This window comes from Armigeres subalbatus, chromosome 1 (genome assembly GCF_024139115.2).
Source record: "Armigeres subalbatus isolate Guangzhou_Male chromosome 1, GZ_Asu_2, whole genome shotgun sequence".
NCBI lineage: Eukaryota > Metazoa > Arthropoda > Insecta > Diptera > Culicidae > Armigeres > Armigeres subalbatus.
In genome coordinates this window covers 149,770,407-150,052,455 of record NC_085139.1, presented here as the reverse complement: position 1 = coordinate 150,052,455, position 282,049 = coordinate 149,770,407, and the positions used below count along the sequence as shown (strand labels likewise).

The 282,049-nt window shown below is 39.5% G+C and overlaps 5 protein-coding genes and 2 long non-coding RNA genes across 13 annotated transcripts; 3 read left to right on the top strand and 4 right to left on the bottom strand.

The window, feature by feature from the left end:
- Positions 1 to 10,508: 10,508 nt before the first annotated feature.
- On the bottom strand, positions 10,509 to 41,714 carry LOC134205255 (contactin). Of its 2 annotated transcripts, none has more exons than XM_062680346.1 (6): positions 41,524 to 41,714; positions 39,101 to 40,168; positions 14,523 to 16,789; positions 13,955 to 14,357; positions 13,796 to 13,890; positions 10,509 to 12,126 (listed from the first exon to the last, which is right to left on the bottom strand). In XM_062680346.1, exons 1-5 carry the CDS (start codon positions 41,528 to 41,530, stop codon positions 13,799 to 13,801), a joined length of 3,837 nt encoding a protein of 1,278 aa, XP_062536330.1. In that variant the 5' UTR covers positions 41,531 to 41,714; the 3' UTR covers positions 10,509 to 12,126; positions 13,796 to 13,798. The 2 variants fall into 2 exon arrangements, with proteins under 2 accessions (XP_062536330.1, XP_062536328.1); XM_062680344.1 differs by having other exon boundaries at positions 13,807 to 13,890.
- On the top strand, positions 20,778 to 21,313 carry LOC134205258 (uncharacterized). The gene is made up of 3 exons (XR_009978103.1): positions 20,778 to 20,870; positions 20,934 to 20,998; positions 21,070 to 21,313. It is a non-coding gene; the product is annotated as an uncharacterized LOC134205258 (long non-coding RNA).
- A 4,795-nt stretch (positions 41,715 to 46,509) lies between the features above and the next one.
- On the top strand, positions 46,510 to 78,243 carry LOC134205249 (uncharacterized). Its single transcript, XM_062680333.1, has 7 exons — positions 46,510 to 46,741; positions 62,149 to 62,673; positions 76,590 to 76,970; positions 77,231 to 77,355; positions 77,428 to 77,596; positions 77,653 to 77,851; positions 77,919 to 78,243. The coding sequence occupies exons 2-7, from the start codon at positions 62,241 to 62,243 to the stop codon at positions 78,073 to 78,075; spliced, it is 1,464 nt and encodes a 487-aa protein (XP_062536317.1). The 5' UTR covers positions 46,510 to 46,741; positions 62,149 to 62,240; the 3' UTR covers positions 78,076 to 78,243.
- LOC134206627 (uncharacterized) lies at positions 52,240 to 52,842 on the bottom strand. The gene has a single exon (XM_062682356.1). It carries the CDS (start codon positions 52,840 to 52,842, stop codon positions 52,240 to 52,242), a length of 603 nt encoding a protein of 200 aa, XP_062538340.1.
- A 16,513-nt stretch (positions 78,244 to 94,756) lies between the features above and the next one.
- LOC134207366 (homeobox protein goosecoid) lies at positions 94,757 to 105,039 on the bottom strand. Its single transcript, XM_062683092.1, has 3 exons — positions 104,568 to 105,039; positions 96,117 to 96,397; positions 94,757 to 95,748 (listed from the first exon to the last, which is right to left on the bottom strand). Exons 1-3 carry the CDS (start codon positions 104,884 to 104,886, stop codon positions 95,518 to 95,520), a joined length of 831 nt encoding a protein of 276 aa, XP_062539076.1. The 5' UTR covers positions 104,887 to 105,039; the 3' UTR covers positions 94,757 to 95,517.
- Positions 105,040 to 125,570: 20,531 nt separating this feature from the next.
- LOC134205256 (tachykinin-like peptides receptor 99D) lies at positions 125,571 to 278,800 on the top strand. Of its 6 annotated transcripts, XM_062680348.1 has the most exons (11): positions 125,572 to 125,918; positions 126,034 to 126,406; positions 192,916 to 193,215; positions 193,511 to 193,671; positions 193,774 to 193,948; positions 246,128 to 246,328; positions 246,457 to 246,607; positions 262,816 to 263,012; positions 263,746 to 263,885; positions 263,973 to 264,035; positions 277,913 to 278,800. In XM_062680348.1, the coding sequence occupies exons 3-11, from the start codon at positions 193,067 to 193,069 to the stop codon at positions 278,254 to 278,256; spliced, it is 1,581 nt and encodes a 526-aa protein (XP_062536332.1). In that variant the 5' UTR covers positions 125,572 to 125,918; positions 126,034 to 126,406; positions 192,916 to 193,066; the 3' UTR covers positions 278,257 to 278,800. The 6 variants fall into 6 exon arrangements, 5 of the variants coding, with proteins under 5 accessions (XP_062536334.1, XP_062536335.1, XP_062536332.1 ...); XR_009978101.1 differs by having other exon boundaries at positions 125,571 to 126,406; positions 263,746 to 263,910; positions 263,973 to 264,090; positions 277,913 to 278,050; XM_062680350.1 differs by having other exon boundaries at positions 125,571 to 126,406; positions 263,973 to 264,090; positions 277,913 to 278,157.
- On the bottom strand, positions 207,048 to 208,002 carry LOC134205257 (uncharacterized). The gene is made up of 4 exons (XR_009978102.1): positions 207,868 to 208,002; positions 207,669 to 207,802; positions 207,525 to 207,609; positions 207,048 to 207,467 (listed from the first exon to the last, which is right to left on the bottom strand). It is a non-coding gene; the product is annotated as an uncharacterized LOC134205257 (long non-coding RNA).
- Positions 278,801 to 282,049: the final 3,249 nt, after the last annotated feature.

The following is a 282,049-nucleotide window of genomic DNA, read 5'->3' as shown; positions in this document are numbered from 1 at the left end:
TTTACGTCGTTGTACACAACCCCCATGATTATTTTGATGAAACAAACATATCATGTAAGGACCTTCAAATCTAAGGACCGTAAAGAGCAAGTTGTATATTTGAAACTGGTTGATAGACTTTTGCTTACGCGTGAAGACTCTAAGGCATTACAAAAGACAAAAGATGTAAATCTTGGCAGCGGACGAAAAGTATGTAAGTTCCCTTCTCCAAAATGGCCAACATTATTCAAATAGGTTAAAAATGGTAAAAGTTATGAAATTGTCAATATCTGGGTACACGGGTACCCTATCTGCCATTCACGTCTGTTTTTTGTTGGCCGCATAAGGGGTAAAATTTGTTTTACAATGTGTTTAAATGTTTTTGCCTATCTTCCGCGTGACATATGTAAATTGATGCCAAGGTTAAAATTCATGTTTTGTTTTAAGCCAGTTTTGATAATTAATAAAATTTCTACCAAAATTGAGTGAAGCGAGATGAGCGTGTGGCCGATTATTATGAATGAATTTTACTACTAGAGGATATAAACAACCAGCATCTGGCACCAATACATTACTAGTTTTCAACTTCCATGTCTAGTTGCTGAAGGGAGCAAAATCATTGCTGATAATAGAAATTGCTATGCCAATAGAAGAAACGTTGACCTCCCAACTAACATTTTTGGTGCTAAAAGCTTCAACTTCTAGCCTTTGGCTGTATAATATTTGAATAAAAGCAGCCAATGCTGAATAAAAGAAAAGCCTCCGCAAATAATCCCTTAAACTTTAACTCGACTATTACCCAAATATCTATCAGCTAGTCAGTGTGCCGAATATATTTAATCTTTTATCGTTTATGCAGCTTTCATATAGTCATAAAACAGCTCTGTCTGATTTAGCAACAAAGCTTATCGGTTAAGAGCTCATGTATGTAACTAAGTTGCCTGCTAGCAACTTCCCATATTACGGTGAGTAGCATTCACAATGAAAACGTTTTTGCTGTTGTTATAGCACTAACAATATAGCGTAATGACGCTATAAATGAACTAACGAAGCTTTTAGGCAACTTCTGTACCTTTGAAGATTACACAACGTTTAAGTAAACCTATTACTGCTTCTTTTAATAGCATATCAGTATGGAACGTCAAAACCGCTATGTTTACATTTGATTTTGTTGCCGGAGCTGTGTATGAGCTATTGATTTCTGTAATGCAGCTACAAAGATATTCACCTGCTCTTATAGCAACTGACAAAGCGCTGTCATTAATGCTAGCAGATAGCGTAAGAAAACAAGCCATTTAGAAGCGATATTTCTGTTGACGGCTACTCTTAAACGATTAGCAGCAAAGTAGCATCTATACAGGTCGAGAAAATGTTGCCTAAAAACAATTTCAGCGATTGATGATGGATAAAAGTTAGCAAACAGAACATGCTGATAGATGTTTGAATAATGGTTGAAATAATGCTGAAAGCGTAGTTTTTAAGCTTATGTGCTGAAAGCAGCATGTAGGCCTCTTTCTAACGTTTATACAGCATGAATCTGAAAATTGCGTTAGTAAAACAACCTATAGGATATGCGAAGAAGCACATCCATAATTTTCTTTGTTATTTACATATGTCAAAGTGACGGTGATGACAGAGCAGCGGCCATTGAATCAGGAGATCAGGAGTTCGAATCTAGGTAGGAACAAAATTGATATTTGTGTTTTCACAAAAAAAAAACATTGAATAAACTCCCCAAATTTACTCTCCTCTCAAATAATATTTAATCAAATTGAATTCAGTGGCTGTATAAAACTTATTTAACAGATTCAAAAAATCTGAATAAGCGCCATTGAAGCAAATTATATTACTAAATGGTTTAGTAAAGATTGAGAAAAAACTGTGTAACATGCTGTAAAGTAGTTGTGCAGACACGTCAAAAACAGCTGAATAGATTCGCCAGATTTGCTGGTAAAAGCATTGAATAGAAGTTCTTGATCATATGTATAGCACACATATTCAGCTTAAAGCCGTATAGACGAGTTGAAATAACATTTACATTGACATAAATGTTAGTTGGGCTGTTACTTTATATTAAATTTACTAAGTTTGTGGTAAAAGATATTATATTAAGTGAACACCAATCATCAAAGGAAGAGCATACGAATGTATACCAGTTGAACTATACCTGTGTTTTAGTGTAATTATTCAATATTTGTATCATTCAATTTGGCGAATGTCTTAGACTGCCAAGAATAGGTATTTTCCCCTATTTCCGATCGATGATCAGTATGTCCTATTCGCAACTAGCTGGGATATTCGCAAGACGTACCCACCTCACAAGAACTCTTATCACTTCTGGAATGATCGGATAACCAACCCCAATGGGTCTTAATGTACGTAGAAATCTAAAAATAGATACGACTTGTCGGTTGTATGAGTGATATCGCAATACGAAGTGCTCAAAGTAAAAATTAGTTACTCCCGAAGTGCTCAAAGTAAGTAATTTTGTCTTCCGACTGCTTCCCATTTTCACATAGCCGACGATTGACTACCCTGTTAACTATTTCGGAGATACGGGAGTATCGGAGAGATTTTCCCGGATTTCCCGGTATGTTTTCCGTACTCTTCCCGGAAAAAATATAAATGTGCCTGATAATGTTTTGAGCACTCTGGCTCATTCTATTTGTAGAGAATAGTTTTTTGATATATGAAATGCCCAACATAATTTTATCAATTATCAATTAAGTTATGTAATACCGTGAAGTACCCTAATTTCGCGCACTTAAGATCTGACAAAGTTAAAACGTTCATTAAATAACATGTAGTGGCCATTTGGAAACATTTGCTACTGCATCACGTAGTAGAAGGATTCTAGGTTCTCAAAAAAAAATGTTACATGCAAATTTGTCTGCCATTTAAAAAAAAATGGAGTATGAATCCGAGACCGTTGTATGCTCCTTATTTCGCGCAAGAAAATAGGATAGTTCCTAATTTCGCGCAAAAGTGTTCCTAACTTCGCTCATGTTTGGAATTGAATATCGTTATTGGTTTGATGAAATATAATCAATTAACCAATAGAAGCATGCATCCATTGTTCAAAATATGCAGATAACGGTATCAGACAGCCCTCAGTGACCCATTCTTCAGTCGAAATGGTATGTGCCTATATTTTGACCCTGGAGCTTTGCTTAGATTTTACTTTATGCATTTTAGTTGATACAAGTCATAATTCCTAAAATATCGTTTGCTTCTGAAATATAAACCATATTTTGAGAAAAAAGGCATTGTATGAGCAATATTTAGCTGGTGTATAAAAAAAAGTTTAAATTTTCGAGACGTCATGAAAGAAAGTCTTAAATTCCGCTATCTCTTACATAGGACATCTTCAAATATGTGTTTTATTCAAGACATCTTTAATATTATATACATTATCGAAAAAGCTCCTGTAGTTTTATCTTAAGTTTAGCATCATTTTACACATCGCAAATTTTAGCATCATTTTACACATCGGATTTGGTAGCTATTGCAGGCACTGATCTATAAGATTTTTCAAGTCAACATTAGTCGATGTCGGTGGTTATCCGCCTGAAAATTAGATAAAAAGCGTATGGGAATGAGCTTTTCGGGTTCTATTCAGTGTAAAACTGTCCTGTGTATTATATTGCTTTTGTTTCATTAGAATGTTGCAAATGAAACTACGCAACAACAATAAACGAAATCAGGCACCATAATTACTCTCATATACCCAATTTCGCTCACAAAGCGAAACTCTAAATAAACACAAAATACATAAAATTTTACACTTTTCAATAGTAATGACGAATAAACATATCCAACAGAGCATAATGGATACAAATATTTCCAAAAAGTAGCCAGTTTTTTACAGTAAAATCATTTGTTTACTTGGGTCATGTTCTTCGTCGCTGTGCTAAGCACAAGCAAATATGGCGGTCGATGGGAGGATCAAATTGAAATAATTTTATTTGGTGTTTTTTTTTTTCAATTTTTTTCGTGAAAAACATTCAACAACAATGATATTTTGTAATCCTCCAGATTTTTCAATTTTGCCTGGTACCTAAAAATTGAAAAAAATAAATGATTTTATAATGCACAAGCAAATATGGCGGTCGATGGGAGGATCAAATTGAAATAATTTTATTTGGTGTACTAAACCAATTTTTTTTTTCAATTTTTTTCGTGAAAAACATTCAACAACAATGATATTTTGTAATCCTCCAGATTTTTCAATTTTGCCTGGTACCTAAAAATTGAAAAAAATAAATGATTTTATAATGCACAAGCAAATATGGCGGTCGATGGGAGGATCAAATTGAAATAATTTTATTTGGTGTACTAAACCAATTTTTTTTTTCAATTTTTTTCGTGAAAAACATTCAACAACAATGATATTTTGTAATCCTCCAGATTTTTCAATTTTGCCTGGTACCTAAAAATTGAAAAAAATAAATGATTTTATAATGCGCGAAGTTAGAGCGCGCGCGAAATTAGGGCACATCACGGTAATGAGCACTGCGTTCTAATTTCTTAAAAGTCTCATGACTCGCTGCAAAAAACTTTACCCATGTAATCATGAAACTATATATGCTTGTAAATAAAACAGCACAACTCTAGAAGTTGAAAAGGGCTGTAAAAGGCTCTTTCACGACAGAAATAATGGTCCATTATGTTGATATTCTATATACATAAATATGAATTTCTGTAACTGCCTGAACCTTATAGACTCGGAAACTACTGAACCGATCGGCGTGAACATTTATATGCAGAGGTCTTTGGGACCGAGGAAGGTTCTTAAGATGGTTAGAGACCCCTCTCCCTTTAGAAAGGAGGCTTCCATACAAATGAAACACTAATTTCTTCATAACTCGAGAACTAATCAGAGAATAAATCAATTTTAGGCGAAACGAAGTTCGTCGGGTCTGCTAGTGTTTAAATAAAGCATCAGTAATGCATCGCTGCATTCGTAATGCTCATCTATGTAAATAAATGCAGGTTTACATATTCTTCTTCTTCTTATTGGCATTACATCCGCACACTGGGACAGAGCCGCCTCACAGCTTAGTGTTCATTAAGCACTTCCACAGTTATTAACTGCGAGGTTTCGAAGACAAGTTACCATTTTTGCATTCGTATATCATGAGGCTAACACGATGATACTTTTATGCCTAGGGAATTCGAGACAATTTCCAATCCGAAAATTGCCTAGACCGGCACTGGTAATCGAACCCAGCCACCCTCAGCATGGCCTTGCTTTGTGGCCGCGCATCTTACCGCACGGCTAAGGAGGGCCCCAGGGCCCCCGTGAAAAGGTAGCGATTATTAACAAATTCACTGCCATTCATTTTCATTTATTTAGTTAACATCTAAACAGATAACACTGAATCAACAATTTGACGCCACAATGCACGGTTCGAGGCCGCATCTCTCCATCCTCGGATACGCCCCACGCTCGCCAAGTCGTTCTGCACCTGGTCTGCCCATCTCGCTCGCTGCGCTCCACGCCGTCTCGTACCTGCCGGATCGGAAGCGAACACCATCTTTGCAGGGTTGCTGTCCAGCATTCTTGCAACATGTCCTGCCCATCGTACCCTTCCGGCCTTAGCTACCTTCTGGATACTGGGTTCGCCGTAGAGTTGGGCGCGCTCATGGTTCATTCTTCGCCGCCACACACCGTCTTTTTGCACACCGCCAAAGATGGTCCTAAGATGGTCCGTAGAGGACAACCGGTCTTATTAACGTCTTGTACATGACACATTTGGTGCGGTGGCGAATCTTTTTCGACCGCAGTTTCTTCTGGAGCCCGTAGTAGGCCCGACTTCCACAGATGATGCGCCTTCGTATTTCACGACTAACGTTGTTGTCAGCCGTTAGCAAGGATCCGAGGTAGACATATTCCTCGACCACCTCGAAGGTATCCCCGTCTATCGTAACACTGCTTCCCAGGCGGGCCCTGTCGCGCTCGGTTCCGCCCACAAGCATGTACTTTGTCTTTGACGCATTCACCACCAGTCCAACTTTTGTTGCTTCACGTTTCAGGCGGGTGTACAGTTCTGCCACCTTTGCAAATGTTCGGCCGACAATGTCCATGTCATCCGCGAAGCAAATAAATTGACTGGATCTGTTGAAAATCGTACCCCGGCTGTTACACCCGGCTCTCCGCATGACACCTTCTAGCGCAATGTTGAACAACAGGCACGAAAGTCCATCACCTTGTCTTAGTCCCCGGCGCGATTCGAACGAACTGGAGTGTTCGCCCGAAATCTTAACACAGTTTTGCACACCATCCACCGTTGCTTTGATCAGTCTGGTAAGCTTCCCAGGGAAGCTGTTCTCGTCCATAATTTTCCATAGCTCTACGCGGTCTATACTGTCGTATGCCGCCTTGAAATCAACGATCAGATGGTCCGTTGTCGAGCGGCCGTCAACGAAGCCGGCTTGATAACTTCCCACGAACTCGTTCACTAATGGTGACAGACGACGGAAGATGATCTGGGATATCACTTTGTAGGCGGCATTAAGGATGGTGATCGCTCGAAAGTTCTCACACTCCAGTTTGTCGCCTTTCTTGTAGATGGGGCATATAACCCCTTCCTTCCACTCCTCCGGTAGCTGTTCGGTTTCCCAGATTCTGACTATCAGTTTGTGCAGGCAAGTGGCCAGCTTTTCCGGGCCCATCTTGATGAGCTCAGCTCCGATACCATCCTTACCAGCTGCTTTATTGGTCTTTAGCTGTTGAATGGCATCCTTAACTTCCCTCAAGGTGGGGACTGGTTGGCTTCCATCGTCCGCTGAACTGACGTAGTCATCTCCTCCGCTGCCTTGACTTTCACTGCCTGTACTCTCAGCGCCATTCAGATGTTCCTCGTAGTGCTGCTTCCACCTTTCGATCACCACACGTTCGTCCGTCAAGATGCTCCCATCCTTATCCCGGCACATTTCGGCTCGCGGCACGAAGCCTTTGCGGGATGCGTTGAGCTTCTGATAGAACTTGCGTGTATCTTGAGAACGGCACAGCTGTTCCATCTCCTCGCACTCCGCTTCTTCCAGGCGGCGTTTCTTCTCCTGAAAAGGCGGGTCTGCTGTCTCCGCTTCCGTCTATAACGTTCCACGTTCTGCCGGGTACCTTGCTGCAGCGCGACCGCCCGCGCTGCGTCCTTCTCCTCCAGAATCTGTCTGCACTCTTCGTCGAACCAATCGTTCCGTCGACTTCGACCCATATACCCGACGTTGTTCTCCGCTGCGTCGTTAATGGCTGCTTTAACTGTACTCCAGCAGTCCTCAAGAGGGGCCCCATCGAGCTCACCCTCTTCCGGCAACGCTGCCTCGAGATGCTGCGCGTATGCAGTGGCGACATCAGGTTGCTTCAGTCGCTCTAGCTCGTACCGCGGCGGTCGTCGGTACCAAACATTGTTGATGACGGATAGTTTTGGGCGCAGTTTAACCATCACCAGATAGTGGTCAGAGTCGATGTTAGCGCCACGATATGTCCTGACGTCGATAATGTCGGAGAAGCGCCGTCCATCAATCAGAATGTGGAACGTGGAATTCACTGCCATCTATCCCTGAAGAATGATTCCATCCCGGATCGAAACGTTGACAATAAAATTATCCACGCTTTTACCCGTGGCTGAAAGCCAATACGAAAATTAAGTTACAAGTTTCACAGTCGACGAAACCCACTTGCCATGACAAAGTTATTTATTGATGAGCCAATATTTATTATTATCTAAAGAATGTTCAAAAGTCTTATGTTTTCTCTAACCAACTCCAACTGTTTGATCTAACAGTCTTTTGTCATAATATGGCAAGTATTAACTTTATTTCTTAGGGGGGTCCTGTAGCCTAGTTGGGCCTACACGTTCGTCTTGTAAGTGGACGGTCATGGGTTCGATTCCCAGCTCCTTCACCAAGCCTTTGTCAGTCACCTGAGGTGCAGCCCAAACGGTGACGTTTTGAGGTGCGCATCTTATCAACACGGCTGCCCGATGACGACTGACAAATTGTTCTTCTTGGAGGCATGCCTCCAACGTAACCGGATAAATGGCAACCGAACAATGCAACGAACAATAGACGAATCCAAGTAAAAATAAGAAGAAGACACACGACGGTGTTAACTTTGACAGATCCTACAGCACAGTATAGGAAGATCATTTTAAAATGCTTATAATAAATTCTAGATAAAATGTAATTAAAATCTGATTGATGTACGATACGGAAAAAGTTCTGAATTACATATTCGGGAGCTTATCTCAATTTTTTTTAAATATTTTCCAAAAATTTATCTATCATACAGTTCGGAACTTTTTCCGTATCAATCTTCAGATCAGATTTTAATAACATTTTGTCTAGAATTTATTATAAGCATTTTAAAATGATCTTCCTATGCTGTGCTGTAAGATCTGTCAAAGTTAACACCGTCGTGTGTCTTCTTCTTATTTTTACTTGGATTCGTCTATTGGATACATGATACGGACAAAAGGACACACTATACGAGATGGACCCGGCAATGATAACAAAAACAAATGTCTTAAAAAATTGATTATGTTTGGATTCTGTACAGCAGAATACCACAGTAGATCACGGCACAGTAGCGAAGAAACACAGAGTGCCTACCAAAACAAGAAAGGAACAAAAAAAACTTTATTTCCAATAATCTTATCAGCAGAAAAGAATCCTCTACTATACGATATACTATACATTACTGGAACGGTTGAACTCCTGCTCCGTAACCAGTGTGCGACTCATGCAGACTTGTATGCAGAATAGAGTGATTCAAATTTTGACTTTTTGGCTCCCCGATGCTTAAATGATTGCATTTCCCATTTTAATGATCCTCCCAAATTTTTAGCTAATTTGGATGTAATTTGAGTGAGCACGAACAGTTTGAAGTTTGTATGAAAATCACTATGAAAACAGTAACTTTTGTGGAAAGCCGTTCCCAACTCTTCCCATTAAGCTCCAAAAATATATGATTACATTGACAACATAGGAAATTTAACAAGGTAGCGGATCGTCTTTGTTGCGAAACGTTTTGATGCTTGCAAGAAAAGATATTAAGAAAATACTGAATCGTGGGAAATTAAATTTAACACGTAAAAGAATAACATCAATATCAATAATGAGCATTTTTGTTTCTTTTGTAACTTGACTTCCAAACAACAAATCGCTTCGCAACAACAACAGCTTTTCAGCTTAGGAAGTATTCTAGTCGGTAGTCGGTTGTTCTTTTCTAACTTACTTTACGTGGTTTCACAGAGGGGAGCATCCTGAGCGCTGGGAGGACGTTTTTCCTGGCTTTCACCACTGTTTCCGACCATCAGCGAAGGGCTCTTCGTCTGAGGCGGTTTTTAGTTTGAGGAATAGTCGCGATAGTCCGGTTTATTATGTTCTAGGTGAGGCGGGGGTTTAGGTTTCCAGCGAGTCTAGCACTAGATGATCGGTGTCGTCGTAGCGCCAGCGAGGTCTCTTTGAACCATTAGCATTGTGAAATGATTTCTCCATTAAAAGTCAAGTCCATTTCAGCACCGAAAGTACCGAAAGAAGACGAGCTCAGTTATCTGGTGGCTACTGCTTCTACCTCATAAGCAGGAGGTCGTGGATTCAATTCCAGGCTCGTCACTTTCATACTTTTATTTCTATCTTAGTTCTTTTCGGGTTTCATGTTCTACTAACACGATTCCTGGTGTTATAACCTTCCACACTAACAATCTTTCTCAAGTATGTGCCCAACTAACCATCATTCCCCTACCTTAGCATTCGCAATGACGTGGACAGGACAGATCTCTAATATTGCAGGGTGTGCATTGCTTCCATCTGTCTAGCGATTCGTCCCAAATCAATATCTAAGGTAACGGATGAAAGTGATGCTATTCTCATACAATAGTCCAGGCTCGATTTTTTGCGAATTGTTCAATGCTAATGCTAAGTCCATTTCAACACCGAGAGAAGACAACGATTAACTGAGGTAACATCTATGGAGGTGGCGGAGTGGTCGTTGAAAATCGTCGGTGAACCATCGTTGAGAGCTATCAGATCGGTAGCTTCAAAGGCCTCTAAAAGAGCGACACCCGGGTGCTGATCTTGTGCCGTCTCGGACAGGGTGGTGAGATGGAAAGTTGGATAGAACTGGTAGCTCACGTTATGCTTAACTGCCAGTATAGGTCCACACTCCATGGGGAAGGTACATAGATGATGACAACAAAGACTGGTAAACCGCTACAAAGACACACCACGGGAAGAAGCATTTCCTTGGGGGGAGTCAATGTTGAATCAACATGTTCGAGCGTGTGTACGCTACATAAAAATGACTGACCATCCCTCCCCCATGAGTCCTAACGCATTAACGATTTAAAAAAAAACACGGACAGACAGACATGTGCTCAGTTTGTCGAGCTAAGTCGATTGGTATATAACACTTCTATAAAAAGTTCGTTTTCGTGGTGAAATGATAGCCTTTCGGTACAACTTTGTTGTACGAGAAAGGCAAAACTATAGATTATGAATTTCGGATTCCAATCAAGATTGAGTCGTTTAAAACATTATAAATTTACTTTATTCGACATTAATTACACTTCAGAGCTGCCTATTTTTGACATAAATAGTATAAATCTGATCCATATGCTAGTTGTACGGTCTTAATTATAAAGTGGAAAAAATAATATTGAATGTTTGCATTATTTAATGGAGGGAATATGTTGCTTATTACACACTTTTGTTTTGGGTGAAAATCATCATCATCCCGTCATCAATTCCTATTACTTTTGAATAAAAGTTTACAGTCGAACAAACCACGTTTTAGCCTTCCTTGTACATTAATTTTCACAAGGCGGATCAATACGTTTTTAACAAGGAATAAAAATGTCATGTAGATGCATTATTTCTCGCTTAACTTTTCAAAAGGACCTAAGTAACATTTTTTTCATGAATTAATTTGAGTATTGCAAACAAAAGCATTCATGTTGTTCTGTTGATTGTGCTATTCAAATTAATTCATGAAAAAAATGTTACTTAGGACCTTTTGAAAAGTTAAGCGAGATTTAGTTTATTCAGAATTACATTTCTCAGATAGCAATATTAATTATCAAACACAAGAAGACACGATACACGATTGACCTCCTAACGACTGACAATTTTTCTGCGTTGTAGAAATTAATGGCCGAAACAAATATTAATTCCTTCATCCGTTGGGTTATGAAAGGATGGGAAATAAATGAAATGGGAAATGAAAATCATTATGTTTCATTTTATGAAAGTTGAAAAAAATGTAATTTTTTTGATAACGCTTTGAAGGAGGATTGAAGGAGGATTTCTTCAAATTTTAAGAAATAGTGTGGGGTGTGGACAAAAAAATATTTCCCGCTTATATTTCACAGAAAAAATGTCGTTTCAAACGATCATAGTTTATATCTGAACCATGCAAGGGCACTTGATTGTGTTAAGATGAAAATATGCATTTTTTTTTAAAGAAAAAAGGCAAATAGCCATAGTATCGTGGATCATTAATAATAAATGTTTCAAAATTGGTCGGACCCTGGAAACTTTTCGATATGAGTTTGGAAACAGCTATTATGGAATATTCGCCAGTTTTAAATCGGGTATTAAAAAGGAACATCAGAAAGAACAACGATGATTTCCTTACCTTACAACTAAAATTTAAACAGATCTTTGTTAATCACGGTTCAAAACAACAATGCGGATTGTTGAAACTAGAATGTGTTACATTGCGTCTGCAACATAGATGTTTAAGTCAATTGGAATGTAGGAAAGAGCTCATAATAGCTTCCGTTCTCTAGAGGCAATGAGGAATGGTGCAGTTTTTTGGAAAACTTCTACCTACATACTGTATGTAGGTTGATTTGCAATCACATTCTTTAAATATTCACTTGAGAATAATTTCAGTGGATTTTTGATTTTCGTTTCGAGGTACCAATGATACGGTGAGCGCACAAATTTTCGACCTGGCCACATGAGAACTCATGTTCTACGATGGGCCGAAAATCAGGGCAAAATTGCAGTGGGTCGAAAATCAGTGCTTCTCCTCTATCTAATAGAAGTTGAGAAATTTATAAATTATAATGGCTACCAACAATACCCACCATGATTCCGCTCTCGGCATCTTCGCTTCGTTGTAGGGAATTTGAGTGATACCTGCAAAACAAAAAAAGTCGATATGTTAAACTAATTGTATTGACGATACGAGACGATTGCCGGCTAGCTTGCTAGAATACAAATCAAAAACCTAAATAAATTAAAGCTTTTAATCAAAAATATCACTTGTCATAAGACAAGTTTGTACTACTACTCAACAGTAAAGCCGTCTTCAGTGTCTCGTACTTGACGTAGTCGTTTGGCCGAATAGTTGAAATACGTTTCCTTATTAAGCGTGTGAGGTGAGAAGTGAGTAGTGAGTAGTGAGAGGTAAGAAGTATTTGTAGTGGGAAGCAAGATGTGAGAAGTGACAAATGAGAAATGAATAGTGTGGAGTTATAGAGCTTGCTGACATTTATTCATCTTTCATCGGGAAACGTTTGCCGATGAAAACAAATCCTATCCTGCCTATGTGCTTGAAAGAGAAAGATGATTAAACGTCAGCAACCCTTATTGGTGAGAAGTGAGATGTGATTGGTGTGAAATGATAAGTGAGATAGCGAGCAGCAAGCAATACGAAGCAAGATCATCTTGGAATGAAGAATAAAGAGAAAGAAAAAGGAAGAAGAAAGAGGGGAGAAGGGAGAAGTAAGAAAGAAAAGTGAAGAAAGAAGAAGGCAAAAGAAATAAGTAGAAAGAAGGAAAAAGAGGAAAAAAGAAGAAGAAAGAAGGGCAAAGAAAAAAGTGCAAATAAAGAAAGGAGAAAGAAAGAAAAAGGAAGAAGGGAGAAGAAAGATGGAATAATTGAGAATGAGAAAGAAAAAAAAAAAGAAATAAGAAAGAGAAGGAAGAAAGAGAAGGAAGAAAGAGAAGGAAGAAAGAGAAGGAAGAAAGAGAAGGAAGAAAGAGAAGGAAAAAGAAGAAGGAAGAAAGGAAAAAAAGAAAGAAGAAAGGGGAAAAGACTAAAAAGGAGAAATAAGGAAGAAAGAATAAGGATGTAATAAGGAAGAAGGAAAAAGGATGCACGAAGAAAGAAGATGGATGAAGAAGAAAGAAGAAAGAAGGAAGAAGGGAGGAGAAAGAAGAGAGAAGGAAGAAGAAAGAAGGGAGAAGGAGGAAGGAAGACAGAAATAAGAAGGCAGAAGGAAGAAGTAAAAAGGAAGAAGGTAAAAGTGAGAAAGTAAAAGGAAGAAGGAAAAAATACTGAAAAAGGAAGAAGAAAAAGGAAAAATGAAGAAGAAAGAAAGAATAAGTTATCAGTTCACTCACACTCACACACTCACTTCACATTTCTCATTACTCACTTCTCATTTCTCACTCTTCACTACTTGCAAACTATTCGGCCGAACGACCCGATCAATCAAACGGCTTTCAACCAAACGGCATTAGTCCCAGTTTTTGACATGAGCTTTCTTGGGTAGATTTTTATTCGCGCGCCAGGAAAGTTTGCAGAGTGCGGTAATCGTGAAGTCATTAGAAATATAGAAAAAAGGTAATAGAGTGCATTAAAAACTAACACATGCGTTTCATTTTGCAACTTAATCACTTCCGTAGAAAAATTCGAATCCCTGAGCTATGCGAACAACAATGCCAAATGGCCTTATTTCACGTGGCATTAAAACTAATTGGTGTATCCTCTGAGCGGACGCTAAGTTGATAATCACTCCATTCAAAAGCGCCCAGAATATGTCCTATTACCTAATAAAACAAACTAGATTATTACACGCACATTCTACATACCCATCTGAAACTTGATAGGCGGGCTGGACATCCTTCCATCTCCTCCGTTGCTGAATGCCAATACTCGCAGATTGTACGATTTTCCTAGGAAATATTTGAGAATATAAAACATAAACTCAGAGTATGCAAATTCGAAGTCCAACCATACCTGGTGTTAGATTGTCGATGATTTTTTCTAGCTTTTTGCCTATTGGTACAACGGTGTCATTGGCAGTTGTCATGTCCTGATCGGTTTCCCAGATCCTTATCTTGTACCCTTGAACCGGCTCTTCATCCTGCGACGGTGCAATGTAGCGCCAGACGATGCGAATCGTCGATGGATTGATGCCGAATATATTCACAGACGATGGTGGTTTTTGCGGTGCGTGCCGGTACGTTCTTTCCAGATAACGTTCACTCTCGGGTCCTTCGCCGGCAGCATTGTAGGCCATAACTTTCACGAAGTAGTAGGTGTCGGGTGCGAGACCAACAATCAACGCCCAAGGGCGGGTGGTTCGCGAGAGGTAGTATACGGCATCCTCTTCTTTGTGCTCTTTCTTCCAGTATTTCAACTGAAAACATAAATTGAGATAAGTCATTATGTTTACATTATCGGAAAATTGCTTGCATAATGGCAACTCTACTGGCAATATATTTTTTGTTTCATATCAAAATATTTAGACAAAGCTAGATCAATAACAAACTGCCAGTGAATGGCCAAGCATAATTACACTTACCCTGTGGCCAATAAGCCTTCCTCTGATTGCGTCTCGTGTTTGTGAAACTGGCAGCCACGTGACATTCAACGATGTAGAATTGAAGCCTCTCGCGACCGTCTGTTGTGGGGCCACCTGCGGCATATCTTCGGCCGAATATATGGTGGCAATGTCACTGATCGGTCCCTCTCCGAGATCGTTGATGGCTTGCACTTTCACCTCGTACTGGGTGTAGTATTTGTCGAAGGGAATGTGAACAACTGCTCTTCCCACATTGCCTTGCCGTTTTAAAACTTCCGTGGCCCATTCTCGCTGATTGGGCAGCCGGAAGAATACTTTGTAATGGATGTCGATGCTGTTCTGTTCTTCCGGACGTAGAGGAGTCCAAGTGATTGTGAGATCCCCAATCTTTCCACCTCCACCTCCAACGTTGCGTGGCGCGATGTAGGGTTTGTCCTTCTGGGTATTGTAAAGAGGGGAGGGCAGACTAGGAACGCCGATACCTAAATCATTCACCGCCACCACACTGAATTCATAGCCACATCCGGGAGTAAGCTTAGACACAGTGGCACGGCGTCTTCCATTATAACGATCGATTTCCTGAGCTATCACATTTTCTGAGACGTTGACCCAAGTCTTGTTCCAAGTAGTGCGTCCCAGAATATTGTAGAACAGTATTGGTCGGCCATTGTCGTTGCCGTCGATCCATTCCAACGATGCGTCAGTCTTCTTAATATCAATAACTTTGACTGCCCCTGGTGCTCCTGGAGGCCCTTGTATAAATACCATTGTTTTCGAAACTATCCTATTGACGGCGGATTTGGCAATGCATTCGTATTCGCCCGCATCTAATAAGGTCAGATTATGCACTTCTAGACTATTGTAGTTCACTATGAAGCGTGAATTGTACGCAGGCATGTTTTCGTAGCTGTTTATGATGCGACCGTTATGTGCCCATAAGAAGGCAACATCTAGGACCTCGTCGTAAGTAACTTCACATCGCAAGTACAGCAATTCATCTATTTGTTTGATAGTCTTCGGAGCCAGTTGTTCTACAAATCGCAGTTCCTGTAGAACAATAAGACGTGCTTTCGATTCGGCAGCTCCCTGTGAGTTTGTGGCCACGCACGTGTAAACTCCTTCGTCATCTCTAGATGTCGGTGATATGAACAGGGTGCCAGTCGGTAGCATGCGTCGATGACCTCCCGTTCCTATAACGTTGCCGTCTTTTTTCCAAACTATTTTAGGGCGAGGTGCAGCTTCTGGTTCACATTCGATCGTAGTATTTCCATTGTAGATCGAGTATATCTCGGACTCAAGCGGTTTCTTCTTGAATGAAGGTTTCATGGACAGCACTCGTAGTTGTGCCGAAGAGTAAACTCCTTTTAATTGATTGGTCGCCTTACATTGATACATTCCATTATCTTCATCCGGGTCTAGGAAATTGATCTTCAAGACATTGTCCTGTATTATAAATTTGTCTTTATTAAATTTGCCACTTTCCGGATTCATGAGCTCCGCATTTTTGTACCATGTGTAATTTACATCGGGTATGGCAGATGCCTCGCACAAGAATGTTACAGAACTTTGGTAATCCTTGATCTTGTCCTTGACGGGGATTGTGAAATTTGGTTGCATTTGTACACTGACCATGACGCTCTTAAAGATTGACTTTCTATCGTTTTTAATCGTACAAATGTACTCGCCATTATCATTAGCAGTGGAATTTTTGATAACGAGCACACGGTTATAGTTTTCGAGATACGAAAAACGAGGAAGATTTCCGCTTTTACGTGTCCAGTTATAGGAAGGCACTGGGTAACCGAAGGCCATACATTCCAGTCTTAAATCTTTCCCTGCGACTGGTGCCTCTGGATACTTTTTCGGGAAGTTATTGGCAAAAATTAAATCCTGATAGTGTGGATGAGAAACAACCTGAAGATTGAAGAATGGTCCATTCCTACCTGTATCGCTGACTGTGCTCTGCACGTTGCAGGAATAGTTGGCGCGATCTTTGACTTCTAATGACGAGAAGTACAACGATCCATCGTGGCTGACGAAGACTCGCTGATCTTCCTCGACAAAGTTCGGGAAAAAACCACGCGACCAGTAGTACCGCACATCCGGATAATGTTGAGGTGGGTCACAGTAAAGGGATTTGCCCCAGTTCATTTCGCCATTTTCTGAAGAACGCTGTAGATTAAACTCGAGGATGTATCCAAAGTTCAGTTCCACGCTTTCCGATATGATTCGTCCGAATGTGTTTTCTGCAACGCAATGGTACGTTCCTGTGTAACACGAAAATAGGTAAGTAGGTTAGCTCTTGCTGTAAAATGTTGTGGTAATTGGGAAATGGACTATTTTGGAATACGCGTATTACCAAAGTTCCCACCGGGGTTGGTTACCCAATCTTTGCTCGTACCCTGGCCGGCAGGGAAGATGGGAATAGGAGTTGTTGTCGACCCCTGTGACCCTGACCAGGCCTACTCGAAAAAATCACAAATAGAGACATTTCACATAAAAAGTGACTTATAAGTAACCTTACTAGAGATCAAAAATAGGGTTTATATTGACTAATCTGAAAAAGCGATCAAGTAAGTCACTAAAAAGTGACTCGCTACATGGCTTTTTGGCGTTATTTTTTCTATCATAATATACCTTTTTATCTGTACCTAAGGTATAGTGGGGTAAGTGGGTAAATGGGGTAAGTGAACAAAATGCAAGTATTTCACTGATGAAGCACATAATTCATAAGCACATACAAGGCCATTCAAATCAATGCGTTGAATAAGTGAAACATGAAATAATGAATCATTTCAACATGCAAGCGTAAAAGTATATTAACCTACCAAGTTTATCTTTTGTACAAGTTGTTTTGCGTGTCAATAAATACATTTTTTTTATGTTGGTTTCCATAACACATTCAATCAGTGGATTGATAAGTTGAATTTCTCTGTAATTTTTGAATTCCAGCCACAAAAATTTGGATATGAAAATCAAGAATTTTGAAAAAAAAAATTTTATTGCTTTGACTGTTTTTTACCACGGGTGGGGCAAGTGAAAATTTTCCGATACTGAATGCATTTCTCTATGTCTATTAATCTTATTATGAACAAATAATACCATATTATTTTGAGCTTTTAGTGGATTGTCATTGAATGTGGAATGATCATTTTCTTCAAGTCGAGTCAAGTACAAGACACTGAAGACGGCCTTACTGTTGAGGTCGAAATACGTATCTGTCGAGATACAATTAAGTGGTGGAATTCAATGGGATTGTATAAACTCGTCTTATGACAAGGGAAAAAAAGGGAAATAATACCAATTCATGCTCATTCGAAGGCTTTTGGTTATTAGAGTGATACGTGGTAATACAAAATCAATAAACGAAAGTGCAAAGCGTGTCAGTGTATTAAATAATCCATGTTTGATAAATAATTAATAAAAAATGGTATTTATAGAGCTTGTATACAAGAATCAATACAATTTCAAATATATCAACAGCTATGATTTATTTAGTCGAAATTTAGAAGGTTAGGCCATTTGTTAATATGGACTCTTCAACTGAAATCCTAAGTGGATTGTTAATGAATCACAACACTGATGATTCCTGGTTTGATGAATATTTCAAAGATAATTTTTCTGTATACACAAAAAAACTATCGCCAAGGTTTATTATCTTACTATTTATAAACCTGAAATAGAAAGTAATGTTAGACACATATGTTAGATTTCAAAAAGTTCAAGTAAAGGAAACAAAAAAATCATTTAATGGAGGCACTGCGGTGCACTTTCATGAAGTATCAAAAAGCATTACCACAGATCATAGTTATTGTAAAATCCTCTTTTCAAATGATTTTTTTACTTACACCACAAGTAGGCAAGTGAAAAATTTAAACAGATTTTTTGGTTTTCCAAATATTTCATATCCTAAAAGTATTTTTCAATCATTTTGTTCACAGGCTTATAAATATTGGATAGATGATTCGTTATGTCATAAATATGATCAATTTCAATATTATGTTCAGCTTTTATGACTTGATGAACATGAACTATACGATTTCCTTTACCCACTTGCCCCACTGTACCTTACTGCAAATTCACGCAATATATGTATATATATATAAAATGTAAAAAAGTACGTTTTCCCATACTGATTTCCATGTAAATTTAAAACGCGATGCGGCATGCTAGGTTACAACCAATCGAGCCCATATTTTGCACAGTTGATTGGGGTCCCAAAACGATTCAGAAAAACCTTGATCTCACTTGATCGGACGAAGTTTGCGTTTTTCCATACAACTGCGCCCCACTCTAATCTAAAGGGCGCAGTTGTATGGAAAAACGCAAACTTCGTCCGATCAAGTGAGATCAAGGTTTTTCTGAATCGTTTTGGGATCCCAATCAACGTTTTTCCATACAACTGCGCCCCACTCTAATATATATATATATGTATATATATATATATATATATATATATATATATATATATATATATATATTAGAGTGGGCGCAGTTGTATGGAAAAACGCAAACTTCGTCCGATCAAGTGAGATCAAGGTTTTTCTGAATCGTTTTGGGACCCCAATCAACTGTGCAAAATATGGGCTCGATTGGTTTGTAACCTCGCATGCCGCATCGCGTTTTAAATTTACATGGAAATTAGTATGGGAAAACGTACTTTTTACATTTTGCACTTAGCGGCTTCAAATAACCATCAATCACGTGACTCAATACGTTAGCATATAGCCTGGAAGATGCCGAAAGACTTTTGCCGAAGAAGGCACGTAGCTGGAAGGTCTACAAAAAATGTTATTACGTTTCGAAAATTGATTGCTTAAACCATATGCAAGAAATCAATGTTTCTGCCAGCACTACCGGACAACCTGTAATTGTCAGAGGGCAAAACCCATTTTCCTTCTAGTCGGAATTTTTACTTTGGCAAATCATTCCGAATATCTCCCATTAGCTTCAAAGTCCTATAAAATCAATAATTTTGAAATAACACTCAGTTAAATTATTGCTCCACGTAGTACGGCAGTGCTGGCAGAATAAACGATTTTTTGCATATTGTTTGAACACTCAATGTTCGAAGCGTTATAACTTTTTTCGTGGACGTTCCAGCAACGTGCCTTCTTCTGCAAAGTTTCTCGGCATCTTTTGGGTTATACTTTAACGCAATGTGCCACTTGGTTTACGATGAACTGAAACCTCTAGCAGTAGAAATGCAAAAATATACGTTCTCCCATACTAATTTCCATACAAACTTCAAACGCGATGCGGAAAGCGAGGAAGCAACCAATCGGTCCCAAATTCTGCACAGTTGTTCATGACCCAGAATGGGTTCGAAAAACCATTGATTTGAAAAAATGACCATGACGCCCCACTCTAATATATATATATATATATATATATATATATACATATAGTGTTATGAAGTTATGAAGAAATTGGTGTTTCATTTGTATGGGAGCCCCCCTTTCCAAAGCGGGGAGGGGTCTCAAACCATCTTAAGAACCTTCCCCGGCCCCAAAAACCTCTGCATACAAATTTTCACTCCGATTGGTTCAGTAGTTTCCGAGTCTATAAGGTTCAGACAGACAGAAATTCATTTTTATGTATATAGAAGAAGAAGATATTAAATTGGGATCAATGAAACTATGCAATATACATACATACAAAGCTTTGATAATAACTACTGCGGATTTCCGGATTTGCTCGTTCAGTCGCAAACATTGCGGTTCCTTCAAATGTTGCCGCAAAAATTGTAACAAGTACGTTTTCTTATTTAATTGAATCCCATGGAAAATCCATAATAGAATTTCATAAGTTAGAAACTTTTGCATGAATGTTCGTTTTGCCTAATAAGATCCCTAAAGTTAGTCTCCACAAAATCGCACACATCACGCCTTCGAAATGGTTGCATCTGGCATACAAGCTAATCAAGTGAGTTCCCATTACCAGTTACACGCGCTAAACATGAAACCTAAGCCAACTGCGCGTCATTTCGCTATGCAAATTAGCGAGAGAGACAATAGAGAGACAACGACCCGCAAATGCGCCATTCAAAATGCATTGACCTTCCTTATTCGACTTTGGACTCTACTTCCAAGATCGGAGAGGATTTGACTGGATGTTTGAAAGCCGTCAGAAAGAGATGTCGCGATGCCCGCAAAATCTTTTATATTCAATTGCGAGAATTAGCGTTCGTGATATTGTCTTCGGGTAATATCACGGCAACCGGGGATTATTTTACAGATTCGCAGTTAATCTGAGGCATTTCCCAACTCTAATGGATCACTTCGATTCGATCAGTGGAAGAGGCAAAAGTGGTCCGTATTTGTTTCGCGTCGTGGTGTAATTTAAAATGTTAGTTTGTGACATGGTAGCTTTTTGTATGATGTGTTAACTTTTCCCTCTTTGTCCCCCTAGTTGGTCGTCAATCAGTAATTTGTTCGATCTAAGTGGCGGCAGTGTGTGAACCTAGTATAAGAAAGGTAAAAGTGCAAATATTAGCAACATAGATAGGTCCCCAACCAAAAAGTGCGTGTGTGTTTCTTTTGATTAGGTGCGAGGCAGCGAAGTCATTTGCCGTTACACCACCATCCATTAGAAACCGCTTTTGACCCCACTCGTCGGCGTCGAGGTAATCCCGGGGCACACGTGGCCGGAAGAGGGCCGCGTCACGTTTCTTTACGCGCCCTAGACAGGCAGGCTCATCAATCCATCAGCGTCAAACCGACAGCAACGAGAACTATTGTTCGACGAACTGACGCATGTACCGCGTTCAAGCGTAAGACCACGCGCCAGGTGAAAGAGTCAACCATCAACGATCGACACGAAAAGACGTCGACATCGGGCCGGATTAGTGCGTAAGCAGCTCTGTGTGCTCAGCCGGCCGTAAACGTAAATCCACGTAAAACCTAGGTCGTGAGTATTTGCATGCATTTTTGTACTGTGAACGTCCATGCGTATGAGGCAATCAAATTTCACGTACATAATTGCCTTCGAAAATGATTTGTACATGATCAGCGAGTGAATGAAAGGGTAATATGACATCAGCATCTAGTAGAAATTTAGAGACAGTACTCGTCGATAGAAAGTCCTTCCGCACGCGATGGCATATGAGCAAATCAAACCACCAGTGGAGATATATCAGCTTCCACACTGATATTCTTCCCTCCCCCTTCATACGGGAGCTTGGCAGAAGGAAGGTCGTGTGATATGTGCCATCACAAATATTGCCCTCCGCTCGCTTTCAAATCGACTTCTATAAAAACATTCTTCATGCCTGCCGTATCCTAACGGAACTATCAATTCTATACTTTTGCCTCTAATTCTATCATGAACATGTACGTCTAAGTTTGGAAGATGATATTAGCATTTTCATATCATTGTAAATCGTTTAACTTCACGTAGAAGTAACACACACAAAATCATTAATTTAGTCTAATACGGTTGATCAAGGCAACGTTGGATCGGGTGATGTGCGTAGTTCGAGTTTCAGGGGCATTTTCGAGTCCCTTCGAAACGCGCATAGTGTTACGGCAAGGTGATATTTTTTCGTGTCTGCTGTTCAACATCGCGTTGGAGGGAGTAATATGAAGGGCAGGAATTGACACGAGTGGTACGATTTTCATGAAATCCGTCCAGTTATTTGGCAAGTAACTTTGATAAGATGGAGGAAGCCTACATCAGACTGAAAAGCGAAGCCAAACGGTTTAGGGTCATTTGGCCGAATGCCGCTTGGCCGAATGTCGTTTGGCCGAATGCCATTTGGCCGAAAGGGTCATTTGGCCGAACGCCATTTGGCCGAATGCCATTTGGCCGAATGCCGTTTGGCCGAATAGTTGAAATACGTTTCCTTATGAAGTGAGAAGTTAGCAGTGTGAAGAAGGAAGAAGAAAGAAGGAAGAAGAAATAAGAAAGAAGGAAGAAGGAAAAAGGACGAAGGAAGAAGGATTAAGGAAGAAGGAAAATGGAAGAAGGAAGAAGGAAGAAAGAAGAAGGAAGAAGGAAGAAGGAAGAAGGAAGAAGGAAGAAGGAAGGAGGAAGGAGGAAGAAGGAAGAAGGAAGAAGGAAGAAGGAAGAAGGAAGAAGGAAGAAGGTAGAAGGAAGAAGAAAGAAGGAAGAAGGAAGAAGGAAAACAGGAAGAAGGAAGAATGAAAAAGGAAGAAAGAAGAAAGAAGAAGGAAGAAGGAAGAAGGAAGAAAAAAGAAGGAATAAGGAAGAAGGAGGAAGGAAGAAGGAAGAAGGAAGAAAGAAGAAGGAAGAAGGAAGAAAGAAGAAGGAAGAAAGAAGAAGGAAGAAAGAAGAAGGAAAAAGGAATAAGAAAGAAGGAAGAAGTAAGAAGATATAAGAAAGAAGGAAGAAGGAAGAAGAAAGAAGAATTAAGGAAGAAGGAAGAAGGAAGAAAAAGAAGGAAGAAGGAAGAAAAAGAAGGAAGAAGGAAAAAGGGAAAAGGAAAAAGGAAGAAGGAAGAAGGAAGAAGGAAAAAGGAAGAAGGAAGAAAGAAGAAAAAAGAAGAATTAAGGAAGAAGGAAGAAGAAAGAAGAATTAAGGAAGAAGGAAGAAAGAAGAAAGAAGAAGGAAGAAGGAAAAAAGAAGAAGGAAGAAGGAAGAAGGAAGAAGGAAGAAGAAAGAAGGAAGAAAGAAGAAGAAAGAAGGAAGAAGGAAAAACAAAGAAGGAAGAAGAAAGAAAAAAGAAGAAAGAAGGAAGAAGGAAGAAGGAAGAAGGAAGAATGAAGAAGAAAGAAGGAAGAAAGAAGAAAGAAGAAGGTAGAAGGAAAAAGGAAGAAGGAAGAAGCAAGAAGGAAGAAGAAAGAAGAAGGAAGAAGGAAAAAGGGGGAGAAAAGAAGGGTGAAACAAGAGAAGTGAGAAGGAAGATGGAAGAAGGAAGAAGGTAGAAGAAAAAGGGAAGAAGCAAGAAGGGATAAGGAAGAAGGAACAAGGAACAACGAAGAAGGAAGAAGGAAGAAAGAGAAAGGAAGAAAGAAGAAGGAAGAAAAAGAAGAAAGAAAAAAAAAGAAGGAAGAATAAACAAAAACGAAGGAAGAAGTAAAAAGAAATAAAGAAGAAAGAAGTTAGAGAATGGAAAAAATAAGAGAGAAGAAAGAATGATGAAGGAAGAAGGAATAAGGAGGAAGGGTGAAGAAAGAAAGAAGAAGAAAGAAGGAAGAAGGAAGTAGGAAGAAATACCACTCGTGAACTGATGTCAATTTTTTTTTTATTGGAAAATTATTTTGAGCTTTTTAGTGGAATGTCTTCACTTGTCATAAGACGAGTTAATACAATCCCATTGAATTCCACCACTTAATTGTATCTTGACAGATACGTATTTCGACCTCAACAGTAAGGCCGTCTTCAGTGTCTCGTACTTGACTCGACTCAAGTCAAGTACGAGACACTGAAGACGGCCTTACTGTTGAGGTCGAAATACGTATCTGTCAAGATACAATTAAGTGGTGGAATTCAATGGGATTGTATTAACTCGTCTTATGACAAGTGAATTTTTTTTTTACTATTCGGCCAAACGGCATTCGGCCAAATGGCGTTCGGCCAAACGGCATTCGGCCAAATGGCATTCGGCCAAACGGCCTGACACCAGCCAAACGGATTGGAAGAGGCTCAAGAGAGAACAACGTAAGCCACCCACCATGAGTTTGTATTGGTGGTGACGAAATCGAAGTGGGTGAATAATTCGTGTACTTGGGTTCAGTGGTATCCTTCGATAACGATACCAGCGTAGAAGTCGGAGACGCATCATGGCAGGAAATCGTACGTACTTTGCACTTCGCAAAACGCTCCTATCGAATTGAGTTCGCCGCTGTACCAAACTGACTATTTACAAAACGCTTATTAGATCGGTAGTTCTGTACGGACACGAGACCTGGACGCTGCTCGTGGAGGACCAACGTGCACTGGGAGTTTTTGAAAGGAAAGTGCTGCGTACCATCTATGGTGGGGTGCAGATGGCGGACAGTACGTGGAGGAGGCGAATGAACCACGAGTAGCATCAGCTGTTAGGAGAACCATCCATCGTACATATCGCGAAAATCGGAAGACTGCGGGGGGCGGGCACGTAGCCAGAATGTCGGACAGAAATCCAGTAAAAATGGTTCTCGACAACGATCCGACGGGAACAAGAAGGGGAGGTGCACAGCGAGCAAGATGGATCGATCAAGTGGAGGACGATTTGCGAACCCTCCGCAGACAGCGTGGTTGACGACGTGCAGCCATGGACCGAGCTAAATGGACTTATGCACTGAACTGGCCACTCCGGCCTTAGTTTGATAATAAATAATAAACCATTATTGTGACTCGATTCCGGATCAATTTTTGTTTAGTTATTCAGAGTCAATGTTGGATCTGACCCAGGTTTAAAACTGAAATCTCCATGTAGACGGACGTAGGGTTCGCAGATGTCTTTCTCAAAAGCAAACGAACAACAATAAATGAGAGGCAATAACTGATTCGAATCATTACAAGCCATGTAAACAAATTTATCAAACTTATGCAAGTGCAAAAAACAGAATCGGATAGGTAGCCCCCCTCCGAGAAGTGATGATTAAATGCTTTGTTCTCGCTCATTTTGTGTTGGGGACCATATTTTTTTCCCACAGCTAGTAAAACAAGTTAAAATGCATTATCAGAATCAGTGCCTCTCGCATTTGGAGCATTTTAAAACGAACTTATCATGGCGTATTTATAGCCCTCACAATCAGTTAGTTATCACAACAGATTGCGAAAAAAGTCTCTCACGGTCGTAAAGATTTTTACATTCTCTTTTGTATTCAATTCCGTGGAGGATGGCCATGGGTTCGACCCCCATTTTTTCGTCCAGGCATTGGAAGACGCATTGGCAGCAGCTGCGGCAAATGACCCTCCTCAAATACATTCATCTACAGATCCGAACATCGGTGACCGAACTGACTTTACACAATAGTGGACTACTATTGAAGGACAACTGGATTGCGGCAGAGCGTAAACAAGAGCGATGGTTACATCCAAGATTTTTTTATGTACAGGTTATCCGACTTCGTCAGTAGATTGGAATAACCAGCCCGGGGGGAAACATACATTTTCAGTGCAAAACGTAAACAAACGAGCATAAATTTCATACAAAAATCCAAGATGGCTGAGTTGGGGATATTGACAAGTCGGATAACCTGTGCATACAAAAATCTTGGTTACTTCTACGGCACCGCCGAAAAAGTATGAGTGAATCAATCAGCACGACGGCAGTACCTAATGAATATATGTATAAATAAGCAAGGTATCTGTTGTAGCCAAGCAAATCCGTTCTCCAACTTGCTTTTGTTGTTGAAAATAAGCGTTGGACACTTGCAAACAAATAGCGTGTTCACGCCTCAAGAAACGAACACTGAATGATCTTCATTTATTTTCTTTGTCCCCCTCTAGCAATCGAGAATTCCCTGTCAGCCTACTGAGATTCAATTTCAAATTTTTTCTCATTAGCTTCTTAGTATGCTGGCATTTCAAATGCCTACTACGATAGAATTTCAAATTCGTTATCATTTTATTTTATTCAAATTCTATTTTATTTATTGTCTATGCGAGTCATCGCTTGACCGTCGCGTCGCTCAACCAGCGAGTGCTTTCCGGTTTGGTGCTGCAGCGACGCATTGAATTTGCCTGCGTCGCTGGAGCACTTACTGGAACGGGTCACCAACGACCAGTCACGTTTCAGTCGACCGACGTAGCTGAGACAAGTTCATACATGTTTATCTGCATCGACAATATCAATGTAACCAAAAACTGCAAATGCTTTTGACGTAGGACTTACGTCTCTCTTTATTATACCGGGTGTCATTCCAAAATATTCAAATCGACTGCGTTACGCTGTGTTGAAAGATTTTAAACGTTAATAGCGTTCGTCTCAATGGAAGAATTTCTGCGGTAAGCCCCTCTATCGACAGATTTCAAGTATGCCTTTCATGTCCATGCTTGATAAGACCCGAAAAACTTTTTTCAATAGGCATGAAACTGTTTTCAATGAAAAACATTGAGATCAAGGGAAGCTATAAATATGGGTACCGCATAATTCTTGCATCATTCCATTACCACGTTCTCATTGGTGCAGACACCAGCGAATGAGCAGCCGCTGGGTCTGCCGAGAAGCCATAAAATAGCGCAACGCGATTTTTTGCTTTCATTCTGACCGGGACAAGCGAAGCAACCGCATCATCGATTGAACAGCACTCACACCTTTTAGCAGGGAATGAAGTCTGCACCGACCGCTTTTTCGGCTCGACACCATCGAAGCCACCATCATGGATACACGGTGGTGATGGCGTGCAAAGTAGTTTGTTTTTGCCGTGCTGTGTTTAGTTTGATTAATTACGTGTGAAATTGGTGAAGTGCCGCGAAAAAAATTGTTTTAACGTGTGCCCATAAGTGTTTTGTAACAGGATAAGTAGGAGATAAATCATCTCCACACCTTGTATCTGTTTAATTTTGTGTTTTTTACGCGCCACAGCTGTAGCGAACGAAGCCATAACGGCGATTTCGTCAGCCGGCTGTGGTTGAATTTTTATTGTTTTTGATTGTCTCTCTGTGTGCCTTTGCATGCAGCGCGTCCACTGCTGTGTAAAGGCATAGGCAATGGAGTGCTACAAGTGCAAAGTGGGGATAGCGATCAATGCATTCCCTTTGCTCTGCTTCCAATGTGAGCGATATTGCCATGCGCACTGTAGCTCGTTGGAAAATAAAGCAGCAGCAAGATTGATCACGGAGAATGTTAATGTGTTCTTCAAGTGTGATGAATGCCTGTCTAGCCAAAGTTGTGGCGAGCAGAATAAAGTGACACTGGATGCCGGCAAAATAGAGGAAGATATGAAGAAGATTTCTTCTCTTTCGGACTCTATTGTCGACATTCGGGATCAAATGTCTGCTCAGATAGGCAACGCGTTGATGACCGGTATGGATGAAATTGTCCGAAATGTTAAGGAATCGATTAACGGACTTGAGATAATGATTAATAAAAAAATGGAAACTATGACTAGTTCATTTTTTCAATTTAATTCGGATAAAGTTAAAATAGCTGCAATGAAGAACACGAAGGACTCGTCTAGGTTGAGTCATTCTGAATCAACTTGCAGTTCGCGCAAAAAACGGAAAATTAGTAATAGTAATGACGATTTTGTTAATGTTGATGATGATTTAATTAATAATAATGACGATGTTTTCGAAGACGATGTTCCTTTTGTTACGGTAGTTAGAAGGAAAAATAAGAAAAGTGCTCCTAAAGCAACTAAAGTTGTACAGGCGAAAGAACGTAAGACTCGGCCCGTCATTGTGGTTAAACCGAAACAGTCCGATCAGAGTAGTGACGACACTCGAAAATTTTTGAATACTACGTTAGATCCAAAAGTACACAAGATAAGTAACTTTCGGAACGGGAAAAATGGCTCCATTATTGTAGAGTGTGCAACTGGTTTCAATGTAGATGTGGTGAAAAATGGCATGCAAAACGATTTGGGTGAAAACTACACTGCTGTTGTTCCAACATCGGTGCCAAGATTAAAAGTGTTGGGTATGAGCGATAAATATTCCTCCGATGACTTCATCGACTTTCTAAAAAGTCAGAATGAGGACATCGCAATAAATGATGTAAAAGTAGTAAATATCTATGAAAATCCACGCTTCAAGTACAAGCAATTTAGTGCCGTAATTGAAGTAGACAAAGATACATATAGCTGTTTGTTGACCGCGAAAAAGGTTAATGTAAGGTTCGATCGGTGCCTTGTTGTACCCGCGATTAATGTTTTGAGATGCTTCCAATGTGGAGAATTTGGGCACATGAGTACAGAATGTAAAAACCACATTGCGTGCTCTAAGTGCAGCGATAGTCACAAAACTTCTGAGTGCACGTCAACTGTATTGAAATGCGTTAATTGTTTAAAAATGAATCGGGAACGTAACATGAAGTTGGACGACAATCATCCAGCATTTAGTACTGAGTGTAAGATCTACAAGAAATTGTTTGATCAAAAGAAAAGCGGCTTGCGTTTCAATGAATAGCAACCAAGTTCCAGTAGTAATGTGAACCAATTAGATGTTTTGTATTTGAATATTGCTGGTTTGTCTACAAACTACGTAGCTCTACGTACGATTGTAGAAGAAAAACGTCCATTTTTGGTATTTTTAGCAGAAACGCATATTGTAGAGTATGAATCATTTGATCAGTACAGTATACCGGGATACAAAGTCGCTGCTTGCTTATCACATTCAAGGCACACTGGCGGAGTTGCTATTTATGCCAAAGAATCGGTTCAATTCAAGCTTCAAATCAACGAAGCCTGTGAAGGAAATTGGTTCTTAGGCATTACAGTTGCACGTGGCATGAAGAAGGGTAACTATGGTGTTTTATATCATTCTCCCAGTTCGAGTGACCAGCGTTTTATTGAAATTTTAGAGAACTGGCTAGAAATTTTTATCGATTTTAGTAAACTAAATGTACTTGCTGGTGATTTTAATATTAATTGGCGTGACGAAAATTCAAATCATTTAAAGCGTCTGACTGAGTTTTACAATTTGAAACAAAAAGTTGTTGATTACACGCGTATTTCCCGACACAGTAGAACTATAATTGATCATGTTTATTCTAACTTTGATTCTGTAAACTCAGTTACAGATATTTGTTTAAAAGTAACCGATCATGAAACATTAGTCATAAATATAGAAAATAATTATATAACCGAAAATGATTTTGTTAAATTGAAGTGTTGGAGGAAATATTCGAAACAAGCTGTTTCGGATCTTGTTGCGAGAAACGTGGATTTTCAGGATATTTCCGGAAACTTAGATCAGAAATCAGCTGTTCTAACGAACGTTCTGAAAACAAGTACCAATAAGTTAATTGAACATAAATTTGTAACTTTAAATAACTCGAACAGCTGGTACAATTTAGATCTTCTGCGTCTAAGACGTAAAAGAGATAAATTGTACAATAGATTTTTGAGAAGACATAGTTGTAACAATTGGAACAGGTACAAGAATGCGCGGAACACGTATTCACAATCGTTGAAAAAACGCGTTGTGATTATATTCAGAGGAAAATTGATCAGCATCAGAATAACAGCAGGGAGTTATGGAAAATTTTGAAATCTTTGTTGAAACCTAATAGTTCCAATCCGCGGTCCATATTGGCACATTAGAAAATTCAGAACAAGTAATTGCTTGCAATTTTAACGATTATTTCATCGATAGTGTTTCATCGATTAATCGGTCTATCGATTTGGTTGATGAGCCTGATGAAATAAAACAGCCGGTTAATAGTACATGTAGATTTGATTGTTTTCACCCAATTACTTTTGATGAACTTAAAAATATATGCTTTTCTTTGGGCAAAACGGCTGGAGTTGATAACGTTAACGCTAGAGTTATACAAGATTGTTTTCATGTCATTGGACACAAACTGCTGGACCTTATTAATGAATCTTTGAGAACCGGGCACGTGCCGCAGGTTTGGAAGGAATCTCTTATAATAAGTTGCTGGAACGATTAAAGCCGAAGAGTTTCGTCCCATCAACATGTTGCACACATTAGATAAAATATTAGAACTTGTTGTGAAAGGCCAGTTGGTAACATATTTGAATAATAATAACTTGTTAATACAAGAGCAATCGGGATATCGAGAAGGACATTCTTGTGAAACCGCATTGAACTTAGTGTTAGCCAAATGGAAAGAAAACATGGAGTGTAAAGATACTATCATTGCTGTATTTTTGGATCTTAAACGCGCCTTTGAAACAATCTCTAGGCCCTTATTGTTGGAAAAAATCAAGCGCTTTGGAATTTCGGGTTCTGCGTATGAATGGTTCAGAAGCTATTTGTCTGAAAGAATCCAAAGGACTGTTTTTAATGATTGTGTTTCAAATCCCATGGAAAGTAATCTTGGTGTTCCACAGGGAAGTGTATTAGGGCCCGTTTTATTTATTATGTATATTAATGACATGGGACGGGTCTTACGTTTTTGCAACATTAATCTTTTCGCGGATGACACAGTATTATTCATTGCAGCTAGAAATATCGATGATGTTGTTTCACGCTTGAATACAGATTTGCATTCTCTAAGTAGATGGTTGAAGTACAAACAGTTGAAGTTGAATATAAGTAAAACTAAATACATGGTAATTTCGCGAAATCGATTCATTGATAATGTTTCTGTTAGAATTGATGATGAAACACTTGATCGCGTTCAGGAAATTAAATATCTTGGTGTGATTATTGATGATAAATTGAAATTTGATTCTCATATCAACAATGTCATCAAGAAAATAGCCAAGAAGTATGGAATTTTATGTCGATTAAAAACGAATTAACTGTTGCGAGTAAAATACAGTTGTACAAATCAATCATCTCTCCTCACCTGGACTTTTGCGCCTCCATTTTATTTCTGGCCAATGAAACACAAATATCGAGGTTACAGCGTTTGCAAAATAAAGTTATGCGCTTGATTTTGAGATGTAATAGATTCACTTCCTCCTCCTTTTTGTTGGACGCTTTACAATGGTTATCAGTGAAGCAAAGAATTGTTTATTTAACTATGGTGTTCATTTTCAAAATAATAAATGGATTGATGCCCGATATTTGTGTGATCGAATTGAAAGAGGAAGTGACATTCATAGATATAATACTAGAAACGCGGATGAAATAAGAACACCTTATTTTTTGTATGGAGCTTCACAAAATTCATTGTTTTATAAAGGAATAAACGTATTCAATTCGATGCCTATACACATCAAGCGTGCAAGGACACTATCACAGTTCAAGAGACTTTGTATTTCACACATAAAAGCTGTTTTTTAACAGTCATATATTTAAGTTTTGGTATTGACTAATTGTGTATCTTGACGAAGTTTGTGATAACGGATATCTTTTCTTGAACAATGTAAATGATTTTTTATTTCATTAGGGCGCTTATAGACTATTTTGTTCGCCTCGATGATGATGATGGTATTTTATTTATTGACTTGTATTTTTACATTCTTTTGTGTAGTCTACAAATGTTTGAGAATCGCGTGCGAATACAGGTATAAATGACTTTTTACGATTTTATGATCAATACTTGAAACATTTGGAACTGTTTGAAGGATACTATGAAAAGTAGTGAGCTCTCAGATAGAACGCGATTTTATCGAGACTTTTGGTATCTACGGAGAGGTAACACAAGTTTTGAATTTTTTTCGAGTAAATTAAATTGATTGGTACTAGCGAGAATAGTTTGAGTACGCGCTTCTTGACGAAACTTTTGGCATCATGCGAGAGGTATCACAAGTTTTGTAACTTAATCGGGCTCGCTGTACCACTGATGATGCTTGCAAAACTCTGTGGTGGAATTCAACTGTTTCTTTCTACTAACTTATGTTTTTTGCTGTATAGCGATGTTATATTTTAATGTTATTTATATCTGTGGAAATAATCGGATCGTTTATTGTTTGCCAAATCTGATTAAAATTGATCATTATTAATTATCTTAAAGATAAATCGTCTAGCTCAAACCTTTGTAGGGGTATGTGGCGGGACCATCATCATCATCATCATCAGCCGAAACCTAGCCAGTACAGCAGCAGTCCACCCTACAGACCCGACAAAGCAGCAATGCTGAGCAGATACCGGCAGCAGCAGCAGAGTCGAGCCGAGACCGGCCGGCATCGGTGATGAGCCGAGACAGGCTGAAGAAAAGCCACATGATGCAGCATGTATGTCCAAAAAGCAAACGGTTTTTCAGAGAGCCAATAATAGAGATCAATATCAAAGCTTTCAATACCCTTCGGAATAGAAATTGTACTTGGGTGCCAAATCCAATATTCTAGTGATAAAATTTTATGCATGATTTTCATAAATAGCGTCAAAACTAACAGTGGATAATTTTTCTGACTTAACCGCGAAGTGGACGAAGGACTTCGCTTGACCATGCCTAAAAAAACATAAGATGTCCAAATCTCTCACATAATATTTGGATATTTGGATTAAAAAAACACCTCAAACATTAATAAACTATCAATCGATTTTTCATCAAATGTTGGATTTTTTGGCATTGATAAAAAAAATATCTAGATAAACATTGTTTGATACTGACCGCACACAAAGCGAACGTGACATAATGTTCTCCTTCAGTCGCTATCGCACGGATTAGAAGGCCCTTCAGTGGAAGGGCTGAGATACAGTCTACATCCCCTGCTAAGCCAACTTGTGGTTTATTTCAGGCAGTCCTTCAGTGGGAAGGTTGCCACTGTCGAGGCTAATATTTCGTGACCGGACAGATACTCCCTGAATGATGATTCTTGTTCGAGGTAGATTTGATTTCTGTGTTGGTTTGATGAGAAGATTTTGCCAAGGAATGGTATGCAACGCCGATTATTTATCCAAAATAGTTGATGTGAGAAACTTGGACATATTATGTATCTTAAAGGCATGGTCAAGTCAAGTCCTACGTCCACTTAGCGGTTATGTCACAGACATTACCCACTGTTCGTTTTTTCAGGCTCACTTTTTTTCCTCACAGTATCCAAAGTATCAATGGAAATAAAAAGGCGCTGTAGTGCATAGATCTCCCTCCAGTTAGCCTTGCGTCCAAATGCGTAGGATTGCCAATCCAGATATGGCGAGTTCGATTCTCGGTCCGGTCTAGGATATTTTCGGGTGGGAAACATTTTCGACTCCCCGACGGCATAGTGTTCGATTAATTCGATTACTAATTAATGGAACGATTATTTTAGATGCGGTTTTCGCTGAGTGAAAGCTCATGAGTATTCCATTTAGCTATATAGGTTTTATTTTAACCTGCGCTTATGAGGAAGCGCCATAATCAGTATAATGAAAAAAAAAAATTTCCCATACTAATTTGCATGCAAACTTGAAATGGCTTGTGCTAAATCAGTTTTAATCCAAATGAGCTCAAATTTTAGGAGGACACTCAGAACTTGATACAGAATCAAATGAGCGGTGTGGAGAAAAATCGATTTTTTGAACCACCCTAATACGCATATTTGTTCCATGTTTGCTGGGATTTCCTATATACATGGGACAATTAACAAATGTGGAAATGCTAATAGAACACTAAGTTGAAAAGCAGGTCAAGTTTCAGTTTGAATGTAGAGCCATAGAAGAATCGCTACAAATAGCAATGATTTTTCGGAGTGTACCAACGTCGTATCGCAGCCTGGTGCAGAGCCTCTAGAACCGGATGCAGATTGGACTGTGACATTAGTGATAACACGGTTGCTAGATGGGCCCTTGCGGTAAGACGCGCGACTACAAAGTAAGACCATGCTGACGGTGGCTGGGTTCGATTCCCGGTGCCAGTCTAGCCAATTTTCGGATTGGAAATTGTCTCGACTTCCCTGGGCATAAAAGTATCATCGTGCTAGCCTCATGATATACGAATTCACAAATGGTAGCCTGGCTTAGAAACCTCGCAGTTAATAACTGTGGAAGTGCTTAGTGAACACTAAGCTGCGAGGCGGCTCTGTCCTCTGTCCCAAAGTGGGGATGTAATGCCAATAAGAAGAAGAAGAAGAAGATGATGAGTATCATCAACGGGCAGTGTGGTCTTAGACTCAGGGCAAAAATTCTGCCCTTTGATGTTACTCCATCTAAACGATTCTATAGTCTTATCTAGGTAAGTTCAACTAATAGAGGGATATTTCAATTTTCTAAAAGTCATGGCAAACTGATGATGAAACCTGGTCATATTCGGTAGTGGACACCACCTACCCTACTCTCTCAAATCACCATAAGAGAACGTGCGTTATTTTAATTTGTTGTTTGTTACATGTAGATTGTGAAATTATGTTTGTATGAAAAAAAATGTAATAATTGTGCCCAACGTGGGGCTGTTACACTGGCGCCCAGCGTGGGGCCCGACAAAACGGCTTGTTACAATGGCGCCCAGCTAAATGACCCACATATTATTTAATTACATGTCGTCTAGTTTAAGTTAGTAGTTTGTTAAACACTATTTCTCCGGTTATATAATTTGATCGCGACAATAGTACCGCCCCATATGGTAAATAAAGGCACCATAAAAACAACTTTTTTAAAACCAGTTTATGAGATACTAAAACTTCATTAATTAGTGTTTATTCACATGACATATATGCATCATTGCTATAAAATGTGGTTCATCTTCGATTTTGGAACACTAGCGAACCTACTGGTGGAAGTCAAGCTTCACTGAGCAACGAGCATGAGACAGAGCAGCAGCGCATGCTTTTCTGTCGTTTTCTTTCACCTTGGGTATACGGGCCCTCCCGTTTGTCGAATGTTAGTACTGTTGAAACACAGTGAGTTGATTTTGAAAACGGTAATTTGTTCTATGTTGTCTATCTGTTTTGTGGTTTATTGATACTTATGTCAAAGACAAGGCATCATAGACTATTTGCTGTAGACAAAATTGCGAATACGCAATGAAAATATATCTGCGGAATTTGGCTAATGGACCAAAATCTCATATGAAACCTCATCATATTCCGTAGTGTGCACCACCTAGTTGCCTCTCTCAAAGCACCAAGAGAGAACGTGCGTTATTTAAATTTGTTGTTTGTTATATGTAGATTGTGAAATTTATGTATGTATGTATGAAAAATTGTAATACTTGTGCTCAACGTGGGGCTGTTACAAAATGCAGAGCCACAGGAGCGCGCGCACTGAAAATACACTGGAGTGTTTTCAATGGAGTATATTTTCAGCGCAAAGTCAGTGGGCCTAGTGAAATGGACTGGAATGCTGTCAAACGACCTGTAAGGTACCTGAAGGTTACGAAGGACCTCAAACTGGTGTTTGGACCAGGTAACGGTTGGTCATTAGTTGCCTATACTCGGACGCAGACTGGGCAGGTGATCAATGAAGTAGAAAGTCGACTACAGGATTTGTGTTTTTCTTCGGCGGTGTGCATTTTGCATGGGTCAGTCGCCGACAGACCTGTGTGAGTTTGTCGTCAATGGAAGCAGAATATCTTGTTAATCGAAGCATGCCAAGAATTGATCTGGTTTCGTCGTTCGATGGCAGATTTTTAAGAACCTCAAAATAGAGCAACAATAGTAATCTGTGATTAGGAATCTTCAATAAATTTCTAGAATAGGGGTCGTTCAATAATGATGTCACAGGTTTAAGGGGGGAGGGGGTCTGAGACTTTGTGACAGTACATATACTAGGTATACAAAAAAGCGTGACAGAGGGGGGGTCTTTTTTTTTCTTCCTAAAAAATGGAGGGGGAATCTGCTCAACAGACATCCTGGGTTGACCAGGAAGTGCGTGGTTAGTGATCACCGAGGGAGGCAGGACTACATTCCCGACCCGCTAAACCGTTTCCATTGCCGCCAAGCCCATAGTCCCTTCGGTACAACCAGAAAGTAATGCTTCAAAGGGGGGCCAGTGCATGACGCACCCTCGAGGTTAGCTGCGTGTCCTTGCAGCACCGAACATCGTAACTCGCTTTTTCAGAAGAACACCATGGTATCGTGCCAGCGCGTTGACGGCTTTCCAGGTGGCCTTACCAAATTGACCTTTCTGCGATAGGGCCTATTCGCCAGCACACAGAGGGACTTGCCGACGCGGTGCCTACGCCTGCCCCAGCCTTGACGAGGACCCCTTTCCGTCCTCGGGCTCGGATCCCGCCCGGTTGACCAACGCCGCGAAAGCGACGATACCATGTTGTTCTTCGCGCGGCCACTTGTTCGGTAAAAGGATTGAGTTCGACCACAGAGCATGACCACTGGTATGACCCATGAAGCCGACTCCGATCACTTGGACCACCTCTTATTTGCGCCTGAACTAGCCATCCTTGAGTCCACGCGCCACCTTCTATGTAGCTCCGAGACGATTTGGGCGATAGCCGATAAAACGGCGTTCCAGCCAACTTCATCTTTACACATCCTCCGAACTAGGTTGTCCGGGGTAGTGTCCAGACCACATGTGGCAAGCATGTGGTCACGCATTGCGCGAAAACGTGAGCACACGAACAACACGTGTTCCGCCGTTTCCTCTAAACCTGCGCACACCAAACACTCGGGCGAAGCCGAGCAAGCCAGCTGCTTTACCTGCACTTTGATTTTGCAGCACGCTTAAACGCCGGGCACATCGAGCCCCCATGGGGTGCTTGCTGTTCACAGCTTTGCTGGAACAAATCAAACAATTGGGAGGGTTCGTGCAGCATTGTGCCTTATGTCCCTCCAATCCGCAGCGTCGGCAGAGATTGCTTCTGTCAGGGCCTTTGCAGTCCCATTGCTTGTGCCCCGGTTCCAGGCACTTGAAGCAAACTTCGGGTTGCTCGTATATGCGCACAGGGCATACCGACCATCCCACCTTGACGCTCCCTAACTTGACTACCTTGGAGGCGTCCGCTGCAGATAGCCGAACCAATGCTACCTGCGTCCCTGCCGGACCTTTCCGTAGCCGAACGGCTGCGGTGGGCGTCTCCACTTCACACTGTCGCCGCAGTGCCGTGACGAGCTCTTCGACTTCAGTGATCTCGTCCAGGTCTTTAACCCTTAAATTCACCTCCGTCGTGAGTGCCCTCACCTTGACCGTCTCGCCTAGGACCTCCTCCGCCAACTTCTTGTAGGCGGCGCCCTTTTGCGAGACGCCCCGCTTCAGCTCGAGTATCATCTCGCCCATCCGGGTACGTCTTATTCGACGTACGTCGGCGCCGAGTTCACCGAGCTTGACGTCACTCCTCATCGCCTTCAAAACATCCGAGTACTTAGCCTCGTCCGCCGTGATGACTAGGGCATCGCCCCTGGAGTGATTGGCGCCTACCCTAGACTTCTTGCTACCCTCATTCGCCTGGGCCTTCTTTTCGGCCCTTGACGTCTTCGGTTTCCTCTTGTTCTTGACCAGGGTCCAGGAGGCGTCATCCCCCTCTATTTCCCTGGTCTGGTGCGGCTGAGAACTTTCAGCCTGCCGTAACCCCTTGCCACCGTCTTTCCTGAGTGAACGGACCTTTCCAGGTCCTTCCTCCCCCGGTTTTGGAGGTACCTGGCCTGGGTTCAGCTTCCCTGCCCCACTACCCTTGTTCGGGGTAGTAACCCTCCGCGTTTGGAGCGGCCCCAGGAGCTCATCCCCTGGAGACTGTCTCCCTGTTTTTGTGTCTGCTCCGTTGGAGCAGTCACCCCGACGTACCCGCAAATACTTGAGCCTCAGTCTGGGTAGACTTTGGCACCACCGTCTTCGCTGGCACGCCTTCGGTCGATTCGACCTTGCCCGAGTCCGCGAATCCTTGGGCCTCAGTCTGGGTAGACCTCGACTCCACCGATTTCACGGGTTTACACTTGGCCGTCCCGACCGCCCTCTCCAGCTTGGCGTCCAGCATCGACTTTCGAAGTTTCTGCAAGCTCCTCTTGAGGTCCTTGCTGATATTATGCTTCGATGACGCAAAGTCGATGATGGCGTCCAGCGTTTTTCTAGCCGAGAGGAAGGTTGAGTGACCCACGCTGGCGCTGCGCACTGAGCTGCCGACTATTGCCTCTGGCCTCCTAGGCGGAGTCCTGAACAACCCACCTCTTGCGAAGGGGTTGTCGCCTACACTACTACCACTAATTGAAGAATTGACTTGGTTTTCCATTTTGGTCCCACGAGTTGCTCGGGAAAAGAGGTCCACCACGCCAGAGCCCAGCATGACGCGGTAAGGGTCAATTACTGTGGAGGGTGCCCAGGTACCCCACAGGCTCCGTTAAAGGCCTAGCTCATTATTTCACCCCCCTGGCCATGCATCCCCTCGGCACGGGTCGCTTGACGCCTTGGGATTAGGGGTTAGGGACGATGGTCCCGGTCTAACTCGCAGTGGCCATGGGGAGGGGTCGTCAAGCCCTTGGACAAAGTCCCTGCTGCCCCCCGGGGGGAGGGAGGGGTCTACAAATCCCAAAAAGTAGTGGACGTCATACTTGAATCACCCCATAATACATTCATAGAATACTTGCATGTAATAACTATAAAAATAATTTACTATTCGTATATGTTACCTATAGGTTGTAATTCTATTCTCTAAGATCTTCCCTATTCAACGCAATGTGTTCAGATATTAAATCACCATGAGATCAATTTGCCTTTTATTTCTAGACCAACATTTGAAAAGGGCGTAACAGCCGAATTTTATTCCTTCTGATTCTTCTTCTACATATATAGCTAAATATGTGGACAAAGAATCAAAAGGAATACATTTTGGCTGGTACGCCCTTTTCAAATGTTGGTTTAGATTTTATCTGTCTACCTCTGTTATTGTTCCAAATCGCTCCTATACATTTTCTAAAGAATAATCTTTCAGGTGTGTTGCAGTAGATGTAGATGTAATAATCGGCGTAAAGCATGTGGGGAGTGTGGAGCTCGACGAGCTGTCGATGTAGCGATATTGACAATACCTAAAGTATATCTTCGAGCAGTAGTGAATATATAGCAACTACCTGCTCGTCACTGCATTTATCGATCACATTTTTAACAAAATTTTCAACCTTCATTTTGTTGATGATGGAGCTACTGTCTGAGTTAATCGGCGAAAATATATCGGTGCCTGAATTCGATTTACCAGAGGAACTTGAAGACATCACACAATACATAGTGAAATTTATTTTCCTTACCTTGATCTTGTATCTGCTGGGGCTTGTGTATGATGAGATTCCCACCGCTGGTCGTGTACCGCGCGTTTTTCAGCGGATCCAGTTTAACTACCGTAATGTTGTCGTTCGTGTAGATTTCCTTATACCACGAGTAGGTCGGCGTCGGGTAGCCTCCCGCCAGGCAGCTGAGCATAACATCTTTGGTTATTTTAGCCTTACCCGTGTCATAGGTCGTTTCGCGCGGTTGCCGAATAAAGTATGGACCCCGAGGAATTTTATTGATATCCGTAATTTCCACGCCGTAGTCATACCGACGTTGATCGTCCGCCAGGAGATTTATGTTGTCCACGCTGTACAGTTGTTGAGATTCGCATATGAATAGATTCAGACCTTCCGGCCCTACGGGCAGGAATTGCCATTTTTCGTTTGCCGCATTAAAAGAGTAAGCCAAATTATTTTTATTGTTGTTATACCCGGTAATGAAATTCCGGCGGGCGTCGTATTTCTCCAAAGGTTTTTTGTTGAAAATAGCATCATAGCTTTCATCATCGGCGGCATTGAACATGAAGGAATCTTCAATACTGACCAATTGGGTTTTGTCTGCGTTGATCCAGTTATTCGGAGACGCTTGGCGGGCAGAAATGTAAAATCGACTGTTCCTATTGGTATCTACGTCAAGCAATTTCAGTATGAATGAATGCTTTTCGATGTTATCGACACTAATCAAGTCCCCCTGATAGGCTTGGCAGATTTTTTGTGCGTTGACATAGTCCTTCCGCGGGGATTTGTAGATGCGGATGCAGGAACTTCTATAGACTGACCAATGCTCTGGACAATAGTTCTCCTGGGGAGTTTGAATGGTTCCGAACTTCTCAAGCTGCTTGTAGCGATTTACGCTGTTGTAGAATGAGTCATCGCCTCCACCTCCACCGACGCCAAAGGGCTGATACTGTTGCTGGGCTTGACTTTGGCCGCCATAGTTTTGGCCAGCAGTATTTGGGTTGTATTTCACATTTTGAGAAACCACAGATCCGATCGAAAATATTCCAATTAGTAAGACAAGCTGAACGGGCAGCATCATTTGTTCAACTGGAAATAGAGAGAAAAAACTGATTAGTCTACCTAGTGGTGTTAGGGAAAGATATTACAATAATAGTCCTTAAATCCAGGGCAATCATGTTTTTGAGTGCACAAATTGATACACTTTTAGAGACTTTCAGCCAAGGCTGGTTTGTCTTTCAAGGTACAACCACAAAGTACGTCAGGTAAGTACAAAGTAAGTCACGCTTTTAGAGGGAAGGGGGGTTCCAAGCAACATGGCGATTCATACAATAATTCTAGATGTTTATTACAAAAAGCGTCCCTTCGTCACGGATCTTCCCGAATTACTCGCATCAAGTTCCATTCGATGGGCAATCCTGTCCCATTGTTTGCTATTAAAAATTGCCCAGATTAGACTATGGGATCAGAAGTTATGGCCAAAACACCATTTTCTATGCGCGAAACACGCTAAAACACACTTACTCATATATTTTTTGCACGAGAAAGACATCAACACTGCTAGGTAAATAAATCAGGGTTTTTACCGAACAAACTACTAAGCGTTCAGCATGCAGATAAAAACTTGGTTTAAATTCAACTGAGATCTGTGAAATTTTTTAAGCGTTGGTGTACGGCCGCTCGTAGGGTGGGGCAGAGGCTCACTAAAAATGGGTTGAGCCAAAAATTTAACCAATACAAAAAGGGCAGCTTTACAAGGGGTAAGATGGTATACTTTACTAAGTTTAAACTAAGCAAGTGTATTAAGTAGATCTTCTGACTTGAACACGAATTAAACGTCTAAACACATTCAATCAAACTAACTTGAATGGCAAGCAAAAAAGTTGAACATGTTGAACTTTTGGCAAGTCGATTGAATTCAACTGAAATTGATCATTCATTCTCCTAATCTAAACCTAGCATTGCAGGGGAAGTACTACACAAAATTCAGCAGCACCATTAAGGCACTGAATCAGAACCTCTTTGCACATCTCGACTCGAAAGCTAAAGTACAATAATAATTAGTAAATGCACAAATCGTCATTAATTGGGTAAACATTGACCCAGAAACCAGAACATCTCACTTTTTCCAGTAGCATTTTCAAATTTTTGTTTGAATTATGACGCCTCAAAACCTGTCTTTTTGATACACCCTAATAAACATTCCATTCCGTAGGAAAGGGTGTGGCAGGTGTCTTTCGGGGGTTTAACGCATCTTTGGCCTTTGCAATAGAAGTATTCTAACGTAAATCTACAAATTATAATCCTCATTCAACAGTTTTGAGTATTTCTGGTAATGAATTAAGAGAATAACCATCATAATATGTGTTATATATCTATTATTCCACTCGTAAACAAGCACATCGGATGAAATGATTATTCTCAATAAACTAAACCAAACTTACCAAACATTCAGCGATCTCAACACAACATAACTGAACAAAAATTAGGAGCGGATTGATAACTGTTTCACATAGATTAAAACACGATTAATTACACAAGTTAATGATTAAAATAATTAAACAACAAATTAGCAGCAGTGCGTTTCAACGTTCATCGCCGAGTTTGTACTTTTCGTTTGTGTGATGACTGATGACAAATTCGCCATGACTAATGAGTCGTGAGAAGCAGAAGGGCGAGTTTTGACCTGCGTGAGATGTACCAGTGGTGCCATATCCTTCAAATGTTTTAGTACTCACGCAAGTACACGGAAAATAATTTTATCAATTTTAATGCTGATTTAGAGCAAGATTACCGGTGGTGAGTTTGAGCCGTTTGGCACACTACAAAAATTCCACACATTTTTATTGGCAAAAATCCATTAATTTAATTCATGATTCTAATTAGTGCACACATAACCACTCTGCACGCAAAGTACAAATATAATCTATAATCAAATAAAATGTATGTGTGGTCTCTAATATGCAGTTATTGAATTTATGTGTGGGTACAAATTGCATATATTTGGGTCGCCAAATTGCAAAAATTTATGTGTGCGACAAATATATTCAATATAAAGAATTTTTTCGGTGCAGCGCAGTATCATTACTTGACACTTTACCGGTCGCTACTAAACGCGCTGCTATAACAGTAGCGCGACTGACAGGTGACCAAATTTAGTAGCGCAATAAGAGCGCTGCTATTTGATGAACTATCAACTGTCAAACGTTACCGGTACGGAATACAGCAACCAAATTGAGAGCCGAAAATAGTAACCGATACGGAAACGAGTGACGAAACTAAAATGAAAGCGCTGCGCGGGTGATTAAAATGCTCGCGACCGATAATGATGCTCTTAGCAGACCAGTTCAAATTAAATATTTATTTACGATTGCTCGGATTGAGCATTGCGAGTAACGAGGCAAGTTATTGTAAGATTTTCTGGATATGATACACTGCGCGGCGTTTGTAATGTTCCCAAATGAGTACTTGCACAAAACTTCACGCGGCGAATGACTGTCGAAAGGTACGGCCGCGCCAAACGATACACCGCAATGATATTCACCCATAAGAATCAAGTAAACGGGGTGCAGAAAGCGCGGCGGTACCTTTCATGAAGGGTTCGCCGCGTGCAATTTTGAGAAAATCAGACAATATTTGATGTCATTTTAAATGGAAATAAGATAAGTGAACTTTGACATCACGATACTCTTTATCATGTTGATATGCTCGTAATCTGAATAGGCTATTGATCTAAAATCCTTAAATACTTGAACAAATAATTGCGCACGGTAGCCAACAGCGTAATCGAATGCAAAATCTGAGTACACAATTTTTTATCGCCAGAGACTGGTGAAGAAATCGCAATCAATTCATTGACTTTTAAGGCTCCGTCAGACGTTGCAACCAAATCACTCGTGCGAGCGAATGATTTCTGAGAGCACTCGCAATTGCAGTCACACGTAGCAGTTTTTTACTTTAAGCAAATGACAGATTTACTCTCATGCAAATAAAAAAAAACGATAAACTTGTTTTTCGGCCACAAAATCTAATTTCATTCCTATTTTTGCAGTGCAACACTGCCAACTGAAAACGTTTTCACTTTTGCGAGCGAAAAATTTGCTAGTGCTGCACTAGCAAGCGCAATTTCATTTCTGCGAATTGAAAAAAATTAACGCTTAGCAGTCACACATAGACTTATGCAGGGGTTCATCGAATTCACTCACCCGATGTATTTTGACATTTGAGCGGGTCGTTTTCTCGAACAAAAGTTCATTTTGCGTTCATTATGCGACCCGCTCAAACGTCATAATTTCTTGGGGGAGTTCATTTTGCGTTAGTCTATTACAAGCGAGCGTTTGCTTACGAGTTATTGCTTTTTGCATTGAAACTTTTCGTTTCGTCACTGAAACCATTGACACTTGTCTTCAGCGACTGCTTCCGCGATAGAGCATTTGCACATTTCATTAACTCATACATCTATATTGCTGTCAAAATGTGCATTTGACAACTAAATTTTCAGCTAAAAGCTCTATTTTTTGACACCGGTGCACTCACACAACCAATCGACATCAGTTGTCAAAAAATCAGGAGTACCAACTTTACGACTATCTCCTTGTCGCCGAGTCTGGCGCTGAGTGCTCGGCGCGGAAACCCAAAGGTGGGAATAAAATTTTGGGGCTTATGCGCAATATCATTTGTTTGCATGCGATAACTTTCAGTGTAGTCAGACAGGCAAATTTTTGACAGTTGTCACTTTCTGCGAGCAAAATGCTCGTTGCGAGTGATTTGCTTGCAACGTCTGAGGGCACCTTTAGCACACTGGAACCATAAAATGAGTACTAATTTGCTCTGACCCCAACATCTTGATTATTATATTCGCGAAGTCGAAGCAAAATTCTTCACACAAAAAATGACAGTTCTTTATGGGTTTTTACAGTAGAGCAACAGAGAGGAGGAGATGGCGGCCATGTTTCACTCAAACTCTGACAGATAGCAATGGTATTTTCCATAGGAGGGAAGAGCAGAACTTGCTTCGACTTCGCGAATTGCAGTTTGCGTTGAATTCGCCAAATGCACGAATTCGTTGCAAAACTGCACACCAAATGCACAAATTAAGTTGCAGCAAACATGCAAAAGATCTTACATACAGTGTTGCTGATTATTTTATCTTTCAAGAGGATTATGTTATAATCGAAGTCGTAAGGATTTGTCATTCTATTTAAGCAATATATAATAAGCTTTTACTCCACATTTAAAATATTGTGATAAAAAGTTATTTTTTTACAGGAAACTGATAAAACCACACACAAACAGACATAACACATTGAACATTTACTCATCAAATTCATCGTCATTCAAACACTAACGACATCTGTTGATTTCAGTTAGTTGGGCAAATCACGAACCAGATGGCGATAGCGAGCAAACGTCAAACTCGAGCAAATCCGATACGCGCGCCACGAGTGATCGATTGACCAACTAATGATTATTTGAATTCACCAGTAAATCAGTGAACGATGGAAAATTGACGAGTGTTATGTCTGTTTGTCTGTGATAAAACTAATAAATAAAGTGCCAATGTTTGACATACTTCCCCTGAAAAGTAAGTAAAACATGTTAGAACCACTGCTCCGATGTACACATCAAACTAAAATTAACGTGAAACCAATGAATAACACGCCTAAAACAGACGGATCAGCATGAATTTTGACAGCTCGTTCCTGTGCAAGTTGTTTGCAGGTTGTCTGCAATGCTAATTTTATTTGCAAATCGCAATATCTACACCTAAAAAAATCTGCACGTTGTTTCCACCTGAAAAAAATACGTAGATTTTTTTCACCTGAAATTCACGTAACTTTTATCTGATTTTTTGATAGAATTCTTATTCTACGTAAAAATCAGGTAAGTTCTACCTGAGTTTTTGATAGAATTAACCGGACACGCAAGTTCCACCTGAATTTTCTGAAGCATTTGCAGCTACGTGTGCACGTAAAATGTACCTGAAAATTCAGGTGGAAACAACGTTTAGATTATTTGGAGTGTATGGTGGAAGACCGACACTTGATTACAATTAATTGCATATTATTTGGCAACTCGGCCGTACGAAAACTATTTTTTTGTTAAATATCTACATGTAAAAAAATTTAATGTTATTTATTATTAAGACTTCTAATACTAGGCGCTTAATAATATGTATAAGAAAAACCTTATACATCGCATTAGTCACATACATTCAAAAACTTATACTTTTCATTAACTTATGAATGTTATTAGTTTTTTGATATGGGATCATTACTTAGGTAGCATAATGAAGAGTATAAGTATTTTCGAATGGTTTTTTGCCATAACATATAAGGTTATTTTTTACGTGTATGTATTGTTCGAAGAACTTAATGCTAATGAGTAACACATCAACTATGTCCATGTTATATTTATAACTGTACGAAGAACGGTGAATGATTAAGAGTGAAATCAGCAGTGATTCAGTTTGGTTGCAAATTCGAATACTATTCTAGTTTGAATATGAGCCAAAATAGAACAAACTCACATGCTTCCCCAGCAGTGTTCTATTCTTGTTCGATTGTTTTTCCTTTAAATGAAATGATTATGTTGCTGCTGAGGAAGGCGCGGTAAATGCAAAGTGGATTGATCCGTACATAAAATGACGCATTCATGCACCAAAACAATTGAAAAATATTTGAATCTCGTGATTCATTCGTGGTTCAAATCTGCATAAAATAGAGCTGAGCGGTATAACAGTTTTAAGCTTTTGAATCTCGACTGTTATAAAAAAATGAATCTTGAGCCACTGCTGGGAAAGTGCATGATTCAGATTCATATTCAAACTGACAGCGAACGTGAAACTGATGAGTGAACCAAAATTATCGGTTATTTACTATGACATGAATCAGCAACAGATCAAGTAAAAATCTAAATGGACATTTATTGCTTGATCACAATAACTGATATATGTATGTCATTAGAAGTTACCTCATTTTCATTATTATTAATTAATTGCGCTTTTTAATTCATGTTGTACTGATGTAATATGAGTATTCATGAGAATAAATTGCTGGAAATACCGTAAATTATTTTGTTTCTGGTTTTACTGACCGTCCAGCAAACTGTTATCGATATTGCTGAAAATACAGTAATGTAGCTGTCATTTTTATGATTTTCATGTTTGCTGGAAGAACAGCAAAATACATTTTGCTGGAGGGATTGCTGGTTTTACAGCTCGGCAAAATCCAGCAAAATTTTGCTGGATCCCAGCGAAAAAAAATTGGTGTGTAAACTCGGCTTAAATGATTATGCAATTTTTATCCAATAATTTTTAAACATCTGAAAAAAAAATCTGTTATTTTAGCATCCCTGATTTTTAGTACAAATAAATTATTACCCTTTTTTGAAAATTGCAAATAACCGTGAAAATGTCTTTTTGGCAGCCTTTTACACAACTGTCACTCCCTGTTTTCGCTGAGAAGAAAAAAAGTTTTTTTTTGTCGAAGTAGACAGTAGCTGACTTTTCTCTTTGATAATCGTCAATTACAGTGAATGATTAGTAATTTAGTGCAAAAATACCTTTTCGAAAGAAAATTGCAATTTGAAATCAGTGAAGTGATGTTCGACGTCGGTCTCCAATAGTCCCAAATTGTGTTGCTGCTAGAATTACTATTGTGGGTAAGTGATTTGGGTGATCATAGAAGATGAAAAATCTTTGTCACAAAACTGGGCCTAGGCCTAGCGTTCCGCTAATGTTTCGTTTTCATGAAGAATAGTATCGAAAGTGTCAACGATGGTGCATTGAAATAAATGCGTTAAATGATACCCTCTGGGTTGAACTGAAAAGCAATATCGTCCTATTAAATTTTGCTACAGTTATTGTCATGTCTTTTGCAGTTGCTTTTTCATACTGTAAAGACGGTGTTAACTATCAAACATTTAGAACAGATCGTAATTTGAAGAGAGATTCTTTGTTTACTACCGTTTGATGCAATGTTATACAGTGTATGAAGCTGGAGTTTTCTGGATCTGCCAATTTCTGGACTAAATAATATGTTAAATGTCCCGTATAATACTACTTTGATGTTCAAACTACGGGCTTGTAAGTAACATATTGTACTTCCTTAAAGGCATCTCTCATATCTATTTAAATATCATGTTATTCAGTCCATAGTCCAGTCCGCAAATAAACTATAAATATGCATTTCAGTAGATTGTTTATTATGCTTCGAATATTAATCTATATTATTTTAATAGGGGCCCTCCTTAGCCGTGCGGTGAAATGCGCGGCTACAAAGCAAGACCATGCTGAGGGTGGCTGGGTTCGATTCCCGGTGCCGGTCTAGGCAATTTTCGGATTGGAAATTGTCTCGACTTCCCTGGGCATAAAAGTATCATCGTGCTAGCCTCATGATATACAAATGCAAAAATGGTAACCTGGCATAGAAACCTCGCAGTTAATAACTGTGGAAGTGCTTAATGAACACAAAGCTGCGAGGCGGCTCTGTCCCAGTGTGGGGACGTAAAGCCAATAAGAAGAAGAAGATTATTTTAATAATGGTGGCCAAACTTCATTAAAAACATGTTCATTGTTAATTGTTTATTCGATTTTGATTATATCTTACGGACTTCAATATGCCAAACAGCTATATATGTTTGTGAGAGCAGTAACCTTATAAGTAGGTATTTTGAGGAAAGCTGGGACGATATTTTCCATTACTTGATCTAAAGGTTCTGAATTGCCAGACTATTGTAGAAATAAGTAGGTATTATACATAATATCTATATATATAATCTCTAAAAAGAATTGGGACATACCGTAATGTGGAAAGCGATTTAAAATTTTATTATGATCTTAGAATATATTTCATCAGCGAATGTAAAACTACTACGAGTTTCAGACATAGTATCGCTAGTCAAGTTGAAAACCGGGGGACTATCGAAATTGGATTTTTCTCGCAATCCGTACGTTAAACCTAACTTCGCCAGTAGTGTGCTAGTCTAATTATGTAGGCCCTAGACTAGCGCGCCACTAGTAGTTAGGTTTGAAAATGTTACCAGCGCCTTTGTGATGTTCCCTGGGCTTTGGATTATAATTCCCCACAAATATTGATATATTCTAGGAGAATTGTAATCTGTGCTGGTAGGAGTCTACGAACTGGGGTTGGAATCTATTTGAATACACATGAAGAAAGTGGTGTAGATTATGGGAATTGAATTGTAAGTTCGTATACTCCTATTCGGTTTCCTCAATGACCGACAGGGTGCGTGCTACATGTCGCGGATAGAAGCTAAGGGAGGTGTGGTATAATTCGACTGAATTTATTGAATAAAGAGCCTTTTAATAGTCAGTCAATTGTGCTTAGCCTCCTATTGTGTTGTAACTGAATAATGTCAAAATAGATAATCGATACAGACACCTCCTTTCACAACAATCTATAATTCATTTGAATGTATTCAACATTGGCTCCGTAGCTTAATGTCCTATGCGACATAGTTTTGAAGATACTATTTAGCTGATCCAAGTCTAGCATCCTGTACTAGAGAGTTACTTTAGAAGAGACTTCTCATAATTTTATCGTAGTCAACGTTTATGTTAAAAATAAGTTATAAATGGAGTGCTCATTATTTCCTGCTAGATCAGTTACAAGACAACGTGGACCACATTGAGGAAAAATTATTCAATAAATCGATATTATCGTCGAAAGGCCCAGCTATGCTGTAACCAAATTAATCACTTATTATATGAATCTCTAACTGAAATTAGAAAAAACAAGCTACTTCATTAAATCCGACTGATATTAAATATAACACTACACTAATTTAAGAATCCCATTTAAAAGAACCTCATAAATAATAAAATGACATTTACTAATATCCATTCTTTTCATTATTTTCCTCACTATCTAACCCGATCTCAACTATAATAAATTATGATGGAGCTTCGAAATTGAGAAGACTCCGAGCCAACACCAAATGCAGCATGATCCTACTAATATCGTCAGGAATCGGAAGAATCTGAAATCTGGTAAACACTTATTAAAGCTAATAAGTGGTAAGTAGATAGAAAGAATACATACATGGTAAGTGCAAATAACTTATAAATTTATCATATTTTTATTCCATTGCGTAAATGTATATATCATAGGGTTACTGTTCCTGGACTTCATCTCATAGCTCCGATATTGGTCTCACGAAAAGCAAAGCAATGAAAAGGTATTTCGTTTGTTTATTATTTTTGCGATTTTTTTCACCAGTGAGCACACGTGTTAGCAAAAAGAAGCGACGAAATTGGTGCCGTATTTCTTTGTTTCGCGATGAGATGAATATATGTTCAGTGAGATGGAAAACGGAACAGTTCCCCTATGTGTTTACTTTGTAAATGATAACCGTACTTTGTTTATATATATGCACATTTGTGAAAAACGTATATATGTTTCTGTGAGTGTGTGTGTATATTATATCAAAACAATAATCTAAAAATTGATTTAGTAAATAGGTGGAAAATTATGCTGAAGTGTTGTTTAGGATGGTTACTGAGAAGTGCAAAATATAGTTGATGTAAAAATTGATGTAGCGGTGTTGGCAGTCATGGGTGAAGTGAATTAAGTGAATCGACTCATCATTAAACACACGACTGCAATATATGTTCAACAAAATCGTAAGCAGTGACTTATATACTTATTAATACTATGTTTGCACTACGGCCTGAATAACATGTTATTCAAATTATCGACAAAAGAAAGCTCATCAAGATAGCCGAATAACATGTTACAAGGCCCTAGTGTGAAAATAGTATAAGTCGTGACGTGAATTTGGAAAGGTTGAACGGAATTATGAACAAAGATGGTGCCGACGATTTAGTAATTTGGTTTTGACCGTTTGGTGATTTTTCGGTGACTCGTTTCTGAGGCTGGTTTCCTGCTTAAGGGAGTTAAGATAGTGGAGAAGTTGTGAATGTGAAGAAAGAACGATACGGTGATAGTGACCGCAATAATTTTCGGTGATCATGATGACTATGTTAACATTAACGTAATGATAGTAGGTGAATATGATGCGTGATTTCATTGCTTATACTGAGTGAAATGATTCGTAGTGGCAGAAAAACTTATATACTTTTGTAAAGGTAAAGAAGAAGAAAAGAGTGATGTTGATATTAGTGATGGTAGTTTAACAATACTAAGTGCTTATAATGATGGGGGTGGGCTGTTATACAAATCCTTGTTTTCATCAACACGGCCCATAACAGTGACCACATGAGCAACATCGCTTAGGAACGTCTGTGTGATGATGAAAAACGGGAGGCTCATAGAAGCCAATATGGGCGGGGTACAGTGTAGATTAATAGCAAGGGACAGCTGCCATTGTAACCACCACAAAAAAAAAAAAAAAAAAATGTTACCAGCGCCTTTGTGATGTTGTGTCCGCTTCGCTGCGATCGCCTTGATGCATCCGCTCTGCGTGAAATCCTGTTCAAACTGAGGATTGGTTTTGATGTCTGTGCTTGTGATGCATGTACGTAATTGGTTGGTTTACCTATTTCTAAACTTTTTATCAATTATCGATAATAAATAGTTGAAAATCAGTATTTTCATATAAATACATCCTTGATGTGTTGACTCATCATTGATCGAATGGTCCAAACAAATTGAAATTCCGTCGTGAAACGGCTGAGATAATAAAGTTTAAAGTCTATTATATTTTTGTGACGGTCCTCGATTTTCGATCGTTAAGTGCACCCCAATATAGAAAAGACAGACGTAGCCCTACGTCAAAATCACAGGTGTTATTCATATAGGGTATTTGTTCCATTATTAATAACATGTTTCAATAACACCGCCAATTTTAGATTTAGAGAAAAGACCTATTAGGAAAAGTTTTAACGACCTTTAAGGGCTAGATGCTTGTATGAAAACACAATGGTACATAACACGTGAAAAAAGTTTTTAACAAATTAGTCCCATGACATCAAAATGGCATTTCCCGTCATTTCTCGCTCATATATCAATAACTTTCGCGAAATGGATGATTTCGACATTTTTGTTATGCTCTCGTGGATGCTTAATGATGAAAAAAATTTTCAAAAATGAGAAACAATGCAATTAGCATTCGATTCTTTGTTTTTGATTGATATTGCTTTGGGTACATGTAATGAATTCTAATAAGTTAGGCGGAGCTTTTACAATAAACGTCTTTATAGAAAGGAAATGTATTAGAGTATGTGAAAAGTTTGACGTAATTATGCATAGCTTGCTACGGACGTGATAAGTTATAATGCATTCCCATTTTAGCTCAGAGGGTTTCAAATGGTCATTTTTTTATGGTTTCGTGAATATGTCAGCAGTTTGTTCTTTGGTTGGTACGTACTATATTTTGAAAACGCCATCCTGAATCTTGTCTCTTATAAAGTTATACCGAATATCCACATGCTTCATACGCCTATGGTCTCGAGGTTCTTCTGCTATCCGAATACAGGATTGATTATCTTCGAATATGGGCACCGGATGGTCGAAAATAAACCCAAATTCACTCAATAAGTTGCGTAACCAGATAGCTTCACACATGGCTTGACTTTGCTTGCCGTGGTTTGCTTCTTCGTATTCCAGGATACTGTTGCTCCGCAGACTTGAAAAAGATTTCCAGAAATTGATTTACGATCCTCTTTATCATTTCCCCAATCAGCATCAGCATACCCTACCAATGGATTTGCATTTTCATAAGTCACTTCTTTGCCTTAGTCCATCTATCGTTGGTGGTATGTTATCTATATAGGCCACGCCATTCAGTGCATACAAAAGATATTTTAGTTACTAGATAAAGATTGTCGCTTCGGTTCCCTTTGTTCTGCTGTCCGAAACATGTGTGGTACATACCTGTCAAATCGTATGGATTTTCCTTCTTTGATATTTAGCTCCCCTATCCTCGCCAGCAAAAGATGTTCCGGACAGCCACGACAGCGACAATCTTTATCTAGTAACTAAAATATCTTTTGTGCATACCCACAGAATCATCAATGGTATCTGTCATACCTGCGAAATTTTTATCGGCAGTACTTGATCCAAAACTAGTTATAAAATCAAGGAACTTACCGGGTATCCTGCGCTCCCGTCCGCTATGCCTCGTGAACACTTCTGCAGGGCAGTTGTCACGATCTAGTTGCGAAGGAGCGCACCGGTTTATTCATCAGTCTCGTCAACGACTTGAACGAATACAGCTGCACTCAAAGCAACATATTCAGCTTCACTAGAAGATGTGGACACTGTGGCTTGTTTCCTTCTGGCCCACAAAACGGAACAGCCGTACACCTTGAATGAAAATTCTGTTACCGACATTCGGTCTTCAACGTCTATTGCCCAATCCGCATCTACGTAGCCTTCCAGCAGGATGCTAGATTCACCTTTTTTGATAATTAATGCCATCGTGGTTGTTCCTTTTAGGTATCTGGTGACTTGTTTCAAAGATGTCCAATGACTCTCTGTTGGATTTTGTTGGTAACGTCCCATATAATTAACAGGGTAACATAAATCTGGTCCCACACATAGCATCTGGTACATGATACTGCCTAGAAGTTCTCTATAGGGATGACTGGTCCTATTTCCATCGTGCGTCAACTGAAGGCCCTTTTCCATAGGAGTATGCGTAGGATTACAATTGCTTAGACCGAACTTGTCCAACATCTTCGTAGCTGCCGCTTCTTGTGATAACTTCATTATTCCGTTCTTCTTGTTGTAGTCAATTCGTATTCCGAGGAAGTATCTTGCCGTACCACAATCGGTCATTTCAAATTCATGTGAAAGAATTCGCTTCAGTTCTTCTTGTTGTAGTCAATTCGTATTCCGAGGAAGTATCTTGCCGTACCACAATCGGTCATTTCAAATTCATGTGAAAGAATTCGCTTCAGTAAATCATCCACATATAGCACAATATAGATTTCATTGCATTGTTGAGAAAGTGGGTACAAACAATAATCCATCTTAGAACGGACGAAGCCTAACTTGAGCAATATATCGTTGAATCGATTGTTCCAGCATCGTGGAGCCTGCTTCAACCCGTATAGTGACTTCTGCAACTTGCATACCATGCCTGTATTAACTTTCACACCATTCGGTGCTTCCATGTATAGATCCTCTTCAAGTTGTTTGTGAAGAAAAGCTGTTTTTACATCCATTTGATGAATTTCGTAACGACGATGAACACTGACAGCCAAAGCAGTACGTACTGTAGCCAAACGAGCCACTGGAGCGAAAGTTTCGTCAAAATCAATGCCGGGACGTTGCTGGAACCCCTTAACAACCAAGCGTGCCTTGTTGCGAACGTTACGTCCAGTTTTATCATCTTTCAGGCGAAATACCCATTTGGATTTTAGAGGCTTTACACCAGGAGGACAAGGCACCATTTTCCAAACGTCATTTGTATCCATGGACTTGAGTTCGTCTCGAACAGCTTCATACCATTGGTCACGATTTTGGTGGTTTTCAATATCATTGTACGTCGTAGAAATATCTGACAAGGAAGGAATTTCAACAGCAGTGGCACTAAATCCGGTAAGGTAATTGAGGAACTTACCCGGAAATCTGCGCTCCCGTTCGCTGCGCCTCGTTGATGGTTTGCCAGCTTGGCCAGAACTTACATCAAGATCTAAGTGCGAAGGGAGCGCGGTGTCCTCGTCTTCACTTAACTCATCATAGTTTGGAAGTTGTTGCACCTCGCCTTGAACCGCATCGCAGATATCAAGATCTGGAACAATTTGCATCTCATTTTGAATACCTGTCTGAACAAAAGCTGGTACATTTTGCGCCTCAGTTTGAACTGGTAATCTGGAAAAGTGACGTAACAGCCATTTTACAACATGCATATTTTACATTTTTCTGTTAAAGAGCTTGATGAGTAGTACTCGTTAACACCATTTTTGGAAAATGGCGTATACGTCACTTTTTCAGATTACGGCAGATCTGCTCGAACCACAGTTTGTACATCTTAACACTTGGAACACAGCAACCTGGATTACAACAGAACCAGTCAATTCATTTTTTATTCATTCACTCAATGTCATTCTACTTCTAACATTCAACGAAACAAGTGGTATGAAAAAACTAACTCCATCAATTCCTCGTATTTTATTCGTGACTTCAAACGTATTGTATTTTATTCGTGACGTAAAACTCGACGATGTGGAAGAAACAGGGATACAGTATACCCCCGCTGATCCGACAAATGTATGGCCGGGCTATCGGTGTTTCTCTCGTTAATCCGACTGTCAAATCCATACAAATGAACCAAAACAAAATCACAGCACAAATTTGAAAACTGACAGCATAATGTGTTTAAATGGGTGTTGATACTTTTTAATCCGGAAAATTCCGAATTAGCGAGATCCGGACTAACGAGTCGTCGGACTAGCGAGGTCCGGATAAGCGGGGGGATACTGTAATATAATACGTTTTTGAGGACATTTTCTGCAGTTTCAAGAGTGTTTACAACATTGCATGTAGTTCTGATCCTCGAATCTAGCAGTAAACATTCTAGTATGTCTGAAACACCGACAAAAAAGCCAAAAGATCATTTTTCCCCAGGATGTGTTTTACCCCAGTTTACCCTACAGGGTCTTCAATGTTTTGAAGAAAAAATGTCATTGGCAATTTTACAGATGACTAAGAGAATGAAGCGCGAAAGTCGTCAATGATGCTTACTTGTGCAAAGGTTCATTCAGGCGTATTCAATTGTTGTGTGTTTATTGCACGGTGAGTCTTTACTGTCTGTAACCGTATATTTGTCCCATCTTTGCTAGATTTTCAAATTATATGGGACGGATATGCAATTACAGGCCGTTTGGCTGACATATGTAGGTAATAATTATTCGAGATTTTTTATACTGACAGCATAATTTGAAATACCGAAAAACCGGGTTTTTCCGTCTTGAATACCGGTATTTTCGGTTCTCGAAATTGGCCGGTAACTACCGGTTTCGGTACTACCGGTAAGACCACCCTAGTATGGTATCGTAAATTCAATTTGTACCCCTTCACGTTGACAAAAATCCCGGAATGATTTGCTACTGTATTCACCTCCATTGTCGCATCTGAGCCTAGCTATTTTCATACCGAAGAATGCTGTTCTCTGCGTATGATCACGTTCAAGTAATTCTTGCACTTCATCTTTCGATTCCATCAAATACACAGCGGTAAATGATCCGCACACGTCCGAATGAATCACTTCCAAAAATCGGCTTGAACGTCGTTCAGTAGTGTCTCCCAGCTAAACATACTTCACTGATACAATCTTTCGGCCAGTCTTGAAGGTTCGAAGTTGTTTGAATCATTTCATGTTTTCACAGGTTCTTCAAATTAGCTATACCAAGGTGACCATATCTTCTATGCCATAACTCGAAACAATCGCTTCTGGACGCCAATGCACTTGCATTTTCTTCTTTACTTCTGATCCGTGCCAAAATGTCCAACGCATACAGCTGACCAACCCTATGGCCTGCACAAACTACAATGCCAGCTTTCTCTATGGTTACCTTATCACCGACAATTTTCACTGTTTGCTTTTGAAAATTGGCCGAATTGGACTATGGGATCAAAAGTTATGGCCAAAAAAATACTATTTTCTATGCGCAAAACACGCTTAAAAACACTAACTCATATTTTTTAGTTTTTTTTTGCACGAGAAAGGCAACAACACTGCCAGGTGGATTAATCAGGGTTTTTTTTCTATTTCTCACGCTCCACCTAACTTGCACATTATTCTGAATTGCCCGATCGGCCGCAGGTTGCTCCTCATTTACATTGCTCTTACGGATAGCACCCGATGCCGTATCCACATATTCAGAGGCTCCAGTTGGCGCACTTTGGACATCCATCCTTGGATAGTGGTCCTCAAACAAAAATAAATCGGCAGCAAAGCCGTAAAAGTCTGAATCTGAATCATCAGACATATCTTCCTCAATTCTTCTTCGCTTGTTGCTGCTTGATGTACCAGTGCTAGTCTAGTACTTGACTCAGTCAAAAGCTGCGTCGTGATCTCTCCGCTCAAAACAAAACGACGGCGAAGCCGGTGGCGAGAGTCTTCTGGGATCTTGAGTTGACGCTTATGGGCTGAGACGATACGGCCGCTTAATTAAATCTGCAAAACATTAAAGGAAATGTGCATAAGAAATTTAGCAGACAGCCACTGTTTAATGTCAGTCTTGTTTGGCTTCTTATAATATATTAAATCTCCACTACGTAAATTAGTCAGTTTTACGGGTTTATCTAAATTAGTTGAGCATGCATGCTGATCATCATTAGTCTCGTCCGCCAAATTGTACTTAAAACTGTGTTTCGGGTTAATCAAATCCAACGCTGTTTTTGGCCTATATGAAAGAAGGCGTTCTGAGGGGAAGGTGTTGTCCGAGCCTAAGCAAATATTTCTATAATTCATTAAGAAATATGATATTTGCTCATCCGTATCAAGTTTTCTTATTTCCGGATCAAGCAGGATTTTTTTGAGTACATCCTTTACATCCTTTACTACACCATTCGCTCTGCTTGACCGTTGCTCTCCGGATGATATGGAGGACTTTTCATAACCACTATACCCTGTTTACTTAGAAAGATGACAAAGCATTCAGAATTTAATGGTGGTCCTCCATCCATGACAAGCACTTCCGACGAACCGTACCTAGAAAAAAAAATCTGAGAAAAAATCTTTACGACTTTCATACAATCGGTACCATGCTTCATTTGCTCCACCTCTACCCACTTTGCATAACTATCAACTACCACTAAAAAAACCTTCTTCTCAAAGAAAAAAAAATCAGCATGCAGCCGACTGAAAGGTTTCTTGGTAGGAATCCAAGCGGAATAGGGCGGACGTTTAGTAAGAGCAGTTGTTTGTTGGCAAACACGACAGGATCTAACGAAATCCTCAATATCTCCGTTCATTCCGAACCAGTACACGATCCGCCTTGCAAGTTGCTGGATTTTGTGCATACCAGAATGATTCCTATGCAGTAATATCAGCACCTCCTTCTTCATCAAATCAAGAACCACGACTCTATCTTGAAAAAGTATGCAACCATCAACTTCTTCAAGGTCCCGATAATGTGAATAAATGTCCAAAAACCACACCGGCCAACCATCCTTCAAATACTCCTTGATCCTCATGAGGAACTCATCCTTTGCTGTTTCAGCAGCTACTTGTACCAGCAGCTCTCATTACAGTTCGAGAACCCTGCAAATGGGTTCGGCGATTTAACCGAGTGGAACTTGCCACTACATTCACGTGAAGTGAAAGAAGAGGACACTTCATCAATATTGAATCACTGCCCCTGCCAGGAATGAGATGTATTTTTACGCAGCATGCCCGACTATTTTTTTAAATTTTTATTAGTACATGAAACGCGGCCGCAGTTATCACGAATGTTTCCAATAGTCCTGGAATAGCCGCTCTCGAGTTTTTCGCGGCCTCGCAATGTGGACATGGATTTACTAATAGTCACCTGTACACGGAAACAAATGCATATCTATAATCATGAATTAAAAATCATGAAAATCATGAACTGACAAGTGTTGGAAATGGATGAGCACCTCAAATGTGTAAACCCAGCTTAAATGAAAAACAAAGACAATCTGTAATCAAACTGACAACACTGTACCAATGATATTTCTCTGTTACAAATAAACCTCTCATTCGCAAAGACGTGTTCACATTTTTTCCTTTCGAAAGGTTTCCGCGTTTCTTTTGTTAGTTCCCGGTGGTTTCGTCGGTTTGTCTTCCCGGTGGTTTCGTTGCGACTCTGCTAGTGCGTTCCCTCCATCAGGTTGTGGGCCCAAGTGCCGGAAGTGAACTGATAGGCGTTTTTGTGCGGTTTACCGAGAGCTAGTTTACCGGAGGTGTGTTTTTTCTGATCTTCCGACGATAGAAAACGTGCGGTTGAAAACAAAATGGCGGATGGGATGAAAGTGTCTTTCGCGAAGCTGTGCAGTGGGAATTACGTTTCTTGGAAATTCCGGATGAAGGCGCTCCTTGAGCGTGAAGAATTGTGGGAGGCGATAGTTGAAGCGGAGCCGGATGAAGATGACGATGGTTATGCTCAGTGGAAGAAGAAAGATGTTAAAGCTCGTGCGACGATTTCGTTGTTTATTGACGATAGTCAGCTGCGTTTCGTGAAGAAAGCTGAAACAGCGAAAGATATGTGGGATAATTTAAAAACGTATCATGAAAAAGCCACGATTGGCACTCAGGCAATGCTCCTACAGCAGTTGTGCTCAGTGAATCTCAGTGAAAACGGTGAGGTGGAAAAGCACCTTGAAGAGATTGAGAACCTGTATGAACGACTTGACAGCTCAGGTGTGGAACTCAGTGAGCAGTTGCGAGTGATCATGATGTTGCGCAGTTTACCGCAATCATTCGCGAGTTTCGTGACATCCTTGGAAAATCGCCCCCAACAAGACCTAACAATGGACCTTGTGGTGGCTCGATTACGCGATGAGTGCAACAAGCGGGCGGGTCTCAGTGGAAACAGTGCTCGGGATGAAAAAGTTCTCAAAGCGGAGGTGAAAATAAACATGAGCAAAGTGAAGTGTTTCTTTTGTAAACAACCTGGTCATTACAAAAGAAATTGCCGCAAGCTTCAGGCAATGAAAAACAATGACAGTTCAAGCGAAACGAAGAAGAAATTTTCCGGACAAGAAGCTAGAAAAGTGCGAGCGAAGAATGAGCAAAAGCCGAAGCCAGCTGTAGCAGACGATTCGGTCTGTGGTGCATTGTGTTTTGTTGCTGGAGGTGCTATTCCGGGCGCTTGGACAATCGATAGCGGGTGTACTTGTCATATGACAAACGACAGGAAGTTTTTCGTGGAATTCAAGAACGATGTCAGTGTTAATGTCACTTTGGCTGATGGCACTTGCACGAAGTCGTGTGGAATCGGTAGCGGAAACATTATCGGAGTGAACGGTGATGGGCAGCGAGTTGTTATTACATTGGAAAGAGTTCTTTACGTCCCCGCTCTGGAGGGCGGATTGGTTTCGGTGCGCAAATTGGCCGAAAAAGGGTTCACGGTAGTGTTTAAAGTGAACGGTTGTGAGATCCAAGGCGCGGAATGCAAGGTTGTTGCTGTTGGTGAGCTGGTGGGAAGCCAGTATAAGCTGAAAGTCGGTGAGCAGTGCATGGCGGTAAAAGGTTGCCACACTAATTTGTGCCAGCATACATGGCACCGGCGGCTTGGTCACCGCGACATGAATGTTGTGAGTTCCATTTTGTCGTCGGACCTGGTGAGCGGTTTCGATTGCAAGGACTGCGGTGAGCGTATAGTCTGTGAGTGCTGCATCAAGGGTAAGTTAGCCAGAAAACCTTTCCATTCAATAGGAGAATGCAGATCAAAGCAACCATTGGATTTGATCCACACCGATTTATGCGGACCAATGGAGAATGCGACACCTGGCGGGAATAAATATTTTATTACCCTGATTGACGACTTCAGTCGTTTCTGTGCAGTATTTCTTTTGAAATCTAAAGGCGATGCAGAGCACAAGATTCGGGAATACGTTCGGTGGACCGAAAACGTGTTTGGTCGAAAGCCTAAAGTGATTAGGTCAGACGGAGGAGGCGAATATACTGGTGAGAGCCTGCAGGATTTTTATAAAGCCGAGGGTATTCATTCGCAATTCACCACTCCGTACACACCCCAACAAAACGGTGTGGCGGAGAGAAAGAACCGTAGCTTGCAGGAGATGGCTAACTGTATGTTGCTCGATGCCGGATTACCAAAATGCTTCTGGGGTGAAGCTGTGCTTACTGCGAACTTTATCCAGAACCGATTGCCATCAAGGGCTGTGGAGAAAACACCGTACCAGCTTTGGACAGGCAAGGTACCGGACTTGTCAGAATTAAAAGTGTTCGGATGTGAAGCATATGTCCACGTTCCCGACCAAAAACGGAAGAAATTCGACCCGAAAGCTAAGAAGTTAGTCTTCGTTGGCTACTCCAGCCAGCACAAAGGCTATCGCTTCCTTGACCGAGCAACGAACCGCATCACTATTAGTCGGGATGCGCAATTTTTGGAGCTGAGAAATGGTTCTGAACAGCTGGAGGAGGAGGAGCCTGCAGTTTCGAAGATTCCGGTGGAGAAGAACGGTGAAAGAGGGAGCAAGCATGAAGAAGAAGTTACTCTGGATAACCGTAAAGAACATGTGGAAGTGCGTGATGAACAGGAACCTTCCGTATATGACGACGCTAGTGAGATGAACGGTAGTGATTTCCTGGGATTCGAGCTAGACAATCCGGTCGAACAACCAGTGCTGAACAGGGGTGACCGTCATAATCGAGGAGTTTTGCCTGGACGATACGAGGATTTTGTCATGGGGCAAGTAACTGTTGACGAAGAGCACGAAGATTATTGCGAAGCAGTGTTAGTGCCAAGTTGGAAGAATGCTATGGAAGTAGAAATAGCCGCGTATGCGGCGAATCAGACCTGGGATTTGGTGGAGCTGCCTCCGGGTAATCGGAACGAAATGGGTGTTTAAGCTTAAGTGAGATGAAACGGGCAAGGTGGTAAAATACAAGACACGCATCGTCGCTAAAGGATACACACAACTGTACGGGATTGATTTCACCGAAGTCTACGCTCCGGTTACAAGACAGGGGGCATTGCGTGTGCTCCTAGCGGTAGCCAGTAAGAAAGGAATGATTGTGAAGAAGTACGATTTCAAAACGGCGTACTTGAACGGAACAGTTAACGAGGATCTGAACATGTCCCAACCGGCTGGATTTGTTGTTAATGGAAAAGAGGATTTGGTCTGTAGATTGCGTAAAAGCATCTATGGACTGAGGCAGTCAGCCAGATGCTGGAACAAAACGTTACATGCGGTACTAGTCAAACTAGGATTTAAACCCTGCGAGGCTGATCCTTGTATCTATGTACGCCAGGACGAAGTATCGTACTTCTAGTAGTATATGTGGATGACCTTATTATCGGAAGTGTTGACGAATCTGAAATTGAAGAAGTGTATAAGTGTCTCCGTGACAAATTCGAGGTGACTAGTCTCGCAATCTGTAATCAAACTGACAACACTGTACCACTGTACCACTCTGCTAGTGCGTTCCCTCCATCAACAAGTTCATGAAATCATGATAATAATTCATGATTCCAGGAATATTATTCATGGTACTGTGCAATCCCCACCAGTCGACAAAATACATAATGGTTATACTTCTAACACTCCGTTCTCAAGAAGCAAGATCTCGTTCAATCGCCGTGGGAAGTTGAGTAGTTTTATCTCGTTTAAAATACTGGGGTGGCATTGTGCAGCTCGACTCGAAACGAACAAATCATGCAAACTGTCATACGAAAGAACCGTCGAAAGGAGAAGCGCACTGAGGCCCCTGGTGTCTGAAAATATGTTCTTATAATTGAGGAAGATTCAAAATCTCACTGTAGGTGGATTAATCAGGGTTTTTTGAGTGGTAATAACGGTCAGGGGAGCACCGTGCGCACATATCTAGTGTTTCCCGCCACGGATATACGAATATTTCTTTCCATTATTGTATTGGAATGGAAGTAATTGTTCGTTGTTGGCAATAGCAAGTTTCATCGCTTCTTCGCTGTTGAAACGTATGAATACAGACTTCTCATCAGAAATCTTATATGACCGCCATTGTCGTTAGGTCACCTTTAATGGATTTGATGAAGCTAGCCATGTCTGCCACTGTAGGTTGAACGGAATTTCCTGGAAACACAAAGGCCAACGTATTTTTTACCGTGACAGTACTCGACATTTTGACCGGAGAAGAATAAACCGATCAAAAACGGAACCGAAAGTTTGATCGCTCACTGAGACGTATATCTAAGATAGCTAAGAATTGGTATTTTCCCCTAAATGTAAATAGTTAAATTGCGTCGATCCAAAGAGTATCATCTTGCAAAATAGTCTCTATTGTTATGCGTTTGATAATTAAATAATCATCATTATTTCTACTGTTTTTTAAGATAACATATATTTTTCGTTTCAATAGACACAGCTGTGTCTGTTCTTTGGTTTTGTGTTCAAAGTATTGTTAAAAAGTCATCATTATCAAGTCATGCATATTCTCTTCTCTTGCAGTGCACAATGTTGTGTAGGATCGTATTAGCAAGCAACTTATGACGGAGATACATTTGTTAATTTAGTATCACCGTCCTAGTGGTAGAAATAAAATGAACACCCATACACTTGGGAGTGATTCTAGCTGCTGCGGACGGCAGTCCGCCAATAGAAGCGATCAGGCTTTTCCCTACGATAAAGAATGCTCAATAAAAACAAACACGTGGAGCTTGGGCAAAGGATCCCAGCAGTTGCTCTGGAGCCTTTCCAGTAAAAGTAACGTGTCTACCATGCAGCGGAATTCCAGCACATTGCACAAACGATTATCCAGCTCCCACAATTCGTTGAGTGATTCGGCAACCAAGAAAGTTGACGACTCAATATTTATTACCCAAGCTATGTCTCACGATGCCCTAGATGACAACAAAATATTAGATTTTTACAACGTTCCTCTTGACTCGGATATATACTCTGCACCCATAGACTACATTACAAACCAGTATACCATTGAATCAGTGTTACACAAGTCGAAATCTGGTAAGCCAGGTACGTATGCTTTATTCATTGTCATAAATGTTACCTAATTTTTGACTAACATTTTCGAAATAAAATCAATTTTTGTTTGGTTTTTATCATGATTTAATGTTTTTTTTTCTAATCTGCTCTTCCGTGGATTTCCTAAGTTAATTTTTATTTATTCTTCAAATATTTAACGTGCCAACAGGAATATCCTCAAAGACTTCATATATAGTAGTCTATTTAATGTTTTACTAAACTGAGGTAGGATGTGGAATCTACTGTTGCGGACTAATGCCTCTGTGAAACACTTAAACTCCTCCGGGAACTGCAGGTTTATTCCTCAGCCATATTTGTTATGAATTCCCTTTTTTGTGTTGGCGTGAATACGTGGCCAATTTAGTTACTTATTCATCTTCAATGGATCTTCATTCCAAGTGAAACTTGGTCTGCTTTACAACTTAGTGTTCTAGTAGCATTTCACAGCTAATATTTGAAAGTTTATTTATACCTCCCAATTGTATACATATGTCGAAGGTTTCGTGAAATACAGGCACGATTCGAAATCTGTAAATGTTCAAAAACGACGTTTTTAAATTGTCAATAAAAAAGCGACCTAAATATTTTTGTGAATATTTTGAATTCCATGGATATTTTTGCATATGTTGATACAAATGGATTAGTTTTGTATGATCAGCAAAAAAACCTAAAAAACTTAGAAGAATCTACCTAGCGGTGATGGCGCCTTTCTCGTGTATTGTAAAATGTAACGAGAAAAGCACATAAGAGAGGTCAAAATTGCACATTAGGAAAATAGATTCAGTTATTTCTATCAAGTCACATTTTTTTGCGTTCATTTGAATGCAGTTCAGTTTTAAAAAAATCAAGGGGACACTTTTGAAAAAAAATGGAGAAAAAACAATGTTTTTTTAATAACTCCGGAACGCAATACAGTAATATCCCGATTTTACCACCCCCTGGTGAATTTTGTGGTGATAAAATAGGGCATGTGACAAAATCGGGAAAAAAATATTTTCAATTTTTTAATTTATTTTACAAATATGAATTAGTTTATGCTAGGAAAGGCAAAATGCGTGAACGGTACTCGTTTTGTCTTGTTGAAAATGCTTACAAAATCCTTCGCAGGTACTGAAAAGTTATACATAGAAAATTCCATGCGGTAAAATTTATTTCATGAAAATCATTGTTGTTTGCGGTTTTATTTACGAAAATAAAAATTAAGACTAAAATTTTTGGGGTGATAAAATCGGGTCGAAAACGTGATGAAATCGGGGATAGACAAAATCGGGGAGTGACAAAATTGGGTCGACACTGTAGTCGATTGGGTCAATTTTCAATAGCAATAAAATTGGGGAAGATTCCGTGTCGAATGCAACCTGTTGCAAGCAAATTGGTTAATGCTAAGTATACAAAAAGTGTCAAACACACACATACATACATACACACATACAGATATATCCCGTTACGCTGGAATATGGATACTCTGAAGTAGCATGACGCTCTATTTGAGTGTATACAAACTGCATTGATTTCGATCAACATGGTTTTTATCCGAAGCGGTCGGTTACTACGAAGTACGAACTTTGTTTAATTTACGTCCAGCTGCCTGCATTGTATGGATTCCTGATGGCAGGTTGATGCAGCATAAATGGATCTGAAAGCCGCTTTCTTTACTGTGGACCATGAAATTCAGCTTGCTAAGCTGATGTTACTCTGCGTCTCATCAACGGCTGCGGATTGGTTTAGGTCATATATGCAGAATAATAATATTTGGACAACTTAAATCATTCGATGGAACAGGAACTAATTAGGTCAGCTTCAGAGTCACCTTTCATCCCTCGGGATACTGGTCGTTGACGTCCTCCTTTGGTAGGTTGCCGTATCAGCTGTGGTATCCGCACACAAGGTGTTTTTCTTATAGTGCCTTCGTTACTCTTGTTTAATCCCTCTCATCTGCTCCGATTCCATGGCGATTCGGTCTCCTCGCTGAATCCGCTGTAATATGAGAGAGGCGCTTTTTTAAAAGAAAATTACAAGACTACATTGACTTCCCTGGCGCGGAGGCTTGCGCGCCTCCGCGAGTGCTCCTGCGCCGATGCTGATGTATACCGCGTCCAGCAATACAGGACACCATGACTGAAGATGTATGATAATACATTCCCTCGAACGTTAACATGGTAGATGATAGATGGTAGGACTCCATAACGTAGGGTTGGGTACTAGCGATGTTCTTCGTTGAGCACCCCGGTCTTCAGCGCAAGGAAAACAGCGACTCTGACGACAAAACATTCCTTGAATTTTTTATTCTAATATTAAAAAACAAACACTTAACTGGCACGCGGGAGCCAGTTGGCTCCCGCTGTCGCCCATCCTCATCGATGGGCTTCACTCATCATTTGTAGAAGCTGGATCACCTTCACGAACAGGCAACGGACAAATTTTTGAAATTCCTCTTGTGAAGTTTCCGTTTACGATACGCACGGTAACTACACGCACGTTACCGTCGGCTCCAGCATGGATGACCCGTCCAAGTAGCCAATTCAATGGAGGAACATGGTCTTCCTTTATTAGTACCATAGTACCAACAGTTAGATTGTTGCGTTGCCTCCTCCACTTGGTACGATTGTGCAACGACAAATGTACTGCATGAATCGTTGGGCGCGCTCCACCTAGACAGCCGATTTTCAGGAACATTTGATGGAATTTCTGGTTCCAGTATTGCGGTCATCGGACGATGAATGATAAATGACCTGGGCCCTGTAGCATAATCAGACTAATAATATTAGCTACAAGTTACAAGTTACAAGTCAAAAAATTACAAGTACTTGTAATTTGTGTTGCATAAAAGTTATTCGCCAACTAATAATATTAGTACTTGTATTATTAGTAAGAAGGAAATGACAAGTCAGTCAGGTTCATTTACCTGTCAAAATTCATCCGACAGTTCACTGTCAATGCGGCGATAAATGATTTTGTTTATGTTTTTCTGAGTTTGTGCATAGAATACTGCGATAGGTATACACGGAACATGAATTTGTTATCCTTCTCTCTTTAATTTATTCCGTGGCTAAATCCGGTTTCGTGGTATTGGCCTTTTTACAAAGAAAAAGTAATGCGCACTGGAGTGATTTTTTAGGTGGTTTTTATAGGCGGATTTTGGGATTTACATGGGTTTTAATTTGGGCGATTTGTACTTCACTCGAACGTATATAAATTCCATGAAAAATCTAATTTCGCTATACTCGTTTGACGCGTGTTTTTGAAGCGGGTTTCAATTTACGTGTTTTTCTGGACTTATGCGGGATTTTTAGTCCAATAATTGAAATTATTATGAAATTTTGGCAATTTCTTGACAGATAAATCATTTCAAAATTTAAGTTCTAAATACTTACTAATATCGCATCAAATTGTAATAAAATTTAAGTAGTTTTTCCTTTCTTCTCCATGATTGTTGTCAAAAATAGGGCAAGATACATGGCCCCACCCGAGATAGTTAAATACAACAACCCACATTCGAGTTGAATAAAGTCAACTTTAGGTAAACTAAGTTTAGTAACTAACTCTGCTTCGGGTAACATGTTTTTACGTAGATTACGGCAAACTACATAGTATTATAAGAGTCATTTTACACAAAATTGGGTTATTGGCCCAAAATGCGGTTTTAAGCGAAAACAACCCACTTTTGAGTAGTTAGCATCCCACCATTTGAATACTTAAAGTATTTCTGCTTGCTCCAGAGTTATTTGATAAATTTCACAATTCTCAGTTTTATATTGGAAAGAGAAATTTATTCGTAGTGCATAGTATTTCACGGTATAGTAATTTAAAACACTTTCAATAATAGTTTTTTCTCTATTAAGTCGTTAAAAACAATCAAATGATATATAATTGCTTTGCACAGCTGAAATAACAAAATAAAAGCTACTTGTAAATTAAACTATAGCACCAACGGCAAGCCAACGCTATCAAATTCTACTTGTGTTTTCTTTATGCAACAGTCACTCGTAAATTCCACTAATATTATAAGTGCGGTTTACTTGTAATATTAGACTTGTAAATTCATACTTGTAGAATCATTATGCAACGTAAAAATGTTACAAGCGACTCTACTAATATTATAAGTAAAATTTCGATTATGCTACAGGCCCTGGTGTCAGTGCCTTAAGGTCAGCGACATCATTGCTTTAAAGGCGTTAGAGGGCGCGAATTCAAACACGCCTCTATTTGGGCGAATACAGTCTGCAGTTCATCAGGGTATAATATTCTGGAGCCAACTGATCGTTTCAAATGGAACTTCAATGATTTTACGGCGGCCTCCCAGAAGCCACCGAAATTAGGGGATTTCGCCGGAATGAAGTGAAACTTTATATCGTTCTTCGAAGCATCTGTAACCACCTTCTCCTGAGCTTGCTTGGATTGGAGCATACGACGCATTTCATCTAGCTGTCTTCGAGCGCCAACAAAATTAGTTGCGTTGTCGCTCATGATTATCTCAGGTTTTCCCCTTCTGGCAACAAACCTCCGGAGAGCTGCGAGGAATGCGTCTGTTGTCAAGTCTGCTACCGCTTCAACATGCACCGCTTTTGTTACGAGACACACAAAAATGGCAGCAAAATACTTCAATGGAACCTTCTTTCGTTGTGGATGGTTCACAAAAAATGGACCGCAGTAGTCCACCCCTACTCGAAGAAACGGTGGCGCTGGTGTGACTCGCTCAGGTGGCAAGTCAGCCATTAGCTGTTCTTGGTTCGACGGACGACATCGGAAACATTTGACACATGAATGTACAATTGAACGTGCCATGCTTCTCGCCGAAAGTGGCCAGAATCGTTCACGAACTGCGGCAACCAAGAGTTGTGGTCCAGCATGGAGTAATTTATGATGGTAGTGAAGCATAACCAGCTTTGTAAAGGGATGATTTTTATCCAAAATAATTGGATGTTTTCGATCGGCGGTAACGTTGGCATGTTGCAACCGGCCGCCGACTTGGAGTATACCGCTTGTCAAAGTTGGATGGAGAGAATTTAATCGCGAAGTAGGTTTGACCTGACCCTTTTGCTGCAGATCTTGAATCTCGTTTAGAAAACATTCATGCTGGGCGATTCTCGCCAGCTGCTTTAATGCTTCCTGCCGCTTTTCGTACGTCAGCACACCTGTGCGTTTTTCTGACTGCTCTTGATGTAGACAGTTTTGAATCTTAGCAGCCCTGTAAAGGTGATTATGTTGCCGAGTCACGGCATACAAAAAAACAAGGCAGGCTCATCACGTATGTAAACATTCAGTTTGAATGTAAACATGTGACGTCACTGCTATCTTCGCACAAGCTGGACCGAGACGATGCTCTACGGTCGCAGCATGCTTACTTTTGTACTCCAACATGTGGCGATAAAATATGCGTCACATTCGAAGTGTCATTTTTCTAACGAGCCTACCTTGTTTTCTGTATACCGTGGCTGGGTGAAAGAACATTTACGACTGCAGCCATTGGGAAGTTTTCCGCTAATAGTGTTGGATCTAGTCGATTGTGGAGCACCTTCTGTGTAGAGGGCCAAGTTTGTTCACTCTGAACAAGCCACTTTGTTCCGTGCCACCAGACCTCGTCATCTTTCAGTTGTAACGGAGTTGTTCCACGAGAAAGCACATCTTCTGAATTTTCGCTACCCCGAACGTGGCCCAAGAACCGGCTCTAGTCAGATGTTGGATTTCGGAAACTCGCCAACCAGTATTGAACAATTTCCGAATCCGTCCAGAAAAATGGTCGTGCATTTGGCAATTTGACAGCTTTAGCAACCTTATCGAACAGGTGGGCTAAGAGTAGGGCGGAGGATAGCTCCAGGCGGGGAATTGTCATAAGTTTTCGCCTCTTTCTCTGCTGATCAAGTAGTGCCACTCTGGCCTTGGACGTCAGCAAATGGGAAGAAATTAAACCGTCAGAGTGTGCTATCCGAACATAAATGCAGGCCCCATAAGCCACTTTAGAAGCATCACAAAATCCGTGCAATTGGACGACAATGCTGTCGGAACGGTAGGAAACCCATCGAGGAACTGTCACGTCATTTATGTTCGCCAATCCTAACCGGAAATCTCGCCACTGGGATTGATCATTTTCGGTAAGCGGTTCGTCCCAAAGAAACCTTCTGCTTCCAGAGGGTTTGGACGAAAATACGTGCTATTATAACGATTGGTCCAATCAGCCCAATTGGATCAAAGATGCGGGCCAAGTCAGAAATCACTGATCGCTTGCAAATAACAGATTGATTTCACAGTGGAACCTTGAATGTGAAGTTATCTGATCTTGGTTCCCAGATAAGTCTCAGATTGTTGCGCTTGTATCATCCAGTTCAAATGATGTACGGTCATCTCTGTATTCGGGCGGAATGTGCTCCAGTATCGTAGGGCAATTAGAGCTCCATTTACGGATGGTAAAACCTCCTCCTTGTAGCAGCTGCTGAATGTTTTTACAGAGCAGAATGCCTTTTTCGATGGATTCCGTCCCTGACATCATGTCGTCCACGTAGAAATCTTCACTCAGTACTTTGGCAGCGGCTGGGAAGCGGGTTCCGTCGAGCTCTGCAAGTCTTTTCAGACATTTGGTGGCAAGGTAAGGAGCTGAAGCTGTAGCGTATGTTACGGTGCACAGCTTGAATATACGAAGCGGACTTCCATGATCATCTCTCCAAATAATCAGGTGCAAGTTTTAGTCTTCAGGTCGGAGCTTCACCATGCGATACATTTTTTCTATGTGCGCAACCACCGCAAATCTGTGTAGTCTAAAGCGAAGGACTATGGAGTTCAAATCTTCCTGCACCGTTGGACCAACCATCAACGCTTCGTTCAGGGAAATTCCCGAGCTTGTCTGGCATGACGCGTCGTTTCGTGGGCTACGCGTAGTTTCGTGGTTGTGCTATCAGGCTTAATAACACAATGGTGAGGGATATACTAATGCCTTGCTTGTGAGGCTACTTCGCAATCGTCAACCTCCTTCATGTGGCCTAGACGAACATATTCCGCAATAAATTCGGCATACATTTGCTTCAACCTTGGATTTGCGTCCAATCGTCGCTCTAATGCAAGAAATCTTTTGAGTGCCGTTGTACGAGAATCTCCTAACTTCTGGATGAGATGCTCCTTCTTTGGCGAAGTTATAATAAACCGTCCAGCAGCATCACGAATGGTCGTGCGGTTGAAAATGTTTTCGCAGGCAGATTCTTCGAGGGAAAGCAAGCTGTTTGTTTGGCACTCCTCAAGATCCCATAACCTCGTTAATAGTTCATCAATACGTTCCATGGATAAGTTGGCTACCGCAGGCCGGAGGCGTTCGAATTCACCGGAGATTCTCCCACAAATAACCCATCCAAATGCTGTATTTCGCATAACTGGACCACTATCTGCAATGTTCCAGCTCCCTGTCGTTAGCAAGTCGAAGAAAAGACTGGCACCGATGATCAAATCAACTGCACCAGGCTCGTAGAATGTTGGATCCGCAAGCACAGCATCCGATGGAAGATTGTACCGACTCGTGTTGATTCTTGATGCCGGGAGGTTCAGCGTCACTTGAGGAAGCACATAGAACTTTTCCTCCTGGGCGTACTGTGAAACGCGTGAGCGAACACATGCAACAACGGATTGCTTGCACTTTTTCGTTGTTTGCCCAATACCACTTATTGACAGCATCTCTCTGGATCTCTTGAACTTCAGTCTTTGCGAAAGATTCTCAGTTATAAAACACAACTGTGAACCGCTATCTAACAGGGCTCGCGCGTAGGTAGTGTTCCCATACGTATCTTCAATAATAGCAATAGCAGTAGCTAACAGAACGGATGAAGAACTACTGAGTTCACTTACAGAAAATCAATACTGGGGTCAGCAAGGTTGTCTGATCGAGGTGGCATGTTTTGTGCACTTGTGGAAGCGACTGATGGAAATGATTGATTGTTGAAATGATTGAAGGTGTGCTGATGAGTATGAGTATTTGGAGGTTGTGAGGTTGGTGTCTGAGTTGTGTGAGGAGTCGGTGGGTTCTGCGGTCGTTTGAGCGATTGTGAGTCGGAATAGCTTGGCGATTTGCTTGAACTTACGTGGAGGAGAGAATGATGACGTTGACCGCATATCTTACAGGAGCTTCTTGTAAAGGACTTGGACATGTGACCACGGGAGAGACAATTGAAGCCGCTTTGCTGTGACTGCATTCCGCCGTTCTTCTACTTTCATGAACTTGAACTTTTTGCACTGAAAAACTGGATGTTGAGGTTCTCCGCAAAAGGGACAACTGTTGGTGCTGCCCTGGACGCCAGAATTGCTGACGAATAACCTTGTAGGCTTCTTCACCTCCGAAGAAGGAACACTCCTGCCTAAAACTTGGATCGATGTTCTGTCTCCCACAGACGCATCGTAGTTTGATCTAGCTTGCCCAGCAAAATGTGAGCCAAGATTGTACTCCAATTCGCCGTCGCCTCACCCAGCTTATCAAGCATCTGTAATTGCTTGTCGAATTCACTAATGACGGCATTCAAAGCTTCGAAACTCTCCATTTTGATGGGATTAACAGATAGAAGAGCATCGAGATGTGATTTGACCAACAGCTTCCTATTATCATATCTGGATTCAAGCGAGTTCAAGGCAATTGTATAGTTAACAGACGTCAAATCGATGGATGCAATTTCTTGCAATGCTTAACCCGACAAAGCCGAGCGCAAATATGTGAATCTGTCGATATCAGTCAGTTGTGTATTATCTGATATCAAGTTCTTGAACGAATCTCGGAATGTGATCCAATCCCGAAGATCACCACTGAATGATGGCAACTTCAGTTCGGGCAGTTTAAGACGCATACCAACTGAGGCAGGCTGTTGGCATTGAGCAGCAGCTACTGGAATCATCGATGAGCTGGCCTGGAATGTGGAAAGGAACCCTTGGAGAATCTGCTTAATGGAGAAATACTCATCGATGAAATCCTTCATGATTCGATCGTTTTCTAGGTTTCTTTGCTGCTCCTGTTCATTCATTCGCTTCACCCGTGCTTCTTCGGTTTCATCTGTGTCGGCAAAATCTTCTTCTTCGCCAGCATCTTCTAGCAGAATCTCTGTCTTCATACGAACGTGACGAAATTCTTCGTAGGCTTCATCCAATTTCTCCATTCTGGCTTGCACCGATCCTCTATCCCGTGGTCCATCAGATTTTCGTGTGAACTCCTTAATCATCACAAGCATGTGTCGCAGCTGTCGCTCCTGTTTGCTTAACTCCCGTAGACTCGACATTTTCATCCACTTTCACTTGTTCACCACTTAATGAATTTCCGAATCGCGCGACCGATTATCGTGACGAACCCACCGATTGACAGAGACAGCTTCACACCAGACAGAATTGATAAATAAACCAACCCGAAATAACTCGATTCAGCGAACTAAATTACCCTCAACTCAATCATCAATAAAACTCATAACATTCGTTTCAATCTTTATTTTCCATATGGTACGGATTTAGCGATTCGCACTCATTGACACCATTGTATTGCATGCACAATAGGCAGCTCTTATCATGCACCCAGAGCACACCTTCGACAAACCTGCTTCCTTGTACTTATCTGTTCTTGCTCGGTGAAGTTCCACCAATTGTTAGACGACGGGCATGTGGTGGTAAACAATTCTTAATTCAGCAACAGCAACCTCATGACGACCCCATGGCAGTGAAGCGGTAATGTCGATATTCCCAACGATGGTGACCACGCTGAATAGATGCAAGGATGGCGTCTCTCCGATATGGACCTTTGTGTCACAATTCCACGACACGGGCACTGTACTGTATTTGTGTTTGGCGCTTTATCCGGTTCGAAAGACCAGATGTAAAATCTTCTTCGATATAGCACTGGTTCGTTCCTTTTGGGTGATAGAGTCACAGCGGTTACTATTGTCTAGATAGTCACTTTCTGTCCACGGATCGCGGGTTAAACGAGTCACTATTCTTTCACAGAAAGCAGAATACGTGCACTGGTACTTTGAAAAAACACCTATTCCCGGCAACGATTTATTTCTTACTAATTAATACATGGATGGAATTCCTATGTGTGGCTAACATTGCCGATACCTGAGATGCTGTGAGATCGTAAATCTCTTCTCTCGCGATTATCTGTAGAGCAGATGACTGTTGCAGGGTGGGCCAACAAGCGTAATGTTTTGATTAATTGCAAAGTGTTATACTAGATTATACAAGGATCTTGGCGTTGTCCTGGACAGTGGACTGACATACAGACCTCACTACGATAACATTGTAGCCCGAGCGAATCGCCAATTGGGTTTTATTTTCAAAATTGTCGGCAAATTCCGATGCTTTAGATCACTGTACTGTTCCTTCGTGCGATCAATACTGGAATCATCCGGACCACATGGATTGCTAGAATCGAAGCCGTTCAACGGAAGTTACTAAGATACGCAGTGGCGTCGCGAAACCTCACTTTTTACCTGTGCATTGACCCAAAAAATGAAAATTTTGATATTTTGACAACCCAAATGGAAAATAAAATTATCAGAGTCGTTTAAACCAGGGCAGACAATAGTCTTCGTCATAGCACGAAATGCCATAGTAGCGACGAGTTGCAGTATCTTCATTGCTACTCTACACATCGTCAATGACGCGCACGACGTTAGCTTTCGTCGTGTAACCAAATCCTCATGACGACATCGAAGAACGAAGACTTCATACCGTTATTATTCAAACGGCAGCTGCCATGCAAAGATTTTTATTAATCCTTTGTAATAATGAGTTTGAAGTAACTTATGAAAGCGTTATGGATGTTATCGATACATTTATGTTACCAAAGTTCCTACTATTTGTTTATTTGAGACGCCATTATGTTTTTTACCAGTCCGTCTATAATGACGTGCAATCAATTGTGTGAAGAAGTGACGACGAAAATCGTCATAACTATTGGTTGCGCGACTATCGTCGTGGTACGCATGCGGCGCGAAGAAAACGAATAGGTGTTGCGTCGTGCAATGTTACGACGAAGACTTATTTTTTCCGCTTTCTCCATACGACGAGAATGACTATTGTCAGCCCTGGTTTAAACTAATCAAAATTTAGTTATTCTATGCATTTCCGCAGACCAAATCCCTTAATTTAAATCCAGTGCACAGGTAGATTGAGGTTACGGAAACGCCACTGAAAATACGCTCTTCGAACCCTAAGGTGGCGTGATCCTACGAACTTGCCACCGTACGAGGAGCGGTGCCGGTTGATTAGCATCGAACCACTAGAGTTTAGACGCATCGCCGCTCAAGCTACGTTTGCTGGGAAGCTACTCACGGGTCCCATCGATTTTCCAGCACTACTGTCGTAGTTAAATCTATATGCACCTGAAAGACCTCTTCTTCAACGTCTATTTTTGCTTCTAAAACCACAAACTAGCAACTATGAACTACACGAACCAATTCGATCCATCATTCGCCGCTTCAACGAATTATTCGATATTTTTTACTTTAATTTATCAGTTGATTAGTTTCGTGGTTACTAGACTTTTTCCGTACCGCTAACCGTAACCAACTAGTTTAACTAATATTCATTTAGACATTCATGGTCAGTTGAATTATTCTAATAAATAAACAATAGTACGTAACGGTGTAAGCCATACTACACATAAGAAAAACATACCTCCTAGAAAAAAGCTACTAAAAAGTGTCATAATGAAAGATGGGATGGTTGAAAAAAAAAAAACCGAAATTTTCCACATTTTGATGAAACATCTAAACATCTAACATTTTGGCTAGACAAAACGCCCTAGGCGGACTAACCTACAATATACTATGCGTCTCCACGCACTATCCATACTAGAATGCTGATTCGCCGACGCGTGGTGCGTTGTTCCCAAATATCTGTCAGCTTGCCTCATGAGTTTTCCGGCAACGAAATATCACCACCAGGTATTGAAAAAAATCGGATCATGAGTAAAAATCGACTAAATTCATGCCAACTTGATGCTCTACTGCTTTCTAGATCGTTGATTCAAAGTTTAAAGATCTTAATCGCTCACGAGGCAAATCACTTGGTAACCTAACAATGAGTGTTGTTATCACATGCTGTTAAAAAATATGTTCAGACATTTAGAAAAATTTAGTCCGCTATGAGAATGGAGCTCTGATACAGTGCATGGGAGGCTTTGATACTTTATCTTCTCCATCCCAGAAACTTGAAAGTAGGGAACAACTGATATGTTTTGATGTTTTTATTGTAGTAGAGCAAGCGTAATACAAATGCTCCAGTCGTAACTTCCATGGATACCATACCAAATTTGGCTTGGCGAACACTGTTGATCGTTGTTTACGCAGCAACGATCGCTCATAATCGTTGTTTGGTATCCATCGGAGCAAGGCTGTTCACTCACTGGCATAGGATTCTATGATTGAATCAGATCAATGCTCGTCCGCTTCACTCACGCTTTCAATGTCTGATCACCACTTTTTTGAAATGTGAATATTATCAAATTAACATCAGCTTGCTATATTGTTTAACTGTTGCATGAGGTAAAAATACCCATACTTGATAGTTTCCTATGGGTTTCGAGAACAAACTATCTGATTTCACAATCAGCTTAAAGAACTAACAATTTGGAGACGATTCCGCTGCGCTACTGTTTGTTTTTTTCCCGATCCATATCTGCGTCCTTTTCACGCCGTGTGCACGCAGCGTTGAAAAGACGCTACGTGGGTATCAAGGTTTAGGGTCATTTGGACGAATACCCTTTGCCCGAACGCCATTTGGGAAATGAAAAGTAAGATGTTCGAAATAAGTAGGGAAAATGACGGCAGGGGGGTTTTTGTAGACTAAAATTTAAGAAATTTGGCCACAATATTCTTTGATATGCAAAGAATGTTTAGGCCAAATTTGAGCATAATTAGTTATAGAAAACCCCTCTGACAATAATGCCGAAGACGTCATGTTTTTGGAATAAGGAATATGAATAAAGAATAAAGAATGAGGAATAGGGAATAAGGAATAAAAAATAAGGAATACTTATTTGATACTTGATGGGCTACAGCTCTTCGCCGAATGGAGTATCCTTCTCCACTGGGCTCGATCCTGGGCTAATCGCTTCCAGTCGCCCTGAACATTGAGCGCCCTCCTCTTCGACTGCAAAAAGTCATCCTGTACGCGGCTTTCCACGAAGCCTGCGTCCTCTTCCGGGTTCTCTACTAAATATTATCTTCGCTTGACGTTTTTCCGGCATACGAACAACGTGTCCAGCCCAGTCCGACCCTGCCGCCGAAGAAGCTGTCACTCACCCTAAGTTAGTCTTATTTGGGTGCTCACCCTAACAATCCACTGGCATGCCTCGAGGTATCAATAGCGGTATGCAGGGACCAATCAACGATACTATGCTACGACACTCCTGCCTCAGCATGCGCAGTCCACACTCAAACTTCTGCCATGCTTCGAGGTTACAATAGTGGTGGCCCCTGGACATAGTCCCTGTTGCTGTCATAGCGGTTATCACTCAGGGCAAGATGGCTGTCTGCAAGAAAGCTGTTAATTTCACCGCCGTTCTTGTAGACATACTCAGTTACGCACCACATAAGGGTTTCTCTATCTCCACCAAGGGCAAGTTAGGGAAAATGCATTAATTACGTCACGCAAAAATTGGGCATTTTAAAACCCCACTCCCCCACATGTCACACTTGAAACATCTGAAAATTTTGTAAGGATCGTAATACTTTGCCCAACTTTGGCTCACCCCTCTAAGCGTTACGTAATTTGTGGACGCTCGCTTAGGCAAGACCGTAACAAAAAAAGCCCAAAATTTGCAACTTCTTTTTTAAAAATCACATTATTAAAGTTGTTTACAAAATATATTTTCTTTTTGAACTAATTCAATATTTATATTTTAATACGTATTTATTATAATCCCAAAATGATAAATTTCAAACCATTCTCAGTACCATTCCAGAAAAACGAATTCAATTTGAAGAGGAGACAGGGCTCCGTACTACAGGAATCCAATAACAGGAAGCAAGTTATCAACAAAAAATCACAATCGTCATACGCCGCGGAACAGGAACGAGACCAGAAGCGGCGCACGATATCCTGCAAAGTTAGCGAATGCAACAGCAAAAAGAATCACTTTTCTTTCAACCTGAAGCAAAAGCTATGCAACATTTTCCGTATCAGCAAACATCAGCAATACTTGAGGGGCAAAAAGTCGTTTCTTGACGGCCACGCCAAGCAAAATGTTTGTGGCACCAAGTCTAAGTCGATAGATGATTACTACAAGAAGTCCAGTGTATCAACGCGAAAACTACCACCACTGCCTATGTCAGGTATGTATGGATATTAATAGTTCGATAATATACATTTTTTTCATTTTATATTCATATACGATACTTACATGTTTCTTTTTTTATCGTGAACTGATAATTTTAAGCTTCGATTTACGATTTTGCTTCTTATTAGGATTTAATTCCATAGGAAGATTAGCAATCATAAGTTTTTTTCTACTACAATGTGTTTATATGAACTGAAAGAAAAATAGTATAGACATTCTATTTCATAGCAGTTTATGATACTGATCACTTTACAGCGGAAAAAACATCTCTACCAAACGGTGTTTCATTTGAAGAAACAAAGGAATCGAACGAAACAAATAAACAGGATGAGGCGGCGCATATCATGGATTTTACTGCGAGTATTGATAAAGTGAAGGATGTAAGAACCGATTACTTGATATTCCTGTTTAGAAATCATTCAATAAGATTCTTTGCTCTGTTTCCTTCTCAGTGTGGATGGTACTGGGGTCCTATATCATCGGAAGGAGCAGAAAAAATTCTCTCAAATGAGCCCGATGGAAGTTTTCTGGTGCGAGATAGCTCCGACGATCATTACATTTTCTCCCTCACATTCAAACTGAATGGTTCAGTTCGGCACGTCAGAATAGATCAAGCTCAAGGTGATTTAGTTTTTCTTTTCCCTTTTCAAATTACCCTTCGTTTATTACATTTTTAGGTGCATTTTCGTTCGGGTCATGTGCCAAGTTTAAATCCCGAACAATAATGGAATTCATCGAAAACGCCGTGGAGCATTCCAGAAGCGGTAGATACTTATTTTTTCTGCACAGAAGACCAGAACACGGACCTTTACGCGTGCAATTGACGAAACCCGTGTCCAGATTCAAACACGTACAAAGCTTGCAACATCTTTGCAGGTAATATCGTGCTGCCGGGTAGCAAGAGCCTCTAGTTCATGATTGACGTTATAATTTTTCCCAACAGGTTCGTCATCCATAAAACGATAATAAGAAAGGATTTAATTCAGGCACTACCATTACCGCGAAGATTACTAGACTACCTTAATTATAAGAATTGCCTTTCGGAGCGAGTTGAGGTGGACATGACTTCTCATTTTGGACAATGCGTAGGTGATTTTTAAAATTTATATAATTATTATTATTCTTATTATTTATATGGAAAGTAAATGTGAATACTAGCAATCCTATGAAGTGTAATCATGTGTTTGTAAAATTTAGTCAAAACTGATCGATAGAATGTGATTTTTTAATGGACGCATAAAGTATAATAAAATTATACTTCAAACGAAGATTTTGTCTATGTTACATTCATAAAACATATCCACCCTATCTGGTACCTGGTTGGCTACAGCGTCGATACACCTATGCAATATGCATGGCGTATTGTAGAGCTCCATAATCGCCGGTCTTGAGCAATGTTTCTCCAGTTTCCCCGAACGTTCAGCGTGCAGCCGGCGTGTTCGTGGCCTTCCACAAAGTCGCCGGCCTCTATTCGGTTTTCTGTTGAATAATTGTTTCTTCCGACATTCGGACTAAGTAACCAGCCTTCTGAAGTCTGCCGTATTCTATACGATTCACAATATTTTCTTCTTTGTATACTTGATACAGGGCCCTCCTTAGCCGTGCGGTAAGATGCGCGGCTACAAAGCAAGACCATGCTGAGGGTGGCTGGGTTCGATTCCCGGTGCCGGTCTAGACAATTTTCGGATTGGAAATTGTCTCGACTTCCCTGGGCATAAAAGTATCATCATGTTAGCCTCATGGTATACGAATGCAAAAATGGTAACTTGGCTTAGAAACCTCGCAGTTAATAACTGTGGAAGTGCTTAATGAACACTAAGCTGCGAGGCGACTCTGTCCCAGTGAGGGATGTAATGCCAACGAAGAAGCCACACATCATTTTCTAGCTTCCTTCCGAGTATTGTACGCAGCCTCTTTTAACGTTCATGCTTCATATCCATAAAGGGCCACTGGTAGAATCAGAGTTTTGTATAGAGAAAATTTCGTTTCCTGCATGTTGCGGTACCAAAGCTGGTTAAGTAATACGTAAAGGCCCTATTCGCTGCAGCAATACGTCTTTTCACTTCACGGGAAACGTCATTGTCACATGCCACAAGTGTTCCAAGGTAAACAAATTCATCAACAACTTCATACACATCCCCATCAAGCACTTCCTCAGCACCAACACCACCACTAGGTCTTCCTCTATATCTACCTGCCACCATGTACTTTGTCTTGGTAGAGTAAATGGTTAAGCCTATATCCTCGCCGTCTCCCTCTTCAGTGGGACAAAAGCCTCCACTACTGGACTCCTCTGCGATCGATTCCAATGAGGTCGATGTCGCCCGCAAAGCCCAGGAGCACATGCGACCGTGTGATGATAGTGCCGTTCCTCTGCACGCCAGATCTCCTAATAGCGCCCTCGAGTGCAATATTGAACAATAAATCCGAAAGTGCATCACTCTGCTTCAATCCGTTTAAGGTCACAAACGAGGTTGACACTTCGTCTGCAATCCGAATACTTGATTTCGAGCAATCCAGCGTTGCACGTATCAGTCTAGTCAGTTTCGCCGGAAACGCCCTCACGAAAACATGCCTGGTATTCGCCGACGAAGGACTCCTCAAGCGGCCTCAGTCTGCTAAACAGGATACGCGACAGAATTTTGTACGCCGAGTTCAAAAGGGTGATCCCTCTATAATTGGCACACTCTAGTCTGTGCCCTTATAGATTGGGCATATGAGGCCATCCAACCATTTTCTGAATAATATGGTGGACTAATTGATGCAGTTGCTCACTTCTGTGTTTGAGAAGCTCGACCGACATCTCGTCCTTCCCAGCAGCTATACTGTTTTTCATCTCGTTTAGAGCCTTCTTTACCTCGTCCAGCGTTGGTGGTTTCACAGCTTAACCGTCGCCGACTATGTCCATCCTGTCCCCAATACACCTTCATTTTCACCGTTCAGCAAATCTTCGAAGTGCTCCTTCCACCTGGCTGCCACCATAGTATTGTCTGTCAGCAAAGTCCCCTCTCGGTCATTGCACATGGCGGGCTCTGGCGCACTCTCATGCCGCGCAACATTGACAGTTGCGTAAAACCTCCGCATATCGTTTCTATCCATGTTCTCCTGCGCTCCAGCTATCACACTCTCTTCATGTTGCCTTTTTTTTCTGCGGTGGATTCGTTTCTCTTCTGCTCTTGTTACACTGTACCGCTCTCTGTTGGAACGGGTACGAGCCACTAGCATTCGACTCCTAGCAACATTTTTCTCTTCCGTCACTCCTCATCAAACCAACCATTTCGTTGGCGTCGCTGTGCAGTGCCTAACACTTCCTGCGCTTCGTGGATATTTTCCCACAATCTGTAGACGTCGCCAGATCCGGTGGCATCTCCTATCCGCTCGTCAAGCTTCTGGTGGAACTGTTCAGCAACTACTTCAACTGACAAGCGTTGGATATTAAAACGCATCGTTCTGTTGTTTCGTGGTGACGAAATCGAGGTGGTTGAAGAATTCGTGTACTTGGACTCACTGGTGACCACTGGTGGACTCATTGGTGACGATACCAGCAGAGAAATTCGGAGGCGCATAGTGGCTGGAAATCGTACGTACTTTGGACTCCGCAAGACGCTCCGATCGAATAGAGTTCGACGCCGTACCAAACTGACTATCTACAAAACGCTTATAAGACCGGTAGTTCTCTACGGACACGAGACATTTCATTTCATTTCATTTATTGTGGTGGGCCGGGCACGTAGCCATAATGTCGGACAATAATCCGGTGAAAAAGGTTCTCGACAACGATTCGACGGTGCACAGCGGGTAGGGTGGATCGATCAGGTGAAGGACGATTTGCGGACCCTCCGCAGACTGCGTGGTTGGCGAAGTGCGGCCATGGACCGAGCTGAATGGAGAAGTCTTTTATGTGCAGCACAGGCCACTCCGGCCTTAGTCTGATAATAAATAAATAAATCTGTTGTTTCGTGAATTCGTGACACTGGAAAGCCGTGTCCGAATTTTTACAACTACAAGGTAGTGATCCGAGTCAATGTTCGGACCTCTGAAGGACCTTACATCTATAATATCCGAGAAATGTCGTCTGTCGATCAGCACGTGGTATATCTGTGAGCAAGTGTCTCCACTCGGATGGTACCAGGTGTGTTAGCGGATATTCTTACGTGCGAAGTAGGTACTGCTGATTGTCATTCCTCTAGCAGCAGCAAAGGTTACAAGTCGCAGGCCATTATCGTTGGTAGCGGAATGAAGGCTTTCCGTACCAATGACAAAGCGAAAGAAAGTTTTCTCTTCCGATCTGCGCATTTGCGTCCCCGATGACAACACGTGCGGGTTCATTCAAAGTTCTCACGTTCCAAGATCCGACTTTCCAATCGTTGTCCTTTATTCGTTGCCGGGTCTGTTGCCGTTGAATCAATCCGTTTGCTCTACTTTTGCCTTTCTTGGTAACTGTAGAATCTTCGGTAGGCTACCTTACCAGGGTTGCGCTACCTACATCGCGTTGAAGGGGCTGCCTTCTCGATGCTGACACGATGCAGCATGATGTGCACAGTTTTGTTTAGAGTCCCTCGCTGGCACTCGGACGATGATCAGCCGCCCCTAACATGGGGAACAGACGCTGTTGTGAGCCGCTCTCAACATGGAGAACAGACGCTCGACCAGATTTTCACCTCCGGAGAGGAGCAAATCCCCCCTTATTTGTCAACATACGACCATAGCTCCCACCGGGGTTGGTTACCCGATCTTCCCTAAGGTAGGGATAGGAGTTGCTGAGTAAGAGGTTAAGGACCGCGAAATGGGGTCTATTTTATTCTTTCAGGTACGCGAAGTACTAATGGTACGCTTTACCCAGCATTTGTCGTGCCAAAAAAAAACATATCACACATTCGTTATTAATCAGCGTGACTAATAGATTTTTTTAATAGAAATAAGGGACTAGGACTTATCGCCACATGGAGCAAGAAGAGCACCCCTTATTTTTACTGCAATTATGCTCATTTTTGTACTACGGTCAAATAAAAGATGATAAAACAATCATGTGCTCTGAACACCCCTAGGGGTACATATTGCCAACGTAAAATATATCTATCCTGGGCGAATGCTCGCTTTAGCCTTGACCTGGGCCCAGGTCAGATTCCTTAATTTCTTTATTTAGCCTAAGTCGCCAGGCGTTTGCCTCTGCTGCGATGTCCTGCCGGATTTCAGTTCAACGCTTGCTTATCGATTTCATTTCTGCGCTTTTGTAATTTGTGGCCATTTACGCTCATGAATTTCTGTTGACGAGATCGGTGGTGGCTACCGCTTCTGCCTTATAAGTAGGAGATGGAAAAAATCCTTAAAAATATTTGAATAAATAGGGTATCTGTTCCATTATTAATAACATACTCCTATATCAATAACATTTGCAAAACAGGCAATTTGAGCTCAATTTGTGTCGTGTTTGAATGGTATTGATTTGTACATGGTATGAATTCAAGGAGCAGTTCCCCTATACCAATCAAAGGAACTTCGGGATCAGTTTTCTAAGGAATTATTCAAAGAAATTACTAAAAGAGTGTCCATAAGAATGATTAGCAATTTTCTAAATTATTTCTGAAGGAATTTCCAAGATATGGAAAAGAATTTCGAATTTTCTTGGACGATTTTTCTTCAAGAAATTCCTGAAAGGAACCTGAAGGGATTGTCAAAAAAAAAAGTGTAGAGTATTTGTGAAGGATTTTTAAGAATTTTTGAAAGAATAGCCGAATGATTTTTCCGAATGGATTTTAAAGGTATTTTCGAAGTATTTCCAAAGAATTCTGAAAAGCAAAATATCTGGAAGAACTCCTCCAGGTGTTTTCTAAAGTTTTCCTTAAGATGCTTCTGATCAAGTTCCTAAAACATCCCAAGGAATTTCAAAAAAGTTTCCAAGCATTTTCCGAAGGTTTTTACAGTAAAGCAGTTCTGCCAAAATATGCTGGCATCATATGGCATCAGGTTGTTGTTTATCATGATAGTTATGATCATAAATGGCGTTATCCGAATAGGCTCTAACTTGGCCGTTTGACACTTATAGTACCGGTACCTTGGCTGCTAGATCCAAGCAAACTAGACGTTAGTCACAAACTAGAACAAACTAGATGTTGGTCATGAACAGGTATAAGGACGTTAGGCATGAGTACGTTAGGCATAAAAGATGTTGAGCATAAAATGCCCTAAAACAGCCCACGACATAAAGAAGGTATTATGCCTAACGTTCAACAATCTCTATTTTTACATCAACACATTTCCTGAAGGAGTTTTTTAAGAAGCTCTGAAGGATTTTGAAGAAATCTTCAAACATATTTCCGGAACATTTCAAGAAGTTTTCTAAGTTTCTTAAAAAAGAGAGAGATGTTTGTTTGAGATGTTTTCTAAAGTTTTAGCAAAGAAATTTTCAAATTAAATCCTGGAGGAAGTTCTGAAGCAATTCTTAAAATCCGGAAGATTTTCCAATGGAATCTATGGAGAAATTTTCAATTCAATTTACTTTTTTGAATTGAACATTTTGCTGCTAAAATCTATATATGGCACGTTTGTTTTCGCCTGGAAATTTATAAACACCTTGAAAAAACCTGAAAAATCAGGGAATTTTGTTTTACATATGAGTAGACACAGGAGGTCGTGGGTTCAATTCAGGCTCGTCCCTTTCCTACTTTGTATTTCTATTTTAGTGTTTTCTGTGTTTCACGTTCTACCAAACGATTACTACTGTACTGTAACGTTCCACACTTACAATTCCAAAAATAAACTCCTCGTGACACTCTACGAGCAGTGCTGTGCACCATCACCATCAACACCTTTTAACACCCTGATATAGACACGCTTATTCTTCTGCATTCCACACTCTCCTCAACCATCATAGTAACACAAAGCTATTTATTGTGACATGCCTTATTGAAATGATCGGATTTGCTTCTTCCATCATTCTCCAAAATAAAAAGAGTGTACGATACAGACCATCATTTCACTTGCCTGCGAAAAGATACTCATCACCATCAATTTGCAGTTGTATTGCCATTGGGCCGTGCACACGTATAAAGCTAATCGTGTGAAAATTAATGCAAAGCATAGAACACAATATCTTGTGCAGCGGGGATACACATTTTCGCATGTTCTTCATCAGCACGAGTGTCGTTCCATTTGGTTGTCTTGGACGCTCTTGTGCAATGATGGTTAGCCATATAGAAAGAGTATCATTTAAGGTTTTCTATGAATGTACAAAGAGCATCCTGACATTGCACAGCCCTGCCTACGAGAGACCGTAGAGTTAAATCTTAACGCTAATGCTAATGCTAATTTACGCTCTTGAATTTCTGTTGATATCGATTTTTGATGGCATCGTCGATGAAAGTCGTCTCGAGATCCAGTTTTGACGAGAGGTCGCCAGGTCCGAATCGTAGACATCGGTTGATAAATACTCGCAGTTTCTGCGTGATCTCTGCTATACACACCAAGTGTGTAACAACAATGTTATTCACGTTGAATATTCGAATTTTGGTGCGTGAACTCGCAAAAGTAGCCCTAGCCTTCTTGTGCTCCTATGTCAATCTTGGTTCCGCCTTTCGACGTTAACTGGCTGCCAAGATACTGTCAGACTTGCTACACTTGCGTTTTCCAAAAGTTTGTGTTTTTCTTTCTTCCTCCCTTTTTCTTCTTCCTTCTTACATCTTCCTTCTGTTTTCCTTACTTCTTCTTCCTTGTTTCTTCTTTCCTCTTTCTTTTTCTTTCTTCTTCCTTGTTTCTTCCTTATTCTATCTTTCTTGTTCCTATTATTTATTTATTTATGCTTCTTAATTTTTTCTTCCTCCTATTTTGCCTTCCTTCTTTCTTGATTTTGTATTCTTTATAATTTATTCTTAATTATTTTCTTTGTTCTTTATTTTCACTTCCTTATTATTTATTCTTTATTTTCGTTTCTTCATTTTCTTGCTTCAACCACCTGCTGCTTCGATCGAGCAACTTTGGGTTGAACTGTCTACCGATGATCACAAACTGTTTATTTGCTTATTGATTAGTAATCGCATGTCACTGACTGACCAAATCATAATTATGGGCGATTTCAATATTGGTACAATTTTCTGGCTGCAGCGTACAAGGGGTTACCTATTACAATAATTCCTCCGAATGAATCTGGCTCAGAAAAGGCTAATTAGGGACTACATCATCGAAGGTCTTGTACAAATCGTCAGATCCAGTGTAGTCTCAAAGGCAAACCAAAATTTTTTTGGTCTTATGTCGACGAACAACTAAAAGAAAATGGTCTTCCATCAACTATGTACACTACTGCCTAAGCAGTCACTCTGACCACACGTACCATGCGAGTCTAACTTGTGTGCTCGCTCATACATTCAGTCCCTGTCGCTTGCACCACTTGTGCACCATTCTCTTGACATTCAGTCTCTCACTCAGTGATGGATTGTAATACCCCTAATCTCCCATTTGTATCCACTCTGTGCACCTCCTGTGCATCGTTGCGGCGTGGAACACCTGGCAATGTCACGCGTGTGCTAACACTCACCTACCCGGCTCAGATACTAATAACAGGATCCCAGACAGGTACTTTGCAGGCAATTACCAACCTATTGATATATCGAAGCCCAGATAGTCCTCAATCAGTGTGGTGGTTCTATCTGCAACAGAGTGGCATCAATTACTACCCATTACTACATTACTACCATCATCATTACTACTACTAGATTACTACTACCATTACTACTACTACCATTACTATTACTAGTAGTAATATTACTACCATTACTACCACTACTATTACTACTATTACTACTATTACTACCATACTACTACTACTACTACTACTACTACCACTATTACTACTACCATTACTATCATCATTACTACTACTATTACTACTACTACTACTACTATTACTATTACTACTACTACTACTACGTTATTACTATCATCATTACTACTACCATTACTACTACTACCATTACTACTATTATCATCATCATCATTACCACTACCACCACCACCACCACCACCACCATCACCACCACCATCATCATCACCACCACCACCATCACCACCACCACCCACCACTATCACCACCACCACCACCACCACCACCACCACCATCACCACCACCATCACCACCACCACCACCACCATCATCTATCACCACCACCACCACCACCACCACCACCACCACCACCACCATCACCACCACCACCACCACCACCACCACCACCACCACCACCACCACCACCACCACCACCACCAACCACCACCACCACCACCACCACCACCACCACCACCACCACCACCACCACCACCACCACCACCACCACCACCACCACCACCACCACCACCACCACCACCACCACCACCACCACCACCACCACCACCACCACCACCACCACCACCACCACCACCACCACCACCACCACCACCACCACCACCACCACCACCACCACCACACCACCACCACCACCACCACCACCACCACCACCACCACCACCACCACCACCACCACCACCACCACCACCACCACCACCACCACCACCACCACCACCACCACCACCACCACCACCACCAATCAACCACCACCACCACCACCACCACCACCACCACCACCACCACCACCACCACCACCACCACCACCACCACCACCACCACCACCACCACCACCACCACCACCACCACCACCACCACCACCACCACCACCACCACCATCACCACCACCACCACCACCACCACCACCACCACCATTACCACCACTACCACCACCACCACCACCATTACTACTACTACTACTTACTACTACTACTTACTACTACTACTTACTACTACTACTTACTACTACTTACTACTACTACTTACTACTACTTACTATTACTACTTACTACTACTTACTATTACTACTTACTACTACTTACTATTACTACTTACTACTACTTACTACTACTTACTACTACTACTACTACTACTACTACTACTACTACTTACTACTACTACTACTACTACTACTACTACTACTACTACTACTACTACTACTACTACTACTACTACTACTACTACTAACTTTTATTACAGTTATTTTTATTCTTCAAATCAGAGATCATCACTGATAGTACTATAGGTGATGAAAGATATTTATAAGTTATTAATTTTGTTGGACAAAATCGTGTCAGAAACGTGACACAATCGGGGCGTGATGAAATTGGGTCGAAAACTTGATAAAATCGGGGAGTGACAAAATTGGGTCGACACTGTGTATCTTTTGAAACAAACAATTGTCTATATGCCAAGACAATCGCAGTTGCAGAGGTCTTCTTGGTATCATGTAGCAACGCCTTCCCATTACGACCGTAAAGACGTGATCAGTGCCACGTGTACATTGAGAATGGATAGGTAATCATAAGCCCCATTCACATGTTTCTCTGGACAATTTCGCATTGAGTAGCAGCTACGAATTGCTATCTTTTTTTCATTTTTGTTACTTTTGTAATTTTTTAACTTTTTTTCTTCCTCCTTATTGAAAATGGCGTACATCCAAAACATAATCTTTTGGTTCTCAGTGTAATTACAGCTGACCCTGCAATAATGGAGTGGCAACCGTGAGGGGTTAATTATGCCCATGTTCCTGTCTATTTATTCAACTTTTTTGTACCTTCGTTTTGCTTCTCCTTTTTTCCTTCCCTCTCACATTTTATTTCACACATCTCACTTCTCGGTTTTCAGATTTCCCTTTTCAACTCCCATGTCTCACTCTCCTCTTTCATCACGTCTCACTTATCACTTTTTACCACTTATTTATCACTTCTACTTTTTCTCGCTGCTCACTACTCGATTCTCATTTCTTATTTATGATTTCTCACATCTAATTTCACGTTACTCACGTCTCACTTGTCATTTGGCCTTAAGACCGTTCAGCCTATAGACCCAGCGCCGTTCGCAAGATACAATCGAAGCATGGGGAGGTCATAGATCTTTTTTGGGCGCTTTCCAAAGTTTTCTCCATCTGTGATATTTTAAAGATGAATACACAAAACGGAATGCTTTTAAGTGATTTTATTCTCAGCACACATGTATATTCATACATTTATAAGTCTAGTTTTATTCAGTTGTTTATTGTTAGATTTTACTCTACGCTATAAATATATTGCAATGTTTATGATATAAATTAGACTTATTAAAATGAAACTTGATTGCATTTGCATAAACATGCATGAAGCATTGCTCAATGCTTGTTGCGACTATATATCCGATTTATGTGTAAAATTAATTACATTTAGATAGTATTGTAGACTTCCAATAACTGCAGGATCTTAAATTACCATATGACCTGTATATACATTTGATGCGTGACCCTCAATGGGCGGATGTTTGATATTCACTATTCTGTAAGGGATCATCTACACAAGACTCTTGTTTTGCGTTCATACACTGTAAACTATAAATAGAGGCATGCACACGGTTAGAAAAAAGTACCTAATTTTAGGTACTTTTTCTCTCTTTCTCTTTTCTCTCTCAAAACCACTCAACAAGGGCAGTAAAGTGTGGGAACCCAACGTTAAGTAATCTCATGTTTACAAAAGTTTAGTAAAATTTACCTAACTTTTGATTAGTTTCTATTTAAAATTAAGTATATTTCACTTAATATTAAGTAAATATCACTTAATTTATAGAAAAAATTACTTAGTTTTGGGTTCCCACACTGAACCGCTGATTTGAGTGAAAAGTACCTAATATTAAGTACTTTTTTCTAACAGTGCAGATACATACAAAATCTGATGTGAAAATTTAGATCTTAAAATGTGACTCTAAACTGGTCTGCGAAACCACACCAAGTGCATTTTTGACTGACTTGTTATATTTTGATCGTAAAATGAAAACAATCCATAGCAATTCAGTCGTAAATTTGTATTTGGATATCCTTAGTTATAGGGTGGACGGTATAATGCGCCCCACGTACTATGTGAATGTGGAAGTATTTTTGTATTACATAATGAAAATAATAGCAAAATACAAAAAGTTACAGTTTTGATGTAACTTTCAATGATTGTTTGCTCAACATTCTGGAGCGACGCAAGCATACTGTCCGCAAAACTTGCACTGGAGCACTCAGTTGGGCAACAAAATAACTTTTATCAGTGGTTAATGTGATATAAAATTGCTTCTATCTTCAAAAATGTAACGTTTTTCGAAAATATGTTCCTCTGGTCAATACGCCCCAGTCTAGGCAGGACAATATGCCTTTATCAACTAAACACAAGCGCGGCGAGCTTGCAGCAGTTGCTTCCAAATTATATGGAAACTATTGAAATGTATTTCAAACCTGATTAAATGGACTTATGTCGGTTTTTTAATGTCACGCTCATAAGGATTTGTAACCTTTTTATAATGGGATTGAAAAATACTAATGAAGGGCTTTGAAACGTCTTTGGCTAAGGTGGGGCGTATTGCCCGGCACTTTTTGAAATCCATTTTCACGACTTTTCAAAAAAGCTTTATTACGTGTTATCTGTAATATTTTTAGAAAAGTAAAAAGTTATGAAGGTATTGCCTTAGGGGGTGGGGGGGGGGTGGTGCTATTATACCGTCTTACTTTATATTTGATTCGATTCGTTATCAATTGGTTCTGTTACATGAAAACTTCAAGAGAATGGGATTTTTACATTGGCGTTTGAAGTGATTTGGCGAACCTCGATCAATTAGAAATCGTAACAAGCGTATGCACAAATGCATTTTCGGTATTATGGATATTTGTCACATTCGTTATGTAGGTAAACAAATGACTTGGAAAAAAAATGCATTGGTTCAGAAAGAAAAAGCTAAAACAATGTTGAAAGTAACGGCGGAAATTATATGAAAAACAGTAGTCGAGAAACGAAGCTAAAAAATTGACCAAGAAGGCATCCGTAGTAGGTTGGCTACCAAAGAAAAACGAATCTACTGCCCCAGGTGGGCTTGTGCAAAAAGTGGCCACACATCATTTGAAAGAAGCGCGTGGTAATTCACCGGCTGGAAGTGCGTGGCTGTTATAAAGAGGTAGAGCCTAGATGGTCGATAGTTATTATTTGATTCATTGAATACAACCGATTTGAATACAAAAATGGTTATTTCCCGTTGACTGAAATTCTTTTGAAATTAACTCCCTCTTGTAATTGTAATTTTGTTGGAAAAAATGGTTGTTCTGACAAGGTCCCATTTATTTTAAATAATGCATCATTCCAATTACGAACAGCAGTCTGAGCCTTGAGAAAAAAAATCATCTAAAGCGCTGCGAACGCCATTATTGTTGCCACGAACGTCACTGGTACCGTTTCTGGCGCCACGTTTGCGGTTGATGCTGATGGTTTACCACTGGGATCTATATCGACGAAATCGTTGGATCGAATTTCCAGCCGCAGTTAATTTGTTGCAGTCTCCGCTCACTCTTCTTGAAATCAGCATCAAACTGAAGATTCGAACCACACTTCGCCGGGTTTCTACCAAATCGCACCATGTGCCATTGAAAAATTAATAATTGTTTGCCCAAGTTTTAATGTAGAACAGCGGTTCTCAACCTTTTTCTTCAGAGGTACCCCTTCGTGTTTTTGTATTCATTGAGGTACCCCCTATTTTAATAAGCGTAACTCATAAGATTATCTTGAAAGAGTGCTTTAGAACCTTTTGAGCATCTTGAAATGACGTTTCTGAGCCTTTTGAAAGTAGGCTACCAAGTCTTTTGAAAGAATAATTCCGAGTCCCTCAAAAGGAAGTTTTCGAGGCTTTCAAAAGGAGACTTCCAAGCCACATGGAAGGGGTCTTTCGAGCCTCTTGAAAGGAGGCTTTGAGGATCTTGAAATGACGTTGCAGAGCCGTTTGAAAGTAGACTTCTTGAAAAAAGGAAAATTCTGAGCCTCTTGAAACCTTTTGAAAAGAGGCTTGCACTCGTGATGATTGGCTAAAAGAATTCCTAAGCCCTCGAACGGAGAGTTCTGAGCCTCTTAAAAGGCTCATGAGCCGAGCCTCATGAAAAAGGGTCTTTCCAGCCTCTTGAAATGAGGTTTTGGGCATCTTGAAATGACATTTCTGAGCCTTTTGAAAGTAGGCTCCTAAGCTTCTCGAAGGAAGAATTCCGAGCCCCTCCAAAGGAAGTTTTCGAGCCACTTGAAAGGGGGCTGACTGAAAGAAGAATTCCGAGCCCCTTCGAAAGGTGGTTTTCGAGCCTGATGGAAGGGGTTCTTTCGAGGCTCTTGAAAGGAGGCATTAACCATTTTAAAATGACTTTGCTGAGCCTTTTGAAAATAGGCTTCCAAGCTTCTTGAACGAAGAATTCCTAGCCCCTCGATTGGGTTTCCGAGCCACTTGAAAGTGGGCTTTCGAGCCTCTTGAAAGGGGGCTTTCGGGTCTTTTGAAAAAGGACTTCAAACCCTCTGGAAAAGGGGCTGAGGTTTTGAATGAGGGCTTCCTATCTGTTTTGAAAAGGGGCGTCCTAGAAGAGGCTTCCGAACCACTTCAAAGAGGGCTGACTCAAGGAGAATTGCCGCATGAGAAGGGTGTTCGAGCCTCTTGAAATGAGGAATTGAGCATTTTAAAATGACCTTGCTGAGTCTTTTAAAAATAGGCTTCCAAGCTTCTCCAAGGAAGAATTCCGAGCCCCTCGAAAGGAAGTTTCCGAGTCTCGTGAAAGTGGGCTTCTGAACCTCTTGAAAAGGGAGCTTCCACGCCTTCTGAAACTGGGTTTCTGACCCTTTTAAAATAGGCTTCCGAACCACTTGTGGAGGTTGGTTGAAAGAACTCGGAGCCCCTGAAAGGAGGTTTCCAAGCCACTTAAAAAGAAGCTTTCGAGCCTCATGGAAGGGAGCTGCCTGAAAGAAGAATTCTGACCCCTCGAAAGGAGGTTTCCAAGTCAATTGAAGGGGTCTTGGAAGGAGGCTGTTAAACCGCGTCAAAGAATTCTTCCAACATTTTTTGCCTTTCTCGTACAACAAAGTACAACAAACGAACTTTTTATATGAGCCCCGGAGACCCATAGTGCTATATACCAATCGACTCAGCACGACGAACTGAGGTGATGTCTGTATGTGCGTATGTATGTGTGTGTATGTATGTGTATGTGTACAATTTAGTAGACACACTTTTTGGAACCATTGTTTGCTATTGAAAATTGGCCAGATCGGACTATGGGATCAGAAGCTATGGCCTAAATACTATTTTGTTATGCCCAAAACTCGCTAGAAAATACTTATTTATATATTTTTTTATTTTTGAAACGAGAAAGGCACCAACACCGCTAGGTGGATCAACAAGGGTTTTTTTTTTAAAGCCTTTGACCTAACCTTCATATTTAATATTTCAATTATTTTGCTTGGAAGAAGGTTTTCGGCGTAGAAGAAGGCTTCCAAGAGTTTTTTGGCGGGAAAAAATCCTTTGCTTCAAGGCTCCTGAACCTTCAAATTTAATATTTAAGTTAAGAAGTATATTCTTGACATATTTCATAATTTTGTTTCGATTAATTGGATTGCTTTGAATATTTTTTTGATCTTTTGTCCCGCATAGAGGTTCCAACGCGGGATATCCCGGGACAAAAAATCCCGGGATCTTGAAAAATTCGGGATTTCCCGAGTCCTGGGATAAGATTTTTCACCGTCCCGAAAATCCCGGTTTGATACTTCCCAATAAATTTGAGTGCACCGTTTACGCGCATTCAATATAACCCATTCAACGCCAACATACATATTTACTGTACCTACATCGATGTTATACATCATTCATAAAAATGCATCATCTCTTGTGTTGGTTCAGTAGGCATTCGACTGAAACGATGCTGGAGCACTTCATTCGCGGTTTTGATTGCATCAAAGAGACACTTTCCGAAATAGGCCTTTCAGGTCTTATGTTGGACAGTGATTTCGAGGTTGCAAAAAACCTTCAGGAAGCTCCTCAGCCAATCAGACTCATTTCGGAAGCATCGGGAAGACGAGATGCTACATTGCTGTCTGCGGAAGGCAGTTTGAGCTTCTTGCATACGAAGCATAAGAAAAGTAACTCTAAAGTTGGAAACGACCTCTTCGATGCAATCGCGTAAAGAATCAAAGAACGGCGCCAAAAGGAAATAATAACAGCGCTGAAGTTCCTTCAAGGTCTTCCGTTGTCAACGCAAGTGCCAGCAGAACTGGAAAGCTCATCGAAAACGCAAACGTTTAAGTTCATCAAGGAATTGGGAGTTCAATTGTTGCAAGACTGCCAAAAACAGAACGATGATGATGCTGCGGAGTTGAATGCTGGATTGTCCTGATGCATGACGATTCAGGATCGACCCCATTGAGCATGCGTGAAGAACTGGAATCGGCTATAAAGTATTATGCCAACCCGTCCCAGACTGATTCGCCAATGATTGATTTTTCAAAAGTAATTGCGAAAGAGTTGTCACTTTTTGAGCTACATGGTAGGTTGAACCCGAAACTTGAAATCATTTTCAGCGGCTTAAAATCAATCAAACCGACGTTAACCGATAGCGAGCGCATTTTTTCGAACTCCGGAAATATCTGTTCTAAAAAGCGAACCTCACTGTCCGATGAAAGCATTATATATAACATTTGCTTCTTGCTTCTTGAAATCGTATTTTCAGAAAACGAATTCAAATTGATAAGACCAGTTACTTGATTTGAACCATTGATTTTTTATTGATGAATAAAACATAATCCTAACCGCAAAATTGCGTTTTTAAGCACATTGAAAAAAATTCCCGGCTACAAGCTACAAATTTTATCCCGAATCCCGGGACAAGCAAATTGTTCGGGAAATGGAACCTCCCCGCAGCCCTTCATACACTGTGTTGGCTGTGGTGGACATGATTCGATATGTTTTGATTTACTAATTGCTATGCATATTGTGTACAATACAATGTTTTGGAATATAAATATATACAATTATTAAAACTTTACCAATAGTTTTTTATTGGAATTGTAATATGTCCGCCATTACGCATTTTCGTCCGAGGTACCCCCTGGGATCAACGAAGGTACCCCCGGGGGTACATGTACCCCAGGTTGAGAACCGCTGATGTAGAAGATTCAATTAATCACAAATCGTATCCCATATCCCTTAACCCTATAACTGAGGACAACACATATACGCATGAATAGATATGATTTATGAAATATCAAAAGTCAACCAGAAATCCGCTTGGTGCGATTTGGCTGAGCCCCGACCACTTGTAAATTTCATATAGGTATTTGGTGTATGTGCTTGCGATGTTCGAATGCATTGTAATTGGCTGGTTTAACAAAACTGATTGTAAAGTTGTTAGCCAATTATCAATAATAAATAATCAAAGATCTGTATTTTAAAATATTAGTTTAGAAGTGTTTATTCTTCTTCTTCTGATAAAATAGCCCAAGGAAATTAAAAATCCATCGAAAAACGGCTTAGAAATTAAATTTCGATATCTATCATATTTTGTAACGTTTTTCGATCTTTGCTGTTTATACGCAGTATATGAAAAGTCCAATAGGAGAAGTGTACCGGTTTTGGCCACCTTAGTGCCTAATTTGGCCAACCCTGAAAAATACATATTTTCCAAAAACTATCGATTATTTTCCACAGCGAAGATGCGTAAGGGATGTATCTCCCGTTACAGCTAATAAAACTCTCGGAAATCGCTTTATTTTAGGAGTTATGCGAGGAATTCTTGCTTAACTTTTCAAAAGGACCTAAGTAACATTTTTTTCATGAATTAATTTGAGTACTGCAATCAAAAGCTTTCATGTGTTTCTGTTGATTGCGCTATTCAAATTAATTCATGAAAAAATGTTACTTAGGTCCTTTTGAAAAGTTAAGCGAGAATTGGCCAAATTAGGAACATGGTCAAAACTGGTACAGTTACCCTATATGAATTTTCTCGCAAAGTTCTCACGGAAAATGTCCTTCTGATTATTCACGGAAAAATCTTCTGAATTTCGACGGAAAATTCGTATTTGAAGACAGACTTTCAGCCATGCACATGTATTTAGATTGTATGTATTAAAAAAAAAAAAGTTTTTCCATTTAGTTTTTTATGAATTAAATAACATAAACTTGTCTATAATACCACTAGAAACGGTACACTCAATAAAGTCAAATATATTAAACTGATAAGAAAATTATTTGGAGCTTTTAGTGGAATGTCTGGTTGATGAATTATTTACAATTATGATTATTGCTTGACTGCTGAAAGGTATAAAATACTTATGCAGATGATATTACGGTAGCAGTCAACATGTCAAATTTATGTTCTCTGAATACTCAGTTATGCAGCATCATTAAAAGCAAAGTAGATTTAGTGACGATAAAGAATCATAAATTGTGAAATACAGTCACTTCGTAGGCTTCATCAAGTATGTCATATTAATTCACCGTTCGTATGATAGAAGCGATGTTTATCACACAGTAACACAGACGACAAGACTATTTAAGCTATGCGAAAGTTATGTACAATATGCTCGACTGTATGATATTGGAAAACCATACACCTCATTTCCATCGACATTGACCGTTGTCACCATTGCCGTGGATGCTGTCCAAATACCATCTTCTCATCATACGACTTCCACATCGGAGGCATCATCACTGGTACTTATGTCTTCGAACTTGCTAACTATTTTATCCTTCGATAGCATTTCGGACTGCAACTGACGAAGTTTTTCCTGTGTGTTTACCGGAATGTTGATGAATTTGCGAATTTTGTTATTGATGTCGAAGTTTGAGTACTGTTCCTGCTCTTCTCGTTTTTGTTTTCGCCACTTGGCCCGTCGGTTCTTGAACCAAACCTGAAAAGATGGAAGAATAATTAATTGAAAGCATAAAGATTGCACATACCAACATATGATTGGTAACATGAAACACTAGTAACACTAGTTAGGATATGTCGTCAGTTGTTAAGTTCAATTTAGGTACATATTATCGCTATTAACATTTAGATTCTATAAATTTGTATCTTGTATTGGAAAAGATGTGCATTTTGAACAATTTTAAAAGTGTATAAAACTCTATTTTTTGGAATTTTAGTTTGCTTCTGGATTTTACAGTTTTCACTGAAAATAACCCGTCATGCGTTTTTTTTAAACAAAACGTTTTTCGCGCGTTATAGTTTAGTCATGAAACATTAATCAAATCAAACAAACACAAATCTGCTCACCTCAACGCGTTCTTCCTTCAGATCCACTTTCACGGCCAGTTTTTCTCGCAGCAGCACATCTGGATAGTGTGTCTTGTCGAAGGTTGCCTCCAGTTGCTCAAGTTGCTCCTCGGTGAAAATGGTGCGATGCCGTCTTTTCCGCTTAATATGGGTATCAGCGTTGAGAAAGGGATACCGCGGACGGAAGCTGCCATCGCAAGACACCAGCCCTACTGGCGAATGTAGCTGCGCAGAGAATAAATCATGCTGCATATAGCTGTGACACGATGATGGATATGTGACTGTGGCGCAATTTTGGAAGATATTAGGGAATTAAATCTTAATCATTGAGCTTTGGTTAGATGATATTGATACGTTAAAGTGACTTCGATACAGAACCGAAAACTTTCAAACTGATTTAAACTAAGAATATCAGATATACACAGATATTTATCGAGTTGGAGCAAAAGTTTTTATAAATATATTTACTAATAAAGCATAGGTTTTCCGAAATTGATTGCAAAATAGTAAATAGTTCTTCCGGAAATAACTGCTCAAAGTTTTTATTTAAAATCAAATTACAAATATTTAAACTTTTTAGATACACAGATAGAAAAAGTTGTTGAAATTTACATGAAAGTATGTAATGCACATAAAGGGAATGCCAAAAAGAGTTTAAATTTAAACGATATTATCTCCTGAATGTATGCATTTTGTATTGCATTATGTCACTTTTTATACGAATAAGTGTCATAATGATATGTAAATTGCATACATTTAGGGCGAACTTGTTGGGAAAGATCCACGTACGCCCAAAATAGTGTAATTTTCCCCGTCTTTATTATTTACGCGCAGATTACTTTTCATTATTTTTTTCTGTGTACACTAGAATTGCGGTTCCGATTTAAAAGGTTTTTGTTCACGCAGATTTTTTTTAACGGGGCAATCAATTACCACGTGGAAAGATAGACTACCCTTCCCGTTCTTTTAGGACAAGCGTGGACAATAATCTACTCACCTTTGTCCACGTAGACTTTTATTTTTCAGCACAATTAATTTTTGTTCAGAACATGTTTTATGTCACTATTGAATACATGTACAAAGGGTAATCAGTAACACAAAATGACAATGAAAATGGGATCATAATGTTGCATAGCAAACCGAACAATAGATGGAATAGGGGATATTGGGGTATTATGCACCACTGGGGCAAAACGACCCTTTGGCATTTTTGAGTATTTCCGGCAATTTTTCCAAAGTATTTACTACAGCGCATGTAGTTCGGATCTCAAACTACCAATACAGTACATTCCTAAAAATGTTTCTGAAACATCGCTAAGAAAGCCAAAAAATATATAAAATAAAACATAAAACATAAAACATAAAACATAAAACATAAAACATAAAACATAAACATAAACATAAACATAAAACATAAAACATAAAACATAAAACATAAAACATAAAACATAAACATAAAACATAAACATAAAACAGAATATTAAACATTTTTTACATAAGAAACACATGCAAAATTCTCACTCATTTTTCAGGCACTTATCTTTAACGGATTTGCTCGCAACAAGTTGCATTCGATGCATAATCCTGTCTCATTGTTTCAAAATTGGCCGTATCGGACTATGGGCTCAGAAGTTATGGTCAAAATACTTTTTTTCATACCAAAAGTGCGTATAAATTACTCACTCCAAAAAAACAAGACGGGCACCATCACCGCTAGGTGGATTAATCTGGGTTTTTTGACAATTATTGATCATTTGCACTTTCTTATATGCAAACGTAGAAACCTCCATTTTTATTATACCCCTCCCTCTGTCTTACACTATGCACCTGGAAAAAAATTTTTTGACCTTTGGTTTAGCACATAAAACATTTAGTATAATACAAAACACAACAGTGTACTTTCCTCCAGATCAAGCTTGTAAATCCTCATATGAAAAGTTCTTCCATAATGCCGATGAAATTACAGTGTTGACCCGATTTTGTCACTCTTCGATTTCGTCTACCCCTGATTTTGTTGTCTACCCCCGATTTTATCACATTTTCGACTCAATTTTTACCACGTCCCGATTGTATCAAGTTTTCGACACGATTTTGTCACCCCCAAAATTTTTTGTCATTCTTTTTATTTTCGTTAATAATACCAAAAACGGCATTGATTTTCATTAAATAACTTTCACCGCCTGTAGTTTATTACGAAAGACTTCTGAGTACCTGGGAAATATTCTGTAAGCTATTTCAACAAGAAATAACGGGTACCTTTCACGCATTTGGCCTTTACAAGGCATAAAATGGTTTATACTTACGGAATGAATTTAAAAAAATGAAAATATTTTTCTCCAATTTCGTCACATACCCTGTTTTATCACCGCAAAATTCATCAGGGGGGTGATAAAATCGGGATATTACTATATTTCCCATTTTCCTCCTGAATTCAAAGTTCACATTTACGGCGATTTCAACCAACGTAATGCAGACTTCATTCCAGATTCTGAGAATGAAAGTATTTTGCTGCCAGTTGTCGGTGAAAATGAGACTTTACAATTTATTTTTGAAAAAACTGCATGTTTAGGCTTGAATCAAATCAATCATGTGAAAAATCGACAAAATTGCTATTTGGACTTTTACTCACAAACACTCTCGATGATTTCTGTGTAAAGGAGTCTCTATCGCCGTTATGGAAAAATGAATCATTTCACACAGCAATAGAATACTCTGTATTTGTGCATCGGAACCATGATCCTAATGGCTATGATTTCGAAAATATTCTCGATTATAATGCAAATTTTGACAACATTAAACAAAAATTGAACAGAGCTAATTGGCAACAAATTTTACAAAATCAAACTGACATTGAATGTGCTGTTACAGACTTTTATGCAATTTTATTAGACATTGTTCGGAATGAAGTACCACTCGTGAGGAAACGTCGCAATTATAACTCAAAAAACCCAATATGGTTTCAAAAATTTGAAAAACCGAAAGCAAAAGGCTCATAAACTTTATAAACAATACACAAGTCAAGAAAATTTAGAAAACTATTTGAATATTTGCGATCAACTTAGTTTAGCCATGTCTTCGGCTCTTACGGAGTATAATGCTAAAACCGAAAATGAAATCAAATCATGTCCAAAAAACTTTTTCAAGTATGCCAAAACCAAGCTAAAATCCAGCAATTTTCCATCGAAAATGACTTTAGATGAAAAATTAAGAGATAATGCTGATGAAATTTGTACTCTTTTTGCAACCTTTTTTCAAGAGACATATACCGAGTTTTCCGTAAGTGATCGTGATTTTGAATATTTTTCACATTTTCCTGACTATTTAAGCAGTGTTGGTGTAAACCAAATTAATGCAACGGAGATTTTGGCAGCTCTACAGAATTTGGATGCCTCAAAAGGATCCGGACCAGATGGAATTCCACCTATGTTTTTGAAAAAGTTGGCAAGCGAATTTACGACACCTTTATTTTGGTTATTCAAGTTATCTTTAGAAACCAGTAGCTTTCCAAAATAATGGAAGAAGTCTTTTCTAATACCAATTTTTAATCAGGGAAAAAAATCTGATATTAGAAATTATCGTGGAGTGGCCATTATTTCATGTATTCCTAAACTTTTTGAATCAATCATCAATAGAAGGATGTTCAACCAAATAAAACATGTAATAACAGATGCACAACACGGGTTCTTTAAAGGACGTTCGACTACTACCAATCTTTTAGAATTTGTAAATTACTCATTGAATGCTATGGACAAAGGTATACATGTTGAGGCGCTTTACACAGACTTTAGCAAAGCATTTGATAGACTCGATATTCCTATGATGATTTTCAAGCTTGAGAAATTGGGAATTGAGATGAGACTCCTTAAATGGATTAAATCGTATTTAACTGACCGCCAACAAATAGTACGATTTGAAGGGAAACAGTCGCTTCCAGTCAATGTAACATCTGGAGTTCCCCAAGGCTTTCATATAGGACCTCTTCTATTCATATTGTTTGTAAACGATATATCACTCATTCTTAAGCATCTTAAAATCCTTATTTATGCGGACGATATGAAACTATTTATGGAAATCAAAAATACTGTTGACAATGACATCTACTTGAACGAAATACGCATATTTGATAACTGGTGTAACAAAAGCTTACTACAACTTAATGTCAAGAAATGTAATTTGATCACTTTCAGTAGAAAACGGAGCACACCATCGATAACTGTAACTTTAGGAAATCAACCAGTAAAAAAATGTGAAAGGGTTAGAGATTTGGGTGTAATCTTAGATGCTAAGCTAACCTTTACTGACCACTATAACACACATTATCCATAGAGCAACAAATATGCTCAGTTTTATTAAAAGATTTAGTTATAACTTTCAAGATCCATATACAATTAAAACTTTGTACGTTGCGTATGTGAGATCAATTCTAGAATATTGTAGTACTGTATGGTTTTCGTATATAAAATCACATGAGGATCGAATAGAATCAATTGAAAGGCAATATCTTTTATATGCCTTGCGCAAATTAGGATGGACAACATTCCCACTTCCGTCGTACGAGGCACGATGATATTCAATAATTGAAAAGCGTCGTGAGTTTGCCATGATCTCATTTGTGAATGATATTGTTTCGCACCGCATTGATTCCACCAAACTATTGTCTTGTTTAAATTTTTACACTCCTACTCGGCAATTGAGAAATCGAAACTTGTTTGCCACCTGTCATCATCGAACAAATTATGCAAAATTTAGTCCAATGAATCAAATGATGTCTGTTTACAATCAGTATTGTGAAGCAATTGATTTAGCCATGCCTCGTATGAGCCTAAGAAATTATTTCAGGAACATTAGTTACAATAGAACATAGTTATAAGTTTTTTAATGTAGTCTACATTATGTTTGACGAAATAAATAAATATTACATTAAAAAAAAAGTTTAACACATAACACATAAAACATAAACATAAACATAAAACATAAACATAAAACATAAAACATAAAACATAAACATAAAACATAAACACAAACATAGAAAATAAACATAAAACATAAACAAAAAACATTAACATACAACATAAACGTAAAACATAAACATAAAACAAACATAGAACATAAACATAAAACATAAACATAAAACATACATATAAAACATAAAACATAAACATAAACATAACACATAAACATAAAACATACATATAAAACATAAAACATAAACATAAACGCAATGAGCATAGGGCTTAAATACTGTAGCTACTGTTAATGATTTTCCAATTATTCTCCGGATAACTATTTCTACTTTTGAAATCAATTCTTGAAAACCGATGCTTTATTAGTAAAAATAATTGACATTTTGTCACTTTTACTGTTACTTTTGGAACATTATGAGCACCAGTTGAAATATATAAGCCACCCAGAACTGAGAAGTTGTCATCTTGCTTCTTAGCATACAGTACATTGTAGTTCGGGGGTTACGATTTACGGTTTTCGCGGTTACGATCTTCCCGACCTTTTTTAAAAAACCGCGTGAAAACATTTTGAAACATCCTGCTGGAATCTTGAAAAACGAGTAAAGAAAGACCAGCGTTTAAAGCGATCCCAGTGTAATTAACTGAAGCCAGTTACGTCGAAATTCTGACACGTAGATAATGCCCAATTGATTTGACGACATTTAATAAATTTTGATAAAAACAACATACCACATGATGTGCGGATATTCAGCTGTCATGCAAGTGGAATGATTTCATTTGTGAAATAATTCTAAAAGCATGGATGTTTTGAAGAGATACATTCATCGATTGGAAAACATAATCCATGGTGTTTCTAAAAATTACATGGAGATTGCGGCTCCATTGCATATGGAAGATAACAGAAGGAAGACGGAAGTTGAAATAAAGAAGGAAGCAGAAGGTAGAAGGAAGGAGATAGATGGGAGTGAAGGAGAAGAAGAAAGAAGGAAAAAATATAAAAAAAAAGAACGGAGGAAGAATAAGGAAGCAAAAAGGAAGAAGTAAGAAGGAGAAAAGAAGATGAAATTAGGAAGAAGGGAAAATAAAGAAGAAAGAAGGAAGACGGAAGAAGAAAGAAGCATAAAGAAAGTAACAGATAAAGAAGGACGAGAATAAGAAAACAGAAAGCAGAAAGAAGAAGGGAGAAGAATAAAGATAAAAGAAAGCCGACTGATGACCTTCGTTGAGAAAGCGCCATCGCACAGAGTGTCGTTAGCTCATTAGTTTGCTAGTTAGTAGTAAAGGAAAGTGGTTACTTGCTATATATTTTTTTCAATATATTTATTTTCAATTTTTTTCAAAATCTCTCACAAGTTTTGCAAATATTGATTGAAAATTTCTATATTTTTAAGCATACTTCTTTTTTCAGTGAAAATTGTGATTCTTTTATGAAAAACTTGTACTTCTAAAAGAAATTTTATATGCATTAATTGTTTTACCCTGATTTCTTTACTAGCAATTTTCTATGGAAGATTACTCATTTTAGAAGGAGATTTTATTTTATTCATTTTTAACAAGTAATTTAATAAAGTCACTTGTCGATTTTGTTTACTCAAATCATATCATTGAACATTGCTCAACATACGGCGACCCGTGAATTTAACTCTGGTCGAACTAGAAGATCAATTCTTATTCGAACTGATATTATTTGCATTACTACTGTGATTTTGTTTAATTTCAGCATCCGTCTGTCTAATTTCATTCAATGTAATTTTATGAACTCTACTCCAGCAGTTTAGACCGAACTATCAACAGGATTATTTAGCTATCCGAATTGCACCACATCAATTAATGATTACCTTTCCAAATTAGTGTACTGCCCATATTAATAATCTGAAAATAATAGTTGACTGGTCAATAAAACTAAAAGGAAAAGAAAGACAGGACCACTGATCTATAATGTCCGAATTGAGAAACTGCATACATAAATGGGCCCATATGATTGGTTCTCTGGTGTACTCTGAGTTGATTAATAGGGACCCAAAATATCAACGGACTGAATTGTTACACATACTTTTTTATATAATGACCTAGTTAACAAAACGACAAAAAATAGTTTTCTAGGCGAGCATTTTATTTTTCAAAAACACCGACGTACAATAAATAACATTTTCTGTGGTGCTCCCGTAAATATAGACCGAAATATTTTATGAAGTAAACTGGTCAAGGTAATGGTCTGGTTGATTAAAAACTTGTAATTGGTTACCTAATTTGGATAATCTAAATTGTTTAGATCTACGAATACCAAAGATCCACTCAACAGTTCAAGTATTTGAGGATATTAATTGAAACTTATATTAATTGAAACTCTCAAATAAATCAACTTACTAATTTACTAACCAAGATATCGTATGTCATCATGCATAGCAGCAATTTAAAATTTACGACTATTTATTTCTTACTAAAAAAACAATTTTGAATCACTATCTAAATATATTTATTCAAACCGTTTCGAAAACACTTGAATATTAGTCTGGTTTCTTTTCGACTTGATTGTGGGTTTTTATTTTATCTTCGGCGTGATGAAATTATGATCGGCGGCGGTGGCGCACAGCACTAGGTAAATACTCAATCATGCAATGGCGGGCTTTGAAAAGCTTTTAAATAATAACTGGGGAAATGCTGATAGAATACTAAGTTGAAAAGCAGGCCAAGTTCCAGTTGGAATGGTGCTACAGAAGAAGAACAAGAAAATGAAAATTTCTTATTCTTTATGGAAATTTCAAGTAGCTTAAAAATATACCTTGAAAATTACTGCATTCAATGAATTATATTCTACGACTTATTTTAATTTTCGCCAGTTCGGTAACGATGATATTCATATCTTGGTGAAAATTACCGAAATACAGTAACATTTCAACAAGAACTTAAAAATATAACTGAGTGCTGTGGGATTCTTGGCAATTATAACATATTACAATTTAATTACACGCAAGGCGGTTTATATGCGGGCGATTTTATCGCAAAATCGGAGTATTGGAAGTCATGTTTACGTGGATTTCATGTAAAGCTACCACTGGCTACTGTGATGATTAAGTATCAGGATCAGAGATCGTTGTAATACACAAAACAATGTTCAAAACCTTGTATAGGAATATCAATCCCTCAATAGACATGAACAACGCATCTAACTCAGTACACTATTAGTCCTAATTTAATTTTATGGCAATTTGCAATTGAAAATATACAACTCCTTTGTAAAAATGTCACTACCTTCTTTAATTTATTATGTTTGAAAACTCGATAGCACATGTCAATTGGCCATTGACTTGATTTTAAATTGTTTGAATTTTAAAATATATTTCATTCAAGGGATATTTTTTATTGTTCCGGTAATTTCTATATTTAACATGAATTTAAATTTCGCTCCATTTTCAACAATTTTGAAAGTTATTTGGATTGGCAGTTTTCGATTAACAAACACATCGAAGCAAATTGATTCACTTACTTCCTAATAGATTGGTTGTCAGCAGGGGTATATCGGCGGAGGCTGGTTGGTGCAGGGGGTTGATTCCAGAATAGTGAAAATAGTTGGTTGGACTATTTTTTATGCTATCCGGAGCCAACACCTGGGGCATTTGTCTGGTATCCAGCGATGATAGCACTTTATCGTTGATGGAATTTTTCGACATTTGCGAATTGATCCCGAGTATGCTTTCAATGGTGAAAATCGACACAAAAGGCGATTTCTCTTTTGATAAATCTGTTTGCACGTCCGATTCGTCTTTAGCACTTCTGGGATCATCCAAATGCTCGTTACCGAACATTTTGAAATACACACCCTTTAATATATATTGCTTACACCTGGTTCAAGTGTGATTAGAAGGATTCACCGATAGTTATAGTCACTATTCAATCAGTTAAATTATTTAAGATTCAACTTATGTATTTATCGCATTAATCACTTTACGGAATGATAAAAATTTTCGTGATCACTTTCGTTGATGGTAAAAAAGTTAATTTGATACGTTTAACATAACCGCTCACTGCCATTAGGAGCGAAGAGGGTTGATGTCATGCGTTTGACGTTCGAAAAGAAAGCGGTTGGATAAAGAACAAACAAGGACTCATGTGCAACTTGCTACCATAGTGCATCCTGCGCATGTGAATTAATGTAAGGAATTATTTATCTCAATGGGTAATGCAACAGAAATTGTTGTTGTACTTCTCATTTGTTGTAAGGATGTGTTACATACAGTACAGTAAGAAACGCCTAAGAAACTTGAAATATCGTTGATAAATTAATGCTAATTTTGGCCAATTTTAAATTAAATTTGTATTTAATGGCATCATGACAATCTATATGACAATAAGCAAATCCATGTGGTAGTGGTTATCAACATTTAAACATTTTTTATATGGACTCCTTTCTTTTTCCTTTCTCAAACGATAAGTATACGTAAAAGCTATATGCTAGCATGAGTATGATGACTAATACATTTTGTAGTTGTTACTCCGTGATTGATCAGAGCAAATGAGCCCCCCAAATAAACTCGGGATTAAAACACTTAAAACATAATATATAAAACATTGACTATAAAGCAAAAAAAATTAACCAAAAGCTCAAAACATAAAATATAGAACATATAACATAAATCAAAACATATAAAACATAAAGCAACACAAAACATAAAACCCGCGTTAAAAAAACGCGTAAAATTGTACAAGGAACCAATGGATTGGGCATGGGATTTGCTTTCCAACTTGAATGTTGTAAAGGACTAGTATTTTAAATGGTAAATCGCGCTGGCCACGTCCTTACGGTTTAACGGGAAGGAATTGATGATGCAGTCACTCGCCCACTGCAAGCCGACCATACCACTACCTTTGTCACGAATTCACGCGAAATTTCATTGGAATCTAGGGGTTAGGGCAAAGGTTCGACTAGGTCAGTGGTTCTCAACCTTTTTGATGAGTGGTACCCCTTGAGGCTTTGTCAATGCTTAAGGTACCCCTTAAGATTTTTTTCTGTAAATTCAAACTTTAGCCTGAATTGTGGCGTAATTTTAAAGTTACGTGCAAATACACCAGGAAACTAAATCTTCAAGAGTTGTTGTATCTCTATATAGCTGTTGAAATTTTTATGGTAGGCTTCTCGATTTAGTTTTCGTCTGCGATTCTGATCGAATTGAACTGTTTGAATCACCTGCTGCCATTTTGAAAGTCGATCCTTACCACAAGCCATTTGTTTTGACGCTCGAATGTTCCTCTGAAGACTTGCAACTCCGAGGGAGGCAGGACTACATTCCCGACCCGCTAAACCGTTTCCATTGCCGCCAAGCCCATAGTCCCTTCGGTACAACCAGAAAGTAATGCTTCAAAGGGGGCCAGTGCACAACGAACCCTCGAGGTTAGCTGCGTGTCCTTGCAGCACCGAACATCGTAACTCGCTTTCTAGAAGAACACCATGGTATCGTGCCAGCGCACATAGGAGTACGCAGTGTAAAAGCGTGGCCAAAACTATGCTAATCATTTTATCGACTGTAAATGCATTCAATTAACAGCAAAGCGTATTATTTTTTGTTTTTGTGCTCTTTGTATTAAACTAGTAGTGAAGTATGACCACCGGCGGCGTCAGTTGCTGTTATTAGGTAGAGCACCACTTGGCGTAAGAACGCTGCCTTTGGGAGCTACAGCGTGCTTGCGACGAGTGGTGTCCTCCTCTGACTCTGTCATTGAGTATGATTTTTTATGTTGTTTTTTCGTTCTTTAATTATTACTTACCAAGAATTCCGAAGATGTGCTTTGTTTGTTCACTTCGACTATACAAATTTGTCATCGGATAATGTTAAAGTCCCTGGATAATGTATTGATATTACAATCAATGGAGCAGATCAGATAAATTCGTTGCACTTCAACCGCTTTATTTCTTAACAACCTTTTACATCCGAAAAATGCGTATGCTTTTCATCAAAGTCCAGCTCTTCTTTGAAAGCGAACCATTTTATGAGCTTTGTCGCTAAAATCATAAATATTTACTTTTTTCGCCTAGCTTTTCTTAGAAAACTTCACTATATTCAAATAAAAACAACTCACGATTGCGTGAGGATGCGTGAAATGTTTTTCATGGAGCTTATTGAGGAAACTCCAATCTTTCCAATGCTGGCAATTTTGTTGCTTGATCGGGTTTGGAACCTAATCAAAAGTTTAATTTTTTAAAACATATTATTGTAAAAAAGGTAAAAAAAAGCTAGCAATTAATATCATCATTATGGATCACCTAAAAACAATTTCAGATCGAATCATGCTTGGAAAGGATTTTACATACCCTCATTATTGGTTCCTATATTGATTTTCATCTTAAAAATCAATAAAAACCCAGAAATACACGATAAAACATGAACATTTTTTCGTGGACAATTGCGATAAAACTAGCATGTAAATTTTGGTGAAGATTTGGCAGCCAGCATCGCTCACAAGTAATCAATATTGATCCAAAAATCCCAGGGCAAGTTAGTATTACTATTTGAGAGTACAAAAATGAAAAATAATATGGAGATATCTAAAAATATTGTTTTTGACTTTTGGCCAGCATTTGGGCTGAAATACACCTTAGTGCAGCGCGTTGCCGGCTTTCCAGGTGGCCTTACCACGCCCTATGTCCTCGGAAGGTGGGAAGGGTCGACTTCGCGCCTGCTTCCCTCTGCACGACTGGTATCAAGAATGATGATGCCGCGTGCACCCCAAATTGACCTTTCTGCGATAGGGCCTATTCGCCAGCACACAGAGGGACTTGCCGACGCGAGGCCTACGCCTGCCCCAGCCTTGACGAGGACCCCTTTCCGTCCTCGGGCTCGGAACCCGCCTGGTTGACCGACGCCGCGAAAGCGACGATACCATGTTGTTCTTCGCGCGGCCACTTGTTCGATAAAAGGATCGAGTTCGACCACAGAGCATGACCACCGGTATGACCCATGAAGCCGACTCCGATCCCTTGACCACCTCTTATTTGCGCCTGAACTAGCCATCCTTGAGTCCCGCGCCACCTTCTGTGTAGCTCTGAGACGATTTGGGCGATAGCCGATAAAACGGCGTTCCAGCCAACTTCATCTTTACACATCCTCCGAACTTGTTTACACATCCTCCGAACTAGGTTGTCCGGGGTAGTGTCCAGACCACATGTGGCAAGTATGTGGTCGCGCATTGCGCGAAAACGTGAGCACACGAACAACACGTGTTCCGCCGTTTCCTCTAAACCTGCGCACACCAAACAGGCGAGGCCGCGCAAGCCAGCTGCGTTACCTGCACTTTGATTTTGCAGCACGCTTAAACGCCGGGCACATCGAACCCCACATGGGGTGCTTGCTGTTCACAGCTTTGCTGGAACAAATCAAACAATTGGGAGGGTTCGTGCAGCATTGTGCCTTATGTCCTCCAATCCGCAGCGTCGGCAGAGATTGCTTCTGTCAGGGCCTTTGCAGTCCCATTGCTTGTGCCCCGGTTCCAGGCACTTGAAGCAAACTTCGGGTTGCTCGTATATGCGCACAGGGCATACCGACCATCCCACCTTGACGCTCCCTAACTTGACTACCTTGGAGGCGTCCGCTGCAGATAGCTGAACCAATGCTACCTGCGTCCCTGCCGGACCTTTCCGTAGCCGAACGGCTGCGGTGGTCGTCTCCACTTCACACTGTCGCCGCAGTGCCGTGACGAGCTCTTCGACTTCAGTGATCTCGTCCAGGTCTTTAACCCCAGATTCACCTCCGTCGTGAGTGTTCTCACCTTGACCGTCTCGCCCAGGACCTCCTCCGCCAACTTCTTGTAGGCGGCGCCTTTTGCGAGACGCTCCGCTTCAGCTCGAGTATCATCTCGCCCATCCGGGTACGTCTTATTCGACGTACGTCGGCGCCGAGTTCACCGAGCTTGACGTCACTCCTCATCGCCTTCAAAACATCCGAGTACTTAGCCTCGTCCGCCGTGATGACTAGGGCATCGCCCTGGAGCGATTGGCGCCTACCCTAGACTTCTTTGCTACCCTCATTCGCCTGGGCCTTCTTTTCGGCCCTTGACGTCTTCGGTTTCCTCTTGTTCTTGACCAGGGTCCAGGAGGCGACACCCCTCTATTTCCGTGGTCTGGTGCGGCTGAGAACTTTCAGCCTGCCGTAACCCCTGTATCCTGTCTTTCCTGAGTGGACGGACCTTTCCAGGTCCTTCCTCCCCCGGTTTGGAGGTACCTGACCGGGGTTCAGCTTCCCAGCCCCACTACCCTTGTTCGGGGTAGTAACCCTCCGCGTTTTGGAGCGGCCCCAGGGAGCTCATCCCCTGGAGACTGTCTCCCCCGTTTTTGTGTCTGCTCCGTTGGAGCAGTCACCCCCGACGTACCCGCAAATACTTGAGCCTCAGTCTGGGTAGACTTTGGCACCACCGTCTTCGCTGGCACGCCTTCGGTCGATTCGACCTTGCCTGAGTCCGCGAATCCTTGGGCCTCAGTCTGGGTAGACCTCGACTCCACCGATTTCACGGGTTTACACTTGGCCGTCCCGACCGCCCTCTCCAGCTTGGCGTCCAGCATCGACTTTCGAAGTTTCTGCAAGCTCCTCTTGAGGTCCTTGCTGATATTATGCTTCGATGACGCAAAGTCGATGATGGCGTCCAGCTGTTCCGTCGCCACCTCGAAGACCGAAAGCCCATCGCGTTTGCGGTTCATCGCCTCCACAAGCCATGGGCCGTCAATAACCCCTACCGGCGTTTTTATAGCCGAGAGGAAGGTTGAGTGACCCACGCTGGCGCTGCGCACTGAGCTGCCGACTATTGCCTCTGGCCTCCTAGGCGGAGACCTGAACAACCCACCTCTTGCGAAGGGGTTGTCGCCTACACTACTACCACTAATTGAAGAATTGACTTGGTTTTCCATTTTGGTCCCACGAGTTGCTCGGGAAAAGAGGTCCACCACGCCAGAGCCCAGCATGACGCGGTAAGGGAGAATTACTGTGGAGGGTGCCCAGGTACCCCACAGGCTCCGTTAAAGGCCTAGCTTATTATTTCACCCCCCTGGCCATGCATCCCCTCGGCACGGGTCGCTTGACGCCTTGGGATTAGGGGTTAGGGACGATGGTCCCGGTCTAACTCGCAGTGGCCATGGGGAGGGGTCGTCAAGCCCTTGGACAAAGTCCCTGCTGCCCCTCCAACCTCACACCCTCTGATGGTACATTACATCATCTCATCTTATATATTGAACGTTAAAGTTGCCGTGAGTATGATCCGCAACTGCATTCCTGTCATGTCTATAGACAATTTTCATGGGAAATGCTAGAGAATGATGAAGATACCTGCATTTGCCCACTCACTGAAAGTCGATAAATCACCTGCAATTTTACAAAAATGCTCAAAGAGTTTCCGGATTGTGATTGAAAGGCATTACACGTTAGTTCCATGAATGCCAAGTAAGAAAAGACTATGCATTTACTATATGGTCTTTTTAGCGGCGCAGCCGAAATTTTTCAACTGTATATGGATTTGAACGTAATTTTCCTTATAAAAATTGAATGGATGGGAATAAATGCCAAAAACACCCCCAGGGTACTACTGAAATTATGCGATTCATCGGCGACGTGGTCAAAAATTGCAACGGCGCACCGGTCAAAATAGTGGCGGTGGCGGCGCTGAAAAATCGTCGTTGGCCACGGCGCGCAGCTCTAAATCCTATAGGCGATTTCGAGAAGGATCCAGTGGTAGTGTGCGCTGCGAGAGTTTGGAAGAAAAGTCGTCAGAAGCGATTATTTACATTCAAAATCAAATTTTCTCCATAAAATTTACATCACTTTTTGGTATATGGTCACATGTTTTCCACTGGCAATGGCTTCTCACAGTCCTTAAGCAGTTGTTGAAGACGAATCCCACCCAAATAAGCCGCGAATTAAAAATCCGGGAATTCATAACCAAGATAGTGCGGTGGAGGCACTGCAAGAGATGTGCTGTTTAATCGGAAAAATCATATACAAGCACCCACCGGATGGAAGCTCATCCCAAAGAAAACAAAGTTTTCTTCCAATTTGCGACTGTTTCAGCTTTCATAAATGGTTAGATTAACCAGAAAATGAGAAAATCGTACTCCCTCCGTATGCTGCTAATGCACTTTTTTGGCCAACGACACTTTTTTCGTGGTTCTTGTGACGACCACCAGATGTCGAAATGATAGATGAGCTTTACTCAAATTCGCCTATTAGTCATGACTACACTTTACAAGGAGTCGCTCTTCAACGTGTCAGCGTAATTAAGGACCATGATGATATTTAAGACTCAAAAATGTCCTTCAAGGATCATATATCTTATGTAGTAGCGAAGGCATCGTTACAGCTAGAGATGTCGTAAAATCCCGATTAATCGATTAGTAACTCCAATAGCCTTGCAAGTTGCAAGCAAAGGTTTAGGTTTGCCATCCCGGAGCTCGCGAGTTCGATTCTCAGTCCGGTCTAGGATGTTTTCGGGTTGGAAACATTCTCGACAGCCTGGGCATAGTACAATCCATTGTAATTGCCACTCAAGATACATACTCATGCAATGGCGGGCATAGAAAAGCTTTCAATTAATAACTGAGGAAATGCTAATACAGGGTGTCTGCAAATTATCCGTACAACAAGACAGGGTTTTAAATATTTTTTGGAATAAATTAAAGAACCAGCATGCATTGCATGTTATTATAAAAGGACTACATAAACCAAGCTGAATTTGTTCACATTAAAATGACCCCTGTATCCTGAGTTGTATACGCCTTCGATCGTGTTGTAACAAAATCACGATGGCCGCACGTTTCTATACAGATACTTTTCATACATTTTTGACGATTGTGACATAATTTCAAATGTCTCGATAATATGTTCGGTGTTTTGATGGCTGTTGATTTCAAGATACCGAATGATGACTTCAATCTAAATCGGGTGAGTTGGAAGCAATTCCTTTTTGTTCGGAAATTCGGAAAAAAAGCATTCACAAAGACTTAATTTTTTTATACATGAAATGACGCTCATACTGAGTTGTTATGCCCATATAGCTACCGATTCAGTCCATCATTGTCTGTTTTTGCTTTGTAGAAGCAAACTATCAAAATCTGTACGGATAATTTGCAGACACCCTGTAGAATACTAAGGTCCATTAAAGAAGAAGAAGAACTAATTGATTACTCTCGATTCTTGTCGATTATTGAATCGAATAATCGTTGGGAAGTGATCGATTCATTTTAGTGATAATCGAAGTAATCGATTAATTTGCGACATCTCTAAACACAATAAATGTTTTCTAAATGTTACGCCGGGATAACCGATGATAAAATTTTCCCATCGACAGTAGATTGCACATCCGCGTTGACCACACTCGGTGTTCACACATTTCCTAATTCTGACCATTCTCGGCAATGGTTACAAAGACGATAACTTGTAAACAGAGTGTTTCTCGCGGCTACCCTATCTCGCGCGCACACTTGAACGCCACTCGTGAGTGCTTTGTATGTTTTTCACTGTCCCTTGCTGCGATTTCCCGCTGAAATGACGAGCACGTTTATCGTCTAGACACTTTGAATTCCCGCACAAGGGTGAACAAGCTTACGGTGGGTGAGAAATAATTTGCAGAAGTTGTTTCCGTCGCGATATTCTATAGTCAAGGCTATTCTAACAGATATTGGTATTGTGTTTGAAATTTCTTTTGCAGTATTACCTCCCATATGTGGGTATGTCCATTATAACAAACGCTACCATAGATGTAGCGTTCAAAATTTAAACAGTGGTCGGTTTATTAATGTTCTTCAATTTGTTTATATTCGAAGTGATAAACGAAGCGGCATCGGTTTGTGTATTTGTACACAAATTGGTTTATTTATCTAAAAATAGGTTCAAAACATATTGTTCTCGATTTTTGTGCTCATCATTCTCTGAATTATGCAACTAACATTTACATTGAATACTATAAGTTTATGTCTAAATCCTTCATTTGTCGTAAGACGAGTTTGTACAATCCCATTTAATTCCACCACTTAATTGTACCTTGACAGATACGTATTTCGACCTCAACAGTAAGGTCGTCTTCGAAATCATCGAAATACGTATCTGTCAAGGTACAATTAAGTGGTGGAATTAAATGGGATTGTACAAACTCGTCTTATGACAAGTGAAGACATTCCACTAAAAAGCTCAAAATAATTTTCTTAATCTAAATCCTTGACAACTAAGCGCTCAAAGATGATGATTCATAACTATTGAACAGTAATTGATTATATGGAAAGTAGAATATTAGAGTGTCTCCCATGCTGCTCCAAACTTTGTACTCAATAGGATGATTTTCATTAGGCGCCGTAACAAATCTCTATATGACTATAAGACAACAATCTATGTGTAACATACATTTATATGTTCGCTAATTACTTCTACATGGACATTAGGGTGCCAATTAAATCTGGTCAAACTTTGACCGCTTTGGTCAAACACTTAACTTCGTCCGATTGAGCTGAAATTTTGCATAGGGACTTATACCGAGGAGATGAAACTTTTGAGCACTACTCGTTTTTGAAATTCGATGGTCAATTTTTAACAAATAAATAAAATTCATTCAATGAGTGCAAATAATAGATGGATATCTAGGTTTTCTAAATGTTACTTTGATCTGTCAAAACAGTGCACGCCTCAGCCACGCAGACGCGTGCATTAAAATACACCTGTGTTCAATACTCGCCGGTTCATTTGATATGCACGCCGCGCAATTTTGACAAGCCGAAGTGACATTTAGAAAACTCAACAATTCATCTATTAGTTGTACTCACTGAATGAATTTTATTTAATTGTTAAAAATTGTGAAAAATAAAAGAGCACACACAACTGTGTAGGTGGTGCGAGATTGATTCTACTCTGGTGCGGTGCGGTAACTCTGGTGCGAGATTGATTCTCTCCGTTTCAGTTTCTTGTCTATTTCGCCTTTTTGATCTCATTGATATTTTTTTCTTTCGACCTTTTGTCCCGTTCGACGTTTTGTCCTTTCGACCTTTTGTCCCTTTCGACCTTTTGTCCTTTTCGACCTTTTGTCCCTTCGACCTTTTGCCTTTCAACCTTCTGTCCTTAACCCCCATTGGCATCCTAATGGGCATGAAGACTTTCTCACAAAAAGCTACTTTGCATACTTAGTTTTTCCAAAATTAATCTGGACTATTTTTTTTAAAGGGTCTAATTTTTTTCGACCGATTTTTTTTTCAAATGGAGTCCTACAGTCCTACAAAAAAGTGTTGTATGGATGACTATCGCAAAATCAGTCAAATTTTCGAATTAAAATATTTGGAAAATTCTAAATTGCGTCCTACGCGAAAAAAAGAGTTTTAAAATGAAAAGTCGATTTGCAAAAACACCCGTTTTGATTTGGATGAAATTTTGTCTCGGGATAAGTAATTGTGTTCCCTACCAACCGCCTATACATCGCAAGCTGGGCAATTTTAAGGAAAAAAAAAGTTTTTCAAATAAAACCTTTTTCTATACCATTCGATTTTTTCAGTGTCTTTATCCGAAATTAAACTAGTGAAAACTAGGGATCCTATAATGAGAGATATGCAAATACTTTTACAGACGATTTAGCAACGCTGTTACTTTGGTTAGCATACGCTTCCAGCACTTGCCGCAGCGCAAATTGTTGAAGCATGTATATGACTTTGCATTTGATAAAAAATTTGGAATATGTTTGTCTTAGGGATCCTATAATGAGAGATACGCGAAAGCGGCCATTGTAAGCCAATCGAGCATTGAGAACTGTCAAAACGTGAGCCAAATGAACGTTGTTATTGTTGCAGATTGAGACGAGGTTGAGAGGTATTGAGATTGAATTTAAGAAACGTTTCATCGGATAAACAATTTGTTTTACTTTCGCGAGTAGAAGTAATCTAGTTTATGTATCGTGTTTCGCATATTTGTATTGGACTTTTATTTTAGTGATAATGCACTGTTAATGGATAGTGCTGGAAGCGTTTGCTAACCAAAGTAACAGCGTTGCTAAATCGTCTGGAAAAGTATTTGCATATCTCTCATTATAGGATCCCTAGTTTGTCTGTCCATTAACAGTGTTTAAATAAGCATTATCACTAAAAAAAAAGTCCAATACAAATATGCGAAAAATATGTCGTCCGACGACAAAAGACCGCCAGCTAAGGGTTGTATACTTAGCTGGTAGTGCAGCCTGGGCACTGTTGTTCTTCTGACATCAGCTAGAGTGAGAAGGTACGCCTCGAACGCTTGTTCACCAGGAGGTGCGGCTCATACAGCGTCTGCCTGGTACCCAGCGGCTGATTAACGAAATGCTGTATTGCGTCAGCTATACCCAAGGTGGCAGTCCCACCAGCAGCGCGATCCTGGTAAGGTAGCTTACTGAAGCCAAATACCACGAAAAATGGAGATAGAAGAAAAAGAGAACTTTATTTTTGGCAACCGACGCGGCCCTTTTCAAATTTTATTTATGGTTAAACAAATATTTTTTTCGCTAAATAAGGCTACATTTCATAACAAATAGAGTTTTTTGGGCTCCTGGATGATTATGACTTTTATTTATTTATTTATGTGAATAAAAGCCTAGGATTAATCAGTTTAGCGAAGTGTTATTTTACATGTTCCCCTGTGAGGAAGTTTACTCACACAACATTTGTATGCGGAATGGGGATTTCACGACCAATTAGATAAGACTCAAGCCTGTTTCCTTGGCGTTCTCGCGGAGCGTTTTCGTTAAACGAAGAATCGAAACCCCACCCGTGCAGGTTGGCGGCGCGAGTGGTTGATGATGGAATTGGCAGCGGGCCACTCCTACCGCCTAGGGGACCCAAGAGGGATTGACCAGCCGCAGGCTTCCACGATTTCGGGACCCACTAACATGTCGGAACCGTTGCAGGTTCTGCAAATACAAGGCGTGAAGGGTCCGTTACCGGAAAACCGTTACCTCCTCCGTCTCTCCGTGGAATCTTTTTTCGGTGCAGCAATCGACTGCGCTAGCAAGGAAAACCGTGGAACATCGTATGTGCTGAAGGAACGTAACCAAAGCAAATATGAACGATTGTTGGCAAGCTCAGCGATGGAACCGCGGAGTCCATAAAAGATAAAAGAGAATCGAGCACCCATAGCTTGTAACCCGCCATTTTAGGGCGCTTGGTTCTTGGGCCAATTTAGTTCAGACCCCAACAAAAATGCAAGTATATGTCTATGTGTTCGTTTACTAATTTATTATTAAATGTCTATGTATAAAATAAATGTCTGTGGTCCATATTTATATGTTTGACTGATGTTTATTCTGTACATAGTAGTTATAGGGTGTATGCAAATAATTATTATAGATAAAAGATGACGTTTGTGTCCAATTTTGTTATTTTATTGTTCATTGTTTGTTTACCTCCTGGTTGGTGTTAAAAGAAATATATATTTATTTACATTATTTATCTGATTATTTTCATTATTTATTTACAATATTTATTTACATTATCTATCAGATTACTTATTTAAATTATTTAGAAAAATATTTATTTACACTGTTTTCTGAGAAGCTTTTCTATACTATTTATAAAATTAACTATTTACAATAAAATGTTCTCTAAAATACACAATAAATTATATCTAAAACCAAAAAAAGGAAACAAGCACTTAGGGGCTGTCCATATACCACGTGGACGAGTACATTATTTACATCAGTAAACGGTGTTGAGGAAATGTGTTCTCAAAAATTACCGAAAGAGCTTGAAAATATCTGTTGAAAGGCTTCGACTGTTTTCTACCAGAATCTGAGAAATGTATCAGTTTCCGACAATTATGTTTTAATAGTTTGCATTTTGGATAATAAAAGTTCGACGTCTTGATCCTTGATTTGAAGCCTTATGTTTAAGTCATTGAGATGTTTGATGACATCTACTGTGAAGGCTCGTCCATTCAGGATCAAGCAGCTTGGGCGTTGGTTTTGTTTTATCTTGTAAAAATAATGTGATTTCCTTTCGAAGAGAATAAAATCTCTCAAGCAAGGAACCACGGGTTAGCCTACGAACGTCGCATTAACTCAGAAAATCTCCGTATTCTGCTTCCATTTCTACCAACATAATTTGAAATTAGTGGTGGTTAAGTTTCCTCACGTAGGTAAAGTTGATTTTTTTTATTAACGAGCGTCGCTACATCACGAATATTGACCGTTTTCGCACATAGATCTTTTTTTTTGGTAAAAACTTACACACAACGCCCGTGTTATTTCCCGTCCCGATTCAGAAGAAGGGGGCGTTTCACGCAATGTAGTTTCCAAGTCTTCTGTGAGACCTCTAATTCTTCACCGTGCTTTACGACGTAAACTAATACTACTGAAGGAGGCTTTTCTTTAGAGCACACCATGTTAACAACAGCCGATATGTATTCTCTAACAAGTTCTCCGCCCTGGAAAGGTTTCATCCGTGTGGGGAATAAAGTTAGTCGGAAAAAAGCATTCGTATTTTTGGTTACATTGATGGATAAATGAATGATGATCATTCAGTGTTCCTTTCTTGGAGCGTAAGCACGCTTTCCAATTTTCGGAGTTGAAGACAAATTTTCCGCTGATTGAAGAGCGAGGATTTGTAAGGTGACGACAATGGCGCAGTCGTTGCTCCCTTATAGGTAAGAAAAATCACCAACTGACTAGATGAATAAGCGAAAAAATGGCAAAAAAGAAAGGTAAGCCATCATATATGAGGCTAAAGAAAATGATAAGCCTCAGAGAAGCAGAAATAGCAAAAAAAAAATAAGCTATGAATTTGACCGGCAGAAGAGAATGTTGCCAAAATCTCATCAACAGCAAAATTGACCCGTGCTACATTATTCGACTCCGTGCTTCCCCACATTTAATTTATTTAAATAGTAATAACCTAGTATTTATTGATAAATAATGAACAAGAGCTTTTCGAGCCAGATGGAAAAGCTTTCGGGCCGTTTATGAGGTACTTTTTCTTACACGCCGCGGGCCACAAAAAATGGAGCCAAGGGCCGCATCCGGCCCGCGGGCTGTACGTTGGGCAGCCCTGTTGTAAACGGTCAAACTCCCTCATAAATCTAATTGCAGGCTCGTGCATCAGGTAGTAACGAGTGTGTATTGGATGGTTAAATACTCTCCGTTTTCGTAAATTAGTCTCGTTCTGGTTCAGCCGAATTTTTTCTCGGAATTGTCGACTCTCGGTACGATCTGTCATGATATTAGTGAAGAAAACAATAGTTATCTGATATCTTGTGACGCGTACATATCGTATCCAGATTGACCAAGCCACAGAGGTCTTGATAGCATGGCATTTCTTCTCCTGTCCACGGAAGATTCCGAAGAGGGAACCTTACAAACTTTTTTGGACACCTTCCAGTCGTTGAATTTGGCCAGCGTATTGTGGTCTCCAGATAACACTGGCATATTCCAGTTTCGACCTAACGATTTCAACGTACACAGCCAGTATTGCATGCGGATTGTCCTGATCCCTTCCAATCCTTTTCAATAAAGCAAACAGGTGCAGACCTTCCTGTACAACCCGGTATGCTCGTTGAACATGAGAGCACGATCAAGAGTCACTCCAAGATCACGGACGGTTTCCACTCTTGGCAGATCTGCCTGCTCATCTTCTTCTTCTTCTTATTGGCATTACATCCCCACACTGGGACAGAGCCGCATCACAGCTTAGTGGTCATTAAGCACTTCCACAGTTATTAACTGCGAGGTTTCTACGCCAAGTTACCATTTTTGCATTCGTATATCATGAGAGGGGCCCTCCTTAGCCGTGCGGTAAGACGCGCGGCTACAAAGCAAGACCATGCTGAGGGTGGCTGGGTTCGATTCCCGGTGCAGGTCTAGGCAATTTTCGGATTGGAAATTGTCTCGACTTCCCTGGGCATTAGGTATCATCGTGTTAGCCTCATGATATACGAATGCAAAAATGGTAACTTGGCTAAGAAACCTCGCAGTTAATAACTGTGGAAGTGCTTAATGAACACTAAGCTGCGAGGCGGCTCTGTCCCAGTTTAGGATGTAATGCCAATAAGAAGAAGAAGAATATCATGAGGCTAACACGATGATACTTTTATGCCCAGGGAAGTCGAGACAATTTGCAATTCGAAAATTGTCTAGACCGGCACCGGGAATCGAACCCAGCCATCCTCAGCATGGTCTTGCTGTATAGCCACGCGTCTTACCGCACGGCTGCTCATACTCCTACCTGAAAATTAGCGACTGATTTTTTCCTTGTAAACGTCATCACAGAACTTTTTGGTAGCGTTGACACTGAGCCCATTCTCTTTGCAAAATCTTCCGAAATGTTGAAGATCGGTTTGTAAAAGTACAGAATCTTATTTTTACATCATCAGCGTAGATCAAAACATCGAGCAGGAAGTGTCTCGAGTAAGGAAGTGGAAATCCAGCGAGCCCGGGTAGATGAGGGTGCTTCATACGCCCAAGCCCGCTAGGGATGCGTTTTAATGCTCCGGGGCAAGCTGGAAGAAGCGAAGAAGAACGATTGGCAAGCCGATGACAAGTTTTACGACGTTTCCAGCACTTCATCGGCTACCGGATACCGGTTATCAGACCACTGTTCAGTTTTTTAGACGTCATTGAAACTATCGCAGACAGCAACACTACTCTGATATGGTTCCCTGGTTATTCCGACATCTGTAGGAATGAATATGCTAACCCTAACGCGCTAGCGAGCCTCGATAGAAACAATCAGTTCTTACGCCGGGGAGTCTCAGCAGCAGACGTAAAGCATCGGAGATTGTCTCAACCCGGGTCACAGTCTGATATCTTCAAATGAATTTCTGCCGAATGGTGAATTTTTTTTTTCTTTTTTGTGTCTTTATTAAGGAGACTTTCAGCCCGAGGCTGGCTCGTCTCCGGAAAACCGAATGGTGAAGAACTCGACCCGGAAAAGATCTACATAGCTGCCGCGAACAAACTGTCGCGTTTTCGTCCCGGGCATCACAGCAAATAGTTTTGAAAATTCAACGATGTGTAAAATTACTGCTAATCCCAACAAACAAATAAACAATTGAAATTCGATTGAATTTGACTGAATTTTCCAAGCAAGCAAGGTTTAAATTTATTTCGACTTGAAAGAACAGTAAGATGGATTTAATGCTTCAAATATGTGCATGAAAATACATTTAAAATCACAACATTTTTTGCCTTTCTTGTACAACGAAATTGTACCGGAAGGCTATCATTTCACTCCAAAATCGATTTTTTCATAGAAGGCTCAGAGACCCATGGTTTTATATACCAAAATAGTTGTATAAAAAGTTGCTACGAAAAATGTTGCTATATAAACTTTAAATCTATCTGCTATAGAAGTCGAGATATGGGTCATTATGTAAATATTGTTTATAAGGATCGTTTGGAACCTTTCTTCTGGAATGACCTTTATTTTGTACTTCTTCACGAGCTTCAAACGTTTCTGAAATCCATCGCAAGCGGCACGCACGGTCTGCATGGGCATTTCGATCCAGATTTTGAGAATTACGTCTTGAACTGGTCCAAGTTACTGACCTTGTATTCGTACAGCTTTAACATAATAAAGGACCAAAAAAGAAAGTTAAGAAGGTTCAAATCCGGGAAGCTGGGAGGTCGCAAAGTTTTGTCCAAAAAGTCGATGAAATTGTCCCCATATAAGACTTAAATCGCATTTTCCGTGTATAAAGGGTTATCGTCCTATTGGAACATGTAGGGCTGATCTCCGTCTTATCACCGGGCCACTGTATCAATCTTCCCCAAAATCTCAGTTTTGTAGTACACCGCAATGATTTTGACCTTCAAAAAATGCTGTTTACAATGCCCAAATCCATTTTCACCGCGCGTAATAAACAAACAACAAGTAACAGAATGTCAACACCACACACATCCGTTAGCGTATATATACCGCTAACGATGACACCAATACTTATACAGAATATGTACATTGGGCTTACAAACACAATGATCAAACATTTGTATTCGAACTTATTGAACACCCTGTAGAGGGATATATTGAACTATTTTCATTTTTTTCCTCAAGAATCCCTTGTGGGTCATTCAATAATGATGTCACAGGTTTTAGGGGCCCCTCCCCCCTAAGTTTTTTTGATAGCACATATACTATGTATACGAAAAAGTTCGACAGAGGGGAAAGAGGGGTATTTTTTTTTCTTCCTAAACAATTGAGGGGGAATCTGCTCAACAGACATCCTGGGTTGACCAGGAAGTGCGGGGTTAGGGGCCACCTCCAATGAGGGAGGCAGGACTGCATCCCCGACCCGCTAAACCGTTTCCATTGCCGCCAAGCCCATCGTCCCTTCGGTACAACCAGAAAGTAGTGCTTCAAAGTGGGGCCAGTGCATAACGCACCCTCGAGGTTAGCTGCGTGTCCTTGCAGCATCGAACATCGTGACTCGCTTTTTTAGAAGAACACCATGGTATCGTGCCAGCGCATTGCCGGCTTTCCAGGTGGCCTTACCACGCCCTATGTCCTCGGAAGGTGGGCAGGGTCGACTTCGCGCCTGCTTCCCTCTGCACGACTGGTATCAAGAATGATGATGCCGCGTGCACCCCAAATTGACCTTTCTGCGATAGGGCCTATTCGCCAGCACACAGAGGGACTTGCCGACGCGGTGCCTACGCCTGCTCTAGCCTTGACGAGGACCCTTTCCGTCCTCGGGCTCGGAACCCGCCTGAGCCCGACGCCGCGAAAGCGGCGATACCATGTTGTTCTTCGCGCTGCCACTTGTTCGATAAAAGGATCGAGTTCGACCACAGGGCACCGGAATGACCCATGAAGCCTTCGAACCCTTGGCCCACCTTTTTATTTGCGCTTGAACTAGCAATTTCTCGAGTTCACGCGCCACCTTCTGTGTAGCTCCGAGACGATTTGGACGATAGCCGATAAAACGGCGTTCCAGCCAACTTCATCTTTACACATCCTCCGGACTAGGTTGTCCAGGGTAGTGTCCAGACCACATGTGGCAAGCATGTGGTCACGCATTGTGCGAAAACGCGGGCACACGAACAACACGTGTTTCGCCGTTTCCTCTAAACCAACGCACACCGGACACTCGGGCGAGGCCGAGTGTCCGAACCGGTGTAGGTACTGTCTGAAGCAACCATGGCCTGTAAGGACCTGGGTCAGGTGGAAAGTAATTTCCCCATGGCACCTCTTGAACCACGTACCTATCTCCGGTATCAACCTATGTGTCCATCTACCCTTAGTGAGACTGTCCCACGCACGCTGCCATTTGACCATTGAGGCCAACCTGACAGTCCTACGGATGCCTCTCGTGCCGCGCATTTCGAAGCACTCTATGTCTTCACCGATAACGATGTCAATAGGCATCATACCGGTGATGACGCAGAGTGCATCGTGCGACACGGTACGGTACGCGCTTCTCAACTTTAGGCACATGAGCCTATACGTACTTTCTAACTTCGTTCTGTAGCAGTTAATACGCAGGGCCGTGCCCTGTTGGCCCCCATACCTCAGTATGGACAGAGCAACGCTAGCCAGAAGCTTGCGCTTGCTGGCATAAACCGCAGAGCTATTGGAAATCATTCGGGACAATGCCACTATAGCTGTGGAGGTACGCTTGCAGGCGTAATTGACGTGGCTACCAAAGGTGAGCTTATCGTCGATCATTACTCCCAAGAGTTTGATGGAGCGTTCAGAGGTGATCGTGCAGTTGCCTGCCCTTATCACCGCTTGCTGCTCCGATTTTCGGTTGTTAACAACAACCACCTCAGTCTTGTGGTGAGCCAGTTCTAACTTCCTGGAACTCATCCACTCCTCCACAATTGCGATCGAGTGGGCTGCAGTCAACTCCAACTCTTCGATCGATTCGCCGTAGACCTCCAGCGTAATATCGTCAGCGAAGCCGACGATTACCACGCCCACCGGGAACTTCAACCTCAAGACACCGTCGTACATGACGTTCCATAACACCGGACCCAGTATGGAATCTTGCGGAACCCCTGAGGTTATGTCAACGCACTTCCGACCCGCCTCCGTGTCGTATACCAGTACTCGATTCTGGAAGTAGCTTCCGAGGATCTTGTACTCTTCTTCTTCTTCTTCTTATTGGCATTACATCCCCCACTGGGACAGAGCCGCCTCGCAGCTTAGTGTTCATTAAGCACTTCCACAGTTATTAACTGCGAGGTTTCTAAGCCAAGTTACCATTTTTGCATTCGTATTTCATGAGGCTAACACGATGATACTTTTTATGCCCAGGGAAGTCGAGACAATTTCCAATCCGAAAATTTCCTAGACCGGCACCGGGAATCGAACCCAGCCACCCTCAGCATGGTCTTGCTTTGTAGCCGCGCGTCTTACCGCACGGCTAAGGAGGGCCCGGAGGATCTTGTACAGGTACTCGGAAATTCCAAGACGCAGGAGCGCATCTGCAATAGCTGCCCAACTGGCACTATTGAAAGCATTCCTCACGTCGAGAGTCACTACTGCACAATAGCGAACTCCCCTCCTCTTACGCTGGATAGCTATCTCCGCGGATTTGGTAACCGACAAGATAGCGTCTACGGTCGACTTACCCTTTCGGAAGCCAAACTGGTTACTCGATAGGGGAGAGATAGGATAGGGGAGAGAGGGGTATAGAAATCTCAAAAAGTAATCATTTTTAAATTTCCCCTTGACAAAAAACATTGTTTTTAATAACTCCGGAACGCAATGACCATACACACGCATCCAATGACACACTATACAGACATCACCTCAATGCGCTGAGCTGAGTCGATAGGTATATAACACTATTGGCTGTCGAGCCTCCCAACAAAAGTTTTTTTTTAATATTATGAAGCATGTGCACCACAGTTGAATATGGCAAAGCAAGGATTTCAATCATTTAATCAAAGTTTGATTCATCTGTCAAAATCTAAGGCTTAATTTTGAAATATGTAGTATGGAGGTCTTTTTGGCATAGAAAGGCAGTAACCCTGTTTGGTGAATCGATTTGTTTTTATGTTATGACTTTCGTCGCACGGATGTCGAAGTCTAATATTTGAGAGCTCTTAGTATCGCCTAATAATCCTAATGATAATCAATTCCAATAATATGCTATAAGTTCAGCCATCGTTTCAACTCCCCAACTAGTGGAATTCAAACAACGATCTGTTAGACGAAGTTATAGGAAAAGTACAGTATGTAGCACTATTCAAACCACTCAAAAAATCAGCTTCTGTAATGAATCAAATCCGGGGTCTCCAGTTAGCCTTGCGTGCAGAAGCGAAGGATTGCCAATCCGGAGATGGCGAGTTCGATTCTCGGTCCGGTCTAGGATGTTTTCGGGTTGGAAATTTTCTCAACGCCCTGGGCATAATGTATCCATTTAACTTGCCACACAAGATACATACTAGGGTGGTTCAAAAAATTGATTTTGCTCCACAGCGCTCATCTAATTCTCTACCATGTTCTGAGTGTCCTCTGAAAATTTGAGCTCATTTGAATTAAAACTGATTTAGCACAAGCCGTTTCAAGTTTGCATGCAAATTAGTATGGGGAAATTTATTTTTCCGTTATACTGTTCATGACGCTTTCACATTGCGCCCAGGTTTCCCCATACTAATTTGCATGCAAACTTGAAACGGCTTGTGCTAAATCAGGTTTAATCCAAATTAGATCAAATTTTCAGAGGACACTCAGAACATGGTAAAGCATCAGATGAGCACTGTGGAGCAAAATCGATTTGACTCATGCAGTGGCGGGCATAGAAAGCTTTCAATTAATAAGTGTGGAAATGCTAATAGAATACACAGATAGAAAAAGTTGTTGAAATTTACACATAAGGGGCGTAAATTCAAAAGATATTATCACCTAAATGTATGCATTATTATACTTTTTATACGAATAAGTGTCATAATGCTATGTAAATTGCATACATTTAGGGCGAAGATCCATGTACGCCCAGAATAGTGTAATTTTCCACGTCTTTATGATTTACGTGTCGATTACTTTTCATTTTTTTTCTGTGTACTAAATTTTATTATTTTTTTCTGTGTACTAGGTTTGAAAAGCAGGCCAAGTTCCAGTTGGAATGTGAGCCATAGAAGAATAAGAAAAAGAAGAAGAAGAATGGGTTAAATAGCAAATTAGTCAAACTTTGGTTGCAACTGGGAACATTTTTGCAGCAAAGTACAGTTTGTGTTGCTTTAAAAACTATTTGAGAAGAATCTATGACCACACATTATAGTATCTTCAGGATAGCTCTACATCAATTTCAATATGTAATTGAATAACCAACCATCATATCCTTTTGTTTTTGCAGCTCTCTGAATATTCAATTTTTATTGAACTCCAATATTGACAACGCTGGTTAATTATAGAAATGCACGTTACGTTAATCATGTCATAAACTTATTCCAGCAACACTGGACAGATCATCCGCGTTCGGGACTGTGCAATCATCGTTGACGCATGCTCGCGAAATAAACCCGAGACACTATGTACGCCGATTATGGTCAGCGGAATGGAAAACCATTCACACTTCATTCAGGTTTGAAACATGCCGGTCTGGAGTCGTTTCCGTCAGTTGCTTTGCTGACCTCTTGCCGTACGCAGGGAGGATGGATCAGCTTCTCAGTTTGGGGATGGATGTTCAGAACTGAAGCAGTCTGGCGACACAGAAGTGCTTTTGGTGGCCTCAGTCATTCCGAACCACTGTTTGAATGTGCAACGGCTGATAGGGAACAAGTGGATAATTGTCACGTGGAAGATGTGTGTTGCTGAATCTTAGTTCTAATAGTGATAGCAGTTCTAATCGACAGAAGTTGAGTGGCTTCACTCCAGAAGATAGCTTTGCGGTGAAAGATAATTGTTTGGGAGAAACGGAAATTATTTGTATGTGATTGAATCGTCTTAGTAAGTGACGGTTGTGTTTCTAATTGCGCCAGTATGTATAGTCTAAATTGGAAAAGGAATGTTAGGCAAATGCTTAAGAAGGATATCATTATAGGCTAAGGCTGCTAAAAACCACGAAGTTGGCTGAAACCGTATCCCATAAATGTGTAAAATATAATTGATCACTTTTCATGTTCGTGTGGTTGTGTGACCTCCGCTTCCCAAGGAATAGTTGTATTCTGAAGTGAGGAAAATTTGTATAATCCACAAGATTGATTGCGTATCAACTTGACACGGTATTAAATGGTGCATCACAGAAAATATGTAGTGAATATCGAGGGTGTTTAATCGTAACTCATCGTTATCAGAGTGTGGAGCAAAAGTGAAGAATGTTTTAAACTGTGATACGCGTGTTTCTTTTCCCGCCGGTATCAACGCAGATAGAGATAGATTTGGAGCAAATTTGATCCGTACGTTGCATTGAGGAGGTAAGTACTTATCGCTTGAGATAGCGATTGGTGTCGTTTAATGGTACTATTACGTGTGTAATTATTTCCAAGTGCGCTACAGCGGATAATTGGGTGTTTCTGACTGACTGCATGATTTTCTGCTCTCGAGAGAATGCGGCTAGTTGAAACTGAAATCAACTGTAACATTTCAATGCAAGTCATTTGATCATTACATACACTAATATCAATAGATTTTTTTTTATATTTTATGAACGTGATTTCTTATCTTAAAGTAAGTTCATCACGGTAACTCTGAAATTAATAGTCAGTTAACCCTCAAATTTTGACAAATAAAAACGGCTCGTTCATGGTAAATTTCCTACTAAAATGCATGCAATTTCAACTGTGATCAAGAGGAATAGTTGTTTCAGAAGGTGGATGAGTAAGATGCTCTGGATGACCATCCCTTCTTTAGAGGGGGAGTTTTAAAGTGTGGTAAAAGTCATTTTTTTAACAAATGTTTAATATTTTGAAACTTTTAGCACCATAACAACAGTACATATGTGTATTTATTGGCTAATGTGAATGTGTTACAAAAATAGCCAAATGAATAAAATTTGGTCTTCGGATGGCCACTGAATAGGTTCCGGAAACCCGGAACTTCCGGTACAAATGACCAGCATCACGTAATAAATCGATCTTCCGACATTTCGAACTTTTATGTTTGGCGGGCCTTCTTTGAACTCTCCCATGGTGATCAGGCAACCCGGAAACCTTAAGCCGGGTTCTAAGCCCTCTTCTCCAACCTTAACTATGTCATCCAATAAGGTCAGCTTGGAGGACCTCACACCTCCCCAATTCCAACAACGTCGCCTAACCTGGTCGTTTCTTTCAGGACCGCAGGTTTGAAAATGTAGCCTTCGAAAACTGAAGTTCTCCAGCTGAATAACAGTGTTCTGATTTTATATTGTTTTCGTTTGATACAGGCGAAACCGATCCGCATTTTACTTACATTTTTAATTATTAATTCTAATTCATTCTTCAATTAAACTTTGCCTATGGAAGGTTCCAAGGTTGGACCTGTGGGTGGCCATGTTAAGCCCCCTCCTCCTTCCAAGTGCCCCGGCCTTGGTACTTACGACGAATGAAGAACTGATCCAAAAATCAAAACTCACATGATTGAAGACTAAAAAAACTCGAATTTCTCAGAATTGCACAAGAAATCTAGAAAAAAAATCTAATTTCTTCGTAGAGTAGAACTAGCCATGCAGTAGTTACGGAACAGGTTCCGGAAACCCGGAATTTCTGGTACAAATGCACTATGGGGAAAAGGCTGGCCATTAATCGGAAAATTTCTCCAATTTGTCTAATTTATATATCATATGAAAGTATAAACCCTAGATAAGAGAATCGGAAAATATTGAAGCTATGTTTATTCAGTCAAAAGATATGGGCTGGCGAAGTGAAAAAAGCTGATGAAAATAAAAAATCATCCCTTACATTGATTTATTTGTTATGAAGTCAATTTTCTCCAAATATGAGGTTTTATATATCATTTCAAAGCTTAAAACATTAGCTTTTCGTTAAGAAAATTATTTTGAGCTTTTTAGTGGAATGTCTTCACTTGCCATAAGCCATTGCCATTTAATTCCACCACTTAATTGTACCTTGACAGATACGTATTTTGACCTCAACAGTAAGGTCGTCCTCAGTGTCTCGTACGTCAAGTACGTACGTCGTACGTCAAGTACGAGACAGTGAGGATGACCTTACGTAACGTCAAGTATTTGCTATGTTACAGTTTTAGTTATTATTAATACATTTCAATTGCCTCTGGCAGTTAGGATTTTTCCTCTGGTTTAATTGAACCATGTAGGAATTACAATGTTTTTAACTTAACCTAAACCTAACCTAATTTATACTAAGGGTGCAAGGAGATAATCGTTGCAATAGAAGATTGCAACGATTTTTGTCTAGAATTGGAAATTATTTTGTTGGACATTTGTTGCAATGTCTCAATATTAGAAATTCTATGAAGATCATTGGTACTATACCACGGAGGCAACTTCAGAATCATTTTCAAAATTTTATTTTGAATCCTCTGAAGTGTCTTCTTTCTGGTATTGCAGCAACTAGTCCATATTGGCACAGCATACAACATGGCTGGTCTAAAAATTTGTTTGTAAATCAAAAGTTTGTTCTTAAGACAAAGTTTTGATTTTCTGTTTATAAGTGGATATAGACACTTAATATATTTGTTACATTTGGCTTGAAGGCCTTCAATGTGACTTTTAAAAGTTAATTTTTGCTCCAGCAGAAGTCCTAAATATTTGGCATCGCTAAACCAATTGATTGGAACTCCATTCGTAGTGACAATATGTCTGCTAGAAGGTTTCAAATAAGAAGCTCTCGGCTTATGTGGGAAAATTATAAACTGAATTTTGGAAGCATTCGCAAATTTTCCATTTTGCAAGTAAGTGGAGAAAATATCCTAAATTTTTTGCAATCTACTACAAATGACACGAAGGCTTCGCCCTTTGGCTGAGAGGCCCGTGTCATCTGCAAACAAAGATTTTTGACACCCTGGTGGTAAATCAGGTAAGTCAGAAGTAAAAATGTTATACAATATGGGCCCTAGTATGCTGCCTTGGGGACACCAGCCCTTGCAGGTAATCTATCACATTTGGAATTCTGATAGTTTACCTGTAGTGAGCGATCTGATAAATAATTCTGGATCAGTTTAATAACGTACATAATAATGCCAAACACTGTCAAATGCTTTCTCTATATCAAGAAGAGCAACTCCAATCGAATATCCTTCAGATTTGTTGAGCCGAATTAAGTTCGTAACTCTTAATAACTGATGAGTGGTTGAATGCCCATGGCGAAAACCAAATTGCTCATCAGCAAAAATAGAATTGTCATTAATATGAACCATCATTCTATTTAAAATAATCTTTTCAAACAATTTGCTTATTGAAGAAAGCAAGCTGATTGGGCGATAACTAGAAGCCTCAGCTGGATTTTTGTCCGGCTTCAAAATTGGAACAACTTTGGCGTTTTTCCATTTATCTGGAAAGTATGCCAATTGAAAACATTTGTTAAATAAATTAACCAAAAAGGATAAAGAGCTCTCAGGAAATTTTTCGATAAGTATGTAGGAAACATTAGCATCACCCGGTGCTTTCATATGTCTACATTTTCTAGTACCAGATCTGACTTCATCCAAATTACGTCCCAACGAACGCCCAAAAACATTATCTTGATTGAGAATGTCTTCCAATCTCCGTGTAATCTGATCCTCAATTGGACTAGTGAGACCTAGACTAAAATTATGGGCACTCTCGAATTGCTGAGCAAGTTTGTGAGCACTTTCGCCATTGGTTAATGAAATTTTATTACCCTCTCTAAGCGCTGGAATTGGCTTTTGAGGTTTTTTAAAATAATTTTCGTTAATTTCCAAAGGGTTTCTGACTGGGATCCAACTTCGAGACATTATTCTCAAAGTTGGTATTTCTCAGAATAGCGAAACGTTTTTAATTTCATTTTGCAAATCTCGCCAAATTACTTTCAAAGCGGGATCACGAGTTCTTCGCCTTCGCCTCACATTTTCAAGATGGATCAGTAGCTGAAGATCGTCGTCAATAATAATGGAGTTGAATTTAATTTCACATTTAGGAATTGCAATGCCTCTGGCTTCGACAATTAAATTTGTCAAAGATACGAGAGCATTATCAATATCACTTTTGGTATCGAGAGGAATATCAACATCAAAATTCCTATCGATATACGTTTTATATAAATCCCAATCAGCTCTATGATAATTAAAAGTAGAGCTGATTGGATTATAAATGGCTTCTTGTGAGATTTCAAATGTCACAGGAAGGTGACCAGAGTCAAAGTCAGCATGAGTTACCAATTGGCCACACAGCCTACTTGAATCCGTTAAAACCAAATCAATTGTCGAAGGATTTCGAGTGGATGAAAAACAAGTTGGTCCATTGGGATATTGAATAGTATAATATCCCGCAGAACAATCTTCAAATAAAATTTTGCCGTTGGAATTGCTTTGAGCATTATTCCATCAACGGTGTTTGGCATTGAAGTCACCAATTACGAAGAATTTTGATTTGTTGCGAGTCAGAATCTGAAGATCAGCTTTCAACAAATTATTTTGCTGCCCATTGCATTGAAAAGGCAAGTAGGCTGCAATAAAAGATAGGTAATTGTCCAAAATTTGTTTCAACAGAAACTCCCAAGGTTTCGAAAACTTTGGTTTCAAACGAAGAATATAATTTATGTTTGATACGTCTATTAATGACAATGGCGATCCCACCACAGGCGCTGTCAAGACGATCATTTCGGTAAATAAAATAATTTGGATCTCTTTTGATGAAAAGACCAGGTTTTAAATATGTTTTAGTTATAATGGCAATGTGCACATTATGAACTGATAGGAAGTTGAATAATTCATCTTCCTTACCCTTTAAAGAGCGGGCATTCCAATTTAGAATTTTCAAAAAATTATTTGGGTCCATTAAAACGAAGTCCAATAACAATTCTTTGAGCAAATTTGATACCAACCTGAACTGCTTACAGTTTTGGTATTTGCTTTGAACATTGGATCAATCATGTGATGCAATTGTTCATTAAGAAAATCAAAGTCGGAAGTAGGCATGCCACATGAGTCGTCAAAACGAACGTTATTTCCAGTTGAAGAATGGGTATGACTGTCATTAATCGTCGGTAAATTTTCGGAAATAAAATTTTGCCTGCCTCCAACGATGCAGTTTCAGCGTACTGGACTGGCTGAGCTTAAGGCACGCTGCAATCGAATCACACAAATTATCAAGGCCAGAATGGTGAACCTCAAAAATAACGATTTCTCGAATAAGATCCGCACTCTCCCAAATTTAGTTTTTGCCACCCCTTTCTTGTCCTCTTGAAATTGTGGTTTGAACGGATATCGAATCCACTAACGCCCGGAGCTTGGGCAATACGTATTGCGCGCCCACAAAATCTGTTAAATAGACGAATCCAAATAAAATAAGAAGAAGACAACCGATGCTGTTGATGGTGGTGAAAATTAACTCAGGTTTAAATTTCAGAACTATGAATGGAATTTCGTCAGTGGCTATAATTGAAATCACCGAAGTTGATGTACTAAATTCCGTCACCTTTTATTTAACTAAAATAAGACAAAACCATGGACTTTTTTTTAGTAGATTATAATAGACGTAGATTTATAATAACAACATTTTTAGTTACCGTCACAGCAAAAAATAATTAAATGTACATGACGTGTAAATAAGAAATGATTTATAAATAAATTGATTGAATCAGAAATTTGGTTGAAAATTAGGTTGATTGTTTAACTACTATAATAATAAAGTGATTGAAACAAAAATTCGATTAAAAATTGAGTGAATTTTAATGCACATAATTAGAGCATCGAAAAACATGTAACTTTACATTTCCTTACACTCAATTTTACAGCACAATGTTTTTTTTTCCAAAAAGTACTCTAAAAATAAATGGAATTCGTTGAATTTTCAATCAATATTGCTTCAATTTTCAATCAACGTGTAAATATACACACAGATAGAAAAAGTTGTTGAAATTTACACGAAACTAATGCACATAAAGGGCATGTCAAAAAGAGCGTAATTTTAAACGATATTTTCGCTTGAATGTATTCAATTTGTGTTGCATTATTTCACTATTTATTCGATTAAGTGGTATAATGCTATACAAATTGCATACATTTAGGGCGTAATAGATTAAAAAGATTCATGTATGCTCAGAATAGCGTAATTTTCCGCGTTTGTATTTTTTACGCGCTGATTAGTTTTCATTATTTTTTTCTGTGCAGCACCACATGACAAAACACAAATGGCGGATGCTCAAGCCCGCTTCAGTTTTTTTCACTCTGTGAGTTGGTGGTATTTTGGTTAGCTCCGACATGGTTAAGTGTAAGTTTAGTGCATCTGGTTTCAAATAAATGGAAAATCTGATATGTCATATGCATATGCCGCGGGCCACAAAAAATGGAGCCAGCGCCGCATCCGGCATCCGGCCATCGTTGGGCAGCCCTAATTTAAAATAATGTTGAAAATCGATTATTCATACTTAATTAGGGGTTTTTTTTATTAAAGGCCTAAGGTTTCTTGAAAATCAAATTGAAATTACACTGTTTTATATAATGTTCAAAAAAAGAACAGTCATTTTGTTAAATAGGACCCGACTCGCAACCGTGAATGATTTTACTCAATTTGCAATATTTTTCTAATAATTTTGGATCGCAATTCTAAAAATGTTTTTCACTGAAAAAATCAGCAAGCAAAATATTTACCGAACAAATCAGCGATAATAAGTATTGACGTGATCGGCACTATTTGACAGTTCTGGAGCATTTTGGTTTACCGAGTTTTCAGTATTTAATTTTTTTCAGTGACTTTAGTCAGCTGTTCAAAAACTCAGTAAAATTTTACCGACTTCGGTAATCGAAAGTAACTGTGTATTTCCTGGTTCTATGTTGATGATGATGATGATGATGATACTGCCATCTATTGTAGCAAGGCACCTGCCGATAGCACTGGCCATATCTGACAAACGATTTGATCATGATTATACTATTGTATGTATTTCATCAAACTCCTGTATGAAGGGCCAAAATGGGTGGGGTGGTTCCATAAGCAAAGACACTTATGCGAATCCACGGGATGAATAGAGAATCTCCTTCCAGAAGAAAGTTCGTACACACAAAATTATAATCTAGCCCTCGTTTCCCAGATTGACCCAATAGATGGGGAGAAGAGCCCGCCCTTTATCCACGAGATGTTAACAATAGGAAGTTGGCGATTCCACTCTTCCTATCCAAATCGCTTTAATCGGGTGCCCTGATGTTTTTTTTTTGTCAGTGGTATATAATTTGGTAAATATTTATGTATATATATATATATATCATGTATAATGGAATTCTCTCACCAAGTTTTAATTCGTATATCCTGGATGAGGGATGACCTTTCTTCAACATCAGCTAGTTTTAGATTTGTGCTGTCTTCAGAGATGGAAAACCAATAGTTCGGAATATTCTTGGATAAATTGCAAAACAGACTTCTTGATTTCTGAAAAGATGAAATAACAGGACAGATGGCAGTATCATAGGTAATTACGTGAGCGTCTTGATTAAAATGAATATGTATTCTTATTTTTTTCACAATCATTTTTTTTCTGTTTACTTTTTTTTTTTATCTGTTTACTTTTTTTTTTCTGATACTATTTTTTTTATCATGGTGATTGAAGTATTTATAAACGTGATGACAACAATATTTAAGGATTGTTATTTAATAAAAAAGGACAATAGCTTTGTAATGCTATAATATATGTAAGAGGACGTGACGTGTATTGCTTTTGATATACATTCGTCTCTACACTTAATATGAAATGACAAATTATGCAAAGTGTTTGCTTATATGTTTTAATTAAACTACTTTTGTAAAAAAGACACTGAGTTTCTAAACGTCAAATAACATAGGATCATACAAAAGCAAAGAGGACCAAAATTCTATAAGAATGCAAGAAAAATGTTTTAAAAGCAAGTCTACATCCTAAACCGCCATGAGAAATCATTTTGAATTCACTGAACATATGTGTAAATTAAAAAGAAATATTAAAAATTTCAAATTTCAAATTTTTAATTTTTTTTTTTTTTTTTTTTTTTTTTTTTCCATGTAATGATTATTAAAGATTATAGTTTATATATTTATATTTACTGTAGGTTTCCTACATATACTATTGTGTATATATTTATATTATATATAAAACTTTCGTAGCTTTACAATATCAACGACTAAGAAAACTCAATGCTGAAAGTCATACTCAGCAACATCATTAAAACATACATGGTGTAACCGTTCGCAAAATAGTTTGATGTGTTAAATGACTTTGGTGGCTTAATCGCCACTCTCGCATATGAGAGACTTTTTAATCTATATATTTTACAATCCTCGAATGGTTGCTGACAGGATATTCTGAATATTTCAAACCATTTTTCAAATCAACAGAAAACAAAAACTGCTCTCCTTTTCCCTGGTTGCCTATCGTATTCCCATCAACCCGATTCTCGCTTACCGTAGAGGAATAGAAGCCTTAAAAAAAAGAAAAACGATCTACCAATGAAATGACTGAGAACGTACTAGAACATTGTGGTATGAACGGAATTGCTGAAAATGAAATCAATTGAGATCCAGACAATTTAATTCAACTTTTATTAATATAAACGAGTTCATTCGGATTGGACAATAAACTAAATGGGCATATCTGGTTTACGATGAACTTTCTATGATCATAATTACAAGGTTTCCATAAACCTCAAGTTACCGGTGGCTCACCAGTGTCGATCGCTGCTTCACAAGATGGCATCTTGAGCTCTTGTGCAAAATGGCCGAATTAAAGGTGCGGAGTGAGTGGCTTCCGACTTGTATTTCCCAAGAGCGTCTGGAAAACCCATTTCCACGATTTAGTAGCCCACTTTCCCTTCGACCCGGCTTCACGTACCTTTCCGATTCACCTGGCGAGGACTAAAGGAAAGCTACTAATTCTCGGTTCAGATTCTGTCCAAAGTATGGGTTTTGGGCGACTGTCGGGTAAGTTTCTGTTAAACTTATTAGATAACTTCACTCCCCTCCGTTTGTTTGCCTCTAAAGGCGGGCCTTAGCTGACACTTGAGCTGGATTGATCACTCTACAATCCGCAACGAATGAACGGGATCCCGCTTACTAATTTCCAGCCCGTACAAGAAAAGCGACTATGCGCTGTTAGTCCAACGCGAATGGCGATTAGTCAAATGCAAAACATAATAAAATCCATCTATTACAATTATCTTCTTTCTTTTTTTTTTGTCGGGATTCTCAAAAGATTGAATCTCCAACACTTCACCTCTAAAACCACAGTTCGAAATCTACTTTTAACATATGAATACATGAAGGTTCACACGTTTTACTTTTGGAAATACATTTTCTCGGGACTGATAAAACGCGATATTTCTACTCCTCTGTTGCAAGCGGAATCATTTATTTCCGTTTCTATTTTTTTTTTTTTTTTTTTTTTTTTTTTCTTCTTCTGGAAACCTTGCAGGATAATTGCTTATTGTTTATAGATTCAATTGGCGATTGCAGTTGTTCTCCTCCCTAGATTTAAGAAAATGGTTGAAATAGGATCTATACTTTCAGGAGTCATTGCTGCACTGACTGAAGCAAAGTTCCACTTTGTTTATCCAAGACACCAACCGCACGAAACATGTTATCACCAAAGATAGTCAAGTAGTCAGACGAGTTATATGTTGTTCTCGCAAGATAATTAATTTACAATAATTAAATATCAATTCAATTTAAATAATAAATTGCCCAAATGAATAAAAACATCCAAATACTATTTACCTTTATAACAATAATAAAACATAATTACAGTATTTGTTTACAATTGTTTTTTTTTAAAGTTAAAAACGATAAAAACTAATTTATTTAGATTTATTTTAAAATATTCATCCAACATTACAATAGTCATGTTCTAAGAAGAGGAAATAATCATCCAATCTTTACCAAGTTCAATTACAAAATATGATGAGTAGTGTCAAGAATAGAAGAATACAAACTTATCAAAATTATGTTATATAAGGTTATTCCCGCAAAATATAAAATATCAATAATAATTATTAGGATTAAACAGTAAGTTTATAATGTGCAACCTACAACCAGGATCTCTGTTGTTTGAGAAGAATGATATGGCTTAAACGCCTAATATTTGATAAAGTGGGTCCAAGCCTTATTTGAATATCGATACCAGTAGATATCTGAAATTTGTATAGTGAACGCTTCAGTTGTTTTGTAGATGTGTAGTTGTGTTTAGATCTTAATTTAGCCTACCCATAATCATGTTTTTTTCTTCCAGTGTTTGTATTTATGTCTTTGTTGGTTATCTTCTGAAGAAGTTTCCCCATCAGAAATTTCGCTTATTGTTTCTTTATATATTTCTTCTGCTTTATTCTTTATTTTATCCCTATCTTTAGCCACATGTTCCCATTCTACAATACTAATGTTATTATACCTATTTAAATCATCTTCTAAAGAATCTACCCATGTTATGCTTGGTCTTCCTTTTTTCTTTTTTTTTAGTTTTAGTTTATAGGCTAACTTGATTGGATGATTATCCTCTCTTCTCAATATATGGCCGTAGTAGCTAATTCTACCAACTCTAACTTTCCTATTTATTGTTTTCCCCTCTAATATCTTTCTTGAATTAAACCTCAAACCATCCGGCCTTGAACAATTATTGAATATGGCCCTCAGAATTGATTTCTCATAATTAGCCATTGATATTCTGCTTTTTTTAGTAAGCACCGCTACTTTTGTTCCATAGATTATTGACGGCGCTAAAACCGTTTTGTATATAAGTTTACCTAATTCCCACGAGGGCTTAAATTGTTTGCAGAATTCTATCACTGTTCGGCTTGTTTTATATGTATTTCTACATCTTGAACTATTAGTAGATTTTCTGTATAATGTGGCTGATAAACAAATTCCTAAATATTTAATTTTTCATACACATCGAATTGTATGCCATTTAGTATTATGGTTTTAGGGTAACTTGCTTTATTATTTGGTAACCTCAATAATACTTGGCATTTTGTATGATTTAGTGTCAGACCTACTTCTGTACTTTTAATATTTTTTCTAATTCTTCTTTGCTATTTGCAATTATAAGTAAATCATCCGCAAACGCTAGAATTAATGGTAATTTAAGGCAATTTATATCCAGTAATCTTAGTTCTGGAATTTTTTGAGCAATTTTACGAATAACATTTTGTATAATATAGTTAAATAAAGTAGGAGATAGTGGACATCCTTGTTTTATACCTTTTCCTCTTCTAATTTCACCCGATAATTGATTGTTCCATAAAACTCTGGTCAACTCATTCTTCATGCATGCAATGACCCTATCGACTAATCTTGACGGTACACCTAGATTTAATAATATGTCTCTTAGATTCTGAATTTTGACTGTATCGAACGCTTTTTTAACATCTAGAGCAATTATATACAAATCTTTTCCCGCATTCCAATATTCTTCCATAATTCTCCTAGTTACAAATATATGATCATCAGTTGATCTGTTATTTGTAAATGCTGCTTGATATAAATCTGGCTCACCTGCATATATAGTTAACTGTTTTACTAACCATTTCGCATAAATTTTATATACTATGTTACATAAAGAAATTCTTCTAAAATCGTCTGCTTTAATTGCGTTTGTCTTTTTTGGTATGGGAATTTGAGTCGATTTGAGCCATTCACTTGGCAATTCGTTATCCATATATACTTTTTGTATAATTTTAATAAGTGATTCTAAAGTGTCCCTATCTGCATTTTTTATATATTCCATATATATGTGATCAGGACCAGCTGCTTTTCCTTGACCTGAGTTTTTATTATATTTATAATTTCTTCTGATGAAGGCGGCTCCTGTAACGGAGTATAATCCTGTTGCTGACAAAATTGTATTTCGGGACCTTCACTTTCTTTCAAAATCTGTTCCCAAGTTGTTGTACTAATATTAGCCCTAATTTTCCGTTTATTTTTAAAAAACCCTCTCAAAAAATGTGTGTTTTCCTAATGCGTTGCCCTACGTCAAAATCATTTAGGTTTGTGAAAAAATCTCTTATTTCCTTTTCTTTATGTTCTTTTTTGGCGATATTAAATTCTTGTCTTCTATTACCCAATTTATATTTGTATATTTGATTGTCTGGAACTGACTAGATATTTTATTGCTTTTTTAAGCGATCAAATGCTTTCCTTCTTTTCGGGGTACTAGGAGTCTTTGATGTTCTAACTGATTTATTCGCAGCCCTTCGTATTTTTACAGCTAAATCTGAGTAGCATTTTTCAATTGAACTGTCTTTCGTTATTTCAGGATTAGGAATAGATTTTAATTCTTATTGATATTTCTCCTGTATCTTCTTGTCTTTTAGTAAATCAATGTTAAGTTTTGTCGGTCCATTACTTGCCGAATATTTGCGACCCGTTTTCTGCATTACTATTCCTACCAAGATTAGTTTATGACCAGAACTAATAGGAGTCCAATAACCTTTGACGAACCTAATTCTAAAATTAGTTTTTGTTGGAATTAAAACATGATCAATTTGACTATATTTATTTCCACTTCTCCATGTTGTGGTCGTTCCAACTCCTTATTTTGATGACACATTTTTCAATCTAGTTGTATGAAGAAAGAGTTTGAAAAGCTCCCCATTGTCGTTGCATATGTCATGTCCCAACTTTCTCCCTATTATTTTCTTATCCTCACCTTCTAAATCATTTGTACCCAATTGAGCGTTAAAGTCTCCAATAATTATTAAATGTCTACTATCCTTTATGTTTGATGCAATCTCATTAAGTTTACACAAAAAAGAACTCTGTTGTTTATTAGGTGCATGAACATTGATTATAATGAGAATATTATCCATTACTTTGAGTTTGATCCACAGTAATCCTGTTCTTATTAATTTTAAATTTAATATTTTTACATCAATGTGTTTTCTTGTAACTAATGCTAATCCTCTTGTTTTATTTACATGATTATCAGCCACCTTCCATACATAATTTTCTGTAACAATCTCGTCTCCTAGAGTATTAACTTCCTGTAGTACAGCTATATCAATATTGTATGTCATTAAAGTCTCGTCTATCTCATCTCTTTTCCTACTGTTTCTACACCCTCTAATATTCCAACTAGCTAGTTTCAGTAGTTTACTACTTGAGGCTAAAGAATTGTCCTTTTTTGTAAGTGAATAATTGAGTTTTCTGTTTTATTGTTCAACATTCCTTCTGCTATAATGCTGCATGATGTTGTTTTATTATTATCAGCACTTTCTTTGTTTTTATCTGTGTAATGACTTGTTTTCTTTCCCGTGTTGTTGATTTTATTGTTTTCTATAATTCCTTCAATCTGCATATCTGTATTATTGATTGCGTTAGAATTGTTTATATTATCTCGATAAGTTACTATACTATCATAGTGATTTTGATCAACTTCTCCTGTATGAAAGATATTAAGCATTCCGTTATTAGCGTAAGCTTCTCCTATTATGTTGATTGCTCCATCTTTTCCAGTTATTTTTATAGTTAATTCCAATATCTCAGTTGCTGCTAATAATGCCTCATGTCCTAACCATCTGCCATTTTCTCTCATCCTTTCCAATCCGATTTCGAAGTCCTCATCTGGATCTTTATAATCAAACATAAAATCCTCAAATTGTACTCTTTTCTGATAAATATAATCAGCGATAAATTTTCTCAATTTTTTAACGTTATGGTCTGACATAAGATATGTGTGATATTGTCTACTCAGTTGATCTAGTATTGATCTTATCATACAATTACCATCTCCTTCTATTGTTTTTATTTTAAGAATGCCTTCTAGTTGTGGATGAACAAATGTGTACAAATTCTCCTTGTTTTGATGTACATATGTGTCTGTAGCAAAACGGTCTATTATGTTTATCCAGTTGTATCTAACTATTTCTTTGCTTTCAATGACCACGTCGAAATGTATCTTTCCCTGCTCCTCAGACAAAAATAGTTTACATTCTTTTCTTTTTGATTATTTTTCGGTTACACCTAGCACTATCTCCTCGCCATGTTTTCGATAGATTATAAATTCTTTATTTAGATTCAATGCCAATTCACCGAGTTTTTGAGTAATCAAATTCAACTGATTGATATCTTGTCCTGAATTCTTAAACCATTAAAAATCCTCAACATTTTTTTGTTTCTTGGATTAGAGTCTTGATTGTCCTGATTAACTCGTTCTAGAATAGCATTTTCCAATTCTTTATCGTCCTCATTTATTAAAAAGCACTTTAAGAGTTTCATCTCCTGACTCAGAATCAATAAAAAGATATTTTGAATTAAATGCCTGTGTGTCGATGATTTCATATGGGTTTGATCTTGTATATGATCTGATGAGTGTATTTTATTTTGTATCTGTAATTCATCGAATGTGTTGATCTTTTGATATCCTTTTTATTTCTAATATGTTTTCAATATATCCGTCGGATGTGATAAAGAAATCCAAATGACTAATTTCTTCATATTTAAAACGTTCACCATAAGAATATTTCCCTATTTTATCTTGAAAAACGTACACTGGACATTCAAGAATCTCCGCAATTATCCAAAGTATTTCAGTACCAAAACTCGTTTACCATCAGAAATCAAAGAAACGTATTGTTCAAAAAGTTGCATTCCTTGTTGAAAATTTTCTACCATTTTAACTTCATATAATTTTGTATAACATTGTATCGATTAATTAAAATGTAATCAAATATAATTGAATTCAATTCCATGATATCTTCACTTAAAATATTGTCACATCCCACTCTAAATTTTACCTGCTCCATGATCGTGTCAACTAAATTAAGTCTGTCGTTGAATTTTTGAACTTTGAGTATCCGTTTTTCTGGCCAAAAAAAGGACTCTTCTGTGGTCCACTTTTTATTAACAATAATACCAATCATTTTATATAATTTTTACTCAATAGTTATGCGTGAGACTAAATGAAAAATAATCTATCTTTAAAATTGATATTTAATCGATTTATTTGAATTGTAATGAATAAGATATTAAATTAAAGAAAATATGTATTGGAGGAGGAACAAATTCAAATAAAGTTAAGCTATTTATATCTATGTTAAATGTAGGTATGTTGAAATAAGAAAAATAAGGAGAGAAGAGAAAAAAATGAATAAAATTAAAACGAAAAACTTCTCTATATGCTTCCACAGCAACCGTGAATATGAATTCTCCAGCTCTTCGTCAGTATCGATTTGCAAATTACTATTCGTTAGCTTCCGTATCCTTTTCTTGATTAGGCCAAAAATGTTTGAGATGACAAAAAAATTGACAAGCAAAATTGTATTTCCTGGTTCTATGTTGGCCATTTAATCTAGAATTTCCGGGTTTCGGAATCTGTTCCGTGGCCATCACATGGCCAGTTCTACCCTACAAAGAAATTATGGCGTTTTCTGAACTATTGATACGATTATGAGAAGTTTGAAGAGTTGGAAAGCTGATTTATTTCGTGGTGCTATGTCGGCCATTTCACTATGGGGATTTCTCATACAAATGGGGGGCCAAAAATATTGTTTCAATGAAAACTGTTTCTACGCAACATATAGTATGTGAAGGAATATTTAAGAACCTTTTTTAACCCTTTAAGGGCCATCGTTAACCCTTCAAAAATGTAACAAGCGAAAAATTTTTTTTTTTGTTTTTTTTGAGCAATTTTTTTTTGTTTGTTTCCAATACAGCATGCATGAAATAGCAAACAATCATATTTCTAGTAATAATGTTGTTCATTTTCTAATCATTACGAGGTATAGAGAATAAAAACCACAATTTTCAAGAAAACTCTGATTGCAGCGTTCTCGTAAAAGCCCAAATATGCGCAAGCAAATCACTCACTAAAAGGTGGTACTAGAGTTATATTTCAATCCCCCATTCACAGATGAGGGGACATTAGGTTTGCGGGACCATTTTATAGCGAAGAATTATGATAATTAAAGTTTTTCTTCTACAACTTTTTGATAATAATCTTCGCGTGCAAAACAATCCAAACTATCGAAAAGCTAATCACTTGTCATAAGACGAGTTTGTACAATCCCATTTAATTCCACCACTTAATTGTACCTTGACAGATACGTATTTTGACCTCAACAGTAAGGTCATCCTCAGTGTCTCGTACGTCAAGTACGTACGTCGTACGGCAAGTACGAGACACTGAGGATGACCTTACGTAACGTCAAGTACGTACGTCGTACGTCAAGTACGAGACACTGAGGATGACCTTACGTAACGTCAAGTACGTACGTCGTACGTCAAGTACGAGACACTGAGGATGACCTTACTGTTGAGGTCAAAATACGTATCTGTCAAGGTACAATTAAGTGGTGGAATTAAATGGGATTGTACAAACTCGTCTTGGCACGGCAAATGCTGGGTAAAGCGTACCATTGGTACTTCGCGTACCTGAAGGAATAAAATAGACCCCATCTCGCGGTCCTTAGCCTCTTACCCAGCAACTCCTATCCCTACCTCCCCGCGGTGCTGGCCGGGATACGAGCAACCTTAGGGAAGATCGGGTAACCAACCCCGGTGGGAACTATGGTCGTATGCTGACAGGGAAGGGGGGGTTTGCTCCTCTCCGGAGGTGCAAATCTTATTGAGCGTCTGTTCTCCATGTCAGGATCGGCTCACAACAGCGTCTGTTCTCCATGTTAGGGCGGCTGATCATCGTCCGAGTGCCAGCGAGGGACTCTAAGTGAAACTGTGCACCATGCTCCACCGGAAATAAGGAGGAATGGTCCTCCGGAAATTTAGGGGTTTGGTGTCAGGCCCTGCAAGCCAGCCTTTAAAATCTTAAGCAACGAACAATCAACAAGAGAGTACGGACCGGAACCATCGGCGAAGACCACTGCGACGAAAAGGGACTAGCGATTGGAAACTCGGTTCGTGGAACTGCTAATCTCTCAACTTCATCGGCAGCACACGCATACTCTCCGATGTGCTCAAGGACCGTGGATTCGGCATCGTAGCGCTGCAGGAGGTTTGTTGGAAGGGATCAATGGTGCGAACGTTTAGAGGTAATCATACCATCTACCAGAGCTGCGGCAACACACACGAGCTGGGAACAGCTTTCATAGTGATGGGCGATATGCAAAGGCGCGTGATCGGGTGGTGGCCGATCAATGAAAGAATGTGCAAGTTGAGGATCAAAGGCCGGTTCTTCAACTTCAGCATAATCAACGTCCATAGCCCACACTCCGGAAGCACTGATGATGATAAGGACGCATTCTACGCGCAGCTGGAACGTGAGTACGACAGCTGCCCAAGCCACGACGTCAAAATCATCATAGGAGACTTGAACGCTCAGGTTGGCCAAGAGGAGGAGTTTAGACCGACTATTGGAAAGTTCAGCGCTCACCGGCTGACGAACGAAAACGGCCTACGACTAATTGATTTCGCCGCCTCCAAGAATATGGCCATTCGCAGCACCTACTTCCAACACAGCCTCCCGTATCGGTACACCTGGAGATCACCACTGCAGACAGAATCACAAATCGACCACGTTCTGATTGATGGACGGCACTTCTCCGACATTATCGACGTCAGGACATATCGTGGCGCTAACATCGACTCTGACCACTATCTGGTGATGGTTAAACTGCGTCCAAAACTATCCGTCATCAACAATGTTCGGTACCGACGACCGCCGCGGTACGACCTAGAGCGACTGAAGCAACCTGATGTCGCCACTGCATACGCGCAGCATCTCGAGGCAGCGTTGCCGGAAGAGGGTGAGCTCGATGGGGCCCTCTTGAGGACTGCTGGAATACAGTCAAAGCAGCCATTAACGACGCAGTGGAGAACAACGTCGGGTATATGGGTCGAAGTCGACGGAACGATTGGTTCGACGAAGAGTGCAGACAGATTCTGGAGGAGAAGGACGCAGCGCGGGCGGTCGCGTTGCAGCAAGGTACCCGGCAGAACGTGGAACGTTATAGACGGAAGCGGAGACAGCAGACCCGCCTTTTTCAGGAGAAGAAACGCCGCCTGGAAGAAGCGGAGTGCGAGGAGATGGAACAGCTGTGCCGTTCTCAAGATACACGCAAGTTCTATCAGAAGCTCAACGCATCCCGCAAAGGCTTCGTGCCGCGAGCCGAAATGTGCCGGGATAAGGATGGGAGCATCTTGACGGACGAACGTGTGGTGATCGAAAGGTGGAAGCAGCACTACGAGGAACATCTGAATGGCGCTGAGAGTACAGGCAGTGAAAGTCAAGGCAGCGGAGGAGATGACAACGTCAGTTCAGCGGACGATGGAAGCCAACCAGCCCCCACATTGAGGGAAGTTAAGGATGCCATTCAACAGCTAAAGACCAATAAAGCAGCTGGTAAAGATGGTATCGGAGCTGAGCTCATCAAGATGGGCCCGAAAAAGCTGGCCACCTGCCTGCACAAACTGATAGTCAGAATCTGGGAAACCGAACAGCTACCGGAGGAGTGGAAGGAAGGGGTTATATGCCCCATCTACAAGAAAGGCGACAAACTGGAGTGTGAGAACTTTCGAGCGATCACCATCCTTAATGCCGCCTACAAAGTGATATCCCAGATCATCTTCCGTCGTCTGTCACCATTAGTGAACGAGTTCGTGGGAAGTTATCAAGCCGGCTTCGTTGACGGCCGCTCGACAATGGACCAGATCTTTACTGTACGGCAAATCCTTCAAAAATGCCGTGAATACCAGGTCCCAACGCACCATCTGTTCGTTGATTTCAAGGCGGCATACGACAGTATAGACCGCGTAGAGCTATGGAAAATTATGGACGAGAACAGCTTCCTGCGAAGCTTTCCAGACTGATCAAAGCAACGGTGGATGGTGTGCAAAACTGTGAAGATTTCGGGCGAACACTCCAGTTCGTTCGAATCGCACCGGGGACTAAGACAAGGTGATGGACTTTCGTGCCTGTTGTTCAACATTGCGCTAGAAGGTGTCATGTGGAGAGCCGGGTGTAACAGCCGGGTACGATTTTCAATAGATCCAGTCAATTTATTTGCTTCGCGGATGACATGGACATTGTCGGCCGAACATTTGCAAAGGTGGCAGAACTGTACACCCGCCTGAAACGTGAAGCAACAAAAGTTGGACTGGTGGTGAATGCGTCAAAGACAAAGTACATGCTTGTGGGCGGAACCGAGCGCGACAGGGCCCGCCTGGGAAGCAGTGTTACGATAGACGGGGATACCTTCGAAGTGGTCGAGGAATTCGTCTACCTCGGATCCTTGCTAACGGCTGACAACAACGTTAGCCGTGAAATACGAAGGCGCATCATCAGTGGAAGTCGGGCCTACTACGGGCTCCAGAAGAAACTGCGGTCGAAAAAGATTCGCCACCGCACCAAATGTGTCATGTACAAGACGCTTATAAGACCGGTAGTCCTCTACGGACATGAAACATGGACAATGCTCGAGGAGGACTTGCAAGCACTCGGAGTATTCGAGAGACGGGTGCTTAGGACCATCTTTGGCGGTGTGCAAGAAGACGGTGTGTGGCGGCGAAGAATGAACCATGAGCTCGCCCAACTCTACGGCGAACCCAGTATCCAGAAGGTAGCTAAAGCCGGAAGGGTACGATGGGCAGGACATGTTGCAAGAATGCCGGACAGCAACCCTGCAAAGATGGTGTTCGCTTCCGATCCGGCAGGTACGAGACGGCGTGGAGCGCAGCGAGCGAGATGGGCAGACCAGGTGCAGAACGACTTGGCGAGCGTGTGGCGTATCCGAGGATGGAGAGATGCGGCCTCGAACCGTGTATTGTGGCGTCAAATTGTTGATTCAGTGTTATCTGTTTAGATGTTAACTAAATAAATGAAATGAAACAAACTCGTCTTATGACAAGTGATTAGCTTTTCGATAGTTTGGATTGTTTTGCACGCGAAGATTATTATCAAAAAGTTGTAGAAGAAAAACTTTAATTATCATAATTCTTCGCTATAAAATGGTCCCGCAAACCTAATGTCCCCAAATGTCCCCTCATCTGTGAATGGGGGATTGAAATATAACTCTAGTACCACCTTTTAGTGAGTGATTTGCTTGCGCATATTTGCGCTTTTACGAGAACGCTGCAATCAAAGTTTTCTTGAAAATTGTGGTTTTTATTCTCTATACCTCGTAATGATTAGAAAATGAACAACATTATTACTAGAAATATTATTGTTTGCTATTTCATGCATGCTGTATGGGGCCACGTGAAACCACGTGGTCATATTTTTGAGGATTTTCAACCCCCCTCCCCCCATGTGGCTTATGGTGGTCATTTGGCAGACCCCACCTCCCCCCCTAGGACCACGTGGTTTTTTTTCAAGTACCAAAAAATAACAAAAAACCATGTGTAACTAAAACATATGGTTAATCCGATTAATTTTGAAAATGGACAATTTCAAAATCAAACTAAACCCAGCATGGAAATTATAAATTTTCATGAATTCGAAAATTTTGATGATGTTATCATGTTGTAATGTGTATCGGGTATTAGGACATCTAGAACTCGCACACCTTCAATGCATCAGGAGGATACAAAAAAATGTGGACTCGAATATGTTATAAAAATTTAGAGGAAAATTATAAATTTTAAATTTCATCACTGAATATCGCTGTAGATTCCTAAGAGTATTTGGGACCTTTCGTAGCTCTGGAGGTTCTGGAAATTCTTTAGATATTAACCTCAGCGCAGCATCTGAACTGAACTTTTACAACAAAAAGTTTATCAGAGAATCACAAAGTTATATGTAATCTTAGAGATGCAAATAAAACCTCCTACTGTTGTTTCTTTTGAGTAGCATTCCTGTAGAAATTCCAGTATTGTTTTCAGAATCGTCAAATTAGTTTACCTTCCAATATTAATAGGTTTTTCTCAGGGCATACAAGTTTTATTCAGAATCTCAAAACTCTCTTCATTATGCCAAGATTCTATTAATCTAATCAGAACCGTAAAACAATATCCTTTATTTTCCTTTGCCTGAATTATACAGTTTTGGCCTAAAATGCAAGCTTTCATTTTAAATCTACAGTATTTAATATCTTTGGGTTCCTTTTGGTATTCTAGAATTTATTGATATATTTTGTTATTTAACCCTTTCAGGATGGTGTAAAGGATTTAACGTACATATTTAGGGTTTTCCACTCGATCTTGCCATTAAATTTTCTACAAATAATGCAAAATTTCCATAAACAATCAAGAATTTTCCACACAAAAAATAAATTAACACTTTTAAAACCAAAAATTGCAAATATAAAAGAAGAATTTTTCATAAAGAAATCTAAATTTTCCACGGAAAAAATACAAACATTCCATAAATAAATCAATATTAGAAATAAATAATTACAAAATTTTCCACAAAATAAAATTTTTGTAATTGTTTATTGCTAATATTGATTTATTCATGAAAATTTTGTATTTTTTTCGTTGAACTTTTGATTTCTTTATGGAAAATTTTTATTTCATAATTGCAATTTTTGGTTTTACAAGTGCTAATTTATTATTGTTTTGTGAAAAATTTCCAACTGTTTATGGAAATTTTGCATTATTTGTAGTAATTCTATATTTAAAACTCATTTAATAGTTATTTAATACTCATACCCTAATTTCTTTATTGGCAATTTCCTATTTTATTATGGAAAATTTCTATTTCTTCTCTATTAAAGAGATTTTCAATCCAGAGCTGGCTCATCTCTCAAAATTTATAATTCTTCATTGAAATTTTATTTTGATATCGACTCGTGGAAGCCAATGATGCCATACTAAAAATATTTTCTCGGTCACTCAGATGGTTCTTTCGAATAATTTTCCAAGGAACTTCTATTCCACATCTCGAATATGCTTCAGTCAATGGTCCTTTCATAAGCGACGCATAGAGAAATGAATGTATTATAGACCGATTATTATTTTGGTGTTCGGATCATTCGATTTATCCAATGGTTACATCTTGTGAATGATGTATGATATAATATCCCAGTAGGTCCATTGGGTTGATATGACTTCAATTATTATTTATACAAGCTACTACTGACTTTTTAGGTTATACAAAACGTCCTGGAAGTCGTAATGTTTGAACTACTTAATCATTCAAGTCCGTGAACCCAGTGTTTCTAAGGCCCTTCAAAAAAAAAAACTTGCGAACAAACCTCATAGTCATTGTGCAACTTGATGTTGACTCAAGATAATTTTGGGTACCTTGTCTCTTGGATCTCATGTTATTGGAAATTTGGATCATATGCTTATTTCATCGGATTGGGTATATACCGATGATGAGGACATTGCAAATGTCTTGATTGATCTGGTAGATATCGTGGGCTGAACTTGAGAGCATTTTGGAGTACCTTGAGCATCTCGTATTCCTAAATATTAATCACTGGCTTAACGTCCAGGGTGACCCATAAGATATCTTATCTGAGTGTTCAGAATGATTCGAACATTTTAACTTCATTTGCATGCTCTTGGAATCGAAATCTTCCCAAGGTTTCGGATATCTGAGTTTTCAGGGTCAGTCAAATTTGAGCTCCCATATTTTTTCTGTAAAGCCAATATCTAGATGAACAATTTTACTGAAGAAAATGGTGGCCTAGCTCTCTTTTGTGATTTTATAGACAATCTAAAACGCTGGGCATATATGAACTATCCGTCCTGAAAGGGTTTGTTTTGGAATTCAATTTCAATCGTTATTATAACACTATTTTCAACCTAGATTGTTTTATGAATTGGAGTGTTTTTTCTGGAACACTGCCTTTTTTCATATCGCAGGAATCTCCTTAGTTTTAAGACCCTTTTATGAATTTAAAAAGCATTTTATTTAGAATTTCATGTTGATTTTTTAAATGCAAGCTTCTCTATGTCATAACTATTTTCATACGCACTACTAGAATTTTGTGCATTTAGAACATTTAAGTGCATTATTAAATTTTTCGATCAATTATCCTAATTATTCAATATCATAAAAACTAGCGTTCTTAAGCCTAAATTATTGCCTACATTTATTGCTTGGATTAATTTTCAATTCCAAGATCTTCTTAATTTTCAAGAATAATTATTCTGGAATTGCAAGGGAAACCCTTCGGAATATTGACAAGAAATTCTTCGGAGTCACCACGGAAAAATCTTTAGAACTCCAACGACATTCTTTTCCGAAATTCTGTGGAAGAGTTCCGAAAAATGTTCGGTAGAAATTTTGAAGAACTAGAAGAATCCGTAGAAGGATCCGTAATGCATTGCACTTTTCGTTTTCCAAAAGAAATTCTTAGACATTTTCAGCAGTTTTTTTTAATTTCCAAACGAAATTATACGGAATATGCCAAAATATTTCCGATGAAAATTCCTAAGAGTTTCCAGTAGAAAATCGAAAAAAGTTCATCTGAAACACCAATAATGAATTTCCCGAGGAAATAACGAAAAATTGTACTTTTGTAGTACTTGTAAAGGTTTTTTTTCTTCTTTATTAAAGAGGCTTTCAGCTCTTGACTGGTTCACCTCTGGACTTGTAAAGGTTGTACTTTTGAAGCATTTCAAGTAGGAATTCCTTAAAAAAATAAATCGAAATTTTAAAGATTTTCTGATGTTAAAATTCCTTAAAATTTCTAAATCATTTCCTGTGCATCTTTGCATGGTAAAGATTTAAAGCAATGTTTAGCTGAACCTACAAAGAAATCAAAATGACTTCCCGAAAAAGAATGAATTCCCGATGAAATTTTGGAAGAATTTATGGTGCAAATTAAAAAAAAACATGAGCCTGGAGAATTCTAAAGATTTATTCTTTGAAAATCCAAACAATTTCTAAATAATGCCTCGAATAAAAAAATTCTTGGAAAATTAAAAAAAATGTGATAGAATTCACAAATAGCATAAAAAAGTATTCCGAAAAAATTTCATTTCAAAATTCTAAATTTGAAAAAAAAAATCCTAAAACAAAAAATCAATAGAAATATCAAAGTGTTTCATGTAGCATTGGCTGTTTAATATCTTTCGGAAATTCAGAAGATTTTATCTTGAAAAATTTAGAAGTCTTCTTCTTATTCTTTGAATCCATATTCCAACTGGAAGTTGGTCTACTTTTCAACTTAGTAGACGATTATATATCTTGTGTAGCAAGTACGATGGATACACTATACCTAGGGTGTCGAGAATGTTTCCCACCCGAAAACATCCTAGACAGGAATGAGAATCGAACTCGTCATCTCCGGATCCTACGCCTTTGCTCGCAAAGCTAACTGGAGACTGAACATTTTGAAGTGCGCTTTTTAAAATGTTCGAAAAACTTCTTTTGGAAATGAAGAAGAATTTCTGGTGAAGATTCGAAAGAACTTGTCGAAGAAATTCATTAGAATGTAAAAAAAAAATGGAAATATGAACATTTTTTGCAACGGAAAATTATATGTATTTCCCACGGGACTGTTTTGAATTTTCAGACAGAATTCACATGGATTTTTTTTCGCAGTTTTGAGAATTTTTAACAGGAAATTTCTTTACTTGATTTTTCCTGAATATCCACAAGAAATTCTTTCGGAGTTTTTTTCTTCGATTATTGTAAAAACATGAACATTTTTCAAAATTGTAGCTGCAGTACGCTGATGCAAAAGTGTCGGCATGATGCCAAAAACCATCCGCGGCGGAATTTTTTTTAAATATTTTTCCATTTCTCCTTTCCAAATTTTTTTGGTGTAAATTGAGACTGAATCGCAACCTGTTTTTTCGTTTATTTTTTTTATAGAAAAAGGATCTAAGGCTAAGATGGTCAAATAACGCAGATCGGCGTTACGACCGACGCTGCGTTATTGGTTTTTCTCGATGTACACCTACGTCTTTTAAACGCTGAGTTGAAAAGACGCTACGTGGACATCGGCCCTAAGATGCGCTTTGCGTTTAATGATTAAATCATTAAATTTTAATGATTTGTATTTTTTACACCGCTATTGTTATTCACCAAAAAAATTTCGTGTAAAAAAAACCACGTGGTTTGAGAGCAAATTGCTCAAAAAATAAACACAAAATTTTTTTTCGCTTGTGACATTTTTGAAGGGTTAACGATGGCCCTTAAAGGGTTAAAAAAGATTCTTAAATATTCCTTCACATACTATATGTTGCGTAGAAACAGTTTTCATTGAAACAATATTTTTGGCCCCCCATTTGTATGAGAAATCCCCATAGTGAAATGGCCGACATAGCACCACGAAATAAATCAGCTTTCCAACTCTTCAAACTTCTCATAATCGTATCAATAGTTCAGAAAACGCCATAATTTCTTTGTAGGGTAGAACTGGCCATGTGATGACCACGGAACAGATTCCGGAAACCCGGAAATTCTAGATTAAATGGCCAACATAGAACCAGGAAATACACAGTTACTTTCGATTACCGAAGTCGGTAAAATTTTACTGAGTTTTTGAACAGCTGACTAAAGTCACTGAAAAAAATTAAATACTGAAAACTCGGTAAACCAAAATGCTCCTGAATTGTCAAATAGTGCCGATCACGATCCTATTTAACAAAATGATTGTTCTTTTTTTGAACATTATATAAAACAGTGTAATTTCAATTTGATTTTCGAGGAACCTTAGGTCTTTGATAAAAAAAAAAACCCTAATTAAGCATGAATAATCGATTTTCAACATTATTTTAAATCAGGGCTGCCCAACGATGGCCGGATGCCGGATGCGGCGCTGGCTCCATTTTTTTGTGGCCCGCGGCAAATGCATATGACAGATCAGATTTTCCATTTATTTGAAACCAGATGCACTAAACTTACTTAACCATGTCGGAGCTAACCAAAATACCACCAACTCACAAAGTGAAAAAAACTGAAGCGGGCTTGAGCATCCGCCATTTGTGTTTTGTCATGTGGTGCTGTATATTTACACGTTGATTGAAAATTGAAGCAATATTGATTGAAAATTCAACGAATTCCATTTATTTTTAGAGTACTTTTTGGAAAAAAAACATTGTGCTGTAAAATTGAGTGTAAGGAAATGTAAAGTTACATGTTTTTCGATGCTCTAATTATGTGCACTAAAATTCACTTAATTTTTAATCGAATTTTTGTTTCAATCACTTTATTATTATACTGCCATTATACGCATAATTGTCCCATGTATATAGGGAATCCTAGCAAACATGGGACTAATATGCGTATGACGGCAGTACAGTAGTTAAACAATCAACCTAATTTTCAATCAAATTTCTGATTCAATCAATTTATTTATAAATCATTTCTTATTTACACGTCATGTACATTTAATTATTTTTTGCTGTGACGGTAACTAAAAATGTTGTTATTATAAATCTACGGTTACTAATGAAAGATGCCTCTAAAAATAGTTGTGTCGATGCCATGGCAATTTTTGTCCGTTTGAAGAACAGGCTAAAATAAATAAATTCCGGAAAAACTGATCAAACCTTCAAAATTATGACCAATATACGTACACAATCATAAGAGCTATTCAAAAATGCAATTTCTAACGGTTTTATATAAAAAAAGTCCATGGTTTTGTCTTATTTTAGTTAAATAAAAGGTGACGGAATTTAGTACATCAACTTCGGTGATTTCAATTATAGCCACTGGCGAAATTCCATTCATAGTTCTGAAATTTAAACCTGAGTTAATTTTCACCACCATCAACAGCATCGGTTGTCTTCTTCTTATTTTATTTGGATTCGTCTATTTAACAGATTTTGTGGGCGCGCAATACGTATTGCCCAAGCTCCGGGCGTTAGTGGATTCAATATCCGTTCACAATTTCAAGAGGACAAGAAAGGGGTGGCAAAAACTAAATTTGGGAGAGTGTGGATCTTATTCGAGAAATCGTTATTTTTGAGGTTCACCATTCTGGCCTTGATAATTTGTGTGATTCGATTGCAGCGTGCCTTAAGCTCAGCCAGTCCAGTACGCTGAAACTGCATCGTTGGAGGCAGGCAAAATTTTATTTCCGAAAATTTACCGACGATTAATGACAGTCATACCCATTCTTCAACTGGAAATAACGTTCGTTTTGACGACTCAGGTAGCATACCTGCTTCCGACTTTGATTTTCTTAATGAACAATTGCATCACATGATTGATGCAATGTTCAAAGCAAATACCAAAACTGTAAGCAGTTCAGGCTGGTATCAAATTTACTCCAAGAATTGTTATTGGACTTCGATTTAATGGATCCAAATAATTCTTTGAAAATTTTAAATTGGAATGCCCGCACTTTAAAGGGTAAGGAAGATAAATTATTCAACTTCCTATCAGTTCATAATGTGCACATTGCCATTATAACTGAAACATATTTAAAACCTGGTCTTTTCATCAAAAGAGATCCAAATTATTTTATTTACCGAAATGATCGTCTTGACAGCGCCTGTGGTGGGGTCGCCATTGTCATTAATAGACGTATCAAACATAAATTATATTCTTCGTTTGAAACCAAAGTTTTCGAAATCTTGGGAGTTTCTGTTGAAACAAATTTTGGACAATTATCTTTTATTGCAGCCTACTTGCCTTTTCAATGCAATGGGCAGCAAAAGAATTTGTTGAAAGCTGATCTTCAAATTCTATCTCGCAACAAATGTAAATTCTTCGTAATTGGTGACTTCAATGCCAAACACCGTTCATGGAATAATGCTCAAATCAAAGCAATTCCAACGGCAAAATTTTATTTGAAGATTGTTCTGCGGGATATTATACTGTTCAATATCCCAATGGCCCAACTTGTTTTTCATCCACTCGAAATCCTTCGACAATTGATTTGGTTTTAACGGATTCAAGTCAGCTGTGTTCTTGCTGACTTTGACTCTGATCACCTTCCTGTGACATTTGAAATCTCACAAGAAGCCATTTATAATCCAATCAGCTCTACTTTTAATTATCATAGAGCTGATTGGGATTCATACAAATCGTATATCGATAGAAATTTTGAAGTTTGATATTCCTCTCGATACCAAAAGTGATATTGATAATGCTCTCGTATCTTTGACAAATTTAATTGTCGAAGCCAGAGGCATTGCAATTCCTAAATGTGAAATTAAATTCAACTCCATTATTATTGACGACGATCTTCAGCTACTGATCCGTCTTAAAAATGTGAGGCGAAGGCAATACCAAAGAACTCGCGATCCCGCTTTGAAAGTTATTTGGCGAGATTTGCAAAATGAAATTAAAAAAAACGTTTCGCTATTCTGAGAAATACCAACTTTGAGAATAATGTCTCGAAGTTGGATCCCAGTTCGAAACCCTTTTGGAAATTAACGAAAATTCTTTAAAAACCTCAAAAGCCAATTCCAGCGCTTAAAGAGGGAAATAAAATTTTATTAACAAATGGCGAAAAGGCTCAAAAACTTGCTCAGCAATTCGAGAGTGCCCATAATTTTAGTCTAGGTCTCACTAGTCCAATTGAGGATCAGATTACACGGAGCTTGGAAGACATTCTCAATCAAGATAATGTTTTTGACCCTTCGTTGGGAACTAATTTGGATGAAGTGAGATCTGTTACTAGAAAATTTAAAAATATGAAAGCACCGGGTGATGATGGTATTTTCTACATACTTATCAAAAAACTTCCTGAGAGCTCTTTATCCTTTTGGTTAATTTATTTAACAAATGTTTTCAATTGGCATACTTCCCAGATAAATGGAAAAACGCCAAAGTTGTTCCAATTTTGAAGCCGGACAAAATCCAGCTGAGGCTTCTAGTTATCGCTTAATCAGTTTGCTTTCTTCAATAAGCAAACTGTTTGGAAAGATTATTTTGAATAGAATGATTGTTCATATTAATGACGATTCTATTTTTGCTGATGAGCAATTTGGTTTTCGCCATGGGCATTCAACCACCCATCAGTTATTAAGAGTTACGAATTTAATTCAGCTCAACAAATCTGAAGGATATTCGACTGGAGTTGCTATTCTTGATATAGAGAAAGCATTTGACAGTGTTTGGCATGAAGGTTTGATTGTAAAATTGATGAATTTTAATTTTCCTATGTACATTATTGAACTGATCCAAAATTATTTATCAGATCGCTCACTGCAGGTAAACTATCAGAATTCCAAATCTGATAGATTACCTGTAAGGGCTGGTGTCCCCCAAGGCAGCATACTGGGGCCCATATTGTATAATATTTTTACTTCTGACTTACCTGATTTACCACCAGGGTGTCAAATATCTTTCTTTGCAGATGACACAGGTCTCTCAGCCAAAGGGCGAAGCCTTCGTGTCATTTGTAGTAGATTGCAAAAAATTTAGGATATTTTCTCCACTTACTTGCAAAAATGGAAAATTTCCCCGAATGCTTCCAAAATTCAGCTTATAATTTTCCCACATAAGCCGAGAGCTTCTTATTTAAAACTTTCTAGCTGACTTATTGTCACTACGAATGGGGTTCCAATCAATTGGTCTAGCGATGCCAAATATTTAGGACTTCTGCTGGACCAAAAATTAACTTTTAAAAGTCACATTGAAGGCCTTCAAGCCAAATGTAACAAATATATTAAGTGTCTATATCCACTTATAAACAGAAAATCAAAACTTTGTCTTAAGAACAAACTTTTGATTTACAAACAAATTTTTAGACCAGCCATGTTGTATGCTGTGCCAATATGGACTAGTTGCTGCAATACCAGAAATAAGACACTTCAGAGGATTCAAAATAAAATTTTGAAAATGATTCTGAAGTTGCCTCCGTGGTATAGTACCAATGATCTTCATAGAATTTCTAATATTGAGACATTGCAACAAATGTCCAACAAAATAATTTCCAATTTTAGACAAAAATCGTTGCAATCTTCTATTGCAACGATTAGCTCCTTGTACCCTTAGTATAAATTAGGTTAGGTTTAGGTTAAGTTAAAAACATTTTAATTCCTACATGGTTCAATTAAACCAGAGGAAAAATCCTAACTGCCAGAGGCAATTGAAATGTATTAATAATAACTAAAACTGTAACATAGCAAATAAGGATAATAGGGTTAAGAAAACACGGAACACCTAGTCTAAGAGATGAATGCATGTAATGGATAATTAGCAAATAAAATTAGTAAAAAAAAATGTCCGAGATACAACAAAATCTGTATTTAATATGCACATTGCACAGCCTACCAATTAAATAACCTTCTTGAGATTAGAAAACTATTCTCACTATACGTACATGCTTTGGAGTTTCATTCATTCAATACCAATAACGATGCCGGTCACGTGCTCGGAGTCAATTTAGTATTAGGAGAGCACCACGGGAAACCATTAGATAGTCGGTTAGGTGGAAAGGTACATCTATAGAATGTCACGTTGGTAAGCGACTAAATAATTATTTTGAACGAAGCTATGTCGAAGTAATTCACTGATCCGTACAAAGGAAAATTAATTATTTTTCGCGCGATCGTTCTGTGTCCGGTAGAAAACACGAACACGCGCACTCGGTATACTTCATGAAGTCCTAAAGAACAATTAGTAGACTACAATTTCTGATTCAAATCAAAGTTGAAGGTCAAATGTAAATGTCAAAGTTCAGAGGGCCGAGGGCAATTCAAGGTCAAGTCAAAGTCGAGTCAAGGACAAAGTGTCAAAGGTCAAGCCGAGGTCAAAGTTCACATCAAGGTTAAGTCAATATCGAGTCAAGGTCAAAGGTCAAGCCAAGGTCAAAGGTCAAATCAAGGTCAAAGGTCCATGGTCAAAATTTAAAGATCTTGCCAAGGTTCAAAGGTCAGAGGCCAAGTCAAGGTCAAAGTCGAAGGTCAAGCAAAGGTTAAAGGTCAAGTCAAGGCCAAAGGTCACATAAAGGTGGAATCTAGGCCAAAGGCCAAAGGGCAAAGATCAAAGGGGTTGTTCAATAATGACGTCACAGGTTGTGGGGGAGGGTCTAAAATTTTGAGACAGTACATGAACTAGGTATACAAAAAGCGTGACAGAGGGGGATGGGGTGTCTAGAAATCACAAAAGTAGTGGGCGTCATAGTTGAATCACCCCAAAGGTCAGATGTGAAGTCAAGTTCAAAGGCCAAAGGTCAAGTCAAAGTCAAAAAGTTAAGTCAAGGTCAAAGGGCAAGCCAAGGTCAAAGGTCAATTCATGGTCAAGTCAAGGTCAAAGGTCATATCAAGGTCAAAGGTCAAATCAAAGGTCTAAAGGTCAAAGAATAAGCCAAGGTCAAAGGTCAAATCAGGGTCAAAGGCCAAAAAGTCATAGGTCAAAGGCCAAAGGATAAAGGTCAAAAGTCAAAGGTCAAAGGTCAAGGTCAGAATTTAAGATATTCTAATAAAATGAAAGAAATTCAATAAGAATTTGAGAAATTCTAATAAGAATTTAAGAAATTCTAATAAGAATTTAAGAAATTCTAATAAGAATTTAAGAAATTCTAATAAGAATTTAAGAAATTCTAATAAGAATTTAAGAAATTCTAATAAGAATTTAAGAAATTCTAATAAGAATTTAAGAAATTCTAATAAGAATTTAAGAAATTCTAATAAGAATTTAAGGTCAAGGTCAAGGTTTTATGTCAAAGGTCAAGTTCAAAGGTCAAGGTCAAAGGTCAAAGGTCAAAGGTCAAGGTCAAGTTCAAAGGTCAAATCAAAGGTCAAGGTCAAGTTCAAAGGTCAAATCAAAGGTCAAGGTCAAGTTCAAAGGTCAAGGTCAAGGTCAAGTTCAAAGGTCAAGTTCAAAGGTCAAAGGTCAAAGGTCAAGTTCAAAGGTCAAGGTCAAATCAAAGGTCAAGGTCAAGTTCAGGTCAAACCAAGGTCAAGGTCAAGGTCAAAGGTCAAAGGTCAAAGGTCAAAGGTCAAGGTCAAAGGTCAAGTTCAAAGGTCAAGGTCAAATCAAAGGTCAAGGTCAAAGGTCAAAGGTCGAGGTCAAGTCAAGTTCAAAGGTCAAGTGTCAAGGTCAAGGTCAAAGTTAAGTTCAAAGGTCAAAGGTCAAATCAAAGGTCAAGGTTAAGTTCAAAGGTCAAGGTCAGGTCAAACCAAGGTCAAAGGTCAAGGCAAGGTCAAGGACAAGGTCAAGGTCAAGGTCAAAGGTCAATGTCAAGGTCAAAGGTCAAGTTCAAAGGTCAAAGGTCAAGGTCAAGTCAAAGGTCAAGTTCAAAGGTCAAGGTCAAATCAAAGGTCAAGGTCAAGTTCAGGTCAAGGTCAAATCAAAGGTCAAGGTCAAGTTCAGGTCAAGGTCAAAGGTCAAATCAAAGGTCAAGGTCAAATCAAAGGTCAAGGTCAAATTCAGGTCAAAGGTCAAGGTCAAAGGTCAAGTTCAAAGGTCAAAGGTCAAGGTCACATCAAAGGTCAAGGTCAAGTCAAAGGTCAAGGTCAAATCAAAGGTCAAAGGTCAAGGTCAAGTTCAAAGGTCAAGGTCAAAGGTCAAATCAAAGGTCAAGGTCAAGTTCAAAGGTCAAATGTTAAGGTCAAGATCAAGTTCAAAGGTCAAGGTCAAAGGTCAAATCAAAGGTCAAGGTTAAGTTCAAAGGTCAAGGTCAAGCCTTGACCTTTGACCTTTGATTTGTCCTTGACCTTGACCTTTGACCTTTGAACTTGACCTTTGACCTTGACCTGAACTCGACCTTGACCTTTGACCTTGACCTTTGATTTGACCTTGACCTTTGATTTGACCTTGACCTTGACCTTGACCTTGACCTTTGACCTTTGAACTTGACCTTGACCTTTGAACTTGACCTTGACCTTTGAACTTGACCTTGACCTTTGATTTGACCTTGACCTTGACCTTTGACCTATGACCTATGACCTATGACCTTGACCTTGCCTTGACCCTTGACCTTTGACCTTGGTTTGACCTGAACTTGACCTTTGATTTGACTTTGACCTTTGACCTTTGACCTTTGAACTTGACCTTTGATTTGACCTTGACCTTTGACCTTGACCTGAACTCGACCTTGACCTTTGACCTTTGACCTTTGACCTTTGACCTTGATCTTTGATTTGACCTTGACCTTTGACCTTTGATTTGACCTTGACCTTGACCTTTGACCTTTGAACTTGACCTTTGACCTTTGATTTGACCTTGACCTTTGAACTTGACCTTGACCTTTGATTTGACCTTGACCTTTGCACTTGACCTTGACCTTTAAACTTGACCTTGACTTTTGATTTGACCTTGACCTTTGACCTTGACCTTTGACCTTGACCTTTGACCTATGACCTATGACCTTGACCTTGCCTTGACCTTTGACCTTGGTTTGACCTTTGACCTTGACCTTTGACCTATGACCTATGACCTTGACCTTGCCTTGACCCTTGACCTTTGACCTTGGTTTGACCTTGACCTTTGACCTTTGAACGTGACCTTTGACCTTGACCTTTGACCTTGACCTTGTCCTTGACCTTGCCTTGACCTTTGACCTTGGTTTGACCTGAACTTGACCTTGACATTTGATTTGACCTTGACCTTGACCTTTGAACTTGACCTTGGTTTAGGTTAAGTTAAAAACATTGTAATTCCTACATGGTTCAATTAAACCAGAGGAAAAATCCTAACTGCCAGAGGCAATTGAAATGTATTAATAATAACTAAAACTGTAACATAGCAAATAAGGATAATAGGGTTAAGAAAACACGGAACACCTAGTCTAAGAGATGAATGCATGTAATAGATAATTAGCAAATAAAATTAGTAAAAAAAAATGACCGAGAAACAACAAAATCTGTATTTAATATGCACAGCCTACCAATTAAATAACCTTCTTGAGATTAGAAAACTATTCTCACTATACGTACATGCTTTGGAGTTTCATTCATTCAATGCCAATAACGATGCCGGTCACGTGCTCGGAGTCAATTTAGTATTAGGAGAGCACCACGGGAAACCATTAGATAGTCGGTTAGGTGGAAAGGTACATCTATAGAATGTCACGTTGGTAAGCGACTAAATAATTATTTTGAACGAAGCTATGTCGAAGTAATTCACTGATCCGTACAAAGGAAAATTAATTATTTTTCGCGCGATCGTTCTGTGTCCGGTAGAAAACACGAACACGCGCACTCGGTATACTTCATGAAGTCCTAAAGAACAATTAGTAGACTACAATTTCTGATTCAAATCAAAGTTGAAGGTCAAATGTAAATGTCAAAGTTCAGAGGGCCGAGGGCAATTCAAGGTCAAGTCAAAGTCGAGTCAAGGACAAAGTGTCAAAGGTCAAGCCGAGGTCAAAGTTCACATCAAGGTTAAGTTAATATCGAGTCAAGGTCAAAGGTCAAGCCAAGGTCAAAGGTCAAATCAAGGTCAAAGGTCCATGGTCAAAATTTAAAGATCTTGCCAAGGTTCAAAGGTCAGAGGTCAAGTCAAGGTCAAAGTCGAAGGTCAAGCAAAGGTTAAAGGTCAAGGTCAAAGGTCACATAAAGGTGGAATCTAGGCCAAAGGCCAAAGGGCAAAGATCAAAGGGGTTGTTCAATAATGACGTCACAGGTTGTGGGGGGGAGGGGGTCTAAGATTTTGTGACAGTACATGAACTAGGTATACAAAAAGCGTGACAGAGGGGGGATGGGGTGTCTAGAAATCACAAAAAGTAGTGGACGTCATAGTTGAATCACCCCAAAGGTCAGATGTGAAGTCAAGTTCAAAGGCCAAAGGTCAAGTCAAAGTCAAAAGTTAAGTCAAGGTCAAAGGTCAAGCCAAGGTCAAAGGTCAATTCATGGTCAAGTCAAGGTCAAAGGTCATATCAAGGTCAAAGGTCAAATCAAAGGTCTAAAGGTCAAAGAATAAGCCAAGGTCAAAGGTCAAATCAGGGTCAGAGGCCAAAAGGTCATAGGTCAAAGGCCAAAGGATAAAGGTCAAAAGTCAAAGGTCAAAGGTCAAGGTCAGAATTTAAGATATTCTAATAAAAATGAAAGAAATTCCAATAAGAATTTGAGAAATTCTAATAAGAATTTAAGAAATTCTAATAAGAATTTAAGAAATTCTAATAAGAATTTAAGAAATTCTAATAAGAATTTAAGAAATTCTAATAAGAATTTAAGAAATTCTAATAAGAATTTAAGAAATTCTAATAAGAATTTAAGAAATTCTAATAAGAATTTAAGAAATTCTAATAAGAATTTAAGAAATTCTAATAAGAATTTAAGAAATTCTAATAAGAATTTAAGAAATTCTAATAAGAATTTAAGAAATTCTAATAAGAATTTAAGAAACTTTAATAAGAATTTAAGAAATTCTAATAAGAATTTAAGAAATTCTAATAAGAATTTAAGAAATTCTAATAAGAATTTAAGAAATTCTAATAAGAATTTAAGGTCAAGGTCAAGGTTTTATGTCAAAGGTCAAAGGTCAAGTTCAAAGGTCAAGGTCAAGGTCAAATCAAAGGTCAAGGTCAAGTTCAGGTCAAACCAAGGTCAAAGGTCAAGGACAAGGTCAAGGTCAAGGTCAAAGGTCAAAGGTCAAGTGTCAAGGTCAAGGTCAAAGTTAAGTTCAAAGGTCAAAGGTCAAATCAAAGGTCAAGGTTAAGTTCAAAGGTCAAGGTCAGGTCAAACCAAGGTCAAAGGTCAAGGCAAGGTCAAGGCAAGGTCAAGGACAAGGTCAAGGTCAAGGTCAAGGGTCAATGTCAAGGTCAAAGGTCAAGTTCAAAGGTCAAAGGTCAAAGGTCAAGGTCAAGGTCAAAGGTCAAGTGTCAAGGTCAAGGTCAAAGAAGTTAAGTTCAAAGGTCAATGCAAGGTCAAAGCAAAGGTCAAGGTCAAGGTCAAGGTCAAAGCAAACGTCAAGGTCAAAGCAAAGGTCAAGGTCAAGGTCAAAACCAATGTCAATGCCAAGGTCAAAGGTCAAAGTCAAGGTCAAAGGTCAAAATCAAGGTCAAAGGTCAAAGTAAAGGTCAAGGTCAAGGTCAAGGTCAAAATCAATGTCAAAGGTCAAGGTCAAAGCAAAGGTCAAGGTCAAAGGTCAAGTTCAGGTCAAGGTCAAAGGTCAAATCAAAGGTCAAGGTCAAATCAAAGGTCAAGGTCAAATTCAGGTCAAAGGTCAAGGTCAAAGGTCAAGTTCAAAGGTCAAAGGTCAAGGTCACATCAAAGGTCAAGGTCAAAGGTCAAGGTCAAGTCAAAGGTCAAGGTCAAATCAAAGGTCAAAGGTCAAGGTCAAGTTCAAAGGTCAAGGTCAAAGGTCAAATCAAAGGTCAAGGTCAAGTTCAAAGGTCAAATGTTAAGGTCAAGGTCAAGTTCAAAGGTCAAGGTCAAAGGTCAAATCAAAGGTCAAGGTTAAGTTCAAAGGTCAAGGTCAAGCCTTGACCTTTGACCTTTGATTTGTCCTTGACCTTGACCTTTGACCTTTGAACTTGACCTTTGACCTTGACCTGAACTCGACCTTGACCTTTGACCTTGACCTTGATTTGACCTTGACCTTGACCTTTGATTTGATCTTGACCTTTGACCTTTGATTTGACCTTGACCTTGACCTTGACCTTTGACCTTTGAACTTGACCTTGACCTTTGAACTTGACCTTGACCTTTGATTTGACCTTGACCTTGACCTTTGACCTATGACCTATGACCTTGACCTTGCCTTGACCCTTGACCTTTGACCTTGACCTTTGACCTTGACCTTTGACCTTGGTTTGACCTGAACTTGACCTTTGATTTGACTTTGACCTTTGACCTTTGATTTGACCTTTGACCTTGACCTGAACTCGACCTTGACCTTTGACCTTTGACCTTTGACCTTGACCTTTGATTTGACCTTGACCTTTGACCTTTGATTTGACCTTGATCTTGACCTTTGACCTTTGAACTTGACCTTTGACCTTTGATTTGACCTTGACCTTTGAACTTGACCTTGACCTTTGATTTGACCTTGACTTTTGATTTGACCTTGACCTTTGACCTTGACCTTTGACCTATGACATATGACCTTGACCTTGCCTTGACCTTTGACCTTGGTTTGACCTTTGACCTTGACCTTTGACCTATGACCTATGACCTTGACCTTGCCTTGACCCTTGACCTTTGACCTTGGTTTGACCTTGACCTTTGACCTTTGAACGTGACCTTTGACCTTTGACCTTGACCTTTGATTTGACCTTGACCTTTGACCTTTGATTTGACCTTGACCTTGACCTTTGAACTTGACCTTTGACCTTTGATTTGACCTTGACTTTTGAACTTGACCTTGACCTTTGATTTGACCTTTGCACTTGACCTTGACCTTTGAACTTGACCTTGACTTTTGATTTGACCTTGACCTTTGACCTTGACCTTTGACCTTTGACCTATGACCTATGACCTTGACCTTGCCTTGACCTTTGACCTTGGTTTGACCTTTGACCTTGGACCGTGACCTTGTCCTTGACCTTGCCTTTGACCTTTGACCTTGGTTTGACCTGAACTTGACCTTGACATTTGATTTGACCTTGACCTTTGACCTTGACCTTGACCTTTGAACTTGACCTTGACCTTTTACTTGACCTTGACATTTTACTTGACCTTGACCTTTGACCCTGACCATTGACCTTGACCTTTGACCTTGACCTTTGACCTTGACCTTGACCTTGACCTTGACCTTGACCTTGACCTTGACCTTTGACCTTGGTTTGACCTGAACTTGACCTTGACCTTTGATTAGACCTTGACCTTGACCTTGACCTTTGAACTTGAACTTGACCTTGACCTTGACCTTTGAACTTAACCTTGACCTTTGATTTGACCTTTGACCTTGACCTTTGAACTTGACCTTGACCTTTGATTTGACCTTTGACCTTGACCTTGACCTTTGACCTTTGACCTTTGATTTGACCTTGGCCTTGACCTTGACCTTTGACCTTTGAACTTGACCTTTGACCTTGACCTGAAGTTGACCTTGACCTGAAGTTGACCTTGACCTTTGATTTGACCTTGACCTTTGATTTGACCTTTGAACTTGACCTTTGACTTGACCTTGACCTTTGACCTTGACCTTTGATTTGACCTTGACCTTTGACCTTGACCTTGTCCTTGACCTTGCCTTGACCTTTGACTTTGGTTTGACCTGACCTTGACCTTTGAACTTAACCTTGACCTTCGATTTGACCTTTGACCTTTGAACTTAACTTTGACTCGACCTTCAAAGTTCAAAGGTCAAGGTCAAAGGTCAAGTTCAACTTGACAAGGGTCAAAGGTCAAGGGTCAAGTCAAAGGTCAAGGTCAAAGGTCAATGTCTAGTCAAGGTCAAGTAAAGGTCAAATGTTAGAGGTCAAGTCAAGGTCAAAGGCCAAATCAAGGTCAAAGGTCAAAGATCATGCCAAAGTTCGATATTTTCCCTTTGACTTGTCTTTCAATTTTACGAATTCTAATAAGTAAAAAAAACAATTAGAATTTTTTTTAAATCCAATAAGAATTTTGTAAATTCCAATAAGAATTTTAAAAATTTCAATAAGATTTTAATAAATGTGTATAAAATTCTTATTAGAAACTATAAAGGGCCCTCCTTAGCCGTGCGGTAAGACACGCGGCTACAAAGCAAGACCATGTTGAGGGTGGTTGGGTTCGATTCCCGGTGCCGGTCTAGACAATTTTCGAATTGTATATTGTCTCGGCTTCCCTGGGTATAAAAGTATCATTGTGTTAGCCTCATGATATACGAATGCATCTGGTCGATCTGGCGCACAAGATTTCGATTGCAGATGTCGTCCGTTCAGTGGCATTCGTTGGATAGCTGCTCTACAAACAATTTCAACTACATGTCTTCTCAAGTAGTATTGAATCATCTTGCTTATTTACCCCTGTGTGTGTAAAATTTCAACTATCAGACTTGTGGTAGAATTGATAAAGGTTACTTAATAAAGACTAAAAAATAAAAAATAAAGGTTACTTTCCTGACATTGGTACGTGATCAAATAAGTCAAACTATTAGCCGCTTTCGTTTAACTCTGACTATTCCACGTTATGCTGGTTGACTCCAAACTTCCACAGTATTATTTTGCATTCGTAAGGTACACTGGGGGAAGTGGAAAAGGAAAAATCGATAGTTCATGTTCAACTTATTTTAAAAGCAGTTTAAATGATCTAAATGCATTCAATCATTATGGGCTCTCAAAAGCAGTTAATTTGGCACCAACTGTGTGGTAATTCGTACCATTTTAGTCGCTTGAAATTTATAAAAATAGATTTGAAATTTAGGAGTTATTTTTCCACTTAACCCAGTGAAATGGGGTGAGTGGAAAACCCAAGTTATTTTGTCTTTCAATTGAGATCAGTAGTGATATATGATTAAAATCAAGACGTTAATTACTCTGAGTATCTTTTGTTGAATAATTTCGTTGGATTAAAGGAATAGGTGTCCAAGGAATTCTTGAAATAGATAGGGGAGGGCTGGTTGTGCCTTCTCGAACACTAAGTGTACGTAAAATCTGTATGTTCGCTCCAAAGATGAACTTTTTTTGATGAAAAATGAGATTTACAGTGTTATAAACTTATCGACTCAGTTTAACGAATTGAGATGTTGTCTATGTATGCGTGTTTGTATGTATGTGTGTGTACAATACACGTACAAAATAATCAACTATTTTCATGCATTTGTCCTTATCCGATTTGTTCGCATCAAATTGCAATCAACAGCGAAACTTGTTATGAATATAAAGGAGTATGTATTATGGAATATATTTACCTATCAGTGCTATTTTTATCTTTCTTGTACATTTTTTTCATATGTAAAACACGTGAAAGGCATCAACACAGATAGCTGGATTAATCAGGCGTTTTCTTATCTATATTAGTTGAATCACCACTGAAATTAAACATATTAAGATTCACAGTTATCGAAACAAACCATGGAGGGAAGGAAAAAATTGCGGGATCAGAACATTATCCACTTCCCCCGCAGTGTTTGATACCAGGGGTAAGTGTAAAATCTTCAAATTATTTGCCTTCATCGTACATACCACTACAAACTGAATGTGATTAGTTTAATTGTATTATAATGGTCATCTGTGGTGCAAAATCACAAGAAAATGGAACAATTTATGCAAGTAAGAATTAATTTTATGAATGCAAAAATTAACTTCTCGCGAAACCTAAAAAGTCTGTACAATTGAAATTTTTCGAGTCGATTTTTACACTTACCCCCTTTTTCCACTTCCCCCAGTGTACCTTATGTCAGGAGGATAACTCGACGATACTTTTATGCCCAGGGAAGCCAAGATAATTTACAGCCAGAAAATTTGTTAGACCGAACCCGGAGTCGAACCCAAAAGCCTGCGGCATGGCTTGGCTTAGCTTTACGGCTAAGGAAAGTTCCCCTTAATTATGCCAATAATTACCAATTTGATATCATACTCGAACTCGATGTATTCTCTACTTTGATGTAAATCATTGCTTTTCATACTCATACGGAAAAATTCACTTTAATATACAGCAGCAATTAGCAGAAAACGGTATGACTACAATATGGGTAACCATTTCTCTCTGAATGCCATACGAACTGAGTGTGCACCATGCAATGAGAGTGTGTAAATATGCACCGAGTTCAAGCATCTGCTTCTTACAATCGTTTTTTTGTGTTTCATTGACGCCTTGCCGCAGTAGCGGACACGGATAAAAAAGAACATTTCCTCAGGACATACGCTAATCACATGGTACGTCGGAGGAAATGAAAGCAAGGAACTTTAAATAGAGCTGACTGAACTTGTTTCTGGCGGTGTCAGTTTGAAAAAGTCCATAAAATTGACTATGGTGAAGCCATGTACTATGCTGTTCTATATTTTCGATGGATGTCATCCGAACTGTACTGCCTTCATACTCAAAGTTGTGCCATGTGCCACTGATCAAAAACTAAACTCGAATCAATTTTCGCCTTACTTATCGATGGTTTAAAAAACGGCTGCATGTACTCCAAAAATTAATTCTTGATAGAAGGAAGGCTCGAACGAACTGACCACTTTAATATGGGTCAGCTGAGGATTTATTTGTTAAATCAAATTGCGATATTCGTTACCTTTATTTTTCTAACTGAAAACTCTATTTACTTTATTTGCATGTGAAAAACAAGAATATGATTCCGTGTATTTAGTTAATTGTTTTTATCCTCAATAGAACGCATTTACATTGAGAAATATAGCCAGATATCATTCCAATGATATAATGTTAAAAATGGCCATAAAAATAGCTATGTCTGGTGTTTGGAGCATCTACGAATTCATGTACCACAACAAGAGTGAGGAAAGTGCGTCTATCATATGCAATGGTATGGTTTCAGATAATTATTGGGAGAATACCATCTCGTCTCAGCCTTAATCATGTATCACTGCGAGAGTTTCGCACTCTATAGTAGGTAAGCTGTTTGCAATAGACAGCATGTGGAGCACAAGTTTGGATTAATAACCCTGTATATTGCCAGCCTTATACGTTTTCTTGCTATCAAAATACCATTAAACAGGCTTCTACAGGGTCGGTCCCAATGAGAAATGCAACTCAATAAGGTTAATATTTATGTCAATGCGCATAATAATTAGTTAATTTGATGAAAAATTATCTATCACTACTTGTCATAAGACGAGTTTATACAATCCCATTGAATTCCACCACTTAATTGTATCTTGACAGATACGTATTTCGACCTCAACAGTAGTCGAGTCAAGTACGAGACACTGAAGACGGCCGGCGGTATAAACTCGTCTTATGACAAGTGAAGACATTCCACTAAACAGCTCAAAATAATTTTCTTATATCTATCACTAGTTTTGAACTGCATATATCAAAATCATTAGAAATCTGCTGCAGTTGGTGCACAAATAAGGATTTGTGGAAAACTGACATTTTTTTCAAACAGTTTGGTTTTAGTCGATTAAGGCCTTTAGCGTCAATGAAACAATTGGTTAACCCGAGAAATAAATAATTTAAACCGCGTAAAAAAAGCTGGGGGTACATTTATATTATGGAACGTAATTATAAGAGGAAGGATCGAGGTATTTTATGGTATTTGGAGGTATTTGATGAGTACGTGTACTTAGGAATCTTAGAATGGTGAAAATCAAAAGTGATTCCTACAGAGAAATTTTTAGAAGCATCAAGGCAAAAATCGAAGTTACATTGGACTCCGCAAGACACTTCGGGCAAGTAAGGTTTGCTGTCGTGCCAACTTTACTATACACAAAACGCTTATTTGACTGGTAGTCCACTACGGACGTTAGATCTGAACATGGCTCGTGGACGTCCAACGCGCTTGTATTTATGAATTAGAATGAAAAGTGCTACGTACCTGTAGTGTAATGTATATGGTAGACGAGACATACAATACAAGTGGACCTAACGGAAATACACACAGATTGTGCATGTTGGCCTTAAAGATGGCAGAAGCTAACTAAAGTTCGTTAGCCAGTTTAGAAAAAATACAGTTGGAAAGTCAGCCATTGAAGAAGAAGAATTAGTAATGAATATTTTTTTTACTAAAATTGATAACAATTCACAACGGAATTTTTAAGTTTTCAATTTATTATCTTGGATTACATAAACAGTTACAATTAATTCATCTATCTGAGTCGATTGCTGTATAACACTATGGGTTTCCGAACCTTCTCTCGAAAGTTCGTTTTTGGAGTGTGATCCTATTAAGCCCTTACGTGTACTTAGTATACGTGAAAGCCAAAAATATTTCTCAGCAATATGTCAATAAATAACGTTCAAATACAAATTATTTCTTCTGGTAGAGACCGGGCCTGTGTTTGATAATTTTCGTCATAACGAATGATGTCATGCCGTGCCCGCTGATTATTGCTGATTATGACCGTTAATGATGTTGTAGTTCCAATGTTTGGTGAAACAATAATCGACATCAATAGGCAATGAAGTTCCCTCTTTATAATCAATATGGTTTGAGTTGAAATTGAAATTCCGATGCATATTATTAATCAGTGGTTAACGTTGCCAGGGTTACCGCTTTATTGTTTACTGGAGTCGCATCATGTTCGGCATTTGAGACAAGCTTTGGCAGAAAACAAAATCCTCCAGCATTGATAGTTTCAACCAATGAAATATGATTATCAAGCGCTTATATGAAAGCTATACTCTTTCCGTACCTGATGGAAACAATTAATTTATTGTTACCCACGGCATACAAAAAACAAGGCAGGCTCATCGCGTATGTAAGCATTCAGTTTGAATGTAAACATGTGACGTCACTGCTATCTTCGCACAAGCTGGACCGGGACGATGCTCTATGGTCCCAGCATGCTTACTTTTGTACTCCAACATGTGGCGATAAAATATGCGTCACATTCGAAGTGTCATTTTTCTAACGAGCCTACCTTGTTTTCTGTATACAGTAGACGTTCGATAACTGCAAGTCATTTAACTGCAATGCTTTTTAACTGCAATTCGATAGTTGCAACAGTCTTGCAGTTATCGGACCGCTAAACTTCAAACTGATGTCAGACTCAATGACAGCTGCATTGCGTTGCACATTTTGATGCACTTTTATCGCACCAGACGTCGATTGACAACCGTTTGACGTCTCGAATGCGTTGCAGTTATCGAACGGCATTCGTTAACTGAAAAGTAAACATTTTGCAGTTATCGAACGGATACTGTACCGTGATTGTTACCTATATTAGTAAAACAATTTATGGGTTTTGTAAAAAGATATTTTAGTTACTAGATAAAGATTGTCGCTGTCCGGTACATCTTTTGCTGGCGAGGATAGGGGAGATAAATGTCAAAGAAGGAACATCCATACGATTTGACAGCTTGGTACCCAACATGTTCCGGACAGCAGAACAAAGGGAACCGAAGCGACAATCTTTATCTAGTAACTAAAATATCTTTTGTTTTGTTGCAACGTCGCACTCTAGATCAATTTTCGTGCGATCGATTTGGGTTTTCTTCCAAGTCATCACCTCCCACGACAAATTTGCAAACTTTTTGTAGCTGATATCAAGACGATTGGTGCAAATCGGTCTGTCCGTTGGTGAGTTTGAACCGTTTTGACTCAAATCTCGAATTTGACTAATATTCCGAACACTCGCTTTCAAATGGCCATTTTAGCTTTACTCGCGTAATATTGAATTCGTTTTGTAATCTTGATCATCCGTACCTAAAACCGGTGGAAAATTAAGTTAAAAGGTGCAAAACGTCAATATTCGGAATATGAGTCATGTTCGGGATTTGAGTCAAAACGATTTGCCTAAAAATGGAAACTAATTGTTATATACATCTATCTTTCTATATTAAAGGGTTTCGTATTGGTCATATTTTTAAAATCAATGGTTTTCCGATTTTTCCAGAGGTGAGCCAGCCAAGGGCTGAAAACCTCTTTAATAAAGACGATAATAATAAGTTTTCCGAAGCCATTTTGGGTCCTAAACAACTGTACAGAATTTGGGCCCGATTGGTTGCTTCCTCGTTTTCCGCATCGCGTTTGAAGTTTGTTTGGAAAGTAGTATGGGAGAACGTATATTTTTGCATTTTTACTCTTAGAGGTTCAACCTAAAGGATGCCGAAAAACTTTGCCGGAGAAAGTACGTTACTGGAATGTCCACGAAAAAAGTTATAACGCTTCGCAGATTGAGCCCTACCTGGCCAAAACGCCCCACATTGATTTCTAGAAAACTATAACTAACTAAGGGTCAATGCTAACTAATGCACGAAAACGGATTTCCGAAAATGATATCAGCAGAGAAATTCGGAGACGCATGGTGGCTGGAAATCGCACATACTTTGGACTCCGCAAGACGCTCCGATCGAATAGAGTTCGCCGCCGTACCAAACTGACAATCTACAAAACGCTCATTAGACCGGTAGTCCTCAACGGACACGAGACCTGGACGATGCTCATGGGAACCAACGCGCACTCGGAGTTTTCGAAAGGAAAGTGCTGCGTACCATCTATGGTGGGGTGCAGATGGCGGACGGTACGTGGAGGAGGCGAATGAACCACAAGTTGCATCAGCTGTTGGGAGAACCATCCATGGTTCACATCGCGAAAATCGGACGACTGCGGTGGGCCGGGCACGTAGCCAGAATGTCGGACAATAACCCAGTTAAAATGGTTCTCGACAACGATCCGACGGGCACAAGAAGGCGAGGTGCGCAGCGGGCAAGGTGGATCGATCAGGTGGAAGATTACTTGCGGACCCACCGTAGACTGCGTGGTTGGCGACGTGTTTTTTTTGCGAATATGTACGTTATGTGGAAGATATTGATTTGGAAAATTTCATAACATTGTAAATAAACGTCCAAGTCGGGTGGTGTAATCCCCGGAAATAGGCAATTAACTTTGATTGAACTGAACCTGAGTTGCGTGCTCTTGCCTACGCAATGCGGTCGGGTCTGAGCTTGACGACCGACTGGCAAATAGCTTACACAACCTCACTTGATCAGTACAGTTGCCGATGAAGAATGTGTATAGCCGCCAGACATTCTAAATACTCACGCTCCTCTCATGTGGACGTGTACTATACACATGTGGAAGTATTGGCTTGAGAAATGGATTGCGAGTGATTTGACTATGCGTCCAATTTTGGGAATCTCGAGCTCGTAGCCGCTAGGTTGCGAAGCTCGACGGAGGTCCTTCTTAGCTTAGTTGGTTAAAGCACCAGTCTAGCGTACTGTAGGGTCATGGGTTCGAGTCCCATCGAAGGGAAAGTGGTTACCTCCAATACATTTTCCAAATCAATATCTTCCACATAATGTACATATTCAAGTGCTAATTGAAGGTGTTTTGGTCAAAAGACCAAACCCTTCGCAAGAAGGTTTTTATTTCGGACAGGTATTCCGTGGTCGATTTCCGACATTGTCGTTCCGTCAAGCTTACGGCCGGCCATTGCCAAGTCCTTTGGCGATCGCACGTGTGCTGTGCAAACTGCGGCAGCGTGTAGCGTGGTGGTGCTTCGTAGGGGGCTCAGTAATCGCCCTGAGCCAGTGAAGCCAGCCGTGATCCAGTGAGTTGAACATCAATTTCCACGTGCCCACACCGGCGCGTTCCTTCACCGGCGTTGTTACGCTAGCCCCACTACAAACCCATCGTGTAGTGCGAAGTGTGAAGTGCCACGAGTCAACCTCTGTGCCGTCGTGCGATCTCTTGGGCTGTAGATCTCCCTTTACAATTCCGTCGATTATGCCAGCGGTTCTCAGACCAGCCCACCATTCGCTGAGCCACCGAGCAGCGAGCCCACCACATGTAACCACGGCAGTGGTTGCCAAACCGACGGGCCATTCGACAATTCTCAAAGCGACCCCGTCGCATACAACGTGTCCTCACCCGCCACCTTCGTCCACCGGCCAGCGTAGCGCAATCCAGCAGCAGCAGCAGAAAGCAGCCTAGGTTGCTAAACAAGGTCAGACCAATTAGTATATAAGAATCTTAAAATTGTACCCACACACAACTAACCTATTGTACAATATACTACCGTAATATCATCCAATTAGTTGTACACCAATTATAAGCGACCGGTGACGTCAGTCAGTTTGATTTGGGAGTCATTTGGAATAGGTTCCGCGACCGTAAGACTCGCCCTGGGTGAGGTAGTCCGGGTAAATCTTGAACGTGCGTGTCCGCATCACGCTGAAAGGCGTGTTGGCGCTTAAGCGGATTACGTTAATATTACCGACTTATTTTAGGGTTTTGGTCAGCTTCGTCTGCACTAGCAGAGCAGTATTGGTAAGCTCAAGTTCAGTTTGAGTTGGCAGTTGAGATCCACTTTTTTGCTAGTCCCTAATCCATCGTACAGGGTATCCACGGACCAGACGTATCGAAAGCTTTGGTTAGTATCGTTTCGTTTCGTGGAGTTTGAGTTCGTTGCCGCGAATACAACGTGCCCACGCATCATCTATTTATCGACTTCAGAGCCGCATATGATAGAATCGATCAGGACCAGTTATGGCAGCTAATGCACGAACACGGATTTCCGGATGAACTGACACGGTTGATCAAAGCGACGATGGATCGGGTGATGTGCGTAGTTCGAGTTTCAGGGACATTCTCGAGTTCCTTCGAGACGCGCGTCCAGCTATTTGGCTTTGCCAACGACATAGATATTATGGCACGTAACTTTGAGAAGATGGAGGAAGCCTACATCAGACTGAAGAGGGAAGCTAAGCGGATCGGATTAGTCATCAACACGTCGAAGACGAAGTACATGGTAGGAAGAGGTTCAAGAGAAGACAATTTGAGCTATCTACGAGTTTGCATCGGTGGTGACGAAATCGAGATGGTAGAAGAATTTATGTACTTGGGCTCACAGGTGACTGCCGAAAACAGAGAAATTCGGAGACGTATAATGGCTGGAAATCGTACATACTTTGGACTCCGCAAGACGCTTCGATCGAATAGAGTTCACCGCCGTACCAAACTGACAATCTACAAAACGCTCATTAGACCGGTATTCCTCTACGGACACGAGACCTGGACGATGCTTGAAGCTTTCGAAAGGAAAGTGCTGCGTACCATCTATGGTGGGGTGCAGATGGCGGACGGTACGTGGAGGAGGCGAATGAACCACGAGTTGCATCAGCTGTTGGGAGAACCATCCATCGTTCACATCGCGAAAATCGGACGACTGCGGTGGGCTTTGTGAACTTGAACGATATGGATGGTTCTCCCAACAGCTGATGCTGCATGTGGTTCATTCGCCTCCTCCACTTACCATCCGCCTTCTGCAGCCCACCACCTTCCTTCTGAAAACTCCCAGTGCACGTTGGTCTTCCACGAGCATCGTCCAGGTCAAGATTTGTTTGTTGATAACCTGTACAAGGTTATCCGACTTGTCAATATCCCCAACTCAGCCATCTTGGATTTTTGTATGGAATTTATGCGTTCGTTTACGTTTTGCACTGAAAATGTATGTTTCCCCCCCGCGCTGGTTATTCCCATCTACTGACCTGGGACGGGACTTGCAAAGAGGAAAAAATGTAACTTCATCTGCAACCAGCAAGCGCTGTCACGAATTTTCAGATGCAACCAGCACCTTTTTGTGTAAAAGTATTGGTATCCCTCAAAAAGTATTCCGAATGATTTTGTTTTACGAGTACTTTTTCACTTTGAAAAGTATTCTAGAAAAGCCGGACAGCTTAATATTGAACTGTTATGAATACGTGTTTTATTTCCGATATATATTTCCTTTATAAAAATAAGTTTAAAAATCCGTAAATCACAAACACTTTTATTATGCTCAGAAGATTCTACCCGGGATTTAGGTGAAACACTCAAGGAAACAGTTGAGAATCGATGATCAACTGTGATGAAAAGAAGAACAAGTGTCAAAACAAGGAAAAAGCAGGGAAAAAGAAGCCGTCTTTGCAGGTCTCGTCTCAGCTACTGACGAAGTCGGATAACCTGTACATAAAAAAATCTTGGTCCAGGTCTCGTGTCCGTAGGGGACTTCAGGTCTAATGAGCGTTATGGAGATAGTAGTACATAGAAATAACATTCACTGATTGGAAATTCAGGACATCTTGACATGATTTCCGGGGATGGTGATAAACTTATGTTACAATGAATATCACATAATGAAGTTATGATTATTCGATGCACTAACATTTACTTACTCATATAATTGGTGTACGAGAATGGTAAAAAAATTTGCCAAGTGCTAATAATCTTTAAAAAGGGCAGGTATCAGCATATGTCGTATATATCAAACAAGTTACTATGAATTTCTACTCGTAAATATCTGTACATACTGACATGGTATTTCCGCGGTCATCTGTTGTAGATATCTAAAACTACACTCCTAGTATGAACAACTTAGTTGTACAGGAAAGGAAAAAAGTTGTTTCTGAAACATTGCTGGGTCTTCATTGAAGCCGAATACAAATGTTTTTTTGTTGTTGTCGTGAGACGTTCTTCTATTAATAATACGTATTCGCGTAGGTATGTGCTAATAAAACAAAAGGCATGAAATCTATGCTGTTGCTGTCGTCCCGTAACGCTATTATTCCCGTTTGTCTACAAGGATAAAATATGCATGCATGAAAAATGACGCGCAAGAGTGGAGAAGAATGGATGGAAACATCTTTTTAAATATGCTTCCTGGATCACGGTAATGTTTTGGCTTTTTCGTCGAGGTGTATGCTAGCTTTCAGTAAGACAACAACGAAACAACAAACTATACACCTACAATGTGAGTGAGAGAAGATGTCTAAAGTTTCATTTTTGCAAAGAATTTACGTAATTTTTAATTATGTTTGCATTCTTCCGCACGTAGTGTTAAACCATAAGTGGCATGTTACTTTGATTCCACACATCAAACAATATTTAAACACAATTATCTACACTCAAACTACAAGGAACCTGAAAAATAAACTGATTTGATAATGCAATATTTTAACTAAGATAAAAGTGGCATGCGCTCTATTTAAAAATCTTTTTCAGTCCATATGGATCGTTTGTTTGAGAAACTGCATATGCAACATTTTTGGCCAAATGAGATTTTTTTTAAATATTCTGAATCCTTGTCCGTACGTATTCCGGCAAATAATTTGAAAAAAAAAACACAAATTTTGTTCAGGAATGCAGAAATTCAGAATGCACGCACTTTGAAGAGCAATTATGGAGTACTGCTCACAGTTTTCTGATTGATTGACAAATGATTCATAAATAAATGCATATTATTCGGCACCTCGGCCTTACGAAAATATGTTTTCTTGTTAAATATCTTGGCTGTGCATATGCACAGCACATGATTCGAAATGGACAAATTGATATGAAATTTGCGAAAAAGAATCCACGTGTCTTGGAGGGACTCGAACCCTCAACCTCCAACTCTCTAGATAGGCGTGATAACCTCTACACAATAAGACCACTTAAAGGTCACGTTTGCGGAAATGCCATCAGAATCCGAGTACCAACCTCCACCGCGGTTAGCTCTTTTTTGCAAATTGAATATCTTTCGGATGCTTAATTTGTCCAATCTTCACATGTGCTTTTACTGTTGTATATCCACAGTCAAACGAGCCCACCTTGTTTATTATTCGAGAGCATCACACTCTATGCCCCCAACAACAGGCTGGGCGGATTTGTATAGAGTTCAAATCAATCACACTCTGCTGTGCTAAAGGCTTGCTTGGCTAAAGCTTTGCTTTGCACAGCCAAGATATTTAACAAAAAATGATTTTCGTACGGCCGAGTTGCCGAATAATATGCAATTAATTGTTATCAAGTGTCGGTCTTCCACCGTCATTATTCGTCTGAGTACACGCGATCGCATGCATAGAGCAATCACACTCATCAAATGCTTTAGCCAAGCAAGCATTTGGTGATTGATTCACACTTTATACAAATCCTCCCAGTCCGTTGTTGGGGGCATAGAAGCTGAGGGAACCAGCTTCCCGGGAACACTTCTGGACGTAGCCTAAGAGTCAAATCTCTCAAAAATCCATCTATCGTGTCTATCAATATGTATCCAAAATCCATCAAAAACTCACATATTGATTTTGACTTTCGAAATCATGAAGTTTGATATGTCGCAAGATGGGTTTCGGAGCAATCGAAATTCGTACACTTCCCTGAGAGGACCAGCTTCTCGAGAACACTTGCGGACGCGGCCAGTATGTCCAAAATCTCTCAAAAATTCATCTATTGATCGTGTCTGACACGTGATTGACACCATGGTCAAATCAAGTCATGTACCAAAAAATAGACATGACGACACTTCTTTCCTGAAAATTTCATAGCAATCGGACATAAAATGAGCCCACACGGGGTTATTTTAATTTTGATTTCTAGGTCAGATCGAAACGGGTTAATTAGTTTTTTGCAGATTTATTTAGTGTTGGGTTGAACAAATTTGAATTCATTGCCTACCATCTTGTGTGGCAAGCACAATGGATACACTATACCCAGAGTGTCGAAAATGTTTTCCATCCGAAAATATCCCATACTGAACTCGTCATCTCTGGATTGAAAATCCTACGCCTATGCTCGCAGGGCTATCTAGGGACCCCTACATTTATCAATAAAAAATTTGTTAAGAAAATTATTTTGAGCTTTTTAGTGGAATGTCTTCACTTGTCATAAGACGAGTTTGTACAATCATATTTAATTCCACCACTTAATTGTACCTTGACAGATACATATTTCGACCTCAACAGTAAGGTCGTCTTCAGTGTCTCGTACTTGACTCGACCTCGACTTCTTAGTCGAGTCAAGTACGAGACACTGAAGACGACCTTACTGTTGAAGTCGAAATACGTATCTGTGAAGGTACAACTAAGAGGTGGAATTAAATGGGATTGTACAAACTCGTCTTATGACAAGGGAATAAAAAATTGAGTTTAGGTTCTCCTAATTGCCCGGTAATCAATGGTCTACCACGTTAGCTGGAGCTTCCACAAGATCTGAAGCAATGTTATATGCCCGAAAATGTATATTCTAGTCCATTGAAAATAGGTTAAATATCCTTGTGTGCTATTTCTTTTTTTGCGTTTCATACAATTTCACATTCCCCCTGCTCTACAAAGTTACATTACTAAATAATGCCAAGAAATAACTTTCTTTTCAGTTTTAAACTGCTGCTGCTGTTCTGTTCCTTTATATGTATATACCTGATCGATATAAACAGTTTTTGAATGAGTTTGTTCTGCAATCCGACAACAACAGCTTCAACGAACATGTAGTGAAAACCCCAAACATGTAACAATCAATTACCTCGTTATTAAGTAAACGTAAATTCCCCTAAAAGTTTCCACAATAGAACAAAATCAAACCTGGTAGCTAACTGGGTAGAAATATTGGCCCATTAGAGTTGCATACGTATATTTCCGTACAGTTTAATACGCTGAAAGAGGCCTCAAAAACATAACACAACCCAGTCGATGGAAGTGAATTTATGGTTGCGGTTGATTTAATGCCACATAGCTATATGTACGTACAATGCTCGTATCCGATTCCATGGCCAGAAATGCTACCCAAAGCATCGAGAACGGCTTGAAATAGTTTTAGCAAGAGCCTACATGTCGGCTCTAGTTTTACTATTCTTATCTGTTGAACTGTTTTGAAGTTTTTCGATCTACTTGACCATGAATCATATTATTTTGCTGAAGTATTTGAAGGACTAAGGCTACAAAAATGCTTTTGACTGATCCAAGACAGGATAATTGAAAGAAATACAATTAGCTCAGTTTATCCATACTTTGGAAAACGATTAAACATTGGATTATGATCATAAAAACTGTCACAACGAAAAATATCTATAAAAATCACACTAGGTGGATTACTAAAGTTTTAAATTCGTGGCCCATACCATCGATTGTGAACTGTGTAGACTGTGCTATGCTCTACCCATGTTTCAATGTGGCCTGCAACATTAGCTATGCGGAAGCGGGAAGCTCATAACTGAGGGAATTCTCAGCTCAATATCGGAAGGGAAATTGTGAAGTGAGCGGATTAAAAGTTCCAGTGAAACCCAATTTGTGCAGATTCAGCAGAGTCTAGTTCAGGATCAACTGAAACACGATGAAGGCAACTGACCGGTGTTAACGTGGGCACGATTTCGAATTACGAAATGAAAAAGCAATAGAATATTTTTCTCGGTTGGAATAACCACTGATGCGTTTAAAAGTTGTTTCCAAATGACTAACCAGAACATACATCTAAAAGTTTTTAGGCTTCTACAAAGAAAATCCCTGAGTTTTAAATATTCTTTGCCGTATATTATACATTAATTCACATATGCTAAATGCTGGTCAGCCAAAAACAATTGAATTAATTGTTTGAAAGCCCTCCCAATCCTTATTTTTGTGAATTGAATATCTTTCGTATGCTTGATTTGCCCAATCTTCACAAGTGATTTACTGATGTATTTCCACAGTCAAGCAAGCACTCATTGTTTTATTATAGGTAACATTGTTATGAAGATATTCAATTTGCAAAAAAAAACTAACCGCAGTGCAGGTTGGTACTCGGATTCTGATGACTTTTCCGCAAACGTGACCATTAAGTTGCCTTGTCCTTGTTCATCTCAGAAACAGCATATGCGCAGCCAACTTCAAAACCCTGATAAATCCACCTAGCGGCGATGGTGAATTTCTCGTGCATTATGAAAACTGATTCTCTGATTTACTGGCCAATTCAAATAATAATTAGTTAGCCAATCGGTCACTAGTGGCGCACGCATCGTATTTGCTCGAGTTTGACATTTGCTCACTACCGCCATCTGGTTCGTGATTTGCCCAACTAACTGAAATCAACAGATGTCGTTAGTGTTTAAATGACGATGAATTTGATGAGTGAATGTTCAATGTGTTATGTCTGTTTGTCTGTGATTCTTCTATTTATTTTCAATTATTTATCACCGATAATTAAAAAAACAGAAATGGATAAATCGACCAATCCTGTTCATACATCACAAGCTCAGACATCAAAATTGAGTAACTTGCGGGCTTGGCTTCAATCCTCAGTTTGAACAAAGTTTCAGCAAAGAAGGCGCATGTAGAGGCCGCAACGGAGTATTACCGATGGCGGTCGTCAGGTGCTTGCTATTGAGGGTTCGACCTCAACAATGGGGTCTGCTGCAGTTTAGCGGTAAATCATAGTGTGGTCGGCCGGCAACAAAGCTCAAGTGAAATTTTCCTGCAAAAATCGGATTGATGGTGGGTTGCTGTTGAGTTAGTAATTTTTCCAACGTATGATTAAAAGTAAATAGGTCCTTTTCAGGTCCAAAATGTTTATATAAGAAATGAAGAGCGTGGGATTAAATCGGATTGGCAAAGTTTTAACTCGTTTTAATGCAAAAGTAAATGAAGTTGTTTTTTCTCCAACATTCGAAGCACAACCTCATGGTAACTGCAGAAACTACAATGGCGTCGGTATCGAACCCAATGAATTATTGGCAGTGGCTGATTTTCTACCCGCCGCTTCCACATCCAGGCGCTATCGTATATGCGCAAATAGCCAGCAGAGTTAACCATGAATATTTGTATGGCGAAAGGCATCTAACGCGGGTTTTCTCAAAATTAGGAACTTTTCATGAAAACTATTTGGTACCGGTTATGAAGGATGGTATCCGCTACCGCCTCACCAAATATTTTTTCGATTAAAGTTAATTTTGAGAAATCGAACTATAGATGCCTTTCGCCATACTGATTTAGAAAGTTAACTCCTAGTGTGCCGCTGTAAGCACGCTCAAAGCAGGCGATTCATTGCGGCTGTTGATGGATGGTTGCTGCAGAAAATGTATTCACAGAGTTGGCGCCGGTAGCAATTCAGCGGAAAAAAATTGAGTTGCTGTCGTAAGCAGAACTCAAGTGAAATTTTCTCAAAGGTTTCCGATGTTTTGTTGATGTTGGTGATTGGAACAATTGATTTTAATAAGCATCAGAGCAATTGGAAAGTATTCTTATCTTAAATGAATTGTGGATTATACCAAATTTAATGTTTTTTTTAATGAATTCAGAATCCCAACATTTAGAAAATTAGCTTTAGGATTTAAATTTTTTCGCTTTCCAGAGTTTGTTTTGGCGATCTAATAGACTAGTTAGATTAGAAAATTTTGGATTTAATTTTATGGATGCATTTCTTCAAACATGAAAAACAATCAAATGTCAGAATCTTGCGAGAATATTTCACTTTCTACCGCTAAATGGCCACAAACACTACCGCAGCGAATACATTTTCAGCAGTAACGTCGATGACCATCACTGACGCTGGGACGCTACCGGCACTATCGTATCTTCGTCATTAAATTTTCTGTTATTTTGTAGAATCTCAAATCAATCTTCTTTCTTTTAAAAGGTAATCCTAAACAAATCGATTTACATTTCTTCATGCGCCTGTACAATCGTTAAAAGCAATCGACCTAATTTGGGTTACCGCATCAGGGAAAATGGACTTTGACATCCACCAAGACTGCACAGTGAGATGGACCACTCTCATATGAAAAAAAAAATCAAAATCAGTTTATCGAGACGTATAGTTTTTAGCTCCCAGAAACTACTGTAAAAATTGTAGCCAGATCCGTCAAGTCTAAGTGGGTGATCAACGAGCATAAAGTGTATATGGGAAAAATCGACTAAACATATGGAAAAATGCAAACGTTCCACTTTTTACCTGTAGGTGCCGCTGTAGTCATTCAATCCTGCTCATTAATGACCGAAAACTGCGAATTATTTTGTCAAAAAACTAAAACGTTTTTTATTCTTCATTCCTGCTTCTTTCTTTTACTTCTTACTTCTTTTTTCTTAGTTTTGGATTCTTCCTTATTGTTCCTTCCTTCTCACTTCTCATTTTCTTCTTTGTCACTTTTTTCTTTCTCTATCTCACTTCTCATTTTCCACTTTCTTACTTTTTACTTTTAGTAAATACATTCTTCTTCTTCTCTTCTTATTGGCATTACATCCCTACACTGGGATAGAGCCGCCTCGCAGCTTAGTGTTCATTAAGCACTTCCACAGTTATTATCTGCGAGGTTTCTAAGCCAGGTTACCATTTTTGCATTCGTATATCATGAGGCTATCACGATGATACTTTTATGCCCAGGGAAGTCGAGACAATTTCCAATCCGAAAAATGGCTAGACCAGCACCGGGAATCGAACCCAGCCACCCTCAACATGGTATTGCTTTGTAGCCGCGTCGGGGCCCTCCTTAGCCGTGCGGTAAGACGCGCGGCTACAAAGCAAGACCATGCTGAGGGTGGCTGGGTTCGATTCCCGGTGCCGGTCTAGGCAATTTTCGGGTTGGAATTGTCTGTCTTCTCATAAACGTATAATCGTGTTAGCCTCATGATATACGAATGCAAAAATGGTAACTTGGCTTAGAAACCTCGCGGTTAATAACTGTGGAAGTGCTTAATGAACACTAAGCTGCGAGGCGGCTCTGTCCCAGTGTGGGGATGTAATGCCAATAAGAAGAAGAAGAAGCCGCGTCTTACCGCACGGCTAAGGAGGGCCCCTAAATACATTATGTATCTGAATTTGGATTATATCTTTGTGAGAACTCTGAAGACAGCACCACGGTGTAAAATTAAAAAAAAAAACAAAAACTCCTCGGATTTACTAAAGACTTTTTTGAAAATTCTTAAAATTCTAAAAAAAATCCGAGGAAGGGGAGACATATTTTTGTTTTAATATTTGTACTGGTCTTATTTTGTAAACACTAAGAGGGAATCATACATTTTGATATTATCAAGATTTAGTCTAAATAACTTGAGCTCTATTAAGCATCAAAGTGCATAACAAAGCAGAACTCGGTAGATTTTTGTCATATGATCGCGATGTTTCGATCAAGAAGAATAGTGCAGCAATGGATGCTGAAAATTGAATTGTCACAACGTTGGTGGTACCGGTAGCCGTCTTAGCGAAAAAATGAATAACTTAGAACATGTTTTCGAGCTTCACGCTTAAAGAACTCTCCCATGATAGTCCGGTTTAATAATAATAATAATATTTCATTTATTTATCATTTGATAATATACATAAACACTTAACATTAATTCATCTTCTTATTCACCTATGTCTAACTTTAATCCACAATGAACAATTCTTTTTAAATTCCGAAATATTTCTTGCACTTTTAATTTCATCTGGTAGCTGATTATACATCCTTATTCCATTATAATAAACCGATTTTCGTGTACTTGTCATTGTGAATGGAACAACTCGTAGATCGTCAATCTGTCTAGTACTATATGTATGTATATTTCGTCCACATGTAATAATATTCGTCAGGTATTCTGGCAAGAGATTGAATTTTAATTTATAAACCATTGTCAGTACGTTAAATATAATTCTTTCTTTGATCGAAAGCCATTGTAAGGCATCTAACATGCACAAGACAGGAGTGTATTTATTACAGTTGAGAATGTGCCGCATAAATTTGTTTTGTAATCTCTGCAATTTCTCCAGATGTGTATCACTGGCAATGAGATAATACGGAAGAACAATAGTCAATATGTGGTGCCACCAGGGTCTTGTAAAGAAATATCTTACTCCAAAATGTCAACTGGCTTTTCAAACGGACTAACATTCCATATTTTTTAGCAACTTTTTTAATTAACTTGGGGCCGTCCAGAAACCACGTGGTCATATATGGTGGGAGGGGGGGGGGTTGCAAAATGACCACGATAAGCCACATGGGGGGGGGGGGGGGGGGTGTTGCTCTCGAACCACGTGGTCTTTTTTTATACGAAAAGTTTTTAGTGAATAACAATAGCGGTGTAAAAAATACAAATCATTAAACGCAAAGCGCATCTTAGAACCGAACCAAACTCAGCGTTGAAAAGACGTAGGTGTGCATCGAAAATAACCGGTAACGCAGCGTCGGTCGCAACGTCGATGCGTATCTGCGTTATTTGACCATCTTAGCCTTAGCCCTTAGCCCCTTAGTTTTCATTTCAGTCGATATCGTATCTTAGAACATCGACTCATGGAAGGTCTTGAAAGTAATAAATGAAATCGCATCGGCTCAATGGACCTGTTGGACCTGCTTAGCGATGCACGGATATATCGCTCAGGACTTGGTTAATCGGATCGTTTCAAAACTCCGTAATAATGGGACATTTTGTTTCTTGACATGATTTTTGATACTTTCGAGGATATGTACTTCAGGGCAGTTTGGCCTATGACACCCGAAAAAAGTACGACTTTTTAGTTCTTTCTATACTAGTGTTGGCAAGATCGAGTGGAAACTCCTAAATATGTACGTTAAATCTTTATAACAAAATCGTCCTGAGAGGGTTAAATACCAAAATATAACAATAAATTCTAGAATACCAAAAGGAACCCAAAGATATTAAAGACTGTAGATTTAAAATGAAAACTTGTATTTTAAGCCAAAACTGTATAATTCAGGCAAAGAAATATTAAGGACATTGTGTTACGGTTCTGATTAGAATCATAGAATCTTGGCATAATGAAGAGAGATTGAGATTCTGAATGAAACTTGTATGCACTTAGAAAAACCTTCAGTTCAGTTCAGATGCTTCGCTGAGGTTAATATATCTTAAGAATTTCCAGTACCTCCAGAGCTACGGAATATCCCAAATACTCTTAGGAATCTATAGGGATATTCAGTGGTAAACTTCATAATTATTAAAAAAAAAAATCACCAATAAAGAAATTTAAAAAAAATATATATAGGGATATTTTGGAATATTTCTAAACCATTACAAATTTTTCTCAAAATTTTTATAACATATTCGTGAGTCCACATTTTTTTGTTTCCTCCTGATGCATCGAAGGTGTGCGAGTTCTAGATATACTAATACCTGATACACATTACAATATGATAACATAATCAAAATTTTCGAATTCATGAAAATTTATAATTTCCATGCTGGGTTTAGTTTGATTTTGAATCAGTTAAAATTGTCCATCTTCAAAATTGATCGGATTAACCATATGTTTTAGTTATATAAGGTTTTTAAAAAAAATTACTTGAAAAAAACCACGTGGTCAAAGGGGGGGGGTCTGCCAAATGACCACGATAAGCCACATGGGGGGTTAAAAATCTTCAAAAATATGACCACGTGGTTTCTGGATGGCCCCCTTGTCAATGTGTTCTTTAAATATTAATTTGTTGTCAATGTAAACTCCTAGATATTTAAAAATTTCAACTTGTTCAATTTCTGTTCCATCAATGTCAATTTTTAATTCGGAATAGTTCAATTGTTTTCTGTTACTTATAATCATCACTTTTGTTTTTGCACATTTAATTTAAGTGTTTAAATTTTCAGCCACTTGCTTAGCAATTTAATATCTTCCCTTATTTTTCTTATTGCCACTTATTGTGTCGTCAGCAAACAAATTAATGTCACAATGACGGATGGCTTTCTTCATGTCATTAATATATAAAATAAATAAAATTGGTCCTAGAACGCTGCCTTGTGGAACACCAAGAGGTACCAGTTTCGGTGCTGAAGAAGCCTTCCCATATTGGCATACTTGAGTCCGATTGGATAAATAGGATTCAAACCACTTGAGAACGTTTCCTCCAATTCCATATTGTCTCATTGTTTTTAACATTATCGATCTAGATATAGTTTCAAATGCACGCTTGAGGTCCAAAAAAAGCACAATAATGGTTTTCTTCTCTTCTATCATTCGCTTCCATTTGTACAATAATAAATTCAAGGCAGATTCACAAGAATGGTTTTGTCTAAATCCTGATTGCTCACTTATTAAAATGTTATGTTCGTTCAAATATTCAAGCAGTTGCTCTTTTACAATAATTTCCAACAATTTTTCATAAACGGGTAGCATATTAATAGGCCTAAATTCCTCCGCTTTTGTAGTTCCATTCACTTTAGGTATCGGTATTACTATTGATTGTTTCCAACTACCAGGGAACTTACCCTGAATGAGAGACTCATTAATTATGTCCAGTAGATATTGTCCCGTTTTTTCTAAAGAATCTTTGAGTACTTGTAAATTGACATTATCTATGCCTGAAGAACTACCTATTTTTCCAATAGCCTCACAAAGATGTTCATACGATATCTGATGGAACATATTCCAACTCTCAGGAAACTGGTTGCAATCATTCTCAAAACAGTCTTGCACATCTTCTATAGTATTATTATTTCTATAGTATTATTTGAATACTATATAAGAAATAGTCGTTGAATTTTGTACAAATTTGTTCCTCATTGGCTTCATTTCCTCCGTTAAAACTTATATTATTCGCATTTTTTCCCTTACTTTTCCACAATGATTTCAGTGTTTTCCATAGCAATTTGCTGTTACCTTTATTTACCTCAATTTTCCTTTGTATATACTCTGCCTTTGCTTTCCTAATCGAGTACGAATATTCGTTCCTTACAACTTTATAATGTTGCCAGTCTACTTCCTCCCAACTCTCACATGCTTTTTTGTATGCTTCATTCCTTGCCATTTGCAAACCTTTCAACTCTATCGTATACCATTTTTTTCTGTTGCTGCACTTTATGCTTTTAACCATAACAAGTTTATTTACACATTCTTTCAATACAATACTCAGTACATCTGCTTTTTCGTCTAGCTGTCTTTCAGTGTTACTTGGCATACTACTTCTAAGAAGCGATATGAGTGCAGCCTTCGAATAGTTTTTCCAACTCTTTATGGTCAGATAGGTATCTACTGTTTCTGAGATTTCATTAAAGCTAACCTGAAGCGTTTCATGATTATTGTCTGTATCAATAGATACGGTTCTTTAGTAGATAGATACGGTTTTTTAGTTGGGCGGTTTTCTCTGTCCAATCAATTACTTGATCTATTGCCATTTAATCACTCCTTCTAAGCGCAATGCAATTTAAGGACCTTCCTGCTAGTTAAGTGGAGTTTAGGTTTAGTAAACATGGTCAACAAATTCAAATCGTTGTTGGTTTAATGGTTTATGTCCCCTTCCTGTTATTAACTGTTGATACTAATGATATAGATTGTGAGTATCATAAAGAGTCTCGGCTCGCCTGAACCTTAATTTTGAATATTTCCAGTGGGAGATCCTCCAAATTTTCAGAAAAAAAAATCATATAATTTCCTATCCGTATCGGACGATGAGCTAAGAGGTTATTGCCAAAATTCAAATTTTCAAATTCAATCAAATCCCGTGAAAGAGCCTAGCTCATTTTGAGGCACTTACTTTTATTCGACTTACTCGCAACAAGTTGATTTCCTTTAGAAAATTTGTCGGATCGGACTACGGACTCATGGCCAAATACTAATTTTTCATAATACAACAGAAGGTCACCAACATCACCAGGTGGATAATTAAATAAAGCTACCGCAAATAAAATAAAACAAAGTTTTCGTTATTTTATTGAAGGATTGATTTTCGACCTGTATAATAACCATTTAGATTTATTAGAATTAATTGATTTCGAATGGGATACTCAATTGATTCAACTACTCTGGATTCTTTGGCTCCATTCTCTGTTGGCTCAGTTTGTATTTGGGAAACTGTAAAATGACGATAAAAATTGGTGACTGTGTTTCTTCGTTATTCCCTGTGACTTCAAATTATTTTGGATTGTAAACGGTGTACAAGATACACTATTTTTGCAATCGCAGTTGGATCTTTTCACTGACTGGTATCAGCTGAATTGTATGGTTCTCAATCCAGAGAAATGCTCCTTCATTTCGTTTTCTCGTAAACATTCAGGAACTGCCTTTGACTATACTATTGGATCAACCATACTACGTAGAGAGACTGTTGTCAAGGATCTAGGTGTATTATTAGACACTAAGCTGACGTTTAATGATCATGTTGCTTACATAATCTCTAAGGCCTCCCGTACACTGAGTTTCATTTTTCGAATAGCAAGGAATTTTGATGATGACCACTGTTTAAAGGCTCTATATTGTTGTTTAGTAAGACCATCTTTAGAATATTCATCTGTAGTTTGGGCACCTTACTATCAGAATAATATTTCCCGTATAAAATCAGTACGGCTCGCTTTACGTCACCTCTCGAGAAGAAACCCTGACTGTGTTATGACGCTGTAGGTTAATTGAGCTAGGTTTAATAAGCGTCCGCGGTGATACTGTCCGTGCGTTATTTGTAGCAGACCTTTTACTTCTGAACATTGACTCGCTTCCTCTTTTGCCCAGCTGAATTTCAATGTCAGCCAACAAGGCCTTCGTTCTAGACAATTCTTTTTCCTCCGCGGTGCCCGCACGAAATACGGGCAAAAAGAACCATTTTTGAGCATGTGCAGTATTTTCAATCGCTGCTCAAATGAATTCGATTATCACTTGAGTCGTAACACTATTCGGGAAAGATTTTCCCTCATCTTGTCACACCTTTAGAAAGGTTTAGAAAGATTAGTTACGCAGGAGGTCGTGGGTTCAATCCCAGGTCCGTTCCATTCTCCTACTTTGTATCTTTCTCTATATTTCTCATGTTCTAGCAATCGCTAGAACTGGAAATGGATTCCATACCGTTTCCATTACTATTCCTATAACTTCAACTTGAGTATTCTACCAGTAATCTGCTAGAATTGGAAATGAACTGTAGAGCTCGTTTCCTACATCCAATTAGAAATTCCATCAGTTGCTTTCTCCTATCTATCACATTGGCAGCTCGTTAACCAAGGCGGACCTCTGCCTCTCGAACCTAACCCAAAAATTCCAACAAATTCCGCATGAACTCGTGGCAAGTGCAGAGGTATATTCGGCTTGCAGTGGGCGAGTGATTGCATCATCATTTCCTCCCTCTTCCCTACATTGACTTGCATTCTGACGTGGCAGGCGCCAGTATGACCTAACAAATGAGATCACCAGTACTTGTACATTGAAGATGTGTGCTAGTCCCAAGCAAACATCTGTTGGTTCCCTGTGCAAGAACAGCTGATCTGGTCATAATGGAGTAGCAACTACGAGTAGTCAATCAAGCTCAAGCTCAAGCTTCATTTTACTATAACTTCTTTTTCATTTTACTGCTTTTTCATTTTACTAAAAATAAGCAAAATAAATAAATAAAAAATTAACAAAATAAATACTTATTAGTTACTATTTACTGCTCAACGAGCATGAAATTTATTCTGGAAAAGTCGACTAAATATATAAGAAAATGCATCCAAACCGCTTTCTTATCCAAACCACTGTACTCATTCAATGCAGCTAATTAATAGCACGTACATTATTACGAAGAGGTTCCAGAAAACCGCGAGTGACTTTGTCGAAAAACAAATTGTTTCCTCGATTTTCTTCGCGTAAAAATTAACTGGCAAAGGTGGGTAGTCCACAAGATTATTCTCGTCTAACTTTGCATCAATGGTTTTCATCACTTGATTAGATACCATTCCGTTGATGCGATTTACGACCTCCTGGGGCAGCTTGGTCGGACCTCTGTTGTCCCGGAACCAATGAACCGTTGGCAGCCATTTCTAGAGATTTTGATTTGTGTAACGGAGGTAACCACTTTCCTTCGATGGGACTCGAACCCATGACCCTCAGTACGCTAGACTGGTGCTTTTAACCAACTAACCTACTAAGGACCTTCGCAAATTAGCGGCTACTGAGTGGACCCGAGATTTCTAAATCGGACGCATAGTCGCATAGCACTCATAGTCTGAACTAGGTTACCGACTGGCAATGACACACATACAACCTCTACTTGATCAGTACATTTGCTGATGAAGAATGTGTCTAGCCTGCCAGACAATTTAAATACTCACGCACATTCTAATATGAATGTCGACTACACACATGCGGAAGTGTTGGTTTGGAAAAAGATTTGTGAGTGTTTCGACTATGCGTCCGATTTGGGAATCTCGTGCTTATTCAGTAGCCGCTAAGTTGCAAAGACAGACATAGATCCTTCGTAGCTCATTTGATTATTAACACCAGTCTAGCGTACTGAGGGACATAGGTTCGAGTCCCATCGAAGGAAAGTGGTTACTTCAAATACATTTTTCAAATCAAATCCTTCCACATAGTGTACTTATTTACATCGGAGTTTTTCAGAAAATTGCAACTTTATGTCCATGTCGGGTGGTCAATTTCCGAAAAATAGACAATAGTGATGGGCGATATGCAAAAGCGCGTGATCTGGTGGTGGCCAATCAATGAAAGAATGTGCAAGTTGAGGATCAAAGGCCGGTTCTTCAACTTCAGCATAATCAACGTCCATAGCCCACACTCCGGAAGCACTGATGGTGATAAGGACGCATTCTACGCGCAGCTGGAACGTGAGTACGACAGCTGCCCAAGCCACGACGTCAAAATCATCATAGGAGACTTGAACGCTCAGGTTGGCCAAGAGGAGGAATTTAGACCGACTATTGGAAAGTTCAGCGCTCACCGGCTGACGAACAAAAACGACCTACGACTAATTGATTTCGCCGCCTCCAAGAATATGGCCATTTGTAGCACCTACTTTTTACACAATCTCCCGTATCGGTACACCTGGAGATCACCACTGCAGACAGAATCACAAATTTACCACGTTCTGATTGATGGACGGCACTTCTCCGACTTTATCGACGTCAGGATATATCGTGGCGCTAACATCGACTCTGACCACTATCTGTTGATCGTTAAAATGCGCCCAAAACTATCCGTCATCAACAATGTTCGGTACCGATGACCGCTGCGATACGACCTAGAGCGACCGAAGCAACCTGATGTCGCGCAGCATCTTGAGGCAGCGTTGCCGGAAAAGGGTGAGCTCGATGGGGCCCCTCTTGAGGACTGCTGGAATATAGTCAAAGCAGCCATTAACGACGCAACGTCGGGTATATGGGTCGTAGTCGACGGAGCGATTGGTTCGACGAAGAGTGCAGACAGATTCTGGAGGAGAAGGACACAGCGCGGGCGGCCGCCCTGCAGCAAGGTACCCGGCAGAACGTGGAAGGTTATAGACGGAAGCAGAGACGGCAGACCCGCCTTTTTCAAGAGAAGAAACGCCGCCTGGAAGAAGCGGAGTGCGAGGAGATGGAACAGCTGTGCCGTTTTCAAGAAACACGCAAGTTCTATCAGAAGCTCAACGCATCCCGCAAAGGCTTCGTGCTGCGAGCCGAAATGTGCCGGGATAAGGATGGTATTGTGGCGTCAAATTGTGGATTCAGTGTTATCTGTTTAGATGTAAACTAAATAAATGAAATGAATGAATAGACAATTAACTTTGATTGATCATTCCTAGAGCCTTGTAAATACCGTATTATTGGTCAGGTGCTGGGCCACGCTTACGCAGCTGTTCTCAAAGTACTTCACATAGCAAATTCGGGACACCACCAGGCAGGAAACGTCGCGAATTGTTGGATACAGACGAAACTCATCAATCTTACTGACGTGCACAGAGAGGTTTTACATTTGATCCTTGGTCGCCTGTGGAGCAATGTTGGTGATTCGAACCACCTTTGAGCCTGATTTCATCCACCTTACTGCTGATGCCTAACGAAAATGTGTCTTTTACGCTTGTATCAGCAACCAATGACAATTATCGTGTGGATACTGGAAGCGAAGAATAGTCTCATACCAGATGGAATACCGAGTTTGGCTTCGAAATTGTGGGAACATCCTTTGCCAGGAAATCTTCTCTGTCAGAGTGTGTAAGACAACTCTGTGTACTACCAACATTTTCTAAAAAAAATCTTTGGGACATATAATACATGTTCATATCGGATAATTTGAAAAACTAGGGAAACTGCGCTAATATCAACTTGATGTTGATCCAAAATGCGACTGGACACAACACTTATGGTCGTTGCAAACGAAAAAGATTTTTTTTAAATTTACTCTTTTGCTTACTGGACTCACGTGATCCAGAAATTGACTTATACTTTAAACGGTAAGTTAAAAAAAGAGAATGTAATATGTAAAACTTAACAAAAGTGCGGTAAAATTTAGGTTCGATGTGTTAGATTTAACTCATTTTTTATACGAATTCGACAATAGTTAGCGCACAGACGGGAAATGATTTTTTGTGAATCTATACAAACTAGATTCGTTGATCCCAAGTTGGAGTCGAGTGGTTCGATCGTCTAGTCAGCGTTTACGCAATTGGTCCATCAAAGCGGGCAGCGATTTCCACCCGAAACAGTTGCGTGATTTATTTTCGTTTCTGCTGGTTCAAGACCACACCGCGCGGGCACGGATGGATGCTGGAGTGACGGTTTAAGAGATTTTTTATGTTCCACGCAGCGGAGGCATATAGACAGGTTAAATATTTACTCATGCAGGCTGTGATAGGTACTCCATTGGATGTTTATTGAACATTTAAGTCAGCTTTGCATCGGGCGAGGTATCAAATTGATTTCGACTTCCCAAATATTAATATTTGCTGCTTAATTGAAAACGTTTCAAGAATGTTTATTCATCGAGAACCTATCATCGAGATTCTTTGTCGATTGTTAATTGTTGAGTGAGAATAGGATCGGTGAGATATTTTCATCATGCTCATGCTGTGCAACCGCACTTGATATTAATTCAATTTACTTGTTGACGTCATAACGATACACAAAATCCACCAATTTAGGAAACTAGAAATCATAACTGTAAGAATAAATTGTATAGAGCAAAATATGTTTGTGATATGAAAGGATTAAAAGGTTGTTGGATGGTTGTTGGTAGTTGGATGCTATGTGGGTGGATTCCCCGTCGAATGCAGCTTGTTTTGAGCAAATATAGTGACAGTTGAAACTCAGTCGATCAAAACCTAGAAACTTGTGACGCCTGACATTGGGAACCAATATGTGTTAATGAAGGACTATGTGACAGTGGAACGTAATCCAAGAAATGGTACCGTGCCTGTGCCCCGCCAGAATGGAGATTTTATGGTGAGCTTCCCGCAAGAAAGATGTAAATGTGTGTCTTCGAAAAAATCGCCATCATTGGGGTTTAAAAATTTCGTCGTCTGTCAGTGTTATTAATGTTCGAATTAAGTGTTTCCGAAGTAATGTACCACAAATATCCATACCAGACTGTTAATGTTACACCCAACATCAGAAAAGGAACAATCAAATATTATTTTTCCCCTGAAGAAGTCTCAAAGGCCGTGCCGAAACGTTGGACGAATAATCTTTTTCAACCCTTAAAGACTGTGTACCCGTTTCAAGTTGGAATAATAATAAACATTTGTTCCTTCAAACCTATACATTTCTCCAAGTTTCACAGCATAACTACTTAGTTATTTAATATGTAAAATAACTTCTGAAACTAATTCAAATTTGCCTCATACAAATAATTGGAAATTTTTGATCGCTCCTATAGGACATAAAAGAGGGAGAATTTTGAGTGTAACAAGAGGAAGCGTGAAAGAAGAAATCGTAAAAAGAGGTTTTACAGTAGCACATTCGGTTTTCTGCATAACAAAAACAAATGAAATTGCCTAGCTATTCTTCAGTAAATATTCTTGATTCAACCCTTTAATCTACACAAACAACTTTTGGGGTACAGTACTTAAGCCTTTTTTGTAATTAATTAATTTATTAATTTATGGGAGCAGGGAAAAGCCCGCTTGAGTTGAACAATTAGAAATTCATTAGCTCTCACTCAAGCGGGCGCAAAACCTCCTCAACAGTTTACAATTAATATCCAAATGATACAGAAGACGTTTAGAAGGTGAGAGCCTTCTAATAACCTATTCCATAAAGTAATAAATGTTATCTATTTTCCTCTCTTTTCAGAACAACTTTAAAGTATTGGCTTTGATAAAATAGGAAACGCTAGATATACAATGTACCTGTATTAATAATAATGTACAACCTATCAACAGCAAATGCATTCCGTGTTGATCTGTGAGATAAAACCGTTGGACAGTCAGTTGTGAAACGCAAAATGTTAAACGATGCACATACAACACCTTTCGGATATAATAGTGTGAACAACATTAGTGATAAATATGAATACTCGAATTATTCGTTCCATTTCAACGATAACTCACTCTACTCCACGCTCTCCACCACGTACGGAAATAATGTCACAAAGTAAGTATAACTGCTAAGCATTAAACTGAATCAATTGTTTTCCCTAGAAAACAATAACTCTGTTCGCTGCATTTCACGCAACATGATAAATACCATGCATTCTGACCTAATAGATGAAACTTTATTGTCACTTTAAACATGTGCATTTAAACTGCGATGAGCGGGTAACTCACCTGAATCCTGTAAGCAATTGTAACATCTGGTTGAAGTATTTCTACTCTAGTTTCAAGTACCGGATTCATTGACATCTGACTTTATGCTGTTATTTATTTTCTTGGCCATGTTTTATTTGCAGTACGACACTGGAGATCACCTTCATACTTCCGGTTTGGCGACAAGTGCTTTGGACATTGCTGTTCGTCTGCATGGTCATCGTCGCAACGGTGGGCAACCTCGTCGTGGTATGGATTGTGCTGGCCCACAAACGAATGCGAACTGTGACCAACTACTTCCTCGGTAAGTGGGTTCGAGGGCTCGGTGGTCCCTGTTTCATAGGAGAGGGGTAAATGACTTTGGAAAATGTTATTCACTTTCTATTGCTTTTCTCGTTGTTGGCAGTGAATTTATCGATAGCTGATGCGATGGTTTCGACACTGAACGTCACTTTCAATTACACCTACATGCTGAATCTTGACTGGCCATTCGGCAACCTCTACTGCAAAATATCACAGTTCGTGGCAATACTCAGCATATGTGCGTCCGTTTTCACCTTGATGGCCATTTCCATCGATAGGTAAGTTATTTCGTCAGCTGTCTGTTACACTCTCTTTGTGTGTTATTTGACTTGTAAAAGGAAACTATGTATGCATTTGGCACTCGGCAGGATACCAGTTGCCTATGTTGAATGACATCATCGCCGGGAAATAAAAATATAATTTTGGAATATTTCGAATGGCCGAATTTCGATGATTTATGAAATGATAAAGATGGAATTGAAAAACATTCAAGCTGTGAAACTTTATTATTTTTGTTCTAAGGACTAAGATTAAACACCTATTTATTTTGCTTCTTACAAATATGCAACAACAGATGGTATTCAACCATTTCAGTTAAGTTAAGTTAAGTATAGCAAATATATTTTGTGAATGCTTACGAACCCGCGGCTTCGCCAAGGTTAACAGGGTACAATAAAAATATATTATTCCCCCTAGTGTCAATGGTGCATTTCACGTGCATTCGAAATTATAGTAAGAAATGCACATTGGAAAGGTCGAAATAGCACTTCAGGGAGATATTTCCCAATATGTTATTCGTTTGCACTCATTTATGTGCGTTACCACTCACTGGCGGAGCCGGCTATTGTTATTTGGTGGGCCACCGCTTGGTGCAAGAATAATAGCCGTTGAGAACAATGGTGTGATTGCATCGTGTGGTGCCCCACCTCTGTCTCCGCCAGTGTTACCACTTCCTCTGAAGATTTTTGCCTTTTTTTGTGCACTAGGGATATGCGAAAACTATATCGATGGTTTCGTGCATTTCCGACACAACTCTTTTTTTGACACTTCGAAAGTTCATATAAATCAATGATTTTGCCTATTGTTTTTTTGGTTTTCTTATAGAGACGCACAATACCAATTTTTATCAACACACGCAAAAATATCCGTATAATTCTGAAAAACCACACAAATATAGAAGTTTTTTTAGTCAAACTAAAATGTCGTTTCTGAAAAAAAGCAGATAAACTGAGGTGACACCTGATAAGATAATTCAGCTAGTGTATGGAGTTAGAAAGTCATAGTTCTTACATGTCCACTGAAATGAAAACTTTTTACACTAGCCATGACTCCCTTACTTTGCAATCAAGCAATTTTTTTTCCAAGTTCGTTTATTTGGTAGGCTCAGGCGTGTATAACACTTTACGGAGCCATGGTTCTTTGCGATATATACAATCAATATCATTTATTTTTTCAGTTAGTAAGAGAGGGGTAGAAGCCAGCGTACTCGTGGTGACTCGAGGTTAGTTTACAATGTTTAAGGATGGACGGGGCTAAGGATTTTGGATCAGGGAATTTCACCTTCTCATCCGGGTATTTGGCGTCAGGGACGATGTGGCGTGTCGTCGTGCTCGAGAAATGGTTCGATTGGGAGCATCTTCCGGATGGCAAGAGCTATGGTGCTCTATGGAACAGAAAGCAGAGACTAAACACAAAAAAAAACTTTGAAGAAAGAAAAAAAAACAAACTATTAGATTTTGATATCAGAAGCACAAAGAAAACTATAAATGGCCTGCATATAGACCACATCACGATCTCCCAAAACACCTCGAACTTCTCTGAAGGGTTGTTTACCTCGGGCCGCTAGGGTATCCAATAATTGCTCTCTGGAGGCGTCATTTTCCGAGCAGGACCAAACTACGTGATCGATGTCATCATAACCGGCTCCGCACCTACATAAGTTGCTATCGACAAGGTTTATTCTGTACATATGTGCGTTTAGTGAATAGTGATTAGACATAAGTCTCGACATCACGCGAATGAAGCCTCGACTTAAGTCCTCACCTCTGAATCGCCCAGAAACTTTTGAAACTATAGAAAATAGCCACCGTCCAAGTTCGTTGTGTGTCCAATTTCTTTGCCAACTTTGAAGACGGACTCTGACGGACTAATGGGAAAAACTCGTTGCTCGAGAATTGTCTATCATAAACCTCACCTTCCTGTGCGCCCACCTTTGCCAGCGAGTCTGCCTTCTCATTGCCGTAGATTGAGCAGTGAGAAGGGACCCAAGCAAAGGTAATCTTGAATGATCTTTCGACCTAAACACGCATCTGCTCTCTTATGTTTGTAAGAAAGTAAGATGCGTGCTTAACAGGTTTCATCGACCGGAGTGCCTCGATAGAACTAAGACTATCCGAGAAGATGAAATAATGGTCTACGGGCTGATTGGAAATTATCCCCAAAGCGAAGTTAATTTCTGCCAGCTCAGCAACATAAACCGAACACGGTTACTGAAGTTTTTGGAAGGTGGTTGAAGTTACATTGAAAACACCGAAGCCAGTGGATCCGTTGATGCGAGAACCATCAGTGAAATATCTGTTGATGCAATTGACATGTTCATATTTTTCAGAAAAAGTGAGGGAATAGATATTTGTCGAAGATGATCTGGTTTTCCTTGAATAGCATGTTTCATGGACAGATCGTATACAATTGAGGAACTGTCGTTGGTGAAGTGAACTCGAGGGGATTATGACACGGAAGACAAAGATCTGATGATTGATAAGTACTGCAGAGGAAACTTTCAGGATAACACCTTGAAATAATATCTAAATCGGTTGACGTCCAGAACAGGAAAGACACCAGTTCATTACTGTTGGTTTATATTTCAACTCAAATTGCATACATATACATTTGTATATTTATATACTGACGCTACATTAATAGCTTGTCAAATGACATATACATTACACACTAAATAATAATGAAGAAGCAAAAGTGATAATTCAGCACACTGTATGTAATTCATCAGTCTATTTCAGAACGTATCTCATATCGAGACACAACAACTCCTTTACCCTTACGCAAGTTCTTCTCTAACTGTCGCTTTCAATCCGAACGGACAATTATTCACACTTCAAACTCTAATTAAAATACACGAAATCCGGATCGGTCTTGCTTCATCCTAGATCGTTTCGAACGCCTTAATTCAATAGGCGTTGTACTCTCCATCCTTCTCTTCCGCCTCGAGCGAGTTGGCTTCCCCAGCATCCGCTCCAGGATCTTCACAACTAATGTCCGGTGTAGGCATCTCAGCTGACTCGCCGATTGCTCTAGTCATACTACGAGTATTCGTCATAGGGAGCATCAAGTTAGGTCGATCCGGCACGGTCGGTTCAATAAACGGTCGAATTTATGTGTGCGATGAGTTGTTGTTCGCATCGCTTCCAATTTCCACCTGAAAACATGTCGAGAAATTGGCGCTATAAATATTGCTTTTTAACCATCTGGCTGGGTTATGAGGATTATGGTTTTTATACCATATAGTATCGCCACTCATCAAATTTGCCAGAGGATCATTTTTGTTCACCGAACTGGGTTTACCTAAGGAATCATCATTTGGTGATCAATTTTATTTGAAATTTTATTTTTTGGTTCATCTTTGGATTAATTAGGTCAAGAAATTGTCTTTGGCTTGTATGATAAAACTTTTTCGGATGGAAATTTCTCATCCTCCGTTAAGCAGGTATTTCTATAATTAAACAAAATAAATTAATTTGGTCCTCCAAATCTAGTTGCATAACCTCTGGATCAAATAAAACTTTTTAAAACTTCTTTCACCGTCTAACCAGCCTTTTCGGCTTGTCCATTGCTTGCCGGGTTATAGGGTGGACTTTTAAGAACTTCTATGCCTTGTTTTTCAAAAAATACAAAGAACCAGAATTGAATGGAGGACCTCCATCAGATACTAAACAGTCAGGCAATCCAAAACGCGCGAAAAATGCTACTAATTTCTTAACCACCTTTGGACAATCCGTTCCATTTTCTCATCAATCTACTTCTATCCATTTAGAGAAGCTATCTACTATTAACAAAAATGTATGGCTAGAGAAAAAGAAAAAATCCACGTGTATTCTACTGAAAGGCCTTTTGGCAGGTGTCCATTTAGACGTTATTGTTTTCTTCGGTACTATTGCCATACAACCACATGTTTCACACTGAGCCACAAACCTTTCTATGTCACTATTTATGCCGAACCAGTACACCGTACGTCGTGCTAATTGCTTCATTTTAACAACCCCATTATGATTGGCATGAATTAATTTTAGTATGTCTTTATGCATTTTACGTGGTATAACCACTCGCCCCTGATACATGAGACATTCACATTCACAAACTGTCTTTCGACTCGCTTTGGCCAGCCATGCTGCATGAAAACATAACTTTTTTTAGAAATTCATCCTGTCAAATTCATCCTTTGCAATTATTATGTAATCAATTTGAAACTCATTTGAGAAATTTATGTTTTTTGCATGTTCAATATCGTAACCATTTGGTATCGGTTGGTCCAGGGGAAATCAAGAACAAAAATCCGCGTTCCACATTTTCCTTGAAGGTCTATAAAATATGTCAAAATCGTAAATTGAACATTCCATAACAAATCGCTGGATCCTAGTCACAAATATAGAATTCTTCCTTCCTTCGAAAATTCCAACTAGGGGCTTATGATCCGTAAAACTTTAAAATGCTGGCCATAAAGATATTTATGGAATTTTTTTATCGTACATACTAACGCCAGAGCCTCTAAATGAAGAATAGGGTACGATTTTTGAGCAGAATTCAGGGAAAACGACGTAAAGTACACAGGCTTTTCAATTCCATCCACTTCGTGAGCAATAACTCCACCCAGTCCATAGCTCGAAGCATCCGACACTATGACTATTGGTTTCTTCGGGTCATAGAACTCCAAAAAATTTGCTTCCAGCAGGGATTTTTTACCAATCTCAAAAGCCTTGTCACAATTTTCATCCCAATCATACCTAACATTTTTTTTTAACAAGTTGTATAAATAATACAACTTGGAAGAAAGATGAGGAATAAATTTATTATAATAATTTATTAATCCTAAAAAGGATTTCAATTCAGTAGTGTTTTTAGGGGCCTTTGCCTTTTGTATTGTCGAGATTTTATCTGGACATGGAGACAAACCCTTCTCACTTAAAACGTGACCGAGATACTCAAGCTCTGCGACAAAAAATCTGCATTTCTCCCAATTAACTTTAATGTTTGCATCTTTTAACCTTTGTAACACCAATAAAAGCTTTTCTCTACAGTCATTAAAGTTAACACCTGCGATTAACACATCGTCCAAATAACAATATACATATTTCAAACCGTCCAACACTTGATCCATCACTTGCTGAAATATCGCTTTGCGCTCGAGGAAGCTCCCTTGTGGCAACCTGTTGTAAATAAAAAGTCCCTTTATCGTGTTTATAACCATAAATTTTCTAGATTTTTCTGTTAATGATAGTTGAGTATATGCCCTTCCAAATCAAGCGAGCAAAACACCCTGCAGCCTGCCAAACCAGCAAATAAGTCTTGAGCTGTTGGCAAAGGGTACGAATTGGGTATGATCAGTTTATTTATCGACACTTTACAATCTATTAGAAGTCGTATGTCATTGTTCCTTTTCATAACAATGACAATTGGAGATGCCCATTCACTAAACTTGACTGGAGTAATTACACCTTCTCGCTCTAAACGATTCAAATAATCAGTAACTCTATCACGTAATCGATAAGGTACATTGTAAGCCTTTTTGAATATAGGTGATTCGTCTTTTCAATACGAGCTCTGCTTCACTTATCCATCAATGGGTGTCGAAAATCTTTTTGAATACATTTGGAAACCTCTGTTTAACTTCATTTATTGTTGTGTGAGCATTATGTTCCACTATCCCATTTATTGCCATAGAACCAGAAAAGAAATCCCTCCAATTACCAAAAAATACATCCAGCCAGGTTCTGCCTAGCAGTGGAATGAATTCATTCTCGCAATTGATTACTAGAAGCTGTACATTTTCAGATTTTCCCCTAAAAGTAACTAAAACATTTGCTTCACCCATTATATCCAACTTATTACCATTTACTACTACCAGTTGTTTCTTGCATTTGCTTAGGGGTTTGGAAAATCTCCGGAAATATTGATTTCTACCCATGACTGAAACCGAAGACCCGCAATCTACCTCCATACTTAATTCTTTCCCCTCGACCAATAAGTTCACTAAACAAGGATTGTTAATTCTATTGATTGAGGATACCATCATGCATTCAAATTCACCTGCGTCCATGTCGTCGTCCTCACTATCAGATTTGTCAGTCCTAAGTCGGTTGAATAGTCCACTAATGCTGCTGTCTCCATCTCTGTCAATGCCGTTCTCCGTTTTCCATTCATCAACAAATTGTACCGAGTCCCTTTTAGGTTTTTTAATTTAAAACATTTACGTTTCAAATGCCCTTTCACGCCACAAAAATCGCAAGTTCTGTCTTCACTGAATTCTCTGTTTTTCAGGGACCCTTTGTTCCAGCTTAATTGTTTCTGACGATTATACGGTCGCTGCCATTTTGTTGCTGGTATCCTAACCGACTCTTTACTGGACCCCTCGAATGACTTTGACCTGCTAGCTGATATGCTTCAGCAAGCTTTTTGAATGCTAAACCAGCTGGTCCCCGCTGCCGAAGGGAAGCAATCTGTCCGAAATTGTCACTAGACCCTATCTTTTTTGCATTGCTGGATGCCATTTCCCAAGTAACTACCAGTTTTTCGGCATTCGGCAATGTTAAATTATACTCACTCAACAGCCGTTGCTGTAATGCTTTATCTTTAACTCCTGTTATTATTCTGTCTAGGATGGCTTTTTGTTTAAAATTTTCAAAAGAGCAAAACTCCGCCTGCAGCTTTACAGAAAGAGCAAATCTTCTATTGTTTCATCTGGCTGCTGCACACGGTGGTTAAATTTAAATCTCTGAATCATATGCGATTCAGATTTGTCAAATCTACTTTTCAACTTTTGTATCATTTCGGTATAATCGATATCTTCAAATTTATGATTGGGAAATAGCATTTTAATTTCACTGTACACAGCTGGTCCACACAAAGTGGCAAAATAATCTTTTATCTTCGTCTTTAATTTTATTTAATCGAAAAACAGAGGCCAATCGCTCGGCCCATTCATTAAAAGGAGTACCTTTCCTATATGGCTCCATAATGGTTGTCAAAGCCATCACAAAAGCGATTCAAATAAAATGCGCAAAAATAAGGAGGTAGCTTACCAGATATCTGCCAACTTCAACTCGCACTAGCCAGTTAGCTAGCGAATAGGATGCGGCGGAGATTTGTCCAACCACAGTTTCGTCTATTCACCCGATTTTCACCTGTCGCCTGAGTCCTTATCGCCGATGACCAAAGCTCTCGCCACTGAGCAGAGTGTATGGATGCCAATCAGCGTCAACTTCGGCGTTAACGTACACTGTTCCTATTAACGATACAGAAATAAAAACGTTAATACTTTTCTATTACAATTCTTCAAAAAACAATCGTTTTTGTTTAAAACTTTTTTTTTTTATAAAGTTCAACAACCGCGCACACCGCGCTTCACTGTTCGCTAACTAGCCGCGTAATAAAAAAATGGCAATTCTTGTACAACAGCTATTGTTACGTTATTGTTACACTACGGCTATTGTTACACCCCGGCTATTGTTACACCACGGCTATTGTAACACAACTTATATTGTGTCAAACAGTTTCTATTGTCTCAAGGTCAATTTACATTAGTTTTTTATCATCACTTGTCCGAAAATACTTCTATGGCGGCAACAAGCAACGAAAGATAGTTCGTAGATATGAAAATTAGCTTAACTTCCACTTTACTCACTTTCGCGTTTCAATGGCCACCGACCCCGCCGAACGAAACTTCAACAAATTAGCGGCAGATCAACTTCAATATTAGGCGAGATAATAGGTCCTAAACCACTGCACCCGAAATCAGTTCGATCCGTTCTTTTTTGTTGTTCGATGACCCTGTATATACGCCGTAGTTATGCAGATTATCCTCCGGGCCACCGCACCAAAATCACCACTAACCAAAGTTGCTCAGCGTTCGTCAATAAGCACGTTTCAATAACTTTTTACCTCGTCGCCACTTGATAAGTACTGCAGAGGGAAACTTTCAGGATAACACCTTGAAATAATAACTAAATTGGTTGACGTCAGAACAGGAATGACCCCAGTTCATTACTGCTGGTTTATATTTCAACTCCAATTTGCATACATATACATTTGTATATTTATATACTGATGCTACATTAATAGCTTGTCAAATGACATATACATTACACACTAAGTAATAATTAAGAAGCAAAAGTGATAATTCAGCACACTGTATGTAATTCATCAGTCTATTTCAGAACGTATCTCATATCGAGACACAACAATGATATGTAGTTGAGATATACTCTCAGGAATCTTGAACGGCAAGTTAGTTCAAGCATATTATCGAAGTTATCTAGAACAAGTGTGTTACTTGTTACACATTTGATGAGTATTCTAAGTGAGAGCTCCCAGTAACGGGGCTTTAAAGGAGTGACTCCAGCAAGCACCTCCAGGCTCATGTTATGCGTTGAATGCATGCTGCCAAGGGCAATACGCAAACAACGATACTGAATTCGTTCCAATTTGATCAGGTGGCAATCAACTGCTGAGAGGAAGCAGAAAGAGCCGTACTCTAAAACAGAGAGAATAGTCGTTCTATAGAGTTTGATGAGGTCTTCCGGGTGAGCACCCCACCATGTTCCGGAGATAGAACGTAGAAAATGGATCCTTTTCCGGCATTTTTGTATCAAATACTCAATGTGGAGTTTCCAGGTACATTTGGAATCAAACACGACCCCAAGGTATTTAGAAGATAAAGATTGGTTGATGTCATCATTCAATAGTTTTAGTTTCAGTTGAGCAGGGACCGCTTCTTAGTAAACACAACCGAGTTTTTTGCGGTGAAAACTCGATCCCTAAATGTCTGGCCCAAACAGCCAGAATCTAAGGTACTTTGCAATGGCCCTTGCAAAACATCTGCACATGGACCTCTTAGAGAGACCACGGCATCATCTGCAAGTTGTCTGAGCGTGCATTGTCCTTCCAAACAATTGTCAATATCTTTAACATAGAAATTATAAAGCAGGGACTTAAACATGATCCTTGGGAAGGCCCATGTAACTATTTCTGGAAGTTGTCAGAGTGCCGAGTGTGAAGTTCATTTGTTTTTCTGACAACAAATTGTACAAGAAATTATTTAAAAATACAGGTAGTCCATTACTGTGCAGATTGTCTGACAATACTTCAATGGAAACTGAATCAAAAGTGCCCTTAATATCCAAGAATGCTGAAGCCAATTGTTCCTTGTGCGCAAAGGCCAGTTGTATATCTGAAGAAAGCAACGCTAGACAATCGTTTGTTCCTTTACCTTTACGAAATCCAAACTGAGTATTTGACAGTAATGCATTTTGCTCGACCCAATGGTCGAATCTTGAGAGGATCATTTTCTCCAATAATTTTCTCATGCACGATAGCATGGCGATCGGTCGGTATGAATTGTGATTAGACGCTGGTTTCCCAGGCTTTTGAACAGCTATTACTTTGACCTGTCGCCATTCAGGTGGCACAATGTTGTACTCCATGAAACAGTTGTACAGGTTAAGCAATCGTCTTTTTGCGATATCTGGGAGGTTTTTTTAGAAGATTGAATTTGATGTTATCGCATCCCGGAGCAGAGTTATTCGATGAAAGAAGAGACATAGAAAGTTCCAGCATTGTGAATGGTCCACCCAAAGAATCGGGATCAGTGACTGATTCTCGAAATAGCGGTTCTGCTGGTACGGAATCTGGACAGACCTTTTTTGCGAAGTTGAATATCCATCGGTTGGAGTATTCTTCACTCTCGTTGATGGAAGTGCGGTTCCGCATGTTGCGGGCCGTTTTCCAAAGTGTTGTCATTGAGGTTTCTCGCGATAGTCCCTCGACAAAACGTCGCCAGTAGCTACGTTTTTTAGCCTTGAGAAGATTTTTGAGCTTTCTTTCAAGCCTCAAATACTCTTCGAAAAGCTCAGACCTTCCGTGTTTACGGAAGGCCTTGAAGGCATCAGATTTCTCAGAATACAACTTAGTACATTCATCATCCCATCCAGGAGTGGCTGGTCTTCTTATGACATATGTACTTGGAACGCGTCGTTTCTGAGCTTCTAGTGCACTTTTTTTTAATTATTTCGGTAAGGAATCGATATTCATCCAGCGGTGGAAGAACATCAGTTGATTCAAATATGTCGCAATCGGAATTGCGAAACAAAAACTTGAACACGTCTAATTTATTTTTAAGACTATGACAGTTCCACTGCAGCACAGTGATTGTATCTTGTGTAATAGCCGTATTATCCATCGAAAGATACAATTCCTGCAAGAAGGGGCCATGAAACAGTCAATTGCTTCAGATAACTTTCCACTGTTGGTATAAAGAGGTCAATGATTGGCCTCAGTGAATTCGGAATATTGAATAAATTCAAAAAACGGTCCATAAGGTCCTTAAAGGAGATCAATCCTCGCTTGGACGGAGTTCTTTTTTGGGAAGAACGAATTGTAGTTTTTCTTTCATTGATTCTCCTAGCCGGATGTTTCTTGGAAACATCGGTTTTGGGCAATGGCGGGAATGTCTTGCTGCAAGATGGATCCAAAGGAGCAGTGAAGACAGGTTGCTTCGGGATTTTAAATAATCCCGGATTGCCTTCAGATTTGGGCAAGCTTTATGGATGACTTTTGATTTCTTGCGGCGCAATCCCGGGAAGACAGTTTGCTTCCTCTTATCGGGAACGTGTAACTCCGTAGAATCATCCATATCAGCTGCGTCAGAGTCCAATTCGTCAATGCATATGGAATCATAATAATCACTTACTTGAACGGTAGCTGAAATAGCAGCCTTTGCAGTGGTATCGGCGGATGTGTCTTGCGCTTTAACCATTTCCGCATAAGTCTGCTTGGAGCGCTGTACCAACGAGCGCTTCACTTTTTTGGTGTGCTTTCTGTACACCGGGCAATCTTGCAAACCATGGGCAGGAGCCATACCGCAATAAGCACATTTTGTGGCTTGTTGCTGGCAGGATTCCTCCGATGTCTTTCGAAACATTTACCACAACGTGGTTTGTTGTCACAAAACTCGGCAGTGTGACCAAGTTGTTTGCAATTGGTACAATTAAATACCCTTGGTACAAAAAAGACGCACCGGGAACAACATATTCTCTAAATCGACATATTTTGGGAGAATCGAACCGGCAAACGTCACCCGAAGCGAGCCTGACTTGGAATATACTTTTTTGCCATCTACCATGGTTGCTGAATGCAACTCCTTGCAGTCCAGAATATCCACGGTAGACTCCATTTGCGTTCTTTAGCGGCCTTTTCCCGCAAGTACATCCTTGCAAGTCAGGCTCGCTGCGTTGATCACACCTTCAATTTCGACCTCCCGCGAGGGGACATAAAGTAAATATTCTACATTGTAGGCCTTGTCTTTAGCAATTTCGTTCGCCACCTGATATGTAGGTGCGGTGATTCCCCGAGCAACACACATGTTGTAAATCAGTCTATTGTACTCATATACGACTAAATTTGGTCATATATGAGTTATTTCAACCAAATCAACGTGAGTTGTGCTGCTAGGGTCGTAGCTTGTTCCTGTTGATCTGATTAAAATCAAGCTTCGTAAAACGACGCGTCAAATCTCGCTTAATGCCGAGAAAGTCTAGACTTTTCACTTTCTGCCGAAAGTAAACAACCCAAGGCCCAGGCGAAGCCGCATGGTACAATCGTGTGCGGACATCTTTTGGAGGACTATCGCCCCCCATAGTCTCTGCCTCCATTCTCACCTCGCAAGGTGGAAGGACAATTTATTCTTATGCTAACTTAGAACTAATAGCAAATTAGAAAAAAAATATAAAAAAAACTAATTTAATTTATTATAATTAATCCCACTCTGTATCAGAGGGATGGGAGAATAATGAAACAATGCCTTCCACTTATCTGCGCTGCTGCTGTAGGTAACAGCAGAAACAATAGCCTGCTTCACTGGCGTCGCCAGAAGCAGCTACTTCGCTCGCCGACAGTGATCGCCTTGGATCCGTAGGTAGGCACCACACAATAGACTCGCACTACCGAACAAAACCCGCGATGAGACACAGCACACACGTCTGGCTCGTTCGAACTATCGGCACGGAATGAAGCAATTTTTGTGGGCAGGGGGGGGGTGACCAATATATGACATTTTTAGTGGAGCCTTAAAATCATAGTAAGCCACCAATCATAGTAAGCCAGAGCGTCCAGGCAACAATCACCCAGTCTATCTTTATCTGTCCATGAAGAGACTCCCGCAGATCACCCGCAACATCTCGAGCAGGAGCGGCCACCTCGATAAGAGAAGTTGGTATGAACTTGATGAGGAAAAATTCCAAACTATAATACCAAAAATTAACAAGCAAAATACTTTAGGCATAAAATGCTAAGGTATTTTAGTACGAAACGGATAATAATTGGTTATGCATTTGGTGAGTATTACTATGCCTGAAACATTATGCGCATTAATTTTTGGTAATATTTCTTTGGTATTTTACCTCTTATGCACACCTATTACATCCCAAATTTAACTATCGAAGTCGTCGCTCCTGCTCGGGAATAATTCATTCATTTATTTAGTTAACATCTAAACAGATAACACTGAATCAACAATTTGACGCCACAATGCACGGTTTGAGGCCGCATCTCTCCATCCTCGGATACGCCCCACGCTCGCCAAGTCGTTCTGCACCTGGTCTGCCCATCTCGCTCGCTGCGCTCCACGCCGTCTCGTACCTGCCGGATCGGAAGCGAACACCATCTTTGCAGGGTTGCTGTCCGGCATTCTTGCAACATGTCCTGCCCATCGTACCCTTCCGGCTTTAGCTACCTTCTGGATACTGGGTTCGCCGTAGAGTTGGGCGAGCTCATGGTTCATTCTTCGCCGCCACACACCGTCTTCTTGCACACCGCCAAAGATGGTCCTAAGCACCCGTCTCTCGAATACTCCGAGTGCTTGCAAGTCCTCCTCGAGCATTGTCCATGTTTCATGTCCGTAGAGGACAACCGGTCTTATTAACGTCTATTGCGAGCTTCCGGTAGCGGGCAGAGCAGAACTACCAAAACGGACAAAAGCAACTAAGACTGGAGGGCTAAAGCACCAACAAAACAGCAAAAACCACAAATCTTCAATTTAATACATATATTTGGGGATTGATCCCACTTTCCTTCCTAGCTCCTAAGCATCTCTCTTCTCCTTTCTCTATATCTTCATTTTCTTACAAACTAACATTTGTCTTCCTTACTCACGGTTTCTTCTTCGTACTCTGTGTACCTTTTTGTGTTCGGGGCGTCCCCCTACACTATTTCCTCGGCGGAGCTCTCGCTGCCGCGACTGTTCGCCTGTCGCATTTCACTGCCGTCCCACGCATGCATCCTAATCACTCTGCTGGAGACCCCTCTGGCCGTCCAGTGCGACCAAGTAACTGGATGGGGTCCCTCCGAGTGATCCACCGAAGGGCTGCTGGTTCCCGAACGAATCTCCTCCGACCTAGTCCTGCCGGACGAAACGCAATCGATGTTTCGGCAATCCGACCGTCGCTTTGTCGCACCACTGCCTCGAGCACGATACTCCCGGACCTCGATGATGGGAATTGGCTCCACCGAAAAACCCTGTTGAATCATTTATTCAGCTAAATGTCCACAATCAAATTTCTTTCCGGCACTTACCCAGTGGGGTATTTCCGCTCAATTTGATGAGCGTTTTAGCCTGTCCTCTCACCAGTCACACCACCAGGCGCTCGATCTTCGTCAGCTAATAGTGCAGAGAATGCGAGGTTAGACTCCTCAATTGTAACTTTTGATGGCAATTACCTTCGGAGTAACAATAATTGACCCGCTCTTCCGTGATTCCTGTTGCGCTGTGGACGAATAAAACTCGCGCGCGTTGCCTCTTCTTCCTGCGGCGGCGTTGTGCCGCGTTCCGATAACTTGCACGTGCGTGCTTCCTGCGGATTATCATAGGTTAAGTTGTCGTCAGCAGCATACACCAGAAAAGGCAGGATTCTCTCACCTGTGTCCGCGTCACCAATCGCGATTCCACCAGCGAACACTGAGACGGAACGATGCAGCCTACCAGACACGAAACGGTCCGGAATTTCAACAACTTTTCTTAGCACTGCACTGACCACTTTCACAGGCCTTAAAGAAATCTACTTTTTTTGCCATTCGACGCAGGCAAGAGGTGGGTGACGAGTGACGATGACTTTTCGTTTCTTGCGTTCACTTTCTGTGCGACGTACGATGGTGTGTGCGTGTGCATGCGGGCAGATGTCAATTTGAGAAACGTCATTGTGCGATAGGTCTGTTCCATGTTGTTCGCGTACACGGAGTGCTCTTGACATGGCAGTTGAAGTTCGAAAAATCTGCACTGGATCAAAAGTGCATTCCGCTTGTTGCGCTATTGTTTCTTCCAATTTGTGTTTGCGTTCGTTTACTTACTAATTATTTCTTATTAATTCAAAATCAAAACTAAACGTAACACGTCTTGTACATGACACATTTGGTGCGGTGGCGAATCTTTTTCGACCGCAGTTTCTTCTGGAGCCCGTAGTAGGCCCGACTTCCACAGATGATGCGCCTTCGTATTTCACGACTAACGTTGTTGTCAGCCGTTAGCAAGGATCCTAGGTAGACGAATTCCTCGACCACCTCGAAGGTATCCCCGTCTATCGTAAAACTGCTTCCCCAGGCGGGCCCTGTCGCGCACGGTTCCGCCCACAAGCATGTACTTTGTCTTTGACGCATTCACCACCAGTCCAACTTTTGTTGCTTCACGTTTCAGGCGGGTGTACAGTTCTGCCACCTTTGCAAATGTTCGGCCGACAATGTCCATGTCATCCGCGAAGCAAATAAATTGACTGGATCTGGTTGAAAATCGTACCCCGGCTGTTACACCCGGCTCTCACGCATAACACCTTCTAGCGCAATGTTGAACAACAGGCACGAAAGTCCACCACCTGGTCTTAGTCCCTGGCGCGATTTGGACGAACTTAACTGTTCGTCCGAAATCTTCACACAGTTTTGCACACCATTCACCGTTGCTTTGATCAGTCTGGTAAGCTTCCCCAGGGAAGATGTTCTCGTCCATAATTTTCAATAGCTCTACGCGGCCTGTACTGTCGTATGCCGCCTTGAAATCAACGAACAGATGGTGCGTTGGGACCTGGTATTCACGGCATTTTTGAAGGATTTGCCGTACAGTAAAGATCTGGTCCGTTGTCGAGCGGCCGTCAACGAGGCCGGCTTGATAACTTCCCACAAACTCGTTCACTAATGGTGACAGACGACGGAAGATGACGACGATGATATCACTTTGTAGGCGGCATTAAGGATGGTGATCGCTCGAAAGTTCTCACACTCCAGTTTGTCGCCTTTCTTGTAAATGGGGCAAATAACCCCTTCCTTCCACTCCTCCGGTAGCTGTTCGGTTTCCCAGATTCTGACTATCAGATTGTGCAGGCAAGTGGCCAGCTTTTCCGAGCCCATCTTGATGAGCTCAGCTCCGATACCATCCTTACCAGCGGCTTTGTTGGTCTTTAGCTGTTGAATGGCATCCTTAACTTCCCTCAAGGTGGGGGCTGGTTGGCTTCCATCGTCCGCTGAACTGACGTAGTCATGTCCTCCGCTGCCTTGACTTTCACTGCCTGTACTCTCAGCGCCATTCAGATGTTCCTCGTAGTGCTGCTTCCACCTTTCGATCACCACACGTTCGTCCGTCACGATGCTCCCATCCTTATCCCGGCACATTTCGGCTCGCGGCACGAAGCCTTTGCGGGATGCGTTGAGCTTCTGGTAGAACTTGCGTGTTTCTTGAGAACGGCACAGCTGTTCCATCTCCTCGCACTCCGCTTCTTCCAGGCGGCGTTTCTTCTCCTGAAAAGGCGGGTCTGCTGTCTCCGCTTCCGTCTATAACGTTCCACGTTCTGCCGGGTACCTTGCTGCAGCGCGCTGCGTCCTTCTCCTCCAGAATCTGTCTGCACTCTTCGTCGAACCAATCGTTCCGTCGACTTCGACCCATATACCCGACGTTGCTCTCCGCTGCGTCGTTAATGGCTGGTTTGACTGTATTCCAGCAGTCCTCAAGAGGGGCCCTTCGAGCTCACCCTCTTCCGGCAACGCTGCTTCGAGATGCTGCACGTATGCAGTGGCGAAATCAGGTTGCTTCAGTCGCTCTAGGTCGTACCGCGGCGGTCGTCGGTACCGAACATTGTTGATGACGGATAGTTTTGGGCGCAGTTTAACCATCACCAGATAGTGGTCAGAGTCGATGTTAGGGCCACGATATGTCCTGACGTCGATAATGTCGGATAAGTGCCGTCCATCAATCAGAACGTGGTCGATTTGTGATTCTGTCTGAAGTGGTGATCTCCAGGTGTACCGATACGGGAGGCTGTGTTAGAAGTAGGTGCTGCGAATGGCCATATTCTTGGAGGCGGCGAAATCAATTAGTCATCCGGTGAGCGCTGCACTTCCAAATAGTCGGTCTAAATTCCTCCTCTTGGCCAACCTGAGCGTTCAAATCTCCTATGATGATTTTGACGTCGTGGCTTGGGCAGCTGTCGTACTCACGTTCCAGCTGCGCGTAGAATGCGTCCTTATCATCATCAGTGCATCCATAGTGTGGGCTATGGACGTTGATTATGCTGAAGTTGAAGAACCGGCCTTTGATCCTCAACTTGCACATTCTTTCATTGATGCTCGGGAATAAAACCACTTGAAATTGAAAATCAATTGAAACGGATAACTGAGCTTGTTATTGATTTGTTATTCAATAACAAGTAAGTAATATCCTTTGTCCTTTGTGTATTTTTTTATTATTTAAATTTGAAACTAATGAAACTAATCATCACAAAGAACAGACATGGAGGCTCATACAAAATTTTGTTGAAAACGTGTGTAAAGCTCCTCAGCGCCACCAATGCAGACTGTCCGACATACAAACTCAATCTCGCTAACCAATGGCGTTGGCCCACATTACGTAAACAAGGTAAGGCTGCCATCTAGTGACAAGTTGGAATCAGCACTAGCGCTAAAAAGTAAAAAAACTGCGAATGTTCACCAAGATTCTTAGCATACTAGCGCTGCGCAAACGGGTCATAACGACATAACGTCTGTTGTCTGTGGTTTCATTTAAGTTGAAATTACAATCTAAAAATACGACATACAATGACTACAACTTCTTCTATGGTTCTACATTCCAACTGGAACTTGGCCTGCTTTTCAACGTAGTGTTCTACTGGCATTTCCTCAATTAATTGAAAGCTTTTCTATGCCCGCCATTGCATGAGAATGTAACTTGGTGACAAGTACAATGGGCACACTATGCCCAAGGAGTCGAGAATGTTTCCCACCCGAAAACATCCTGGACCGGACTGAGAATCGAACTCGCCATCTCCGGATTGGCTGTCCTACGCCTTTGCACGCAAGGCTAACTGTAGACTAGAGCTACATACAGAAAGCAAATGTTTATTTTGTTTATCTCCATTGAAAGAAATTAGCAAAATCCCTTCAAATTCACTTAAATTTAACGATTTGCGATTCTTCTACCTCACCCGTAAGATTGTAGTTCAATCCATTAAGAAAAAAAAACAAACAACCATGCGTCCACCATTATTTTACATAGGGGAACTGTTCCGTTTTCAATCTCACTGTACATATATTCATCTCATCGCGAAACAAAGAAATACGGCACCAATTTCGTTCCTTCTTTTTGCTAACATGCATGCTCACTGCTGAAAAAAATCACAAAAATAATAAACAAATCAAATACCTTTTCGTTGCTTTGTTTTTCGTATGACCAATATCGGAGCTATGAGATGAAGTCCAGGAGCAGTAACCCTATCACGCAAATAAAGTAATTAAAAAAAAATTATTTTACATGCGATTGGGGGATTTTACACCACCATTCGAGAGTTTTGCTCCAAGCCTGTTTTTAAAACATTTATTAAATGCGTTAGAAAGTCATGAAATTCTTATTGTTCTGAATAGGAGATCATTGTGAATTGTAGCTGGTTTTGTAAATTTTCTACACTTTGAAATGGTTCGGTATTTTTGTTTATATAGGAAAAAACATCGGAAAAGCTGAAGGGGTGCATTTTGAACCGTTCTCCCCTACATTTCTGCATTGTTATTTCATTTTGGTCTGCTCTCAGCCAACTACCATTGTGAACTGGAAGAGCTCCGCACCTTCTGCGAAATAGAAATGGAAAATACCGTGGGTGGTCCCCAATTTTCCAGAAATCAGTTCGTTTCAGGATCGTAAGGATCTTTACGCAAATAAAAAAGATAAATGCGTTCCAGGGTGACAGTTTCATAAACAGCAATAGAAACAAAAGATATAGCTTCTGTTCTACATGAGCATCAGCCTAGATTTTGCTATCTGCAATCGATCCATCCCAATCGTTGCCTGATGAAAACAATTAATTTTATCACACTAATTATCCTGACGTTCATCCTCCATTGCTGCCGATTTAACTCGTACAGTTTTATTGAAATTTAATGAATACCTATAGCTACTAGAGTGGGGCATTATGATCATCTTCTTCGGATTCGTTTAGGATTCGAAACAACTGTGCAGAAGTCGATTTACTGCGGATTTATCCGTTGTTACTTTTTAATGGACGTTAGTACCGAACCTTCTTCGGCAAAGCTTTTGGTCATCTTTCAGCCTATGCCTTAACCTAATGAGCCGCATGGTTTACAAGTAAATGAACAAAAATTCCAATATGAACGTTTCTTTCACTAATTTGTATACAAATATTAAAAGCGATGTGGGAAGTGAATGTGCATTGTCTTAAGACGAGTCAAAAGAAAATTTTGGTCTCATTTGATTGGATGGAGATAGCTTGGATGGATCTGCGCCCCACTCTAATGGCTAATGTAAGCATGAGTATGCGGTAAGAGATTTTCCCAAATGCTTTGTTTGTGGAAAACTTTAACGAAGTGTGGAAAACATAGCACAAAATAGGTTTTTAATGACGGTATCAGGAATACATATTGATGAAGGGATTTCCAGTGGAGCGATTGTTTTCGGTGGAGCAAAACATGTTTACCTAGCTTTTCACCTACACGATTTTATTTATTTTCTCAATGTTATCAAGTGGTCATTAGAATATTGAAGTTCTCTGTATTGTTTTAGTGGACTTTGCTATTCTCCGTGGTGAAATTCAAAAGAGAGAAAACTGGTGAAAGCTTCATTGATAGTAGTCTTTTCACTTTCACTTTTTTGTGAATCTATACCATTTCGTCGAATGAATCTTAATCGAATGACATTAAGTTGAAAGGACATTACGTTGTACGGACATTTAGTCTAAAAGGCCACTACTTCGAACGGATATTTGGTCGAATAGTCGAAAGCAGATTTTAGTATGATGAACTTGAATGACGGTTTGTAGAAATGATATTACATCGAACGGACATTTGGTCGAATAGACATTCGACCAAATGTTCTTTCAATCGAAAGCAGATTTTCAAATGAATTATTTAGGCATATTTCATCGTATGACGTGTCTCGAATGGATAATAGAACGAAAAAAGCAGCTTTGGTCAATACTAATTAAAAACTAATTAATTTATCGCGATGTTTCAAAAAGTCACATAATTATTCCTTCAATATTGACTAAAGAATGATGGGTTTTAAAAAGAATAAATAGTTAATAGGAAAACGGAGAATATTGACTTTGCCGAGCTCCTGTAGCCAGTTACGATGAATCTATACCACCATTGCGCCAAATACAAGTTAGGTCGTATGCCCATTTGGTTGAAATTAAGTTTTCGGTCAAACATTAATGAATTGTGGCTGGAAGTGGCCGACTACGATGAAGGATTCTCAAAATAACTTTATATCATTGATTTTTGATAATAGCGGCGAAATCACACCATATTTGGACGTTTTTGTTATCCGACCGACAATCTTACCCCCGATGACGGTACTATGATCTCCGCTATATACACTTCCTAGACTATTATGGGTCAGCTAACGACTTGTTTGTCTAATCAGATACCATTCCACAATCGAAATTACCATCAATTATGATTCTGAAACTTCTAATCTCTTGGACAGCGTGTATTTTTTGTTCAATAAATTCTATATCATTGAGCTGACAATCTTCACCTATTATAATGCTCGACACTATTTCCAAGACGCTAGTGTTTATTCCATTGAAACCCGTGTTTATTTCCGAAATATGCAATGAATCAAGTACACAGTCTACGCTTGAGCCTTCAAATAAATGTTAATTAAACAAAAAAGTGCACAGTCTTGGCTCACTTGTCACCTAATTCGGAGATACTATCAAAAATTAATTAACAATAGTCTGCAGCTGAATCGCATAGTGTAACTAAAGTGTGTCAATACTGAATTTAAGGCTCAATGAGGTAAATAAAACAATTATGCGTGACCCTTGATTTTGGGAATTGCGTTGATAATTCTGATTTTATTTACCTGTTATATATTTATAATTTAATTTTTAAGGACAAGCATCACAGAACCCAAAACTAAATTCACTCACGTTTTCAAGGGCGTTTAGTTTTTATTAAGGTTCCCCCAAACACATGCGACGCGATTCTATCGCTTGGCGACTGCGATTCTGTCGTCGTTGGTATGAAAGGATAAATGGAACATTGCCTGCAGCGACCCAACGATAGAATCGCGGCGACTAGTTGTCGCCGTCGCGGCGATGAAATCGCTTATGTCTGGGGGAGCCTTTATTTCAGTTTTGCTGCGTCGCAGCATGCGTGGAATAATGAAAATGACAGTTGTGCGATGCTTTCACATGAGTGTTGTGCCCTTGAAAACGTGAATTTTATTTTGGATTCTGTGATGCTTAAAGGTTGCGTTTATTTTTCATATTCAAATGTAAACATATATATCTTAATTAGTGCAGTCTACATTTATCTTCCGAAATTTGACTGTCTCAAATAGCAAAAGGCAATTGGTTCAATTGCATGGATTAAAATCCTTGTCAAAAGCTGCTTGACATTTTTGGGTTGGGTTGGAATTACGACCTCTGTCAAATTATAATCCGAAAAAGACAAGAATGGTGTTCAGTACACTCCTACAATATACTTGATCACTGCCATTTGAAAATCTAGACTGCAGCAACAAAAGATAACATAAGTCATCTGAGGATAAATGGGATACATTTATTTCACGACAATTAAGATGAAGGTCAGCTTCTAAGAATTCAGTTTTTGTGCATGGCAGGATATGTTAGGGAAGGGTGAAGGGTGAAGAGAGTGGAAAACTCTGGCAGCAAAATAAAATTTCCATAAAGAATTAAAAACCATCCATAAAAATATATAATTGTCTATAAAGACATAAGGGTAGAGCAATAAATAAATATAAAATTTCCCTAAATACCTAATTCAAAATTTCAATAAAAAATTGCAGGGAACAAAAAAGTAAACTTTGTCATTATAAAAGAAGAATTTACCATAAACAAATTTCCACGAAGAAATTAAAAATATTCACAAAAAATTGAAAAAGGGCAACCAAATCAACAAACTATGAAAAATACGAAAAAACAAAAAAAAAGAATATTTTTTCCATGAACAATAAACGCTCATTACCAACGGGTCCACCTATGGAAAAATGCTCAGATTCATTGCGTTATCATATTTTTCCAGGCAAATTTTTGGTATTTTTTATTGACTTTTGTTGACTCTTTTGTGGAGAGTTTTTAATATTCTGTTGAAAATAAAAAGATCAATGAATAATTTTGATTTCTTTATGGAAAATTCTCCTATTGTAATAGCAGTTTTTACTTTTAAAATCTCTAATATATATGTATTTCTTTGATTTTTTTTTTGTTTATAGGAAGTTTGGCATTATTTAGGCTAATTTTATATTTATTAATTGCATCTACCCTCATTTCTGTATGGACCTATCTTATCATATTTTTTATGGAAAATTTCAAATTTTTTGGGGGAATTTTTTTAGTGAAAATTCTTCTTCTATATAATAAAAATGAAATGGTCTGTGTTCGCATCCCCATAACTCGAAAACGGCTGGACGGATCATCTTTATTCGTTCAGCGGAAACGTCCGTTATAGTTTCCGACGGGTTTATATGATATTTCTTTAGTAGAAATCACGAGTAAATATGAGTAAATCGCAAAAAACTGAAATTAGGATTTGTTTGGAAATTTCGCTAGGGCAGATCACAACGCGCATTTTCGCCTACTATGCAGGACAACGTCTGCCGGGTCGACTAGTACAAAATAAATTGGTTGTGAGAATTTTTCTCACACGCTGTGGTCCACAAAAAATGTAGTCAACTAAACATGAATACACAATATTGTTTGAATTAGACCTACATTGCACAGTTAAGTTGTAAGATCAGGTGAAAAATTTGAATTGCACAGTTGTAAGATCAGGTGAAAAATTTGAATTACTCATCCTTCTGTATACATTCACATTGTAACATTTAAAAAGATTGTCAATCTTACGTTGCGTTGCGTTGTAACAGAGTATTTTGTAGATTGCATACTGATAGCTGTCATGTATTTTCTTTAACTTTCTTACCCCAACTGCTTATGGATTACTATTTGGGATTTAATAGCAACCCAATTGGGGGTCAAAAATGATAAAGCATGAAAGCTACCATTGACGGCCACGCCCATCTTCTCTGTTACTAAGGAAGGGAAGGAAATGATGATATGACATCTACTTAACGAGAGGCCAGCGACTCACCGACGCCCTCATAGATGTCAAGGAGTTGGATGGTTGGTAGGGAATATAGTTTAGGAATATCATCATAAGCGTTGGGAGTGACCATGCTAAGAAATTTTTGTCACTCCATTGTTAATTGTCCTGGGATGGGGCGAAGCTATTAAACTTGCCCTGGCTATAATTAGCCTAGGTTTAAGCGCCATTGTTCGCTCTCTGAAACGAGAAAGAATATAAAATATATTAATTTTCCCTTCCCTCATGCGATCCCAATTGAAATTATGTCATCACCCCATTCCAAAAAATGCCAGCATTATTAGAGGTCTTCGCAGATTCTTAATTCAACCCATAACATTTCTTTTGCTCATTCTTAGGCAGCTTGCAAAAAAAAAATTATGTTCTACATGTTTCTTGAATAGTTTCCAACCGTTCGTTTTTAATATCCTGACTAGTCCGACTATATCCGACTAGGCTAAAAGCAGTGATAAAGGTGGAAAATGAGCAAAAGTGTATGTCTTCTCTAGCATAAAAATATAAATAACTGGGAATGAACCATCCATATATGTGAAAATATCTAAATTATTTATAAATTTGTGAACTTTGCTACGATTAGTTACAGGTAAGGGGATAAACTAAATAAAATTTGCGGACAGTGTAATATATTGATGGTACCATTAGATGTGCTTAAACACAAAAAAACATATGCAGTTGATAGCCAATAGCCTCATGGTATGTAATATAAATGAAGTATGGTGACCGCATAGCTCAGTAAAAACTGTCCACTTTAAGTCAATAAAAGTAGAGGCACCAAACCAACCAGAGCATGTATCTCGAGCTATTGTTCCACTTCATGATGAAGTTAAGTGAAATTGCACTCACCTTTCTGTTTCATTTGAAGCAACTTACCTGAACCTGATGTTAACTGACCTACCGTCCATATCCGAAAAATCGCATTCCTGGACATCATATTCCTAAATGTGAGCTTTTAACTGCAATCCCACACGTCTACGCCTCCACCTGGACCTGTGACGCTTTGCTCTGTGACGGCTCCAGCACCCTCAGAAAAGGGTACCTTGTCAACTTTTTTCGGCAACAACAGACGGACAGCTTTTCGCCGGCGGCTGCACTGCGAAAGATCGGAAGTCCCAATTCCGTTAAAAGACATCGATGACGAAGCTGTTCGAAATATTCATGAACTGACGACTTATCGGAATCCGGATGGATCTACTTCCGCGCCTATTGGATGTAGCTAGTGTAGAACTCCGACGCTCCTCTGAGACGCGACTCTCCAGAATTATTCTCGGCTTTTCCAGCGAGTTTCAATATCGCTTTCGAATCATTTGTTCCGAATATTAATTAACTAGCCGAAATTTCTAATTGGCGTATTGAAAAAATTTGACGCGGAAAAACTATGACTTCACTAAAGCACGACTTACTTCGATCTCCTTAAAAAGATTGTCAATCTTACGTTACATAAATATAACGAATAAAATAAAATAAAATAAAAAATAAAGCCACATCCGGCCAGCGGCTCGCGCAGCTCTACCCTAGTGGGATCAATGAACAATGTACTACGCGCCTCCACGTGCAGTGTACATACTCGTATTGATGAACAGGTGACGCGTCGTGCGTTGTTATCTACGAGTTATAAGGCTATAAGGCTTCATGAGTTTTCCGGCAACAGTATATCATGTGGATATTATCAATATGATTGAGGTTTTCTACAATTTGAGGACCTAGCTGTATTGTTCAACTGCTTCATTAGGTAAAAATACCAATGCAAACCTATGGCGTTAGAGCAGTCTTTGCTTAGTTAAGGCATATTGCACTTCTTTCCCTACAGGATATTTTCTCATGTGAAAATCAGGAGTAATATTGAGAATATCGTAAGGAACCAAGGATAAAATTTGTGTTGGAATTAGGAATGAGCAGTTCACGCGTGTTCTCGCACACTGTACAGGCCAACGTCTGCTGGGTCAAATAGTAAAAAATAAATAATAAAATAAATAAAATTAAAAATAAAACCTATAGGGTTTGTTAAAGAATGGATCAGATAATCATAAAATTTACCTAAGATTTTATATTTGCCCCTAAAATCAATTTTCCCAACCGTCTAAGACGAATTAAGTACTCTCCATTTAATTCCACTATTTAATTTTTGATATCTTTTCAGATACGTATTTCGACCACAACTGTGTGATCGTCTTCAGTGTCTCGTACTTGAACTCGACGACCACACAGTTGTGGTCGAAATACGTATCTGAAAAGATATCGAAAATTAAATAGTGGAATTAAATGGAGAGTACCTAATTCGTCTTAGACGGTTGAATACATTCCACTAAAAGAGCTTTATATATTTTTCTCTCAATTTTCCCAACTTGAGTAGTTGTCTTTGAATTTTCCAAACACTTTTTACATGGAGAATTTAATTCTAATTCTAATAAATTGATAAAATCTGCAATCCTTCTAAAAATTTAACAGAATATGCTTTATCTGTATAAATTGGCATGGAAATATTGAATGGACCATAATTATGTTCTTTTTTGTGTGTAAAGGAGTATCATAATCTGAAATGTCACTGTGATGCGAATACATATCAAGATGGGACAACCTAGGTGGGTTTTTGATTTTGCAATTTTAAGAAAAAAATAGGACAAGAATAGGAGGCGATTTGAAAGTTTTTACACAAAGAAAATCGAAATTAGCATTAGCATTGGCATTTAGCAGTTCGCACAAATTCGTAGGTGGTACAAGCCAAGACTATTGTATGAGAGTAGCATCACTTTCATCCGTTACCACAGATATTGATTTGGGACTAATCACTAACTCTTAGACGGAAGCAATGTACTCTCCAATAGTCGAGATCTGTCCTGGCCACGTCCTTGCGAATGCTGAGGAAGGGGAAGGATGGTTTGTTGGACACCTACTTAAGAAAGATGCAGAGAACTCTACGACCTCTCATAGGTGCCACGGGAGGTTTTGGGTTTCAACTCAGTTTAGCCATGTCTTCTGCTCTTACGGAGTATAATGCTAAAACTGAAAATAAAAACAAATCATGTAAAAAAAAACTTTTTAATTATGCCTAAACCAAGTTAAATTCTGTAATTTTCATCGAAAACGACTTAAGATGAAAAATTTAGAGATGCTACTTATGGAATTTGAAATCGTTTAGCAACCTGTTTGTTGAAAAGACATATACCGAATTTTCTGAAAATGATCGTGATTTTGTATATCTATTTTGTATATCACATTTTCCTAGCTATTCAAGCAGTGTTGGTGTAAACCAAATTAATGTAATGGAAATTTTGGATTTTGGAGAGTTGACAAGCGAACTTACGACACCTTTATTTTGGTTGTTCAAATTATCTTTAGAAAATAGTAGCTTTCCAAAAGAATGGAAGAAGTCTTTTTTTACGCATTTTTAAATCAGGGAAAAATCTGATATATGGAATTATCGTGGAGTGGCCTTTATCTCATGTATTCCTAAAATTTTTGATTCAATCATGAATAAAAAATGTTCAACCAATTTATTTATTTATTAACAGACTAAGGCCGGAGTGGCCTGTGCTGAATATAAAAGTCTTCTCCATTCAGCTCGGTCCATGGCTGCACTTCGCCAACCACGCAGTCTGCGGAGGGTCCGCAAATCGTCCTCCACCTGATCGATCCACCTTACCCGCTGCGCACTTCGCCTTCTTGTTTCCATAGGATCGTTGTCGAGAACCATTTTCACCGGATTTCTGTCCGACATTCTGGCTACGTGCCCGGCCCACCGCAGTCTTTCGATTTTCGCGGTGTGGACGATGGATGGTTCTCCCAACAGCTGATGTAACTCGTGGTTCATTCGCCTCCTCAACGTATCGTCCGCCATCTGCCCCCCACCATAGATGGTACGCAACACTTTCCTTTCGAAATCTCCCAGTGCGCGTTGGTCCTCCACGAGCATCGTCCAGGTCTCGTGTCCGTAGAGAACTACCGGTCTTATAAGCGTTTTGTAGATAGTCAGTTTGGTACGGTGGCGAGTGCGTCACTATGCCACTATGCGTCTCCGAGTTTCTCTGCTGGTATCGTTATCGGCGGTCACCAGTGAGCCCAAGTACACGAATTCTTCTACCACCTCGATTTTGTCACCACCGATAGAAGCTCGTGGTGGGTGGCTTACATTGATCTCTCTTGAGCCTCTTCCTATCATGTACTTCGTCTTCGACGTATTGATGACTAGTCCAATCCATTTAGCTTCGCTTTTCAGTCTGATGTAGGCTTCCTCCATCCTCTCAAGTTACGTGCCATGATATCAATGTCGTCGGCGGAACCAAATGACTGGACGGACTTCGTGAAAATCGTACCACTCGTGTCAATCCCTGTCTTTCGTATTACTCCATCCAAAGCGATGTTGAATAGCAGACACGAAAGACCATCACCTTGCCGTAACCCTCTACGCATTTCGAAGGGACTCGAGAATGCCGCTGAAACTCGAACTACGTATCAGTTTATCCGGAAATCCGTTTTCGTGCCCAATGTTCAATGTTCAACCAAATAAATCATAGAATAACAGATGCACAACATGGCGTCCTTTAAAGGACGATCAACTACTATCAATCTTTTAGAATTTGTAAATTACTCATTGAATGCTATGGATTTGAGCCAAAACGATAATAAAGGCTAATAAAAGAATTGTCTAGAACGAAGGCCTTGTTGGCTGACATTGAAATTCAGCTGGGCAAAAGAGGAGGCGAGTCAATGTTCAGAAGTAAAAGGTCTGCTACAAATAACGCACGGGCAGTATTACGGCGGTCGCTTATTGAATCTAGCTCAATTTATTTATTTATTTATTTCGTCAACCGACGTAGACTAGTACACATACAATATACATGTTTTTCTATGAACTGTATAAAAGTTATGAGGACCGCTGTATGTTCTATGAACATTGAAGTTACTCCGCCTCTCCTTTATGGAATATTTCTGTTCCAAAAAAGCGTGACTTGAGACATTTTTGAATCTGTATATGTCGATGACATTTGACTTCAATAGCTACGAATTCACACACATTTTTTAAAATTCATGTAAAAAACCTGACAGCAGAATAGAACTGCTATCGACTACGCAGCTTTTTCTACTAAGATAACAATTTTAACCAGAATATTAGGTATTAAGAACTAACTTACTTTTCGAGCACGTTCAAACGTTTTGAACGTGCTCGAAAAGTAAGTTAGTTCTTAATACCTAATATTCTGGTTAAAACTGTTATGCTCAATTTAATACAAAACAATGGGCAGAAACTCAATGCGACAAATCGGTTAAGGATAAATGCCTGTAAAATAAGTGAGTGTTTAAAACGCATTTTGCATATGAAAATTGTATTTTGGCCATAACTGCTGAGTCCCTAGTCTCGTTTCTAATAGGAAATAATGAAACACGATTCGCCGTGCTATACAACTTGTTGTGAGTAAACAAGTTAAGACCAAGTGTCCCAAAACTAAGTGAATTTTTTAAACGCATTTTACGAATAAAAAATTAGTCCTTGGGCTTCTTATAAAAAAGTTAGTTTTTTTGTAAAAAAAATATATTGGCTAAAACTTCCGAGCACAGAATCCGATCAACCCAATTTTCAATGGGAAACAATAGGACAGGATTCCCCGTCGAACACAATTTGTTGCGAGCAAATCGGTTGATGAAAACTGATTGAAAAGTTGGTCTGACATTCCATGCCTTTTTTGCGTAAAAATGTATTTTGACCATAGTTTCTTATCCCGTCTGCGAAACAATCGGTGAAGGATACGTGCCAAAAAAGTAAGCTAAATTTTTTCACTCTTCTTCGTCCAAAGAAAATTTTATATGACCATAACCAGTTTGCAAATGATCAGGTTCGGCCAATTTTCAATAGGAAACAATGGGACAGGATTCCACGCCGAATGCAACTTGTTGCAAGCAAATCGGTTAAGGGTAAGTGTCTGAAAAATAGGCTAGACTTTTTGCGAATTTTTGCGCACATACACACACAGACATCACCTCGATTCGTCGAGCTGAGTCGAGCGGTATATAACACTATGGGTCTCCGAGCCTCCTATAAAAATTTTGTTTTTGGAGCGAACATATTGTGTGAGTTTATGTCTTCTTGTATCCTTCAAATGGAGAATTGAGCGCAGGTTGATGCTGTTTGTTCGGTCATATAAGCGGCTTCCTCCACTGTTAACCATGATATCCTGCTGCCAAAGCTACTACTGGCAAAGCTGAGATGTCAATGCCCAAATATATCTATAAATAAGAAAGTGAGACAAACCAATCAATCAAATTGACTAGCGGTATGTTGAACTTTTGAAACAATCGTTCGACAAGACAAGTATATTTTCTGATGTAGCAAAAAGTGATTAATGGGTAAGCCACGAAAAATTGCTTCCCATCGGGACAGGTTTGGGCATAGACTGGCTACAGCTACGAAGTTTTCCTGTCATGTACATTCCCGCTCAGCTCTCCATTGAATAAGTTAAATAGAGAATAGCTTGTACTATTTATGGTTGTCAAGAACTGTCTCAATTTTGCTGCAGACGTGAATTAACAGCCGGGAAGAACAACTTTCCACCTAATGAATGACAGAGTCACTCTCCTTTTGAACGGGAAGCAAAGGAAATAGTTTTCGATACCTCTGTGAGTACATTCTTCTTAATGAAATTACAATCACCAGCTGCTTGCACTAATAGTCTTTTAGTCTGCTTCGTGGCGCAGCATCTCGAAATTAAGGGTGGGGCAGTAGAACGATGGTTCGAAAGCAACGTGACTAGCGGTTATTGAATGCGAGCTGGATGATGAACCGGCAAATTGTCGTCACCTGTCACATAATGAACCGGAGTGGAATGGCTGGCTCCAATATACCTAGATAGCTATGCAAGTCACTAACAGTAATATTGGACCGTTTTACCAACCAGAAGGCCTAAAAGAAATGTATAGGGCTCTTCATAAGGAGGAAATCTTTGCCTGCAAACCAGAATGTTATGCATAAACCACGTTACCATTTTTGACAGATTTGTGTTTTTTGGTTTTTCAATTTTATTTATTTATTTATTTGTTGTAGACCGTATTCGCGACTACGAAGGTAAATGCTTCACGCACAGTCTGACAGTTCCTTATGGGATTTTACTGTGGAGGAACAAGAATGGGTGATTGGCGGCCATGTTTCACGCACAGTCTGACAGATAGCAATGAGATTTTGCCATAAGAGTGAGTAGAGGCATTACTTTCGTATTCGCGAATTGTTACATTGAGAGCATATAATACTAAACTACATGTTTTAGTTATAGATCACAATATTGTGTTATATAAGTAATTGTACAATTAGATGTTTCTACTGTCGACGATTACAAAAATACTGTTTTAATTTTTATTCGTATTAATCACTCAGGTAGTAGAAGGCCGAGAAGAGCCACCGTTACTAACTAAAGCGTAAACCGGATATCTGGGACTCCCACAATATCCGCAGCAATAGCAGCAAACGATGCCCTGTACGTATTTAGTATTACATTTTAAGCATTTAGAGATTGTTGAATAAATGATAGAAAGAAAACTAAAGAAACTCGCCTATTTAGTTCGTTCGGAATTTTGCATTTGCTATCCTCCTTTGTTTTCATTCTTGGCCCAACTATGGCTGATTTGGTGGTTGCAAATGTTCTCATAGGGTTAACGGCTGTGGAAGTTCCGGTAGCTGTTAGTGCTTCAATATCCTCAAATGCTCGGAAATTGGGAGCAGTTCAGATATTGAAAAATGAAATTCTTGAAATTGAAAAGATGAGACAAAGCAGGCAGTATCAGTTTTTGAAAAATATGTGCTTTTTTATGAAAACCAATATGTACTTTGATTTTATTATCATAATCGACAAGTTATCATGATTTATTTAAACTAAAGTATTGATTTATTCATTTGATAGAAACCGTGAACCTAACATTTTTTAGAATGACAGGTGGGGAACTATTGAAATAGTTAAAAGTCACCATAAAGTTTAAAGAAAACATTTTTTAGAGAGATGCTATGGCAATAAATATAAGGAGAGAATATTTAAATTATTCTACCTAATTGAAGCCTCTGGAAAGTAGTTAAAAAGTAATGATGGCTTAAATAAAGAATGGAAGCCAAAACGCCAAAAAGTGTAAATTTTCAATTCAGATTTCTCGCTTAACTTTTAGCTTTTGTTCTTAACTTAACTTTTTTCGTTCGATGATAATCCGTTAAAAATATTTGTCGTTGACGTAACTGCCGCAATGGGGTGTAAAAATTTATTTTTGCTAATAGTTCCTTGGAATCGATTTTTTGTGTCTCGTACTTATCAATCTTTTCAAATACGTATACACTGAAGACGGCCTTACAGTTGAGGTCGGAACACGTATCCGTAATTATAACAATGCACAATGGCGGAAACCCGGACAAAACCTAATTTTTTTCGTTCGTTTCGCAACGCTCTTTTTTGTTTTAACACATATATTAAATAAACTGATTCCAAAATTTGATGGTTGTAGCTTTTAAATTTAATTTTTGGTGGCTTGTTGAAGTTAATGCTGTAAAGCATCTCCCCAACAAATGTGTATGGCAAATGAAAATTCGACTTAACTTTTTTCGGGAAAGACTCGGAACGATCTGCCCGCATAATTATGAACCATAATTGGACCATCTCCAAGATCATTCTTGACCATAAATAACGATACTTCTGCTATTCAGATTGCTATTTATAGGTATGATAAACTGACCGCATTATAAATGGTTCATACAGTATGTTATATTGTGTCTGGCTAATCAACCATGTATGGGTAATGGGCGGTTAAGTATAATCACTGTACAAAAAGGGCATTTTCCATTACATTTTTATAGCTGCACAATATGTAATATGGTCCAGCTACAAATATTTTCTCAATCTCTTTCTCCAATAAAACAGTATGGTATGTAATGTGGATATGGCAGAATGATACATGAAAAAATCGACGGGCCGTTTCTATTACCTTCAATTGCCAAAAACAGCTAGCGATATTTTTTTCAGTCATTTAATGAAAACACGACAAATATGTTGCATGATAATTATGTTTTATTAGGAAAATCATATGTATAAATCATAGTACTTTTCTCGACTTTTCCCAAGTCTCTTTTTAAATTATTTCCGTGTTTTTATTTGGAAATGAACGATAGCAACAGTTGTCCTATAGGTTGCCGGAAGTTCAAAATCTGGTTTCCACGGTGGAAGACGGGGCAGTTTTCTCGATATACTTGGACAGCAGCGCTCGCCATCCGAAGGTACAGCGGCCCGGAATATTCAGGCACTTTGACGGGGTAATATCCGCGTCCACCAAATTCGTTCAACGACAACTTTTTGCTGCAAACTTGCACAACTTTACTGACCTGGTTGCCCGCGTAGTTGCCACGCACAACCAGCACTTGGAGGTTGCCTTCAATCAGACGGGGCAATTCTTAATCAGTTCCTTGGAAAAAACATCAACATAAGCTTACTGCCGCTTGTGGAATTTGCGACGTTAAGGGATACCATTTTGGTACCTGGAGAACGCATCCATTCCATCCCTGTAAAATAAAACAAGCAAAGAACATCAAGATCAACAATTTTTATATATAAACATTTAATTTATACTGCATGGATGAATTTGATTATATACATACCATTTGGTGGTGCAACAAATAAAATAAAATATTGCACTGTTAAATTGATATTGATCTGTTCACTATCGTAGAGGCTGTCTGGTTAAGGCAACCCGCAATCTTCAGTTCTAAACAAAACATAACCGTGGTACCTACGTCTGTCCATATATGGACTATAACTATAGATACGTAACTACCTCAAGTTACGCACACTTATTACAGAAAAAGAACGCTTGCTTTAATTTTATCATTCAACCATATGGTTTTTAAGTGTGTGTGGAATCACAATGAAAATAAATTAGCTTCAAAGGATTCAGGACTATATCATAGCTACATTTAGTATTGTTACTATATCTGTTGATGACTAGTCACAATTGATTATCATTTTCTTTCTAAATAAAATCAAACATGGATTATAAGAAAATGTAAAGAAACAATATGTTGAGAAATTATTGTATATGGTGTTGCAGATTTAAAATGGAGTATGGTATTTGTTCAAGACAAAGTTACAATCACATGGTAAGTCGATTATTATATGTATAGTAACCATATAGCTTGATTCATATGAATAATAATTACAGTAATGCAGATGGTTTTTATTTATGCAGGTGGTATCATACATTAAAATCTACTTTCCGGTGGTTAGTGTGGTGATTTGCTCCTAGTTGCTCTAAAGCTGGAAATTGACTGTTTCAATGTTAGAATTAGGACGCTGTTAATGCTTCAGACCTTAAGGCATGGGCATTCGGAAGTATTTGAGTAGCATAGTATATGTCAGATGATAATTCAAATCTCAAAATGAATTTAGCGGTCCAAAATTACTCTTTGGTGAAAAATTCGAGCAACATATTAGGTTTTGTCCGGCATTTGTATGGTGCCCGCCACTGTGCAACGTGGTGAAAGCAGGCTTGCAGAAATCGTTTTCAATAGATAATGAACAACGGTCAAAGAGAGGCAAAAACTGTTTGGAATCATTACAAGTTTAGCAAATTTGTATACAAGTGTAAAAAAAACAAATCCAAATAGGCAATCCCCATCAAGAAATGATGATAAAACGCATTGTTCTCGCTCGTTTTGTTTTGGGCTCATGTTTTTGTGCACAGCTGTGTAAAACAAGTGGAAAAGCATCAGCAGAACCAGTGCCCCCCGCGTTTGGAGCTTTTTTAAAAAGAATCAGTTCTTTATCATGACAGCTTGCGAAAAAGTCTCTCACGGTATCGTAAATGTATACAGAGATGATAAGTAGGAGATTTTTCATTCTCTTTTGAATTCAATCCCTAGTGGAAGTAATGGTATAGCACTAAACTCGTCTTATTATATTCCACTTAAGAAGAGCATGAAAATACATTTTATTAGTAGCTATTTGAAAATTCATTTTATTCTATTAACCATTTTTCCTGGAATTTTAGTACCCTTCGAGCGTTATTGTGCCATAATAATTGACCGCTTAAGTATAGAGGCTTGGGAACTTATTTCAAGAATAATAATGTGTTCAAACAACAAATTCTTATTGATAGCTCTTTTAAAGCAAATCAGTGAAATCTACATTCCAACTGAAACTTGGCCTGCTTTTCAACTTAGTGTTCTATTAGTATTTCATCAGTTATTAATTCAAAGCCTTTCTATGCCCGCCATTGTATGAGTATTTATCTTGGGCGGCAAGCACAATAAGCGGCCAAGAATGTTTTCAGCCCGAAAATGTCCTAAGCTGGGATCGATAATCGAACTCGCCATCTCGGGATAGGCAATCTTACGCCTTTGCTCGCATGGACAACTGGAGATCCTAATCATTATAAATCATTACAAATTATGAATAGATTCAAGTGCTTTTAGATTTGCTACTTGAGTGCATAGCACTATTAATTTTCCCCCTCCTTTGACATCGTTTGTCCGATGTCACGTTAAATGATTTGTGTTTCGCGAAAGTTTTTACGCAGAAAAGTTTCCATCATAAATATTCATTCACTTGAGAGTGCGGAAACCGTCGACACTAAAATAAATGCCTATTTGACAAACACCATGCAACACGACCGTTACAGCCATCGTAGTGGAAAAGTAGTATAAATATTTAAATATACTTCCACTTCGAGAGCGTCTGCCGTTATTTATCTGCTGCAATCAACATTACGGATGTTGCTGCTTTTTTTTCCTGTCCTCCTTCTTTTCACATAGCAGATTGAAAATGAAATCAACGTTAGCTATTTGACCAATCCAAATTGGAATCTGGGGAAGAGATGCTTGTTCATTTGTGGCTGCCGAGAAGGGAAAATCCTGATAATTTTATTCTTTCTTGTCAGGAATGTGTGTTGAGAATGCTGATAACAACCATCCTTATTGAGTTTATCACAGCATTCCAAATACGTGTTTTAATGTGTTTGCCTTCTAAAAGAAATGTTAGGATTTTTACACGGACATCGTTTTGGTTAAGCACAAGGTGATTAATTACGATTCACTAGTAGGTGAATCCATCATTTTTTTTAATTCATAGCAGCAACTTTTATGACGGGAATATTTTTCTCATAAATGTTTCAATAAAAAATTATGTCAATCTTGTTTTATTTTTGTCGAATCCTACAGTTAATTGCTACAGTTAAAAATTCACGATTTCTTGATCTAATATTGGTACAGAAAGTGTTCCATTTTCCATCTCACGGAAGCAAATTCATAAAATCGCGAAATATTAAACGAAAGCATTATATACGTCTATTATTTCCGCTCTAGGCGTGCTGGAATAACAGAAAATAAACCAATTTTAATTTAAGATCTACCTATGAAATGAAGAATCGCAATTCTTAATCCACTTTAAGCCGTAATCAAACGTGTTATGGCTTCGGAAGTGCGGTAAAAATAACACAGCCGCCTCCGCCGGCGCCAATATATTTACAATCCGTCACGCTGCTGATCTATGATCAGTCACGCAGTTTCAATTTTGAGAGGTTTATTAGGGGAAGTGGTTCAATTGTGGGCGTCGTTTGGTTATAGGCACCTCCTGTATCTTTTGACATAAAGTAGACGCCGCCATGATGTTTTGTGCTCAATACAAAGTCACTATAAATATTTTTTTTATTTCTAAATGAAAATTATCACTAAAGTTTTTTTTTTCTTTTTCGAAGCATCGAAAATGAAGTGATTTTATTGAAAAAGATAGTTCCAATGCGTCTTTATACAGTAAATTTCATTTGTTTTGAGGTTCAATGACGGTTCCTAACAAAATATTAACAAGAAAATTTATTTCATCACATTTCAAATAGGCTGAGAAATTCGGTTGTAGGCACCCTTATTAGTTTTTTGAGGTTTCGTAGCAATAACTTTGCGAATTCGGTTGGAAGGTCTGGTCGTAATGACCGGCGAACCTCTGCAGGGCTGATTGGGTTGACTAAAGTGATCGGTTTTCGGGATCTACGGCCACCATAGAATCGCACGGAGACTGGGTCACCTGACAATGCGGTCTTGATACGATGGAAACGGATGTTCTGGCAAGGTGGTTTACGATCCCAAGCGTGACAACATTTCCCTGACACAGCCAAGGCCCTTTCGTATGTATAGGTTAAACGATTTCGTCAGTAGATGGGAATAACCGATGTGGGGGGGACATTATTTTCAGTGCAAAACGAGCATAAATTCCGTACAAAAATCAAAGATGGCTGAGTTAGGGATATTGACATGTCAGAACACCCCCCAATAAATGCATCCTGGACACAGTGATCGTGGTACGATGAGGACGGCGAGATTTTCGATGTCGCTCATTGCTGGGATGCTATTCTTGACTATGTTGGTATTTATAAGATCACTACTTGCCCGAAAAATATTTGTCGAAGTAGTTCGAAGCAAAGCGAAAAAGGCCCATTCATCGGAGCTTCAATCATGTGACACATATTTTGCCATACATTGCCAACATAAACATAAACATAAACATAAACATAAACATAAACATAAACATAAACATAAACATAAACATAAACATAAACATAAACATAAACATAAACATAAACATAAACATAAACATAAACATAAACATAAACATAAACATAAATATAAACATAAACATAAACATAAACATAAATATAAACATAAACATAAATATAAACATAAACATAAACATAAACATAAACATAAACATAAATATAAACATAAATATAAACATAACATAAACATAAACATAAATATAAATATAAACATAAACATAAACATAAATATAAACATAAACATAAATATAAACATAAACATAAATATAAACATAAACATAAACATAAGTATAAACATAAATATAAACATAAACATAAACATAAATATAAACATAAATATAAACATAAATATAAATATAAACATAAATATAAACATAACATAAATATAAATATAAACATAAATATAAACATAAATATAAACATAAGCATAAATATAAACATAAATATAAATATAAACATAAATATAAATATAAATATAAATATAAACATAAATATAAACATAAATATAAACATAAATATAAACATAAATATAAATATAAACATAAACATAAATACAAACATAAATATAAACATAAACATAAATATAAACATAAACATAAACATAAACATAAATATAAACATAAACATAAACATAAACATAAACATAAACATAAACATAAACATAAACATAAACATAAACATAAACATAAACATAAACATAAACATAAACATAAACATAAACATAAACATAAACATAAACATAAACATAAACATAAACATAAACATAAACATAAACAGAGATTTTTTATCTCTTTTATCTTGTTCTCAAAGATCTGTGCAAAATTACCCTATATCAGACACAGACATGATTCTGCGACGGCAGCAGGCAGGATTCCGCCCTGAAGATCATGTGTGGGCCATATTAACACGCTTTGTATCATCCTAGCGCAAATCAACGAATAAATTCCAAGAGTCCATCTATTTATTTGGTATTCATTGATTAGAAGAAAGCTTTCGATCGACTGAACCACGAAAATCTGTGAGGCGTGGTTAGATGCAAGGGAGTTCCGGTCAAAATAGACAGGCTGATCGAAGCACAGTGCAAAGTTTTTACGTGCAGAGTCCTGCATAACGAAACTTTGTCTGATCCCATCCGAATAGTCACTGGACTAAGGCAGAGAATCTTTCGGATATATCTCCGCTGCTGTTCCTCATCTTAATCGACGAGATCATGGTAGGTGCGATTGACAGTGTATACAAACCGTGGGCTGTTCTGGCAACCTATTACGCTATTACTATCATCTTAACGACTTCGATTTGGCTGATGATAGAATAGAATCCGGCAGGACATCGCAGCAGAGGCAGACGCTCGTGGCGACGTAGCACCAACAAAGAAATAAAGGAAATTGACAGGAATCTGACCAGGGCCAGGTGAAGGCTTAATCGATTAACCGCCCAGGGTAGAGAATTGAGTGAGTTATCTGGTTAATTTTCTGCATTTTCAAATAGCGGCGAATTTCGATTGCACATTAAAACAATACGCCTGAGGTGGGCCAAACGTTGGTTAGGATGTGATAAATATAAAATACGAAAAATATTTAATAAAAGTTTAGGAAAATTTAGTTGTTTATACGGCAGAATGTTTTGATTGAGCTCCCCTTATGAAGCTATGGTAATTGCAGTAATTGAATAAGACATCGTCAAAGGTGGTATTTTTAAGAGATGTCGCCACTACATTTGAAAGTCGTTTTTTAATATGGAGGAATCGCTTGTTCTCGCCAACGACACATCACTGAAATGCGAAATTTGGTAGCGTTCCATGGATATAAAAAACAAAAACTCAAAGGTGCAGCCCAATCAGGTTGAACGCAAAGGTAACGTAGGACTAAGTAGCTATACGAAATGGATGGTACTTGTCATCATATTTTGTGTTTCTTTATTAACATTGAGAAAACTGCTCGGATGCTGAATAACAGCTCTCATTTGGATGGACTTTGAGTCTCCAGCCGTGAAAAGGGTAGTGTCAAAAAGGTCCGAAATAAAGAAAAAAAGCAGAATTGGAAGCGACAGGAAACCAAACGCAAATATATTTATTTGGAACGTTCGGTTTCCGCAATGAAAGCGGGCGTGTATCATTTTCTATGAGGCCGATGGAAAAGTGAGAGGAAGTTCAAGAATTAATTACAAAACAGTCCTTTTCAGGACCAAAATGATTTTTTTCTTTATTTCTGTGAATTTTTTAACGACTTCAGTTCTTCACTTCTCTGTTACCTCTGACTAAAATGATTTATCAAAGAAAAATATTCATCGTTAAGTGCTCGAACTTTCTCCGTTTAAGACAATGACAATTCTGATTTTCAAGATTCAAGATTCTCTATTTTCAATAATGCACCTTTACAAACACTAAAATTGCTAATCAAAATTTTGCACTAAGGTGCCGTCTTCATCGATTTGGCTGTCGTCGGTGAAAAGTGAACTTTTCTTGCAAGATTATTTGGTTTTGTTTCTGTTAGTCATTGGAAATTAAATCATTTTTTTCCGGTTCACCGTTTTATACTAAAGAAGGTTGATGAATGAATGCGATAAATTTTCTTCAAAGTGCAAAACTTAATCGTTTGGCGATGACAGAAGTTGCCCTTCGGTAGCAGAATCACGAAGCGCGCGTCGGAGGAAGATGAGGCAATAAATTGGTTCGAATGGATGGAGCCACTAACAGCTAAGCTACCATGAATGGAACAATGCCTGCAGCGATCCAACGATAGAATCGCGGCGAGGAAATTGCTTAGGTCTGAGGGAGCCTTAAAATGTTGGTTCGTTGAGGTTGAATGATCTGCAGCAACCACGCCGACGTCCGCCGACGAAAATGCGACCAGTACCTTCGTGCTGCTGTGTCCATTCTGCGTGAAATCTTGTTCGTACTGAGCATTAGTCCAAACCCGCAGGTTGCTTGACTTTGATGTCTGTGCTTGCGATGCATGCACGTGATTGGTTGGTTTACCCATTTCTAAACTTTTTAACAATTATCCTATTATCGATAGATAGTTGAAAATTAGTATTTTCAGTAAAACACAAAGAAGCGTTGACTCATCCTTGATCGAATGGTCCAAAAAATTTGGAAATCCATAAAGAAATGGCTGAGATATTACCGTTCAAAGTCTATCATATTTTGTCAATATTTAGCTAGCCGTCCAGGTAGGCTGCCCAAAATGGTCCGGTATTTGTGCGCATATAGTTAATACGTTGCTAGGAGGTTGAAAAAATAAGACCAGAATTAGTTTTTTTAGGAACAGTTTTAAAGTTTTACTGTCAATGACTGAAATTTTTTTTTTTTTTATCTATTGTATTTATTTGACAGGCTCAGGCGTGTATAACACTTAACGGAGCCGAGACTATTAATGATATTTACAATCGATATCATCTTATTATCAACAGTTAGTAAGGGAAAGGGACAAAGACCAAGATACTCGTGGCGACTCAAGGTTAGATTGCGTAATTTGGTGATGGACGGGGTTGGGATTTAGGTTTGAGGTATTTCAGCTGCTCATCCGGGTATTTGACGTCATGTCTGGTTTGGCGTAACGTCGTGCTCGGGTTTTGGTTCTTCAGGGAGCATCTTCCGGATGGCCAGAGCTTCATGGTACACGGAACAATAAGACAGAGACAAGAAAAAACGGAGAAAGAAAAAATTGAAGTATTAGACTTTGATGTCAGACGAGCAAAGAAAGGCATAGATGGCCTGCAAATAAACCACATCGCGATCTCCCAAAACACCTCGAACTTCCCTGAAGGGTTGTTTACCTCGGGCCACAAGGGTATCCAATAATTGCTCTCTTGAGGCGCCATTTTCCGTGCAATACCAAACTACGTGATCGATGTCATCGTAACCGGCTCCACACCTACATAGATTGCTATCGACCAGGTTAATTCTATAGAGATGTGCGTTTAGTGAATAGTGATTGGACATAAGCCTCGACATCGTGCGAATGAAGCCTCGGCTTAAGTCCTCACCTCTGAACCACGCTCGCGCAGAAACTTTAGGAACTATGGAAAATAGCCACCGTCCAAGTTCATTGTGTGACCAATTCATTTGCCAATTTTGAAGAGTACTCTGACGGACTAATGGGAAAAACTCGTTGTTCGAGATTTGTCTATCATAAACTTCACCTTCCTGTGCGCCCACCTTTGCTAGCGAGTCCGCCTTCTCATTGCCATAGATTAGGCAATGGGATGGGACCCATACAAAGGTAATCTTGAATGATCTTTCGACCAAATCACGCATCTGCTCTCTTACAGTTGTAAGAAAGTAAGATGCGTGCTTAACAGGTTTCATCGACCGGAGTGCCTCGATAGAACTAAAGACTATCCGAGAAGATGAAATAATGGTCTACGGGCTGATCGGAAATTATCCCCAAAGCGAAACTAATTGCTGCCAGCTAAGCAACATAAACCGAACACGGTTCTTGAAGTTTTCGGAAGGTGGTTGAATTTACGTTGAAAACACCGAAGCCAGTGGATCCGTTAATGCGAGAACCATCAGTGAAATATCTGTTATTGCAATTGACATGTTCATATTTTTCAGAAAAATGGAAGGGATAGATATTTGTCGAAGATGATCTGGTATTCCTTGAATAGCGTGTTTCATGGACAGATCGTATTCAATTGAGGAACTGTCGTTGACGAAGTGAACTCGAGGTGGATTATAACATGGAAGACAGAGATCTGACGATATGTAGTTGAGATAGACTCGCAGGTATCTTGAACGATGAGCCAGTTCAAGCATATTATCGAAGTTTTCTAATACAAGTGTGTTACTTGTTCCACATTTGATCAGTATTCTAAGTGAGAGCTCCCAGTAACGGTGCTTTAAAGGAGTGACTCCAGCAAGCACCTCCAGGCTTCATGTTATGCGTTGAATGCATACAGCCAAGAGCAATACGCAAACAACGATACTGAATTCGTTCCAATTTGATCAGGTGGCACTCAGCTGTTGAGAGGAAGCAGAAAGAGCCATACTCTAAAACAGAGAGAATAGTCGTTTTGTATAGTTTGATGAGGTCTTCCGGGTGAGCGCCCCACCAAGTTCCGGAGATAGAACGGAGAAAATGGATCCTTTTTCGGCATTTCTCTAACAAATAATCAATATGGGTTTTCCAGGTACATTTGAAATCAAACCAGACGCCAAGGTATTTAGAAGATAAAGATTGGTTTATGTCATCTTTCAACAGCTTTAGTTTCAGTTGAGCTGGGTACCGCTTCTTAGTAAACACTACCAATTGAGTTTTTTGCGGAGAGAACTCGATCCCTAAATGTCTGGCCCAAACAGTCAGATTATTTAGGAATTTTGCAATGGTCTTTGCAGGACATTTGCACATGAACCTCTTAGGGAGATCACGGCATCATCTGCAAGTTGTCCTAAGCGTGCATTGTCCTTCCAAACAATTGTCAATATCTTTAACATAGAAATTGTAAAAGCAAGGGGCTTAACCATGAACCTTGGGGCAGGCCCATCAAGCTCCTACCGGAAGTTGTCAGAGTGCCGAGAGTAAAGTTCATGTGTTTTACTGACAACAAATTATACAAGAAATTATTCAAAATAACGGGTAATCCACTACTGTGCAGATTTTCCGACAGTACTTCTATGGAAACAGAATCAAAAGCGCCCTTAATATCCAAGAAAACTGAAGCCAGTTGCTCCTTGTGCGCATAGGCCAGCTGTATATCTGAAGAGAGCAACGCTAGACAGTCATTTGTTCCTTTACCTTTTCGAAACCCGAATTGAGTATTTGACAGTAATGCATTTTGCTCGACCCAATGGTCAATTCTTGAAAGGATCATTTTCTCCAATAATTTTCTCATGCATGATGGCATGGCAATCGGTCGGTATGAATTGTGATTAGACGCTGGTTTCCCAGGCTTTTGAATAGCTATTACTTTGACCTGGCGCCATTCTGGTGGTACGATGTTGTACTCCATGAAACAGTTGTACAGGTCAAGTAATCGTCTTTTAGCGATATCTGGGAGGTTTTTTAGAAGATTGAATTTGATATTATCGCATCCCGGAGAAGAATTGTTTGATGAAAGAAGAGACATAGAAAGTTCCAGCATTGAGAATGGTCCACCCAAAGAACCGGGATCAGTGATTGATTCTCGAAATAGCGGTTCTGCTGGTACGGAATCTGGACAGACCTTTTTTGCGAAGTTGAATATCCATCGATTGGAGTATTCTTCACTCTCGTTAGTGTAAATGCGGTTCCGCATGTTGCGGGCCGTTTTCCAAAGTGTTGTCATTGAGGTTTCTCGCGATAGTCCCTCGACAAAACGTCGCCAGTAGCTACGTTTTTTAGCTTTAAGAAGATTTTTAAGCTTTCTTTCAAGCCTCAAATACTCTTCGAAAAGCTCAGACCTTCCGTGTTTACGAAAAGCCTTAAAGGCATTAGATTTCTCAGAATACAACTTAGTACATTCATCATCCCATCCAGGAGTGGCTGGTCTTCTTATGACAGATGTACTTGGAACGCGTCGTTTCTGAGCTTCTAGTGCGCTTTTATGAATCAATTCGGTAAGGAATCGATACTCATCCAGTGGAGGAAGAATATCAGTTGCTTCAATACCAATTTTTACCGCCGATGCAAATTTTTGCCAGTCAATGTTCCTCGTGAGGTCAAAAGGAACATTAACTGGCTCTGATCGTTGAAAGCCACTTTTGATTGTGGTGACTATCGGCATGTGGTCACTACCATGGGGATCTTGGATAACCTTCCGTGTACAATCTAATGATAGTTAATTTGACAATAAGGACAGATCTATTCGACTTTCTTCACTTTGAGGTCCTATTCGAGTCACTTCACCTGTGTTCAAGATAATCAAGTTGAAATCATCACACAAGTCATAAAAAATAGGCACTCTGTTATCGTATCTGGTTTCGCCCCATCATGTACATTAATATCACCCAGTATTAAAATTGGGATGATAAAAGAGACTGCGCTCCAAAGATGCCGACGATTAAGTGAGGCATTTGGGGAATATACACTGAAGCTATGCAAAGGTCTTTATTCTTTACATTTACTTGGCAAGCGACGATTTCTAAACCATTAACAGTCGGAATGGAATTCTGTAGAAAGTGTGACATTTTTGATTCCCAAAAGAACGCCACCATAATGATCATTCCGATCTTGGCGAATAATGTTAAAATCGTGGAAGTTGATTTCATCTTCAGAAGAAAGCCATGTTTCACAGAGTGCAAATATATCGCAATCGGTGTTGCGAATTAAAAACTTAAACACGTCAATTTATGTTTCAGACTATGACAGTTCCACTGCAGCACAGTGATTGTATCTTGTATGGCCGTATTATCCATCGAAAGATACAAGTCCTGCAAGAAGGGCCATGAAACAGTCAATTGCTTCAGATAACTTTCAACTGTTGGAATAAAGAGGTCAATGATTGGCCTCAATGAATTCGGAATATTGAATAAGTTCAAAATACGATCCACAAGGTCCTTAAAGGATATCAATCCTCGCTTGGACGAGATTCTTTTCTTGGAAGTGCGAGTAGCAGTTTTCTGCTCAGAGATATTCCTTGACTGATGTTTCTTTGTAACATCAGTTTTAGGCAATGGCGGGAATGTCTTACTGCAACATGGGTCAAAAGGAGCAGTATAGACAGGCTGCTTCGGAATTTTAAATAATCTCCCCTTACCATCAGATTTTGGCAAGCTTATAGTGATGATTTATGTTTTATTACGGCGCAATCCTGGGGAAGATAGTTTCTTCCTCTTTTCGGGTATGTGTACCTCCGCAGAATCATCCATATCGGCTACGTCAGAGTCCGATTCGTCTATGGAAATCACATCATAAAATCACTTACTTGAACGGCAGCTGAAATAGCAGCCGTTGCGTTGGCAGTTGCGGATGTGTCTTGCGACTTCACCATTTCTGCATACGACTGCTTAGAGCGCTGTACCAACGAACGCTTAACTTTTTGGGTGCGCTTTTTGTACACCGGACATTCTTGCAAACCATGGGGAGGGTCCATGCCACAATAAGCGCACTTTGTAACTTGTAACCTCCCTATGCTTTTCAAAACATTTGCCACAACGGGGCTTGTTGTCGCAAAACTCGGCAGTGTGCCCCAACTGTTTGCAGTTGGTACAATTGAAAACTCTGGGTACAAAAAGACGCACCGGAAACAACATATTTTCGATATCTACATATTTTGGGAGTATCGAACCGGCAAACGTTACCCGTAGCGAACCTGACTTCGAATATACTTTTTTACCGTCTACCGCTAGCTGCTGAATGCAATTCCTTGCAGTCCAGAATATCCACGGTAGACTGCAGGGCATTCTTTAAACGGCCTTTTCCTGCAAGTACATCCTTGCAAGACAGGCTCGCTGCGTTAATTACGCCTTCAATCTCGACCTCCCGCGAGGGCGCATAAACCAAATATTCCACATTATAGTTTTGGTCTTTTGCGATAGCATTTGCATCCTGGTATGTAGGTGCGGTTACACGTAGTTTGTTCCGATTAATCTGATGAAAATCAGTTTTCGGAAAACGACGCGTCAAGTCACGTTTAATTCCTAGAAAATCTAAGCTTTTTACTTTCTGCCGAAAGTAAACAACCCAAGGCCCAGGTGAGGATGCCTGGTAGAATCGCGATGCGAACTACATTATCTTTAGGAGGCGTATCGCCCCCGTTTGCTTCATCCATCTAATGCGTAATTTGAACGCAAATAATTGAAACAACACAATAATAATAATAATAATAATAATAATAATAATAATTGTAGGTGGGAGCTCAGGTGAAATACCCTGGGCGTCCATGAAAAACCACCATTTCGAGTAGGTGGGAGCTGAAGGCCCAATTCCTAAGCACCAATGAAAAACCACCCTCGGGCGAGCACTGGCGCTTGAACCTAGCTATTTAGCACTGTAAAGAATTAAATAACTTTACAGAACCCGTAGCTTCCGGGAATGAAAGCACACCCAAATATGGAGTTACGCTCAAGAACAATACCACCCATGCGATTGCCTGAGGAGGGAGCCCCTACTGGAGCTGGTCCTGGAACGGGGGACAGAGCGAGCGGCCAGCGGCTAGAGGAAGGAGAGGTGCAACAGCGACCCTCTAGTCATCGGGCTCAGCCCGTGCCGACAAGGCAAAACAGAAACGGCAGCAGAAGAAATCACCAAGGCAATGCTGCACCTGCTGATGTTGCTGTGGTTGATCGACGTCAATCACTCACGTTAGCGGGCCGCCGACGGCAACGGATCATGTGGACAAGGGAGATGAATCAGTACGTGATCCGTTGCTACTTACGTTTGCACCAGGATGGAGACGGATATGTCCGGCAGACCGGCGATGCTGGAGATGTTCAATGAGAGGTTCCCTCGGTTTGCACCCCAGCTTGACCAGAACAAATTGTACACACGCCAGAGAGCTATTATGTCACATAATATGCTGACTCCAGAAGACGTAGAGTACATCAAGCGGGAAGTGCAGAGGGAATTAGGAGAGGAGGAGGAGGCAAGATCGAGCGATACGTCGAGAAGGGAGTTCTGTTGGGTTGGATGCATCAATCGCAAGTAACCGTCGCGATTCGATTGCACCCGCCGCTCCAGGACCAACAGTGGAATTGCAACGACAGCAATTAAAGGACGAACTAGCTAATCATATGGGCACAGCAGTTACACAGTTCCGTGGGACAGACCCCATGTCCCGACACCGGATACCCAAGTTGCAGTACTCCTATCGGTTGACGAGTACAGTAAGCATCCTTAACCAGGATATTTTGCCACAGTACTTGGAAACCGTGGAGAACCTTGAGGAGCTGCAATTTATCGTGTATTCGGCTGCAGTGGCTGTTGTAAGAACGTTGGGATTGCGAACGCGCCCACAAGGTGAGAGTGATGGACGCGCACGCCCCAAAGCACGAAAACCCGCGTGGATGCGACGTCTGGAGACCCGCATCGCCACACTGCGGTCAAAGGTTGGTCGATTAACACAGTACAAGAAGGGGAATCGATCAACCAGGCTAGTTCGGAATGTTGCTGAGATTGTGAAACCCACAGAACTCCGTGATCTCACCGAGGCGAACATAACTGAGATCCTCGACACCCATGTACAGCGGTTGAGTGCTCTTGCTAAGCGACTGCGACGTTATGGAGAATGTTCGAAGAGGAAGGAGCAAAATCGAATGTTCAACATCAACGAAAGGGAGTTCTACAACCACATCCGAAACGACAAAGCCGACTTTGGCGAGGGCCTTCCGGAGATTGGAGAAGTCAATTTTGGTCCAATCTATGGGAGAACCCCGTCATACACAACGGCGACGGGGTGTGGATGGCAGAAGAAGAGCAATATTGTGGTGGAATTGGAGACATGACCGCTATCAACGTGACCGCCCAAGACATACGTGAGGCTACTCGGTATACCAGGAATTGGGCTGCACCAGGACCCGATTTTGTGCATAATTTCTGGTATAAAAACTCACAACGGTCCATGGGCGGATGGCGGAATGCTTCAACACGGTACTAGATAACCCCGGGCAGCTACCGGAATTCATCACTAGGGGTGTCACTTATCTTCTGCCGAAGGATCGGAACACTTTGAACCCAGCCAAGTACAGACCAATAACGTGCCTTTCGAGTCTGTACAAAGTGCTGTCATCGGTAATAGCGAGGAGGGTGCAGAACCATTGCGACGTCAACAACCTGATGACCGAGGAACAAAAGGTTGTCGACGTAACACACGAGGCTGCAAGGATCAGGTCATCATTGATGCAGTCGTTGTTGGGCAGGCCACCCACAAGCAAAGAAACCTGAGCATGGCGTATATCGACTATAAAAAGGCATACGACTCAGTACCTCACTCGTACCTTCTTAAGGTACTGCAGTTGTATAAGATAGACGGTAACGTCATCAGGCTAATGCAGCACGCTATGGGGATGTGGAGCACATCCCTACACATTACCGACGGAGAAAAGGTGTTACGGTCCAGGACTCTCAGCATCAGGAGGGGCATATTCCAAGGCGATACCTTTAGTCCTCTATGGTTTTGCCTTGCCATGAACCCTCTTAGCAGAGCACTCAACCAACACAACTATGGCTATCATTTGAAGAGTGGGGAAAGGAGTACAAACATTACCCACACCTTCTTTATGGACGACTTGAAGCTGTTTGCGGAATCTGTGGAGAAGCTGCATCAATTTCTGCGGCTTGTAACGGTATTCAGCAACGACATCCGGATGGAGTTTGGTATCGATAAATGTCGATCCATACATCTACACCGGGGTCACCTGGTGGATGCCGACAGTTTCCGCGTCAACGAACAGGAGGAGATTCGAAACATGGTTGAAGGCGAAACGTACAAGTTCCTAGGTTTCCTGCAACTGAAAGGAATTCGCCATACGACGATCAAGAAAGAGCTGCAGGAAAAGTTCTTGCATCGTGTCAACGGTATTTTGAAGAGCCTCTTGTCGGCCGGCAACAAGGTGAAGGCGATAAACACGTTTGCTGTGCCCTTGTTGACGTACAGTTTCTGGGTGGTGAAGTGGACCAAGGCGTTAAAACGAGCAGTACGAGTGGCGTTCACTAAGCATCGCATGCGTCATCCAAAAATCGTCCATTGAGAGAGTCACCCTGCCACGTACAGTAGGAGGAAGAGGCGTCACCGATATACAAACACTATGTGTTTCTCAGATCCAGCAGTTGCGAAGATACTTCGTGGAAAGCCAGAACCGCCACGAAATCTATCGCGCTGTGTGTGAAGCTGACCACGGATTCAGTGCCCTGCATCTGGCGCAGGAGGACTATCAGCTGAATTGCGACATCAAATCTGTCGACGAGATGATCGCATCGTGGAAGCAGAAGGAGTTACATGGGACGCACCCCATCAACTGGAGCTGGAATATATCGACAAAGCGGCGTCGAATACGTGGCTGGTGCGGGGTGAACTCTTCTCGGAAACAGAAGGATTCATGGTAGCCATCCAGGACCGGGTAATTGCGACGAAGAACTATCGGCACTATATATTGCACGAAAACGTGGAGGACCGCTGCAGGAAGTGCAATTCAGTAGGAGAGACGATCGAACATATCGTGTCCGGGTGTTCAGCCTTAGCTGATTCAGCCTATCTCGGTCGTCATAACGAAGTAGCCAAGATTGTGCACCAACAGCTTGCTTTAAAGCACAACTTGGTTAACCAGTTTGTCGCCTACTACAAATATGTGCCTGTCCCGGTTCTGGAAAATAGTTTCGTGAAGCTGTACTGGGATCGCGAGATCATAACGGATGTCCTCATTCGTGCCAATCGGCCCGATATTGTGGTCTACGACAAAGGATGAAGCGGGTAACCCTCATCGACATTACTGTACCGCTAGACCATAATGTCCAAAACAACATTCTCCAACAAGATAACGAAGTACCACGACTTGGCGGAGAAGTTGAAACAGATGTGGCACCTGCAGGACGTGCGTATAATTCAGTTGTTATCTCAGCTACCGGAATCGTCCTGAAATCTCTTCTGAGATCCTTAGGAGAGCTGGAACTATCTCATAACCTCCATAGCATCCAAAAGACAGTGGTTCTTGGAACTTGCAGCATCGTAAGAAGATTCCTGAACCACCATAACTAATACATCCGGTGCAAACGTTTATTATAGGATTTTAAGTCAACCGGCGAATGAGATCCACAGAGCCTAATCCCCTTTGGCATTCAGATTGCCCGGGGTAGGTGAAAATTCCCAGCACGCTTGCTGAGGAAGTGCCAAAACTCTATAATAATAATAAAAAAAAAAGGTGCTTGGAAACTTATAACTAGATTAACTTTATAGTAAAGCAAAAAAAAAAAGAAAAAAAAAATGTTAATAATATTAATAAATTCAATCAAATTTTAAATTTTACTGGTCACCCTATTTTTTTCACACCCTAGGGATGACGGCGTTAACTGGCGACAGACAAACAAAATAACAGCTCGACCACTGCTGTGTGGTGAGTGCAGAATAGGTACAATGGGAACAGTGGATACAATAAGATAAAATGTGCTCTACTTATCCGTTCCCTTTCTGCTGTTTTGTTTTCGATGTTCGGTCCTCCACTGGATGGGGACCACCGATGACGGTGATTAATAGTTTAATCACTTTTTTATAATGTACGCGCGACCCTTGCCGTACGCACAACTTCTTCGCGATCGTGAATCGCCTTAGGCAATCACTTGTTTCACGGTGGATAACTCAGGATATAAAAAAACTCAATTGAGAAAAAAACTCACAGTGAAAAACTAAGCTTTTGCCTGCGATGAGACACGGTCCTTCACAACCGGCTGCTTCAAACGATCGGCAAAGAATGAATGACTGAAATTTGTTCAGTATCAGAGACTGTGTTTGATAAGCTAAAATCCAATATCAGTGCAAAAATGACTGCTAGTTTAATAAAAAACACATTAATAAAGTTTAAAAAAAAAACTGCTAGTTTAAGCAACTGGTGTGTGACATTTGCAGGAAGTCACACTACAACCTAAGCTGATGATATTTTTCAACTTTGAACATCTTGAAGTCAAGGTTAGCCCCCTTCTGGATCAGCAGGAGCTCTCAGTGTTGAAGCAATTTTAAAATCTCCCTCAAATACGGCAAAAACGTGGAAATACCGAAAAGGTGTTTTTCTCCCGGAGGAAAATTTATGCCACACGAGATGTTATAACCTTTCAATATACCATAATGAAATGGCAAGACTAAAAACCGATTGGAATCCGAAGACGTTCTTCAGTTTCATCTTTTGTTCACACCATTATTGTGCTCTTGGCATCTTCGTTCTGCATACATAACACGCTTGGGATGCCATAATCTTGCGGAATGTAACCTACACCTAAACCCTGCTTATTCAGCTTGTCGATGTTACGAACGTGTACCACCTATCAATGCAGGAAGCATCTCTAAAGCATTGTGTAATGCGGAACGAACGAATAGTGCATCTCACCACAAAGCGCAATCCAGATTGCAACTCTTTTGATCCAGGATGCACCACCCCTTTCAAGTAAATAAAAGAATCAGACGGAAATAGAGCGAAAACATTTCCATCGGAATTGAATGTAATTGCAAATAGGTTTCCAAGCATATCGTTCAGAAATCCGCACACAAGTCGTTCGATGCTCGCAATAATGTGTTTGACAGGGATGAGCATTGTTTTATGGTGATTGCCGAACGAAACACAAGCCAGGCAAACCTTTCAGTTGGGAGGCACGCTAATTGAGAAGGGTCCTGATAACTGAATTCTATTTTTATCTGCAGCTTGGTTTCAAATGATACATGTGTGATAGACGTGCGTACTTTGGAGCAAAGATAGTAAAAGAGCAAAGAGTGAAAATAATTCCTCAATTGACCTTTCTCGTTAACAATATTTATTCCGTCAGTTGATTTCTTTGATTATTCAAGTATTTATATAGCTCTGATCATGAATGTTGTTTTGTGAACCATATAATCAAATATTATCTAATTATCATAAAATAATGCTCCGAAGCCACCTAGTTTTCTCAAGCATAAAAGGGGGGGGATTTAGAAAGGTGGTTTTCACGTATATATGATGTTTCTATGATAGATACATTGGATTAAGTAACCTGTGGTTGAGTGGTAACCTTAGAAGAATTTCGATCCGTGTTGTCGCCTATGAACATAATTAACACGTTGACATGATAAAATGTTTCCGAATCTAAAAGAAAGTTGACATTTATTTAACATTTTCTCGGTAAAATGGATTTGATAAAAAATGACTCAAGGATTCGATAATCTCCATAATGCACCATAAATATTTTAATCAAAACATCATCCAGACTGCTTATTTCATGTACTTAGTTGAGCCTGACTGAGCATCCTAGACTTCGTAAACACAAACAACTGCACGAATTCAATCAAAGCAAAGCCACAATCTCATTTCTATGAGCAACAACTCTGGCCACGCATAACTTGTTTATCGTTTCTCAATATTTCCTTGAAGCAGACAATCCTTGCACATGATACCCGAGATCTTCACGTGCTGCTGCTCAGCGTACTCCAAGCACCGTTGACATGTTCCGAGAAAAAAAGACGACTATCAGCGCAACAATGCGGACAACTAGAAAACTGTCTGATCCGGTACCATAGACCAGTAGCAGCATTTATGTTTTTTTTATTGCTAAAAATATCCTTTCCAGAAATAAAATCAAATCTTTATATCTGCATTACGGTTGACGTAAACCCGATTTTTTTATAAGGGGATGCGTCCCGAGTGAAAAAAAAATTTAGTTCAAAATTTGAAAATCCGTGTAATCATGCAAAATGGGGCAACTTAGCAAAAATTTGGTATGGGATTTTTTTACACCACCGTGTAAAAAATTTCGTGTTGAAACAGAATCGGGTGCATACTCAAATAAGAGTAGCACAACTCCATATGAATCAATGTAAAGATTGCCCTCATGTCATCTGACCAAAAGAATGTGAGCTACGAGCATCGAATGTATGCATGATCAATTAACAAAGGAAAACACAGTTTGTGTTGATTTCTATATATACCTATTAATTTAAAATTACTGTGGATCATTTCGTTAAAATAGGCGTTTGTTGCCTTTCAAATGAATCATTTAGTATTAAAAAATGCAAAGTTTTCTATCGTACACCAGGATATAAATAGCAAATGTGACAATATAGTCTATTTGGAAAAGTCTATTCGGAGCATTCTTTAAAATTCGAAAACAATCTTGCCAAATAGAATATGAGAAGGCGCCAAAAGACAATATATTTGAATGGAATTCTAAAGGAAGGTGAAGCTGAATTGAATAAAATAGCCATTTTAGGAGATATAACATTTAAAATGCTTAATCAAACTTCATTCAGAATCCTTTCCCAGTTCAATTTTGTGGCTACCCTACTGATTCTCATAACCCTATGATCAATTATTTTACACTGAGCTTCTGTCTTTAATTACATATAAATCTTGACTATTGAAGGTCATTCACATTCTAACATTCACTAATGATTTCATTTTTTGGCATATCTCCAATCAGGTACATGGCCATTATGAACCCCTTGAGGCCTCGCATGGGCAAACGTGCAACACTTTGTATAGCAGCTGCCATCTGGATAATAGGAATAGTAATCTCCAGCCCCATGTTGTTGTTCTTCACGACCTTCGAGCTGCAGGACCGAGTAGTCTGCTACTCGGAATGGCCAGACGGGCCTTCGAACCACTCAATGCAGGAATATGTGTAAGTATCGACCCCCTGTCAATTGCCATGGGCAAAAATTAATCTTTGATTGATTTCACTCCTCGAGCTAATTTAGTCCGCTGTTCTCTAATGCGAAAGATATTCCTCTGTCTCTGCCACTCCCCCAGATATAACGTAATTTTCATGTTTCTGACATATTTCCTGCCGATCGGATCAATGTCTTTTACGTACGCGCGAGTGGGACTGGAGCTGTGGGGTTCGAAGAGCATAGGGGAGTGTACGCAAAGACAACTAGAGAACATCAAAAACAAACGAAGGGTAAGTATCCTTCTCCCCCCTTCCACTCCTCCGACTGCGGTGAGCAAATAGACTGAAAGTTTTCCAGTTTTCGCAGTCTACGGCTCTTCGCAGCAGTATAATTTATTTGCCAAAACATTAATCTACTGGGTACTAGGGTGAAGAGAAATCGCTTTTTAGTCTTCCACTATTTGATGACGTGGGTTTTTACGTATCGCATTAGTGTTGTTTGCGGTTAGAACAATCAGAATGATTGAATTAGGCTAATCAATCCACGGGAAGGCCAACAAGAGGTATCAATTTGATCTGATGAGTGTTTCGGCACGAAAGTGATAGGGATTTTTTATTTTGCATTTGTGTTTTCACATAGGCATTTCTTTTGCACGCTACACGCTATTTAAATGATACAGTAAGCCTTTTGTTTTATGAACTTTTTTTAGAAATACTTATTGTACAGTGCGTTACAAAAATTCCAATCCTTCGCACTACTTTTGATCGCTGTCAAAAACTAGCGCCAGGTAGTCGCTGGATGCAGCTCCTTTGATCATTTTAAAAAAAATTAACCGCCACGTGTGTGTAGGATTACTGCAAAGGTGTAGGATTACCAAACTGGAAATGGCAAGATCGGTTATCGGTCTGGTCTAAGATGCTTTTCCACGCGATGGATTCTCGACACCCTGGGGATTTATTTATTTTTTTTATTACCAGACTAAGGCTGGTGCCGGAGTGGCCTGTGCAATACATAAAAGTCTTCTCCATTCAGCTCGGTTGCACTTCGCCAACCACGCAGTCTGCGGAGGGTCCGCACATCGTCGGACCTCCGCAGACTGCGTGGTTGGCGCTTGCCCGCTGTGCACCTGATCGATCCAGCTTGCCCGCTGTGCACCTCGCCTTCTTGTTACCGTTGGATCGTTTTCGAGAACCATTTTCACTGGATTACTGTCCGAAATTTTGGCTACGTGCCCGGCCCACCGCAGTCTTCCGATTTTCGCGGTGTGAACGATGGATGGTTCTCCCAACAGCTGATGCAACTTGTGGTTCATTCCACTCGTGGTTCACTTCACCATAGATGGTACGCAGAATTTTCCTTTCGAAAACTCCGAGTGTGCATTGGTCTTCCACGAGCATCGTCCAGGTCTCGTGCCCGTAGAGAACTATCAGTCTAATAAGCGTTTTTTAGATAGTCAGTTTGGTGCGGCGGCGAACTCTATTCGATTGGAGCGTTTTGCGGAGTCCAAAGTAAGTACGATTTCCTGCCATGATGCGTCTCTGAATTTCTCTGCTGATATCGTTATCGGCGGTCACCAGTAAGCCTAAGTACACGAATTCTTCAACCACCTTTATTTCGTCACCACCGATAGAAACTCGTGGTGGGTGGCTTAAATTGACCTCTCTTGAGCCTCTTCCTATCATGTACTTCGTCTTCGACGTGTTGATGACTAGTCCAATCCGTTTAGCTTAGCTTTTCAGTCTGATGTCCTCTCAAAGTTACGTGCCATGATATCCATGTCGTCGGCGAAACCAAATAACTGGATGGACTTCGTGAAAATCGTACCACTCGTGTCAATCCCTGTCCTTCGTATTACTCCCTCCAAAGCAGACACGAAAGACCATCACCTTGCCGTAGCCCTCTGCGCGTTTCGAAGGGACTCGAGAATGCCCTTGAAACTCGAACTACGCACATCACCTGATCCATCGTCGCCTTGATCAACCGTATCAGTTTATCCGGAAATCCGTTTTCGTGCATTAGTTGCCATAGCTGCCATACCTGCCATACCTGACGTACGGCGAATACCTGGTCTGTGGTAGAGCGTTCACCCATAAATCCCGCCTGGTACTGCCCCACGAACTCTCTTGTATTAGGTGTTAGTCGGCGGTATAAAATTTGGGAGAGTACCTTGTAGGCGGCGTTCAGCAATGTGATTGCTCGGTAGTTGCTACAATCCAGCTTATCGCCCTTTTTGTAGATGGGACACACGACACCTTCCATCCACTCTTACGGCAGAACCTCATCCTCCCAAACCTTGGTAATCACCCAGTGCAGCGCTTTAGCCAGTTCCTCACTACCGTGTTTAAACAGCTCTCCTGGTAGTTGGTCAACTCCAAGGGCTTTGTTGTTTTTCAGCCGGGAGATCTCCTCCTGGATTTCCTGGAGATTCGGGGCCGGAAGTCGCATGTCCTGCGCGCGTGCATCTAGATTCATTACCATACCGTCACCGTTGTCTGCCATATCGCCATTCAGGTACTCTTCGTAGTGCTGCCGCCACCTTTGGATCACCTCACGCTCGTTTGTAAGAAGGTTCTCGTTTATGTCCTTACACATATCGGGCTGTGGCACGTGGCCTTCACGTGAACGGTTTAACTTCTCATAGATCTTTCGTGCGTTATCTGCGCGGTACAGTTCCTTCCGATCTTCCTGCTGACGATGTTTCCTCCGAAAAATCGAGTTTTGTCTGTTCCGCGCCCGTTTGTATCGTGCCTCGTTCGCCCTCGTGCGGTGTTGCAGCAATCTCGCCCATGCTGTATTCTTCTCCTCAACTAACTGCTCACATTCGCCGTCATACCAGTCGTTTCTCTGATCCGGAGCCACCGTGCCTAGTGCAGCGGTTGCGGTGCTTCCAATAACAGATCGAATATCTCTCCAGCCATCTTAAAGAGGCGCTGCGCCTAGCTGCTCTTCCGTTGGGATTGCCACTTCCAGCTGCTGCGCGTAGTCTTGGGCTAGTCTACCGTCTAGGGATGGATAGTGCTTCTATTGTGTTTGCCACACAAGATATGCCAACCAGCGGTAGTTCTGCAGTACTACGTAACATAAACTGCATAAAATTTTGGCACATGCAATTTTAGAAGATGCAATGGTGGAAGTGTGAAAAGGGGGTAGGTGTAAAATTCGGCTCGAAAAAGTTTAATCGTGCATACTTTACAGTTTTTACCACACCATAACATTGTACAAAAATATACTTTAATTTTGAATGTTAATTTCATTATTGAAATATGTATAATACATATACTAACACAATTATCGCTTCAACTGTCATTAAAAAAATGTAGGTTTCGCGAGAAGCAAATTTTTGCATTCATTAAATCCAAGAATTCCACAAATTGTCCCTTTTTCCGGCGAATTTGATTCACAGGTCACCATCAGGGAATCATTTTTTTTATGCACATGCAAAACAAGCAACAAAAAATAACCAGCGACAAAGCTTTGCTTTTGTCATAGATAGTAATGACAAAGATGTTAGCAACAAAAAAGAAGACAAATTTGTTGTGAACTTTTCATTCCGGTATTTTTTCACTAGCTTTATGTACCCGGCCTTGCTCGGAATTGCCAGTTTGATTCACAGTTTCTTTTTCACAATCGGAAATGATAAAACCGAATGGTCAACAGGGTAATTGTGTTTACCTATTCATACTTCATCATTTGATTGAAAGGAGGCTTTTGGGAACATTGACTAATTTTGAAGAAGGGATCGCCTTATTCCGGGCAAAAGTCTATTTCTAAAGAAGAAAAAACATCTACCGATGCCTTATTCCGGGCAAACGCATATTTTAAAAGAAGCAAACACATCCACCATCCAGAAGGAACCACATTAATCATTGCTTTTCACTGAGCAAACTATGATTCCAATGAAGGGTAACAATTATCATTGATTTGAACCCAGCAAATGCATGCTTTCTATGAATGGTTTTCCTGATGCTGGTCATAACTATCCCAAATGCCTTCTCATGTCGAATGACCTTAGACCAAACTGTGTTATGCTAATGGCTTGCTTCATTAAGGGATATGTTATTTTCAGGGAAATGTCGTATTCTGGGATATGTGCATCGGGAAGAATAATTTTCGGGAAATCATTTTCGTTAAAGTCATTTTTGGGGAAATGTTATTTCCAGGAAAAAGGTTTTGGCGAGATTTTGCTGTTTTTGAGGAATTCGGGCAATCGGTTTTCGGAGCATCCCTAACCCCCCTATCGTCGTCTCCTTAAGAAAAAGAATGTGTGTTGGTTGAAATCGACCAAGGGGTTCAAAAGTTACACTGAGTTGATCAATAATTAAGCAATACCACTTCCCCATACCCTCCCTCTTTTTCAAAGAGCATCTCTAACGCTCATATCGTCGTCTCCTTAAGACAAAGAAAGTGTGTCCCAAATTTGGTTGAAAGCGGCCAAGGGGTTCAAAAGTTACACTGAGTTGAGCGATAACATATCAATACTCCTTCCCCCACCCCCTCCTCCTTTTCCAAAGAGCATCCCTAAACTCCTATCGTCGTCTCCTTAAGATAAAGAAAGTGTGTTTCAAATTTGGTTGAAATCGGCCAAGGGGTTCAGAAGGTACACTGAGTTGATCAATAACTAAGCAATACCCCTCCCCCAACACCCTCCCCTTTTTCAAAAAGCATCCCGAACCCCCCTATCGTCGTCTCCTCAAGATAAATAATGTGTGTCCAAATTTGGTTGAAATCGGTCAATGGGTTCAGAAGTTATGCTGGAACATACATACAAACATACACCCGATTCTTTTTTTACACGGATTTTTTTTTACACGGCTTTTTTTACACGGGTTCTTGAAATAACACGGATTTTTTTTTGCACGGTTTCTCGAAATAGCACGGATTTTTTTTACACGGATTCTCGAAATAACACGGATTTTTTTTACACGGATTTATTTTTACACGGAACGCATCCCCCAGATTAACAAAGACCCGGTTACTTTTTTTACACGGATATTTTTTGCACGGCTTTTTTTACACGGTTTCTCCAAATAACACGGATTATTTTTACACGGATTTTTTTCACACGGCACGCATCCCCCGTGTAAAAAAAGAATCGGGTGTATATACAAACATACAAACATTGAGTTTTATATATGTAGATGTCGGGTTTTTGCTATCGTTAGTTCCTGCTTTTATGGAAATATTCAAGAATCTAACTCTGATTACAAAATAGCATCGTATTTTCGGAAATATCAGAGCATGCAAGGCTCAGTAAACCAAAAATCCTTTAACAGTTTTCGAATCATTTTCACGCTTAAAATTGTCTACCGTGTACTTTTCTCACGATATTTCTAGACCAACATTTGAAAAGAGCATAACAGCCAAAATATATTCCTTGTGATTCTTCGTCTGCATATAAAGTTATATATGTGTAAGAAGAATCAGAAGAAATAAATTTTGGCTGTTACGCCTTTTCAAATGTTTGTCTTGATTTGTTCGCTTGAAAGAATTGTACAATGTGCGCTGAAGTACTTTCTGTTTCGACGGCATGTTGTAAACAACTGAACATGTTGGAGTAAAAGTGTGTGGGCGACAATTTTCTGAATATTCTAAGGATTCATTAACATAAGATAATTTTTCTCTGAAAGCATTAATGTTCTCACTGAAAAGTATCGAAGTATTGAAATTCCCTTTTTAGTGGCCACACGTTATTTGCTTCCAAGTTTATCAATTTTGTAGAAGACAGTTTTTTTTACATTCGACTAAGGGGCTGTCCGCAAACCACGTAGACCGTAGACTTTTCCGAATTTTACAAAACATCATATGTGATTTGAAAAATATGGAAATCAACCACGTTTTAAGCAAATCAGTTATTCAATTCCATTTCCATTTAAACATTATAACAAAACTCAAATTTCAAACATAACAAAATCCAACAAAACAAAAATCAATTTGAAACGAAATCAAATTTAATCCTCTGTCTATAACTCCTGAAATCAAATCTCAAAGCCAATTAATTTAATTCCTGTTGAATTCGATTTCTCCTAGAGGTGTGCGCAACATCGCCGACACTTTTGCATCGGCGCGCCAATGATAAAGTCTGCCACGTATCTGACCTGTAATTCTCAACGCCGATTCAAAACTGTGAAAACCGAAGAGTTTTCAGAATTTCGAAAAAAGTTTTGCGTGGAAATTCCGTAAAATTTCCCAATTGATAACCTTGAAAGCTTCCAGGTAATACTCCAAAGAACTCTCCGTGATAATTCCGATGCTTTTCTTGTAAATTCCATGCAATATCCCGCTGAATGACCATCTGTTGAAATCCTAAGATTTTTCTTCTAAATTCCAAAAGTTTCCCCGAGTAATTTTCGGTGAAAATTTGGAATTATTTCCCGAGGTAATTTATAATGGAAATTTATAATGAATTCATATGAAATTTTTTTTCTCTTGCAAATTTGGAGCTTTTTTTGAGGAAATTTTTTAAAAATTTATTGGCATTCCAAAGAATTTTCTGAATAATTTTCGGAAATTATGGAGAATTTGCAGTTGAAACTTTTGTGATCTTCTTGTAAAAAAATTGAATAAATTTCCATGAAAATTAGAAAGGCTTTTTTACAAAAATTGCAAATCTCGGGTACTTATTCAAAAGGACGAATGTGATTTTGTAAACAAAGATTCAAACGTCGATTGATCCAATCTGATAGCACTCCAACGCAAACCATCACCACAGACAGGTAGGGGAAGCCTTCGGCTATATGTTGGTGGTGTTGGTTTGCCTGGGAGTGCCATCAGATTTGACAAATCGACAAATCGTCGAAAATTTTTCATCGATAATTCCAATAATTTTCGTTAGAACTGCCGAAGAAATTTACGAAGAATTTTCGAAGAAATTTCGAATAATTTTGCTTATTTTATGCATCTCGAGAAAAACACACATATTGCGGATTCCTGCTGGTTGCCTGTCAGGTAATTGCGACAGCCACTAAATACAACAGAGTCAACCTTCCCGATCGTATATACTTGCCATGAAAACACTCTCTATGTGTTCAGTGACTCCGGTGGTCTCTCACTAATACAATCGAACTCTGCCCAAGTAACATTTTAAGTTTTATTCTTCTCTTGGAATGGTTTTCAATAGAGGCCTGAATAAGAGAAACGCGGATAGGTATGTGCCGCCAATCGAACCGTCAAAAAACAGCAGCCAATCAAGTAGGAGACCTGTCAAGCAGCCAAAATGTTGGCTCAAATATTGAAAACGGCCAAATTCGATTTTATACCATTTTTAAATAAACAAAATTGAATGTATTTTACATTAGTTTGCAATAATACATGCAAGTCATTTATAGATTATGAAATGAAATTCCATTGTTTATTGGATTCTATTGTTATGTGATGTGGACACATTTAATAGCGGATTGTGAGATTTTATCTACATAAACCATTTCTTCCTTTTCATGTGTTGTTCTTTGATGAAGAAGATTGAATGCAGTGTTGGCAGAGTCATATTTCCTATCCGCGTTTCTCTTATTCAAGCCTCTAGTTTTCAAGATCAAATTATAAGAACTCACAATAAACCCTCGACCACACGACAACCTTCTGATGACCACTAAAAGAGTATTTGGAAAAGATATTTTAGTTACTAGATAAAGATTGTCGCTGTCGTCGCTGTCCGGAACATCTTTGCTGGCGAGGATAGGGGAGCTAAATGTCAAAGAAGGAAAATCCATACGATTTGACAGGTATGTACCACACATGTTTCGGACAGCAGAACAAAGGGAACCGAAGCGACAATCTTTATCTAGTAACTAAAATATCTTTTGTATTTGGAAAACCTTTTAAAACAACCCGCAAAAAAGGGAATTTGCCTGCGGCAGCTGTCATAAAAGTTGCTTTGAAAAAGAGAAAAAAAAACATCACAGAATAATAATAGGGGAAGAGGCCCCAAAACGCCCCCCCCCGATGCAAAACGCCTTTTGTGGTTTCCCTCATATTTACCGTCATTAAGATGGCCGTAACAAAACTAGATCTTAAATTATATAGGTTAGGCGAAAAAAGTTTCAAAATAGTGTATGAGAAGGTCGGAAAAACCGAAAATTTCCATATTTTGAAGAAACATCTAACTTTTGGCGAGGCAAAACGCCCTAGTGGCACAAACCTATAATGTACTTGCGTCTCCACGCACTATACATACCAGAATACTGATTCGCCGACGCGTGGTGCTTTGTTCCCTAGGAGCTGCCAGATGAAAGGCGTTTTGCCTCATAAGTTTTCCGGCAACAGAATATCACCACTTTTTTGAAATGTGAATATTATCAATATAATTTTTCGAATGGCATCAACTAGATATCTTGTTTAACTGATGCATAATGTAAAAATACCCATGAATAGCGTTACAAAAAAGACAATAAAGCAGTGTTTGCTTAGATAGGGCATATTGCCCCCCCTTCCCCTAACAAAATGGATTGTAGATGAAAATGACAACAACAAAATATATTTTCCATGGTTCTTTATTGAACTGAGCTGCGCGTTCAGTTTTATTGTGAAACCTAGTAAAAAAAATGAGATTGAGGACTAGGCGCCGACAAAATTATGTAGTTCTGGGCAATACACTGGACATAATTATAACATCGATATCCCAAATATTCACTCTGCTGATTTTCCTCACCAATATATTTGCAATTCTTACCAATTGCTTAAAAAGTTCTTCATGCGGCGTAAATATTGTCTAGAAGTGAATTTCAGTGATGAATTTCACTGATTTGGAAATGCTTTTCTATTTTTAATACTGCCATCATGCATATCGAACAGAAAAATGTTGCTCTCAACGAACACAATGCAAATATTCTTATAGTGGTTATTCATTCGACCACATTACAGCCAAAAATTTTGGTTTTGATCGAGCATTGAAAATATGACTTATTACGCTCTCAGTCACAACCGTAGAGCTGTCCATAAGATCAATCAGCATTTGACGTTTGAAGCTTTTTCAGCAGATTTATGAGAGGTTTATTGATAGCAATAAGAACGCTAATAGAACATAACAGGTCATGGTGACTGCTGTTATAAATCCGCTATAAGAATTAAATAAATCTAACAAGCATTGAAATTGTTACTTGGATGCTGTTAATTGGCAAAAACACGTGATTTTGTTTTCAGCGGGAAAATTCTCCCTATCTTTTAACCCGGTGGCCATCTTGACGTTTACCTTCTCAGTCGACCCTACGAGCGTAAGATCGCCACGGTATTCTAGAAAAAGATAAGTTCTTAATTTCGGAAATTATTTCGGAAATTCCGAATAATTTCTGAAATTAGGAAAAAAAATCGGGGACTTCCCAGAAAATCTCCAGTGAATATTCTGTAGCGTTTCTCGTGGAAATTTCGGAAAATTGCCTTTACAAGTTCCAAAGAATATCTTTTGGGCATTCCAAAGACTTTTTCTTGGATATTCCAAAATGCTTCCTTTGTAAATTCAATTAAAAAAATCCGTTGAAGTACGACATTTTTTCTATAGTTTGCAAAGAAGTTCCTAGTTTCTTGTAGAATCTGCATTAAAATCCAAGTGAAGAATTTGAATTTTTTTCGAAAGTTTTTATAGAATACTTTGGAGAATTTTTCTGTTTAAAACAGAAGAATTTCCTGGTGAAATTCATGATAGTTTTAAGCCGTAGTTCAGACTTTTATTTCAGGGAAATTTATTGCATTTTTATGGAGAAGCGCAAGAGATTATTATCCTAAAAAAATCAAAGTAGTGTACTTCGCTCAAAGCTGCTGTGTAAATCGTTCGTTTTCAAAAAAATAAAAAATAAGTAAATAAAAAAGTTCACGAAGACTTTAGGAATACACGTTGGTTTCATTTAGAAATTCGACTGAGATTAAAAAATGGCGGCAGAAAATTCCACATGTGTTGTACGGTTGTATACTATTTCACCGAAAACCATTTGGCGGAATTTTTTTTCGCGGTACGACATTTCGCGGAATGTATCAACTCACCGAAACACATTTCGCGGAATGCACCTTTTTTCCGAAAGACATTTCGCGGAATGTACCTTTTCACCGAAAATCATTCCGCGGAATGCCATTTGGCGGAATTCAGTTAGAATAGTTATCATTCAAATAATTACAGATTTCTACTTAATTGCATCAAATCCGGGCAATTTTTTGTTTGCATTTAATACAAATCCGAACCTGACCCGTTCCGAGAATTTCGCGTCGAGACCGACATAATTTAATTATTTTAGCCCGCACACAATTTTTCCCAGAAAAAATCAAACTAGATATTTTCTGGTTCTCTTAAAATTGAAAAAAAATGTAAGCCCAAACAACAAACTAGCCTCACAATTAACAAAACTGAATAAAATAATTTGCAGTGTTTTATTTCTCAAACCCGTACCCGACCCGAACCCGATATTGTAGTAATTTTGCAAACCCGAACCCATCGGGTACGGGTTCGACTCGACCGTATCTACCGCCCGTTATAAGGCGAAAGGAAATGCTAATGTTTTCTTTCAAAGAACACGTCTTCCCGGTATAAGGCGAAGGGAAGGGTAACGCCTTCTTTAAATGGATGCTTCTGCCCGGTATAAGGCGAAAGGAATTGATAATGCATTCTTTAAAAGGAGTATATAGGTATAAGGCGAAGGGAGGGGTAACGCCTTCTTTAAATGGATGCATCTGTGAAAGGAGTTGGTAATGCCTTCTTTAAAAGAATGCGTCTGCCCGGTATAAGGCGAAAGGAGTTGATAATGTCTTCTTTAAATGGATGCATCTACCCGGTATAAGGCGAAAGGAGTTGGTAATGCCTTCTTTAAATGAACGCGTCTGCCCGGTATAAGGCGAAAGGAGTTGATAAGGCCTTCTCTAAAAGAATGCGTCTGTCCGGTATAAGGCGAAGGGATGGGTAACGTCTTCTTTAAATGGATGCATCTGCCCGGTATAAGGCGAAAGGAGTTGATAATGCCTTCTTTAGATGAACGCGTCTGCCCGGTATAAGGCGAAAGGAGGGGTAACGTCTTCTTTAAATGGATGTATCTGCCCGGTATACTGCCCATGATCGCATATTTGTAACACTCGCATTTTTGTTCATTTTGTAAAAAGCCTGTGAATCGTTAAGGAATCTTAATTTACTGCATCTAATCCCACAACAGGAAAATAGGCTTTACTATCTTGCTTATCTGTGGTAAGCTGAAAATGATTGAGTTTGTGGGAAGGATTGACAAACGATTTACAAAATCAACCAAAATGCAAATGTTACAAATATGCGATCATGGGCAGTATAAGGGGCAATTGAAATTTTGAAAACTACTTCTAAATATTCTGGGAGGCGTTCCTTAGCCGTGCGGGAAGATGCGTGACTGCAAAGCAAGCCTATGCTGAAGGATAGTCTCGTTAATCTCGTGTTAAACGAATGCAAAACAAAATGGTAACTTGGCTTAGAGACCTCGCAGGTAATAATGTCGGAATGCTGAATGAACAAAGGCTATTATTATTAATATTCCGCGAAATGGTGCATTCCGCGGAATGCTACATTCCGCCAAAAGTCATTCGACGAAAAGGTACAATCCGCCAAATGCCGTACCGCGAAAAGTTACAAACCGCCAAATGTTATTCCGCGAAATGTTCAACCGCGAAAATGTATTCCGCGAAATAGTTTTCGGTGAAATATTATACAATCGTGTTGGGTTGTATACTATTTCGCCGAAAACCATTTCGCGGAAATTTTGTTCGCGGTACGACATTTCGCGGAATGTATCATCTCTCCGAAACACATTTCGCAGAATGCACCTTTTTCCGAAAGACATTCCGCGGAATGTACCTTTTCACCGAAAGTCATTTCGCGGAATGCCATTTGGCGATATTCAGTTAGAATAATTATCATTGAAATATTTACAGATTTCTGCTTAATTACATGCAATTCTTTTGAATTGTGATTTAAATAATGAAAGATAATTCTTTCTTTGAATGACCGCATCCGGTCGATATAACACAAAGTGAGAAAACAAGGCAACAAGGCAACAAGAAATGGACACATTTGCTCGGTATAAAGAAACGAAAAAAGGTAGTCCCTTTTATGGATTAACGCATCTGTCCAGTATAAAGCAAAGGGAAAGGTTAAGCCTACTTTGAACATATGCGTCTGCCCTAGAGATATTCGGGTTTCACATTTTGCAAACCCGAACCCGATTTGTAAATATCCTTCAAACCTGGACCCGACCCGAACTCGGAATAGTTTTCACTCGAGTACCCGAGAATTTTGTAATCGTAAACTTGTACTTTTTTTTTTTCGATTTAAAAAGAACCAGTAAATATCAAGTTTTCGGGGCAAAACTTTAGTGCGGGCTTAAATAATTAAATTATGTCAGGTTCGGGACATAATTTAATTATTTAAGCCCGCACTAAAGTTTTGCCCCGAAAACTTGATATTTACTGGTTCTTTTTAAATCGAAAAAAAAAATGTAAGCCCAAACAACGAACAAGCTTAACAATTAACAAAACTGAATAAAATAATATTCAGTATTTTATTTCTTAAACCCGTACCCGACCCGAACCCGATATTGTACTAATTTTCAAACTTGAATCCGACTCAAACTCGTCGGGTACGGGTTCGATTCGAGTTTCGGGTTTCAAAACCCGAAACCCGACCATCTCTAGTCTGCCCCGTATAAGGCGAAATGAGTTGATAATGTCTTCTTTAAAAGAACGCGTCTGCCCGGTATAAGGCGAAGGGAAGAGTAACGACTACTTTAAATGAATGCATCTGCTTGGTATAAGGCGAAAGGAGTTGATAATGCCTTCTAAAAAAGAACGCGTCTGTCCAGTGTCAGGCGACGGTAAGAGTAACGTCTACTTTAAATGAACGCATCTGCTTGGTATAAGGCGAAGGGAGGGGCAATGCTTTCTTTAAGTGGATGCATCTGCCCGGTATAAGGCGAAAGGAGGAGTAACGCCTTCTTTAAATGGATGCATCTGCCCGGTATAAGGCGAAAAAAGTTGATAATGCATTCTTTGAATAGATGGGTCTTCCCGGTATAAAGCGAAAGGATGGGTAATGCTTTCTTTAAGTGGATGCATCTGCCCGGTATAAAGCGAAGGTAGGGGTAACGCCTTCTTTAAAAGGGCGCATTTGCTCAGTATAACGCGAAAGGAGTTGATAATGTCTTCTTTAAAAGAACGCGTCTGCCCGATATAAGGCGATAAGAAGAGTAACGTCTACTTCAAATGAATACATCTGCTTGGTATAAGGCGAAGGGAGCGGTAATGCTTTCTTTAGGTGGATGCATCTGCCCGGTATAAGGCGAAAAGAGGGGTAGCGCCTTCTTTAAATGGATGCATCTGCACGGTATAAGGGGAAAGCAGTTTATAATGCTTTCTTCAAAAGAATGCGTCTACCCGGTATAAGGCGAAGGGAGGTTAATGCCTTGAACGCGTCTGTCCAGTGTCAGGCGAAGGGAGGGGTAACGCCTTCTTTAAATGGATGCATCTGCCAAGTATAAGGTGAAAAGAGTTGATAATGCTTTCTTTGAATAGATGCGTCTGCCCAGTATAAGGTGAAAGAAGGGGTAATGCTTTCTTTAAGTGAATGCATCTGTCCGGTATAAGGCGAAAGGAGTTGATAATGCTTTCTTCAAAAGAACGCGTCTGCCGGTATAATGCAAAGGGAGGGGTAACGCCTTCTTTAAATGGGTGAATCTGCTCAGTATAAGGCGAAAGGAGTTGAAAAAACCTTCTTTAAAAGAACAAATGTACCCGGTATAAGGGAAAGGAATAAGTATTGCCTTCTTTAAATGGTAGCGTCTTCCCAGTTCAAAGCTGGCAGACGCTACCATTTTTCGGTATTAAGTGAAAGGAAGAAATAAATGAATATTCATAAAAACGTCTATCCGTAACAAAGTAAAGAGAGGAGATAATCCCTTCATTATATCTGACCCGTCTACCAGATGTAATAAAGGATTTGTAAGAGGCAATTGAAATTTTGAAAACTACTTCTACATATTCTGGGAGGACTTCCTTATGCATGTAATTCGGCTTAGCAGGTAAGCAGGTAATAATTGTGGACGTACTGAATGAACACTAAGCTTTTATTATCAATATTCCGCGAAATGGTGCATTCCGCGAAATGGTACATTCCGCCAAAAGTCATTCGGCGAAAAGGTACAAACCGCCAAATGTCGTACCGCGAAAAGTTACAAACCGCCAAATGTTATTCCGCGAAATGTTCAACCGCGAAAATGAATTCCGCGAAATAGTTTTCGGTGAAATGTTATACAATCACATAAAATATTCAAAATTATTTTGATAGACTTATTTGTTCATTTATTTTTATTTATTCGTTGGCTCACTTGAAAAGCAATTTGGAAAGCATGTTATGAGTGATTTTGCGTCAAACATTACATCATTAGGTTGAATTTCTTTATTCTTTATTTTGGAATTTATCATCCATTAATGAATTGCACCCATGAACTAATTTGCAGGAGAACTGTCCGTCGAACCAATAAACTGGATTGAAAACACGGAATAAATCTTCCTTCGCTGCGTGCATACCACCCAGATTAATCCATCTAGTAGTGGTGGTGATACCGAATATCGTAATGTGGAATAAAACAATCACACAAGAAAGGTCGATATAGCACTTTGGGAAATAGTTCTTTTAACTTCTATTGCTTACATCAGGCTGGTCGGTTATTCCTATATGGATCGAAGAAAAGCTCGACATTTTATTTTATTTTATTTTAAAATTCTTAGGTTTAGGTTAGGTTTCTTTTGAAAAACTTTTAAAATTAAAAAAAAATCGAGTTTATTTAACTAATACACAACAATAGTTTTGGAAATTTAAAGACGTTTAAAAACGCGTTTCCAAAAAACGAATACACAACACGTAATCGTGCGATATTCATCCAAATTGGGTTAAATTGTACAAGCTTGCAAAGACGTTCAATTGAGTTATGCATTTATTAGCATACACCAAATATGTGCATGAAAATACATTTAAAAATATAATAGTAGTTTGTGCATCAAGTTGCAAAAAGCACGAGTTGTACGTTTATCCAACGAGGCTTGCCGAGGTGGATAAATACTACGAGTGCTGAAAATTCGAGTTTTGCAACGAGTTACACACGCTATTTTTTGCAATGACGAAAAATGGGCTTCACATTTTGGAGCGAAGCGGTATAAACTGATTTACTCCATATGATCATTTTTACCAAATAAATCATCTTGCTGCAGAGAACAATCATATACCATGTTATCGTGCCACATTGCATAGGTCGACAAGCCTTGAAGCGATAGATGAACTTGCCTTTGGAATTTCTGATGTCATAGCCATCAAACTATTTCATTTATTACGCGACGCATAGAATCCACTATTTGATCACTTATCCAAGCTTGATCAGCAAAATGTAGTCATGTAACTACTGTTCTGATGTTGGTTTTTCATTATAGCACCCAAATCAGTGCTATAATGGATTTTATGCAACCCATTTAGTCATTAAAGCACCCATTTGGTTGGTATGGAAAAGTAGGCCGTTTTATCACTCAATGACGTACTGTAAACCAGGTATTAAGGACTGTTCAGTTTATTGAGAGGACACTTTTACATAACGATATTATGCAGATAGATTGGTCAATTTCGATTGAGTTTGCTTTATCGTATATTATAATATACTGTCAATCAACTGTACTTTTTGAAAAGAGATAAAACAGTTTAAACCCAACAAAATGGCGCCAATTGTCAAAGCTTCTCAAATTTCGCGTAAACATAAGCTTCCGAACAGATTTTTTTATAAGCTAAATTGAAAGTTTGTAAGAAAATTGTAAATCGGCATGTCAACAAAATCATCAAGAAGATCGGAAAGAAACACACTGTCAATGATTTGTCGATATCTAGAAACAGTAGACCCAGTGACAGCCCGAAAACGGGATATAAACGGTTGAATCTGTTGAAAATCAAACAAATTTAGATTGTTATGAATATCCCAAATTTCTGAGTTAGAATTGTTTCTTTGATAATTGGATTTCATTCCTAGAAAGCCAGACAATATATTCAATGAAAAGAAAACAGATTTAGAAAAAGATTGATGGATTAAAAGCATCGACAATACAACGTGTCCTCCTTATAAACTGAACAGTCCTTATGATCAGGAATTGCAAAAAATATTTAAAATTGTTTGTGTAGTTATGCGCAATTCTTAATCAATGTGTTTCTTTATAGAAATTACTCGATTTATCAATAGTTCATAAATCATGACATTTTTTCTTGTTCTGTTCTTTTCAAATCATCCAACGTGGGTTACCTATTATGATTCCACAAAAAGTAATATGCTTGACTTGATGGTCTTTCTTACTGATGTCCCTGCTGTTTCTTTATCACCCACTAATGATATTCATGGAAAATGTCCTCCATATAGCTATCGTCCTTAGTCTTGGCAAACATGTGCACACCGCCGCACCGTGGCTATATCGAATTTCATCATTTTCACTTAATTTTATCTCTTTCTTATTCAATGCATTCCCCGGCTCGATATAGGTGGTTAAAATGATGATGGTCGTGGTCGTTATATTTGCGGTTTGTTGGCTGCCGTTCCAGATATATTTCATCGCAACGTCATACTATCCGGAGTTGACCGACAAACCGTACATTCAGGAGGTGTACCTCGGCATCTACTGGCTGGCGATGAGTAATTCTATGTACAATCCCATTATCTACTGCTGGATGAACTCCAGGTAAGTTTTTGGAAAAAGGGATGGCCCTCTGAATGTAAAATACAGCCGCATTAAACTAGGTTGTGTAAGCTAACGTACACGTTTCGAAAAAATCCATTTAGTACTCAGATACCCATGAAGGAGTGATCCGATAGACGTGTATTTACAACAGTACTTAAAATTCCATGACAAATTGTTGAGATTCATGTTAACGTTCTGTGCTTTATTGCGTACACATTTCTAATTTTATTTCACTACACTACATTCCTTCTAGTATGCCTTTATACTAGTGTTCATTATTTTCTCAGCATTCAATTGGAGGGATTTCAGGGCTATATCCAAGCAGCGAATGTTATATTTTCGTACAATTCTGTATAAGAACCTAGAAAAAGTGTTTATAGCTTATATTTTTGTACATAAAGGAGTTATTTCTAATATTTATATATGTGTGTAAGCAAACATATAATGAAAAATTGAGGCTATGTAACATAGTATCTCAACTACTACATAGTTACTATTCGTAACTATTCAGAATTAAGAACCATTGCATTAATTGGTACAAGCACAAAGGATTTAGTATGCCCAGAAAATCGAGCATGTGTCCTGTCCGGACCGCTAATTGTAATTGTCGACTCTGCAATATTCATTTTTACCTAGCAAATAACAATTGATAAGAATGTACCTAATGCTTTGAGTTTTTAGTCTTTAAGCAAGCATACAATTTCCTCATAGCCAATCCACTATTTCGTTCAAGGTTTCGTCGTGGATTCCAGCAGTTTTTCCGTTGGTGCCCTTTCATTAGAATAAGTCCGGACGTGCTAACGCGGCGTGGTGCAGTTAACTCGCGGTATTCCTGCTCGGGTTCGCCGGATCATCATCGAATCGTGCGAAACGGTACGCTTCCGCCTCATCCACAGAGGTAGCATAACTCTAATAATATATTGAAAAATATTATTTTTTTCCCTTTGATTGATGTTACAGACACGGAAAGGTCGATCCTATACACCTGCCCAGGTTCACCTAAGACACAACGAAGATCTCAAGGTGAGGATGGGCGGCTTTATCAATGTGGTAGCATCGTCACTCTATTCGTTATGTGGTGAGATACGTCTGGTATTAATGAACTTGTCAATGGATGAAGATGTGTTACGTGATTGGTTTTGTTTCTACATATATGAATCATTTGTTTAGGAAACTACATAACTCCATTTCTAGCAATTCCAAGAGTACAATTTTTTTTAAATAATTGGACACCATTTTTTTATTAATACAGATAAAAGTTATAGGCAATGTTGTGGGAGAAATATTCTGTACGTTTCTAAACATTTTGCCATATTTTTGCTATGATACGTAATTTTGGACAAGTGTTCAGAATACATAATGAAAATTTTGTTTTAATCTTGAATTTCACAATTGCAGTTTTCAAACATATGATTAATTTTGTTATGATGTACACTGGTAGTTTCATCATTCCAACCTCGATAATAATACGTAATCAGAACATTATAAATCATAATGGTTTATTCATTATTCATCAATCATAATCGCACAAAAATATTGTTTTAACATAAATCACTAAGCATTTACCACATTTCTTTTTATTCTTTATTAAATTCCGACAGAATTTTATTTTTAATAAATAATCATCGGCCATATTCTTATTTTTTGCGTTTAATTATTAACCTTCTGTCTGTGCTTGGAAAAACTTACGTGGTCCTGTTCTGTGCTCTGGGTCATATTGACACCAAATTGAAATTGCCATTACTTTTTTATTGTTTGGCCAATTTTGGTTGTTTTGGGCAGTTTCGAAAGATAATTTAATCATCTTTCAGAACGTTACCTAAGATTGATCATAGGTGGGTACCTCGCGGGGAGGGGTTTTCGCGAAAAAGGGTACAAAAACAGTGATTTTTGAACGGCACCTTTTTTTAAAAAGGTTATGCAGGAAGGCATGTGCATTGGCATGAGGCGTTGATAAGTTTAGAACTCGGCCGCCAGGTGGTGGTATATTTGAATTCATTATTATAGACTACTCAAGATATTCCGATATATAGAATTCCCCTCAGTGTAAATATTCTTATCGCACAAATTTAAAAATTGGAAGAAGTGCTCATTATATTAAGCACCGCTTTGTAGTGCTAGACATCCTGAACAATGTTGCCGAATACAACTTGGGTGTAGGTATGAGGGATCTCAAGCTAAAGCAATAATTCATACATACAAGAATATCAAAGTACACTAGGGCCGCCTATTTGTAAATTTCCTTATTATTTATTCCGTCACATGACAGTCCAGTCCCACCAGACGAACTTTGTTGAAGACGTCATCTTTACGAATTTCAAATTTGTGCGATAAGAATATTTACACTGAGGAGAATTCCATATAATGAATTCAAATATACCGCCACCTAGCGACAAGCTCTAAACTAATCAATGCCTCATGTCAAAACACACACCTTCCTGCATAACCTTTTTGAAAAGGTTCAGTTCAAAATGGGTAGGATTTTCAGATATAAGTAAAATAAGTATGAAAAATCACAGCTTTTGTTCCCTTTTTTACGAAAACCCCTCCTCGCTATGTACCCGCCCACCAATGCTTAATCTTTTGTAACGACCTGAAAAATGATTAAATTATCTTCGAAACAGCCCAAAAATCCAAAATTGGCCAACCATTGAAAAGTTATAGCATTTCAATTTGGGGTCAATTTGACCCCAGAGCACAGACAACGTAAGTTTTTTGAAAAAAGTACACTGTAGTTCATATTTTCAAGATTTTTCAAGCGAATTTGCACCTATGAGACAGATCTCTGGGAGTTTTACTAAACTACCAAAAATTAGGAGAATCGGTTGAAAACTGAAAAAATGGCAGCCACTCAAAGTGGCCTGGGGTCATATTGACCCCAGAGCACAGACAAAAGGTTAATAATTGATTTTGGTCAAATTGTTCATCGTGTTGAATCATCAATCTTTAATCATAATAAAATCTATTTTGGCAGTTCGCTCTGTTCAACATCTTCTTCTTCTTTTTCAACATTCTAACTGGAGCTTGGCCTACTTTTTAACTCAACGTTTTATTTAGCATTTCCTCAGTTATTAATTGAAAGCTTTTCTATGCCCACCAATTGCATTAGTACTTGAATTGGGTTGTTTTTATATATTCTGAGCCAAAGTCCAATTTTTAATAATTTTTGGAGCCCCGAAACTATTTTTATATTTGCATTTGAAATTTATATTGGACTAAAAATTTGTTCTTATGCTGCATGGGCCATCTGTCATTCTATTAATGTTAGTGTCATTCTATCGATTGACATGGGCTGTACAAAAATGTGTATAAAAGGTTTTAAAACAAAATAAAAATATGTTGTAGATCAGAAAAGCATGCTCTTTATGTTAAACTATAAAACCCCAACCCCGAACCTGCTAAACAACTCAATTATAAATTCGTTGCACGAACAGAAAGCATGGTAATGCTAAGGATATTTCAATTGTGCTTTTGTCGTATTTTTGCGAAATTTGAGAAACCAATTTTTTAAACTTATGCTATCTAGTCACAACGACAAATTTTTGGCAAGTCTATGTGTAGTTAAATGAAATCAAAGTTAAATAAAATCAAAGAAGTGTAAATAAAATCAGAGAAGTGTAAATAAAATCAAAGAAGTGTAAATAAAATCAATTTATTGTTGGGCAATCCATCGATTTTCACAGAAATCATTGTACAATCTAATCATTTCGAGTTAATTTACAATCACCATGTATATTGTATTAATCTTCTACGACAATTTATGTTTTTATCTTTTTAAATGCACAACTCGGAATCCAACTTTTTTATTTCCTTCAATCTGGCCTTCGTCACTGGATGCAAAGCGTGGTCATGTCATACTTTCTAGCGGAAAATTATTTGCCCCGGGGAGTCGTCTGCCATAAAGCAGTCCAGAACGAAACTCTAATTCAAAGGGATAAAAATTCCTGCCACGAACAAAAACTATGTATATTGTCATGGAAACACGTGCATACCATCAGTGAATGACACCTGCTCTGTGGGTACCTCTCTATTTCAGAGGTTCCCAATGAATGAACTTCGGATGGTGTCATCCCGATCAGTTGGTCATAACAAAATTGTATGTGTTCGGTTTTGTTAATCGTGCGCATTACTGAAATTTTTCTTTGTAAATATGCGTAAAAAGGTATGACAGGTAGTTTTTGTATGAGAAGCGATGGTTGTCTCCCAGTAGGCCCACTTAGCATACAAGTAGATAGCCATTAGGAGCAACCACCTTAACTGCTACCAACCACCCACCAAGCTTCTTCAACCCACCACCAGGAGCCACAGGATATGGACTTGAGAGCGGCCATGATGGGTTGCACAAATGGGTGGTACGAAACAGGGATGAAGATTGGAAAAGTCGATGACCGGAGATTGGGGTCATGAACCTTGGGACTGAAAATCATGTAATAGCTCGTTCACTTACCCGGCAATCGTGAACGAGTTAAGAAGTGTAAAGAGACAAGTTGAGTAGAGCGATTGCCGTGGAAGAGGCTTTTGTGTCTTTTAAGAGGTAGACAGCGAGGATTGGACTCACGATCAATACCAGCAAAATGAAGTACATGGTCGCTGGCAATCAACGTGGGTTTATTAGTGGTGGTGGTAGCGAAATGGTGCTGGATGGTGAAAAAATTGAAGTGGTAGAAGAATTTGTGTATCTTGGAACATTAGTGACGTGCGATAATGATGTTACCCGCGAGGTGAAAAGGCGTATTGCAGCTGCAAATAGGGCTTATTACGGACTTCGTAACCAGCTTAAGTCGCGTAGTCTGCAAACGAAAACAAAACTCGCGCTGTATACTGCTCTGATTCTCCCGGTGGCGTTATACGGCCATGAGACATGGACGTTAATGGAGGATGATCGGAGAGCTTTCGGAGTGTTTGAGCGTAAGGTGCTGCGGACAATACTCGGCGGTAAACAGGAGAACGGTATCTGGCGGCGTCACATGAATCACGAATTGTACCAGGTGTATAAAGGGCTGGATATTATTAAGCTTATACAACACGGCAGACTACGGTGGGCTGGTCACGTTGTTTGTATGCCGGAAGAATGTCAAGCGAAGATAATATTCAGTAGAGAACCCGGAAGAGACCGCAGGCTTCGTGGAAAACCGCGTACACGATGGCTTTTTGCAGTTGAAGAGGACCTGAGGGCGCTCAATGTTCAGGGCTAGAAGCGATTGGCCCAGGATCGAGTTCAGTGGAGAAGGATACTCCATTCGGCGTAGGTTCATCGAAGCGCTGTAGCCCATCAAGTATCAAGCATCAAGTAAGCTTGTGCCCGTGAAGCCCTGCGCCGTCCAAGAGCCCCCTCGCCGGATAGATTCCGGCACCGTTGTTGGTCGAAGACCGATCCGACAACACATCGGTAGCCTAAGACGCCCAACTGGATCATCAGCTATCCGCCGACGATACCTCGGCAAAACCTAAGGAGCGGAACGTAGCCAGACGTGGCTGAAGCTTGCAGTCAGAAACGCATCAGACGAGGAAGGACGCAGCGCAGAGGAGACTGGGGAGAGGGAAGAAGAAGGGGCCCATCAGTTAAGGTTAGCTACACAGATAGAAAAATCCACTGAAATTTACGCTAAAAATCATGCACATAAATGGAACATCATTATTAGCGTAATTCCACACGCTCTATAGTCGAAATGTATACAATATTTGATGTGAATCGTCTATATCGCATACAAGTTGTAAGCAACCTTGTTAGGAAGAGGACCATTTCAGCGTAGAATAGCGTAAAAATCCGCATGTCAAGTTTTACGCGCTGTTTATTTTTTATTATTCTTTTCTGTGTAGGTAGTAAGAAAGAGGGAGGAAAATGAAGAGAGGAAGGAGTGAAGCCTAATAAAAGTGTATAAATTGACAAAGCTGGTTAGTTTTTTCTTAATTTTGAGTGCGAAGATTCCCTGTCCAGCGAGAGTGTGCCGAAGTCGTGGAAGTGTAATTTCATCTGGAAGTTCCTCAAGGATTTCGTCCGAAAGTTCCTCAGAATTTCGTCCGGATGTTCATCCAAGAATTCCTGCAGAAGTTCCTCCAGCAAATTCTATTAGCATTTCCTCAGTTATTAGTTGAAAGCTTTCCTATGCCCGCCATTGGATGAGTATGTACCTTGTGTGGCAAGTACAATGGATACACTATGCCCAGGGAGTCGAGAATGTTTCCAACCCAAAAATATCCTAGACCGGACCGCGAATTGAATTCATTCCGGATTGGTAATCATACACCTTTGGTCGAAGTAGTAGCCTATCTTCGGAAGTATCTTCAGGAATTTTCCCGGAAGATCTTCCAGGATTTCGTCCGAAAATCCTCTTAGATTTCATCCGGAAGTTCCTCCAGGATTTCGTCCGACGGTTCCTCTGGATTTCGTTCGATAGTTCATCCAGGAATTCGTCCAGAAGTTCTTCTAGGATTTCGTCCCAAAGTTCATTCAGATTCTCGTCTGGACTTCATGATTTCGTCAGGAAGTTCATCCAGGAATTCATCCGGAAGTTTATCCAGGATTTTATCCGGAAGTTCCTCCAGGAAATCGACCGGAAGTTCCTCAAGGATTTCGTTCAGAAGTTCTTCCAAGATTTCTTCCGAAAGTTCTTCCATGATGTCGTCCGGAAGTCCCTCCAGGATTTCTTTCGGATGTTCCTTCGGGATTTCGTCCAGAAGTTCTTCCAGGATTTCTTCCGAAAGATCCACCAGGATGTCGTCCAGAAGTTCCTCCAGGATTTCGTCCGGAAGTTCATCAAGATTTCGTCCGGAAGTTCATCCAAGAATTCCTCCAGAAGTTCTTCCAGGATTTCGTCCGAAAGTTCCTCAAGGATTTTGTCTGGAATTTCCTGCAGGATATCGTCCGGAAGTTCTTCCAGGATATCGTCTGAAAGTTCCACCAAGAATGGCTCCGAAAGTTTCACCAGGAATTGCTCCGAAAGTTCATTCAGAAATTCCTCAGGAAGTTCCTCCAGGATTTCGTCCGGAAGTTCCTCCAAGATTTCGTCCGGAATTTCCTCCAGGATTTCGTCCGGAAGTTCCTACAGGATTTCGTCCGGAAGTTCCTCCAACATTTCGTCCGGAAGATCCTTAACTTTTCATCCGGAAGTTCCTCCAGGATTTCATCCAGAAGTTCTTCCAGGATTTCTTCCGAAAGTTTCTCCAGGATGTCGTCCGGAAGCTCATCCATGATTTCGTTCGAAAATCCCTTAGGATTTCGTCCGGAAGTTCATCCTGGAACTCCTCCAGAAATTCTTAAAAAAATATCGCCCGAAAGTTTCTCAAGCATTTTTTTCTCAAGCAAGTTCCTCCAGGATATCGTCCGAAAGTTCATCCACGATTTCGTCCGGAAGTTCCTCCAGGATTTCTTCCGAAAATTCCTCCAGGATGTCGTCCGGAAGTTCCTCCGGGATTTTGTCAGAAAGTTCCTTCAGGATTTCGTCCGAAGGATCCTCCTTTGTCTGGAAGTTCCTTCAGGATTCCGTCCGAAGGATCCTCCTTTGTCTGAAAGTTAATCCAGGAATTTATCTGAAAGTTCCTCGAGGATTACGTTCGAAAGCTTCTCCAGGATTTTGTACGGAAGTTTCTCCGAGATTCCGTCCAAAAGTTCCTCCAGGATGTCGTCCGGAAGTTCATCCAGGATTTCGTTCGAAAATCCCTTAGGATTTCGTCCGGAAGTTCATCCTGGAACTCCTCCAGAAGTTCTTGAAAAATATCGCCTGAAAGTTTCTCAAGCATTTTTTTCCGGAAGTTCCTCCAGGATATCGTCCGAAAGTTCATCCACGATTTCGTCCGGAAGTTCCTCCAGGATTTCTTCCGAAAATTCCTTCAGGATGTCGTCCGGAAGTTCCTCCAGGATTTCGTCCGGAATTTTCTCCAGGATTCCATCCGGAAGTTCCTCCAGAATTCTGTCAGAAAGTTCCTTCAGGATTTCGTCCGAAGGTTCCTCCTTTGTCTGGAAGTTATTCCAGGAATTTCTCTGAAAGTTCCTCGAGGATAACGTTCGAAAGCTCCTCCAGGATTTTGTACGGAAGTTTCTTCGAGATTCCGTCTAAAAGTTCTTCCGAGATTTCCTCCAGAATTTTATTTGGAAGTTCCTCCAGGATTTCGTCCAGAAGCTCCTCCAGGATTTTATCTGGAAGTTTCTCCAGGATTTCGTCCGGACGTTCATCCTGAATTTCGTTCGGAAGTTCCTCCAAGAATTCCTCCGGAAGTTCATCCAGGAACTACTCCGGAAGTTCTTCTGGGATTTCGTGCGGAAATTCCTCCAGGATGTCGTCCGGATGTTTCGCCAGGATTTCGGAAGGAAGTTCCTCCAGGATTTTATCCGGATGTTTCTTCAGGATTTCGTCTGAAAGTTCCTCCAGGATTTGGACCGGAAATTCCTCCAGGGTGTCGTCCGGAAGTTCCTCCAGGATTTTTTCCGGAAGTTCCTCCAGGATTTCGTCCAGAAGTTCCTTCAGAACTTCGTTCCTCCAAGATGTCGTCCGAAAGTTTCTTCAGGATGGCGTCCGAAAGTTCATCCAGGATTTCGTCCAGAAGTCTCTACAGGATTTCGTTCGGAAGCTCCTCCAGGATTTTGTCCAGAAGGTCCTCCAGGATTTCGTCCGGAAGTTCTACCTGCACGCAATTTCATCGTGTATTCCTCCATAAACACCATAAATATATATTTTTAACGGAGATTTCTCTAGAATGTCCAATGTCCAGTTTTTATCAAGGAATTCCTCCAGAAATTCTTCCCAGAAGTCTTCATAAATTACTTCGAGAACTCTCCAGAAATTTCCATTAAATCCTTTCGAATCTCACATTCAATTTGTAACGCAACTCACATCCACCCCTGGGAAACATCTCTCGGAGTTTTTTTTAGGTATACTCATGGAAATTTAATTGCGAATTCCTCCAGAAATCAATCATAAAATCCCTCCAGGTATTTTTCAAAGCATTCCTCCAAGAAACCCCAAGAGAATGGTTTTGAAAAGTCCTTTGGAATGCACATAAAAATTCCTCTGGGAATCACATATTTGAAGATCACCCGGCAATCCTCTCTGAAACATTACATTACAGAAAGTCCTTCCGAATGTGCCCTAATTTTTTTTCTGGTACTTCCACCCAAATTTCGCCCCTGGAAATTCTTCCAAAAATCCTCCTGCTTTCTCTTTCTTCAGGTTTATTCAGAAGTTCCCACGGAAATTACTTCAAAAATACTTCTATAAATTCCTCTATAGATTCTCCAATAAATTGCTTCGGAAATTTGTTTTGAAATTCCCCCAGAAATTCCTAAATACATAGGGGGAGAACCCCCAGTGTCTGACATATAAGCCTTTTAACGAAAACTTTCATATTATCCGGATTATGTTTATTTGTATACCATTTACACAAAATATGATAATTGATGATTCATAATAAGTGGTGGAAAATCTATCGGTTCAGAAAAGTGTCCCCAAGTATCGAATACCATTGCATCACGTTTAAAAATGACCAAGTTCCTGTTACATGAGTAGAGACAACACTTAGAAAAGTAATAAGTTTCATTTGCTTTGAGTTGTAGATATTAGAATGTGTTAGTGGAGCTTATTTAACTCTCCAGCTATTTTTTTTAAATACGACTCAAAATTCCTACCGTTTTCAATGACATCTTCAATTTTTGTTTCTCCTCCCCGGGTCCGGAGACAGCTGACGGTCTGGTTGAACAAATGTAGATTTTTTTGGATGAAATCTTGAAATAATTTCGGGTGGATTTCACGAAGGGCTTCAAGGCGATATTATTAATGGAAAATAATTTCTGAATTAAGAATTAAGAACTGCCCATGCAAAATTTTCATAGGAATTTTAATTCTAGTTTTTCACGACCGATAAGGCATCTGTCGAAACAATTCGATATCTGTTAAAAGTAATCTTGTTGTGTAAGCAACGTCATTCGGAATTTATTCAACTGTCACTTTTAAATTAAATTTGTGTATAATTCGGGAAATGAAATGAAGCATCAGAAATTTTTTTTTCTTTTCCCGTTCATACTTGATTATAGTCAACTTATTGTTAGTTGAAGTTGTGGGTAGGTCGCCATCCAATAATATCTCCATACTTGGAAGTAGATAAAAGTAATATGAAATTAAGTGAAAATTTGTATCTCCGATAGGATGAGCTTACCAGTAACAATGCACTTTTGACAAATGTACGAAACCCATAAACTTACTGGTTTAATAATTTTCAATAGTCGTCCGCGTGGTAAAAAGTGTTCAGGGGATTGGAAAATTTCCATGCGGCGTAGCGCCGATTTATTTTTAGCGGCGGCGGTGGCGTTACAAAATCACCGGCGGCAGCGCACAGGTCTAGAACAGGGAATCGTCGAAATCTCAGTATATGTGAGAGAAAGGCACAACTTTCGCTAGGTGGATAACATATTTTTTTTTTAACATTCATATCAATCATAATGAAGTTTACTAATGTGTTGATATAACTCTATGACGAAAGTTCTACTGGAAGTTAAATGGTTTTGGTTCAGAAGATATAGTGGCTAGAAGGCTTGTGGAAATCTAAAATATAGTTGTTAAACCGTAGTACATATCGCGAATAAGTGTTTAATAATGCAGAAATAAACCTTCATACAATTTTATTTATTTATTTATCATCAGACTAAGGCCGGAGTGGCCTGTGCTGCACATAAAAGACTTCTCCATTCAGCTCGGTTCAAGGCTGCACTTCGCCAACCACGCAGTCTGCGGAGGGTCCGCAAGTCGTCCTCCACCTGATCGATCCACCTTGCCCGCTGTGCACCTCGCCTTCTTGTTCCCGTCGGATCGTTGTCGAGAACCATTTTCACCGGATTACTGTCCGACATTCTGGCTACGTTATCGGCCCACCACAGTTTTCCGATTTTTGCGGTTTGAACGATGGATGGCTCTCCCAACAGCTGATGCAACTCGTGGTTCATTCGCCTCCTCCACGTACCGTCCGCCATCTGCACCCCACCATAGATGGTACGCAACACTTTCCTTTCGAAAACTCCCAGTGCGCGTTGGTCCTCCACGAGCATCGTCCAGGTCTCGTGTCCGTAGAGAACTACCGGTCTTATAAGCGTTTTGTAGATAGTCAGTTTGGTACGGCGGCGAACTCTATTCGATCGGAGCGTCTTGCGGAGTCCAAAGTACGTACGATTTCCAGCCACTATGCGTCTCCGAATTTCTCTGCTGGTATCGTTATCGGCGGTCACCAGTGAGCCCAAGTACACGAATTCTTCAACCACCTCGATTTCGTCACCACCGATAGAAACTCGTGGTGGGTGGCTCTGATTGACCTCTCTTGAGCCTCTTCCCTATCATGTACTTCGTCTTCGACGTGTTGATGACTAGTCTGATCCGTTTAGCTTCGGTTTTCAGTCTGATGTAGGCTTCCTCCATCTTCTCAAAGCTACGCGACATAATATCTATGTTATCGGCGAAGCCAAATAACATGACGGACTTCGTGGAAATCATACCACTCGTGTCAATCCCTGCCCTTCGTATTACTCACTCCAAAGCGATGTTGAATAGCAGACACGAAAGACCATCACCTTGCCGTAACCCTCTGCGCGTTTCGAAGGGACTCGAGAATGCCCCTGAAACTCGAACTACGCACATCACCCGATCCATCGTCGCCTTGATCAACCGTATCAGTTTATCCGGAAATCCGTTTAGCTGCCATAGCTGGTCCCGATCGATTGTATCATATGCGGCTTTGAAGTCGATAAATAGATGATATGTGGGCACGTTGTATTCGCGGCATTTCTGCAATACCTGACGTATGGCGAACACCTGGTCTGTGGTAGAGCGTTCACCCATAAATCCCGCCTGGTACTGCCCCACGAACTCTCTTGCAATTGGTGTTAGTCGACGGCATAAAATTTGGGAGAGTACCTTGTAGGCGGCGTTCAGCAATGTGATTGCGCAGTAGTTGCTACAATCCAGCTTATCGCCCTTTTTGTAGATGGGACACCTTCCATCCACTCCTGCGGCAGAACCTCATCCTCCCAAACCTTGGTAATCACCCAGTGTAGCGCTCTACCTAGTGCCTCACCACTGTGTTCAAACAGCTCTCCCGGTAGTTGGTCAACTTCAGGGGCTTTGTTGTTTTCAGCAGGCCGATCTCCTCCTGAATTTCCTGGAGATTCGGAGCCGGAAGTCGCATGTCCTGCGCGCGTGCTCCTAGGTTCATTACCATACCGCCACCGTTGTCTGCCATATCACCATTCAGGTGCTCTTCGTAGTGCTGCCGCCACCTTTGGATCACCTCACGCTCGTTCGTAAGAAGGTTCCCGTTTATGTCCTTACACATATCGGGCTGTGGCACGTGGCCCTTACGTGAACGGTTCAACTTCTCATAAAACTTTCGTGCGTTATTAGCGCGATACAGTTCCTCCGTCTCTTCACGGTCTCGATCTTCCTGCTGGCGCTTTTTCCTCCGGAAAATCGAGTTTTGTCTGTTCCGCGCCCGTTTGTATCGTGCCTCGTTCGCCCTCGTGCGGTGTTGCAGCAATCTCGCCCATGCTGCATTCTTTCTCCTCAACTAACTGCTCACATTCGCCGTCATACCAGTCATTTTCTCTGATCCGGAGCCACCGTGCCTAGTGCAGCGGTTGCGGTGCTTCCAATGGCGGATCGAATATCTCTCCAGCCATCTTCAAGAGATGCTGCGCCTAGCTGCTCTTCCGTTGGGAGTGCCACTTCCAGCTGCTGCGCGTAGTCTTGGGCTAGTCTACCGTCTTGTAGCCGCCCATGTTTAGCCGCGGCGGACGACTCCGACGCGTGTTGATCACCGTCGAGAGTTTTGAGCGCAGACATACTGCGACGAGGTAGTGGTCGGATTCAATATTCGCACTGCGGTAAGTGCGTACGTTCGTGATGTCGGAGAAGAATTTACCGTCGATTAGAACGTGGTCGATTTGGTTTTCCGTTACTTGATTAGGTGATTTCCATGTGGCCTTGTGGATATTCTTACGGGGAAGAAAGTGCTTCGGACTACCATTCCGCGGAGGCTGCAAAGTTTATGCATCGTTGGCCGTTGTCGTTCGATACGGTATGCAGACTATCCGGTCCGATGACCGGTCTATACATTTCCTCCTTCCTACCTGAGCGTTCATGTCACCGATAACGATTTTGACGTCCCGCAGTGGGCATCCATCGTATGTCTGCTCCAGCTGCGCATAGAACGCTTCTTTCTCGTCGTCGGATCTCCCTTCGTGTGGGCAGTGCACGTTGATGATGCTATAGTTGAAGAAACGGCCTTTTATCCTCAGCTTGCACATCCTTGCGTTGATTGGCTGCCACCCAATCACGCGTTGGCGCATCTTTCCCAGCACTATGAAGCCGGTTCCCAGCTCGTTGGTGGTGCCACAGCTTTGGTAGAAGGTAGCCGCTCGATGCCCGCTTTTCCACACTTTCTGTCCTGTCCAGCAGATTTCCTGCAGCGCTACGACATCGAAGTTGCGGGGATGTAATTCATCGTAGATTATCCTGTCGCAACCTGCGAAGCCAAGCGACTTGCAGTTCCATGTTCCAAGCTTCCAATCGTGATCCTTTATTCGTCGCCCTGGTCGTTGCCGATTGTATCGAGTCGTATTATCTTCTATGTTGTTCGTAATGGTTGTTTTTAAAGGCGGCTTATTGGGCCTGCGCAAACCTCCTGTCTCGTCGGAGGGCCGTCGTGTCAGGGCTGTTTAGCGTCCCACCTAACACCAGGACTTGGGCTTGTGCGCTTTGAGCGGCACACGGTCGCTTTGGCGGAGCCTACTTGCGGATTCATGCAGCTTTTTATAGAGGTTTAACAGGGCCCACTGTCAAACCCCACCACATCCTAGGCAGGCGCATACAAGTGATATTTTTTACTTTATTTTTAATTTTCTTTATACAATGAACCAGAAAAATACTTTCGATTTTCTTTATTGTTTGGTCTCCAAATTGATTGTTTCAATAAAAGCCAACATATTTTTTTCCATTTACGTTAACATATTTGTTGTAGGTATAGGCTTATATGCATATATGCAGAGCATTAGTGATTAATCATAGATTTAATCATGATTAATGAATAATGGGTTATCATTATTCATTAATCATAATCATACTAAAAATACGGTTCAATAATTAATCACTAATCGTTAATCATAGAATTTTACATTTAATCATTAATCACTAATTATATTCATAATTGTTTTGAGTTTATTCATTAATCACTAATTCTAATCATTGCACACGGCACTTTTATTCATTATTCTTTGTTTAAAATCGTATAATTTTTTACCTTTTATAACACAATTTGGTAGAAATATTAATTGATTATTGATCATTATGTAAATCATTCAATTTGATTATTCATAATCATTAATCATTAGTCATATCTATGGTTAATCATACACATATTGTGTCAACATTTAATCACGATCAGTAATCGTTAATCATACTCCAAACGTTTTATTCATTAATCATAATCGTTAATCACTGTCAAAAATTAATTAAACCGTTAATCATAATCCTTAATCATTTTCAAACATGAATAAATCATTAATCATAATCTTTAATCATTGAGTTGAATGATTTATTCATAACCAATTTAATCATTCGCTGGAAACTTAATTCATTAACGCTCTGCATATGTAGCCTGAAGATGTATTTGTGAATATTTTTATGTAATTAAAATGTGTTATATAGTTAATCAGACATTTTGAAATAATTAATAATTATGGTTAATAATTTTGTTATTTGAAATTTGTTTTATTTTTTGTATCATGTCTAATCAGAAGTCATTCACAAACGAATGACTGAAATGTGTCTGAGCCGCGCCCAAAACATTGGGAACATCCACTTCAATCTACCATAAAAGCTATTCTGACGGTCTCGGTTTTCGTTTTTTTTTCTCTATGCTTACAGGATCCGTTCACATTCCAATGCACATGTCTACGTGTCAACATCACCCAGCAACAACTTCAACTTCCTTCTCACAAAAACTTCCGCCAAAGAATGAAAGCTTTCCAGCCAGATCAAACACGTTGACATCTAGCAATGGCCATCGCACGCTTCACCACCACCCGCAGCATCGTCAGTATCCTCAGCATAATCCTCAAATACAGCCGTCAAGGGGGACTGACGGCGGCAACAGTCCTATTCCCGCTCTCATATCAAGCAATCTCAATAGCTTTAAAAACAATAGTGCGCTTGGCGCATACAATAATGATGACATTTCCAACAGTGCTGATAGCCGATTCCTGTCTTGACTTGGCCCGTTGCCGGCGTGAAGGAAAACAAACGAGATTATAGATACGCATTATTCTGCATAAACTGTGCTCGTCACAGACTCACAGTAAAGGACAAATCATTTGTATTCGTTGCCATTCGAGTGTTTGTGGAGTTTTCAAGCTTCAGAATGTTATAACTCCCAAAAAAAAGTGCAATAGTGCACATGTTTGATTTCCTTTCTGTATATACCATAATCATTTAATTTGTTTTCATTTTTGTTCGACTAGCTTTTGTTTCGTGAAACCAAAAATGACTAATTTAAGATATCTTTAGCATGATTTGTTTATCGTAAAATCTGTTTCAATTATGAAGATATCTTTAGCTCAGTTTCGCACCTGGAAACCATGGCAAATCTATGTTTTTTTTTATTTGAACGCAATTGGCATTAAACAATATACAGGATTCTGTTTTTACACGATTTTTTTTCGTTCGTATATTTGATCGTGTGACTTCAATTTACCACCAAAATCTTTGCAACATGTTTCAAAAAACTCTGTATAAATAAAAAAAAAATCACATCATAATTATTATGCGTTCAACATTCAGGATGACTGCAAAACTGAGAAAATGTAAATCGTGTAAAAACAAAATCCAGTGTACACTGGATTTTGTTTTTACACGATTTACATTTTCTCAATTTTCCACTCATCCTAAATGTTTAACGTATATTAATTGTCATGTGATTCTTTGATTTCTTTGATTTATTCTGGATTTTTTGAAACATGTTGCGAAGAGATTGGTGGCAAATTGAAGTCACACGATCAAAAATACGAGCGAAAAAAAATCGCGTAAAAACAAAATCCTGTGTATATCATATAATGGAACTGAGGAAAGTGCAGATATAGGAAAAAGATACAAATTGTGGATAATTTATTAAACTCAACATAAGTTGAACAATATATCCATTCAGATAGACGACACTTTTAATTAAGTTACCTTTAATTTTTCAAATTTCATTTTGAATAATTTTTATGATTATAACAAAAATTTAGTAACAAAAATTAAATTTATCATTTTTGGAAGCCTTGAAGCATGAAATCGGGTCACACATATATAAGATTTTTTTTGAATTTTTACAAAAGTTGGGTTTCTATTTCCTGACACTGTTTAGGGAGAACTTATCTACCACATGTGTGTCAAATGTTTTGTCCTAAACTGTAAAGAGTTCTCGGAAGCCATTCACCGTTACCTTTGACAAGGTTATCAACGTTAGTTGTAAAACTTCCTCCAACACAATCAAGTTAGAATGGGATTTCCTTTTCTAATGAACCAGGCCAGACAACACATAAATGGACCAACTATCTTAGGTGTATGAAGACGTTGCAATCCTAGGACGAGCTTCCTTCGTTATCATTCTCCTGATTAACTGTTGAATTGTGACTTGAAAACTAACGAATCGATACAACGCCATTTAATCAGTGTCAAACACCTATAGTACGGAATGATGTGAATAAATTTTAGCCTGGATAAATAGGCGCATCTTATGTACAAACAAATTTAGAAATCTATCGATATTTCATATTTAGTAGAGAAAATCCCATGCGCCACAAGAGAAAAATGCTCCTTTATATTTTATCTCAAATGCTCTCCTCCTGTAATTTCATGAGCACCGCACATGAACTTAATATTGCAGAGCAAATATTCTAGTTTATGAAACGTTATAAAAACAAATAGTGCGACACAAAAAGCTGAAAGTCAACTGGAGAGGAGGTGGAGAATGGTTAGGCAGGCATTTGCGATCATAGGTTATTATCAGGGCTCCAGATGGCCAGGGTATCATGAACAAAATCTAACTAAAGAAAACTGAATCCGGTCACCTTGTGGAATTTTCGTTGGATTAAAAAAAAAGTCTTGCACACGCCGCTGATCTATAATTTTCAACGTCTGTTCAAATTTGTAGTTGTCCGAAGAATTTTCACGGCTATTACTACAGATTTTTTCGTGGAAATTTCACAAAATTTTTCTATTGATAGCCCTTAAATTTCCCATTGATATTGATAATTCTTTGTGAAAAAAATAGGAAAATTCCCGTGGAAATTCTAAAGAATCTTCTTTTGAAATTGAAGGAGGAAATTCTTCTCTAAATTCCAAATGATTTCTAATAAAAATTTTGAGTAAATCTCTGAGAAAATGAATCAATGCATTATACTTCTGTTATTTTGTTTGTAATCTACTTCGCACATAAGTGCTGTACTGATTGTTTTACCCAACCAACGAATTGAAGATTTTATTACAGTTCTGTATAAGGAATGGAATCTTGCAATTTATGTTTTATTTCAAATTGTATTTGTAGGGCTTCAAAATGGTGGGTTGACGTCAAGGTAGGGGCGTCTAACACAGCTCTTCTAGTCCCCACAAGTACCTATCTCAAGCTTCCACAGGTCGACCGATGACAAGACCGCCAACAAAGTGTTGTGTACTTAGCTTGTTGTGCAGCCTGGACACTGTTATCCTTTTGACATCAGCTAGAGTGGTAGGTACGTCTCGCGCTATTAGTAACGCGACTTTGGTAAGGTACCTTTCAGAAGTCTTTCTAATACTACGAAAACTGGAGAAAAAGAGAACGTTATTTTTGGCAACCCATCCGGCAACGAAATAGGGAAACTCGGTACCCGGGATTCATACCTTTGCTGGTCTCTGGGGGTACCTGAGGCAAAAATGCGCAATGGCGGACTTTGATTTAAAATTGCAAAGATTACTAATGATAGGAAGTTTTTTCGTATACGCTCTAATACGACTCTATTTTTTTCAGCGTATTCCGTTAAGTTGCCAAATACAACAGCATCAATACTTTCTGTTGAACATATTTAAGGTGGTTATACAACAAAGCCACAAATCGGCCATCTTGGAAACCACGTGTTTTTTCGAGTGATTTTTCAAGAGCACGAATTAAGAGAACCACAATGCCCATGGGGAGGAAACATCCGTAGATCGTTTGCTTACTCATGATAAACAATCGACTTTAATTTCAGCATTGTACGAAAACTATTACGCTGGATTTGAACTTTTGATAATAGGAGTAGAAAATCGTGTGGTGAATTTGAAATTCACCACATGGCTTGATTGTATAATTGTATAATTGCACCTTAAGGGTGCGCGACGTTAGGCAGTAGGATTCATGTCCATGCCGGGAGCTACTTCAGTCGAAGTTTGAATCAGTCTTAACTTAACATAGTTATTATGTACAGTTGCACATAACAAGCCGTGCGCGGCTTCTTTTGGAAAATCGGGGGTTACTTTGGACATTTTGAAACAAGAAATACAACGTAAATTTCTGTCAAATTGCCATTATCACCATTCGGATGTCTTGTTGATAGTTGGATGGCAACTTTCTGTTTCAAATTTGGCATTTTTCACGTTTATTTTTTTTTTAAATCAAGGATCCAAAGTAGCCCCCGGAGTTAAAAGAAATCCCGCATGACGGTATCTTTATTAATCCATATTTTCCCCTTCGTAATTGGCAAGAATTTGTTCTCATCAGTAAATTTTGGGACAAACCGGGCACTAATTTTGCCATACTATGAAAGAGGATTTCAACTTAAGTTCTCTTAAAAATGGGAGTCCTGGAGTTCACAGAGACCATACGCTAATTACGTGAGGGTTTGTCATTTTCTTACACTTTTTACTCAACAAGTATAGCGCAGATGAGGTTGCAAATAACGATAAAATTTTTTTAGTATACCGCAAATACATATAATACAAAAGAAGGCATTATCTAACGTTTTTCGTCTCTTAAATTACAAACAGCAGAGACTGAAATTGAGCCCAGAA

Coding starts and splice junctions, on each gene's coding strand:
- LOC134205255 (XM_062680344.1), bottom strand. Junction 14,358..14,522: donor GAAGGCTTATTGGCCACAGG/GTAAGTGTAATT, acceptor TTATGTTTTCAG/TTGAAATACTGGAAGAAAGA. Junction 13,891..13,954: donor CATCGACAATCTAACACCAG/GTATGGTTGGAC, acceptor AATATTTCCTAG/GAAAATCGTACAATCTGCGA.
- LOC134206627 (XM_062682356.1), bottom strand. CDS start 52,842: ATGACCGATTGTGGTACGGCAAGATACTTCCTCGGAATACGAATTGAC.
- LOC134205249 (XM_062680333.1), top strand. CDS start 62,241: ATGAACACCCATACACTTGGGAGTGATTCTAGCTGCTGCGGACGGCAG. Junction 77,356..77,427: donor GTATTGATAAAGTGAAGGAT/GTAAGAACCGAT, acceptor TTTCCTTCTCAG/TGTGGATGGTACTGGGGTCC. Junction 77,597..77,652: donor CAGAATAGATCAAGCTCAAG/GTGATTTAGTTT, acceptor TTACATTTTTAG/GTGCATTTTCGTTCGGGTCA.
- LOC134207366 (XM_062683092.1), bottom strand. CDS start 104,886: ATGTTCGGTAACGAGCATTTGGATGATCCCAGAAGTGCTAAAGACGAA. Junction 96,398..104,567: donor GACAACCAATCTATTAGGAA/GTAAGTGAATCA, acceptor ATTGCGCCACAG/TCACATATCCATCATCGTGT. Junction 95,749..96,116: donor TGAAGGAAGAACGCGTTGAG/GTGAGCAGATTT, acceptor CCATCTTTTCAG/GTTTGGTTCAAGAACCGACG.
- LOC134205256 (XM_062680348.1), top strand. CDS start 193,067: ATGTTAAACGATGCACATACAACACCTTTCGGATATAATAGTGTGAAC. Junction 246,329..246,456: donor CACTCAATGCAGGAATATGT/GTAAGTATCGAC, acceptor CCACTCCCCCAG/ATATAACGTAATTTTCATGT. Junction 264,036..277,912: donor GACACAACGAAGATCTCAAG/GTGAGGATGGGC, acceptor CTATGCTTACAG/GATCCGTTCACATTCCAATG.